The 257349-nt window shown below is 34.3% G+C and overlaps 6 protein-coding genes across 10 annotated transcripts in view; 5 read left to right on the top strand and 1 right to left on the bottom strand.

Annotated features, from left to right (window-relative positions):
* Positions 1 to 29885: 29885 nt before the first annotated feature.
* On the top strand, positions 29886 to 31066 carry LOC129220973 (sulfotransferase ssu-1-like). The gene has a single exon (XM_054855407.1). It carries the CDS (start codon positions 29886 to 29888, stop codon positions 30918 to 30920), a length of 1035 nt encoding a protein of 344 aa, XP_054711382.1. The 3' UTR covers positions 30921 to 31066.
* A 4757-nt stretch (positions 31067 to 35823) lies between these two features.
* On the top strand, positions 35824 to 61173 carry LOC129221621 (sulfotransferase ssu-1-like). Its single transcript, XM_054856144.1, has 2 exons — positions 35824 to 36251; positions 58903 to 61173. Exon 2 carries the CDS (start codon positions 58929 to 58931, stop codon positions 59886 to 59888), a length of 960 nt encoding a protein of 319 aa, XP_054712119.1. The 5' UTR covers positions 35824 to 36251; positions 58903 to 58928; the 3' UTR covers positions 59889 to 61173.
* A 1235-nt stretch (positions 61174 to 62408) lies between these two features.
* LOC129221618 (sodium/potassium/calcium exchanger 4-like) lies at positions 62409 to 145340 on the top strand. Of its 4 annotated transcripts, none has more exons than XM_054856142.1 (11): positions 62409 to 62495; positions 106029 to 106235; positions 110564 to 110647; positions 116440 to 116546; positions 117668 to 117768; positions 120197 to 120287; positions 123294 to 123498; positions 137661 to 137900; positions 140611 to 140712; positions 142301 to 142333; positions 145018 to 145340. In XM_054856142.1, the coding sequence occupies exons 2-11, from the start codon at positions 106178 to 106180 to the stop codon at positions 145338 to 145340; spliced, it is 1344 nt and encodes a 447-aa protein (XP_054712117.1). In that variant the 5' UTR covers positions 62409 to 62495; positions 106029 to 106177. The 4 variants fall into 4 exon arrangements, with proteins under 4 accessions (XP_054712117.1, XP_054712116.1, XP_054712114.1 ...); XM_054856141.1 differs by lacking the exon at positions 62409 to 62495 and adding an exon at positions 75563 to 75752; XM_054856139.1 differs by lacking the exon at positions 62409 to 62495 and adding an exon at positions 94185 to 95294.
* Positions 67616 to 88585, top strand: LOC129221620 (sulfotransferase ssu-1-like). Its single transcript, XM_054856143.1, has 2 exons — positions 67616 to 67637; positions 87285 to 88585. The coding sequence occupies exon 2, from the start codon at positions 87321 to 87323 to the stop codon at positions 88281 to 88283; it is 963 nt and encodes a 320-aa protein (XP_054712118.1). The 5' UTR covers positions 67616 to 67637; positions 87285 to 87320; the 3' UTR covers positions 88284 to 88585.
* Positions 145341 to 147723: 2383 nt separating the features above from the next.
* Positions 147724 to 178821, bottom strand: LOC129220972 (threonine--tRNA ligase 1, cytoplasmic-like). The gene is made up of 18 exons (XM_054855406.1): positions 178816 to 178821; positions 177434 to 177615; positions 172455 to 172570; positions 169723 to 169970; positions 169578 to 169642; positions 167702 to 167780; positions 167323 to 167469; positions 164088 to 164186; positions 161578 to 161673; positions 158417 to 158487; positions 158167 to 158329; positions 156678 to 156815; positions 154634 to 154711; positions 153870 to 153970; positions 149964 to 150065; positions 149425 to 149497; positions 148765 to 148879; positions 147724 to 147966 (listed from the first exon to the last, which is right to left on the bottom strand). The coding sequence occupies exons 1-18, from the start codon at positions 178819 to 178821 to the stop codon at positions 147818 to 147820; spliced, it is 2028 nt and encodes a 675-aa protein (XP_054711381.1). The 3' UTR covers positions 147724 to 147817.
* Positions 178822 to 256198: 77377 nt separating this feature from the next.
* LOC129221548 (progranulin-like) overlaps positions 256199 to 257349 on the top strand; it is an 11378-nt gene continuing 10227 nt past the window's right edge. For both annotated transcript variants that reach the window (XM_054856040.1, XM_054856039.1), the window contains exon 1: positions 256199 to 256335. In XM_054856040.1, coding sequence (XP_054712015.1) covers positions 256334 to 256335 — 2 coding nt within the window. In that variant the 5' untranslated portion in view covers positions 256199 to 256333. The remainder of the gene's footprint in view (positions 256336 to 257349) is intronic.

Here is a 257349-nt window from a genome sequence, read left to right as displayed (position 1 = left end):
CACATGTACTATTCTATGATGTGATATTGTTTTTATACCTTTCATATACATTTATATGTTCAAATTTCCTTCGGTATCATTTTTACTGTTCTTCCTGATTTCAAAAAAATTAGTATAAAATTATATCATGAGTACATTTATTAACTTTTATACGCTAAATGATGAATTGATTCAGACTAAATTTTTAAGTCATTTGATTTACTATTGTATCAAACATTGTGATTAGTTATGTATTTTCATTAGTGTGTCAAAATTCAAACTATTTTAAATGTCTTCCATTTAAAATCTAGTACAACTTGTTATTGATTTTTGTTAGAAATATTAATGATAATTAAACCCATTTATTATGTTAAGTAAAAATAGTTTTTAATTGAATTGTTTAGAGAAATGTACAAAACTTAATCACCCTTAAATAGGAATAATGCAACTCTTAAGTGAAATGTAATAGCTCGTTGTTTTGAAATCTATCTGTGTTAATAATGCAAAACAGTCTGAAAGCAGAATATTGGTAAACTATTTCATTGGTATAATTTTTCAAACAAATAGTAAGGAATTTCAAATCAAGTTATGAAATACAAAGTACAGTTTTGAAAGAAATAGCTTTTCCAAAGGTAAAAGAAGTATTGGAACATGTATTTTATTAAAACTTTGTGCCTTTTTCGAAATTTTGCTTCAGACAATCAAAATTCTTCCGATTGGTTTTTTTTTTTTTTTTTTTTTTACTTTTCATCAAATAGTTTTAATTTTATTGGTCGCTCTGATTTTTCATATTAATGTAGTTCTAAATGTAAATACAGTGAAACCTGTGTACTTTAACCACTTGCAGTGCAGTACTTTTGTGGTCAGCTCATGAAGATTGATATGTATGAAAAAGTCTTAATTCTGCACCTGGTAAAAGTGGTCAACTTAGGCGGGTGGTCACACATTTTGCTGCAATATATTTCCGTAAAATCATAAATAACCTCCATATTTGGTTTGTTATACAAGCAATAGGAACCTTGAACAAAGGCATACACTCATGAACATAACGATAATTCATTATTTAGTTATTTACTTTAATTTATTGCTTCTACAAAGGAAATAAATGAACTTCTCAAAAATCGGCTGGGGAGGAGGGGTTGCAGCATTTTCTTTTTCTTTTTTTTTGGGGGGGGGGGGAGCTAGTACAATAGACCTTCGTTCTGAGTTCTTGGTTCAGTTGAGCCCCCCTTTCTTTCATTTCATTTCTTTGAGTGATAGTGCTAAAAATTCCAAAAAAGAGTACAGACTTCTGGTAATGGTTATGTTGCATTCCTGATTGTTCAGCCATTATTAGGAACTGTCTGAAGAAAAGGAAATTTGCGTTTATACAACTAATTAAACAAGAACTTTCTTGTTTTTGAAGTTTATTGCATTGTACAGTCAGTGCCGGCTCTAGTGGTTCTGCCACCCTAGGCGATATTGACAATTGCCGTCCCTTCTCCACCCCATTGAAAAATGATAATTTATAAAATAATATATTAATAAATAAAAATAATTAAAGTTAGTTTCTAGCTAAATTCCAAACCGGGTTTTGCACATCCAATCACGAGTACAAACTTTAAATTATGTTTTTTAGCATTAAAGTAGCGCATCTTATGGCACTAAAATAAATATTAATATTTTCGAAAAATTTTTAAATCACGCAATTAGCCACCTCAAAAATTGAATTTAAATTGGGAACTATGTTTTGCATTTTCAAGCGCTAGTACGCTAAATTATTCAGCATTGAAGCAGTGAATCTTATGGCGCTGAAACAGGTATTCCTAAAAAAATTGTTCCAACTTCGAAATCTGCCGCCCTAGGCGGCCGCCTAGGTTGCCTACCCCAGGAGCCGGGCCTGTGTACAGTTGCCATGTTTTTTTCTCCAATACAAGAGCTGATTGTACAATCATTCATATTCAACATTTTTTACCTGTATATTTAGTTTTATTTGATCAATTGTACATTTATGTATGTTATTTAACATAAGAGTTTTGAGTTGTTTTTTTTTAACACTGGTTCTGGTTTTCTTTTGTCTTTCTGTTAACTTAAAAATGACAGAAATTAATTTCTATAATTTTATCTCCCTTTCAATATAGAATAACTTGCTCAGATGTGTATAATTTGAAAATAACCTATTTATAAAATCAAACGTGTGAAATAATAAAATAATTATGTTCATCTGATAAAAGTGAATGACTAAAGTTTTGTCATATGAAATTGTATTGAAGTGATAAGTTGGACCAATAGATGGCTTGGGAACATAAAGTTTTGAGAGAGATATGGTATAAATAACTGTAATAAATTGGGAAATGTATGGACTGAATTTTTATGTCTTCCCATGATGTCGGAGATTTTTTAAATGATTAGTACATACTGTATTGTTTATATCATTTTCTTTAGTTCTGCAATAAAATTTGCATGAAAACATTGTTCTAACTCTTTTGTTTAATTAAAAAGTTAAAATGATTTTAGTGAAAAAGAGCACTTGGATTTTCATGGAGTTTAACTTGGCCAAATACTGCATGTTTTAATTTTTTTTTTTTTTTTTACATTAGTTCTTATGACTTTTCTTCCAATTGAAAATGGCAAAGTCTCTTTGGTTTGAGCAAATGAAAGAAGTCAACTGCAGGGTTTCCCAAACTTTATGATCAGCGAACCCCTTTCAGAGGCCGATATTCAGTGTGGACCTCCGTCTTCAGAGTGAATAGATTCTTGTAGTAAAAAAATTAACTATTACTAATTAGAGGGTAACATTACTATTTGCAAAGGATTAGACAGGTAGTTAACTGTGCTGAACTTCATTTTCAATTTCTTAAGTCAAATTGTACAAACATAAATCAATATTTAACAAAACCTTTAAAATTCAAAATTGAGCATTGAATTGATTGGAAGAGTGACAAGTTATTTTAACCGGCACCATTTGAATGTATTGGTTTAGTGTTGAATTTCAAGTTTAGCATCTGGACCCTGGGCTTGATTTAAGTGTAAGCCCGAGAAGCATGGGTTCCCCCCCCCCCCCATACTTGGGGGCTCCCCAAAATTTTCTTTTTTTTAAAATTTCACAACAAATGTTTTCTTTTTTTTTTTTTTGCACTATAAAGTTTTTCTAAATACTTTTTATTCTAGTGTGAGTTTAAATATTAAATTGTTATTGCTGGCTGTATTTTAACAAGGTTTATGAGTTCAGCAAAAAATTAACTCTCTCCCATGAAGTGAGAAAACCATCTGGGGTGGCATCTAGCACAGAATGAGACCATTCAGATGTAACTCCATGTTGGTACAGAACTCAATATTACTGCTCAAGGCATTTATTTTGTTTCTGTTGATTTACAATATTTTACGACTGAATCTTTTGTAATTGTTTTTTTATATTAGTTTCAAACAGTGGTGTTCCCATAGGGTATACTCAATATACACTGTATACTCTCAAACATTATTTAGACAAATAGCATATACCCTCAAGCTTCAAAAATTTTCATATTATTTATATGATAGCATACACATATTGTGCGTAGTGGATTACTGGGAGTATACCCTCGTAAAAAATTGATGGGATTGTCATTGGTTTCAAATTACAAATACAGAACTGTTGATCTTTATTGGAGGCTGGTAAATTGACTAGCACCTGATTAGCTGGGCCCAGAGCCCGTTGCGAGTTGTCACTTTTGTATCCGTAACATCAAAACAACTTTTTATTACTATTTAGTATTTTATTATTTAGTTTACATCAGCAATACTTAACATGCGACTCACAAAATGCATGCAACTGATTTAGCATTCCTGAGTGGCCTGGTGAAGTCAGCCAAAATCTTGACTGAAGGTGATAAACTATTTTTTGTGCAGGTACACTCCCCAAAAGAAGCACTTTTTCTCTTTTTGCAAGCAATTGGTTAGCAGTTTGAGGAAGGAAAAGGACTTTGTTAAAGGTGTTCAGTGACATTATCAAAACATATAATATGTTTACATCCTCGATTTTACTGCAGCCTATAGCCATTCAAATGTCAATGGAGTCAACCTAAAAAAAAATAAATGGTGTTGATTGCACCACTGGTTTTTTTTTTTTGGGGGGGGGGGGCGTTTTCTTTTGGATGGTACGCCATTTTTCTTGGGGATGGAAACCTCTGCAATGACAAAAAGATGATGTGCAATTGAGCACGTTCTTCATTTCTGCAAGTCAAGGGGGGCCCCACAGGTTTGTTGTGCTTGCAGTCCTAAAATTTTTAAATCGAGCCCTGTCTAGACCGCTTCGTTATATAGTTTTGATGGCTCCATAGGTGGAAAATACGGATCGGATACGGCAAATGAAAGAACAGGATGTGCTTTTTTTAACGCTTGATTGGTTTGTTTTGTTTTTCTCAGCGAAGCGAGGAGGGTTCGGATAATTGTCCTGGAAGGTATGCTTCAAAATGCTGTCAGCAGTTATGTCTATCAAACAATCATTATGACAGATTATGTGGCTTTGTTGTATCAGAAAATGATTCTACCACATATGCATGATCTCGCGGCATTTTATGTTGAGGTATCGGAAGTAGTTTGCTATCAAGACATTCTTATCATGCAAGGATGTTGAATGCCGTGCCAGTTACTGCAGTTTTTGCACTACACTACTCCAAATTACATTTATTGCATTGCACAAAGGCTAATTTATCTGAATTTGTGTAATACCTTGTGACAATTTTGAGCTCCGCCAATCTTCTCCATGTATTGTGCTTCGGTATGGTCCTAACTTTGTGCCACATAATTGTACTTATTTCATCAAAAAGCACTCTCCACTTTTGATTTAGCATGGTAAATTTAATGACGATAGAATAACATCATGTTCCCAATCAGTGTGCTAAAAGCTGATGGATTTATAACCCTTCCTTTACTTTGTTGCTTCCTTGCACAAAATAGAGAAAGTATTATAATTACAAAAAAAAATTCTCAAATTTGGGCCTAAAATTCTGTTTTATGCACCTCCGAGTGAATGTTGACTGGTTTTTTAGGCACATCTGTACAGTAGTGTATGTGCACATGTACCAACAAACAAATGGGTAGCTCGTTTATCCATTTAGATCACCCCCAGTTAATTATCAAGACTGTTTTCGTGAGGTCTTTATGTGCTTATATACATGCCCGCGTAACTCAAAAACAACTTGCCATAAAAGGTTGAAATTTCGTATGTAGAGTTTGTTGTGAGGGCTAGTTGTGTATCTCTCTTTTTGGTTGCAATCCAATACTCCAAAAGGGCTCTTCATGTGTATTTTGTACCAAATGAATATATTAATATCGATGCAGACTTAAGTAATATTTAAAATTGGCGAAAACTTCACGATGTGTCCTCAAGTAGGTGACAAAAATGAGATTCCGAATCTAGTGTCAGCTTGGCGATATTTCTGTAGATCCATTGTTAAAATTTTCAATGTTTGAAAAAAGATTATCTGTAAAGCAGTCGCTTGTACAACAGTTCGCAACAAACTAGGGACGTAAGTATTTTACATTTTTCTGCCGACTCAAAGTTTTTTTTTCCTACACATTTCCTAAAGTTCCTTCCATCTGCACTTTAATTTTTTCAATGCAATTGTACGTCTCATTCTCAGACGCTAACAAAACATTACGTTTTTTTTTTTTTTTTTTTCCAATTTGAAAGTGCTATTCTTCTTGTTAGCAACTTTCTCAGGTGAATTAAAGTTCATAAAATGCTCATGCATTCAAGAAGTGTTACTTCTGCCGCACGTTCATGGGTACACGCACCTATTCGTTTGAGATATTCATAGACTTCGTTTTATAAACGTGCACGGAAGTAGTGAGGTGTCAACTTCAAATTGTTTCATTCGCATGACCAATTCAGTACGCCAAAATGGTGTTTCAAATAAATTTAAATGGATACCTGAGCATGCATGTTTCGCTGACCGAAAAATCCATGGGTGCCCACCTAAGGGGGGGGGGGTCGTGGCGCCATTAAAATTTTTTAAGGAGGATTGTTTTGAGGGATATTTTTCTCATTTTTGGGGGGGGGGGGGGCTCTGCGATATGGAGAGGGATGTACCCCTTGATAAAATCGATTGGCATCTTTCATGCAGTGATAAAGATGAAGATAAAGCTCAGTGTGAATTTGAATTCCTTCCCAATCGTTTTACTATCAGCACAATTCTTCAAGGACAGTGATCGTCTTTTAATTTGTTTCCACGCAGTTGTTAGTCGGAAAGAAGAGAAATAAGTCATCTTGTTTGCCTCTCTCTCTGCTCTATAGGTAAATAATATTAAGTAAATATCACTTTGTATTGCGAGTTAGGCACAAAGATTTATTAACTCTACCGTATGTTTCAAAAAAAAAAAAATCATTTAAATATTTCAAAATTTGATTTATTTGTTGTATAGACTAACAAATTTGTGGGAAGTATGAAATCACTTCTTAAAAGTTTTGTTCTTAAGAAGTTGAACTATGCGAAAAATATTAGATGTGCCCATTAGTACCTTGTTGTGTACTTCCCTTTTTTGGTTGCAATCGATGTTCCAAAAAAGCTCTTTACTTGTTTATTTGTGGGAAATCAATGTAGATTCCATTTCTAATTGAAGTAATGTTATAAATTCGTAGCAACTTGCTTAGATATTTACCGCCTGCCACACCACCTTCGCGATTCAAACTCGGAACTAATGAACAAATTCGGATGCCGAAAATGACATACCGAATCCAATCCCATCTGTCAGGTCCCTGAACAGTGTCTTTAAGTAGTGAAAAATTCAGTTTCTTAACTGGGGAAAGGTGATAGAAAATTAACTCACTATACTGTAAAAGCCCCTCCCCCCCCCCAAAAAAAAAACAGCATTTTAAACGTTCCCCATCTCCCAAACATTGTTATTAGTCCTGCAGTCACTATTTGATTTTTTCTTGATAGTTGTTCTTCTACTTACGATTTGGATCTTTAGGAATCGGTGACGGCGATTGGGACTGAAAAGTGGGGTGGGGGGGGGGGCAGAAAAAACGACAACTAAAAGCCCTAGGATTCTTAGCGGCAGCAAAAAGAGAGGAAAAAAAAGTATAACATTTTGCTAAGGCTGGCTTTTATTATTAAGCACTTTTATTATACTTGGCCTGATTGTCACGAAAAAATCTGAGGCCTGGTTTTGCTTATATCCCAGCAACTAGACCACTTCGAGACTTCGAGGTTTCACTAAATGATTTGCTTAATTTTAAGGTACAACTTGACGCTGAAAAATTAAAATTCTTAAATAAAGTTATTATTTCGGTTTGGATGGAAAACAGCAAACTTCATGCAATTTCCCCATTAAATGTTTAAATATCAAATCCATTGTAACAAATTTTGTTACCTTGCAACAGTAATGTCAATAGTAATCATAATGAAAATTTTGAATCGAGGCTTCTCTGGAGCAAGCATGAAATGTATTCCCTGCAATTGCTCTCATCTATGCCAATAACCTGTAACGGGGCTAAGTAAAGAGTTATATTAGGATCTTAATGACGAGAAATTTGTATGTTTTGAAACATTGGGAAACCTTTAATATATAAATGATTTTAATAAAGTTAGCAAACAAATAAATCCTAAAGAGGAACAAGGATTAATTTTTAGTGCCGACTGCTTAAAGTTTTAAGACATGTATAGGTTTTTTTTTTTTTTTCCTTTTAGCCCCGCAGCGCTGTTAACCGCCCCTTCTTAGACCATTGAGAGATAGACAAAGCCTCCCATTCATTCGCTATTGTATGCGCTGAAGCAGGAGTGATACTGAGTACTTTCACCCCAAAACTCGCCCTAACCCCTTAGGGAATAAGTGTCAAACTCGGGATGCTTCGAAAGGTACAAAAGGGAAAAGGGGAGATAAGAATTACAATAGATGCCTTCTCCTTCAACTCCAGGGAAAAGTTTAGTGAAAGGGAAAATTTTCAGGGATATTTTTTCCTGTATGATCGGTAAACGGCCATCTTATACTACAAAATGCTAATATTCTCGCTCTGAAAATCCACTGTGAAGATATATTAAGTTATACAATCATTAATTGTTTTTTTGTTCAAAATATTTTAAGATTCTTGAAGATATATCATACTCTGTACTGTAAATGGAAGAAAATTTTATTTTAAAGCTTTATTATTAGGCAAAGGCGTTTCCCAAATATTTCTGAATCTCTTCGAGAAATATCTTAATATCTTTTATACAGTACATTTATTTTCAAACCGAAACATTTTAAATGTGATTTCATGTGGGATTGCTATTTAGAACATGAATATTATGGATGTGATGAGTAAAAAAATAATTTTAGTTATAAAAATAATAAAATCGGAAAGTCGTTAAGCATGAAAAGTGAATTCAGTTCATGCGCTTGTTAATTACATACATTCCTAAAGTTAATTATTCTTATCTGAACTTAGTAACTGCAAGCTACATTTCCACAATGTTCAACCTATCTTATTATGTAATAAATAACCCGCAAATCCCCCCCCCCTTAGCTTTTATAAAGAACAAATTTAGTAATTCAGAAATAGCATGGAAATAATGATTTAAAACTAACTGTTCATATTATTCACATAAAGTTCTTTATTTTCATGAAGTACACCTTAATGCCATTTCACGAAAAGCGGTCACTTTGTCGCGCAAGTAACGCCTCATATATTAGATTAAAAATAATAAATTTAAATCGGCATTGAACAATATCTTGTTGCTTAAGAGACGTTGTCAGTAAGGATCAGACAGGTAGTGATTGTTGACATTTTTAATTTTCTTTATTTTTGCAAATGTTGTTCCTTATCATGAATGTAATGTTTGTGCAAAATATGAGCTTTGTCTGCCTTACCGTTTTAGGGAAATTAAATTTTTTAATTTAGGGGGTGTTTCGCATTTTTGCGTGTTTTTCAAATTTGCAGATTTTAAAGTTCTTGTTGCTTTAAGCGCCCCTATAATGACATGGATTTTTAAATTCTATACTATTATATGGTCTTCTTAGATACTATTACAGCTGTCAAATCGGTGTCACTACGAGGGCAACGGCCACAAACTCCGTTAAAAAATGACCGAAAATGAATTTTTTTACTACATTCAATGCCAATTTTCTCAAAGCGCCTTCATGATGACACCAACGTTTTAACATAAATTCCTAGCTACACTTGCATACATCAAAAATATGCAATAAAATTGGTGTCACTATAAGGGCACCAGAAGATATTGGAACTTTTATGTGATAAATTTCACAAAAATGCAAATGTTTAAAACCTAACTACAACTCTCGCCTTCATAGCAGAGATCTGAAACTAATTAAGTTTGATAACCAACATGTTGGTCTAACATATGAACTAAAAAAATCGGTGTCACTCCTATTACTTTCGAAAATATAATCATTCGAAATTAGTATGTTATGGGGTTATTTAAAAAAGTACTTTTCTAATTCGAATGGCTTTTTGCACGGTTTGTTTTAAACTTTAATATAAAGTTACAGTAGTGACACCTAAAATAATATGTTTCTAATGCTTTTTATAAAAAAAACTTTATGAAAAGCATTAGAATCACTAAATCGATATAGGTACAGATGAACGTATTGCTGGGCCCGAAACATCATAGTGTAGTTAGTACAAAGCGTTGTGTTTGATTTGGTGGACTTTTGGATTGTAGAATATAGGAGAAATAATAGATGGATTCATTATATCACATTGAATATTTATTAAATAAAATAGTACATATACAATTCTAAACTAGGCTTAGATATTTATTCAAGAGTTAAATATTTATATTCAAAACATTAAAAATTTCAATAATTAAGTACATCATGATTCTGCTCTTCAAAGGAATTAAACTTTAATCTACTGGTTTAAATTAAGTAGTGGGAAGTGGGAGTTAATATAGTACGTACCAAGATTTCGGTCCTTTCTCCATTAAGTAACCCAAAGGTACGGGAGCGCGTTTCTTTCATGACTCCGCACAAATCGTCTCGGAGAAAACCACCAGAGCTCGGAAAAGCTCTTCTGTCCTCAAAACTCTATCCTCTCTCCTTTCAAAACTATCTCTTCTCCTCCTCTCGAAAAATCTTAACTCCCCGTTTTATACCGGGGAATGCACGGGACACATTCTCTGAGGATCATAGTTCAACATCTGGAGATCCAGCTTCTAGGAAAACCCTATGTTTTATGGAGTACGGAGTGTCACAAAGTGTCAGAATGGAATTTTGTTATTCCCAAGCCTTCTATTTTATGGGCTCGAAAATGTCAGAACTTCAGAAGTTATATCATGCAGCTGTGACTCGGGGACGGGGAAGTGTTTGAAATCTCCGAAAGAAGCTAACCCCTTTTGACCCAAAGCGGGAGTCATAGAAAATTCGAAGTGTCGCTTACTCAAATACAAGCGGTGGGAAAACTTTCCCGCCAAAATGTGTTTACTTCGAATTTTCTATTTTATGAGATGCAACTGCTCGGGGTCTGAACTTATTTCCTGCACGGGAAAATGTACCGCCGCGCCGCGACAAAAAGGTCAACTCTTCTTAACCTAAAAGACGTTCAAAAATGCGAGGGAGGCTATTTGTTGCGGAATGAAGGTTCAGGGGATGGATATCCCTTTCCAGGCATGTGGGGCAGAAGGTCATAATCGGCCCCACAGTATTGTGTAATGTGCATTATAGGCTAAAATAGTCGTACTAATATTCATATTTTTTCAAACATACTAATTTTTTATCTGTTATTTATATTAAAAATGCAACTATTTGCAACATAATGTCTTAAATAGTTATGAACATAATATATTATATAGCGAGCATTCAGAACCTGAAACATAATTTGAGGATGACGTAGACTAAAACAAAGAAAACATAAAAAATCAAATCACCCAGTTTCAGAAAGACGGTCATTTCTTATTGATGTCTGGTAATTTTGTAGCACTAAAGCTTGGGAAAACATGGTATCCCGGAGAAGTAGTAGAAGTTGACCATTTGCTAATCTGATTACAACTAGCTCCCTCATAGCAGAGATCTGAAACTAATTAAGTTTGATAACCAACATGTTTTTCTAACATTTGCACTAATAAAATTAGCGTCACTCCTACTACTTTTGGAAATATAATCATTCAAAGTTAGTATGTTGTGGTGTATTTTTTTCATTTATTACTATTTTTTAAAAATTTATTCTATTTGTTTATTTATGTTTTTTGTTAATTTAATCTTATCTCATCCAGATAGTGTTTTTGACCATATTTATTTTTAATTTATTACAAAGAAGTAACATTTAACATAAACAGTTTTGGGCAGTAAGAGCGTCTTTATCTTGAATAGAAAATGCTCGTTTTGATATAGGTACAGGTGGATCTATTGTGCATAATATGTTTAGATTATCATACCAATACTCGCCTTTTTTCCCGTCAAATAAATTTATTTATTCTAATCCTTCTTGCCATGCATTTGACCTTTACTTGTCAACTTCTACTACTTCTCCGGGATACCATGTTTTCCCAAGCTTTAGTGCTATAAAATTACCCGATTATAGATGACCGTCTTTCTGAAACTGGGTGATTTGATTTTATATGTTTTCTTTGTTTTAGTCTACGTCATCCTCAAATTATGTTTCAGATTCTGAATGCTCGCTATATAATATATTATGTTCATAACTATTTAAGACATTATGTTGTAAATAGTTGCATTTTTAATATAAATAACAGATAAAAAATTAGTATGGTTGAAAAAATATGAATATTAGTACGACTATTTTAGCCTATAATGCACATTACACAATACGTTCATCTGTACCTATATCGATTTATCAGTGTTTCTAATGCTTTTAATAAAGCTTTTTTTATAAAAAGCCGTGCAAAAAGCCATTCAAATTAGAAAAGTTTTTTTTTAATAACTCCATAGCATACTAATTTCGAATGATTATATTTTCGAAAGTAATAGGAGTGACGCCGATTTTTTTAGTTCATATGGTAGACGAACATGTTGGTTATCAAACTTAATTAGTTTCAGATCTCTGCTATGAGGGCGAGAAGGTTTTAAACATTTGCATTTTTGTGAAATTTATTACATAAAAGTTCCAATATCTTCTGGCGCCCTTATAGTAACACCAATTTTATTACATATTTTTGATGTATGCAAGTGTAGCTAGGAATTTATGTAAAAACGTTGGTGTCATCATGAAGGCGCTTTGAGAAAATTGGCACTGAATGTAGTAAAAAAATTCATTTTCGGTCATTTTTAAAGGGAGTTTGTGGCTGTCGCCCTCGTAGTGACACCGATTTGACAGCTGTAATAGCATCTAAGAAGACCATATAATAGTATAGAATTTAAAAATCCATGTCATTATAGGGGCGCTTAAAGCCACAAGAACTTTAAAATCTGCAAATTTGAAAAACACGCAAAAATGTGCCACGCCCCCTAAATTCAAAAATTTAATTTCTCTAAAACGGTAAGGCAGACAAAGCTCATATTTTGCACAAACATTACATTCATAATAAGGAACAACATATGTGAAAATAAGAAAAATTAAAAATGTCAACAATCACAAATGCCGTAAACTGCCTGATTCTTACAGACAATGGCGCTTAAACACACATGTAGTGCGATTTATTAAGTAAAAAATTTCGTCATTCCTTTTTAAAATTATTTAACTTCTTAATGCTTCTTAACCTTCACGTGCGAGGCATAATGGCTACTTTTTCGTGAACTTAAATTGAATACTTAATTTTTTCACTGGTTCAAATTATTATTTATCAGCAAATGAGATATGTTTCATTAACATTGGAACCTTGGCTTTCAAAACCTACAACTTGTATTGTCACAGCAAAACTATTAGGGTTATCTTCAAAAAGTATCTTTTCCGTCACACGACTTTTAGTAGAAACTTAAAGAAACATTTTTTTTTTAAACTTCATTAAAAGTTTTTATCTATTTAAACCTGCCAGCAATGTTTTAATAATAATTCTTATTTTAACATATTTTTGGCTCACAGCATGTGAATTCTCCCCTCCGTGGCATGTCAAACACCTGGTGTTACTGTTTGTATTGCTTAATAACTGGTTTAAGTTCAAGTATATTTGAAAAATGTATCTATTAGGCCTATATTAAAGGAAAATTCTTCACCTCCGTGACAGACCTTATCAATGTCATTATTTTTGAGGTGAGAATAAATGATGAAAGCGAGGAAATACCTCAATTTTAAACAATCTACCAAAATTATAAATTACCATTGCATTCTCAAATTTACTAATTTGGAAATTTATTAATACTATACAATTTTTAACACAAATTTGAACTAAAAGGATGATTGAAGTTTAAGCCGTACTTTAATTAAGAGCTTAATATTAGATTCACACTAATCATTAAAATAAATAATTGTTTGTACATTTAACAGAATTACTCCTTTGATATTAAATTGGCCTCTATTTTCAAACACAAGTTTCTTTCTTTTTTTTTTTTTTTTAAATTTCCGTGAACAAAGTATTTTTTTATTTTTTAAATTATTTATTTATGAGTAAAATAATTGGAATTTAGCCGAGCCATTGCTTATAGTTTTTTCTAGTAGTAGACTAGAGTAGTTCATGTAAGACTAGAACAAAAAAAAAAAGAAAACAAAACAATAGAAAAAACAAAATATTTTGACACAAAAGTTACACATTCTGGAGAATGATCCATTAAGTAATTCATACAGCCTATTAGATGAGGTTGACCTTGGATGTGCCACACTTGACGCATAAAAATAAATTCAAATTTAAGAAAAAAAAAACTCCTTCTTTAAAAAAAGTACACACAGCGTACGGTAATGTCCACAGTCCTGCTATTTTAATTACAATACAGAAAATAATGCCTTTTAAGTTCAGTGCAATTCCATGTGTTACGGAATGACAGTTTTTCTTTTGAGCAATCACGATTGCTTATTGCTTTCATTTGACTGTTTTTGATGTCCTATCATTTTTCCCACCGCCACCCTCCACAGCATCACCGTCGACCGGGTCCTCACGATGCTGCACCTCTAGCGAAAACCGTCTCCAGGTTTCGTCAATATCCTACATTTACACGCATACATACCCGCACCTACACACATATACATATATACACCTAAACACAAACACACACACACTCACATACACACAACTACCCACACACTCATGCCTGCACACAGACACAAACACATATGCCTACACACACATACCCCCACACACACATACACACAACTACCCACACACTCATGCCTGCACACAGACACAAACACACATGCCTACACACACACACATACCCTCCACACACAAACACACACGCTTACATATACACACACACTCGTGATTGCGAAAAACAATTTGAATTCAAAATGACAAAATTCAAATTAATTTTTTTTTTACAGTGAAATTATTTTTATTTCAGCTGACTTTGTTTTTTCTCTGCACTTCATTGTTAAAATATGAAAAACAAGACAGAGAAAAAAAATCTATTCCTCTTTCCTCAATGTTTGTGCTATTTTCTGCTCCGTGATGAAATGACACTTTTCTGAACCAAGTTTTTGGACTTCTTAGAACAAAACGATATTTTTGTGAAATTGTGTATTAATTCAATCTTTTAACTGACGAATACTTTCGTGATCAAGAAGTAACAATAAGAAACTATTAATTTAAATAATTTTCCATGCACTAGGTTGACAAATTCAAGTTAATGCGTTTTGACGGAATGACTGTGGAGTGGCTTTTAAAGTCCATTCATTACTATTAAAATGAACATATTTTTAATTAAGTTAAAAATTGTGGCCTTTAACTTTTATGACACTACTGTTGTTGTTTACGTGTCCATAGTTAATAACCATGGAAGGATTAAGGGCCATTGCCTCGAGATTTTGGACTTTTTTATTTAGTCACACATAAGACAACATGAGAAAGATTTTCAGCGTAAAGAAAGGAAATACACCACTCAGAGCATCCGAGGTTATCGAACCCACGTTTACCGGCATTTGAAGCGAAGTTTCTACCACAAAGCCACGAAGGCCCCCAACGCATAATGAATGAGGCATAATGAGTGAAGTAGTTTATAAAATCATTCTAATAAATTAATGAAAAAAAAATTCTTTCGTAAAAATTGTTATTTTCGTGGAATTGCCCTTCACTGAAATTAGAAGCTCAGTGAAAATTCGTTTTTGCATACATAAAATATGCTTTATCATAAAATCTGTGATTCTTTTTGGTAGGAAAATATGTGTAGTTTCAGCTGATTAAACTGGAGTGAGTTTTTTGATGACAAGATTTTTTTCTTCGGTAATAATTTGCCTTCGTTGTAACTGTAACAGATGTTTCAATAAAATACCTTTTTATCAGGAGCGGTACGGATTTTCGTTCTCTTCTTTAAGTACTGAGTATATCAACTAAATTGTTTATTCTTTGAGTTGGGAGATTTTTTTTTTCACTTGATTCTGATTCAGCAATCAGGATTGCTCATAGTGGTCACATTACCCAATGTCTTACGTTTGTTAAAAAACCTACTCTCTTTGCAAACGGTAGATAGCGAGTAACGTGATCATGATCATGTTTTTTGCATGTAAAAATACAGTGTTTATTTTTATTGATTACTTTTTGTTCTGCTTATGAATATTTTGAGACGACAAATTTAACTTTAGTGATATTTCTATCTCTTTGCTTCTTTTATTGGCAGTATCTTTCGGATTGGCGAGTTAAAAGTTATTATCATATTTTTTAAACTTTAACCTATTTTCTACGGGAATTTTAAATGATTCTAAGTGCATTTAAATTAGATGCTATTTTCTTTGAAGGAGAGAATTTTGATGGGACAGGTGTAATCTTTATCAGGATTTTTTTTTTTTTTAATTACTTTACGGACTATCTTTGGAGCTTATACAAAATTATATTTACACATTTTAACTAATGAAACAGAATCTTTCTTTTTATTTCGGAGTGGAAAGGGAAATTTACACTTGCTCTAAGAGTTTTTATTTAATTTTATAGCACGAGCAGAGCCTTGCGGGTATACTGCTAGACATTAATAAACTGGCTAGTGAAACAAAGCAGATTGAAAAAAAAAACTGTTTGGTACATGACAATTTTATTCCTTTTGAATACTTGCGTGGGAGGGGGCGGGCAATATCCCCTTCACCATTTAATTGAACTATAATATAGTTATAAAATGAATATAAAAAAGCAGTATAGGATTGATTTATAAAATGACTATAAAAAAGCAGTGCTGGTACTAGATATGGGCAAACAGCGACTGCACAGGGCATCATGGCGTAAAAAAAAAAAAAAAAAAAAAAAAAAAAAAAAGACTCTCCACTGAGGAGAAGTTAAACATTATTTTGTGTTGACATATAGTGATAGAATGGAGAAGGGTCTCCAAATTATTGTGGGCCTTGGGCCTCACTTTCACTTAGTCGGCTCATTTAATATCAAAAATATGTTTTCTTTCATCGGCAAAAACACTTTTAGACACTCACACATACGGAAGGAAAAAAAAAATTTAAACTAACATTTTGGAAGCCTGGAAAACAATTAAACTAGTTTTTGTTGAAAGAGCGTAAGTCAACGTACAAAATTACGTTTTTTTTTTCCAATTGTAATTTCAATTTTAGGCGCTAACTCCCCCTACCCCCCCCCCCCCCCCCCCCAAAAAAAATCATTAAGCATAATAAAAATTCTGAACGGGTACACGGTTATGACTTCCTGTTTATACTTTAAAATTGTTCTTTACTTAAAACCACCCTTGCTCTGCAGTTTATAATACTGGCGCATTTCCAGTACGTTCTAATTCGTGGATTTGTTGTGAATCCTGTATAAATATTCGTTGTGTAATATTAGTTTCCCTCCGATTAAGTCGATGAATCTAATGCTGTTCATTTTCGGACTGAACAACGATTTTGGAAAAAAAAAGGAAAAAGTCCGAGTAAAAATACGCACGTGCTCGGAACCGATAAAAATAATCCGCATAGAATTTCCCTACACCGATTGTCCCCTAAGCCAAAATCCCTACAACCAGTTTGAATTGACATACCCCACAATCCCCACTGGGAGATTCCCATCCATCATACTCTGAAGCAGATATCCCTTTGGGGAATTGAGACGAAAGATGGTAGACGCGACTGAGTAATAAGGGCGACAGGTCTTATCTCCGGGGGAAAGCATCAAATAATTTCGCCGGTGTGTACCACGTGACTACGACCTTTAGGTTTTTGGTGTTTCCTTCCTATATGTCCTATTCTACGGGAGAGTTCGACCTAGAAAGCCATGTGTTGGAATACGAAGCGGAAGAAAATCATGTTTATATATTGACTAAATTAATTGCAAACAAATATTTAAATATTCGAATGCATCACTTCGTGAAAAATATCAATGAATCCAAAAGTACAACAAAAGTACGCAGCAAATGCACAAAATTAATTTTGTTTAAAAATCAATAAAAAATATCTTTTTTTCTCGAATCTTGTGTTACAATTAATTTTATTAGCAAAACATTTTTTCTCTAAGCAATTACAAACGTTGAAGATAGCATATTTGGATAATGTTATTTGAAAGTTGAAAGACTTATAGTGGAAAGTGAGTGTTAATTTAGATATAGAATTACGTCAAACTTAGCAAAAAGAAGATATATATATATATATACATAAATGGATGTATGATTGTGTGTGGGTGGGTGTGTTTGTTCTTCATACAAATACATAATTTTCGTAGGATTTTTACCAAATTTGGTACAATGGTTCCACTCTTAAATGCATTTTGCATATCATTCCCCAGACAGGTGTTCCCCATTCAATCACTTCCCCCGTAGTGATGCCACTGCATTTAAGAGATGAAATGTAATTTTAAATATATTAGAATTTCAATATTCACATTTTTCAGTAACTATTTATGGCATTTTGGGTGTAACTCCCCCCAGACAGGGCCGGATTAGCCATAGAGTAGAAGTAGCAAATGCTACGGGCCCCGCGCCATGAGAAAAAATTCCAGAAAACAAACTTCTTTCCGTACTTTTACCCGTTTAAATTTCACTCTACCTATCTCTTTTTATTTATATTTAGCTTTTCTAAATGCTCAGATAAATTAAAATCTTACTTTTTTTGATCGATTGCTTACCAGAAATTTCTCCCAATTGAAGTCTTAAAAACGCAATTTTAGTTGATATTTCTTAGTGGAAGGAGAAAAAGCTCCGTTGGGTCAGAAAATTTTCAAAACTGACCTAAAAATTACAATTTTAGGCAAAGTTTGGAGAAGGGAGAATTGGATTTTCTCTGGATTTTTTTTTTTTTTTCTTTTTTCAAAATGAAGTCAATTTTAAGGTATCTTAGGAAATTTAAGGGAGTTAGGGTCCTAAAACTTTCAGCTATTCAAGCCTTAAAAAAAAAAAAAAAGAAAGAAAGAAAGTTTTGTTTGTTTCATAACAATAGAGGAAAGGGGAAGGAGTTATTTCCCGAAATTGTGCTCAAAACTGAAGTCAATTTCAGGCTATCTTTGGGAGGAAAGGGTTTGAGGGATCGACCCATAGTATAGCTGAAAACAAAATGTCAAGCTATGAGGGAAGATTAGAGAAAGGGAAACTCCCCCGGAAACAATTCTGACTTCAAGTTTCAAACCGTGGTTTTAGATTATCACTGCAATGCTTTGGAGCCTTTTCCACCGAATGTTGAGATGTTAGGGAAATAGGTGGGTATTCTCATTTCGATTTTTTTTTTTTTTTTTTTTTTTGAAATTTTAAAAAATATTAAGGGCTTTCTCCGGAATTTTTCGGAATTTAGGCTCTAAAAACTCAAATTTAAGCAATTTTTGTTGATGGCAGGAAAAGGAGGATGCTGAAATTCTTAAAGCACAAATCCTAAAACCACATTTTAAGGCTCTCTTTGGTGATGTTAAACAAGAGAGGGGAAAAGGGTTACCATCCAGAAATTGTTTAAAAGTGCTTTCTTTTTAAAACTTTCGAAACGGGAGTCCTGAAAAGGTAATTATTAGTCATCCTAAACTCTTTTTGGTTACTTAACTTACTGTCAATTTATCACCCTCAAAATTTTCCGCCCGCGACACGACCCGTAGATCCGGCACTGTAAACAACAATGAGTAAAATTAAGAGATCATGATAGAAGAAAAGAAAAAGATTCTGAGACTTCACACTTATGCTGAGCGAAATAAATGAATTGTTAAGAGAATATTATTTTTTGATGAACTAAAATAATTATGTGTAGAAGAAAGACTTTAAATATCGTTTTTAATTTTTTCCCCTGAGTGGGAGGGAACTAAAAAGCTGCCACCCATGCCCCGAACCCAACCCCTTTCTTTTGCATCACCAAAGGTAGCCGAAACCATTTTTCATTCGAACTTGAAATTCAGAAAAATTCAGGAAGAAAATTGTTTAACATAATCGAAAACCCGCTAAAACTGCTTTCTGGAACTTCAGTTTCGAAAAATTTCCATGGGTGTAATCTCGAGCCCGATCCCGTCCTATAACGTCTTCTAATAAAGTGGCCTACAAATGCGTATTTTGGACTATAATTTCGAAAAATTTCCCCCCCCCCCAATGGGAGTATACCTCTCCCCCTCCAACATTGTTAACAATGGTCTAAAATGTACTTTTAAGACTTAAACTTCGAAAAATTTCCGGGTTGCCTCGGAGAGTGCCTGAACCCCATTCCATACCGAAACTAACCCGCGATGGCCTATCTATCACGTTTTCACAACTTCACTTTCGAGAAATTTCCAGGGGATGGCTTTCGCGAACTCCGCCCCAAAATCACCAAAGAACGTAACAAAAAACACCATTTCAGAGTGTATAATTTCAAGAATTTTTGCTTAAAAATGTGTTTTTAAATAATAACACATAATAATTTCAAAAACTTTACAATGGGACCTCCTTGAACACCACTCTTTCCTCTCTCTACAACATCATTAATGATACTCTACAGTTTTATTTAAGACTTCAATTTTAACAAGAAGATCTGTCTGGAACTAGACGAGCCTACTTTCCCGTATACCCATACTACTTTCTAGTCCCTGATCAATATTCTCAAAAATAGCTAAAATCGCAAATTTTTTCAAACATATTTTTAAAATACTTTAAGCTGATTTCTAGGAATAAAATATTTCTTACTCATCTAAAAAAATTAGATATGTAAAAAAAGAAAAAAAAACGAGCAAATAAAATAGCAGCAACTTTTAAACAAAGCAGCTAATACACTTTTTTCCATTAAAAAAATCTTTAACAGCTTTCAAAACGAAAAAATAATAATTAAAATTAATAAGCTCATTAAAAGAAATACATCATATCAAAAAAAAAAAAAATCGTTTCTTTTTCCCCTGCTGCCAAAAACATTTTTTTTAATGAACTAATGCATTTACCAAAACAAAAAAAAAAAAAAAAAACAATAAAATGTCAACTTAAAGAAATAATTTTCATTGTCAAAAAAAGGAGTCGGAGTCCGATTAATTGTCGGGCACAGGAGTCGGAGTTGGAGTCAGGTGCCCTTAAATTCTCGGAGTCGGAGTCTGGAGTTTGGCGTCAAGAGCTATTTTCAACAAAAATTTGCTTCAGATAAATCCGCCTTCAAGTACAGAATCTACATTGACTTTCAGTTCCCCGTAGGCGCTAATGTTAAGGGATTTGAACTGTTCAAAATTGAACGGAAAATTGTTCAAATCAAAAAGATATTTTATATACAAGTTTTTCATTAAAAGCATTTTTCCTACAAAGTTTGCTTGAAGCAAATTCACTTCACAGTTCGGAATTGCATTGAATTTCCCCGTAGGTGCTAATGTTAAGTTTTTTTGAACTGTTCAAAATTGAACAAAAAATAGTTCAAATCAAGAAGTCAAACATGGGAATGAGGTGTCCTCGTCGAGATCTTTCGAACAAAAAAAAAGTTTGTTCGAATCGGACTATTCATTCAAAAGTTATTAGGGGGGGGGGGACAGACAGACCGACAGACATTTTTTCCCATCTCAATACCCTACTTTCCAATTTTTAATTTTTCGATATTTATTTAAATATTTTATTTATTTTTGACTATTTTTTGTTTTTCGCGATATTTTTAAGATGCATTAAGCCTTTTTTCATGCTTTTTTTTTCTTTTTCTGACTTTTACTGGGAAAGTAGGCTAAAAAACTGCCTGAAGAGTCTGAGCCCAAATTTTTTCCTTTGATCTTACCTAAGATAGGATGCAATCGCGTTCTCCGACTACAATTTCTCCAAATAATGGCATCCGAATCTTCTCTTCCTAATATGATCAGGGGTCGTTAGAATTGAGTTTTTAGAATTGAAGTATCGAAAATTTTCCGGGGGTAAGCCCCCAGACCCCCCTTCCTTTATAACGTCCGAAAATTGCGTTTTTGGAATTAAAAGTTAAAAACATGTAGTAACGGGAAGACGAGGGACAATAGAAGGGGATCATAACCATCGTAAAGATCTAAAACTATATCCACATTTATATATTCATGCATGTTATAAGTCCACCTCTCGTCTCCATGAAGAAGTGCTATACTGTTTACTTTCGAAAACGAGGGCCCCTTGGAAACATTTGCTACGGGCCCCGCGCTGGCTTAATCCGGCCCTGCCCGCAGAAGGGTGTCAATTGGGGGGGGGGGGGGGAATTTGATAAAATAATTGTTAGTATTCGATAAAATAACAATTATTTTATCAAAACCTTTTTTTTTCCTCTGTCCTATAAAGAAAAATTATAACATTTTTTTTCATTTCACCAACCACTTTTACATGCAAAAAAATCATGTGCACAATGAAAGCACTTCTCTAAAATCAGGGCGGTCATTCCAAGCTCGTCAGCTTGCGAAATCGAGATTCTCGCTCACGTGATTGGTTGTGACCTAGAAGTGTCGCAAAGTAGTATTCTAATCTACTCGAATCTAGCCGCAAGCTAAGTTCGAGTAGATTAGAATACTACTTTGCGACACTTCTAGGTCACAACCAATCACGTGAGCGAGAATCTCGATTTCGCAAGCTGACGAGCTTGGAATGACCGCCCAGCCAACCTCCAACTTGTAAAGTCTATGGAAAATTGCATTTCGGATTTCACAAAGAACTTTTTTCGAACTCCGAACACAAAATATTAAAACTGTTTAGATTTTCTATTATTCAGCGATCAAATTAAAAAAAAAAAGAAAAAGCTTTGCTGAAAAGTAAATCTATAGACAAGATTCAAACACCCAAATTTGGGAGGAAAAATTGCAGTTCGTTTTTTGAAATTTTTTTTTTTTTTTCATCATTCAATTTATTTATTTTTGAAAACTTTCTTTGTGATTTTGGTGTTGTTTTTGCAATAGATAAAATCTTTATTCATTTCATTAATTTTCTTAAACAAAAAAAAAAAAAAAAACTTTACGGGGAAGATAGGCTAAAAATAGTTTGAAATACATTACCATTTAAAACTTTTAACATCATTTTCACAAATTTTATATTTTATTCATTTGCAGTAGACATGAAATAGTAAATGAATTAGTAAAAAAAAACTATCGTGCACTATAAAAGGAAAGAGAAAAAGAATAAAGAAATTTCTATTTATTGTAAAAAACTGTACTTTGCTGCTATTTACTTTATTTCGGAAACGTGTGTGAAATACTAACTCTATTTCTCAATGAGCGCAACTTTTAGCGCCATTTTTAAATCGGCATAACGCAAAAACTTACTGTAGAAATTGAAAAAAAAAAAAAAAAACTTATCCATGAATCAGTAAATTATGCGCTTGCGGGTGACGGAAAAAAAATGTGCCAAAACATTTAAGGCAGAAGGTAAAAAATTAAAATCGACGACTATTCAAATCCCTACGAGAATTGTGTAGCTTTGGCGAAACGTCTTCCGTGAAAGGTCGCAGTCACGTGGTCTCCCCTCACTTTCCCCCGCGAAAATTCCTGCCTCAACAACCACTCCCACTTGCTTTATCTATGTCTCAATGATCTAAGTGCCACCTGCACCATTTTCGGGGTTGGCAACATCCATATTCGTTTTCCTCATTCCAATACCTTTCAGAAAAACTGAACGGAAAACCACTTGGCCCCCAGTGCAGTTATAACCGCCCCCCCCCCCCCTCTGCCCCCTGCACCATTTTTTTGGAACTGGCAACATCCAAATCCGTTTTCCTTGTGCCAATACCTTTCAGAAAAACTAACTCTCATAATTGTATCACAAAAATCGCACGGGAGCTAAAATTTGACCGTTTGCTCCTCCGCAAAATGCATAAACTACTGTATTAGGATTTGCATCATTTATGTTAAAATCAATGCCTCTGGGAAGTGTTTTTACCCCCCCCCCCCTCCATCGCTGCGCCATTGATCTGACATATTATTTGGCTAATGGGCCAAAATGATTCATAGTTGATTGGTTGATTTTCCATGGATCTCCCCCACCACCACCGGGGACTTTTTGTATGTTAATTAAGAGCCCTTTTTGTACGTGTGTATCAATTTTTAAAAATGCGTTTTTCGTTTATTGACTGGACTACTATACGTACTTAAAAGTTACGTAGCTGCCATTTTGGACTTTCTTGTGTTTCGCAGTTAAGAGGAGAAATATCTCAAGCAACTGTACTTGAAACAGGCAATTTCATGCTTATGATCTAATGTGCTTAGATCTAATGTGCATTTTTTTTGTTTCTAAAACTCATAAGATGTTTTAGACATTTATCAACATTTTTGATTAGATAAAAATGTATTCACATTTTCCATTTGTATGGAGTTTTCACTAACGTGAAAAAGACTTTATTTGCTAGAAAAAAAAATGAATCTAAATCCATTTAATCAACATGCCGGTTTTTATGACCTGTCTGAATCTATAGTTATTGGATGTAACAATTGTGAATGTTATTTTAAAATGTTTTTATCTGCAGATTTTCAAACTATCATTTCATGTTTTTCAAATTATTAAATGATATTCAAATTTTCCCTGAATCGGGAAAGGTAAACGTCACTTAACTACATTTAACAAGAAGTTCCGTCTAGAACTAAACGAGCCTACTTTCCTCTATACCAATATCAACTTTCTAGTATCTGATCAAAATTCTCAAAATTAGCTAAAATTGCAAATTATTTATAACATAATTTTTTTAAATATTTTAAGCCGATGTCTCGAAATAAAATATGCCTCGCTCATCTATAGAATTAGATGCGTAAAAAATAAATAAACGAACAAATAAAGCAGCAGCACCTTTTAAACAAAGCATCAAATAAATTTTATTCCATTAAAAAGTCTTTAGCCGCTTTCAAAAAGAAAAAAAGAATTAAAATTAATAAGCTCATTAAAATAAATACAGCATTAAAATAAATACAGCATAAATCTTTTGTTTTTCCCCTGTTGCCAAAAAATAATTTTAAAAATGAATTAAGCTAATTTCAAAAATAAATAAAAACAATAAAATATCAACTAAAGAAAGAATTTTCATTGTCGGGAAAAAAAAAAAAAAAAAAAACAATCGTCTGCGCATATCTTTAACTGTCATTCCATGTCAACTCACACACTTAAAAAGAGAGTGCTCACAGATTATAACAATATTTTGCAGGTTCATACCCATTTACTAAGTGGTATAAAAAACCAAATTTTGACCCTCTAGCTGTTGTAGTTTTTCAGATATAAGGGCTCGGAATTTTAGTGTTTTGCTGATAGGCGCCCATATAGGGGGCTCAAGCCCCCCCCCCCCTCTCTTAGAAATGCAAACTTCCTTGGTTTTAGTACTTTTTTCTTTACACAAATGTAAAAAGAATTCTTCTCTATCCGTTAATGAATAAGTTATTAAAAGTGTCAAACTTTAATAACTCTAATCCATGCTGAAATCGGTTTCCATGGGGAAAATATCTGACCCCCCCCCCTTTAAAATTTTGCATATGGGTGCCCTTGGTTTTGCTCCACCGGCTCATACTTGTCTGACCATAACTCTGGAACAAATAAAGTTAGAAACTTGAACTTTATATATTTTGAAAGTTTACATTAAGAGCTTTAAAATGATATATTACATGACACAAAAATTCAATTTTTCATTTTGAATGTCATTTGAATTGACCTTTGACCTTGAGTATTTCCAAAAGTTATAATTTTAAAAATCTGAATAAAATATATTTTGTATAAACTGTTATTTTCTTTATTTGTGCCAAGTTTCATGTTGGGACAACACTGGGATCATGCATAATTTAAACTTTAATGTTGCCCCGAGTGGCCAAAAATCAATTGCAATCAATTGAGAGTCAAATATGTGTGCCCAAATGTGTCATAATCATGCTGATAATACAACATTAGAAAAATGGAAAATTCATTCAATGTGATGTACAATGAGTAAATTACATAAAATAATTATACAAGTTATCCATGCAGTCAAGCTTGACTTAACAGTTATATACTTCTTGACCATGCTTTGCTAAGTAGCTCTCTGCTTCTGCAATTTTATTTCTTCTTCCAGTTTCTGCACTTGAGTAAAAACTAGTCTCAAGTCTTCACGCACACAATGTTATGGCAGATGAAAAGGATTACAATCAGGTGCGCCTCGCTGGAAGGTCACCGGAGGCTAATATGAGCTTCCAAAAATGTCCGTATTCAGCAAACTTTGTCTGATGATGATTCAGCAAAACTATCATCATTCGGCAACATTTGGAGTTCTTTTTGTCAAAATTATGGTCATTCGGCGAAATTTAAAGTTCCATTCAGCAAATTAAGAATTTCTGACCTCCTAAAAATTAAAAGTTTGGGTCGCCTTTGCTTACAACAGACGAAAACTGCAATGCAATCACATGTTTAGGTAAAGAAAGTTCTAAAAGCACTTTATTAATTGTAGCATTCTATTAGGACTTTATAAACACGAGGCGGTTAGATGAATCAACTTTTCAAAACAGTTGCTTGTTAACTCGTTGACTGGAGTATTCCATTGTCTTCACACGAGGCAACTTCGTAGATTCAATTTTTCTTCTAAAAATACCCCACAACGCGGTTAAAACTGAACCAAGTTGACTCAACAAATTTACTCGTGTGTAGAGCGAACGCTTGGCAATGTCCAGAAGAGTTGAATCAACTAAAAAGTTGATTCAACTCATCGGGATGGGAACCTTGTTGTTGTATTGTTGTCTTGTGCCAGCAAGGCTGGCAATTTGGAGTGCGCTGCTTCACTTTTCCAACTGTACCGTAATTTGGTGTGAAGTCCGACTTCCACAATACACACATGCCATAGGCACCCATTAATAGGGTAGGTAACCATTCACAGCATAACAACACATACATACAAAGGAAGGATAAGGACAGGAGAGAGAAAGTACATCCATGCCCGAGCCGGGATTCGAACCCGGGACCACCCCATCGCAAGCAGGGAAAATAGCATCTGCAAGTCAATCTGAAGACGATATTTAAAAAAGAGCAATTGTAATTTTAAAATTGTTTTACATTTCTAATTTATCGTCTGTCAAACTTGATATATCATTATTTTTCAATTTATCGTCAAACATCCGTTGCATGAAACATTAAATTATAGCCGGTCCCCTAATTGTCCCAACATGAAACTTATCACAAATAAAGAACACAATAGTATGTATAATATATATATATATTTCAGATTTTTAAAGTAATAGCTTTTGGAAATATTCAAGGTCAAAGGTAATTTTGAATGACCTTCAAAATTTAAGATTGCATTTTTGTATCATATAATATATCATCTTAAAGCGCGTTTAAAGAGCTTTAAAATTGTATCAAGTTTTTGCATGTAGTGCAATTAGAACATTATGTGTGTTCAAAAGCTACTCCGTTTACCAAAATTCGATTTTTTGCAATGTTCACCGATAAAAGAATATTTGTATTAAAAATTTGAAAATTTGGGTTTTTAATTTTATTACTAAAAAACACTATCTCTGTACAAAATTTTAGAAAAATCGGAAGGGGTCAGCTTGAAAATCTTACTTTTTTGATCGATTTGATATGGAATGACTCTTAAGTAGAAACATAAAGGAATCCGAATTTCTCCACCAAAAAACTGAATATATGAATTAAAACTTTAGAGTGAAAATAAAAACAAGTTATTTTTACAATGATTATTTCACAGTAAAGACCATGGCTGCGGAGTCTGAGTCGGAATCAATCTCATTTTGGGATAAAAGAGTCAGATTCGAGAGCCGAAGGTATTTAATTCAAAGACTCGGAATTGGAATCGGTCATTTCCCTTAGAGTCCGCAACTCAGCCAATATTTGCGGATTCGAAGTCGGACTTATTTTGGGATAAGGGAGTCGGAGTCGAATATCCAAGAGTCAGAGTCTGTCATTTTTCCTCCGTGTATAAATTTTTGCCAAAGCTACGAAGTCGGAGTCGAAGTCGGGGAGTCGGAGTCCGACTAATTGTCGGGCACAGGATTCGGAGTCGGAGCCAGGTGCCCAAAACTCTCGGAGTCGGGAGTTTGTCGTCAAGCTCTATTTCCAACAAAATTTATTTGAAGTAAATTCGCCTTCAAGTGCGGAATCTACATTGACTTTCACTTTCCCCGTATGCGCTAATGTTAAGGGATTTGAACTGTTCAAAATTGAACGGAAAATTGTTCAAATCCAAAAAATATTTAAAATACATGTTTTTCATCAAAAGCTTTTCCCTACAAAGTTTGTTTCAAGAAAATTTGCCTCTAAGTTCGGAATTGCCTCAAATTTCCCCGTAGGCGCTAATGTTAAGTTTTTTTGAACTGTTCAAAATTGAACGAAAAATAGTTCGAATCAAAAAGTGAGATATAGGAATGAGGTGTCCTCACCGAGATCTTTCGATCAAAAAAAAGTTTTGTTCGAATCGGACAAAGTTATTAAGGAGGGGGGGGGGGGGACAGACAGACCGACAGACAAACCAACAGACCGACAGACATTTTTCCCCATCTCAATACCCTACTTTCCAATTTTTAATTTTTCGATATTTATTATTATTTTTTTTTAACTTTTTTTTTGTTTTTCGCGACATTTTCAAGGTGCATTAAGCCTTCTTTCATACTTTTTTCTTCTTTCTCTAACTTTTACTGGGAAAGTAGGCTAAAAACTAAAATTATTTTTATTCAATTGGGGTCTATGGAATTCATGAAAGATTTTATATTTCTATATAATGTTCGAACGTGTTTTCTATAAAACGTGATGAGGTTTCTATAGAGTACTCTATACAGTTTCTATAGAAAATTCATTATGTTTCTATAAAATGTTCTAAAAGGGTTTTCATAGAAACGAATAGAATTATGGCCTTCTTTGGCTCTATAGGATTGTTTTATAGGATGTTCTATATGATTTTTAATAGAAAAACATCTTATGGAGTCTATAGGAAATCGGGCCATAATTCTATAGAATTCTTCAAAGGGGGCTGTATTTTTTTTTAAAACTAATGCTGTAGAAAATTTTCGTAAGGGATTATTTCTACAATAATATCAGTTTTCTAGTTTAGATGTGTTGTAGAGTAAACCTACGTGGAGAGAGGGGCGACTGCTCATTCTTCTAAAACCCTTACTAGATGTGTTTTTATTCGTGCTGTTTAAAAGCCTCACAAAATTCCATGGTACTGGCATCTGGGTCTCCCAATCTTACAGATCCTTCAAAAAAAAAAAAAAAAAAAACCTCTATGACTGTCCTTTTTCCGGGCCCTCATAGGGTCGATACTCACAAGTAACCCTACCCAAGTGTAAACACGCTGATTCGAATATAACTTCGCACATCCGATAGATCACTTAAAAATATTGAACACGTACTGGTATTTTTTTACATTTTTCATCGTCAAAAAACACTTTTAACTCTGTGAAATTTACTCCTAAACATTGGATAATTGGGGGGGGGGGGGGGGACAATATATTCTTTTGTTTGAAATTTTGATTTAAAAATTCAAATAATGATTGAAAATTTGAAAAACGCAACAAACTAAAGTTGAAGTGTTTCAGGATTCTTCTGAAAATTTAAATTACTATAATAGGAGTAAGCCATCCTTCGCAATACTACCCCGACGCAGTGAATGACTCAGAAACTTAAATCTATCGTAAAGAAAGTCGTAAATCAATAGAAAGTTCTATTTATTAGCTTTACAATCAGTCATTTGTCAGAACACAGTTTTCGATTTTTTTGCGTATTTTGAGTTTTTTACAGGTTTATATTTTGAACAATTTTCAAAATAGATTTCTAAAAATTAGCAGGATTATTTATCTTGTCGTATGTGTCCTTTATGCCAAATTGTATTGAAATCGGAAATGGTGAGGTCAAGAAGGTGATGTATCTGACATGGAATTGTTCGGTAAGATTGCGAGGGATGGTTTACGTACCCCTATTAATAGTGTTTTCAGAAAAATCCTGAACTTGTCAAATTTAGTTTGTTTAGTATAAAGAATAGTATGAATAAAAGAATGTACTGTACCGCCCCCCCCCCCCTAATCCAATATTTAAGGATAAAATTCACACCGTTAAAAGTGTTTATTGCCGATAAAAAAGGTACTTATTGAATATTTTTAAGTGCTCTCTGTCGATGTGCAAAGTATTATTCAAATCGGCGTGTCACACTTGGGTAGGGTCAGATTTCCCCCCCCCTAGGTCACCTAGGTGATGTGACCAAACAAACGTAAAGGAGATTGCGTTGGGGAAGACAATAAGATGTTTGGGGCGTGGAGATATATTGATACTTTTTTGCACCGAGACAAGGACAAGGTTTGGTTTTGGCGCATGGAATTTGAACCCCCTTCTCTATTTACGCTGAAACGAAATGTATACTTTTAGAACTCCCAAACCATCAAATATCTTATTCGTTTGATTTACGATTTGACTCCACAGAGGAGCATCAGTCATACTTTGTAGATTTCTCATTTGGCATTCAATAGAACGTCTAGGAAATGTGTGAAATATGAATCATTTCACATATTGCTGGCTAGTTTTAGGCAATGCCGAATTTTAAATATGGCTGGTAATAGATATAAATCTGGTTAAAAATCAATCACCAATAAATAATTTAACTTGCGTTTATTTTCGGCCATGAGTTCTTAATGAGTCTTCATTCGTCATTTCACCGATCTCAACAAATAAGAGATTTTACTTTTCATTCCAGGAAAGGCGATTCGACCGAGATGGAATCCAGTCAGAAAAAGCCGTTGTATCATATTATCAATGGCGTGCGAATACCCAAATCTTTTTCACCGAAGTGTTTCCAAGAAGCCATGAACTATAAGCCAACGCCAGATGATGTAATCATTGTCACCTACCCAAAATGTGGGACCACATGGATGCAGAACATAGCGTTGTACATCTACCGTAAGGGACGAGAATTAGAAGATCCGAAAGACTTCTTCAAAATGGCTCCGTTCATTGATAACGTAGGACAGGCAGGTATCGATAATATGCCCAGACCAGGAACTTTGAAAACACATCTTCCATACAATTTGATGCCATATTCGCCAGATGCGAAATACATATTTGTCGTGCGAGATCCAAGAGATTGTTGTGTTTCTTTATATTACCACACCAGAAATATGATGAAATTCAATTACTGGGACGCAACGTTTGATGATTTCTTTGAAATTTTCATGAGAGGAGAAGTCGAGTATAATGATTATTACGACCATTTGTTGTCTTTGTACCCACATCGTAACGATTCTCAAGTATTTTTTACGAAATACGAAGACATGAAGAAAGACCGCAGAAAAGTGGTGATCGAACTTGCGAAATTTCTCGGGCGGGAATACATAGAAGCGATCGAGAATGACAATTCTGTATTGAATAATATTTTGACTTTCACTAGCTTCGAATATTTGCAGAAAAACCTTTCACCAATTTTTAGTTCTTCGTTTAATAAGGTTCCAGACGCAAATGGAGAAGAGTTATCAGAGTCAAAGAAGCAACTGAAAAAAGTTATGGAAAGTTTAAGTCCTCCTGAAAATCTACCTAAATTTCAGTTCATCAGAAAGGGGATAGTTGGTGACTGGCATAATCATTTTTCCCCCGAGCAAATTGAAAGATTTACTGCGAAGTTTAATGAGAGAACAAAGGGAACTGAAATCCAGGAATGGTATCCAATGAAATAAAAAAAAAAGTCTTTTCTACTGTGAAAATTAATTTTATGTGACATTTTTTTCTCTCGCGCATTTCTTACTGTTTGTATATTTGCATAAAATTGGGCTCATGAATATGTATGCTTTAGTTATGAACAATTATTTTGCATATTATAAAATGTTAACCTTTAACACATTCAAATTTTTATCCACGATAAATTAATATTTATATTCTATGTAACTTTGGTACAGTAAAACCTGTAAAGTTGACCACCCTTTGTAAGTTAACCCCCTGTCTAAGTTGACCGTTAATTTCAGGCACAGAATTAGATCTGTATCATACACTTCAACCTCTATAAGTTGGCCACCTGTTTAAGTTGACCACTAAGGTGGTGCACCGCAAGTGGTCAACTTACACAGGTTTCACTGTATGTATAGAAACAAAGCGGGGTACAGTAAAACCTGTAAAGTTGATTACCCTTGTAAGTTGACCACCTGTCTAAGTTGACCGCTATTTTCAGGCACAGAATTAGATCTGTATCATACACTTCAACCTCTATAAGTTGACCACCTCCACCTGTTTAAGTTGACCACTGAAGTAGTGCACCGCAAGTGGTCAACTTACACAGGTTTCACTGTAGTTAATAACGCGTAATTTTCCATGGAATCATCCTGGGTGACATCATTCAGAAGCTAACCTATTAAACAACACCCCGTTTCTTGAAACTGAATTTTAAAAATTAATTTAATAACAATGATGGGGTTTCTGAGTTTGGCGGTAGTGAATTTCAGAGTTTTGTAAGCTCTTAACAAGCTCTTCCCTGACAGAGAGAGAGAGCACAACACATGTCACGGAAAAGTTAGTGATATCACTGCAAGTCGATATATGGTCACAAATTTATGTTAAACAGTTTTGTAAGACTTTCATTATTATTCCTCACTCATAATGCCACCCCATCCCCTAATTTTTTACATTGCGATTTTCGTGCATTGTGTATTGTTAAGCTTTTATTATCCACTTCGCTGCCAAATGTACTGAAAGACTGCAATACAAATGAGACAAGCAGAAGCAAAGGGAGGTAAGTGGACATTTTCAAGTTTTGAGTAAAATGCGTTTAAAGATCATATCCTAGGTAGGCTTTCATTGAAACGTTTTTGTAAATCATGCTGTACAACAGCACCTACCAGGACTACAAGTACTATCTCTTGCCCCAAAACGGAGGAAAGGTTCACCTACCATTCGTACTGATTGTCTGTAAATTTTTGATTTTGGCACTTGCATCCCTTTGCTTCTCACTGCCACAAATGTACTTGAAAAATGTTGCAACTTGTATTTTTTATTTATTTATTTTTACTTCCTTTTACAAAAAAGGTAGTGTATTCACAAAAAAAATTTCACTCAAATATCGACCTTAATTTCCATTTTACTCACCCCCGAATGAATGATGAGTTTTTTTTTTTTTTTTGAGCAATCACGATTGCTTATTGTTCTCATTTGACAGTCCATGACGTTGGGATTATTTTTCAGCTTGGACCAGCACACCACCGCCCACCGGCGCGGCTGCTCTGTTCCTGAGCACTGTCCCCCGGAATCCACTTCTGCTGGGTGGTGGCGTCCATGTCCTTCACACGAAAGGCTCATACACACTCGCCAACTTGGGAGCGCCTTTACACACATACACAGGCCTACGTGCACACACTTAAGCCTGCACACACACAACTATACACACATAACCACCCAGGAGGAGGGACATGCTTGGGGGGGGGGAGCCATTTCTAGAAACAATAACTCTAATGAGTAGGGTCTTGTCGCAACTCGTGATTGCGAAAAACATAATTTGAATTCAAAGATTCAGAATTCAAATTAGATTTTTTTTTTCTGACTCGACCACACGTGGATAAGTGACTAAGAACGTACAGACACGCGAAATATCAATTTTGACGATTCCCGAGTTAGTTACAACGAGTTTTCTCGTGACGTCTGTATGTACGTATGTATGTGCGGATATGCGGATGTTCGTATGTATGTCGCATAACTCAAGAACGGTATGTCCTATAAAGTTGAAATTTAGTACGTAGACTCCTAGTGGGGTCTAGTTGTGCACCTCCCCTTTTCGTTGCATTCGGGTGTTTCTAAGGGGATCTTTTGCCCTTTTTTGGGGGGAAATCATTGTTAACTTCGATGTAAATTCAAGTGGTGTTACAATTTGGCGGACACTTGGCGATATATCGCCAGTCTTTTGGTCGCCAAGTTTTGTCGCCAACTTGGCGATTTTTTTTTTCAAAATCTGGTTTCAATTTGGCCACTGTTGGTGATCTTCAGAGAGTAAACTATTGAATCACATTAAAATTGTCAATAATGGGGAAATTACATTAAATTGGAGTAAAAGGAAGTCATGTGAGGCGCACATCAGCTCGTTTTTAATCAGATTTTTAGCGCGCTATGCTTATCCTGAAACTTTCTTTCTGTTTCTTCCATGTGAATACTTAAAATTATCAAAAGGCGCCATTCTTTTGGAACGACTTGTGGTCAAAATGTAAAACAGTCGTTCTGTCTATACGTGGTATACCCGTTTAATTTTCCTTATTTATTTATTTTTTTAGGAACCATAGCGTTATATGGATTGGGTTGTAGTAGTTGTTCAGTCTAGGTAGGAAAACTTTTTATTGCTCTACTTCCTTAGAGTGATGATCTCCAGAAACGAATTAGCTCCTGTTCTCATTGAGGATCACCTGTACACCAAACTATGGTACGGGGCTCTCTGAAGTGAGAATGCACACCAAATTTTGATTAATTCTTTGCAAAAATTCTTGACAGACAAATCAGACTTAAGAAAAACGTTCAATTGCACCACCGCTGATTGATTTTCTGCGACATGCTTTTGATCAGCACCTGCTCCTATAGAGGTCCATTTGTGCAGTGATATTTGTTATTTCTTGAGGTAAAGGTAATCACACTTCACGAGAAAAAATTTCGGTTGCGCCTCCCCATTTGAAGCGGTTGGCAGGAAACGATAATCAGCATTTGCAAACGCTTAGATCAGGAATTAGTAAAAGGAGGGAGCTAGTCCAATCATTGTCTAAGCAAAAGCTTGACAAAGAGCTCAAGTCACGTGACTCAACAACGACGAATAGTAGACACGTCTTATTGAACTTGAGGGTCACCTGTACTTCAATATTTCGTCACCTTGAGGTATAGACACTTATATGAAGAAAAAATATATAACTTGGAGAAAAAAAAATCGAAGACGAAATAAAAGCGAATGGTTTTATTTATGTATCCGTAGCTCCGTGGCTTTTTTCTTTTTTTTTTTGGCAAACTGGTTGGCTCCGCCCAATGCTCGTTTACGGTGCCCAATCGCCGAAAATTGCTTCGCAATCTTGCTAAATTCGAGATGAGTTAAGTCGTCTACCAAAAAGAATTAAATTGAAATACGTGATTCGACCAGTACAAAATGAAAATCTCGCTCTCACTCGAAGAAAAATAATCTTGTTTAAAATACGCATAGCAAAATCCAAAGTTCTTCGAAGTGTATCTCCGCCTTCCCCCGTCCGAGGTCCAATTTTCGTACCGAATTTCACAGCTATCGGTGCTATGGGGCTCTTAGGCATAGCAAAATTACTATATCGCACCTTTGCAAGAAAAGTGACACAACTCAAAATTTGGGGAAAATGTATTGACTATTGATTTAAAACCTGAATTTAATGCTCTTTCTTACAACAGAAACTACGACAAAGTTAGCTTTCATAACTGGTGCATGGTAGCGTAAAAACGAAAAAACCAATGACACATTATTAAAATTTCATAATTTAAATAGAATATTTTCGAACTTTAAAGATGCATTATTCATTTAGACAACAGAAACTAACCAATAAACCTCACTTACTTTTTTTTTGCAAGGATTGCAATATTTAGGACTAAATCTCTTAAAATTACTATTGCATAAAACCTTAATATTCTCAATTGCTGTTTTTTTGAGTTGTGTTACTTTTCTTGCCAAGGTGCAATATGTAATGTTTGCAAAGTCTTTAACAAATTCGTGACACGCAGTAAAATTTTACCCTTTAGTTCAGTGCTTGCAGTTAGTGCTGGACTGCAGTCCCCTACCGCCGAAAATTGCTTCGCAATCTTGAATTCGAATTCGCGATGATAGTCGACTGCCAAGAAGAATAAAATTAAAATACGCGATTCAACCAGAATAAGTCAAATGCTGATTATTGTGTCCGTAGCCTAGCTTGTATTTAGCCTAGGACGTTCACTAAAATTAAAAGCGTTCGTATATATCCTGTACTAAGAAATTGAGAAAATTGGGGGAAACTGCATCTGTTGCGCAAAAAAGCGTTCCGAATGACATAAAATTAATGCGGCAAGCAGGGACGGGGCTAGGTCAGGTAAGAGGGCGCCAACCTTGGCCTCTAAAAGGCACAAAAAAAAAAATCAAAAAAAGAAAAAAAATGATACACAGGTTTACGAGTTTAAAAAAAAGTACAAAAAAGCGAAGTGATCGCACAGGTTTGTAAGCGCTAAAAAAGAAAAAAAAAATAGAAAACTGCACCAAAAAAAAAATAATAATAATAAAATAAATAATAATAATGGTAATAATAATCAAATAAATAAATAAAAATAAAAAAAGGTGTTCAAACTTGAGGGCGCGTCGGCCCGTGGGCCGATAGGACGGCAGTCCAGTCCGCCATTAGCTGCACGAGAAAATTCTTTCCCTCCTCTCTATTAGACAATTTAGACAAAATTTTAGTTCAAGAAATTAATTACAAAAAAAAATTGCGAAACTTAAGGGGGGACCCCCCTCCCCCCGTTTCGAGATGCAGACCTCAGAGGTCCGAAATAACTAAATAAATTTCAAGGCTGTTGGTGCTATGGGGTTTCATGGACATGGGACAGTCACAGGCACAATTTCTTTGTCAAAATATTTTTTTTTAATATAAAATATTTTAAAATTGCTGTTATATTTGACGAAGCAACATTTTATCGGAAAGTTTCTTACAATCACAATTGTAAGAATTAATGTTCAGTTTGATGACGTAATTAAAAAATATTCAAGTTTTTTTTCACTCGTGACGAGTTTTAAATCTAAAAAATTTTTAATGTTAATATCCTCCCTCCAATGCAAGTTTTCTGTTGAAAAACTAAAACCTAACAGAATGTTGTTTTTGCGGCGGGTACATAAGATCAATCCGAACAGTAATCCAGTCGTAAAATGAAAATAAAAAAATCATTACGTCGTGACTGTCAGGTCACGTGTTTCAATTTGTGTCGACGTTTCCTCTGCTAGACGGTGGAAGTGGTCAGTCCAGAACTAGGTTTATTACTGTGTTTTTTTCCTTCTTGAATTGTGATTTCCTGAGGTGAGTTAATAATTCCAAACAAGCAGCTTTTTTTTTTCGTTAAATTCAGCCTCATTGTTGAGTAAGAACAGCAAATGTATGTATTTGCAGTTTTTGTGTTTCATCTATTGCTGTACTGAACGTTTTGATTCTTAACTTAGTAGCAAAAGTAAGGCATCTGGTTGCTATATCCAGATGCCATCTGCTGTATCTTTTTGAAGTGGATCTACATATTACTTCGTAAAATGAAAGTGGGGAAAATTCTGCAAACAGCACTTCTTGCAATTAAGCTTAACTTTTTTGAGTTACAAGGTGGTTATCAGTCTTGTTGTGAACAAGCCCGTCCTGTATGGGGATCAAGGGTGTCAATTGGCTTTGGAAAAAATAATTTACTACGTAAAAGTTTTTTTTTTTGTTTTCCAATAAAATTTCTATTAAGTATGCACAAGGGCGCCCAATAGGGGGGCAAGGGAGGGCTCGAGCCCCCCCCCCCTTGAAATTAAAACTTCCTTGCTTTTGGTACTTTTTTCTTTGAAAAAATTTAAAAACATTTATTCTCCAGCCATTAATGAATAATTTATTAAAAATGTCAAACTTTCATAACTCTAATCTGTACTGAAATCGGTTTCCATGGGGGAGTAAAATCCTGCTAAACCATGGGGAAAATATTTGAGCGAGCCCCCCCCCCCCCCCCCTTACAATTTTGCATATGGGCGCCCTTGAGTATGCACCTCATACTCCTTCCCCCCGAAAAGATTCGAAATGGGCCTGGCTGTGAATTAGTAGATAAATAAAACAGTTGAATGCTTTTAGCCGTATAGATTTTTATGTTAACACGAAATGTAAAAGTTCATTTATATAAACATTTGCCCTCTTAAGGGGACCGTGGACCTTGAAAGTTTTTTCTTTTGTTTATTAATTTAGAAATATGCAACTGGGCATAAAAGTTAGTAAGTTTATCAGCATGCAAAATATTAAGAAAAAAAATGCAACAATATAAAAATTTAATGAAAATTAAAAATTTTGAAATTTAAAATAAAAATTTTAAAATGCTCCATGCGACTCAATTTTTGCTCTTTTCTCAAACAATTTGCATTTTATCAAAGAACAGAAAATTGCCAAGAAGTTTGAGTATCCATTTAAGGATTGGTCCGTTATTAACTGCACAGTATTTTTTTTCGCGTAAAGCAATAGTTTTTGTTGCGAATATTACAAAAAAATCAAAACTTTAATATTTTTAAGCAACATAAAATTCTCTTAAACCTTAATGCATACCCAGTTTTATCCTACTACCAAAGTATCATATTCTGAAATTTGAAGCATATCGAACAAAAATTAAGTCGCATGGAGCTTTTTTCAATCTGTGTCGCATCGAATTTTCCGGTCCGAGATACTAAATGACGTTAAAGTCTAAATTCACCTACATTTCATGTTCTTCGCATTTTAATACCTCCCGAAAGATATTTTCACGATGACTAAATATTTGACATTAATACCAATGTAAGAATTTATTGAAACTTAGTTTACATGTTTGACACTTAGTTTTACTTAGTTTTTCAACTTTTTTTACATGTTTTACAGCAATTTTAATGGAAAATACGCTCTGTTTACTTTTTTTTTTAAACGCATATAACTTCGCGATAAAACATCAGACCAACAAGAGGTTTTTTCATACGATTCAGCACACTTTATATAATGTTACTTCCACGGAATAAAAAAATCATATTTTTGACCGATTTGAGCTATTTGGAAGGTCCACGGTCCCCTTAAGTTATTTAAGATACTTGTATATTTTGTGTGTAGGGGAGTTAGGTAATGAATACAAAAGTTTGATCAATTAATGTAGCAAGATAGTAACCTAAATTTTATGTTTTGAGATTTTAAGACTGACATTCAGTTCTTTATTAAATGAAGGAGAAATGGTTTACTTTATGTTTTTAAATTATATGATGTAATTTTCTTGAATACCTTTAATTAACTAAGTTAGATTGATGAGAATCTATGTGTTATTTATAACTAAATATTTGGTTATGATTTAGTGGGTGTTCAACAAGAGGTCTAAGAAAGATGACATTCTGTACCGATCAGCTCGATCAGGTCCAGGTATTTCGAAACAATCTTTTCGAAATTCTAATTAATCCTATCTTTAACGTAAGTACTGTTTGACCACGGATTGTATGTAATTTGGCAATCTGCCAAGTAAAGACGATTCCATCTGAATGAATCTAGTAGGGGAGAAGGGAAAATAAAGATGGGATTTTGATGCACGCGTTTTATAATGTCACAAGTGCCTTATTCATTTATTGCATTCTCTAAAATAAATAAGGGAAGACAAAAATAGTTACCATGGAAACAACAAAAGGAAAAGAAAATATTTTCATTTTATTCAGGAACCTAAAAGCAAAATAGTAAGCTTTAAACTTTGTTGTGAATAAATAAATCAATTAATTTTTGCCGTGAGAATATAGATCGAATATACTTTAGATTTAAAAAATTTTGCTGAGAGTAAATTTTCATTTTTACAAAACTAAGGCTAAATAATAGGGAGGCAAAAGTGTACATCTGTAACAATCCAACTAACATCCCTACAAACTAATAGATACGTCCATTTCCGCCTATAAACTGGATATTAGCCTTTCCATGTAATCGATGGTCAGACAGTATTAAGTTATTAGAACAAAATTAAATTTGAAGAAATATTCTTCAAATTTATCTAGCAGAAACTTCCTTGGACATATTTATTGTATATTTTTAAACTTACGAAAAAATTAACATGAAGAAAAAATTAAACTTTAAGATGCTTTGTTGACTTGTACTTATCAAGAATACAAAAAGTTTAAGTTGACACATTTTTGGTTCTTTAGGAGCTATCCAAACTTTTTCGACACCTCTCCGCCCTCTCTTTGTCACAAAGTGTTGCAACATATCCTTTGTCAAATGTCATAGTTTTTCATACACTGTTAAAAATTCAGGAAGATTTTCTGGTAATTGTTACTGCAAAATGGCAGACTTAACGCATCGCTGATTTTTACGGTAATTTATACCGGAAAAATAAGCGATCCCAGCTCCAATTGATTGCTGCGGCCTACTGAGGAAACCGTAAAATTTTACAGTAACATTTGATTTTTACGGTAATGGTTACTGGCAACATGGATGCCAGTAACAATTACCGTAAATTTTCCGAAAAAATTTTAACAGTGTAAGCATCTTGTTATAAAAATGCGTTTATATCACAGTTCTTGTTACCCCCCTCTCCCTTGTCCCAAACTCACAATTTCACCAACTCAAAGTGTGACATCATTTCTAGACAGCGTTTTAGTTATTTTTTTGAAATGGCAAGAGTTTCATGAACTTTTTGTATTCTTGATAAATACAATGAGGAAAGTGTCCTTCAGTTATTTTTTTTTCCTCGTGTATATTTTTTCATAATCTTAACAATAAGTTCTGTTCAGAACTAAACGAGCCTACTTTCCCGTATATCAATATCGACTTTCTAGTACCTGATCAATGTTTTCGAAATTAGCTAAAATTGCAAATTATGTCAAAATTAACTCATTAATTGTTGTTTGTTAATATACTTCTTTAACTAATAAAAAACGAGCTGATGTGTGCATCACATGACTTCCTTTTACTCCAATTTAGTGTCATTTCCCCATTATTGGCAATTTTAATGTGATTCAATAGTTTACTCTCTAAATATCACCAACAGTGGCCAAATTGAAACAGATTTAAAAAATAAATAAATAAATAAATAAAATGGCGATATATCGCCAAGTGTCCGCCAAATTATTACACCACTTGATTTTACATCAAAATTAACAATGATTTCCCCCCTTTAGAATTACCCGAATGCAACCAAAAGGGGAGGTGCACAACTAGAACCCACTAGGAGTCTACGTACCAAATTTCAACTTTCTAGGATTTACCGTTCTTGATATAAGCGACATACATTCGCACATACGTACATACAGACGTCACGAGGAAATTCTTTAATTAACTCGGGAATCGTGTCATTACGGATATTTCGCGTGTCTATACGTTCTTAGGCACTTATCTACGTCTGGTCGAGTCAAAAAAAAAAAAAAATCTTAATATTCATTCGGGGGTTAGTAAAATGGAAATTAAGGTCGATTTTTGAGTGAAAATTTTTTCGCGAATACAATACTTCCTTTTTTGTAGAAAGAAGTAATAAAAAATCATCTGGCAATAAGTCGAGGTAAAAGTCGTCTGCTGATGCATTCTAATAGTTGATAGGTGCTCCCGCTTAACTCCTGCGTCATAACTTTTAATGTATCAGCTGACGATCTTTCCTCCGCTGCACAGCCGGCTGACTTATGTATATATTTATTCACAGTTGCATATAAGCATCATCAGGTTAATTTTCAGCTGCGAGGAAACCACTGAAAATATTATTATTTTTCAAGTATTCGACTACCAGCTGATGAACCAATCCATGTGAAGTCGGCTGTCTTTTTTTTTTCCTTCGAGATATTGTGTTAACTATAATTTAACAAGTTTTTTTGTTAGGAAATGACTGCATTTTTAATTTTTTTCTGCATGCGAGAGAGGCTACCTCTTCTCATTCTACAGAGCAGCTGACGTTCACGAGGCGTTTTGATACCATTCCCTGATGCGTCTCACCAATTATCGTTCACAGGAGTGTCAATCTCCCCCCCAAGTTCAAAGGCGCGAATCCCCCTCCCCCCGAAAAAAAAACTCTCAACACTCTTTCCATTTTTTATTTATTCCTTTTTAACTCTTTCATTTATTTCATTTACTAAAAAAAAATTATTTATTTTTTTTTAAGTTATCTTTTTTCATTTTATTTACTTTTTAAAAATAATTTTATTTATTTATTGTTAATATTATTATTATTTTATTAAAAAAGTTCTGTGCTAAGCCAATGATAGACACACACACTAACTAAATAAAGAAATGAAATAAAATATAAAAAAAAAAAGAAAAATTAATTTGAGTTTTGACATCTTGAATTAAAATTATGTTTTTCGCAATCACGAGTGTGTGTATGTAGGCGTGTGCGTTTGTGTGTGGGGGTACGTGTTTCTGCGTAGTTGTTATGTGTATGTGTGTAGGCATGTGTGTTTGTGTCTGTGTGCTGGCATAAGTGTGTGGGTAGTTGTGTGTGTGAATGTGTGTGTGGGGGGGGGAGGTATTTGTATGTGTGTGTAGGCATATGTGTTTGTGTCTGTTTGCTGGCATGAATGTGTGAGTAGTTGTGTGTATGTATGCGTGTGTGTATGTGTTTGTATGTGCGTTTGTGTGTGTGTAGGTGTGTGTGTGTAGGTGTGTGTGTGTAGGTGTATGTGTGTAGGTGTATGTATGTGTTTGTGTGCGTGCGTGTAATTGTGTATGTATGCGCGTGTGTATAGGACATGGATGTAACCTGGAGACGGCTTTCGCTATAGGAGCAGCATCGTGAGAAGCCCGTCGACGGTGATGGTGCGGAGGATGGCGGTGGGAAAAATCAAAAGACGCCAAAAACAGTCAAATGAGAACAATAAACAATCGTGATTGCTCAATAAGCAAAGTAAAATGAAATAAATAATTCAAATTAAAAATAAATACATTTAAAAAATCCCCCCCCCCTTAAAAAAAACTGTTGGCGCAACTTGCGCCATAATCCCCCCCCCCCTCCCTGTGGGTACCCCTGAACTTTCGAGAGGAAATAGTTGACCACATTTGTAGATTGCTCCCGGACTATATTGAGAGTATATTTTAGAAGTTCAGTAAAAGCTAGAAATACAAGGGAGCCCCCATATAAAGAGCGATGACGCTTCTCCCTCATACAACGATGACGGTACCCCCCCGTTTTCAAGACTTAAAAATTAATTTCTATTCCATTTTCTTTTGTTTTTTATTTTAAAATAGAAACCAAGAAACGTTTTAGGAGTTTCGAGGCCCCCAACAAAATGGAAGCCCTGACAATTTTCTTATTTTTTTCAAGCACGTAAGACTGAACCTTTATTTTATTTTACTTTTTTCATTTAAAGGTACAAACTGCAAAACTTCATAGAAGTTGGGGGGCCCCCACAAAGCGGGGCCCTAAGCTATAACTTGCTTAAGAGTAAAAATATGACAACGTGTATATGTGTACAAATAAAAGCATTTGAAAAGAGTTTAAAAACTCTGAAAACAGCTGTTTCAGGGTTATAAAATCAAACCCCTTCTTCAGTGCATGAAAAGAGTGATGGAACAACCAAGCCCGACAACGGATAAGTAAACGAGAAAAAATAAGACTTGAACTAGTAAACAGACGGAACGTGACCGGAACCGGAAACGTGTCGTCAACAGAAAACAGCAAGGATATCTGTACCTAGGAAAAACGTCGTACACTGGAAAAAAAAAAAAAAAAAAAAAAAAAAAAAAAAAAAAAAATATATATATATATATATATATATATATATATATATATATATATATATTTGTGTGTGTGTGTGTGTGTGTGTGTGTGTGTGTGTAGGGAAAGTGGGCGTGCTCGACAAATCATTCACTAATGAAGTGGAATTTTTCCAGATGCAGTAAGATTCTCAAAAATCTAAATCGTAAGTGGAAGACCAACCACGGATAATTTTGGCAGAAGAAAAATCGAAGTTATGGTCGCAGGACCAACAATGTTGGGCGATGAAGGAACGTTTAAAATCCTAGTTTTTGACATCAAGTTTCATGTTCTTTTATACGGAATTTAAGAGCACGTCTAGTCTGTCCTATGTATGCCAATCCACACTGACAGGAAATAATACTATAAATCCCACATGTATCAGATTCCTGAACAGGGTGTTTAAGGTGAAAATTTCAGTTTATTAATTAGGGAAAATGTGACAGAAAAATTTAACTTTTTCAGGCTTTTACCGGTTTGATGACTGATTCTTGGAGAAAAGGGTAAAACGACAGATTTAAAATAATTGTCTGGAGTACAGTGCTGGTAAAAAAAATTGCATCACCCTCGCATTTTCACAACCATGTAATTATGTGCGAAGTTTTGGTCGACCTATTAACAATGAATGTATGTGAAATTCTGCAAAACTTATGAAATAAACATTTAACAGCAGTAATCCGATAATTGTTTAGTGTAGATCGGTGCTGTTTCCGGGCCAAGGCAAACTGCTAACCCCATTCTCATTTTCCATTTCTGAACCAGCGTGTGAGTTTAGAGAAAAAAAAAACTTAATCCCATGGCAATTTAAGTCTAATGGCAGGATAAAGGTTTTTAAATTGTTACTTACCAGTTTTGCCCCATGGCAAAATCATCCTGGAAAATGACGTTTGGAACTGAAGTAAAGTGATCCCAAACATCTAAGAAAGAAAGATGATTGTCAGATTCCACTTCCTCAATAAATTGGATATGTGGGTCTACATAGTTAAGAACAGATAACAGATGATCTAGGTCACGGAGAGACGAGTCCAAATGAATAAAACTATCATCCACATACATGACATAAAAACCAAATAGTAAAATGCTAAATAATTTAAGTTCGAAGTAGTGCATGTAAATTGGACTTAAGGAATTTCTCATCGAGAGGCCCTCGGTCAGACGGAAAAAATTGTCCAACTGGAAACTACGAAGCTTGTCAACAAACTCTTAAAGAGTTTCTGACGGTAAAAGAATTGCTGGCAGGAAGAAGTGAAAAAACAGATACCAAAAATTTAGCTAGTTTGTAAGAAGCAGTATCAGTGTTGAAAACAATAGGACAGAGAGGAATCTGTGGCTTGTGAACTTTAGGTAATGCGTAGAATCGAGCATATCATGCGATAAACGGTATTAAATGTTTTCCTGTGAGTAGCAGGAAGTAACATGGAAGACTTGACAGTATTGGCAAGGATGAGCAATTTTCGGAAAACTTATTATCCTCGAATATTTTTATCCAATACACAATGTATAATAAATTATATTTCCAAAACAAAGCACCCAATTTATGAGTTGATTTACTGTAAGATGATTTGAAGAGTAATCTAGTATAAATGCTTTTATACTTTTATACGCGTAATTGGAATCCAAACAAAATCTATATACGTGAAACATTTGATGTATTAAAAGAAATCTATGTGTTTAAAAGAGCAAAAATTGGTCTTTAAAACATGGAAAAAAAATCCTTTTTATTAAACAAAAACTTTAACCAAAATAATTTTTCTTTCATATTGTTTTTATAAAATTCAGAGAAATTCGGATTCAATTTTCATTAAAATTTGAAACATTAGTTGCATTACGAAGAACAATAATTTTTCGAAACCTCTTTACAAAGTTACAATACCATAAATAAATACAAATATCGAAGAATTAAAATGAAAAACAAGTAGATTCAGTTCGGGTAAAAATTAACAGAATTTCAATTCATTAATTTTAGATCCACCCCTTTCTTCTAGATGAATTGGGAAATAAAATTTTGTGCATTTTGTCCAAGGCTGTACTCACTCTGAGAGTAACTCGGAATGAAAAAATTGACTTATGTCTGTTTGTTAGCGAATGAAATCGTATCTCCTATTACCCGAGCGTGTTTTCTTTTTTCCCAGTGACTATGGGGTGGATGGGAACACCTCATTCATTTCAACGTCAGTTTGATGCAGGTTGCAATATACAATTTTTTGAAAGACTAGGAAGTTCTACACCAACAATACTCTACCTGTGTCGTCCTAAGGCCCCTATATATATATATATATATATACAGTGAAACCTCCCAATAGCGGACAGTCAAGGGACTAGAAGTTTTGTCCGTTATTGGGAGGTGTCCGCTATTAGGAGGAACTACTTAATTTACCTTTTTCAAAATGGGCTGTTGTTCCCCTTTTTAGAACACAATCGAAACAATTGCGAAAGGTTTACTACATTTTAAGTCAAGTGTAATTAATCTGTTTTTCTTAATAAAGGTATACTGACAGCACACACTTGTCTTAAAAAGCATTTAATCAATTAAAGTAAACAGTTAAAACAGTTTGACATCGCTTTTTTGCATTACCAACGGCGGCGATTCGGCGGAGCAACCCCCCCCCCCTCCCCCCACACACACTTTTTATGGTTAATTTATTTATTTTATCTCGAGTATCACTATTGCATGATGCATGATTGACAGTTGGCAATATGACCTTGAATGGGCAAATCTTTTTCATGTCTAAAAATTAAACAACTCAACGAAACCACGGCGCCATAAAGTCGACTACTACCGACGCCGGTCTGCTCAATTGCATCTCTTGAGAGCCCCAGTTAGAAAAAGCGCCCAATTTCCTCTTTTTTATCGTAACTTTTGAATAGTTATTGTGTATAAAATTCATTAAAATCTTAAGAAAAACGTACGTTAAATGTTAGACTGACATCAGTTTTCACTTATCTGCTTCAATACCCTCAAAACTAGCCGTTACAAAATCATGACTTTTATTTTCTTTTTCATTTTTTGCTGCCCGCAAAAAGTACCATGTCAAAAGTACCTTTTTTTTCTGCCCCCCAACTTTTTTAAGCCCCAATCGCTGCCTCTGCCCATTCCCACCCTTTTAATTCCAAGAAACAGTGATAAGGAAATGACGTAGGGGGGGGGATATCAGTTGTGGAGAATGAAAAGCTTTGTAATGCAAGCAGTTACTAAGATATTCTGTGAAAAGAAAAAAAAAAAAACGGAAGTGCCACGATCGCAAGGGAAATTTTTTGTGAAATAACTGTCCGTTATTCGGAGTGTCCGTTATTCGGGAGTGTCCGTTAAGGGAGGTTTCACTGTATATATATATATATATATATATACGAGCCGACGCATCAGTTTAAGATTAGCCATTTTGGATCGGAGCGCGTGTTTAAGTGGTTGTCTTTTCTGGCGAATTATCGCGTTTGGTGATTGTTTACTGAGCAATTATTAGAGGCACGTGAATTGTTTATTAAATAAAATATTATTTTTGGCAAATTTGGCGAAATCCGAAACTTTGCTGTGGTAACCCTGGGAGTGCAACAATGAAAAATCCGATCCAAAATGGCTAAACTTAAGCTGATGCGTCGGCCTATCTATATAGCGGCTCTATGTCGTCTTAATGTTATCTGACATCATTAAAAGTATTAAATCATACAAGAAAAGTAATCTCTGATTAAATGTAAAAAGGTGTGTATTATACATCAAAGTTTAATCTGAAGAAGGTGGGTATGTAGGGGTGGGACTGTAGGGGGTGTCCTGGACTATCTGAAAAAAGGTTTTTTTTTTGAACCACCCCATTCCCCCTTTACCTCCCCCCTCCCCGAACGAACCTACGGTTTTAGGGACGAAATTTTTTTTTAAATGTTTGGGTGTCAATTAAAATCGGTCAGGAATAGGTCTGATAATAGGCATAAACGTTTCAAATTAATTTCATGAGAAATGAAGGAAGAATTTTCAAAAATTTATTTTCAAAGAACTTTAATGAACTGAAAAGACAGCTGAAACCCTTTATATTTTATTCGCAGCATGAACATAATGTGGACGAATACTACTTTCGACGGTTAAGGGGGGGGGGGCATGACCTCATGGTCATTCCTATGCACATCGCATGCACACATGTGCAGCATATGCAGACCAGGATCATATCATCCACCCGATCCTTCAGTGATTTAATGAGGACACCGGAGTCTTAATAATGCCAATGTACCTCTGCAGGGGTGACTCTAAAGTAGCATGAGTAATTTCGTCAATCCCAAGAGCCTAAATTTTAAATTCCGTACAACCCAATTCCTTTTGACTTTCTTGAGCAAAGAAGAGACCGAGGGGACATGATTCAGTTGTTTAAATTTATTAGAATGAAAGATGTTACGGGGCTGAAGTTTAGCACTGAAAACAGGACAAGGGGTCATTGTTTTAAGCTATTTAAATCTCAGGCTAACATGGATATTAGGAAAAATTATTATTTTAGCAGGGTAGTGGAACCTTGGAACAGCTTACCGGAAGAGGTGGTAATGAGCAAGGGAGTAGACAGTTTTAAGAGGGCCATTGATCTTCACTGGGGATTGTAAATTGACTAGGACCAGTCTAGCTGGGCCCAGAGCCTGTTGCTGGTCGTCACTTTTGTATTTGTATTTGAGGACAAACGCGACGACGAGGAATTTTCGACCCAAATGTATAAATTAACAACTCTTCTTTTCCTAATATATGTAACCTCAAGGATCTAGAAATATCTTTCAGGATAAGTCTTCTCACTATCCGTGTCAAGAAGACAACGTAAAACTTGATCGGTATCCTTACCCCCCTAATTCCAAACGTGCAGTTTGAAGTAAAAGTCTATTTATGTCCCTCTAGGACACTATTTGAAACAAAGTTTTCAACTTTATTAGAATTAGCACATACTTTATCCTTAAGATATTCTTTCCTATAACATAAAGCGACATTGTGTTTCTTTGTACAAAACTACGGCCCGATCAAGACAAACTGGTGCCCAGGTCCTGAGTAAAAATTTGCGCCCCCCCCCCATGAGAAAATCAGCACAATTTCAAAGTCAATGTTTTATACTAGAAACCTATTACACTAGAAACCTACACATTACTTCAGAAACTTGGGATTTGAATACCGAACACTTGACGGTCACCATACTAATTATAGTTAAAATTGCCTTACCTTAAGGTCAAAATGAATTAAAAAACAATTTAAAACTGCAAAAATAGCAAAAAAAAAAAAACTAAGTCTGACATTAGGCTTCTTTCTGGCTTTAACAGAGGCAAATGTGTCGATCACATCATCGAAATCTAATTTTGATGTCACAGAATTTTCAATGGTCAATAGGAAAAACGCCTGTAAATTATCCTGAGAAACGCAGCTTCTCAAACGATTTTTGATTCTTTTCAAAGCTGAAAAGGAACGTTCACTTTAACAGAAAAAAAAGGAAGGAAGGAAGTTAATTTAGGCTATTTTAGTGCCCCTAAATTTGTGGTGCCCAGGTTCGCGGACCCGCCGGACCGTGCGTTAATCAGGCCCTGTAAAAAACGTGCAGGATTTATCACTGTTAGGGCAGTCTGTCATTCTATGAAATAATTGCAAGCAAATATAACACCTTCCGGTACGTTTCAAAATTGCCCCATTTTCGTCAACCGTTAAATAGCAGCAACTTTCCCTAACATGTTCTGAATTTGAACGAAACATTTATCGAGAAGAATGAAGAGTTCAACTGCAGAAGAAGTGTTTGTAATATTTTTCTTTTTTGAAATGGATTTTTAGAAAAATTCTTCAATTTATCAAAGGCAAATTTATTATTTTCCAAATTTAGAATATTTTGACCTTAGGGATATTGGATTCCCGCTTGTTGTATTGAGTACACTTGTTCCTGAGTCTCAATTTCTACTCTAATAAATTCCATTAAGCTTTGAACGCTCAAATTTGTCTTCTGAGATTGTTCTCGCGTAAATCTGAGGGTTAAATCAGATGAAAGAACTTTCAAGATTAAAGGCCATAGTATACTATAAGTATCAGCAGCTACATTAAGCTAAGACTTTTAATATCAACAATACATTTGTCATTAAAAGCACGTAATGCATATAAATCCCTAGAATTTTTTACACATTGAATATTTAACAAATTGTTCAAATGAGCGTGGACTAAATCTGAATGCGTCTTCCGAAACGAGATTGAAGAATTTCAATCGCAATCTTATAGTTTTCCGCTGTTAACACAAACCCGCTTACTGTATTTGCAGCCGAACCACCAAATAGCGTTTGGTTAAATTTAAACTTTCAAACCCCGAAACGTTTTGACTACCAGATGTCAGAATATCGTTGTTGAATTTTAACATTTTTTGATCAACTTTTAATTTTAATGAACGCATTTTATCACTATATGCTGTACATCCGAAAATTTCACTCTCAATATCTTTTTCATCTGTTAAAGGCAAAATTTGTTCGTTTAAATCTTTCAAAAGTAGTTTTTTCGTCTAACTGAATTTTCCAATGCTCAAATTCCTCAATAGTTGTGCTTGTATTATTAAGTTTTTCTTCTATTTTACTACAAATGCGTGTAACTAGTGCTCAATATGGTGTTCGTATCGCTTTCAACACTTTTAGTCCATAATGTATTGCGAAAAATAATTTCAAATATCAAACAACGTAAAAGTGGGTATTTTTACTTACCCCTCTCTGAGAAGGTTCAATATCCAAATTTGCTTAGGTATCCAATTGCACAATAGTCCAAATTGTCCAAGAGTTCAATTTTTCCAAGAATCCAATTTTCGATAATAAAAACAGCGGACGTATCCAAATTTTCGATAATCCAAATAGTTCGAGTTTTCAACTTTTTCCAACAATCTAAAGAAACATGTTTGAAGCACCAAATTAATGTTCAACTCATCAGCAAAATACGTTGGTCATTTGGAAGAGCAAGTTTCTAATTCAATTCGAAAAAACGACAGTTCAACATTCTACACGTGTTAGAACTTTAATTAGAAACTGGAGCATATGTACATTAAAAAATGTGTAAAAAGACGGCATATTTTAAAACTCAACATCGACGGCAGACGAACATTCGAAAAGTCACGAGTCAGTACAGCAGCGCCATTTTTATAGGAATCTCTGTGCTGCCAACAAACAATTCAGAAACTATCGAGTACTCGTGACAATGACCTTATTCGGCTACAATCTACGTTTCTTGGTTATCAACTTACATAACAAAAATGATGGTACACAGCGACATTTTTCTTTTTGAATCCGTCAACTACATAAATTTTAAGTTACACAAAAAAAAAAAAATCTAGTGAAATACCAGTGAACCATGAAGAAACAAAATCCACTGTAAAATAAGATCGGGTAATGTTTCTTAAGACTTTTTTGTAATAACTGTTGCTACACTGCTGTCTGTTGAAAACAAACTGCTTGTTGATAACGCGTTTTAATCAGTTAAACTTTCCAATGAAAATAAAATCACAATCTAGCGAATTTTTGCTAATCTCCAAAGAACAAAGGGCTTTGTTGGTCTACATGGACTTATTTGGAACACCCGCCTTAATATAAGTGCCCAATTTAAAATTAATTTTATAACAATTAAAAATTTACCTTTATGTTTGGATACTCAACGTTTTCCTACATAACTTTCAAGGGGGAAAACTAAACATTAATGGTTTTATCATTATTGCTTGATCTTTATTAATTATAAAGCTGAAGTTTATATGTCTGGATCTCACGATATCAGGATCTCTGGATATCTGGATGTCTATTAAGCGCATAGCGCCTAGACCGTTGGGCCGATTTTCATGAAATTCGGCAAAGTTAGTTCGTAGCATAGGAGTGAGCACCTCGAAGCGATTTTTTAAAAATTCGATTTTGTTTTTTGTTTTTTCTATTCCAATTTTAAGAACATTTTATCGAGCAAATTATCATAACATGGCCGAGTAAATTACCATAACGTGGATGAGCAAATTACCTAAACATTGGCGAGCATATTAACATAGCAAATAGGCGAGAAATTCATCATCCATTATTTGTAAATATGCAGGCGAACCAAATGACCTTTTAATTTTCTACTACGGGCAAAGCCGGGCGGGTACCGCTAGTCAAAAAATATAACCGACTTTCAAAAATACTTTTTTTAAAATTTAGATAGTTTTGTGTACAGAACGTACTCTGTGTTAGAGTACTAAGTAGTATTTTTAACTCTACTAATAATGTTAGTCGACTTAAAAACTGATAACTGATTACTCATTGTAGTTATAGAAGGTTTTTTTTTTTTTTCTTCCTTGAGCAGCCAATAATTGCCTGCTATTTTTACTACACCAGATACGGCTGTTTTGTAGTCTTGTGCCGGTTAGGTTGGCAATTGGGGTGCGCTGCTTCATTTTTCCAACTGCACCTTAATTTGGTGTGAAGTCCGACTTCCACAGTACGCACATTCTATAAGGACCCATTTATAGGGTAGGCAACCATTCACAGCATAACAACACATTCACACTAAGGAAGAACAAGAACAGGAGAGAGAAAGTACGTCCATGTTCAAGCAGGGATTCGAACCCGGGGTCACCCCATCGCAGTCAGACTCCTCTTAGTCCAGGATCTGAAGGGGGTTGAGCATGCATGGAAAGTCTGACGCAATATTATTTCTGATTATTGTTACAGGCACGATGGTGATTATGAAACCACATGTCGTTTCAACGCGTTAACAGTACTTAAATAGTTTTGACAAACTGAATAATGATTTGTAGGACTTTATTTGAAAAAAAAATCAAACAATTTTCTTTTGGAATTTATTTTGGTCAAAAAAAGTTTCTTTTGCGCATTTTATACAAAATTTTTGCTTGTTTGCGAAAAATGGAATTTTACTCAGAAACCAACAAAGATAGGTCCATAATCATTTTGCAAAGCCCTTGTTTTGTTGCGTCGATTGCCACTTTTTTCAGTGTTTTATCTCAAATAGTTCGCGAGTTATGAGTGTTTTAGCAAACGGCTCCCCCCACTGCTTTCCCCCCTCCCCCGGGGTTGTCGACCACCCAGGGGGGCGACGACATGTGGTTTCATAATCACCATCGTGCCTGTAACAATAATCAGAAATAATATTGCGTCAGCCTTTCCATGCATGCTCAACCCTCTTCAGATCCCGGTCTATCTGACCACTAGACAAGGCGGGCGGCACCAGATACGGCTTCCGTTGCCCCCCCCCCCCCTCCCCCTTCGATCAAAAAATTTAGAATTTTTCGAGGCAGTCATTTGGATGGTCTTATGCCAGAGTGAACTAGGTTATTATTATTTTATTTTTAAGTTTCTAATTTACAAATGTTGCTTTCTGTCTTACATTGATTAAATATAAACATGTCAAGTGTTACTAGGTTCTGCTTTCCTAGCTTAAAAAATACAAATGTGTTTTATGTGTATTTTTCGACATTAATCTAACTTCAAACCTTCTCAATGACAAACTTTACGGACGATGGTTCACTCCGGCATAAGACTATCCATTTATACTGGTATCGTATTTTTAGTATTAAAATTAAGGGAAATATAAATTTATTTGTTTTCATTCTCCGGGATGTATGGGGCACATGAAAATATCTGAATTGCGTATCAAAAATAGCTGGGCTATTGTTTAAGTAATTGCATTAATATTCTTTACAATTCTTAGTATTAACCATGTTTGCATAATGAATTTTAATTGAAATGAAGATCGGTTTGGCTAATGCTTTTGAAGTTTTTCTAGCAAAGATTCATCAAAAATGGTCAAAATGGCTAATATTAGCCAAACCTGGCAACCCTGATTGAGTATCAAGAACAAATCAACCAAGGTTTTTTTTTTTTTTTTCCGCTATTTTAAAAAAAATACAGGAAAGACAAAAAACGATTCCCTCTCCAACTCGGGAAAAACAACGTAATTATAGCACAAATATTCTCCAGTTATTTCTCTGCATAAAAGTATTTATTTATTTATCAATTCCCTCTGTGCCCACTTAACTTCTCCAAAGGAATTTATTTTCGTTTGAATAACCTTTGAGGTACTATTTAATTTTTGCTTTCTCTTTTAAATTTGCAGCATTGTCCAATGACACTCTGTAGCGAAAAAATCGACGCACCAATAACGAAAAATCGGAATGAAACGAAATATTACATACGCGATCACAAAATGAAATCAAAATGACTACAGTTGACTCCCGCTACAACGCGATCCTACTTACGCGAAATGGATATTTTCAGGAGCAACGAATTTTAGAGCTAAAGCGAATTTCTCGCTCTCAACACGAAAATATTTGGAAAGGAATCGTGATGCTAAGTTTCGGCTTTTTCATTGACTACTAACCATTGCACTTTAAACATAGCTTTATTGATTTGTATCTATCACCACTCCTCATTTTTTATTTATTTATTCTAAATATGAAAGGTAATGAAATATTGTGGCACCAAGGCACGCTGTTTCATCTAAAGTTTGAAGACCGAAACAAAAAGCGAAAATTTGCGATAAGTCCAGGACCCTGAAAGAGGGGTGCTACCATAGATGTAAATGTTATAAAAGTATTTGCGAAGCTACTGTACTCAAAAATATATTAGAATAACGATCAGTATGCGCAGCATAAATCATCATCTTCAATGTTTAAGTTATAAATGTAACTTATTGTATCTACTGTATAGTAAGTACTCTTACAATAGAGTGCTTTATTATTACTACATACTTTACGTAGCGTACTGTTTTATTTTTATCTCTCTCTCCCATTGATCATTGATTTTCTGCATCGTAACAGTATTTTATGTTGATGCGGATTTTTTAAAAATACGGTAAAAACGGTAATATATAGTTAAAAAATGGCCTAAAACAGCTTAAAAATGTCTAAAATGATTGGGTATGTTAAGAAAAAATCATTCACACAACACTTTTCTACAACGCGAAATTTCAACTTACGCGAGGAGTCTTGGAACGCATCCCTCGCGTAAGTCGGGATCCGACTGTATTTATTACTGGAAGAATCCCAAATGAATTTAGGTTTAAGTACCCTATTGAGCGGGGATGCCCACCTCCTATCCCCTAAGGGCAAGGGCGCACCCCCTCATTATCGTGGACCCTCCCAAAAGCAAGAGCCCCCCCCCCCCAAATGAAAATAATACCCCTCAAAACTCCCAAAAAATTTCAATGGCGCAGTCTGAGCCATGACCCCCCCCCCCCCCTCAGGTGGGCATCCCTGCTATTGAGCCACCTCTAGCGTGAATGTACGAGGCTATTCAGTCTAGCATTGAGGCATAACAGAATCGCACGATGCCATACGTCATCTCGCACCACAGTTACTGTTATAGCACCACTAATTCGATCAAACTCATACACTGTTCAATTTACCGTCTCAAGTGATCTCAGCCGAGACCCACGTGATAACAGGCCAGACAACTCCCCTCCCCCCCGCTTCGTTACGCCACCAGTAGTCGATCTTTGAACTTGGCGCGAAACTTTGAAAGCAATGCAGTCTACCAGTCAAACAATAGTGCTTCTTGGTCTGGTTGAAATAGATGAAATAGGAAATATTAACTTCGGCTGCACATTTTTGAATACAATACTGTTGGATTTATCTCATCCTTTCCACGTACCGGAATGTAGAGGCAATTAAAATATATATATATAATATAATTGTCTGCTGAGTGAATTTAAGTCAGCGATTTCCGCTTCCGAACAACCTGCATGTGAAGAAAAAAGCTGGGCGTCTCATGGAATAAATTTTAAAGTTCGGAGGTAAGTACTTTTCTCAGATAAACAAATTTACATTTTATGCAGTTAAGATTACTTAAGTTTTCCTCCATTACACGAACAATTGTCAGTTTCCTTTCTGATATCTTTGTCTGTAATTTATAATTTTAGTATACTGCTTTAATATTTGAAACGGTTAACTTGCAACTTTTTATTTCTTTATTTTTTCAACTTTGTACACGCATTTATTCGAAATGGATTTTCCAAGCTGACAATATACATATGTCAAAATTTTCTGCAAATATACTTGTTGCTATCAGAAGCAACGTAACTTGGTGTTGATATTCAGTTAATATGTAAACAAGTTTATTGAAACAGGCTTTTAACTGAACTAATCTTATATTTTCCGTTTCGATTAAATTGTTTCATACGCTAGCATGTGTTATTTTGATCAAAAACATTCCTTGATGGGCTTCCGTAGTTCTGAGATAGAAGATTAGATTTGAACGCCGGAGGTCGTGGGTCCGATACTCAAACATTTCCCCCCCAACTACGCCCCTGCAATGTTATTCAAACAAGCTGGTTCTGTGCGTAAATTAAAAAATATATATACGGTTTTTTTTCACTGTTGTCTTTAAGTTTTATGATATTTATGCACACATTGTGGTTAAGTTAACGGTATTCATAATTTCTGGGCTTGCGAAAGATTAGTTTTGAGCAGTGGCTACACAACGTGTTTTTGCCAAATGCTCTGTGCTTGTTTGTTTATGCTTAAAAAGGGCAAAATATCTTGAACTACATATTTTTTGAACTCTTTGGGTTTTCTGTTAATAAGCTTTCAGGAACTCTGAAACTGTAACATAAATTGAATTAAGGGGCTGTCTATAAAGTATTATGCAAACTTTTGAACAAATTCCCCCCCCCCCCCTCCTCCTTGTTACATGTAACGCTGTTCAACATGAGCATATTGTTATAAACAACGCGTGATGTCACACTTCTTGTTATCCCCTCCCTTCCCCCTGTCACAAAACTGTCACATTGATTTCCTAAAAGAGCATACTCAGCAAAATGTTGATCTAAATTTAACATATATGAGGTTTTAAGTATTAAAGAAAGTTGTTAAAATGGTCATTCTATGAAAAGTTTTTTGAAAAAGGTTACTTTGTCATCAATTAATGCTTTTTAAAATAATTTTTCAAAAGCCTAAAATGATGAACTATTAAAGCCCCCCACCCCCCACACACAAGAATCATTAGCAGCAGAAAAAGCTGAAAATGGAAAAGTAGCCGAATTCCAAAAAAAAGGCTGTTTAGATATTGAATACATTTTTTGGATGTACAACATACAGTATTCATGATGTTGTATTATACATTATTTAATTAACGTTTTTCAAGTTGAATTCCTGTGTAATTTTTCGAGAGTGCCCACCGAAGGGGGGGGGGGGGTCGCAATCATAGTCTCATAGTAATGATAGCTTTTCAACGGCTATAGTTATAAATAACTGTGCCCTTGAAATTTTAAGAGAGATGAGATGTTTTGGGGTTTTTTTTTTTTTTTTTTTTGAAGTTTTCATAATTGAAGGGGGTAGGGCACCGTCTACTTTGGGGGATGGCACCCAAGCATTCACGTCTTTTGAAAAACATAAATTTGCTCAGCTAAGTTAACATTAATAATATGGTATTATGTACTTTAATTTGATGTTATGTCTTTGAAACATATTGCAGTCATGTTTCCCGTTTTCTCAAGTAAAAATGTTTATTTATTTTTTAAAATTTCATTTAATTCTTATTCAAATACAATAGTAATATTATTTTTTGTTTTGATGTAATTGTAAAATGAAAGTTCATTTATTTATTTGAATACTTCTTAAGACTTAATGTTTCAATACAATATACGAGTAGTTAAAATGCAATTAGTTAAAAAACAATTTCCAATGAAAAATAAAACTGTGTTTATTTATCACTTTGTTTTAACATGATTGTAAAATAAAATCGTGTTTAGTTATTTGAATACTTTGTGATACTTATAAATGTTTTTATGTCAAATACTATGAATTAAGCTCAGTGTATTTTTTAATGTATGATTATCGGTTCCTTTTTATGTTTTCAAATGAAAAAGTAGAACTTGTAATGCTACTAAAATAACAGAAGTCAATAATAAATAAACCAAATAGTTTTATTTAACCAAAATATTAATCGAAGTGCTCACTTCCCAATATCATTGTGGATCGACAAACGATGACGTCATTTGCTAGTTGGATGGCCTTCCTATCTCGAAGGCCTCGTCTCAGCTATGCTCGATTTGCGAACAAATCAGGGCACCACGCGGATCACAGAAGGTGATAATGTGAAAGAGGAAGTCCCCTGACACCCTTGCTGTGTGTGACCGAGCATTGCCCTGCTAAAAATGGTGCCCGAAAGCCCCACCATGAGTGCCAACACACGTGACTGAAGCATGAAACTAACCATTATGCTGTCATGGTGTTGTGGGCCATGGAAGCCTGATCGGTAAGGCATCGGACTAGTAACTGAAGGGTCTCGGGGTCGATCCCAACCCGGTCAAAGATCCACCGTCTTCATTAATGGTTACTGGGGGACGTTAAATATGCTCGTGGTCACAAAGTCTTATAAGTGAAACAATACCTCTAGGGTCAATGGATCAGGGATTTCTCGGCTTCTGGTCTGAATCCAAAAGTCAGAGTTGTCTTCATCGTACCATCCAACTGGTTAAAACAGACAGTTAGATTCTTCGCTAAAGACGATCTGGATCCACTTGGTTCTAGTCAAATCGCGTCGAACTCAATAATACTGTAAAACCGTACAATTTTAGACCACTTTGTGTGTATTTTTCTTCATACTTTCATTATTCTTTGCCAGAAAAGGTTCAGAATTTAACCGCACACTACCATACATCTTAGCTGTAGAGTAACGCTTCGAAAAAAATTCTAAATTACATACAAAGGGAGGGGGAATTTTTTGTATAGTGGTATAAAGTTTGCACATGGTGGTGATAACTTTAGACCACCTCATATTTTCCTTGATATGCACCGCTAAACCGCTCTGGTCTAAAGTTACAATTCACAGATCGTTCTGTTCGAATCTCATACACTGCAAAAATGTTTAAAAAAATAACTTACTTTTTCCGATGTATAAATTTTTTTTAATACTTTTGAGTCAATTTCAGGTTCTCTTAAACAAAATAAATTATGAAAAATACAATATTTTATTCAGATATATTTATATGAACGTTAGATAGTATGAAAAGCAAGTAGTAGGTATACCTACTCCTGGATCTTTTTTTTTTTTTACAAGGGCATTTTTGTCTATAATTTTTTTACAGGGGCTAGATACAAATTTTGTCCCAATTGTAAGGCTTTATCCGTTGATGCAATGTATATATATATATTGGTACCAAATGACATCGGAGAAATGAGCCCAAAACCAAAATTTACCCGTTTTTGCCTTCCTTGTTGAAATTTGGTTGATCCTGATTTCTCGGATCACCTTTTCCATGAGTTCAGGCGAATAGTTGAGGTAAAGACTGCCGCCTATCTTCTTTCTTTTCCCTGGATTCGTGTCTAAAACTAAAGAAAACCCGAAAACTAAAATACTGCTCGACACAATAAAAAACAAAAATCAAGTTTTTGTGAACAATACAAAATTGTTCACAAAATATTGACAAACGATAGTAAAAATGGGTGATCTAAAGTTGCAACTCGTATTCCCATATTTTGTTTACTTTGAAACGCCGATGGATTCGCCGATAAGGCTAAATCATCTTAGATATCTAAGTAATAAAGTAATAAACTTACCTTCGGAGAATTCAATCGGCAAATATAGGTTTCGAAAGGGACTTTGAGAGCTAAAGCAAAAACTTAAAAAAGCCTCCCAACACAAATGAATGTTGACACGAGAATGATAACACTGGAGCTTGGGGTAAACACAACATGAACTTCGCTGGACAACGCTTGCGAACCTACTGATTTTTTTTAAAAAAGACTTTAGCTTTGCTTCAACGACCACTACATGGCGCATATACAACCAGATTCCTTCAATGGTCTAAAGTTGCAACACTGGTCTAAAGTTGTACGGTTTTACGGTACTTCATCAAGTGGAGGCGACAGTGTGAAAGTCCTAAGAAATCCTTCGCTTTTCAATGGCACACCACACCCATAGCTCGAGTGGCGTTGTGGACTGTTATCGTATACGAAACATGGTTCTCTGAACATTAAGGTGGCATTCCGGTGTCCCGGTCGAACATTTCAGAAATCTGTCAAGCCTACTCAACAGGGTAATTAAACCTACATTCATTTCAGAGTTTCCCTGCAAGAAATGATAATTTTGCTTTCATTTTGAAATCACTTTCTAATATCAACGTCGTCATTACGTTTATAAAATTTCGTTTTATTCTGACTGAGAGGGATTTGTTCCAGATCGCTTTGTAGTGTAATAATATCGACCAAGGAGTATCAAATTACGAAGGAAAGTAACTTGCAATTCATAGATTGAACTGCTTTTAATACTTAACACCTCACTTTATCGTATAATGTTATTCTGTTTCCTCTAGGTATAGATCTATTTTCTTTCCAGGAAATATTACAACGTCGCAGAACAAGATGGCAGATGTGAAGAAGAGACCAATGTACCAAATCATCAATGGAGTTAGGAACCCCGCCTTCTTCTCACCAAAATGTTTTATGGAAGCCATGAACTACAAACCAACTTCAGATGACGTCTTCATTGTAACGTATCCGAAGTGCGGCACAACATGGATGCAAGTCATTGCGTTGCACATTTTCCGGAAAGGCCGGGAATTGGAAGACCCCAAAGATTTTTTTAGGGCATCACCTTTCATTGACAAGTTAGGAAAAGAAGGCATTGACAACATGCCCAGACCAGGAGCAATGAAAACGCACCTACCTTATAACCTAATGCCGTATTCCCCCGATGCAAAATACATATTTGTGGTGCGCGATCCAAGAGACTGCTGCGTTTCCTTATTTTACCACACGAGAAATATATTAAAATTTGGATTTTGGGATGCAACGTTTGACGATTTTTTCGAACTATTCATGGCTGGAGAAGTGGAGTACAACGATTATTACGACCACCTACTGTCCTTGTATCCCCATCGGAATGATCCTCAAGTGTTTTTTGCTAAGTATGAAGATATGAAAAAAGACACGAAGAAAATCGTGCTGGATCTAGCCAAGTTTCTTGGTCCCGAGTACATTGATGCGATTGAGAAGGACAACGCTGTTTTAAACAACATCTTGCAATTTAGTGGATTTGACTATATGAAGAAGAATATGTCCCACTTGTATGAACTGACACCAAGTTCGTTCATTACATCGGATTCGAAAACGGGGGAAATCACAGAGGCCGAAAAATATCAGCAGGAATATTTGAAATCTCTGAAGCTTCCAGAAAATCCGCCATCGTTAGAATTTATTCGCAAGGGAATCGTAGGTGATTGGAAGAATCATTTTTCTTCCGAACAAACAGAAAGATTCGTTTCGAAATTTGTAGAAAGAACAAAAGGAACTGAAATTCAAGACTGGTATTTGATTGCGTAATCGAACACTTTTTCTATACTATATATTCCATATCTGTGTGGTAATTTACTGCTCCAGCGTCATTGGAACAATCGTTATGGTGCATTTTCAGTGCGGTACGATCATAGTTAAGATTTTCTTTCTTAATTTATATCCATTTGTGTAGTTGTGTATAAAAAAAGATTACAGTTTGTTTTCTTTTTCTTCACTTTTATTTATTTATTTTAAAATAAATGATTCGAAGTTGTACTTGCCTTCATTATTACTAAATTGAAATATTGCTTCTTGTAAAAAGGTGTTACAAAATGTAACGTTTTAGAGTTTCCCGTAAATTTAACACTTTAATCAGGTCTCCGAAAAAGAAAAATTTAATTGGGATCACAATGGCTTGCATCTACGGGTATATAACCTCCTCGATAAATAAAATACATTTAAACATTTTACTCTCATGTTTTTGATAGAAGATATCGATACTACGATATTATATCGTCCAGATTTTTTCTTTCCTAATTTTAAATTTCATAAAAACTCAACGGTTTTGTTGTTTTTTTTTTTTTTTTTTTTTTTTTTTTTTTTTTTTTTTTTTTAAGGCAGTCAAAAGATATAACGAGCCACGACATAAACTTACTTTTGTTCAGGAACACCCAAAAAAGTATTCTCTCCTTTCCGATGCATTGCACAATCAAGGATGCCCCGATAGGAGATCGGAAGAGGTCCCTGTGACCTCCCAAAAGCTTTCTTTTATTCTGTGAATTGGTAGTCAGTATTGCAATTTTTTCGAAAGGATAAAATCTCTTTAAGATTACATGTAGGTATGTGTACATGCTTGCATTTTGCTGTTCGCATAATTGAGAATTTCTTCCATCCCAAACATTTAATTTACGGGTGCCACTATGGCTCAAGAGTGAATAATATTCAAAAAATTCCGATAGCTTGTGATCGTTTGCTCTTGTCTTTCTGCTAAAAATAGATCGCGAACGAGTTTCTTCATACAAATTATTTTTTTAGAAACTATCATTTTGTTCCATTCACATTTTGTATCCTATTTTTGCTCTGTTCGGCTGAAAAGCAAAAAAAAAAAAAAGTGAAATTGACAGATTTAATGCAGTTTCTGTAACATGCTCGCGAAAATTATCACCTGAAATTTCTCCTTTTTTTTTCTTTTTATCTATTCTAATTGAAAATTTTATACTGAAATCTTTTTCTTTTAATCTTGCTTTAGATTTGTTTTTCCTGCATTAATGCATAACCTGTCTACATGAAAATATTTTGCTTTGTTATTATATTTTTTCTTCATAATTCTTATTGTTTTGGAAATAATTAATTTGCATGTATTTTGACTTAAAACTGTTAACGAATTTTGAAGTAATTAATTTAACCCGTGTAAAGGAAGGTATGAAGTAAAGTGTAGTTCAAATCTAAAGAAGAATAGTGTTACAAGCAACGATAAAATTAAAAATTTTAAAACCCCCGACTGAGTCGCAACTGTAGAATCAAGAGGGAAAATTGAGAATCCTCTTAAAAGCCTTATATTATATTATTTATATAGTATATTATTAAAAATTAATGTCAAGTATTTTATTTGCTATTGAATAGAAACTGGCAACAGATTAAAATATCATTTTAAATAAGTGCTTTTAATTTCCTTGTCGGCCAACATTGAATTCGTTTATTAATCGCGTGAATATAGGCTTAGCTCTTATTAAAATCTGCTTTACAAGAACGTTATAATTCGAATTCTATGAAACATGGAAGTTCCAAACACATTCTATCAAACGCGGGAAAAAAAATTCTCTTTATTTTGGTATTTAATTTAAAAAAAAAAAAAAATATGTATTCACTGCAAAAATCGCGAAAAACCTTTTAGACGTTTTTAATTAATATCTTCGTTAATTAATGTCATCCAAAGATGCAACCTAGCTAAGAACACTCTCGATCAACTCTCCTTTCGAACAATTTTTTTTTCCAAAATCGGTCCATCCGTTTAGGCGCTAGAGTACCACACACAGATACACAGACACGTCAAACTTATAACCCCCTACCTTTGTTTGTCGGGGGTTAAAAACACGCTGTTTGTTAGGGGAGAGAAAACTCGTTTAGCTGTGAAAGAATTCCGCATTTATTATTTTTATTTTTTTATTTACTGGAAATTATGTTTCTTATCGTGATTTCAAAAGCAGCAAGTAGTCTTTCATTTCAATTAAATAATATAAAAAACTAAAGAAACATACGCATACATTCAGTAATTCAAATCATTGAGCCGGAAAATTGAGTAAATTATTAGAAATCTAATACTTGTGTCAAGGACCGGATTCAGACTGATTCTGAAGTAAAGGAGTCGGAGTCGAAGGCACTCAAATTCTATGTCGGAGCTGGAGTCTTCCCTTTTTCCTCGTACTCCGCAGCCCTTTTTGTGACAGTGCAATCCAAGTTTTCGAATAAAAATAACGGTTGTCTTTACGAATTTAGAAGTTCTAGCTGTACTTCGATTTACTTAGCTTGCTTTAAGGCATCCTGTATAAACACAGAGAAATATTCTTTGACTTTTCGGTTCGATGTGAATTTTAATGTTCCTTAAAACATTCACATTTTCAGACAGATCTTTCTTTGCAGCATTTTGCTTATAGGGTACTAAGGGGGTTTTGCTTATAGGGATACTAAGTAATCCAATAAATGGATAAAAATATTTCTGTATATGGCATAAAGCTAGCTGTTAGTGTTTTGAATCCATTGTGATATGCCTTCCCTTGTTTGCTTTTGAAAATTTGGATTACTTAATATTGGTGTATTGCGTGTAATTGTGAAATATTATTTTAACGTCTGCTTTTGTTTTTGCCGTTTAAGAATTATTTGCTGTACAATTAATTTTTAAAAAAATAATTAAAAAAATAATTAATTTGAACTTTGACACCTTGAATTCAAATTATGTTTTTCGCAATCACGAGTGTGTGAGTGTACGTAGGCGTGTGTGTTTGTGTGGGGGGGGAGGATGTTTGTTTGTGTGTAGGGGTATGTGTATGTGTGTGTAGGATGTGTGTTTACGTGTGTGGGTAGTAGTGCGTATGTGTGTGTATGTGTAGGTGTCTGTAATGTATGCGTGTGTGTATGTGTTTGTGTGTGTAGGTGTATGTGTAGGTGTATGTGTATGTGTAGGTGTGTAGGTGGATGTGTAGGCAAGTAACCTGGAGACGCTTTTCGCTAGAGGAACAGCATCGTGAGGCGGCCGGCCGACGGTGGTGCTGCAGAGGGAGGCGGTGGGAAAATAAAATCATAGGAATTCAAAACTGTCAAGTGAGAAAAAATAGACAATCGTGATTGCTCGAAAAAAAAACATCAAAAATAAAACTAATTTTAAATCTAGAACATATTAGCTATATTTATTTGCTGCCGCATTTTACGAGTAAACCATTTACGTATTATTTCAGCTGTCTGATTTGTACGTGCTAAAAAAATCAATTCATATAATTTTAAATCATTGTGTGTATATTTTAATGAAAAATTATTGTTTTACTTGAAATAAAATTTAATGAAGTGCATCGAATACTGGCTTCCGCTACTTTAGGGTTTCGCGTGTAATTCTGTTGCAATGTGTTAGCACCTGTGCTTATCCCAATAAAATAGCAAAATTGACATTTAATTGCATTCAGAGCTCATGCAGACGAGTTGTTTCCTATAGGTCTTTAGATTTAAGAGAACTGCTAATAAATAGTTATTTATTTGAGAGTGAAATTGACTGTGAGTATACATTTTATAGCTATTTGTACATGTATGCACAATTAACATTCATCGGACGTAAATGAATTGTGTGAGACATTTTAATGATCAATCATGTAATTTTCTGGAATTTTATTCAATTTTTAGACTTTCTAAAACTGTTAAATGTGATGTTGGTTGTGGTGACTGAAAATACTGTCAAATGAGCAGAATGGTTCTTAATGTACTTCATTTACATTGTGGTGATTCCACGGTCATGTGTTGGACAATCTGGACTAAATTTTCCCTATAGTTCCATACATATAATTAGCTGATGTGTGCATCACATGACTTCCTTTTACTCCAATTTAAAGATAATAGTGCCTCGGAGTGAGCAAAAAAACATTTTAAATATCTTCATTCCAAGTCTGTTGCGAACCGAAACAAAGAAAACGTTTTATACAGATACATTTTCCCAATATTGGGAGTTTTAATGTGCTTCAATGGTTAACTCTCTAAATATGGCCGAATTAAAACCAATTTTAAAAAAAAAAACGCCAAATTCGTCGCCAAGTTGGCGACAAAACTTGACGACCAAAAGCTTGGCGATATATTGCCAAGTGTCGGTCAAATTATAGCACCGCTTGAGTCTACATTGAAATTAACAATGATTTTACCCCAAAAAGGTTTAAAAGACCCCCTTTGGAACATCCGAATGCAACCAAAAGAGAAGGAGCATTACTAGACCCCACTTGGAGTCCATGTACCAAATTTGAACTTTCTAGGACATACCGTTCTTGAGTTATGCGAGATACATACACACATACGCACATACATACGTACATACAGGCGTCACGAGAAAAATCGTTGTAATTAACTCGGGGATCGTCAAAATGGATTCTTCATGTGTCTATACGTTCTTAGGCATGTATCCACGTGTGGTCGGGTTGAAAAAAAAATCAATATTCATTCGGGGGCGAGCAAAATGGAAATTAAGGTCGATTTTTGAGTGAAAATTTTTTTGCGAATACAATACTTCCTTTTTTGTAAAAGGAAGTAAAAATTAGTAAGGGCTGAAAAATTGAAGTACTTGACTCGTGTGATTTGTTAAACAAAAAATATTTTTCTAATTTCATTTTTAATTGGTATTTTTTAAATGAAGTTGACCCGTCACGTGTGGGACGCACTTTTGAACTTTTGTTTTAGAGTTATTCATTCTAGGTACACTAAAAAATTTTAGTGTATGTCAACACCAAAAATGGTGGCAACTACTTTACACCAAGTGTCGTGTAGTGAAACACCACAGATAATTCTTGGTGTTTGCTAACACCAAGAATAATCTGTGGTGTTTCACTACACGACACTTGGTGTTAAGTAGTTGCCACCATTTTTGGTGTTGACATACACTAAATTTTTTTTACAGTGAACATATTATACAAGTTTTACTTTCCCAATTGGTTATTGACAACACAAATACATATAACTATTTTGTATATGAAGATTCTCAACTTTTTATTTTTCATACGAGGAATGGACATTTATGCCTCCAAGTTGTTCAAAAAATTAACTTTCAAAAACACTTAAGGAAACTAAAATTATCTGTATATTTGAACAATGAAATTCACACTTTTCAAAAAACAACATAAAAATAGAACAGTTTAAGATTTCAATCAAATTTATTCAAGAAGATTTTTTAATCAGTCTTAAAAATCTGGTATAAATAAAAACGAATTACAAAAACAAGCAGAATATAAAAATTTCAAAAATCACGATACAATAACGATAAAGTTTCTCGCTCCTCAAAAACAGTTACATTACAAAAACAAAAGTGTTTACTAGGCCTTTCCGTTTTCCCGGAAAGCGCGTCACACGACACATACACACACAAACATGGTATTTTATTATGAATTGATATACCGCAAACCCAGCCGTAAAGCTGCCATGTTGAAAATGGCTGCTAAAGTTGTAACGATCATTCATAAAATAATATATTCGTTAGTTTATCTTTCGGATGGACTAAAGACTTTTCTAACAATGGTGCAAAATAGCTTTGGTTTACGGTAATTGACATTTCATTACAAATAAAATTTAACATACCTTTTAAAAACTTATATCCTGTGCCCACGACGATTGTGTGTTGACGACGTTGCAACGTGCTTGAGATTGATTAATGTTTGGTTGCCACCGGCTGTTTTCCAAACTTACACCAAAGTTGGTGTCAACGGATCCTCAAATGGTGTTTGCGCATGTGACGTAAGTGTAAGAATTCACCAATATCGGTGTTTGGTTTCAGTTACACCACTTTTGGTGAATGGGAAAGCTAGATATGGTGTTGACTTGGAATGAAGCGTTGATTTGCACAATTTTTGGAGTTGCTTAACACCAAACTCGGAGTATCATTACACCTCAGTTTTTACAGTGTAGATACCATTCGAATCTGTTGATGCAAATTTTTAAAATATGTACTCCACTATCCTACTAATTATTTTTTAGCGTTAGCTTCAAAAAGAAACAAGTACATGGTATTCCAAAGAAAAACAGACATCTTATCCCACACGGGACAACTCTACATTTCGGGTCGAAAGTAATGTTTAAAAATGTAATAAACTAAGATTATTTTCTCCTAAGAAGCCCCACTAACGCGTGGGACTTCTTATGGGGGGAAAGGATTTTGTCACATGTGACAGGCAAAATGTCTGGTTTTTCGTGGAATGGCCCATTGGTGGGCAAAACTTAAAGACAAAGCAGATGTGGGTAAAACACAAAATTCAAAGCCGGCTGATAAAACAAGAGGCAAACAATAATAGTAATGGCACGTTCAACAAGACTTAATACAGTAAAACCTGTAAAGTTGACCACCTGTCTTAAGTTGACCGCTATTTTCAGGCACAGAATTATATCTCATTATATAATTTAACCTCTATAAGTTGACCATTTGCTTCAGTTGACCACTAAAGTAGTGCACGGCAAGTGGTCAACTTACACAGGTTTCACTGCACGAAACTTTTGTTGAACAGTTTCTAACAGGTTCTGATGGGAGGCTGTTTTCCAAAAAACGCATGTTGTCCGAATACATGGCTGTACAAAGAACGCACTGTACTTACGGCAAACAACTATGAGAGTCCTGCTATGAGAGAGTGTGACTCTGTTAAGCACAGCAATGACCTTGGCAATGTTTACTTTCATTAGCGTGTTCAGTGAAGGGAGGATCTGATATTGGCTCGAATATGATTTGGAATACTTTTGCAAACGAGCTGATTTGTGCACTCCAATTTAATGTCAGTTCCCTATTACTGACAATTTTAATGTGATTCAATAGTTTACTCTCTAAATATCACCAACAGTGGCCAATTTGAAATCAGATTTTTATTTTAAAAAAAAAGTCGCCAAATTTGTCGCCAAGTTGGCGACAAAACTTGGCGGCCAAAAGACTGGCGATCTATCGCTAAGTGTTCGCCAAATTATAACACCACTTGAGTTTACATCGAAATTAACAATGATTTCCCCCCAAAAAGGAGCAAACGACCCCTTTCGAAACACCTGAATGCAACCAATAGAGGAGGTGCACAACTAGACCCCACTAGGAGTCTACGTACTGAATTTCAACTTTCTAGGATTATACCGTTCTTGAGTTATGCGACATACATACGCACATACATACGTACATACAGACGTCACGAGAAAACTCGATGAAATTAACTCAGGAATAGTCAAAATGGATATTACGCGTGACTATACGTTCTTAGGCACTTATCCACGTGTGGTCGAGTCGAAAAAAAAAACTCATCATTCATTCGGGTTGAGTAAAATGGAAATTAAGGTCGATTTTTGAGTGAAATTTTTTTTCACGAATACAATACTTCCTTTTTTGTAAAAGGAAGTAAAAAACTACGAAAGAAACCCAACTCAACTCGGAGACAATTGCCCTTCTCTATCTCCATAAAAAGAGATAAACATTGCCAAGATCGTGGCTCAACTGAGGAAAGTCACACTATCGGCTATCATTTTATCCTAGGCAGCTTTCAAGAAGGCAGGACAGATTTAGAACAACTTGATCCATCAGGCACTCATCTTGAGGTAAGTTGTTCCACTCTTCTCTCATTGGATGGATGAGTATTTCCGTGCTTCAGGGGGGAAATTGTTGAGCATCAAATACTTCTCCCCAAAGTAACCCTTGCATTTTCGATCAGTTTCAGGTCTAGAAAGCGTGCTGGTCTGAGTTTGTGATAGCTATTCATGGTGTCTACATAGTCTTGAACTGCTTGAGTGTGATGACATGTCGCATTCTCATCCATAAAATGGAACTTTCTACCAACGGGACCACGGAAAAGTCAAACGTATTAAAGAACTTTATCAATGTTCCACCGGTCGGTCATACACTTGACACCCTCAGAGATCACCCGCACCTACCAATTGCTCGGTTTATCGGTTTTAAATGCTCAGATAAATCTGAGCAAGTGGGTCTCTGATGAACTTGATTTAAATATGTAAAGAATTACATTATTATTTGTTACAATTTTGATTTGCTCTCGACAAAAATTTTGGTAATTTAACATCAATATATGCAATAAAGTAGACAAAACCAATGCATAAACTCTTTACAATGATACAATAAAACACAAATGACACTAGAGAGTTGTTGTTTTACAGAAGATAACGTGTTAGAGTGCAGAAAAAAACTAAATTTAAACGATATTAACTACTGAAAGTAGAAAAAATATGTGTATTAGTCAACGCCTTGAAACGTGAAGCCTTCATTAACCAATAGACTGAAAATCGAGTTAAGTCTGATACGGGAATGATGTTGTGAAAAGGCGATTAATATGTTTTTATTGAGTGTAAGACTATGATTACGTGTGATATGCAAATGCGATGTTAGTGGACAGAAGAAAATGTAATGCTCCGGAGAACCTAATTCCTCGCAAGATCAATTAGCAGAATCAGAAAGGCTTAATCCTAAAACACTAAAAGTCATGCATCGATCGGGTAGCACTTACACAAATTGTGAAAATAAGTTTAATGCACAGTGGAATCGCACTGCAACGCAAATTGACTGAGGCGAAATTGAAGTAACATAAATTGTTCAGGCGTAGCGTATCTCAGAACTAACTATAGAGCTCTTCACCGGAAACAGGAGATTTTTCGGAATTGTAAGTATCGGTTTCGTTCTTAGCTACTATAAATATTAGTTTCGTAATTGAACTTTCATTCCTTTAGCATCACTAAAGGCGGAAGTTCCCACACCGTACCAGTCTAAATCTCGCGCTGTTAGTGAGAACGAATAGCCCCTCCGTACTTTCCATTATTATTTCCTTTTACAAAAAAGGAAGTATTGTATTCGCGAAAAAATTTTCACTCAAAATTCGACCTTAATTTCCATTTTACTCACCCCAAATGAATGTTGATTTTTTTTTTTTTTTTTTTAAATCGACCACACGTGGATAAGTGCCTAAGAACGTACAGACACGCGAAATATCCATTTTGACGATTAACGATTTCTCACGTTTAAATTCTGATGCAATTTCCTCCCCCCTTCCGTTTTATGTTAAAATACTGACTAACATTAATGCAAGTTGTTGTATGACAATATAATTTGCATATAGATCAAAAATTGTTTAATAATACTTTTTGCAAAAAAGCTTAAACCAATAACCTTAGTGAAGAATTTATTTTCCTTCTTCATAAAACAAACAAGCATAACTTTAATCATAAAACTATGTTTCTACTGACTGTGCAAACCAAATGTACAGGGTGCAGCAAAAAAAAAAAAAAAAACGAGCAAGCAACTTTCCAAGAAACTCTATTACAAATAAATTAACAAAACACAAAAAATAATAATATGAGAAGACTTTCAGCAATCAATAAATTTAATTGGTTTCAAACTAGCAGCCTTTTGCAGTAATACAGAGATGCGACTGCTTATTGAAATTTTCATTCAAGGGCAGCAAGTCCTTTAATCAATCCTATTCCCTATAGAGCAATTGGTTTAGAAAGTCCAAACTTATGTATAATTTAGGGTAGACCTTTGACTCTGAAACAGCAGGCCATAAGTGTAATAAATGGGATTGGGGTCGAGCGAGTAGAGCGTCGACTCTAAAGATGGGTGGAGATGGGTAAAGATCGGTGTGGAGTTAAAGGAAAATGTCCAGTCTCTACAATGCTGAAGTGCTCTTAGGCCCACAGAAGTACAATAAGTTCTAAAATGTCCTGGTTCACTTTTTGATTCATTTTACGGTCTTCGTCCACAAAAAACTAGAGATTTTTTTGACGCTTGTGCTGATTCCATCTCAGACCAAGCCTGACTTCGGGTTTTGGCGATATTTAACACTTTCTAAGGTGCTTGGAGTGTCTACAGATCAAATCCTATGGTTCTGGGGGATGTGAGCCGGTTGAACGGTAAATCAGTGAAAGGTATCTCTTCCAGCGTGGACTTGCGGCCGGTCTCGAACGTTTCTGGCATCTTTGGAGTCATACGAATGCCTGAACTTTTTGGAACTTGTAAAACTTCTGTTTGAGCCGTTTTTTTCCTTATTCACAGTTATCGGTCACAAATTCCCATAAACGACTGCTCTCGTGGAAACCCAAGGATTTCATTGAACTCACTTTTGGATGACCTGACGATTAACTGAAATGTTCAAGGTTCGTTTTTGTACACATTCCCGACTATCATTTCCAAGCCACCTGAAACGGCATGCCGTTTCAAATACTGTTTGTCGAGGGACAACAAGCAAACGAACTGTCGTTCTACATGGTTAAACAACCTAAAATAGCAGATATTTTACTTAAAGTTGTTAGAAAATCGAAAAACAATACATAAACTAGGTAATATATTGTAAATTATTTTCTAATAAAGTGAGAAACAAAAATAAATTAGGCACTCATTAAAGTGAAATTACCTTTCTTCCATTCGATGATAAAATTTTTGTTCGGTATTTTTATTTTACCCTGTATACTGCCGTGCCAAGTAAAAAAGGGGAATTTGCAGTTGGGCTCAAGCTGATATATTGTATTTTAAAGTGTGGCTCTTCCATATATTTGATTCAGATGCCTTTTTTTTTTTTAAAGAACTTTTCAAATCAATAGTTCTTGATCAAATGACCCTAAAACATTTTATTTATTAAGTGAAATACGAAACAGAGAACAACTTGGTTATAACTCAAATTTTTTTAAAAGTGCTGGTATGACTACTTTTACTACTGTGCTTAGCACGGCCGTATGAATGAACTGAAACTGTAGTTTACGTTTTGGTTCAGCTTAAGAAACACCAATTTAGTTTTGATTTGGTCTGAGACTAGATTGGAAAAATCAAAACTCAATAGCTTTCATTTTTAGACAGCAAAGTTACATTGTATTATTTTTTCTTGCAAAAAAAAAAAAAATCAATCATGTTTGAAAGTCGAAAGTTTCAATTAATACTTCAAGTTTTAAGGGCAATTTAAAATAGCAAATGTAATTGTTACGATTAGGCACACATTACCTAACATTATTGGCTGAATGACGACTTGACTTATTTCTGGTGTTTGATTATGAAAGCTCTCAGTTATAAAGCAAAAAGTTTTTTTTTGTTATTGTTGTTCTAATTAATCAAAGCTTTATGTGTGTTTCTGTCAAGCAGATGTGTGGATAGTAGGACTCGACCGATGCATCGGAATGGCCGATGCATCGGCGCCGATGGTTCAACAATTTAGCCATCGGCATCGGCATCGGCGGCCGATGCTAACTTGCAGGAAACATCGGCCCATCGGCCTTAAAAAACATCGAAAAGCCGATGGAATTGGCCGATGTTTTTGAAAAGAAAAAAAGGACCTTTGTTGTTTTACTTTTTAATGCAAAATAAAGGGAGTTATTGTTTTCATATAAAATTGTTTAAACTTCAGTATGCATTTCTATTTTAGTCACCGCTGAAAAAGTTTTTAATACCGCATTCAGGTACCAAACAAGTTAATTATTGCGTTGTTTCTTCGATCGGGTGTTCTAAAAAGCCTATTTACTCATTTTTGTGACTATTAATTACTTATTTCAACGTAAAACTAATATAGCGTCTCAGACTGACGATCATTTGGTGATATATTGCCGAATTGGTGACCATGGAAACAAATATGAGATGGCGAAACCGGTTTTGTTTCATTTTATTAGATTTCCGTTGAGCCGATGGTAATTTTTCGATATTTGTAATATGAATCACAGTAATGCAGTCTTTCCTGTATCGCTTCTGTGGAGCTACAAGTTTGAGGCCCGTCGAAATACATTTTGGGGCCCTATTTCTCTATCAAAGAAGTTGTAAAACATTTATCATAACCATTTTTGTAACTCCTACGGTGCCCCTATGGTTATGGGTGGTCATAAAGTATTGGTATATCAAGTAGTATATGTATTCAGTTATTAACTTGGTGTAAATATTGAGTTTGTTTATTGTAGCTGCGTTTTAAGAACCTCGCTATTTTCATGGCTATTTATTTTTTCCTCAAAATTTATGTCACTGTTATAGCTTTTATGAAAAATGCAAACTTTTCTATTCATAAATTTTAAATAAGTATAAAAACATTCCTATTATGATTTAATATACTGTAATTTACCTATTACCTTTTTTGTTTAATTTGATGACTAAAAAATGTCTACGTACAATCTTTCCATTTGAATTGCGTAATTTGTTGACGGTTTCATAGTTTTATTCTTAATTTGTTTTTTGAATGATTAAACAACATAATTTAATGTTTTTTAACTATGTTTAGTGTACCTAAAACCATACATTATTACAATATTATTGAAATCTTATATGTTCATTTAAAAAACAAAGAACAAAACAATTGGTTATTAAACAGTCTCTTTGTTTCTCTTCCTTTTTTTTCTTTCTTTTTTTTTTGCTGTTGTTCTTTGTCTTCCATAGCAGTCAAAAAAGGAGAAGCATAACTGCAGATTGTACGTAGTACGATCCAAAAGTTCTGGGGACAAGCTGTATAAAACCTTACCCAGAATAGTTCACATTACCGAAGCACATCAACCTTCAAAAAGGTCACCTTGAGGGACTATGTACTTCTGCCAGTGTTTATATAACTTTTGGATACACTCCTGGAAGCCATTTTTTGCTACCTTCTGTGATGCAGATTAAATAAGGTGATGTACGGTAGCACATGCGCAGATATGCAGGCAGACGTAATGGGGGAGTGTCTGAGTAGTATAAAGCATGTTGTCGGTGTAAGATCAGTATTTCTGGCAAAGAGATTGCACGCCGTATAGCAGTTAAAATCACCCCGAGTTGCTGCCTCAGCGAGAAATGGCGAATAATCAATCTGTTAGACGACATCTGGATGCTTTTAATCGAGGTCGAATCATTGGAAAGTTGGAGGAAGGCCGCAGTGTGACAAGTGTGGCTGCAGAGTTCGGAATTGCTCACAGAATCGTTTCATGACTTTGGAGACAATTTCAAACTACAGGAATAGCTATCCGGGGGTTCAGTAGTGGTCGTCCACGAGGAACCACACCCGCAGATGACCGGTATATTGTTTTAAAGGCCAGAAGAAACAGGCGGCAGACAGCGGGAGAAATCGCTTGACGCACGATACAGGCGACTGGACGACCGATATCGCGTTTTACCGCGGCCAGAAGACTGCACGGTGGTGGTCTGTTTGCACGACGCCCTATACGGTGTGTACCTCTAACGCCTGCCCATCGGAGAAGGCGTTCTCTGTGGTGCCGGGAACACCGGAATTGGAGAGACAATGAATGGGGACGAGTACTCTTTACAGATGAGAGCAGATTCAGTCTGAGTAGCGATTCTCATCGCATACTCATCTGGAGAGAGCGGGGAAGCCGCAATCATCCCTCGAACATCATTGAAAGGGACAGGTATGGAGGTCGCGGTGTTCTCGTTTGGGGAGGCATCATGCTTGGTAGTCGTACAGACCTTCACATCTTCGACGCAGGTTCAGTCAACGGGACCCGTTATTGTAACGAGATTCTTCTGCCATATGTGCGTCTTTTTAGAGGCGCTATGGGTCCGCAGTTTCTTTTCATGGACGACAATGCACCATGTCATCGCACAGTAGCTGCCGAACAGCTTTTAGAGAGTGAGGATATTGAACGTATGGATTGGCCGGCACGATCTCCGGATCTCAATCCTATCGAGCATGTATGGGATTTTCTATACAGACGTTTGGCAGCTCGTACCTTACCACCAGTAACGATTCGGGAGCTTCGATTGGCGCTGCAAGACGAATGGGCAGCAATGCCTCAACAACTCATTGACACCCTCATTCTCAGTATGGGCAGACGCTGTGAAACCTGCCTAGCAGTCGGGGGAGATCTTATCTCCTACTAAAGACCGGATGTTTCTTGCTGGACACCCATCACAGGGATGTTTCGGCCTTCAGTCGAATTGCGCTCCATGCTACTTTTTCAATAAAGCTTCTTTTTATCCCTCTGATTTCTCTTTTAGTAAGTGTTGCTTACATTACACATGTCCTTACGTATTGGGGATCTTACGGTATTAAATGTGTTGATTTGGAAAGCTTTTGTACAAAGTTATATTGAAAAAACCGTCTCGTCCTTAATTTTTGCGCACCAGTGTGTACGAACGTTGGCAGAAGTGCATAGTCGTTCAAGGTGACTATTTTGTAGATAGATGTACTTCGGTAATGTGAACTATTCAGGGTAAGATTTTATACAACCTGTCCTCGAACTTTCAGATCATACTACGTACGTATGAGTTTTCAACTTACTATTTCATAACGTTTTTGAGTGGCGCTAGTTTACGTGCATGAGGACATCACAAGAGAATTTGCTATAATTAACTAAGGAGGCGTTCAAAATTAATATTTCGGTCATCTATATGTTCTTGGGTACATATGCATGTACAGATGTGCCGAAAAAACTTATGAAGTTTAAATTGGGTGATTGTAAAATAGAAATTTAGGTCGAAATCTGATTTTTTTTTTTTTTTTTTTTTTTTTTTTGTGATTACAGTTCCTTATTCGTAGAAAGGAAGAAAAGTGAAATGAATCAGTGATCCTTTAAATCCCTGACAGTCTTAAGAATTTATTTCTGCTAGATTTTTTTTTTTTTTTTTTTGCCATCGGCCAACGGCATCGGCCATCGGCCATCGGCAATCGGCCGTTTGGAGGAAAACTATCGGCCATCGGCCATCTTTGAACAATCGGCCAACAATCGGCATCGGCCCATCGGCCAAAAAATGCCATCGGTCGAGCCCTAGTGGATAGCATATATTTCTTAATGCTTAACCCTTTATATGTTCCAAGAAACACAGAGCTATTAAGAAACCCTAATTTTAATCACAACAAATCAAATTTTCAATTTTTTCCAATTTTTCCCGAAAAAAAACCGTTTTTTTTTCCATCATTCCAAAATTTCCGCAAATTTTACATCTCTACGCATAACTCAAGAACAGTGTGTCCTAGAAAGTTTGAATTTGGTACGTAGGCTCCTAGTGGGGTCTAGTTATGCACCTCCCTTTTTGGTTGCATTCGGGTGTTTCTAAAGGGGTCTTTTGCACCTTTTTGGGGGGAAATCATTGTTAATTTCGATGCAAACTCAAGTGGTGTTATAATTTGGCGGACACTTGGCGATATATCGCCAATCTTTTGGTCGCCAAGTTTTGTCGACAAATTTGGCGGGTTTTTTTTTTTTAATCTGGTTTCAATTTGGCCATTGTTCGTGATATTTAGAGTTAACTATTGAATCACATTAAAATTGCAAAAATGGGGAAATAACATTAAATTGGTGTAAAAGGAATTCATGTGATGCACACATCAGGTCGTTTTTTATTTTGTTTTTAGGGTGCCTATTTGACGGAATTCTTGGATATTATACTTTTCAGAATTCACTGGACTCCCCTGCATTAAATGACATGAACGACCTGAATTTGATTCATTAAGTAATAAATGTCCGTTTGCGTGTGTCTTTAAAGATGAAAAGCAATGTCATTCATTTACGAAAGAAATAAAATTTTACGATCTCGGAGAGCTATTTATTTGATATTGCTCGGAAAGGGCTAACAAGGAAGTCAATAAAGATGTCTGGCATTGATGGAAACATACAAATCAATTTTCTCTTTCTAATTCCTAAGCACTTTGAAACGATTGCTTCGTTGCAATTTCAGCTGCGTTTTCCGTTAGAGAAAAGTTTTTGAAACATTGGAGCACACGTTTTTCTTGTCCTAAGAGCCTTACTGACCAAGTAAGATTTTATTTCTGTGTGTATTTATTTTTTAGTAGATTCCATATTCTAGCGAACATTTTTTAAAGATTTCGTAAGATATTATTTGTGAGATTTTTTCGTATTTCATCAACGAAATTAAATTACTATTTTCAACCACTTAAATCATGTTTCTGTAACTTAATTCATACTTTTTCATTAAAACAAAAATGTATTGTGGCCATGGTAGTTTTTGTATTAGAAGCAAAATTATTGGAATGCATTTGGCATTTTAGCATTTTTGAAATATTTTAGTTGTTTTTGTTAGTACTTAGCAAGTAAAATTTCATTTTTTTTTTGGAAATATTTACTTACTTTTGGGACACTCTTAGTAGTACGAGGTGAATTTTCTTTATTTAAATCTAAAGCTACTTCTAAATCAAATTGCATGAAAATTGCTACAGGATTTAACTTTGATGCTGATTACAAATCTGAAATAAAAGAGGGAATTGGTGTATGAATTTCTGAAGTTTAAACTCATTTCCAAAGGAAAATGGCTCTTTAACGCAAATTCATTATCAATTTTTTTCCTGTACTTCATTCCTAATCAATTAACATACTACTTAATGAGTCTATAGAGTAAGTTTAGAATTTAAATAAGAAATAATAATGTTTCATTTCTTTTTCTTTTTTTTAAATATTATTGAATTATTTTTTTTTTTAAATTTATTTCAGGATTGCATGCAATGAAAACAAAGTACAGTGCTGGTAAAAAAAAAAAAGCATCACCCTCGCATTTTCACAACAACGGGATTATGTGAGAAGTTTTGGTCGACCGATTGACGATGAATGTATGTGAAATCCTGCAAAACTTATGAAATAAACATTTAACAGCAGGAATCCGATAATTGTTTACGTAGATCGGGGCTGTTTCCGGGCCAAGGCAAACTGCTGACCCCACACTGTTAAAAATTCAGGAAGATTTTCTGGTAATTGTTACTGTAAAATGGCGGACTAACGCATCGCTGATTTTTACGGTAATTTATACCGGAGAAATAAGCGATCCCAGCGCCAGTTGGTTGCTGTGGCCTACCGAGGAAACCGTAAATTTTTACAGTAATAGTTACTGGCAACATGGATGCCAGTAACAATTACCGTAAATTTTCCGGAAATTTTTTAACAGTGCATGCTCATTTTTCCATTTCTGAACCTGCATGTGCGTTTAGAGAAAAAAAAATTACTTAACCCCATGGCAATTTAAGTCTAATGGCAGGATAAAGGTTTTTGAATTGTTACTTACCAGTTTTTGCCCTATGGCACGGAGCAGAAACACCCTGGGAAATGACGTTTGGAACTGAAGTAAAGTGATTCCGGATAGTAAGAAGCAATTTCTCCACCAAAATGCCAGTATACACCTGAGCGTTTACTGTTCCTTGCACAAAGTGAAGCTCACCAACTCCTTGATCAGAAATACATCCCCAAATCATCTGGGATACGGGATGCTTGACTGTGTGTTGAATGCAATCGGGATGATATTCCTCTCCTTTGCGGCGCGGGTGATGCAATTTTTTTTTACCACCACTGTAACTTTGAAAATTGTGGCCGTTGAACGTGTTTAGGGATTAGTTAAAATAAGATATAGAAGCTAGTATTAGCTCAGATATATTTTATTTGTAGGTCCCTTTGTGTTTGTTTTGTTTTGAGGTTTTCTGAGATTTAGAAACTGATTCTAACATGCCAGAATGCATGTTGGTCCGAATAACTGTGACGCGTGCGAATCTGAAATGGTGAGATCCGAGTGATAGTATTAGATACGTTGAGACTAGGGATGTGTCGTTCATGAACGAAGGGGTCAAAAAGAACGAATCTTTAAGATGAACGAATCCGTTCGTTCACGTAAAAACTGAACGACCGTTCTTTTGAACGGTGAACAGTTTGGAACATTATATTGATGCGTTTGTGATAAAATCGCTTTTTTTTTCGAATAATACATTCATTTTAAAACTTTTTAACTCTCAGCTAATCTCAAATTACCTCTTTCTCAGTGCGGTACAACATACATTCATTTCAAACCTTTTTTACTTTCTGCTTTATTCATCATTTTTCTTTTTGCAGTTCATTTGCAATTTTCTAATGTATCCATTTTAGCAATGTTACTCGTTTGGGCCTCTAACAAAATGTTTGCACTTATCACTTCCTGTCCCACTGTCCCAAGCACCTACTGCAATCCTTCTCATACTTTCTATCGCTAAAATTACATCTAAAAATGCCTTTTATCACTTTTATGGTGATCCCCCTTTTGTCTTCTATAACATCCATATCAACTACCAACTATATTGATTTGGTTTTATTATTAACTTGGTTGGAAACTTCGAAGTCGCTTGTTTAACATTCAATACACAGAGATTTTTTTTATAAGGATTATTACTGTTTAATTTCTTTCCCATTTAAAAATTTTGAAGCTCTTTAATATTTAGGTGAGTCTTGTTTTTTAATTTAGTTATTCGGTACTCCGGCTGAGTTACCGATATATTTGTTATTACATTTTCCGTTATACATGGTCTACTGGTATACTATATGATGTATATATACAGTGCTGTAGCTGGAAAAATTTAATTACTTAATTTTTTGACACGCTGATTGGAACCTGCGATTTTTGGAATGGAAAACATATCATACCATTCGCAAACAAAGAAACTGAGAAATGACTTACAAAATGAGTAAAATTGCGTTATACATTTAATCCTGAATAGAGTTCTTTTGATTCATTTTTCATAGGCATATTTTCTTCCTTTTAATTAACTTTTAAGTATATTGCCCACCTCTTGTTGAGACCCACGTGTTCTCTGCCATGTTGGCTTCAGTTACCAGCTTCCAATGCCCCGCTCAGCTTCAGTTATCAGGCTCCAAATGAATAGTCGACTGAAATACTGAAAACGAAACCTACATGATCGAAAAGTAGGATTAGAAGAACTAGTTCTTCTTGGGTTGTGTGAAGATCACTATTTATTGTTATAAATTCTGTAAATAGTAATTATTTTTATGATTAATTTGTTGTAATCTGACTAAATTTCGCGTTTATTCCATTATTCTTCATCTAAAATTATTGTAGTAACTTAACCTGTAAATAGTTTCTTGTAATGAATATACAACCCCCTTACATTCGAATGAAGTATACGGTCCCCCCCATTTCTGAACGATAAGATTTGTGAATGGAATAAAAAGAAAATATGAGAAATTTGTAAAACTTTGTAGGATTTTCTAGCTATTTCTTCCCTCGGTATAAAACGCCTGCGTCTTGTGAATGGGGAAGTCAGTTTGTTTGTTTTCCAACTGTAGAGTCTTGTTTTCAGCGTTCCGCTGGAAGCTTGTATTAGTCTTTGCGCTTTGTTTTTGCGTATTTTGATGTGAATACGTGTGGGACCGTTGAGTATACGGTGTTAATCGATATTTGCCTAATTGCTGTGGTTAATTTAGCAGTTGCTAAGGATATTTCTTGTTCATAGTTGTAAATAAATCTCCTGTGTTTTCTCAAGAACTGTGTCGTCATTAAAGAGTTTCTTGAAGTGACTGGACTCGTAACAATATAAATTCCCCCATATATGTGAAATCATTGCATTCAAAATATAAAAGCACGTTTCTGCATGTATTAATGCATTTATACGAAATAAGGGGGGGGGGGAATCCAAGTATGATAGTAAATAACGTAGACGTGGGCAATGTCATTCTTTTCAATGATACGTTCATCGGAGGGTCGTTCATTCTTTTTATCCGTTCATTCAACTCGTTCATTAGAACAACTTCGTTCAATTAAAAAAATTGCAGGTGACCTCTCTGCACGACATACTCACGTACATTCAGAATGTTTCATTTGATCAGTAATATTCTTTGAAGGAGAAATAACTAAAATCATCTAAAGTAAGAAAATATGCCTATGAAAAATGAATCAATAGTACTGTATTCAGGTTTTGATGCATAAAGCAATTATAGTTCGTTTTGTAAGATATTTCTCAGTTGCCGAATGGTAAACTATGTTTCCCACTGAAAAATCGCAGGTTCCATTTCAGCATGTCACAAAATTAAGTTATAAAATTTTACTGATGAAAAAAATAAATAAACTGTTTGTGACGTCAGAAAATTTTCAAAGTTGAACTTACGCGAAATAACGCACTAATTCTAAATAGCAATATCATATCTCCGATTGTAGTAAAGTCACAGGTGAAAAAAAAAATAATTTTGAATGTGTGCTTTAGGTTGCATTTAAAAAAAATGTAAATCACAAATAAATAAAAGAGAGAACTGCAATTAAAATTTAAAAAAATATATAGAAACGATATAATATAAAACACGAGAATAAAGAAATGTTCATTAAAACTATATGCGTTAAATATACATAAACTTAACAAAATATTATAATGCTTTTAAATAAAATCTGCTATTTAAATAAAAACCGTTGTAAGTTGTTAAAACGGACCTTTTTTGACCCCAAAACAAACATCTGTCAACCATGACATCTACCCAAAAGAAAGAGGTACGTTCCTTCAAATGTATTTTTTCCAGCTACAGCACTGTGTACATAGATATAGTATTACAATAAACCATGCATATCGAAAAAAGTAACAACAAATGTATTGGTTGCTCAGCCGGAGTACGGAAAAACCTAACTTTAAAAAAAAAAAAAAAAAAAGATTCGTCAAAATGTTCGGGAGCTTCAAAGTTAGTTCATAATACCAATGAGAACAGAAAAAAAAAACCGCAACACTTTTTTAAACGGAGGGAAAAATTAAACAGTAATAATATTTATTTAAAATATTTTGATATTGAATGTAAAATAATCGACTTGGAAGTCACCAAGCTAGTTGATAGGAAGGATGTCATAGAAGACAAAAGGATCGCCAGAAAAGTGATAAAAGGTATTTTCAGAAATATTTTTGGCGACAAAAAGCGTGAGAAAGATTTTAGCAGGTGCTTCAGACAGGAAGTGGAAAGTCCAAACATTTTGTTAGTAGCCCGAACAAGTTGCACAAAACATTACTAATGGATACATTGGGAAATTGTAAACGAGCTGCAACGATTAAAGAATAAAGCAGAAAGCGAAAAGGTTCGAAATGAATACTTTATTCTGCATTGAGAAAAAGGAAATTTGAGATTGAATCAGAGTTCAAAATTTGAAAATGAATGAAATTCAAACAAAAAGGGGGGGGGGGGGGGGGGAGGGGGATTTATCTCAAGTGCATCAATGAAAATGTTCCAAACTGCTCACCGTTCAAAGGAATGGTCGTTCGTTTTTTAGGTGAACGAATGGATTCGTTCATTTTAAGGATTCGTTCTTCTGACCCGTTCTTCCATGAACGACATATCTCTAGAATAACGGTAGAACAGAGTAATAGGTGAATGATATTAGTACTAGGACTCGACCGATGCATCGGCGCCGATGGTTCAACAATTTAGCCATCGGCATCGGCGGCCGATGCTAACTTGCAGGAAACATCGGCCCAACGGCCTTAAAAAACATCGAAAAGCCGATGGAATTGGCCGATGTTTTTGATAAAAAAAAGGGACTTTTGCTGTTTTACTTTTTTATACGAAGTAAAGGGAGTTATTGGTTTCATATAAAATTGTTTAATTAAATTTCAGTATGAATTTCCATTTTAGTTACCCCTGAAAGAGTTTTTAATACTGCATTCAGGTACCAAACAAGTTAATTATTGCGTTGTTTCTTGCAGGATGTACGTATGTATCTCTCATAAGTCATAACTCAAAAATGGTAAGCTGTAGAAGGATAACCTTTCGCATGTGGGGTGTGCGTACGTTCCAGTTGTGTACTTCCCTTTTCGCTTTCGATCGGGTGTTCTGAAAAGCCTGTTTACTCATTTTTTGTGGCTATTAATTACTTATTTCAATGCAAAACTAATATAGCGTCTCAGACTGACGATCATTTGGTGATATATTGCCGAATTGGAAACTATGGAAACAAATAAGAGATGGCAAAACCGGTTTTGTTTCATTCTGTTTGATTCCCGTTGAACCGACGGTAATTTTTAATTTTTTAACCGACTTCAAAAAGGAGGCGGTTATCAATTCATACCGTATGTATGTTTTTTTTTTTTTGTTTGTCCACTCATAGCGTCTCACCTAGTGTACCGATTTTGATGATTCTTTTTTTAATGGATAGGGGATGGCTCAACTTAGGTCCCATTATTTTGTTTGACCATATTAATTCTTTAGAAAAAAAGTTATGGGCAAAAAACAGTAAATTTTATGCACTTTCCCTATTAAATGATAAAAATGATATTGTAGCGAAGTTCGCACTTTTCATCCGTGGATAACGGTGGCTCAGTGGTAGAATTCTCGCTTCCCACACGAGCGACCTGGGTTCAAATCCCGATTAGAACAAAGTGAATTTTACTAAAATTTCGTTTCTACTGTTTCCCGTATTTTCTCGAATCTTCTATTAATTTCTGTATCTTTCCAAGTCTGGAAAGTTCCAGCACTTTCTCAAGTTGTATATAAGGAGATGTAACGTTCATTCGTGGCTCTGAATAAAGATCTCGAGTTGAGACTAACGAGTATTCGCTTCATTTGGCTTTCACATTGTCTTCGCTATCTTCATCTATGCGACAATATGAAACTCATTGTTATAAAAGTTTGGTGCCATATAACAGTAACATTAATAGTAATTGTAATGATAATTTTGAATGAAGGCTTCTCTGAAGCAAGCATCAAATTTCTTCAAGGGATATTTCGATAATGGGGAATCTGGCGCTGTCGTCTCATTTTTGGCGTAAATAATTTTATTTTAGTAACCCTGCTGATTTATAGTAACCTTATGTGAATTATCAAAATCTTCCTTTCTTCAGTGCTATTGCTCCATAGTAGGGGTAAACCTAACCTGGAAGCGAGGTGATGCAGTGATTAGGATCTGCTTAGCCTTCACAATGCTACCATTAGGTTTGACTCAACTACTCTGTAGTATTTTTATCGTTATCATCTATGCCGATAACAGATGATCGGGGCTAAATAAGAAAATACAGGATTGCATCATGATCAACTTAGATGCTGTGGAATGTAAATTAGTTAGGAAAAACGTAATACTTAAATGGTTATAATTAAATTAAGTACGCATGATTTCCAGAGAGGAACAAAGATAAGTTTTTAGTGCCAATCGCTTAAAGTTTGACGCGTGTCAATAGTTTTTTTTTTAGTATAGAGCATTTTTAAGAAAAAAATGTGAAGTTTCGTGATGGTGACTTCTTATTATTTCTGAAATACCTACATTTACACTAAAAGGAATGAAATAAAACAATTTTGAAAAAAAAAATAGAACCGACTTCAAAATTGCTCTAAAAAGTGAAAAATAATTTTATTCTTTAAACACCATCGATAATGCTTTTAAACATAATTTTTGAAGTTGGCGCAAAAACGATAGATAAAATCATTCACAGCCATAACTCAAATACAACTATAAATTTAACCAGGACCAGTTTCTTCACTATCACATACATTATGCATTGATGACAACATATTTGAATAGCGATATAAATGTTTCGTTCGTAACTTTGGATGCTTTTCTGAAAAAAAATATGAACGAAGCGTGGTTACAATGGATTTTACGTTTTGTTTTTGCGCCAACTTCAAAAATTATGTTTAAAAGCATTATCGATGGTGTTTAAAGAATAAAATTATTTTTCACTTTTTAGAGCAATTTTGAAGTCGGTTCTATTTTTTTTTTTCAAAATTGTTTTATTGATATTTGTAATATGAATCACAGTAATGCAGTCTTTTCTGTCTCGCTTCGGCGGAGCTACAAGTTTGGGTCCCGTCGAAATACATTTTCGGGGGCCCTATTTCTCTATCACAGAAGTTGTAAAACATTTATCATAAGCATTTTTGTAACTCCCACGGTGCCCCTATGGTTATGGGGTCTCTCGCTCAATTGCAACATTTGTTATATTTTAAATCCGCCACTGCACGTCAAAACTAACTCGGGTGCAAGATTGAAAAGGGTTTTTATGCTTAATGTTTATGATTATTTTGAACTGCATTTTTTACGACTATTTTTTGTATTTCCGAGAACACTTATGTGCCCCTCCTCCCACTCCCTCAATTTCTGAAATTAAACTTTGGTGGTACTTCTTAGTTTAGTAAATTACCGCCCATTAGCCAGGGCTAAAGCAGAAATACGTGAAATACACCGCCAGCTTAGTCATTTCCAGCCGAGGACTGCAGTTTCGTGCTTATTAGCACTCATGAGTGCTATGCATGTACAGATGTGCCGAAAAAACTTGTGAAGTATAAATTGGATGATCGTAAACTAGAAATTTAGGTCGAAATCTATTTTTTTTTTGTGATTACAATTCCTTATTCGTAGAAAGGAAGTAAAGTGAAATGAATCAATGATCCTTTAAATCCCTGACAATCTTATCAATTCATTTCTGTTTGATTTTTTTTTCTTTTTTTGCGATCGGCCAACGGCATCGGCCATCGGCCATCGGCAATCGGCCATTTGGAGGAAAACAATCGGCCATCGGCCTTCTTTGAACAATCGGCCAACAATCGGCATCGGCCCATCGGCCAAAAATTGCCATCGGTCGAGCCCTAATTAGTACCTACGTTATATTATTAACTGTAAAACACGCGTAAGTCTGCATCAACCCATTGTTTGGGATGGATGACCCTTCAAGATCTCGATTCATTAATAATGAATATTTACTGGGTGCTCAAAAAAACTTTGACACCTTGAATTCAAATTATGTTTTTCGCAATCACAAGTGTAGGTGTGTATGTAGGCGTGTGTGTTTGTGTGTGTGGGGGTATGTTTGTTTGTGTGTGGGGGGATATGTGTATGTGTGCAGGAAGGAGTGTTTGGGTAATTGTGTGTATGCGTAGGTGTGTGTGTATGTGTTTGTGTGTGTGTATGTGTTTGTGTGTGTATGTGTTTGTGTGTGTATGTGTTTGTGTGTGCATGTGTTTGTGTGTGTATGTATAGGTGTCTGTATGTATGTGCTTGTATGCGTGTGTGTGTGTATGTGTTTGTGTGTGTATGTGGGTGTATGTGTGTGGGTGTGTAGGTGCGTGTATGTCTGCGTATGTGTGTGGGTGTGTAGGTGCGTGTATGTATGCGTATGTGTGTGGGTGTGTAGGTGCGTGTATGTATGCGTATGTGTGTGGGTGTGTAGGTGCGTGTATGTATGCGTATGTGTGTAGGATATGGACGCAACCTGGAGACGGTTTTCGCTGTAGGAGCAGCATCGGGAGGGTCCAATCGACGGTGGTGCTACAGAAGGTGGCGGGGAGAAAATAAAATCATAGGAATTCAAAACCGTCAAGTGAGAACGGTAGGCAATCGTGATTGCTCAAAAAACGATCCATTTTCACAAGCAGAATGTTCAATGAATGAATCGAATGCAGGCATAGAACAAGGAACATGCTATACATGCATAGCAATTTAAAAGTTCAACATATTAACCTTGTATGTGAACGCACAGAGATCAACGTTCCGCCACGTAACGGGACACATCCTTTAGATGACTAGCTCTAATGCTGCTGACTGCTTCCATAATTCTTGCACACAACTGATGCAGACTAACATTATACACAAGGAATTTAATGCAACCCCGAGTCAAGAAGTCAAAAAGTGTTAGATCAGGTGGATTCGCTAGATAGGTAGCTGCCTTCCGTATTCCCCCTGGCACAGCCGTACGTACGTCTTCATACGGTTTATGACCCAAGGAAACAATGGGATTGTTTCCTTCAGTCAGAAGTAATACTTTTTGTCACTGAAATTGATAGAATAAGCAAAAAATAATAATAATGATAACATGTACCCAGAAAATACTTCATTTTTTTAACTGTTATTTTTTAATTAATTTTTTTAAATGTCCGATTTTTGAAACAAGGCGTGGTCTTGATGACTTCACAAATGATGCACTTTGCCGCATCTTTCTACCGCGATTCCACGTTATGATAATCAAGAAGCGAATTAAAATTATGCTCTACGCTTGCTATCAACCATATCGTTGCCAATACATGTGAGTAAAGATGCGAATTAAATAATTTGCTAAGTGAATGGCAACACAGAATGGCATTTCATCATTTGTGATGTCATCGGACATAAGCAAAAATATTGAAAGCAGGCCGACTTAAATAATTTTTTAAAACTATTAAACTTAAAACAAATTATTTAAAAAATGGTCAGATCCTATGTTTAAGCATGCTCTTTCGGAAAAAAAATACTTTTAAAATTTTGGAAACGACCCCATTGTTATTCTTAACTGCGTAAGGAGAGCTTTCTTCAAACACCTGCACATAAAATTAATACGTTAGTGCTTTCATGGAAATGGACCGTTATTTTTAGAACACCCTGTATTTTTGTATATATACTTTATTTTCTGTTTTGCTACAGAATACATTTAACATTTCTAAATATTTTTGTAAATAAAACTATGATCATCAAAGAGAACAAATTGGAAGTTTTCCATATGAATGTTTGAATATGATAGCTTCTAACCGTTAACTGGTGTGGTGACCAGGGTTGCCAGACGCCCCGGATTTCAAGGGACTGTCCCGTATTTTGAAAAAGTGTCCCGCGTCCCGGGGAACTTTCATACGGGACGGCTAAAGTCCCGTATTCTAGCTGATTACAATATTTTACAGAACGAGACATCATTTTAAGGAAAAAAAAAAAGTAAAACAAAAGATGTGAAATAATGAGCAATAAAAAAATAATGTGGCAGCAATGCCAAAATTGTTTTTGTTTTGATTTGGTTTGCATGTTTTGTTTAGGCGGCAGACCATGAGAAGTTGAATAGTTGCTTCTTCTTTGCTCATTGACTAGTGTTGGAAATATATCTGGGGCATTCGCGGCTCTGTGGAAGAAGCTTCATCTTCTAAGCCGGAGGTTGTGGGTTCGATTCCCGCCGGTGCCCCGGGTGTTATTTCCTTCTGTTGTATTGTACATATTTCCCGTGTATGTCCGGAGGCAAGGCGCTTGGCACGCAGTCCTCCATGTATGTGAAGCTGTTTAGCTTCTAAATAAATAAAATAAACATATCTCTGCTCACGCGTCGTCAATCACAATGAAAACAATTTTATACATAGATAGGCGACATTTTGTGAAGTTTAATCCTTTGTTGCAATTAAATTTTTCAGATTTATCATGAACAGACGTGTCTCAAAAATACCCCCCCCCCTCCCCTCCCTTTCACTCATAGAAGCCTGTCCCGTATTTATTGTTCTTAAATCTGGCAACCCTGGTGGTGACATATTTTTTTGCCACTAAAGTGGTGAGGTGGGGTATATGTAAGCCAGACATTATATTTTTTGCTCACTCGACAAAATGTAGCACATTAAAGAACGATCTGTTGCAAAGATTTTTGTGTTATTTAATTAAATAAATATAGCTGATGCATTAAATTAAGTAAGCATGTAAAACCATATTTGTTAACAATACTTAATGTCGAAATGCAAGAGTCCAATTCTTCCGGGGATTAAAATACCCTTATACACCAGTTAGGGGTAGAAGTGTATCGATTTTTTGAGCTATGAAATTAACCAGCACGCCCTCTATTTCAGGTCACTTGGACAAATTAATTCAACACTAAGAGGAAAATGACAAACGCCATCAAAAGACCTCTATACCAAACCATTGAGGGTTTGAGAATTCCATCTTTTTTTTCGCCAAATTGCTTTAAAGAAGCTCTAACCTACAAGCCATCGTCGAATGATGTCTTTATTGTTACGTATCCAAAATGTGGAACAACATGGATGCAGAATATTGTTCTTTACATATTTCGGAAAGGACAGGAACTCGAAGACACGAAGGATTTCATTAGGATGTGTCCTCACATCGAAGAAGTGGGTTTAGAGGGAATTGAGAGAATGACAAGGCCTGGAGCGATCAAGACACACCTTCCATATAATATGATGCCGTATTCCCCGGAAGCAAAATATATTTTCGTCGCGCGCGATCCAAGAGACTGCTGCGTTTCGTTATACTACCACACCAGGAACAACCTCAAGTTTGGATACTGGGATGGACAGTTTGATGAATTCTTCGAGCTGTTCATGGCCGGTGAAGTTGAGTTCAATGACTACTACGACCACTTGTTGGGTTTGTACCCTCATCGCAACGATTCCCAGGTGTTCTTCACAAAATACGAAGACATGAAGAGAAATGCGAAGGAAGTCGTTGTGAATCTTTCAAGATTCCTTGGACAAGAGTACATCGATGCTATAGAGAAAGACAATGCCGTGCTGAACAATATCTTACGATTTAGCGGGTTTGATTACATGAAGAAGAAATTGTCGCATCTTTTTGGAGCAACATCAAACGAATCAAGTGAAGCAGATGCCTCAAAAGAGAAAGATATGACGGAATCGGAGAAGTACCTAGAGAATTTTGTTAAAAGTCTAAACATTCCGGAAAATCCCCCGCAGTTAGAGTTCTTGAGGAAAGGATGCGTAGGAGATTGGCGAAATCATTTTTCACCTGAACAAAGAGACAGGTTTGAAGCGAAGTTTCTAGAAAGAACTAAAGGCACAGAAATTCAAGAATGGTACGGAACAAATTAAGAGATTTTATCTGAAAATATAATTATATGCATTTTTCTACACTAGGCAGTCGTTTTATCCAATGATTCCAATAGCAATGGCAGCGGAGGGAAGTTGATTCGAAGTGTTTTTCTTTGTGTCTATCAGATTTATCTATTAATATTGGCTACTAATGTAAAATTGTTTGTAAAAGGGCAGAAATTGAAATTTTGTTTCAATATTCATATAATTACTTTTTGTTAGTCGGATACAGAAAGTGAAATTTAAACTATTGTGAAATAACAGTTATGATACCTATTGGAATAAATTGAAGAAAAAAAGTCTCTGGAAGAACATTAGCGAAGAATATAAATCTGCTGTTTATAATTTAATTGTTTGTATTTTAAAAGAACTTTCTATTTTCTGCATTTTTAACGAAGAGTTTATTTTGTACAGAATACAAAAATACCGAAATATGTGCAAATAATGTAATTTATGGCTTTAAAACTATTTTTAAAATATTGTGCAGCACGAACGGGGTCGGTTGTTAAGAAAAATCACACAAAATAAAAAGCACCAAATTATCAAAAGATTGCTATCTACAGAATGATATGAAAACACAAAAGAAATAATTCAAAACTTCAAAATTTAATTATTTGCAAAATACATATTCTCGTCATTCTCACTCAGTGAGACTGAATCTGAATAAAGAGTGGCTCCATTTGAAGCAGTTCTGACAACTAACCCTAAATGTATGTACAATATAAATATCCAAAATTTAATGACATATTTTTATTAAATCGAGCTCAACGTAGATCTAAATAGCGTAGCGTAACTTCTTTCAGGGGCAACATGAACTTAAGTTTTGGGGTCTCAAGTTACCGAATGAAACACTGAGTTTTTTACCAAGTGATAAAATATGAACACGTCCATAACTACATCTAAGGAAAAAAATGCCAGTTTTCACTAAAAATGTAAAGATTTATAAAAAATCAATTTATTGAAAATTTTTTCAAATTTTCCAAATCACCAGATAAAATGCTGCCGAATAAGAACATTTTGAGTGAATTCCCATCGCGGTGCCCCTGACCACTCTATAAAATACCACATTATGATCTGCAAAATGTGCGCATCAAAATCAATGACTGCGTGGGAGGAGGAGGGTATCCCTTCCCCCACAACATCCTCTTCTCTCTGTACACCTACAGAGAAAAATGGTAGAGCTGCTGTCGCATTCACAAATAAAATTACAAATGTGACGACCAGCAACGGGCTCTAGGCCCAACTAGTCCTAGTCAATTTATTAATCCCCAATGAAAGTCAATGGCCTTCTTAACATTATCAAACCCCTTTGCTCGTTACAGCCTCTTTCGGTAAGCTGTTCCAAGTGCCCACAGTCCGACAAAAGTAGTAATTTTCCCTCATTTCCAGGTTAGTCTGAGATCTATCTTAAAACAATGACCCCTCGTCCTGCTTTCGGTGCAAAAATTTAATCCATTAACATCATTCATTTCGATACATTTAAACAACTGGATCATGTCCCCTCTGATCCGCCTTTGCCACAATACATACATATTAAGCCTATACATATTAAGCCTATTAAGTCTAGTATCATAATTTAAATCTCAAAGTTCCTTTACTAGTCTAGTTACACTTTTTTGAACCCTTTCCAATACACAAATATCTTTCCTCAGATAACGCAACCAAAACCTGACAGCATACTCCAAAAATGGGGTCTTACTAAACTCCTATATAAAGGCAGAAGAACCTTCTTAGATTTGTCCCTCTTCCTACTTTCCTTGAAAACATTTAACCCAGGGGTGCCCACAGGGGGGGATTATGGCGCAAGTTGCGCCATCAAAATTTTTGGGGGGGATTTTTTTCCAGAAGGTTTTTCTCTTTAAAACATGAAATTTTTAAATTTTGGAAAGAAAAAATATTTAAACTCATTCAATAAGAACATCATTTCACGTACTCTTCAGGGCGGTCACCGTAGCACCCCCCCCCCCGTTTTTCAGAAGTGGGGGCCACCAATTTCATTCTAGTGATGCAACTAAAGAAGAAAAAGATAAACTCTTCGTTAGTTTGAGATATTAAAATAGTAATTATAAATGAAAAATTGAAATAAGAGTGAAAAAAAGTATTTTTTCTGTAAAATTCGAATAGAAAATGTAATCTTAAAGTACAATTTAGGAACATCCACGATTCTCTTTTATTAAGAGTGTCTATAAGTAAAGGGCCGCGGAAATGTACGCTTCAAACATTTTTATTAACGCAAAAAAAAGTATTCAGTACAGTACACTCTTCACTAGGCCGCAGAGTGAGTATGTCTGCCTAGTCGGAAACTATGGGCTCGACTCAAATTAAAGTGTTATGCATAGAGTAAAATTAGCATAATGGGAGGGAGGAATGGCGACAAAACTAACATGGCGCACGCCTTGTATCTCGGCGACCCTAGTTATACAAAACCATACTTCATGATTCTTCAGTTAAAAAAAAAATACATAAATAAATAGGACATCTTCATTACTTCATTAGGAGAGACCATAGGATAGGGGTCGCCGAAATATTCTTTTTTTTTTTTTTGATGAAAAGTGTTGTTCTGAAAATGATTGCTAAGTGGAGAAGAATGTATGGGTTACCGAAATGAAGTTGAAATAGAGAGAGAGAGAGATAGTCAAAAAAAAAAAAAAAACAGTTAAATACAAAGAGAGATTTAAAGTATTGTAATGAATACTCACAACAAAAGTTCTAAATGTTTGAATGTAAAAATCGTAAGTAAATCAAAGCTTAATCAAGATAATAATAAAATAAAATGAAGTGGAATAGAGACCTAAGGTATCGCAGAAAATTACCACATCGGTTCAAAATGTTAAGTCTTTTTTCCAAGGCCGCAAGCGCTTGTATTGTAAGAAAGCAAAAATATTTGGTGGGAATTTGAAAACTTTATTATGGAAAATCCAAGCAAATAATCGTGTTTGGCAAAGGAAAATTGGAAGAAAATATTACCACAATATGTTTATCAATAATTAAAATTTACAATGAAGATACGAGGGACATAGCCAAACTGAAAGGGAGAGTGGAGAGCTCCAAACCCTTCTTTTTACGTCCCCAAAGCTGGTCTGGAAGTGAGTTTTTAAAACTTAGGTTTTGAAAAAATCCCTGGAAAACGTTCTCAAACCCTATCCCCTGATCTAACATCATTAAAGATGACCTACACCTGATGAGTGTTTAGGATTGCAATTTCGAAAAACCGTGAGAGTGCTCCCAACGTAACCTCCGAGAAACGCCCTCTCAATTAATCATTCATCATCATTCAAGCCCGATTAAATTTCGTCTTTTGGACTTTAATTTAAAAAAAAAAAAAACTCCCTAAGGTGTCCCGAAACTGTCGTTCTCCAAATATTACGGAAGATCTTCAAAAATTTCATTGTTAAGACTTTTATTCAGAAAATTTTTCGGGGGAGATCTCCAAAACCTTCTTCCCCTCTAATAGGATTTAAAAGCGTCTACGATTGCGTTAACTGAATTTCAGTTTTGAAAATTTGCCTGGGGAGGACTCCGAATCTCTCCACCCATAAACATTCCCGAAAATCTTCTAAAACTGCGGTTTCAACCGATCGAAATCCCCCCCCCCCCCATTCTCTCTCTTTCGCGAATACCATCGAAAAATGTCCTAAATCTTGCTTTTAATGCTTCAACAACGAAACATTTCTGATCGCGATCCCCTTCAAAATTCTCTCCCCGCCCCCTTTCATCGAAGGTTGACTTAGATTACCTTTTCGGAGCTTTAATTTCAAGAAACTGGCGGTGCACTAAATTTTAACAAAAAAAAATCTACAATCGCGTTTTTAAGGCTTCAAAATGTAAAAAAATTTCGGGAGGGGAGCCGCATCTCTCTTTTCCTTAATATCACCAAAGATCGTCTAAAACTGCATTTTTCGAATTACAATTTTCAAATTTTTCGCGGGGGAGACCTCCTTTACGTGCCATAAAAAGAGATAATTCCAAATTGGGAATGCGTGATTAAAGCTAGCATTTTCAAAAATTATAGAACGATGACCCCGAGTCTTTTCCTCCTCCCACACCACAGATCGTCTAAAATTAAGTTTTTCAAATAACAATCTTAAAAATTCCCGGGAGAGCCTCCGGACCCCCACTTCTGAACATAATTAAATACATTGTGTGTACGATTGTGTTTTGAACTTCAAAATTTGGAAAAAAATATCAGGAGAGGATATCCTGGACCTCCTCTCCCCTTCCTCCCAAACTTAAAATATAGTCTAAAACTGCGTTTTTATGTCTTCAATTATATAATACAATATCAAAATAAGGCAAGAAGGTAGCCCTCCGACACCCCCTAATTCTGATTGATTATTATCCTTACGATTAAATTTATATTTTAGTAGTACTAAAGTCTATTAATATGAGTATCCCTGCTAAACCGGAAGCCAAATCTTCTCTCTCTGCATATTGGAACATGCGTTTGAAACCATTAAGGGGCCGCCAAAAGCGTGTCCCCCCCCCCCCCCAGTTTTTTGACCTAGCGACGGTCCTGGTACTCTTTCCAAAATTTAATGACCGTGTGTCCTTTTCAATGAAGGAAACACATCAAAGGCGGCATGGAGTTGGTGTCGGTTTCAAAGCTGGATCAGACGATTTGATTTCTTATCAATTTTTTTATAAATTTTCTGGAAGTAGCACAATTTTGCATGATGAATACGTGTGACAATGATGAGAGGGAGAGAGGTCAAAAATGTTTTATTGTTTGAAATAATTCTGACCAGTATGGTTTAGATTCATTGATTCATTTGCACCTTGACAATCGCTAAGCACTAGTTTTGAAGTTTGCGAATAACATATTTTTTATCCCTCCAATCGACAATTAATATATTTTCTTTATTAGCTATCTTAAGCTTATGAAGAATTTTTTCAGTGATGTTGGTTTTCGCTAATGGAAGTAGAACAGTCTGTTCTTAAGGTGTTTAAATTATTTTTCATAAATCATATTCACTTTCTTATATATCTGATATGTATAGGAGGATATTTGATTCGTTAAAATTCTCGAGTTCTGATTTTCAATGTGTGCTGAATAGCTGAATCCATTTTTGAGGATTTCCGGAAAATATCTGTCACGGTGTGTGTGATCCATCTTTTTTGGCTATGCGACTTCAATTTCCGAAAACTTCCAGGAGAGCGCCCGCACTGTAACGCTAGAATAACACTCTCTTTATCATCAAGAGTAATCTAAAACTGCATTTCTAGTACTGCAATTTTGATAAATTTTTAGGAGAGAACCCCTTTCCTCCCTCTTTCCTTAACACAACCAAAGACAAGCCTAGAATTGCATTTTTGGAGTATCAATTTCAAAAAATTGTCGGGGAAACGGCACCGAAATTCACCTTCCACTAACTTTATCAAGATCTATCAAAACTGCGTTTTTAAAGCTACAAGTTCAAAAATTTAAGTAGAACACCCCCCCCCCCCCCCCATTCTAGTCAACATTATTAAAAAATCGTCTTAAATTTGGTTTTCAGGACTTCAATTTCGAGAAAATTCCGGGAGAGCTTCCGGAAACTCTTTTTCTCAACGTCACAAAGGTCGTCTACAATAGCGATTTTAGAGCTTCAATTTCAGAAAACTGCTTTTCCCCCAACCATAGATAGCGTTTTTAAGACTTCAATTTTGAAAATGTTCCTGGGGCGAGCCCTAGGATCTTTTCTTTTCCCAACATTACCACAGATAGTTTAAAACTGCGTTTTAGAACTACAACTTTGAAAACAAAGGAGAGCCCACCTTAATACAACGTTTGACTATCTACAATTGCGCTTTTAAAGTTTCAATATTGAAAAATTACCAGGAAGGGGCCGCTAAACCTTTTATCCCCCTAACATCACCAAAGATCGTCTAAAACTGGTTTTAAAACTACAATTTCTACAGTTTTCCGGGGGAGAACCCCCCGGACCCCTTATCTATCTGACAATAATTTTCCGTTTCAATATTCATATTGTATACATGTACATCTAGTAATGACTCCATCCCAAGCCAGAAAATTGAATCCACTGTTCCTGTACTTATTCATACATTTGAAAAAAAAAATAATGATAATAAAAGGTATAGCAAAATTCAGGGGTACCCAAAACTTGTTTACTCAAGGTCCACGTTGTAAAATTTGGAAAGGCAAGGCGAGTCAACAGTCCAACAATATTCCAGTTCAAATGGTATTTCTTAGCGCTACCCTCCCCCCCCCCCCTCCTCCCATGAATTTGACTGGAAATTACGCACTCTAAAAACTGTTATGTTTAACCCGATTCGACAGCGAGAACATTTTTGGGGGGGAATTTGCGCCATTGAGCTTGGGGGGGATGGGCACCCCTGATTTAACTCATTAACATCTTTCCTTTTGATTAAATTTAAACAACTGAATCATGTCCAACTCTGACTGTCCTTTGCTCCAGCCTATACATATTGCACTTTGTTTATAAACAACAATTGATTACCAGGTGGAAGCATCCAGTAAAAATAATAAAATAAGCGCTGAATCCACGAGAATTCGATTTCATATTTTTATCAGCGGCCACAGATTACAAAATAATAACTTTCACTCCAGAAAGGGAGCGGGAACGAAGTGTTAGAACACCAAATGAAGTAAGAGTGGTCAAGGTGCACAGCGATAAGGTGATGCACTTCATGACTCAAATCCCTGTTCTGAATTTGAACAACACTCATCAGAACAATGCAGTTATCGAACGCAAAACATCACTACTTGCTAGATCTCATGCTTGTGTTGTAGACGCATTCGAAAGCATTTTTCGGTGTCAAATGGGTAGCTGCTCTTCGTGACAGGGTTGAAATGGCAGTTTCGGTTTTTCATATTGTTTGACACTAACAGAAATTGAACTAATTAGTGGAAGATCATGATGCCCCGGGTAGGAAAAAGAAAGTTTCGCATGATGTTTATGATCCCATGCTTTACTCTCGCTTCATCGGTAGTACTCATTTTGCAAGCAAACTTCAAAGGAATACCAGAACATTATAATGGTTACCACACAGGTACGGACGATAAGCCATTCTTGATTCTTCATTTATAATTTCTAGTTTAGTTTACATTTGGTAATATGTTAAATTCAGCGCGTATACTAATGAGGTTGTTTCCTTCAGTCAAAAGTAGTACTTTTTGTCACTGAAATTGATAGAATAAGCAAAAAAAAAAAAAAAAAAAAAACATGGACCCAGAAAATACTTTTATTTTCCCAACATTTATTTTTTAATTATTTTTTTTAAATGTCCGATTTTTCAAACAAGGCGTCGTCTTGTTGACGTCACAAATGATGCTCTTTTTTGCGCATCTTTCTACCACGTTTCCACGTTATGATAATCAAGACGCGAATTAAAATTGCGCTCTTCGCTTGCTATCAACCATATCGTTGCCAAGATAAGTGAGTAAAGATACGAAATAAATATTTTGCACTGTGAACAGCAACACTGAAGGGCATTTCATCATTTGTGATATCATCGGCAGAAGCGTTGAACAATGAAAGCGCACCGATTAAAGTATTTTTTTAAATATATTAAACTTAAATAAATTATTTGAAAAATGGTCAGATCCTATTTTTTTAAGCTTGCTCTTTCAGAAAAAAATACTTTTGAAATTAGGAAACGACCTCATTGTCTGCTTTTTTTTTTAAATGTCACAGAGACATAAGTGATTCGCCAAAATCCTAACAATATTGGATTGTTTTGCCTAGAATTGCTTTTCTTTTTTTTTAATAGTTAGAAATAACTTTTCCGACGTAACTCCATTCTTATTAAAATAATAACTCACTTATTTTTTCCTGCAAAAATTTTTGAATAACCAGAAAGTCATTCTTTTGACTTGTCCCCATTCGTTTCTCAAATATACTTAAATTATTTAAAAAATTTATGTCAACATTTCACAAATTTAATTTGTAATACTAAATTACGTATACTTAAAGGTGTAAAATGACATTCTTTAAATAAATTTAATTCTTTAAATAATCGAGGTACATCCTTTTAAAGTTTGTTCCCAGTTTTCATGTCATTCTCCTGTCCTAGGAATGAGTTCAATTATTATAGATTAAAAAAGGGAATTTTTAATTTGCTGGGCTACAACACTATTTATTATCACCATTTTGTTGGATTCCTTGAGTATTTTGTTAATATGATTTGTCTGCTGTTCTTACTAAAACTTTAAAGTTCAAAAATTGGTGTGTAACGTTTTTGCTGTCAAACTCCTGGACAATATTTTTGTGATAAATAAAAGAAAAAAATAATTCAAGTCATAGTGTGTAGTCGAATTAAGAGGTTAGAATAGAAAAATAACATTCTTTACCTTAATTATAATCCTGTGCCTACGTAACAGCCAAATTACAAGAAAAATGTCATACTCCTGTCTCAAAAAAATGTTATACTCCTGGCGCAAAATAAGTAAGTCTCCTAGCATTATTTATCACTCAAAGGTAATACATTTAGTATAATAAAATTTATTTTGAAACATTAGTTAGAAAATAAGATTATGATTTAAAAAAAAAAAACGAATTTGGCAAACGATAAATAAGAAATGTAGCAGTAAAGAAAGTCCATTTATTTATTTATTTATTTATTTTTTTCGTTGTTTCTTGTTCTGACGAATCTTTCAAAGAGAGAATTTTTGGTTATTCATTTTGTTGTGCATTTAACGTTAGTTAAGTTCCGCTGCTTGAGTTAAGTCTTGCATTAAGAATGCTTGAAATTAATTCGTAACTCCAGAGCTCGAATACGCTACCTTGCGGTGATTAACAATACTACCGAAAAAGGTAAAACATTCCATTCCACGTGTTTTCTTTGGGGTAAATTACATGCTTCACACAATTTATGGTGTAATGTAATTTCAAAATAATAGAAAAGAAAGTTTCCCACAAATACGATGAAAAATTACTGTCATTCACAAAGCGTCAAAGCAAGTTGTAAGTTACGGGATTTGTTTGTTTTACCTTTTTCATCCGCCATTAAACAGTGGCTGCAGTACTCTATAGTTTATTGGAGTTGCGAATAATGACGTGCAGACTATTTTTATCTGCAGACGGTTTTTAAATCATGCATCTTCCATCGTTTATGCGTTCTTGATTTAAAAAAAACATACACTGAATGAAAGAAGCATGACATTAAATGTCAGCAGAGGACACTTATGACTCCTTATTCAAAGCTTTAGGAGAAAGATATGAAAATGAGAGATTAATGGTAGAAACGCATGTAAAATTCAATTCTCAAATATTCCAAAATTCATCAACTATCTTCTACAGAACTCAGACGTCCAATTGACACTGTTAATACAAATATACATGCCCTTAAAGTACTCAAATGTGACAGAAATCGATTAAGTCATTTTTTAATTTTAATGTGGCTTGAATAGGTACATGAAGTTGGTTTAAATTTCTAACTTAGATAAATCAGAGCACAACTTTCTAGAACTAGGTAAATACTTTTTTTTAATTAGAGAATTAGAAATAACAAACAATAGAACTTAATGTGAAAATTTTTATAATTTTTTTGGTTTAGAATTTTAGTATAACAATTGAAAACTTTTTTTTTAAATTAACTAAACTAACTACTGCTCATTATTCGGAGTGTAAGATATTCAAAGTGCATAATGTGGGAAAACCTATATAAAGAGACTGGGATTCGGAAAAAATGTTCGTTATTTGAGAGTGTCCGTTAAGGGAAGTTTTACATAGATTTTGTTTTGTCATGCAGTAACCTGCTTTTTGATTTAGGTTACAGTTATTTCTTTATTACCATAACTAAATTTTTGATAATCTTTGATGAAACTCATTTTGTCAATCTTCTGGAGCTGCTTGTCACTCTCCTGGTATGTGAAAACTTGGCCTCCTGTTTTGAGGGGTGTAGCATAGTTAAAGTGAGTTCCCTCTATTTTACCCTTAATAAGTTCCTAACAAGGAGTAAGCATAATTTTTTTCAGATTTTTTAGGCATTTTTATTTTTTTTAAAGTGTGATTGGAAAATGTCTTTTTTTTTTTTTTGAGAATCACCCATTTGTTATTAATATTCAATATTTTTTCTAAAGGACTGCCTTAAAATGTCGTTTTTTGAGGAGGGTTCATAAAATTGTGAATCTTACCTCCGAGGGGGAGGGAGGGGGTATCGAAAAGTGTGACATCACGCATTTTCATAAGAATATGCTTATGAAAAATTGCGTAAGGAAAGGTAAGGTGATGTGTGACAGTTTGTGACAAAGGAGGTAGAGGGATCCAAAACGTGTGACATCATTGATGGATAGTCCCTAAATATATCGTAAAAATCTAATGATGGTGTCGCCGCAACTAATGAAATCGTAGAAAACTTATGACGGGAAAAAAATCGAACTAAATTTCATAATCGCCGTTTAAAATTTTATGCAACACATGTATGAAAACATCACAAAAAAGGGAAGAAATATGTATAACAGCTATTTTGAACAGAAAAAAGCTTTAGGAAATAGAAACTACTACTTCCATCGATAGAAGTATAAATTTTTAAAAACCCCATGCTGGCAAAAGGCCAAAACTATACATTTTCGGAAGGCTCCAATTTTGAAACATATTATTTCCCTACCTTAATCTATTGTAATGTCCTGCAACACATAATTTCGATTTAATATGATTGAATATATATTTTTATAAAATGTCATGTTGTTGCACAATATTGATATTATTGCGCTGTATAGTTTGACGCATCAATCCATGATAATGTTATGAACAAATATTTAACTGCAAAGCCTATAACAAACGAAAATCTTGTATAAAAACAATAACAAAGCAATAAATGGAACAAGACTACCTTTTGATAATAATTAAAGGTTAATGTAGGCCCGAAGAAGAATGTTCAAAGGAAACAATCAAAAGCTTCTTTTTTTTTTTTTTTTTTTTTGAGCAATCACGATTGCTTATTGTTTTTACTTGACTGTTTTTGGCGTTCCTATGATTTTATTTTCCCACCAGCACCCTCCGCAGCATCACCGTCGACCGGCTCTTCACGATGCTGCACCTCTAGCGAAAACCGTCTCCAGGTTTCGCCAATATCCTACACTTACACGCATACATACATACCTACACACATATACGTACATACACCTACACACACATACATACACCTACACACATACACAAACACATACACACACAAACACACACACATACACATACCCCCCCCCCCCCCCCCACACACATACACACAACTACCCACACACTCACGACTGCACATAGACACAAACACACATGCCTGCACACATACACATACCCCCTACACACAAACACACACACGCCTACATATACACACACACTCGTGATTGCGAAAAACATAATTTGAATTCAAGATGACAAAATTCAAATTAATTTTTTTAATTTTTTTTTGTAAAAATTGAAGTTAATAAACATTTTATCTGAGAAATAAATACAATCAAATGTATTTTTGATTAGTTGATTATAAGGCTGAGGAAAAACTTGAAAATTAAAACAAAACTTCGCGTTCTCTCTCGGCAGTCCGAACCGAACTTACTGAGTGTGAATTACAATCTTATTCTGTTCACTTTTGATGTAATTCAACTTCAAATCTGGATCTTTAACGGATTTTACGTCAGACATCGTACATTACATTCAAATATTATCGCCAAGTCAAAATAATATAAAATTTTTGATAGAGGAGTAATTAAGAAACATAATTGATGTCTTCATGTAAAATACAAAGATCCAATTAACGTCACATAGAATTTACAAATTAAGTTCCCTTAGTATTGTTTTTGAGATTATATTGCTCTTTCTATATAATATCATGCTGATAACTCATGCCAATAAAGTGAATACATAGTTGATAAAAATTCCTTTCTGGAAATGCCAAATGACTGCCACAGCTCAGTTTAGGCGTTCATTTAACTAATAAACAAATTTCAATTCACTCGTATTAACCTCGCTAACATTGAGTTAACTCAGCTGTGCGTAAGTGAGGATTAATGTTGATGGAGTTAATTATGCGTCTCGAAGAAAACAAACTGAAGCGTATTCCTAGATTTATTATTCGCAAATAACTCGTGATAAAAGGAGCTGTAACATTAGTTATCTTTCGTTTATTCAGCTGCATCTGACCTTAGAAATTGTACATCAAATACTCTTTCAAGTACCCTTTTCACTATGAAAAGATCATTTCCTCTGTTTAATTACTAAATCTGTTTCGCCCATTTTTAATGCTCTTTAAGAGGATCTTTGAATAAATTAGTCCAACCAGAATAAAATCAGCTCGGTTTTTTCCCCTTTTGTTTCCTTAACATAATAGCTTTTTTTTCTAAGAAGAATCGGTAACAGAAAACTTCCTCCAATAAAATTAAAAACGGATACAATTAGAAAATATTATGTTTGTTCACTGGTTAGACGTATTCATAAAGTGGCCACATTTGGAAATTAAAAATGTGAGATACTATCGGACCACCGATTATATGGAAAGGCTAATTTCCGGTTTATAGGCGGAAATGGACGGGTCCATTACCTTTCAGGGATGGTAGTTTTTCTGGTACCGATGTGCGCGTTTACCTCTCAATTTTTTCTACTCATTTTATTTTTAATGACAATTTATTCACTGCAATAATTTTTAAATCAAAACTAAATTTGATCTATACTGTCATTCAAAAATTAATTCATTTGTTTTGTTTACGGCATAATTTTTAGCTTACCATTTTGCTTTTACATTTCCAAACGAAATGAAAAGATATTATTTTCTTTTTGTTGTTTCCATAGAAACTCATTTCGTGTCCACTCATTTGCACCTCAATGAAGACAACAAATGCAGTCGGACCTCTATATATCGAAGTAGCAAATTGCCAGGAAAAAAATTCGATGTATAGAAATTTCGGTATATGGAAATTATCTTATTTTATAATAAAAATCTCCTAAAACATTAAAACTAAAGCTAATTTTTGTGTACGAAAACCTATTTCTAATTTATACGAGCATCGGATTAAATGAAAATTAATAATTAAAAAATTAACAAAAATTACACATTTTTGCGTTTTCATACATGTTCATTTTTCGGCAATTCAACTTGATCCGCAACATTAGGGGGATTTTCGCTTTGACAATGTAATCGAGAGAAAAGTAAAAAATCATTCTACCTAACTTGAATGATTTTTACTGAAGCTAAAAAGACTAGGAATGATAATCAACAGAGAAAAGGGATAACTTGGAACTGATTTTACTGCATTACTGGTTGCAACTAAGATTTGAAATAAGCTTAAGGGAATTTAAGAACTCCAGAACGGAACAACGACCTGTATACACACCTCTCAACCCCAGATTCCTTATGAGTTTCGTAGCAACTTTTAGTGAACATAATTTTCTCCCGCAACCGTCAGTTTTCATGAGACAAACGGGTTAAGGTGAAAAAAAAAAAATCTACGAATGTCTCGAAAAAGATTTCGATATATAGAGATTTTTTCGATATATAGAAACAATTTTTCTATATAATGAAGATAGAAATTTGCTGGGTTTTCGATAAATAGAAAATTTTGATATCTGGAAGTTCGATATATGGATGTTCGACTGTAAATGAAATTATGAAACACGTGCATCAAAATGCCATCGCTATTTTTCCTTTTCCCCTGTTAGATGCATTCAAATGGAATCGTCTAATACTTGGCCGATTGCCAAATTACATACAATCCGGGGTCAAACAGTACTTTTTTTTTTAACATTTGTTTCAGCCCTTCTAAAATATTTTGATGAAGTAGCCTTTTGTTTCTCTGACGCATGAATACTTCTAAAAACAATTTTTCCTTTACTCTTTTTATAATTTCGATTCAAGCTGTAACTTATCACTCCCAAAAACTGTTCACAATGCTAACTACTGTTATAGTGCCTAGAAAGAGTAGTGTGCCGACCGGCGCTTTTTTCCCCACGATTCTTGAGGACAAATTGTATGAAAACCGCTAGATGGCAGTGCGGTCGAGATGTACGTTCAATTTCGCGGTGTTTACATTAGTAGACGCGGGATTTTGTTACAATTTAGTTCCACGTTTCTCTTTTTTACCTTTATTTCGTGAATATTTCATGAAACAGCGTTTAAGGCTTTTAATGGAGGCATCAAAGTTGAACATTGGAAGAAATAAAGCTTCATCTTGTTTCGTGCCAGGGTGCAAAAGTGGGTACAAAACATGCAAAAGTTACGCTTTTTAAAGCTCCCAGCAGATGAAGAAAAACTAAAGTGGAACTCGTTAATTCCCAGGTTAGATAAAGTTTTTGATAAATATTGCTCATTTTGTGCTCTGCATTTCGAAAAACATTTTATTGAAACGCATTTTAAGCATATTATAAATGGTGAGGAAGTTTTGATTCCTCGGGGGAAACCTTTTTTGAAAGATGAGGCAATTCCGACAATTTTCCCAAATCTGCCAACATACTTTACTAAAAAATCACCAAAGAAAAGTTTCATCAGGAATTATGCAGTTAAAAAAAAATGTTCCCTGTTTGAAAAAAATAAAACTTGATCTTCCCGCAGATGAAACTGAAATAACCACGTAGCTTTATTATTAGTAGAGAAATAAGAGACGCGCAGTTATTGAATACTTAGGGGGCCATTCATTAATTACGTAAGGATGATTTTGGCAATTTTTGATCCCTCTCCCCCCATGTAAGGGTACGTAAGATTTTTCACCCCCCCCCCCCCTCCCTTATTCTTCCGTAAGATTCCATTTCGTTTTTCAAAATGATAAAATAACAAATTTTGGAATCGTTACATCACTAGAATCGTTATTAAATTCACATTATTAAATTTAACTTTTTGCGCAAAGAAATAGTTACTGAAAAGTTAGAATCTAAACTGAATGTTTTTTCGACATTTTTTTTTTTTGATGTAATATTAATTAAAAATAAAACATGCCATACATAATGCGACTCTTTTATTATATTTTACACTATTCATTCTTTGTAAAACAAATAAAAAAACATATTATCCTAACACGTTTCTTACCTTCCATACGCAAATGGAACATAATCTCTGCCAAATCACTTGTTGACCGCGCAATTTCTAATGTGAAATACCGACATGGAAAACATTACGTAAGAATGAGTTTGACCCCCCCCCCCCAAAGGTACGTAGAGGCTTTTCCAACCTCCCTCCCCTTACATATTTAATGAATGGCCCCTTATAGTCTACTATTTTCATTGAAGATAAATTAGCATAAGGTAATTTTATATTCTTCAAAAAATAAATGAACACCCATGTAACAAATAGCACTTATTAATGAATTTGTCTTTTGTGCAGAAATGAGTTCAATCCGAAAAACGGGACTTTTAAACTGCGAAATGAGCATGCAATCGCTGATTTAAAACGAGTCTGATTGAGGAGTATAACGTACACCTCGAGCGCAGCGCCATCTGGTTTTTCCTCAGATCTGACCTCCCTTTTTCCCCGTCGATCGGCACACTACTCTTTCTAGGCACTATACTACTGTCCACCTCTGACACGCTGAGCTCCGCTGCCCGACCGATGAAACGATTCCCTTCGTTGAAATAGAGGTGAGGGAAAATGGCTTAAGAACTTGCGGATGCGTTTGAAAAAATATGCCGAATGCTGCTCTTTTAATCGCTATCATAAACTTCTGTAAGTGAAATTGTGCTCGAGCGCTCATTTAATGATTGAAACTATAATAGATAAAAAAAATTTCATTTTGGAATCTAGAAGTAAATTGTGCATGGATAAGAAATTAGAATATTCATAATATAAATATAACAAATACACTTAACATATGTTGCCAAAAAAATAAGCAAAAAAAAAATGTATCTTAGATCTTACAAGAAGCTAAAAAATAAAATATAGAAACAATGAAAAGATTATTGGCATCGGATTCAAATGTGAAAGTAAAAATCAGTTTTACAATTTCTTTCAAACATCAATAGTACGCAGAAAATGTCATTCGGATTTAATTTCACACTTGTCATGTGTATGCCAAAAGGTCATTTTATTTATCGTTCACTTCCTCCAAATGAAAGTGAAAATGCAAATTCATCAAATAACTTTATCACAAACTTTGATGATTTAACATTTCGTCTCAATAAATGATTCCAATATTTCTAATTAAAGATAAAATATGAATGATCGGTTAAACTAGAGGAGTAACATCGCCTTTTTGTAACAAGCATGTATAATTAAAAAACTAAAAAAACACGCTTTAGTAGCAAAATGAACTAAAAAGTTAATAGTCTTTGGATGACAAGTATATAAAGTAATTGAACAAGCACTTAATTTTACTGTAATAAAAAAAAGCGTGCGGGCTGCCTATTTACATTTTTGCATGGGATAACAAGTGGAAGAAATTTAAGACAACTGATAAGAAGCCCCCCCCCCTCACTCTTTTTTTCTATTACAGTAAAATTAAGTGTTTGGTCAATTACTTTATATATTTGTCATCCAAAGACTATTTTTAACTTTTTAGTTCATTTTACTACAAAAGCGTGTTCTTTTATTTTTTTAAACTATTATTTTATTTTCAAACAAGATTTAGATACTAAATAACTGTTAAATGAAATCTTTGTGCTGTGTTCGATTTTTATAATGGAATGTATCTTAGTATTCTATTGCATTATTTGCGTCAGACACATTTTGAAAGCTTTCTGGTAAATTCATGTGCAAACGTTGTTACACTCCGCAGCTCTGATTAGTACGTTGTAAGTAATTCTAATAAGCCACTGGCTATTTGTCTAGAGGAAAGTTGGACCCACAAACATACAAGTTTAGCTAATAAAAGTATGTTAAAAAGAGAAAAGCAAAGTTTTGTTTCCTTTATTTCATCCACTTGATTTTTGGAGCGATTCTAGTCTTGCTCAGGGGAAATTAATTGTTTTAAAGCACAAAAACAGTTTCGTTGTCGTACCCTTTTAATGAATAGTAGTCAATGGTGTAGACAAGGGGAGGGTCCATAAAATCTGGACCCTCCCTGAAAAGAATTAAAAAAAAAAAAGAAAGAAAGAAAGAAAATGTCTATTTTATCACACATAACTTTTCTATTTGTACAATAGAGAAAACTCGAGTGTTTCTAAAAGGACTTCTTCTTCTTCTTCTTACTTATCTCTCTGTTCTGAATCAGATCAGATCCATGAGGTTGTTCGCCTTAATCAACAACAAGACAGAAGCAAGTCTCTTCAGTAGATCCTCGCGTACCAATCCAACACAAAAAATCAGATGTTGTGCAGTGGCCTCTTCAGTATGACATTTGGTGCAAATTGGGAAAGTCCTATTAGCATTGGAAAATCTGAGGGTTTTTAGATGACCTGTTCTCAGGCGAGTCAAAGCAGTTTGATCCCTCCTGTCACCCTCAAATCCAAGGGAAGCACCAGGACCCTCGCAAAAATACCATGGATGCTCAGGAGGACATCTCCAAGAGCTGTTTATAGAAGCCTTACATCTGGAGTATAGTTCAAGGAGTATTTGTGCATCTTCTGAAAGTACAAAGTACCTGGAGCACCAAAAGGTAGAAGTCTGACTTTGCTCCTGTGCCTGCAGACCTTAGCTGAGCGTAATGGAACGGCCTTCACGTCTTGGGTGACCCTACAAGGAGAAAACTCTCCCAACGTACTTTGCCGGTTCCGCCCAGGTACACCCCCTCGCCACGTTGAGGCGGCCTGCAGGACTTGAGGGGACTTAGTATAACTTAGGACTTAATAATAGGACTTAATTGTTTATTTCTTTCTATTAAGAATTAACTCATTCAAGTTTTCTAACAAGAGTTACCTGTTTTATGCTCTCCAGGGCGCAGCCTGCTTGAATTTTCAAATGACAGTCTCTTCAGATGTATTCCTTCCGGCATATCATCATTCCCATCCGATTTCTTCACGCAAGAAGAGCGCCAGCGCGGTGGCGTGATCATCCATCTCTTGCTCACTGCCTACATCTGTGCGATGATTGCTGTGGTTTGTGATGACTACTTCATACCATCTCTCGAGATCATATCAGACAGTAAGCTACCATTGGTTCTCCAAAACTAAACGGTTTTTTTTTTTTCTTGAAACTAAATTTTTAATCAATGAGTTAGGTGACTCCTATTATCTAAAGTGTGCTCAACCTGTCGGGTCAGCAAAAGAAAATTATATTCAATTTAAAACCAAACATTTCTTATATACTTTAATTTCGAATTTTTCTGATTTGTCTTTTATAACCGAAAAATTAATTGTAATAGTCCTTGATGAAATTTATTGAAAGAATGAGAGCAGTGTAAGGCATTTCTCAGAAAGAAGTCATTTTGATAAATGACTTCTGGATGGATTCATTTTGATAAATGAATCCATTTTCTGTTTGGAAACTTAATTCCTCCAACACAGAATTCTTTGTTTCGAGAATTTTGTGTTTGCTAAAGTTAGCCATTACGCTTCTTGTAGTTTTAACATTTAGTCTTTAAATTCCGAGCGTTGAGAATTCCAAATCTAGTATTTTGAACCATGATCACACTTACAAATGTGATTGACTCATTTCAAATGCGGAAACATTTCAAGAAGAAAAATTAATAAATATTAAAACTTTTACTGTCGTAAAAGTTTATACACAAGAATAAAATATTTACATTTCACTAAGTATAAAAGTTGCTTGGTCGTCTGTGGTATTTCCATTGCGCCTGACGAGATAGAATACGGAATTTTCAAATGATATCTTAAGATCATGAAAGATGTAGGGAGCAAATCTGCCTCAGGCTTTCTTAACCGTTGATTTGAGCTCTTGAACTGAATACTACCGACAAAGAAAACCCCATTCTTACGAAAGCTACGGAAAGAGGATTACTAAATCTAGATAGAACTTACTATCGGATTGATGTCTGAGCTGAGTTCTGGCCCGTTCGTATATAAACAACTTGTACTCAGCTAGGGACCATGCAATAAATTTGAAACTCCTGATTGGACAGCTGACGCAAATGCGTCGGCCATGTTATATCCTCCATCCAACGCATGTGAATAAATTTCCATCCTCAGAAGTTCTGAGTTTTTGTTTGAATGTTTTTAATCTCTACCGCTTTGAATAATGTCAATAGGTCTTGTTTCGAAATCAAACAAAAATTAGAGCATGCAAAGCAAACTGCAAAAGAGATGGATAACGTTTTTACCTAATAGTCAATCAACAGTTTCAAAGTTTCACATGGTCTCTAGGAAAGTAAAGGTTGTTTGTATACGGCCCGCATATCACACTAATAACCTGAGACGAGACGTAAGCCATTCTTTTGTAGAATGGGAAGTGTGCATTGAGGCGTTATTTGGTACAAAGATCCAGTTGAAAGCATCTATGACAGGGGTTCCCAACTTGTGGGTCGCGGCCCTCAAGGGAGTCGCGAAGCATTTCTTAGGGGTCGCGACATTACCCCTACATTAAAAAATATAGCATTGCATAGTTGATTACAATGATATATTTCAAAAATTCAAATACTTAAGGGGGAAATAGCATCATTTTAGAGTAGCATCAATTCTTGAACGCAATGGCGAATCCAGAAAAAAGGCTATGGGGTTCCAACAAGACCCCTTCTCCCCCTCTCATGCCGAGTACCTGAAATCTTAACGTCCTCTAAGATTATTTTATGCTTTGATTTAGGGACTTCAATCTCTAAAAATTTCCGCAAAAGAGTGCTGAATTCACGTCCTCTAAAACCGTCCAAAATCGTCTAAAATTTTGTTTTGGAACTTCAATTTCGAATAATTTCTATGAGAGATTCTCTACATCCCAATCCTTATCCAGAAAGATGTCCTGTAGTTAAATTTTTCAAGCTTTAATTTTGGAAATATTCCAGAGAAAAGCTCCGTACCTCATCCCGTCCCCTAACTTCATCAAAAATGGCCAAGAAATGGGCTTTTAGGTTTTTAATTTCAAAAAAAATTCCAAGGGAATGCCTGCTGTATCCCTTCACATAATTGAAGATCATAAAAAAATTTTGTTTTTAGGATTTTAGTTTTTTAAATATTCCGGGTGAGGATCTCTGAATATTTACCCTTGTTATCAAAGATAACCTACAATTCGGTGTTTTGGACTTAAATTTCGAAAAATATGCTTAGGAGTACCTGAAATCCTCTCTCCTCACACATCATTAAAACTCGTCTAATTTTTTTTAGGGGAGCTTCAATTCCGAAAAAATTTTAGGGGGAGAGGGAGAAGCTCAAAACCCAAACCTTTTCCCTAACGTTTACAAAGACATTCTATAATAGCGTTTTTTGACCCTCAAATTCAAAAATTTTCCGGGGAAAGGTCACACGAACCTCCCTCTTCCCTTGATTTCAACTAAGGTAATCTACAACTGAGTTTATTTAGAACATATCATTTACATTTTCGAAAAATTAGAGTGCAATCCCGACCATCTCCCCCTCCCTATCGTTAAACATTGTCTAAAACTTCATTTTTAGGACCTAAACTTCGTAAAATTTTAAAAACAGTCTCCGAGCTTGAGCGACTTATAAAATTCTCTGAACCTCTCCTCTTCCGAACATCACCAGGGACCGTGTAAAGTGCAATTTTAGAACTACAGTTTCGAACTATTTCCGGGGTTGGATCATCGTGAATGTTACACTTACGACTGTAGATTCATATTCTTAATTCTCTTTCTCCGCTAATATTACACAATTCTCTTAATTTGATTGCTCATACGATAGCAATAACACCCCCCCCCCCCTCACCAAGAATAAATCTGGATTCTCTCTCTCTTGCTATATATACGTTTGATAAAAATTGAGGGTCTTCCAAACGCCCCCTTACCAATTTTTTTGACCTCGCGACTTCCTTGTTAAAAGAGAATGCAATCATTCGCTTCAATAAAAGTTGGAGACACTGAGACCTTATCTTTATGACCTTGGCTCCTCCGAAAACAAAATCCTGCATTTGACTCAGCTAAGCAGCAAAAATTTTGAAAGTGCCGAACTGTACGTTTAACATTATCGAGCTATAATTATTTTTATTTCTGCAATTGTTGTAGAAAAAAAAAATTAAGCTTAAATAAAATACCTCAAGCAGCTTGAGTCATTATGCAAAATATGTGCTACCTGCGCATACGCATGATACACTCACAGACGCACACACAGACACTTAAACTATGTATGGGGGACGCATAGGGGGTCGCGGGTGTTTCAGGTGGTGAAAAGGGGGTCGTGACGTGAAAAGGGTTAGGAAACACTGATCTATGAGTTTAGCAAACGACAACAACTGCTCATACGGAGGTTCTTGACATTTTTTTGAATTGTATGTTAGCAAAAAAAAAAAAAAAAAAAATTGCAAAGTGGATTCACTTTCAGTTTTCAAACTTTCAAATCTTTAGTAGGAGAAAACTGCAGACATTTCGAGCTTTTGAGTATTTGTTGAGCAATCTCTACAATTTATAGTCTAAGAAAACGAGCTGATGTGTGCATCACATGACTTCCTTTTACTCCAATTTAATGTCATTTCCCCATTATATGCAATTTTAATGTGATTCAAGTCTTTACTCTCTAAATATCACCAACAATGGCCAAATTGGAACCAAAATTTTAAAAAAAATGCCAAATTAGTCGCCAAGTTGGCGATAAAACTTGGCGACCAAAAGACTGGTGATATATCGCCAAGTGTCCGACAAATTATAACACCACTTGAGTTTACATCGAAATTAGCAATGATTTCCCCCAAAAAAGGGGCAAAAGACCCCCTTAAGAACATCCGAATGCAACCAAAAGGGAACGTGCACAACTAGGCCCCACTAGGAGTCTACGTACCAAATTTCAACATTCTAGGACATACCGTTTTTGAGTTATACGAGATACATACACAGATACGCACATACATACGTACATGCGGACGTCACGGGAAAATTCGTTGTAATTAACTCGGGGGTCGTCCGAATGGATATTTCGAGTGTCTGTAGGCTCCTAGGCATATATCCACGTGTGGTCGGGTCGAAAAAAAAAACTCAACATTCATTCGGTGGTGAGAAAAATGGAAATTAAGGCCAATTTTTGAGTGAAATTTTTTTCGCGAATACAATACTTCGTTTTTTGTAAAAGGAAGTAAAAAAGAATCGTCTTTCCTCCATCCATCACGTCTCAAGAGACATCCCCCCCCCCCCAAAAAAAACTGATTTTTGCATAAACTTTACTCGAATTGTGCTTCTTTCTCGGAAGAAATGTGAACCGTCTTAATAAAACTTTTGCCTAGCTCATTATCACTAATAAATTCATATACAGAGACATTTTTTCTCTTTCACAAATGTTATTCGAGATCGTAAACCAAAGACGGTCTCAATATTGTATTCGCACTAGTTCCTATAACTTCTCTTGTTATGCATTTTCCAGAGTTACAGTTGCCATCTGATATCGCCGGAGCAACATTCATGGCGATTGGTACATCAGCCCCAGAGTTATTTTCTTCTATAACAGGTATGATAGTATTTTTTTGTAAATTATTTCATAAGGTGCTTTGAGGAAAAACGTAAATATATATATAAAGAAAAAGTCAATAGGCTGAACACATCAGAGTTTCGAGAATAGTATCAACGTACGCTTTGAACTCAATTATTTACGCTACATAGTTTTTTTTTTTCTTTCAGTATACCGTCTGTTACTACTTTTCATGATAATTTGTTTAACTTGATCACAATACGATGAAACAGTGCATTGCCATAGCTGAACCTAGGCGTACTTGATGCATTGTTTTCGGATTTAATTAGCAAATGCAACGATGTATGCAAGAAAAAAAATTAAGAAATCTTAAGCGAGGTTTACATTGGCGATTGCTACCGCCTCACAGTGGTCGATTTTCAAAATCTAGCTGGACAAAAATACTTTAGTTTGTCAAACCGAGGTAAAAGTTTTAATACGTTCGTTATACTGACAGCAAATATAAAACTACATGAAATGAAAGCGCAGTTACTAAAATTTTCGTCAGAACTAATGTCTGAAGTGCATAGAAACTGCAATCTATATTTTGATTGTTTTTCAATAGCAGCTAAAGCTTCTTTCGATAATCAAGTACCCATGTTTCTTCTCAGCTTTGTAATTACAGGGTAAGACATGATTAGTAACATGCATATAATGTCATCTCCAAAGTATTTTTTCTTGAATACTTTCGTGTGAAATGTTCTCAATGAGATTTGAAATCTTTATCTGGGGCCTATTATAACGTTTCTTCAGAAAGGTGTCCTACTCGTAGAATGGCAAGTTCAGTAATTTGTTTCCAAGATTTAATAACTTATGCACACTTGCCGGTACCAGGTATGCAATTGAACATACAATTTTGCCGCGTCAAAAGTAAATTTTCAAATTCGTCTTCATTTGCTGCTGTTTATAAGTGCTTTGATCGGACGCTCTGTCACATCCCCATGTAAAAGTTATATGCTAACCCTTCAAGCGGCCGTGACGTAAAATTCCGTCACCCAGCGATGTATCGAAGAGCGGCCGTGTCGAAAAATTTCGCCATGAACATTCTTCCATAGAATTTTACGCCGCAGCCGTTCTCGAAGCAGAATATTCAAGGCCAAATTTTTCGACACGGCCGCTCTTCAATACATCGCTGGGTGACGGAATTTTTACGTCACGGCCGCTTGAAGAGTGGAACAAGTATCTACCGTTAAAAATTCCTTGAGATGTTCGTATTTACATTGAATAAGTAAATACGAGTATTGTACGATATATAAGCGATTAAAGTTTGATTTTGGAAGCAACATCTGATAATTATATCATCTGAATAACAGTTTTTTTTTTTTTTAAATTCTAATGTCTTTTTAAACCGTGGATATAAAATTGCATTTTGTTGTTTAGCTTATTTGTGAGTTCTAATAAAATGACTTTTTGTAGTTTTTATATTTGCATAGTAAGCTAAAGCTTGGGCAGGGATTAATTTCACCACTTCATTTGTTACGGTACCTTAATTCTAGTAGTTGTTTTCGGTGAGACATTTACTTTCTGCATGAGTTCTGCAGCATCTAGTTTTTCCTGCCTAACGGATACTAATTTGCACAGCAAAAAATAATTGTTCTGAATTACTGTATTTCATAACAGATGCAAATTTCCGTTTCTTAGTTTGAGGTAACTTTCAAAATTAATGTAGGTCGAACGCGATCTGCAAAATTTTGCTGTCCTTTTGATGTCACTTTTCCCAACACCTGGGAGTGTTACGACAGCTTCTTTAACAATTTCATCAAATATAACATTCTTTATTAACCAAATAGAATTTTTTCGCAAGAGCGTTTTTTTTTTTTTTTTTTGTGAAGAACAACATCGTTTCTATTTCTCTTTCACATACGCACATAAATTATTTACAGTATTTACAACACTTAGTTTAGTAACATCCTTACACTCATGAAAGTTAAAGTTCCAACCACAAAGTTATATACATTATTCGAGTCTTTATTCGGAAACCAAACACCCAAGAGTTTCCTTTTTTTAATAACTATGTAATCAGCAAAAATATTCGTATGTATTATCAGTAGGAAAACATATTGTTACAAATTCTGTAAATAGTAATTATTGTAGTAACGTAACTTGTAAATAGTTTCCCGTAATGAATATACAGCTCCTTTACATTCGGCCGAAGTATACGAACCCCCTATTCTTTTTCTTCTTATTTCATTCACTGATTTTATCAATGAAAGTGTAGAACGGTGTAGCATTTTCTGGAATATTTGAGAGCTCTCTTTTCGGTGTGTATATAAGCCGTTACGCTGGATAAAAAGTTTAGTTTCGATTGAGAATTTGTACTGAGAGTGTATTAGCTCTGTTTATTGCGAGGCATTTCGCTGTGTTGTTTTCGTATTTGGAAGTAAATACGTGTGTAACCGTTGAGTTTACGGTGTTGAGTGATACTTGTTTAATTGCTGATGATTAATTTAGCAGTTGTTGACGCTCTTTCCTGTACATAGTGTAAATAAATTTCCTGTATTTTTAATCAAGAACTGTGTCGTCCTTTCAAGAAAGTTGGAAGCCGCACCGGATCCGTTACAATATTTTACAAAAACTTTAGAACAGTAATAAAAGTGACAATATAGTCGCCAAAGGAGAAAAAACAAGGTTTCCAAATAAACAGCAGGCGATAATTAACAGAAGACGATAGTAAAAAGCAAAACAAAACCAAAGGGAAAAAATAAATCTAACATAATCCCTTTATTGAGTAGAAATTCAGTTTTCTTAACTAACCACCATTGTTCACAAAATCTGAAAATACTCCTATGGTCGGGTAGATCCGGCTATAACATTTTGCACGGAAATTTTTAGATATATCCGGTATATAAAAATGTAAATTAGAAGGTGGAGGATTGTGGAGAACTTTTTTGCTGCTCTAATAACTTTTAGTGAAATGATGTCAAATTCGCATTATTTTCACTTACATAAAAGTGCATTTAAAACTTGCATTTAATAAATGAAACTGATGAATAACATTAACCTTGGATAACACAATGTCAATACATAAGTACAAATACTTTGAGATGAGGCAGCCAAAATACAGCACAAACCAATTATCTTCTATGCAGAAGAACACAAAATGTGCTGTTTAGAATTGTGAACTTCAACACTTTGTAGGCAAAATTTCAGGAAGTAGCCGTCTAAATTAGAAATGGTTCATTGCTTTATGGATATTTAAGTTTCTAATAAAATGTTACTTATCGAGAAATAACGATGATGTAATTTTGATTTTTGTCCAGCTAGATTCAATAAATCGACCACTGTGCGCCTATTGCTAGAGCGATATTTAGAACCTACTCCGTAGTTTTCAGTACAGACTTTTCTATTTTGTCGTCTGTATCTTTTTTTTACTAATAATAAAGCTGAAAGTCTGTATGTCTGGATATCTGGATGTCTGTTACACGCATAGCGCCTAGACCGTTCGGCCAATTTTGATGAAATTAGGGAAAAATTAGTTCGTATCATAGGGGTGACCTATGATACGAACCCGAAGTAGATGTAGATACTTACTATCAAAACTTGAGCTCTTAATTCAACTGTTTTAAATCCGCTTTAGTAAAATACCGTTCATTAGTCGAACATAACCATCTAGCAGGTCGAAAAGCAATCTAGATAAAAATACATGATGAAGTATAGAAAAAGTTGCTAATATTCTTTAAAGCTTTTTCCTTCAGTTATCTTTACTAATAATAAAGCTGAAAGTCTCTCTGTCTGGATTTCGGGATCTCTCTGTGTCTGGATGTCTGGATTTCTGTGACGCGCATATCGCCTAGACTGTTCGGCCGATTTTCGTAAAATGTGGCGCAAAATTAGTTTGTAGTATGGGGGTGTGCACCTAGAAGCGATTTTTCGAAAATTCGATTTTATTCTTTTCTATTCCAATTTTAAGAACATTTTATCGAGCAAATTATCATAACATGGACGAATAAATTATCATAACATGGATGAGTAAATTGTTATAACATGGACGAGCAAATTATCATTAGGGATTGCAATACCGGACAGAAACTTCAATACCGGTATTCGGTATTTTTAAAACGTGATACCGTAATACCGGTATTTGAAATTTCTCTAAACATTCTTGAAAGCATATCGTTTCATTGCCACATTTAATGATTTTGTACAAAAATTGTAATACTTTTGAAAACGTATTAGGAACAAATATAAAATGAAGGAACAAATGTCAGAATAAAATATCAATAATAGTAAAAAACATAATGCATCTATTGAAGTGTCTCTTAAGTCTGGAACTCATTTAGTGCTCAACTTTCTTACAGTTGAAAATAATCTTTCTAAATTTACGCAGGTCGGTGGTACTGTTAACAATGCGTGATACACCTCTTCTAATTGTCTAGAAGTCCTTCATCTTCAACTAATTCGGTCTCTTGCGTATTATTTTTGGAAAAAGCCTTTTGTGTGTGTGTATTTCTTATATTGTGTGTATTGTGTGTTTATTATAAGTTTTTAAAGATTTATATGTAGTTGTAATTACTTTTCCAGAGACCATACCTTTCCAATATTAACATCACTTTCTCTTGAGCCGGAGAGATTTGATTTTTAGTATTAGCCCTTTGGTTTGAAATTTACGATAAACTTGACTAAATTTGATCTTGTTAGTATCTCTTATTCGTTTTCGCTTTCTTTTTAAAATTCTTCACAATTATAATTATGTAAATATCTGAAAATAAGTTTCAAATGATTATACTTAACCTCTATGCAAGTTTTCAAGGCACTATATAATTTCTAAATACTATCTTGCCAAGTACAAATCGAGACATGACAACAAAACAATACCGGAACAACAAACTACCGTTTGTTTTACTAACACAAGAAAAAGTTTTTTGCCAATATTCAGTACAGTTAAGACAAATATTTAAAGAAAATATCATGAAGTATTTACGACAATTGATGGTTGGTATAAATTATTCATATAACTAATGCATTCGAAATCGTACTCTAAATTAACTTTCCCTAAAGGGAAAGTGAATGATCAGGGAAATAGAAAGAATAAAACATAGTGTACAAAAACGCAAAAATGCGATTCATCTGACTATCCAGAAATGAAAATATCATTTTTCAATCTTTCGGCTTCTATTGTTTAATGATATTCTATTAGCTCGTGCTTTTGAAGCCAAATTTTTACATCAATAGATTGATACGATAGTTTTTTTATCGCGGAAAAAGAAAGATACTTACATTATAAATATATGTAGATTTTTGATAAGTTAAATTGAAAATTCTTTAATTTAAACTATTGATTATTTTCAGCTAATACCGAAAAGACCGGTATTTTACCTCATCAAATACCGGTATTATGAAGTTGCAAAATTGTTCGAAATACCAGTATTCGGTATACCGATATACCAGTATTGTAATCCCTAATTATCATAACGTGGAAGAGCAAATTAACATAACATGGGCGAGCAAATTAACATAACAAATTGGCGAGAAATTCATTATCCATTATTTGTAAATATACAGGCGAACCAAATAACGTTTTAATTTTCTACTACAGGCAAGGCCGTGCGGGTACCACTAGTATAGAATATATCTCTAAAATGTCACATAAAGAAAAATAACTTATCAAAAATTTTACTCGAACGTTCAAACTAAGAATTAACTACTGCGAAGAGGAGCGTATTGAATCATAACTTCATTAAAAAATATTTTGAAAAACAACATGTTTTCTCCTATTGCACCAGAAAAATATTCATTTCAATGCTACGGACAACTGTTTGTTTCTTCGGGCACTGATTTTAAATGCTTTTCAGGTTCTTTCGTGACTGAAGGGGACATCGGGATTGGAACAATAATTGGATCAGCTGTGTTCAACATTCTAGCAGTCACGGGACTAGTGGGTCTCATTCTCTGGAATGAAGTAAGTGTATAAAACCATGTAAATGTGTGTGGGTTCTAATAATTCTCTTTGTATCTGTTTTGAACTGCCTTATTTAAATAACTTATGGAGCATTTAAATCTCATATTTGTGCAGATACTTAATTCCGTTTTTCATCTAATTATTATGGTTTACTCCCAGTTTCGCCGACATGTAAACTCCCCCCCCCCTCTCCACCTTACATAAATCGATAGGGAAGACGGAAACTGAAAAACAGGGGGGGGGGGGGGGAATTTCGTGTCAGTGAAACTAGGGGGACACACTTATAATGTCGGAACAATATGATCAACTTACTATAATTACATTGTTGAAAATCGTCTGTAATCGAAATTAAACGCACGTTTCGAGAATGCAACCTTTGACAAAAAAAATCGGTGAATAGCCCTGCAACATGAAATGTTTCAGAACTATTCACCGCCTGTGAGATGAAATATTAATAAAAATTACCTTACTGTCCTTCGAAATATTCACCTTTAATAATTATCTGCCGAGGGTGATCTGCTATACATGTCCTGGAAACTTTGCATGAAGTATTTTCTGAGATGTAGTTCAAAAACCTCATCACGCTTCGTTGGATGTCAGGAGCATCGTCAAATCTTTTTCCTTTCAAAGCGAGTTACCGCCACGTGAATAGTAAGAAGTCAGGAGGATTGAGATCTGGTGATATAATGGATGCTCAATTCCCGCAATTTTCTTTTTGCCAAAAAATTTAAATTGACCTTTTTAGTACCACCGCACTAACGAATCACTTTGTAAAACAAATCTTACACGGAACACATACGACGTTCAACTGAACAATGGTGTGGGCAGAGAGCCTACCACTACACAGGTTCAGTGTTTTGTTTTGCTAGTATTGCCACATCAGCCGTCCTGACTTCATTCACTGAACTTGATCGGCAGAGGTTGAACACCACATTATTGTTTTTATAATTACATTTTATTTATACAGTGCATTTTAGTGTAATCTAATTGATTTATGATCAATTTTTTTTTTCTAATTCATAAAACTAAGAAATGAATAAATAAAATAAGTAGTAGACTTTCCTTTCAGGTTTCCATAACTCAATGACACTTCCTAATGTACATTTTCAAACACTATATAGGATTTACAGATTGACTGGTACCCGATAGCAAGAGACTGTGGTTTTTATGGATTGACAATAGCCTGTTTGATATGGATAATTTCAGATAACATAGTCACTTGGTAACTATTTTTATTTGTAAATACTTTGGTTAATATTGACTAGAATACAATGGCTGTATGCGCTGTATTAGTTGACAATGGGGTCGTTTCCAAACTTTTAAAAGTAAATTTTTTTTCTGAAAGAGCATGCTTAAAAACGTAGGATCTGACCATTTTTTAAATAATTTGTTTAAGTTTAATATTTTTAAAAAATTACTTAAATCGTTGCGCTTTTATTGTTTAAGCTTCTGTCCGATGACATCACAAATGATGAAACGCCATTCAGTGTTGCCATTCACAGAGCAAAATATTTAATTCGCATCTTTACTCACGTGTATTGGTATCGATATGGTTGATAGCAAGCGTAGAGCGCAATTTTAATTCATTTCTTGATTATCATAACGTGGAATCGCGGTACAAAGATGCGCCAAAGAGCATCATTTGTAACGTCATCAAGACCACGCCTTGTTTGAAAAATCGGACATTTTAAAAAATTAATTTAAAAAAATAACTGTTGGAAAATGAAAGTATTTTCTGGGCCCATGGGGTTTTTTTTTTTTTTTTTTTTTTGCTTATTCTATCAATTTCAGTGACAAAAAGTACTACTTCTGACTGAAGGAAACAACCCCATTAATACAATGGAACACCGCTATAGTGAACCTAGGTTATAACGATCCCCGGTTGTAGCGAACCTTTTAATTGGTCCAAATTGAAGACCTATGTTTTAATTGTATTTTCAAACGCTTGTAACGAATGTTAAACGCTGTAGAATCGGCTATAGCGATCACAAAATTTCCAAAGTTTTCAGCTTTTCATAGCACTTGTCCCAGTTACGTTCCTGACCAATTTTCTTATAGGCAAGCACCATCTTTTGCAATAGTTATCCCTTTTTCACCAACACCCTCCTCATCTATTGTTTTTTTTTTTTTTTTCGATAAAATTATCGTTAACTTCACACTGACCATAGCTAAATTAGGCAAGCGAAAAAAGAAATACTTAGGGGATTAAAATTAATTTATTCTGAAGTAGAAAAGAATCGAATGTCCATTCTCAATTCGCAAGGAATTATTCCTTTTAAATTTATTGTAGACACTATTTGGCAGAATTATAATTCTAAAGCAGTTCTCAGTGTTTTGAGCAAATTTTTTACGACAGAAACTAGATAAATGAGTAGTACATTTGTTTACAATGATTGAGAGAAGAATCAATGAAACGTACATAAAAGCTTGCAACCAAAAATAACACTTCCCTCCCCCCCCCCCATATTATGGATAAATCAAAAGATACATTTTAAAAGTTTGTTAAGTACTGAATACAATGGTTAATACTAATATTTTGCTTAACCCTAGAGAAGTCGCGTTTCCTTTTGTTACGCTAGTGCTCGCGCTTCGGTCTTTTCCCCGCCGTAGCGATCCGTGAGACGAGAGCAGAAGAAAGGAAGGGAGAAAATGACATCCGACTAGGATGGCGCGCTATCGATCTAAATGACCAACATACATTTCCAAAAGCTATGCAACCTTGAAATACCGAAGAAAATTCTCAGAACTAAGTGTGTGGGCTGGGGAGAGTTTGACCCTTCAGCCCATCTGGATGTACCCGATTGTTAGAATAAGGGATGGTGGGATAGAGCGAAATATCTGACAACGGGCGGGGAATCGACCGAAGCGCGACTTCTCTAGGGTTAATGATATCCTTTTCCTTTCATCCTACGTTTTCGGGGAGAGGTGGAATTGACAGACTTGCATATCACGTCAGGTAAATTCGTTGCTATCAGCGAAAAAATTAACAATCAACTCATGTTTTGCTATTATTTGAAAATTAAACTTAGAAAAACGGACTTTTAAATTCCTGCTGTCGAGCTCGAATGCTTCATGTGGATCAGTTAGTAATGTATTATTATTACTTATTAGTTTATAAAAAATATGTTGCCTTTTAAAGTTGAATGAATACCTTTGTGCATGAAAAGTAAAATAAAAAATAACAATGCACAAAATTGCAGATTGCTGCAGACACGTGTTTCGGGTTTACAAGTAACCCCTTTGTCAATGTAAAATAAGAGAATTTATGGATGAATTTGCTTTTGTTGGATGTATTTTCATCCATAAGCTCACTTATTTTGCTTGAAAAAAGGAGATCCTTGTAACCCCGAAACGCGTGACTGCTGTAATCTGTAATTTTGTGCGCTGTTATTTCTTATTTTAGTATGTTGCCTTTTGTTGCTGAAAATTATTTATTTATTGTTCATAAAATCATTCAGTATAGTTTCTATTTCTGGGCATAATTAAAGTAATTTCAATTTTCAAAAAAATTTGACCGATTAATCGGTGAAAAATTGTCGGTTATAACTAATCGGCAAAGGGACAGATTACTGCCGATTAATCGGTGCGTCCCAACTGTTTTCTCTCGTTTTAAGCTAACTTTCAAACATTTATGTCATGTTTAATTGTAGGTGGGAATCTCTTATTTTACTGATGATGTTTTTACTTTACCTCATTGTAATATATTTTAACACAACACTGGAAAGATGGGCAAAGCATCTGGTATGATTCTCTTATGTTACTATTTATTTACTTATTATTCAGTTTTTGCACAAAATTGAAAGATAATTTTTCTTGTTTTAAACACTTACTAATTTAAACTAATTTTTCTTGCTTAAATAATGACATTATTTAGGCTAATATGTAGTATTATAACAAATGATATGTACCCAGATGCGTACAGTTGTCTACCAGCATCATGGAGAAGTGTTCAGATACGAAGTAACGCAAGTATTCAAACAAGAACTGGTTTAGATGGACTTCAAACAGAACCCATACAGATTTGCTTTTGGTGCCAATCGCTCCTCGGGGGTTGGCGCAATCGATTGCACTTTGTTTAATTTAAAATGCCGCGAATGCATTAAATTGGATAAAACTTGGTTTCGAAAAAGCACATAAATTCACATAGACATAGACAACAGATCACGTCAATCTTGTTCCCATAATACACAAATTTATGCTTGATAATACCGACAGTCCAAGGACCAAGCATTCATTTGAAGTATGAGGCAGGGAGAAGCAAATGAGTGTAAGTGCCAAAATTGAAATTTTAGAGAAAACTAGTACAAACAATAGAAGAACCTCTTCCCTACTTTGGGGCAAGAGATAGTACTAATAGCTGTAGTAGGTGCTGCTATACAGCATGATTTAGAAGGAAAAAAAAAACTTCAATGAATGCAAGGCTTGACTATGACTTTTGAGGACACTGGGCACTAATCTCAGTTCCCCCCCCCCCCTCTTCTAGCTTTTGCAATATACTGTAGCAATAAAACAAGGCGGATTTGAATTTAATGTGTACATATTGATGTTGCTGTATATTATGATTTGAAATTTCTCCTAGTTTTTCAATCTTTAGATGCAGATTTGGTGCCCTCCAAACTTTGGTGCCCTGGGCCTGTGCACCATGTGCTCGTGCCTTAATTTGACCCTGAATGAATTCCTACCTAGGATCTGAACTTTAAGGGAGTTCGGGACACATTTTGAAAAAAAAAAATTAAACAGTTTAGAGTTTTGAAATTTTTTTGCACTGATTCACCACCTATTTAATAAGCAATATCATAACAATTAATATTGAGAAAAAAATTTTTATTTAAATTTAATTCGTTTTTTTTTTTTTTTAAAATGAGGTTGCTTTAAATTGCTAAAACTCAAAATAATCTTGGTCAATTTTCATTTTTTTTTAATTCTGCCCAAATATCTAAGTTTTAATTTTTATTCGGCGATTTAAAAAATATTAATTTAATAAAAAATTGAAAATATTTGAAGATGAAATTCGAAGATACCTTTTTTTGTTTTAATCATATTTTTTTGAAGTAAACGTTTTTTTTTTTTTTTTTTCAACTTTCCGAATAAAAATAGTTAAAGTAAACTGTTTAAAAAAGATATGCTCCAAATATCATTACTTTATCTTACTTTCAGTTCTTGACTTATAGGAGTTTGAATGCGAAAAATCGGAAAAAATTGCAACATGGAGAAAAATGCGTTTGAAGTTTTAAAGTTAAATACAATATTAGTTGAATGCATGCAACAAAAATAATTATATCTTTCGTTCTAAATAAGATAGAAACAGGATTCAAACGTCCTTTTAAGCAGGAAAAAAAAAGCAGATTTTTTTTTACGAAATAATAATAAAAAAAATGCAAAATTTGACTCGTTTTGTGTAACAGAACCCCTTAAACGCGTTTTACTCGTAACTTCAAGAAGTTCACTTACATCCCTTTGCTTCTCACTGCCTCATAAGAATATTTCATGACAACCACACAACACACACACGCACCTCTCTTTTTCCTTTTCTTTCCTGAAGGTTATGTTGTCAATTATATTTAGTTATAGTACTCCTCAGCATTTTTGGCTCTTGGTTGCAAGAGTCAAAAACATTGAACTCATAGTAAGTGGAGAGGGCAGTAAACGCGATGAGCAAATCAAGTTCTCCACAATGTGCAAATTAGCGCGGAATTTGGCCAGAGTTTCTGAAAGACAACTTAATTCGATAAAATAAATAGAAGAACAAAGAAATATATGTTTCTTTTAGATATAGCTCTAAACAATTTTAGTTTATTGACCGTTATTGTGTAGACACGACGACTACTTCCTAAACTTCATATCTTGAAAGCAGAGTCGAGTGGTTCTTATCAAAGTCATTCAAGAAGAAGCTGAAAGTAAGTTTGCGTAAAACTAAAAACAAAAAAGAATAAAGGTAAATTTCATCACAGATATAAGATGTTTATTGCTGCTCTTAAAGCTTTTCGCGCAGATAAAATACATACTGCAAGAAATCTAGAGGTTGGCAATTTACCCTAGTACATGCACATGCTCACACTTAATGTAAAAGCAGGTCAGTCATTTAGGGCTTGGGGGGGGGGGGGGTCGAGGGAGGGCAATTGAAATGAACGTATTTACATATTGAGAAGTGTATGTATTTACATTAAGTGGGAGTGACTTTTTTTTTGGCTCAATTTACATCAAGTATTTACCTTTTCACCCCTCCCCCCCCCCTCCCGGTAAAAATTCAAAATGACAGGCCTGTATAAAAGCACAGATTTTGGGGTTTTGTTTTTGTAAGAATGATAAAGAATTCAAAAAAAAAAAAAATGAATGTAAAATCAAATTCAAGATTCTAGGATTAGAATCAATTGAGTTAAAAAAAAAAAGGAATTAAACAAAAAAAAAAAAAAAAAGAAATAGAACTGACTTTAAAACTGCCGCTGGTAATTGCTCTAAAAAGTAAAAATAGTTTCATTCTTTGAACAGCATCTATACTACTTTTTAAACATAATTTTTGAAGTTGGCGCAAAAATGCTAGGGAAAATGTTGTGTAACCATTTTTCATTAACATTTTTCACGAAAACCAGTCAAAATTCGAACGAAACATTTATATCGATGCACAAATATGTTGTTAAAAATGTAATGTATGCGAATTATATTGAAGAACCTGGATACATTAAAATCAACATTTGTAATTAAATTATGGTATAACTATTAACAGAAGGTTTTTCGAATTTTCTCCAGGTTAAAAGAGCTCAAGAAAGCGATTGCTTTGAATGCTGCTCTGGAGGAAGCGAGAAGGCTCCTTTGCTGCCCAATCAAATTTTCGTGCCTGAACTGCTCGACTCGCAAAATAAACCGAAACCAGAACGAGATAGTTTCAGCATTGACTTCAGAGAAATTCGAGAAAATGCAGCTTCTCAAAAGAATGCAATTTATGCTAGAATCGGTAAGTCTTGCGTCGTCGTAGTGTTTTTCTTTCCTTTTATTCAACAGTAAATTCATTCCTTATTCCCTACTGTATTGTCAGGTGGGGTGGAATGGGTATAAAAACAGGTATTTTTTGAAATAATTATCAAACTATTCAAATTTGATATCCAACAATTAAAAAACCTTAACTGAGTTTTTACATTTCAACAATACACTTCGCATATCCATAGTTATTATTGCTGAAATAATTTTACTATTTAGTGAAAAAGCTATTATTTCGAAGTCTGTTTTTATACCCATTCCACCCCATGAGGTGGGGTGAAATGGATAGTATTGTTTTAAATTAAATTTCAGAGTGAAAGCATGAAATGATTTATTATTCTTTCACAAAAATATTATTAATATTAGGGTAAAAATTTATTCAACAATGTAATCCGTAATTTCACTGCAATTAAAGGTATAATGTCCACGATCATTGAAGATTGGCTGACTTAGGTTTTGATGATCTGTTCTTCTTCCATCTCCATTTTTTACATTATTGGGGAAGGTGACAAAACACCTCCCATCAAAAACTTTTTAAAATTTTTTACAACATAAACACAAGTATATGGGTCATTCTACAAAAAGTGTAACATTTCTGTCACACGCCAGTAGCTAAACAACTGGTTCCAACTTTCTCCGTACATGGGATGAATGCATAAAAAGACATAGGTTCTCCATATTAAGAAGAATCGTCATGTTGAGTGACTTGATGTCAGGGGTTCTCAAACTGGGTGCCGCGGCACCCTGGGGTGCTGCAAGAATAGACGAGGGGTGCCGCGAAATGTCGGGTTTTGTGGCAATCCCCTCCAGGGCTTGGAAGGTTTATTAAAGAATCATATCATGAATACAGAAACAACGTTCACTTAACTGGAGAAAGAAACTGTATTGTACAAGTTTTGTTTCCCAAACGTTCGAAACGTGAATCTTTTGTAATGTGGTAACTATCAGTCTTAAGCCTTTATTCTACTGTCACTCGCTGTAACATGTCTCGATCAATTATTTTCCAACAAGGTGAGGCACCCTTTAACATCTTACAGATCTCCCCTATTTTCTCAGTTGCCTTCAAGCTGTTAGATCATTTGCCACCGTGCTCTCCGGACTTGTTTATTTTGTTAATCAAAGATCGTGAGCTCGAGCCCCATGGGCCTCGTCATTTATAAGATTTGCACCAAAAGATCACAACCACATTTTCTAAGATTGATTGTACTCTGTTACAGCATAGACTTCAGACTTGACTTCAGCCGCAATAGGAAAGATCAGCCGCAATATCGATATTTTCGGAAACAAAATTTACGCTGCTTCATTCTTCAGTAAAGTCAGCGTTGTTGCTGTATTGGTATCGTAATATATTTGCTTCAATTGGGCTTCCAAATCCCGGAGGTCATATTGACATGAATATAATAAAGATAGACTAGGGGTGCAGTGAAAAATTCTAATTCTTTAAAGGTCGCCGCGAGTCGAAAAAGTTTGAGAACCCCTGCTCTTGTTTTTTCTAAACGGGAAACTAAATATTCAAAAAATCTGGTAAGGACCACACACTACTTCCTTTTACGTCTATTAAATGGATATTTTTTTATGACTCAAAAGAATGCCGTGTGCTCCTGTTCGCGCCTTAGAAACAATGCATATTAAATGAATAGCTTTTGAAATATTTTCCTACACACATAAAAGTATGGTAAAGGTAGAGAATTGTACTTTCAAATGTAAGGTTTCAAATGTATATAAAGGAAGAGTTTTTATGTATTAGCGTCTATGATCTAAAATTACATAAAACTGCACGCATGCAATGTGTATGAATATGAGAATGAAGTCGTACGCGGAGTTTTTTTCAAACGAAAAAAAAAACCTTTTGAAAAAATTAAGTAGGCACTGGGCAGAGAGAGAATTTTTTTTTTTTTTTTAATCTCATTAGTAAAAAAATTTTAAAAGATGGATCGATTGGGTTTTGCTATTAAACGCTTCATAAACTCCCCCCGAGGAAAGAAACTGAGACCAGCGAGACATTGCTTGCTCGAGAAGGAAAAACTACTGAAAGTGGGATAGATACGAAACTAAATATTTTGCACCGATTTTGACATTGGCCTCGACTTATTTCCGCATTTCAGAATGCATCATAAAAAAACTGTAAAATGCTCTTTGCAGCTTAGACATTCCTTTGGGAAAAAAGCCAACTTATAGTACAAGTCCCTATTTTTCAACCCCATTAAAATATACTGTTAATTAATAAATGAAATAATTAAAACAGTCTTGACTGTTGGTACAAATTCATATAAGTGATATAAATACAAAATGGATTATAAAAATATGCGCTTTTGGAGACAATATGCGAAAGAAGATATTCTTAAATGGTTATTGCGCTTTATAATACACAAAGGTACGGTTCGAAACCATACAATACGGTTTTTCCCATCTCTCAAAAATACTACTTTTACTCGCTGAAGTTGATAGAATGAGTAAACAATAAAAAAAAATAATAATAATAACTTAGGCGAAGAAAAACTTTTATTTTCAAAACGTTTAATTTTTAATTATTTTTTTTAAATGTCCAATTTTTTAAACAAGGCGTGGGTTTTATGACGTCACAAGTGATGAACTTTGGCACGCTTAATATACTTACGCTTGCTGTCAACCACGATTCCAGATTTTGATAATTAAGAAACGAATTAAATATTGCGCTCTACGCTTGCTATCAACCATATAATTGCTAGTGCAAGTGAATAAAGAAGCAAATTAAATATTGCGCTGTGCGTTAATGGCATCAGTGAATGGCATTTCATCACTTGTGCTGTGATGTGCAGAAGCGTAAAAATTGAAATTGAATCTGGCACCGATTAAAAGAATTGTTAAAAAATATTAAACTTTGTCAAATTATTTTTTAATGGCCAAATCCTATGGTTTAAAGCATGCTCTTTCAGGAAAAAAAAAAAAAAAGCTTTTAAAATTTCGGAAACGACCCCATTGCCACGTATTTGGCTGTGTTTTAAAAGGCAACAATATTGTAACGGATTCGGTGCGACTTCCACTTTCTTGAAATGAAGACACAGTTCTTGATAAAAACACAGGAAATTTATTTACACTATGTACAAGAAAGATCTTCAACAACTGCTAAATTATTCATCAGCAATTAAGCAATTATCACACAACACCGTAAACTCAACGTTTACACACGTATTTACTTCCAAATACGAAAACAACACAGCGAAATGCCTCGCTATAAACAGAGCAAAATGCTCTCCGTTCGAAATCTGAATCGAAACTAACTGTTTATCCATCGCTAACGGCTTTTATACACCGAAAAGAATTTTCCACAACATTCTTACCTCTTCGCGAAATGCGTAGACCGTTATCAATGAAAAGAAAGAAAATGGGGGTCGTATAATTTAGCCGAATGAAAAAGGGGTTGTATATTCATTACGGGAAACTATTTACAGGTTACGTTCCTACAATAATTACTATTTACAGGATTTGTAACATTGCCCCCTTCCCAAGGACTGCACGTCCCGGGCAGTACAATCCCCAGAAAGGGTGCCAAACTTCTATCACAAGTTTACAAATATACACATTAATTAATAACTAACAGATACAGAAAACACAATAATAACAAGAAATATCACTAAACATTAAATGCAAAAATTATCTACAACTTTTATGTTATCAACCATGGTTGTTTACGTAATACTCATGAACTATGGCCATAGTATGGGGCTAACCGATCATAATGTACAACCCTAGGTTTTGCATTAGGTGATTTTTGGATCCTCACTACGACGTCATTTAGTCGGTTAAGGACTTTGTAGGGTCCATCCCAATGCGACTGCAATTTGGGTGACAGACCTTTCCGTCGGATGGGATTCCATAACCAAACCTTGTCGCCTTCGTTGAATTCATGTCCAGTAGACCTTGTGTCGTATCGGGTCTTCATCTTCTCCGCCGCGATGTTGATTCGCTCTCGTGCGAAGTTATGAACGTCTTCCAACCGGGCCTGGAGATCCTGGATGTACTCCTCAGGCGATGAAGGCGCATCCGGAGGACGACCGAAGACGAGATCACAAGGCAGCCGAAGCTCTCGTCCGAAGAGCATCTGAGATGGGGCATATCCGGTAGTCTCGTGGACAGCACTGCGGTAGGCCAGCAGGAACAAAGGTAGCTTCTTGTCCCAATCCTGTTGATTTCTGGATACCATAAGTGAGAGATTATTTAGGATTGTGCGGTTAAATCTCTCCACCATGCCGTCCGATTGTGGGTGTAGTGGTGTTGTCCTAGTTTTCTCAATTCCGAGAATTTGACATAGGCCCTTAAACACAGCAGAGATGAAATTCCTCCCTTGATCGGAATGAATCTGCAAAGGTGTTCCGTATCTCGAGATCCAATGTTGGACTAGAGTCTCTGCTACGGTGGTAGCCTCTTGATCTGGAACAGGGGCGGATCTAGAGGGGGGCCATGGGGGCCATGGCCCCTCCCAAAGCCTTGTGATTGTAGGAATGTTTTTAAGGGAAAAAAATATTATGAGAAGATAACAAAATGTAACACATGTATAGAAAAAGGAGTATAGGCCTTAATTGGCAGATAAATTATATCCCTATCCTCAAAAGAAAACTTTTATTACCAACATTTTTCTCCACCTTTTACATTATTTCTTGATTCCAACTACAGAAACTTGGACGATCTCTAAATGCTGCGGTTCTCAGAGTATACCTATTGTTCACAAGAACAAAGAAAGCCTAAATTTTCGTTTTATGGCTTTAATTTCGAAACTAGAAGGAGAACCCCCCTTTCCCATGCCCTTTCACAAATGCCTTGATACGTAGCAAAAAATTGCATCTTAAGTCTTTTATTTGGAAAAAATGTCAACGGAAACTAGCTTTTCCAGCCCTTATCACTTAACTTGTTTAAAAGCAACTTCAATGAATTTTTTTGGAACTTCAGTTACAAACGAGTTTTGATAGGACCCCCTCCCTCCCTATTTTATATCGTGATGAAAACTTTAAAAGGAGATTTTTAGAGGAGCTCACGAATCTTCCATCCCTTTCTAAAATATGTATAAATATAGTTAAAAATCGAATTTGTTTAGAGCCTCAAAGGAAAAATATTTCCAGGAAGGAAGGATTCTAAGCACCTTCACATTTCCATTAATGTAAGCAAACATTACGACCTAAAGGTGCATTTTTAGGCTGACAGCTGATGAGCTAGAAGAGCACCCCTCCTCTTCTAATTTCTCCATGTATAATGACAGAACATTTTGGTTTCTAAGCTTTATTTTCAAAAAGTATTTTGCGGCCAGCGTCCAAAAACGTACATCATCAAAAATAGACAAAATGCGTTTTAAGTTTCCTAATTTTCAATAATTACTCGGAAATTTAAATTTTGAAACATTTTTGAGGGAGATTCCTAAATCCACCCCCTCATCTAATGTCTCGATACCCTGCAAATTGAGTTTTTAAAACTTCATTTTAATAAAATATCTGGGGAGTTACCAGGACCCAATTTCCCAATAGGCAGAGTCAGGCCGAGGAGTCAGTCACCTTTCTCACCTTTAGTCACCTTTTGAAAATTTGGTTACTTTTAGTCACCTTTTGCAACTTTTGTCACCTTTCTCACCTTTCCTAAAATGCATTTTAGGATTTTTTTAAATAATTAAATCTTTGAAAAGTATCTGAACGATAGCTTTAACAGTGAAATTAATTAAGAAATAGCCTTAAATATGCCCCCCCCCCACCTTGTTGTTGTTTAAGAAAAATAGTTGTGCTACCGGGAAATCAGGGAATTTTCTTTATCGCTTGCAATTGCACCCTATGAGCAGAACCAGTCTTTCTATCCCTTCTACAGATGGACTTGCTCCTTATTTTCAGGAATGTATGTTAAAGGAAGCATGTTTATCCTATTATACTTTGAGCTTTGATGAAACTACCAACATCAAAGACAAAAAAGAACTGCAACGAACAATAAAATATTGGTCTGAAAGCCAATGTTGCATCACAACAAGGCATCTCAAAACTTTCTTCTTGGGCAAGGCAGTTGGTGAAATTTCGATTGAGAAGCTATATGAAGCACTTACCGAGAGTAATTATCCATGAATAACTGTCTCATGCTTTCCTTTGGATAGTCCTTATATTAATAAAAAGGTTTTTAGGTTGTTTGACACTATTATCCTTGAGACACGAGAAAAAAGCCTAATAAATATTGGTACTTCCAGTATTCATACAATGCATAATGCGTATGTCAAAGCATTGCAATATTTAGGTGAAGAAGCATCTGAACTTCTTCTTAGTACTTATAGCTATTTTGATGGTTGGCCTTCCCGTTAGGAGGACTTCGAAGAAGTGCAAGCTCAACTAAATACACCTCATCGCAAGTTCCTGAAACACAACTACCCATTGGCTTACCCTTGGACCTGCAGCAAACAGACTACTGGAACAGTGGGATGCTCTTCAGTATTATTTTTTTAAACATGTGCCTTTAAAAAAGAGTTCAGCTATGCAATGCAGGTCATATAAAGCTGTTGCAAATGTTTTAAAAAGACCTTCTATAAAAGCTGAGCTGCATTTTATCTTTTCATCTGCTGATTTGTTTATGCAGTTCACGAAACGCTTTCAATGCCAAGCACTTATGATACATAAATTGTACCAAGAAATAGAGACCATTGTTCAGATTTTTATGGCTCGGGTTATAGAAGCCTCTGTCATAAAGTAAGTTGATTTTTCAAACCTAGACACCGATGAACTGTTTGCAGTTGGTAACAGACTACCTCTTGATGATTTCGTTTTTAGTGGAGAGGTGACAGATGAACTGTCAAAACTGAAAGAAAATGACAAGGTTATGTTTTTAAGAGCTGTTAAAAAGCATTGTGTGACTGCATGCAAGTATGTAATAGAAAAAAGTTGCATATCAAACGGGTTACTGAAAAGTTTTAAATTTTTGGATCCAAAAGAGAGAAGTAAATCTAGAAGCTATAAGGATTTGATAAAGGTTGCCAAAATCATGCCTTTTAATGTTCCACTCGATAATTTTCAAGATGAACGGAAACTTTTGCAGCTGGAAAAAGATGATGAAGCATCCGAAAACAAAATCATTGATATCTACTGGCAGCAGCACATTTCAAAAAAGGACTCAACTTCCAATGATCTAATGTTTCTAAGGAGATAAAAGCTTCACTTGCATTATCACATGGTAATGCTGACATTGAAAGACTATTTTCTATTTCAAAGCACCTTTTTGGTGAAAATAAGACAGCAAGCACTGAAAGATTTTTAAATAGCATACTTATAGTTAAAGACGCTGTAAAAAGAATATCCTCATTTGCTTTCTTTACCAATTGGTTCAGAAATAATTAAATGTGCACAACAAGCACACGTAAATTACAAAACATACATGGATGAATGTAAAAGGAAAAAGGATTTGGAATTGAAATAGAAGCAAAAAGAAGAGCAAAAAAAAGAAAGGATTGTGAAGAAGAAACTAAGAAAATGGAAAAAATTAAAACATGTATTGAAAGTGAAACTGTAGAAATCTTTACAAAAAGCATATAGGGCTATTTTGGTAAAAGTCAGTAAAAAGGGATAATCCTTTTCTGTTTTTTGAGTTCTTAACAAATTGCTTTTGGTCACCTTTTAGTTACTTTTTTGTCACCTTTTAGTCACCTTTGTTTTCAAATTTGTCACCTTTCTCACTTTTTTCAAAGGCCATCAGCAGTCCTCAGCCTGCAGAGTAGGCAGCTGCCTAGGGCGGCAAACTTTTCAGGGGTGGCAAATTTTCTATTATAAAACACATTTTTTGAATTAAATTGCTATTCTTGAAAGTAAAATGTTAGCATTCTTTCATTTTCCACAGCGGCAATTTTTCTTGTAATTTAATAATGATTACTTTCACACATCTTATGAAAGTTAAATGTTTTTCAATCATGGTATTTGCAGAATGATCAGCAAAATTTGCCGAATAAAAATTTTTTGGGCAAATCACTGTGATCATTTCGTCGGGGCGCTTCAGAATGTGAAGCGCCACCATTTCTTCATAAGTTTGACAGTTTGAATCTGGGGAACAGTTTTTTACGTTTTTTGAGTCAAGGATATTTTGCTTCTTTTATGGGGGGGGGGGGAAGATTTCAAATTTGCCTAGGGGCATCATGGAGCTAAATTTGGCTCTGGGGAGTTTGTTCAAAAATTTCGGATGGCCCCTCCCAAAACAATCGGCTGGATCCGCCACTGATCTGGAATGGGATATGCTTCCGGCCATTTGGTGAAGTAGTCGATGGAAACAAGAATGTATTTGTTCCCATCAGCAGTTCTTGGTAGAGGACCCAAGATGTCGATCCCAATTCGTTCGAAAGGAGCTCCAACGTTGTACAGATGTAGCTTCCCTCTGCTTCTCTTCTTCGGTCCTTTACGAGCAGCACAGGCGTCACAAGAATGGCACCACTTCTCCACGTCATCCTTCGCCTTGCTCCAGAAGAAGCGCTCCCGAACTTTATTGAGGGTTTTCAAGACACCAAAATGTCCTCCAGTCGCACTACTATGTATTTCTTTCAGAACATCTGAAATCCTTGATCGAGGAAGTAGTAACTGCCACCTAGATGTCTTGCCGTCGTCAGATTCCCATTTCCGGTGTAGCACGCCGTTCCGTAAATGGAGTGAGTTCCATAAAGCCCAGTATCTTTTTGTTGCAGGACTGAAGATGGAAACGTCCTGCCAGCTAGGGCGTCGACTGTCACTTTCCATGAACTCTAAAATTGGTTTTATGTCGGGGTCTTCAAGTTGATCTTTTCGAACTTGGTCATCACTCCATGGATCAGGTTCTGATGATGTTGGAGTCACTGTCACCTGATAGGCGGTAGGGCTAGTCGTTCCATACTGTTTCTCGACTCGGGAACAATTGTGGCAGTTCTCAGGACAGGGTCTCCTTGATAAAGCGTCAGCATTACCGTGAGATAACCCTTTTCGATGCTTGATCTCCATGCCATATTCCTGGAGCCGCTGTATCCATCTGGCTATCTGACCTTCTGGATTCTTGAAGTTCAAAAGCCAAGTTAATGAGGCATGATCTGTCCGAAGCAGAAATTTTCGGCCGTAGAGGTAATGATGGAAGTGTTCTACAGCTTTCACTATGGCCAGTAACTCCTTTCTGGTGACGCAGTAATTTCGCTCCGACTTTGATAAGCATTTGCTCCAATAAGCGATGACATGTTCATTTCCGTCAATTTCTTGGGATAAAACAGCTCCGATGCCCTCGTTGCTCGCATCAGTGTCCAGGATGAAGGATTTTTCAGGCTGAGGATAGGCGAGGATAGGCGTTGATGTTAAAGCCTCCTTCAGTCGTAGAAATGCATCTTCGCATTCTTTGGACCATTCAAACTTTTGCTTGCTCTCCGTCAGCTTATGCAAAGGTCGAGCAATGTTGGAAAAACCCCTCACAAACTTCCTGTAGTACGTGCAGAGCCCCAGGAAACTTCGCAGCTGATGGATGTTTTCGGGACGACTCCAACTCTTGACAGCAGATACCTTCTCTGGATCGGTCTGTACACCCTCAGAAGAGATGATGTGACCAAGGTAGTTCACTTCCCGGCGGAACAAATTACATTTGGACGGGCTTAACTTCTGTTTGGCTTCCTTAAGCTTTTGCAGCACTTTCCTAAGATTTGCCAGATGTTCTTCGAAACTGCGTCCCACGATGATGATATCGTCTAAGTAGACCAGACAGGATTCGTAGGAAAGTCCTCTTAACACTGTTTCCGTAAGACGCTCGAAAGTAGCTGGTGCATTGCAGAGGCCGAAGGGCATCACTTTAAACTGCCATAATCCTTGTCCAGTTGTAAACGCTGTCTTCTCTCGGTCCTCAGGGTGTATCTCAACCTGCCAGTAGCCGCTCTTCAAGTCCAGGGTCGAAAACCACTTGTGTCCGGAAAGAGTGTCCAAGGTATCGTCTATCCGTGGAAGAGGGTAACTGTCTTTCTTGGTGATTTCATTCAGCCGTCGGTAATCGACACAAAATCTGGTGGAGCCATCTTTCTTTCGGACCAGGACGATGGGAGACGCCCAAGGACTGGATGAAGGTTCGATTACATCGTTCTCCTTCATCTCTTTCTGGAGGGTCTCAACCTCTTCCTTTTTAGCGAACGGTAGTCGTCTTGGATGCTGTTTAATAGGGGGGTGTTCTCCAGTGTAAATCCTATGCTGCGTTAAATTCGTACGGCCAACATCCTCCGATGTAGATGAAAACAGATGCTTGAAGTCGTCCACCAATTGTTCCGCAGCAGTTCTTTGATCCTTCGATAAGGGTGCACTCCCAATTAACTTCGATGTCAAGGACTCAGAAGACACAGTCTCGGGGGAATTGATTCTTCTAATGATGCAGTTTACGGGAGTACAAGTTGCTAACACTTCGCCTTTCCGGATATTCCTTGGCCTTTCACTCACGTTGGCGACTCTCACAGGAATTACATCCTTAGAAAGATCCACAAGCGTAGATGCTACCAGCACTCCTTTTGGGCTATTGCTTAAGTTGGGGGATTCAATGAGTCCAAATCGAAAACTATTGCTTTCTTCAAGGGAGCCAGGTATTAATGATTCTGACCTTGAGGGAATCGATAAATCTGTTTGAGCTATTATTTGATGAGCGGATTTTACATCACTCTCTGCAGGGAAAACGGCTATGTCTTCTCTCATCGAGTGCAGCTCATTAGTCTTGAAGTCGAGAGTGAAGTCATATTTCTTCAAAAAGTCCAATCCGAGAATGAAGGGGTCCGTGATATTAGCGACGAATGCCGTATGATGGTAGGTGGCATTCCCAAACACTATTTCCAAGTCCACTTTACCGTCAATCTCAATTTTGTCACCTGTCACAGTCTGGAGACTTACGCGTGGCGATGTCCACAGCAGTTTCAATCCAAATTCACGAGCCACATCTGTCCTAATGATTGTCACATTGGCTCCAGTGTCAACAATCAGTCTGCAGGGGTTCCCATTTACATGTGCGTAAATGAAAAGTCCATCACTGCCACTACTAGAAGAGGAAATCTGCAGAGCTTTAGTGGTGGTGATTTCCTTCCCTCGCGTAGCTTGGCGAGCCGGACAACTCCTTCGCAGGTGTCCTTCACTACCGCATTTCCAGCACTTCTGCTCTTGTTTCTTTTGGGCTGTTATGCTGCTCAACTGTCTTGTCAAGTCACCGAGTTGTCTCTCAAGTTCAGCGAGGTGGGACGACCTGGAATCAGACTCATCAGCTTCCAGAGTTCGGATGGGATGGCGATTCACACGGGTTGCTTGCTGGGCGGCCTCGTATCTCATCGCATACACAACAGCAGAATTCAGGTCTTTGACATCCGCCATCCGTAGAGCTTTCTGGATTTCCGGATCTCGAACCCCGTCGATGTAATAGTTGAGTGCCAGGTTGTCTCGAACATCCGCAGGGCAGTCGTAAAAAGCAAGATGAGACAGTCTCTCGATGTCCGCCGCAAGCTCTTGCAGGGTTTCCCCAGTTTTCTGGAAACGGGACTTCAACTGGAGTCGGCTGAAATCTTTCTGGCACTTCTCACCGAAGCGAAGCTCCAACGCAGATGTGAGGGCGGCGAAATCCAGGCGCTGGCTGTCCGGAAGGGTCTGGAGAATGTCCGCTGCGTCACCTCTCAGGGATGCTGCAAGATGACAGGCCTTGGTAGCAGAGTCCCATCCGTTCGCTTCCGCCACTATCATGAATTGAGTTTTGTAAACCTGCCACGAAGTTTTCCCATCAAATGTGGCAAGTTTAATGGACGGTCGAGCAACCGATGTGGGAGCGCCAAACTGTACAGAGCTGCTTTCCGCGGTCGCCAATCTCCTTTCCATGTCTTTAATTATTTCTTCCTTAAATGAGGTAAATTTCTTGTCTTCTTCTTCCAACTTATTTTCCACACTGGCGATACGCTCTTCCACAGTATCAAATTTTTCTTCCAGAGCATCAACTTTATCTCCCATGGCGGTTAGTTGATTCTCCATCATGGTTTTTCATCGACGTTAGGTCACTTTTTATTTCATTTTGACTTGTAGTAATTTTAGCAGTTAAATCACTATTTAACTGTTCTTGGTTAGTCGCCAATTCATTTTTTAATTGTTCTTGATTAGCCGCCATGTCATTTTTTAATTGTTCTTGATTTGCAGTAAAACTTGCAGTCAAATCACTTTTTAATTGTTCTTGATTAGCCGCCATATTTTCAGTCAGGTCGCTTTTCACAGCATTAATTGCTTCCAGAAGTTGTTTTAATTGGTCATCCATTGCGCGAGTAATCACCATAAAAACAAAGTCTATAAATTCAAACAGTCTTTATGAAAAAAAAAATGTCCAAAGTCACACTTACTCCAAGAAAGTCCAGAAGAAGCCCCACGTTGGGCGCCAAATTGTAACGGATTCGGTGCGACTTCCACTTTCTTGAAATGAAGACACAGTTCTTGATAAAAACACAGGAAATTTATTTACACTATGTACAAGAAAGATCTTCAACAACTGCTAAATTATTCATCAGCAATTAAGCAATTATCACACAACACCGTAAACTCAACGTTTACACACGTATTTACTTCCAAATACGAAAACAACACAGCGAAATGCCTCGCTATAAACAGAGCAAAATGCTCTCCGTTCGAAATCTGAATCGAAACTAACTGTTTATCCATCGCTAACGGCTTTTATACACCGAAAAGAATTTTCCACAACATTCTTACCTCTTCGCGAAATGCGTAGACCGTTATCAATGAAAAGAAAGAAAATAGGGGTCGTATAATTTAGCCGAATGAAAAAGGGGTTGTATATTCATTACGGGAAACTATTTACAGGTTACGTTCCTACAATAATTACTATTTACAGGATTTGTAACAATATTGAATAAATAAAGTATTGTATAATAATACGTTTGTTCGTTTACAAATATGAAGACACGTTTACATTTTCCGTCCATTCACCCTTCTCAACGACACGAAAGCGATCATGATTTGTAAAGCAGAACCATGGATGTTGGAAGCCATTTGCAGAACCTAGTATGCGACCATCATTGCCCTCAACACAGAATGTCTACACCTGGCTTATTTATCAAGAGATGGCACCACAAATCGTTTCACCTCCCCAGTTTTAAACACTAGTCTGAAGGAGAGGAAAATTTTCTCCAGTTTCCTGTATCTATGGCAAACTGCTCATACGACTTTCCGGCTCAGAATTAACCAGCAAACCCGCATATACTCGTAGGGTCTTTACGGCCTCGCGGGCGTTGAGCTCGGGATTTTCCGGTTCCGTGTCCGACTCCCTAACCACTACGTTCCCGATTGTACAGCAAGAACAGGCGTCCCTCGTACAATGACGGTACTTGTACAACACGGTTTCAATATTACGCGGTACCAAATTTGCGATTATGACACGATTTCAATATTACACGGTACGAAACATTGAATTTAATGTTTCATAGTTTTGATATAATACGAAAGTTAAATTTCATTTTTGTTCAATACATTCTGTTAATGTAACTCTAATACGTTTTTGTTTTTATGAAACTTGGTTTCCATATAACGCAGTACACATCCCTTGATTTACATTATTTCCAAGTCTCGTATAAAACGGTTTCGATATAACACGATACATATTGACATGATTTTTACTATGTACATGATTAATTAGTGTAAAAAATAAGTTTAAATGTTATTTTTAAAAAAAGTCTCGTATAACACGGTTTCGATACTACACAGGACGAATTAACCGTGTTAACGAGGGACGCGCCTGTATCACCTTGTTGAAGCCCGAATGGAAGTTTATAATTAGTACTCAGGGGAAAGGGCGCCCATATAGGGGGAAAGGGGGGCTCTACTCCCCCTCCCTTTGAAATTAAAACTTCCTTGCTTTTAGTACTTTTTCTTTGCAAAAATGTAAAAACATTTCTTCTTCAGGAATTAATGAATAAGTAATTTAAAATGTCAAATTTTAATAACTCTAATCTGTACTGTAATCGGTTTCCATGGGGAAAGTATCCTACTAAACCATGGGGAAAATATCTGAGCCCCTCCTTAAAATTTTGCATATGGGCGCCCTTGCTCAGGGGGACGTTTTTTTTTGCAATGAAAATGGAAGAGCAACTAGGAACATTGAAAACGATAAATGTTTGTGTTTGCTAAAGATTCGGTATCTTTGCAGACTCCATGGTCGTTAGTGAAGAGTTGTACTCCGAAGGAACCCTATGTTCTGCTCCAACTGGTGGGGCTTGGAGCTTTGTTTGGTGGGTCATGATGTATCCTTCTTTGGTTCTCTTCTATCTGACTATTCCCGACATTCGGAACAGCAAGTGGAACAAACTGTTTCCTCTCACCTTCCTCATGTCTGTCGTCTGGATTGGAGTCCTCTCTTACTTAGCTGTTTGGATGGTAACGGTTATTGGTGAGTAGACAATTACAATTGTGTTTAGTCCCCTCCAGGCCCGCCATTTTGAAATTTTCCACAAAGAGGGGTAGAAGAGTGTATTTACTCGGTGTTAATTTAATCTCTATGTTACTTTTGTAATAATTAATTAAATAAAACACCAAAAACGAAACCTACTTACATGTAAATGCATTAGTTCATCAAAGTTGTGGGAGAGGAGGGAAGGGGGGGGGGGCAATTGACCCCCGACCCTTATGTTACGGGGCTGGTCTCTTTATTTAAATTTTGATAGTTAACAGTTAAAGAACTTGCAAGATTGCTCTTGAATGCCGCAGAAATAATTTTACAAGATTTTTGTTTCAAGCAGTTATACAAGAACTCTGCTTATGATTATCCCAGTAAGAGAAACTTTAACTACGAATTTAAAAATTCTTATACGAACTCAAGATCGAAATAATCTTCCACCACCTGCACCTAAAATGCAAATGAAAAAGACGAAAAATAAGAAAAGAGGGGGGGGGGGACAACTTATTTTCATTCGACCAATTGTAGAAACAGAAGTGGATACCTTTTGCCTTGTTTATAAATGTACATTCGTATATTTATATATAATTGCATATAAATATACATTTGTATTTTTATTTGCATTATTTGTATTTGTATAAAGGGCATTCAAAAAGTTACACTTGTTTCCCCATAAATGGTAGCAAACCGTAACAAGAAGGAAACATGCACAGACAATACTTTAGTTCCACAGCTTCCAACTGCAGCAATTTTATTCGGATACTTTGAATCGTTGCTGCGTAGTACGAGAAAAAAATGGCGCGGCAACTGGAAACGTACTCCAACGTTGAAATCTGTGGAACAGTACGTTTTTTGTGGGCAGCACGTTTAACAAGTACAGAGATTTATCGTGAATTATCGGCATTGCACAGGTTACGTGCAATGTCACGTTCAGCCATTGTGAAATGGTGCCAGCAGTTTGAAGATGGTCGCACAGACGTAACCGATGCGGAAATGCAAGGAAGGCCAACAGCGGTGAGCACATCTGACATGGTGCAGTGGGTGGAAGGCATTATTCTCAATAGTCGCAGAGTGAGTATCGCACACATTGCACAGAAGTTGGGAATATCTGTTGGCAGTGCTTATTCCATTATCCGTCACCAACTGAATTATCGCAAATTGTGTTTCCTTACTCTTGCCCCGATCTGCAGGGGTGATTGTGACTCCATGAAAAAATACCTGAACTTTTTTTCCCAAGAAGAAAAAGTGTTTTGATGGACATACATACACACATTATGTATATGCACACATTATTTATTTACATAATTATTTGTTGGGGCTAAAACTCGAAGTTTTAATTGGACTTAATACGTCCATGTGCATGGAGGGAACAAAATTCTTTTAATTTTTCTCATTTCTTAAAATTTTTCAAAGAATGTTTTATTTTCCTCCACTGCATCTGAATCCTTAACCATTAATTACATTCATTTACTAAAAGTGCATAAAGGTTTTAGACTTAAATTGGGGTGAAAGGGGCAGCATGTATTATGATTACTGTGCAATAGGGCTATGCGATATCCGAATTTTAATACCACGATATATCGCTCTCCAAATATCGATGTTTTCTATATGTATAGGTCATTAAATTCAACATTTAATGGGGGGGGGGGGGGCTGCAAAGCCTATTACATAAGCATCTGCAACAGAGAAAAGCCATAGGCCATTTTGGTGAATAAATATTTTAGCAATTTATTCTAATAATATAGCTATAGCAAGGATTTTCATGTGTTTGTGCCGGGGTGGGGGGGGGGGGGGTCATGAGGCAGATTATAATACAGAAACTTTTCGAGAAATTAATTTAGAAGAATTTAAATCTTTTTATTAGTGGGTGGCAATTCTTGAGGGAAAAGGGGGCTTAGTAAAATTGAGGGGTGCCATCGTAGTGGGGAGGGGGGAGGAATGGGCACCCCTAGTTACATCATCTGCATATTAAGATATGCAACAAAGAAACGCTATTAGACATCTTAAAAAGAAAATATTAATGGGAAAAATATCAAGTGACCCTCTTTCCTCTTCTTATCTAGTCTTTATTTCATCTCCCACCCCAGCTGTTCTTCAATAATTAGAGATTGCAAAACATGACGGTAGCTTACGCTTTATACCAAATGAAACGTCTTCAATTTGGACTTTCGGCGTTTCATTCAACATCAACCTAAATTTAACAAAAGTGGGTTTTTCTGAAAATATACGAGTTCCGGTATTTTCGAAGATGAAGATACCGGAAATCAAGATGAAAATACCGGAAATCCGGTAAAATACCGGAACACAATCACCCCTGGATCTGGCACCCTGCGACTTCCACGTGTTCGGCAAACTCAAAGAACATTTGGGTGAAAGAGAATTTACCAGCGGTCACCAGCTTCAGACAAGCTGGCTCAAGGACCAGGGAGCGAATTTCTATCGTCAGGGCTTCGAACGATTAGTGCTACGGTCCGACGAATTTCTACAGCGACTAGAAGATTTTGTAGTAAAATAGAGTGATGTATTTGTGTCATACTGTATTGTAGCACACTTCTCAATAAAGTGTTTTTTGACCTAAATTGTTCGAGTGTAACTTGCTTTTTGAACGCCCCTCATATATAATGTACGTGGAATCAATTTTGCAATATACTACTAAAAACCAAATTAAATATTATTTAAAAACTGTTCTGGATTTTTTTATTAGGTTACACGTTTGGAATCCCGGATTCTGTGTCTGGTCTCACGGTTTTAGCTGCTGGAACGAGTGTGCCGGAATTAATATCGAGCGTTCTTGTTGCACAAAGTGGTAAGAATACAAGTTTGTTAAAATATTGAAAAAACCTTAAGAGTGGCTATATAGACGGGGCAAACCACAATAAAATATTCTTCGCGGAGGGGACATTTCAGAGTTCGTTCTCTTTAAATTATTAATGTTTTTCCATGTTTCAATTTCTTATGAGTGTATAAGGTATGCTAACAATATTCCGACATGAAAATTGTATCACGGATTGAAATGGAAATTCACAAAAAATACTGAAATATGTTAAGGAAAAGACACGAAAAATGCAATTTTACTTTTAATTTTGAATCGATATTGCTCCTTTTTAGGTATTGAAATGAATCTTTTTTTTAATGAATTGTTATTCTGTTCCAATGTAACAAAGCTTATACCAGAATAAAAATTAATTTTATCGTGAAAAACTTAACGGCACTTTTTTAGAAGAGACACCTGAGACATATTCGTTAAAAGTTGCAATTATTTCATTATTGAATATTTTTTAGCAGTTGAGCACATTTTTTAGGTATCAAATTAAAGGATTAGGATGCGTCATGTAGTCATTAGCAAATTAATTTAATTCAAAATCATCAATGAATGTTTGTAAACGGTAAATCATTTTAGTTTTTACAATTTATTATACATTAAGATTGTCAAAAATATTTATGTGGTTAACATTTTTGCTACGCATGCAGTAATATCATCTTCATTGAAATAATGGTTTCGATCAATGTTGCCCAACCAGCGCCTGCAGGCCATATGTTGCCCGCGAAACTGATCATGTGGCCCGTTGATATGTTTAATGTTACAAATTGAAAAAGATATTTTGGAGCCTTTTAAAACAGCTGATTATCTACATTCGGCATTACAACAGATGATTGCAAATCAAATAGTCAGAAATTCGTTTCTAAAAAGCAGTAGGAAACTTTGCGTGAATAAAATTAGTATGCAGTATGATAACAGCAATATTCTTGGTTAGGAATTTTCTTTCCTTTCGAATTTTCCCCCCATTGTTATTGAAAAAGATTGAAACATATTTTACTATTATCTATGTTTCTGGCCAGCGAGATTTATCTTAGCATAAGGTAGGGCCCGTGAGTAAAAGAAGGTGGCGCACCACTGGTTTAGTTAATACTGGTAACTGATTAGTAAGCTTACTCAATGTTCGACCTTTCAGAAAATTTAAAACATTTTGCTTTTCCATTTCTTGAGGAAAATAACATATTAGCGTTTACTTAGAAGGTGGAGAAGATAGCAACACATGAATCGAAACTTAAGATTTATAGAATAAATTTCAACAGTTACAATACTTGGCCTATTTCATCTGATTTTGGGTTAGTTTCATAGTAGTATACACTTCATGACAAATATGGCGAAAACTTACTAAACGCTAAAGTAGATTTGGTTTTAATTTAACGGCAGCTTTGAATGCTTCATAAAATGTGTTTAAGATTTAAAATGTTCTGCTGTTTATATGAAAACCAATTTATTGAGAACTACACAATCCTATGTTTTTAACGTTCTGTTTGGTATAGAAGCTATGCTAGGGTCAGTAAACAACTTTTCAATCTAATTTGCAAAATAAAACATCAATGAGCAATTGGTCATCTAATTGCAGGTGGTGTACTAAAAGCTTTTATGGACAGGGTTGGTGAGTGATGTTGTTTTTATATTTTATCCATTTATTTTTAAAAACAGACAAGGTATGTATGAGAAACTCGTCAAATATGCTGGTTCAGAATATATTTACATACGGTTCAATTAAAAAAACTTTTATGTAGAAAATATTCCTGTTTGAGTTGATTTCAACAACCTCAGTTACCTGAAAGACAGTGCTGCAGTTGGAGGGAGGGGGGAGGCGGAAGCTGGCCCCCGAAATGTTTATTTGTTGCAAAAAATAATGCAATTTAATGTAAAATAGTTTCAAACCACCTTTTCTTCAAATGAGTCGCCCCAAACATCCCTCCCCCCCCCCCCCCCCAAGTACAGCACTGCTGGAATATACTCCCATACGATTTGATTTCAGACATCTATCAAACCTATGGTGGAAAATATAAGATACAAATAAATACCATTGTGGTAAAATGGTAATGTTAAACGAACAATTTTATAACTACAAGTGTGCAAATTTGTGAAAATTACATGCTTAAAAATAATAAGTGCCTGGATTATAAGTAAATACATTTGTGTATTTTTATTTTTTGCTTATTTTTTTTTTTTTGACGTTAATTCATATTAGTGGCAAATTTTCAAAATGAATGTATGTTACTGTGTGTTCACTTATTTGAAACTTTTTCTTGAGAAGAACCGTTTCAAACAACTGTTTTGTCCTTAGAACAAAAAATCGGTCGACCACGGGTCACCCGAGTTTTTAAGGACACTAATAATGTGCATATTATATTTTCTGTGAATCTTTTAAATCTCCAATGTATATTTGAATCGGGGGTGATAGTAAAATTTTCTGAAGACAGGAAAATTTTTGAAAACTATGAGGAAGCTCGACCGCTTCCCCCCCCCAACCAACCCTGTAAAAAATTCCGTCAAATATGCGTTCAAAAATCATTGGGGGGGGGGGGGGCATTTCAAATTTTTTTTAAAATATTTTTTTAGCTTTAGAATGTGTTGTCAGCCCAAAATGTTTGGAAACGGCAATGCAAAATTTTTGGATCACAAACATCCTTGATTTGAATGCATATATGTTGATGATCACACTTCGTCAGGGCTCTAATAATTATTATACAGTATCAAGTTTTATGCATTTATAACATTATTTTACATATATACAATGAGAAACGTGTCTGAATCCAAAATGCTCATGCGCAGCAAGTAAAAAATCAAATGTAAATAATGGACGAGGTTTTGAAAGTCTCCATCTAATCTGCGTCCCTGATTATGAAAAGGGTATAAAGAGTGCAAGTCTGAGAGGAATTGTATCCCTGAACCTCACATTTATTAGCGTTAATAAAGAGGAGCCTTACAACCTTAAGACGTGTATGCAAAGTATTTTACATGTTTGTGCACGTTGTTTCTACTTTATTAAATATGTTCATATAATATTTAACGCAAAAAGCAATAGCTCATTTGTGTCCATATCACAAAATTGTAAAAAACAAATACACAAAAAGAGCATTTGTTTGAGCCAAGGGAAGAAAAATAACATACATATACATGAATGTTTTAATGATTGACAAATTTTTTACTAACATAGCTTATTTTGCGTACCGATTGTGACAATTTCTATGCAGTACAATCTCGATAGAAAATATTCTTTCAATCCAAATTTGAACATTAACCCCCGTGAGAGAAAAGCAAGAAAGCATGTAGGTCAATCCAAATTTTTAGAGGGGGTGGGGTCAAAGAGTATATTTTTCATATTGAAAAAAAAAAACGAAACTACTCTCTCCTGATTCTTTAAAATGATTGGCCTGCCTACAAGAAGAGGTAGTGCCTTGTCAGTAATTTCTTCAATATGTTTCTAAGCAAAAAACAAACTACAGATTTGATTATAAATAAGCAAAGCAGAACTAAGTTAAGGTGATCATATTAGGATAAAATATATGCATTGCTAGCCAGTTCTTCATTCTTAAAAACAAGCAAAAATCACTAAGTGCAAGATCAAGGCTATGGGAGGGACGAGGAAAAACCTTCCTTCGTCGTGAATGTTAATTCGGCCATTTTTAAACAGAATCTACCACCACTGGGAGGAACTTTCATTCATTACGTTGTTTCTGTACACGAGACACATTTGCTGACAAAATTCTATAGGTTTGAGTTTTTTGCCAACAAGATCCGGATCACAGATCGTGGGATTTTCAATTGCATCGCACATTATTGTAAAAACGGGCAATGCGGCGATTATCTCCCTTGTGATGGCTGGATGCTGAGCATGCAGACACCAAAATGTACATGATAAGCAAGGGCCTGGCGACATTAGATGGAAACCCTCCTTACTTTCTGAATAGCAATCGAGAATCAAAAATTGCAGTTTCATAAAAGTGCCATTGTTTATTTATTTTACATTCATTAGCAAAGGAATTCAAATGACTTCCTTCGAAATATGAGGCACTTGGAGCTCAAGTGGATTGAGAACGACTTGACATATTTTGGAAAAACTTGATCCACTTGAGCTCTGAATGAATTATATAATAAGAGCAAAAGTTCTCTGTATTACAAACGACTGATCCACTTTAGCTCTGAATACTTCATACATTGACAAATTTTGAAGTGATTAAAATTTAAACAAAATTCCATGTTTAAATATATCTATATTTTACAAAATGTACTTACATTCAAAACAGAAAATAACATTATAAGTGCATGATTTATTTTATTTAGGTCTCGGCAACATGGCTATCAGCAACCTTGTAGGAAGCAATACATTTGATATATCTTTCTGTCTCGGTGCTCCATGGCTCGCAAAAACGCTCATTTCAGAAGAAGGGTATTTACTGGTGTACAGTTCTGCACTGACCTACACAACAGCAACTCTGCTGCTCACGCTAATAGCTTTCGTTCTAACATTTGTTTTTACTGGTTGGAAACTAAACAAAGCCGTCGGCTTTACATTCATGACGATCTATTCTTTAGTTGTAGTATTAGCATGTATGTATGAATTGAATATGTTTGGAGAAATAAATGTACCTGGTTGTGACAGTTGAGATGGAGATTGTTTGTGACTCAAAAAAACTCACTAAGGGGACTGTGGAGAAAGAGTGGTATACAACACATGTGCATAAGAATTTGACTTCTTAGATTCATGACTTATCTTAGAAATTTTTAGCTTTTTGATAAGTTTTCAGATAGTTCCCTACATCAATAAAGTACAATAAACACAGTGAGTGTTACTTACAAACATTTTGCAAAATACAATAGAATACCTTTATAACACCGACTTATATAACGCAATTCTTTATAAAGCGCACAACTTTTCACACGTAAACAATAAGTTTTGCAGTTAAAAAAAGGACTTTATTCCACTTGGAATACATAAAAATTCTAAGGCAAATTGAATTTGTAAACAGCTTTTCATCTTTCCATTTTAATTCAAAGCTTTTAAAGGAAAATTAGTATTCACAGGAAAAAATATGCCAGATTGCTCTAGAAAGCGCAGCTGTTATGCAAATCATGAAGCAAGAAGTGCAAGATAATTCACTTTCTTTTGATTGCGAAACATATTTATTTGTGAATGATTATATATATATAAATATATATTAAATTGCATAATTCTGAAGTGTAAATATATATATTCTGAATACTAGTTTTAAAATTTGGGAAATTATCTATATAACACAAAAACCTGTATAATGCAAAAGCTCAGGTCCCAAGGTGTGCATTATAATGGTCTTCTACTGTATCATCAATTTATTTTTATCACCTGCACCCTTTTCACTTCATTATTTTTGTTTAAAGTTGCAATTTTACCATTATGATGCTAAATGCACAGAAAAATGAAAATGAGTATGAAACTCCAAAATGCACACTGAAATATGAAGTATGTGTCCGATTTGATTTTATTTATTGTAAAAGGAAATTAAAAGGATAAACCTTATCTTCTGTTTACTGAACATAGGCAAGTTGTAAATAAAGAAATACGCTTTTTGGCAGCGTCAACTAGATGTTTGGCACAACAATAGCAAATCAGTGCCAAGCAGAGAACCTATTCAGTTTTATCACAAGGATCACAAAACTTCTGAACTCTCCAAAAAAGAAATTCCCCAAATTTTCAGAATTTTACATGCTATAAAAAATCATTCAAAACTTTTGCTCAGCGACAAGACAGCATAGGCTAACGACGGCTCCTCAACTTGCTCGTGACCTTGCTGCTGGGTCAGTCTCCAGAATGTGTAACTGTTAAACGAAAATATTTTTCAATTTCAAAATCTTTCCTTTTTTTTTATTTTTACATGAAGGTATTACCTGCTAGAAGTTACCATTTACTTAGGCCCAGCTGAATTCCAATCTTTTTACTCATAAAATAAAAAAAATAAAAAAACCTTTTAAGGATTAAAAATAGAGGCGACTTGAATATCAAAGTAGTAATTTTGTTAATTTGGCAAGCAATGAGCTATTTTAATAATTAGTTTGAATCAATTCAAGTTCATGGAGGAGGGAATCCCCAATAACCACACTTGGTTTTTTAAACAAAATCTTATTGCCTTCCTTTTCAACAAAAATCTCACAACTTCTTCATGGCTGAAAATAAACAAGGGGGCTACCTTGTATCATGGAAAATAAATTGCGATGTCAATACTGAAATTTGTTAATGAGAAATGGCATTTTGTGTTTGGGTAATGGAGATGAGAATTTATTGTATGACATAATTCCTTATCTTATTAAAACACAATATTAAAAAGTTAAATATACTTAAACAATTAGTATTTGAAACTTTTGAAAAAAATAATTAATAAATAAATATATACTTTTAAAAAGTTATTAAGCAACATAGTCACACCAGGTGTGTGACATGCCACGGAGGTGAGAAATCACATGCTGTGAACCAAATATATATAAAAATAAAAATTATTATTAAAAATATGTTGGCAGGTTTAAACATATATTTTTGATGAAATTAAAAAACATTGTAAAATGAATTGTTCCTTAAAGTTTTTACTGTATAAGGCGTGTGACAGAAAAATTTCTCTTTGAAGAATGACCCTGCTGCGTTTCATAAAAGAATTTCCCAGACAAACAGAATACAGACGTTTAGCACGAAAAGGATGCACTCAAGATACATTAAGATTATAATTAGCAATCCTTCAGTCAAAGAAGCAGTCTTTGTAAGTAAATCCTGCTGTAAATTGAGGTTCGATACTTTGACATTGACAAGAAAAAAATCAACTCAGATAATCTGCACCTTAATAATTTTATGCTTTTTTAACAAATAATGTACTGTAAATTACGGCACTTAATTTTGTAAAGCAATTTTCCCCCATTTCATCAATTTTCCTTCAAAATTACCCGATATTTTCTGATTTTTCATCGATTGATAAAATTTCCTGGTCCTGCCCCACCCATAACTGTGTGAAAGAAAGAAACAAAACATCAGATTTTAAATTTTATTTAGTATTTTGTAGCATAAATTAATATCCAGTGCAGAGTGAAGTAGTACAAAATGTCCAAGAATAATTTCAGAAGCCTAGAAAGATTTTTCTGAATCAGCAATACGTTGCTTTTTAAGCACTGTGAATTTTGATATAACGTCCTCAATTGAAAATTCACCATGTACAATATTATCTCTTGTACGTACATTAACGGTATTGGAAGATTTCTCTCTTTCACCAACAACTGAAAAACAAATATAGCAAAGAATTATTGAATGATTTTAGAATAATTATGTCGCACACGAAAGTATAAAGCTATACAATAGTTTTAAAGAATAAATTGCCTTAAAAATGCAAACTATTTTAAGGAAATAGGGAAAAAACAATAACTTAAATTCACACAAATGCAGTAATAAGTTAAGGGGGACTTTAATAATAGGAGAATTAGAATGATAAAAATGAAATACTGTCTTACCAATTTTATGAGAGAAAAAAACAGGAGACTGGGTCGAAGACAAAGGAGAGAAATGAAAGATTTCAATGGAGATTGTTTGAAGATGAAATATGAAAATACTAACATAATTTTTACCTCATCTCAGAGTTCTAAAACATTCCTTACAATAGCATGCAAGTGACATAAGTTTATTAAAGATTTATTTATCATAGCAATAATGCAATAGCAGTGTTCCAAGACCATTTTTGATTATGGTCAGAATCCATGGTTTTCCCTGACTTTCCAGACACACGTATATCCTGCATTGAGGAAGTTAGATTTCATATTTTTTTTCCTTTTAATCTCTGCATCTTATTTTGACCATTTTTGCAAATGGGTGTATGCATCTAGGACTAACAGTTGCAAAAAAAAAGAGGTCTTGCAGGTTGAATGGGGAGATGTTTTGTGAACATAAATTGATCTATGAGACAACATTCTAATGAATAAAGTACTGAAAACAGTCTACATAATTTTTGAAGAATTTAAAAATCTACAACATGAAGGTAAATATTTTAAACATGAGGGCACTAAGTTCGAGAATTGGCTTACCAAAAATGAAATTATACTGTGCAACCTGAGCATTTCTTATCTTTTTGTTCATGGTATCTCCTTGATCAACATCCATGTCACATATGAACCCTGCATTTTTTATTTCAGTAGATACCTGTACATAAGCATCACAATGAAAAAAAAAAATATTGTTAAAGCATACAAGTAAAGACAAATATAGAAATTTTTCACTTCCATAATTACGTACAGTGAAAACAAACAAAACAGGAACTTCAGAGAAGATAACATACACAACATGAATTCATGCAATTATCAAACTAAATATTCCTAAGAGTAGAAGTGGTTGTAAGCAATTATTAGAAGGATGCTTAAGTTTATTCATGGTTTTACAGCACTCATTTCGTCTCAAATGATTTCAGGTTTTAATATCAAAAGTAGAAATCATCTTAAGCATTCAAGTTCCTCCAAGTTTTTTGCACTAAATAAGAAAAATTCTAAACTGTAAAGACAAATAAAAGCAGATTGCAATGAGAAAATTCCTCTAATGCTCACAGTTTGGAAATGGTATGATATCTCAGAAAAGTGTTACTAATTATTTCGTGACTTTACAACTATACAGTTCAGTATTTAAAATTAACTTCATTATAACACAACAAAATCTTCCTTTTTGTTCATATCAAGGAGATATTCTTGGCTTACCTTCTGGGCATATTCTTCAAACATTGCACCAACAGGCACAACAATAGACTGACGAGGAGATAACCAAAAGGGCCTAAAATGGAAGAGAAAAAAATCTTATCTTTACAAACAAAAACAAAAGAAAAATTCAAACAATGGATCAAACAAAAAAAAAAAAGAAAGAAAGAAAGAAAGGAAGAGCCATTCTATGCACACCACCTTACTTTCAGAAATAAAATTGTATTTGGGGGGGGGGGGGAGGGGACAGACTCTTATGTTCTTTTAGAAAAAAAAAGGTCCGTCTGATCAAGGAATAAATTAAAATGAGGTTTAATTGAAATTTATGATTAACTTAATCAATATTCATTATTCTCAAATTAAAAAAAAAAAAGACTTTAATACTAATGCAGATGCATAGAATATTCAGAAGTTTAAAAAAACATACAAGGAACCTCATTTGATTAGGTTTACATTGGTATTCACTTCAGGCAACCAATTATTATTCAAAAACAAATAATCAGCATTTAGTTTAATTTTTGGAAAAGTAGTATGGTACTAACCATTTTCCTCCATAGTTCTCTGTCAAAATAGCAATCATCCTTTCAACGGATCCTAGTATGGCTCGATGTATAATAACAGGTCGTTTCTTTTCACCAGAAACACTAAACAAAATACAAGAAATGTTGATGAAAAAAAAGCAAAAGGAATAATTTGGGACACTCCTTGTAGAGAGTCCCAAGTAAATTTTGTCTTCATGACAAGTCAAAAACAGATTTCTTAAAAAAATACTATAACATACTAAATTAGGATTGTAAATAGTCCTTCATATCAATAGCACAAAATCTAGGAACAGGATTTCCACCTTTTTGACAAAGCACTTGTTAAAGAAGTTAGAAACTTAAGGCAGGATAAAGCATTTTCAAGTACCAAAATAAGAAGAATAGCTACTTTATTAATAAATTTAAATGTTTACTTCTTTGCAAATCAGACATTTTGGTTTGAACTGATATGATTGAAGACTCTCCAACACGCTAGCATGTTGAAAATGCATGGTTTAAAAAATAGCCCAAATTAGGAAAATTAATATTTTAAAAAGAGCAATTGCAGTTTTTGAAAAGTTTATTTTAGCTATTATAATTTTTGTGAATAGCTTTTTCTATTCCAAAACTAAAACACTCAAATTTTTCTGTTGCTGTCCAGTTACATTCAATATTTAAAAATGAGTTCAAATTTTCACACGCTCAATAATTTTGAAGGGTCGCTGAAAAAAACTGTGACAAGTATTAATTTTAATTATTCATTTTTTGTGATCCTTTTGTGTAACTTTGGTATTTCTGCCATTAGTAATCAACAGCACAATAAAAAGTTAAAACTGTAAAAACAACTTTCTAATGTATAAAACAGTCTTTTGAGGTGCCTAGACAAAAGTAGAACTTTTATGGCTATTCTTGAATTGTCTATGATTTATATCCTCCTACTGGCAAAAACGACAATTTGTATTGCTGAGTCTTAAAGCCAATCCCAATTAAGATGTATTCAAAATAGATATGACTGGTTAGAAATCAAATGGCAACAACTTCTACAGCCATAGGTACCATACCATACCAGTAGGTTGTATTATGTGGGCCATTCCATGTGATGAAACGGACATTTGGAGTAGTTTTGCAACTGAATTTTGTTTCAAATACAAATAATACATGCTAGAAATCTTATTTTTGATAGACACAGTAAAGATTTGTCATAAGAACTATGTCATCAAAAGTTAGTCAGTTTGAAGAAAATAGTTGAACAATATGCAATAAAATGCCTGTGAAGGAACAGGACACATACAAGTCCCGTACTGTCGCAGGCATTTCATTGCGTATTCTTCGATTATTTTGTTTAAAAACGATAACTTTTAATGTTCTACATAATTCTTATGACAAATCCTTACTGTTGCTATCAAAAATAAATTTTCTAGTTTAATTTGTATTTATAAAACAAAATTACTCTAAATGTTCCGTTCTGTCACATGTATCAATGAGTCAAGATTTGTCTGCAGTGGATTGTTTAAAAATTGAATTAATCTTCTTTTTAGAAAGAATGATTTTGTAAAGGTAACAATAAGGCATGTCGGGTCGCTATGACTACAATGAAAGCATACAAACATTACACAGAATTATTAGTTAAGCTTTCATGCCTGCTGGAAAAAAAAATCCAGTAAATAAATGCGACACATAGAAATATCAAAAGCTCAAAGTCCAGGAATCTAACAGAAAAAGCAGTGAAGCATTAGCTGGTATGAGCTTTGTGTGAGGTGATTTTTATTAAAGTCTCGTTTTCAAAATACTAAATAAAAATAACCACCTGTCATTCAAATTTGAATTAAAAAAAAACTTGAAGAATGGGAACACTGTATATGTCATAACAAAAATGTCCTATCTGTAATGCTGTGGAAACATCTTCTAAGGATCGAAGTAAGTGATTTTTTTCTTCCAGATTTCTTTTCAAAAGAACCTCTCTCTTCGAAATTTTTTAAATCATTTTTTTCAGACCCCTTGGCAGACGTCGGACTACAGTCTTTTTTCATGCCCTTTAATGACCAGAATCTCTTTAAAGCAGCTGCAAAGCACTTGCCAATCTCGTAAAAGACATTCCCTGGCAGAATGTGGTACTTAATTCAAAAACTCATACTTTCAGAACTCCTTTCTTCTTATTCCGCATCATTTTCCCGCCTTTAAGTATATTCGATTCAATTTTGAAGTAATTCTGACCACTGGTTCTTTTTATGCAGCATTTTGGAAATGTAATAATTATAATCACCCAGTGTGCAGCACAAAGCTCAAAAGGTTGAAGAGAAATGTCACCACTGTTTGGAACTATTTGCATGGAAAGGATAACTTCTGATTAAATATCCAAGTAAGCAGTTTTACTAATTTAATGACTGCAAAATTTTAAATAGTACAAAATACAATTTCATGCAGTGTACTAAAGATACACTGTAACTTTTTTAAAATTTAAAAAAGTTACCACTGTTTAAAGTAACTTTTTAAAATTAAAATAAAAAAAAATACTCACATAGAACTTTTATAGCTGAACTCTTTTAATGCATTACAGGGTTCATACTCTATTTGGATGAAAAAATTCCATGACTTTTCCAAGACCTCAATGAAAATTCTTATGACCTCATTACAAGAAGAGAATAGCACTATTTGATCTCAAACTTGCTAATTTTTGGAAATGAGCATTAGCAAAACGTTTACATGGAATGCTATGGCCTCATTGAAGCACTTACTCATAATGGAAAAAATATGAGTGAACACTTAAAAAACTAAACTATTCTTATTTGTCTTCATCATAAATTTAAGCAAAGTAAAAATGCAGTGAAACGAATATAATGATGCTTAATTTTTTTTTCTTTTATAAACAGGCAGAATGATATTGAATGGGACAACGGTTGAATGAGTCATCACTAAGTTTCAATAAATTTGCTTCAAAAGTTGCCCTTTAGAGTCAACAGTGCATTTAATCATCCACGAAACTTGACAGTATTTTGGTTCTTTAAAGTAAAGCCACATAGTTTAGTTTTTTGTTTCTAAACCAGACCTTTTTTTGAAAAAAAAAAAACATTCAGTAATGAATCAACCTTCTGATTCAAAAGTATACTTGTTTTGTTCACTTATTTGTAAATTTTCAAATGCATATAAATTAATAGCTTCAGAAATTCCAGAACACGTTTAATTCCCGACATTGAACGTAGCAGTGGGTCGCATGGATTAGTTTTGCAGGTCGCATGTTGGGCACTACTGTTTTAGAGTATTCGAATTCCTCTTTTTCTGTATTCTATCGCCTGACTAAAGATCTTTATTTTCTAAAACCTTCAACAAATTAAGATAAACTCTGATAAATTTAACAATAAAGTTCCAACGAGTGATGGAATCGAACTCCGATGCAATTGAATTGCTTTTTTTGAGTGGGCGGGACAAAACTAAGAACGTAAATTTCGCTACTACAGAATATGAAACATAAGTGTTGAAAATAAAAGTAAATTCAAAATAAGTGATGTCTAAGCAGTAAAATCACATCGCAAAAAAAGGCAAGCGGCTGCGACAGAAGTGGATGCAATGAGATTTCAAAATTCAGATTTGATTTTCGGATCGTTCAATTTTCCACTTTTAATAGCTTTTATGTGCTATACTGTTAAATCACTCAAGATTTCTAATGCTCCTTCATTTACTGTTACTTTCTCTTTGTCCAGGACATTTTTCCATGACTTGAAATTAATTTCCATGACTTTCAGTGAAAATTTCAATTTTCCATGACTTTTCCAGGTCTGAAATTTGTTTATTTTTTTTCCATGACTTTCCAGGATTTCCATGACCCGTATGAACCCTGGCATTAATAACACAGCATCAACTGTTTTCTTTTATTATAATTAGTAATAAAAAAAAATAGTATTTTACAAACAAGTGAAAATTCAGACACACCTGTCATAGGCAAGATTGAAACGTATTGGAAGCTGGAAATCTAGCTGAATTGTTGCACACTGATGCGGCCTTCTTAATGCGTCTGTTATAGTAATGTCAATCTAGAAATAAATATTTATTACTGTCGAACTTTTGAAATTTCATTACTTAGAAGAATTAAATTTCGCCATGCAAAATAAATAACATGAAAAGAATATTGAATTATTACACAATAATTCACATTTAGTTTTTTGAATTCATCATTGCATTCAAAATCAAATGATAAAATATCAATAAATTGAATTAAATTATTCATCCCAAGTTCCGTAATAAAAGTCCTAGTATACTTCTCTAAAATAAAATTAAACATACAAAAGCTCCCCCCCCCCATAAAACAATGGTCTTTTTAATTATAATATTATTCAAGTACGGTGGCCGCTGCTTATATGAATCACATTTGTTCTAAACAGTTTTGAAAAACTGTCTTGTTTTTGACGATTTGATTCATTAAAGTGGATGATTCAATTAACCACCAATTAAATTAACCGGCGCCTACTGCAATTTAGTTTACACCACATCAAGATTTGGTTCACTCATGATAAATTTAAAATCACCATCCTCTTCCTCGTGTAAGCAATACAATGTATAAAATTACCAAGATTAATTATGAGAATCTAAATCTCAATTTGCAATGGTAATTCCAAAACTTGCCTCCTCTAAGGTTCTTAAAAAATGGTATTTCAGACTATAGAAGAAAGTTGATGAAGTAGAAAAAACATATTTACTTTTGGGCCATAAAATGCTCCATCACCAGGATTTAAGTCCCATGGCTGTCCAAATGCATTTAAGCTTTCTGTTAATTGCTGCAACAAAAAAAACACAGGTCATTTGTATCAATAAAAAAGTAAAATATATTACTATAAATAAATTTTAATGACAAAAAAATTAATTACTGATTTATGATTGTGCAGGGTGTTTATCAAGTCTTGCACTGTTAAAGAAAATTCATTAAAAAAAGTGTACTTAAAAATTTAACACAATTATTTTTTTATTCTGATCTTTATCTCAAAAAGTCACAACATAAATGCAGTTCTGCAAGACCACTTTTGTAGCTATGAGAAGATTTAGATGAATATAAACTTCACATCATGCACTACCACAACCAGAATTCACCATCTGGATAGGCAAAGGTTAGTTTATAAAGTCCTTACATAGATATAAACTAGGGATGTGCCGATTAATTGGCACCACTTATTAATCAACCAGAATCGGTCAATTTGCTGATTCAGTAAATTACCGCCCATTAGCCAGTGCTAAAGCAGAAATACGTGAAATACACGAAAACACGTGAAATAGCCGAGGCTGGAAATGACTGAGCTGGCGGTGTATTTCACGAATTTGCTGATTGTTTATAATAGCCCACATTTCTCGAATTAATTGCTGAAAAAATATTTATTTATTTTTTGAGTATATCTTCAACAAGAAACTATGATGAACGAATTAAATGACAAAAATTTAATGTAATTTTCTGCAAACATTACTCTGACATGTAGAACGAAAGATTCAGATGAAACAAAATAAATAGCTCCGAGACAGGGGCTTTACAAACTTATTCGAAGGGTTGAAATTCTTAATTTGCCGAATGGAACTCCAAATTTCGCAAACTCAACCTCCAATTTGGCCAAATTAGAATAATTTTCCCGAATAGATATCTCAACTTTTGCCGAATGATGATAACTATGCTGAATTGTCAGACAAAATTTGGTGAAAAAGGAAATTTTTGGAAGGTCAAGGGACCCATCGGGACATCCCTACTCTAAAAGAGAGAAAAAATAATGAAATGTTAAAAAATAATCCACACAGCCGACATTCAAATGGTATTATTACGAATAAATGAATTCCCGTCAATTTATCAGTAGAAAAATCTTTTTTAAATAAATTACTTTACGATGTTTTGAACAAGAAATTATGTTGAATAAATTTATAACTAATAAATAAAAAAATTTCTGAAAACATAAGTATAATATGTTTTACTATGGACACAATTTAATATTATAATTATTTTTACAAACTGATGGTTGAAGCAATGCTTTAGATTTATTTCTTCTATTTTGAAAAAATATACACATCATACAATTTTGCTACTTTTCATGTGTCGATACATTTCTCCTTTAGCATAGTGCTTTTAGATAACCTCATAATTTTCATAAAGAGTAAAAGTCAGGGATTAAATGGCGGCTAATAAAAATAAATCCCATAATAGTTAAAAATAATTTAAACTAAAAGTGTTGATCACAGGTAACCTTTTTTTAAAAAAAATAATTTTAAGTCTAGTTAATATAATGTTACTTTATTACCAATAATATGAAAATTGTCTCAAAGAAATAGGATGAAGTTTTGAAATTACATTGGGAAAATTAAACATAAATTGTCTCTCAGAAATAAATGATTAACTATTCATTTTTAAAGAAAAAAAAGATGATGAACAAATTGGTAGCATTAAAATTAACCATCATGCTCATCAATCAATCATCAACAACCAATTAATTGGTAATCGGCCAATTTGCTTATCACTCATCCCTAACATAAACTGTCATATTGGAATTGGCAAGAAGGTTCTAGCGGCTTGACTCTCAAAAGTGCCTCACAAGCACCCTTGGGGAGTGCCACCTGCATGTCTTTAACTAATATTGAACAAATGGGAAAAAACTGGATGAGAAAAGGATCAAAATAAAAAATACTAATGCAAAAAACCAGAGTTCTTTTTTTTTTTAAATATATATATTTTTTCATTAGTGTAAGTCTTTGTAAACACCCAGTATATCTTACCTTTTCTGCATCATCCCAGTCTTTAATGTCTCCGAGAAAATTTTCAGGTCGTGTGGCCAGTTTCAATTGAAATGTAAAGCCGAAAACAGAGTAGACATCACGAAGAAATTCTAAACAGCCCTTCATTTCACTTGTAATCTGCAAAAAAGCATTACATACTTTTAGGTGCACCTAGACTCCTATTGTTATTAATATTTTTATAATTATTTCTGCATGCAGAAATATTCTTACAATCTTGAGACAAACAGCAAATAATACAATGGCAGAAAAAAATAGTTGATTTTGATTTAACATTAGAGTTTAGCAATTAAATTTAAAACCTTGAAGAAGTAATAATTTTTAAGCTTTTATCAATACTAATAAAAAAATAAAGATTTCTTATTGACTTTGTGATAATGAAATGCTAATTACTTAAGACAACGAGTAAAGACAAGGGGGCTTAAGCAATAATGACAGCATCTTCTTCACCTGTAAGGTTGTTTATTTTATGTATCATGGATCATGTGAATGGAAAATTCAAGCTACATAAAATAAACAACCCTACAGGCATAAAAGCGATGTTTGTAAGTGAATCCTGGTTTAAGTTGAAATTCAAAAGATGCTGCAGTGTATATAATCCGCATCTCATTCACTTTACTTTTTTTAACAGAGAATCGGCGCATAATGTTCAGGTAATTATGGTATTTAATTTTGTAAAGCTTTTTTTTTTTACGTAGTCAATTTCCTTCAAATTTTCGCTGATCGATAGAATTCCCTGATTTCTCTTTTCTTTTGCTACCCTGTAAAAGAAAAGATAAGGGGTTGTCCATAATGATGTCAAGCATTGATGTAAGGGGGGGGGGTTATGAAATGGTGACAAAGGGAAGGGAGGAAAGGCAACAAGTGTGACATCACAAATGTTTTTTTAATAAAAATATGCTTATGAAGAATAGCGTGTTATGTGACAAGGCGAGGGGAGCTCAAATATGGTGACAAAAGTTTGACATCACTTATGGACATCTATAGAATAGTGAGATAACTTTGCTCTTCTACCAGTTTGTTGGTGTTCTCAGCTTCAATGAGATGACATCCGCCGCCCCCAGCTCGGTTATTACTATTGCAGACTTGAGTTCTAATATGAACGAAACTTTAGTCACTAGATGTGATAACCGGACTGTTTGGTACCATTGCATGTATTTAAATTGGATTTTCTTCCCTTTTTGTGTTACCTTAAATTTTAGTGTTATATGAAAAGTTTGTGATGAAAGAGAAAATTCATTCAGTTCATGTGCTCTTTCAGATAAAATATTTCATCTTTTTCATGTTCTCCTTTCTTTAAAAAAAAAAATAAACTAAAAAAAAATAAAATTTCTAGCAAATTTTAGCAAATAAGTGGCAATAGTTTTTAACATTAACAAATGACTTAAGAAAAAAACAAGCATGTAGAATAATACATTAGTATTACAATAACAAAACAAAATCCTTAAAATGAATGAATGCAAAATGCTACCTGTTCTGGAGTACAAAATATATGAGCATCATCTTGTTGAAATCGTCGAACTCTAGTCAGTCCTGTTAGAGCACCAGAAATTTCATTTCGATGTAGCACACCAAAATCAGCTAACCTTAGAGGTAATTCTCGCCAGGATCTTGGCCGATGGTCAAAGATCAAACTGTAAATATGTAATTGTTTTTCATTAAAAGAAAGGGACAAAATCAAAATTAAAGTACATACCCGTACAAAAAATCAATATACTAACCAATGTCCTGGACAGTTCATAGGCTTTAAAGCAAATATTTGCTTCTCTACTTCAAATGAAAACATATTTTCCTAAAATAAACAAGATTATTTTTACACAAATCATTGAAAAATACAGAACAAAGTACATATACATATATATTTTTCCTTTCCAATGGGGCCGTATAAGAGACCCACCTCAAGAGGCGTCTGGGCCATAACCAGACCTAGTGCGTTACCCAACAATGCATCAGTCTTTTGTGTGTCACCATTAAGGCACTGATGCCTGACACAGTAGTGTTTTCGTTGCCCAATTTCCACCAGATGGGCTCTCATTTCATGCGAAATTGCACTAGGTATTTAATTTAGCTGAGGGATATTCTAAGCCAAACGAATACCCAAGGGATCTTTTACATGCCACATAATCATACGACATGGGCGCTGAAGATTTTCTGCATCTCAAAAATCCACCGACTGAGCTGGCATAGAAGGCCAGCGTCTAACCATCACGCCACCAGCCGGCTAAAACACTTCAACTTAACACACACACACATATACGTATAACATCTTATAAAAAGTACTGAAGTGTGAAACTATCGACTATATTAGTATAAAATGTATAAACAAAGTCAATAAAGCACAAGCAGTTGAAAGCTACAGCAAATAGCTATTTCAAGGTACCTAAACCAAAAGTTTTTGGATCAGAAATCAATCCATATTGCACAAGGAATGGAAATAGATACCAAGGAACAGGAGATTAAAAACAAAACACCAAACGGCTCCACCTAAACCATCTTACTGTGGCAATGTTTTCACCGTTTATGTTTCCAAGTTCTATTTTATTTAGTTATTTGATGTTCTAAGTTGTTGTTTTAACAAAGTTGAAGGGACTGGAGGGACCATTTTGTTGTAGCAAAATTTTGTCATACCAAAATCAGTATGATTTTATATTAATGTAAGTTGGGGATTTTAGGAGTCTTTGTTGCAACAGAATTTTCACTATAACGGTTTTCTTTAAAATGGGATTTGACTTCTGCTTCACCATTTTATTGAAAAAGCAGTCACCAATCTGCTTGGGGTTGAAACTTAATTTTTCCCATTAAAAAGCATAAAGCTTGAAAATTTTAAGCATCCCATTGATTGCCTATTAGTACTTATAGTTATGAAAATGTGGTCTCTCATTTTAAGAACAATTTAAATGCACCATCAAGCATTCAAAAAGAGCACGAAAATTACATAAAACGAAAGGAACCAAACATGCTTTTTGGTTGCTTACCACTTGCAAACTTTTAGCAATAGTTTTGATTATTATTGCTACAGTGAAACCTGTGTCTAACGATACTGTCTATAACGATAACCTGTCTATAACAATTTTTTTTTTGGTCCCAGCAAAATGTCAGCATGAAAAATCAAACTGTCTATAATGATAACCTGTCTATTATATTTTTTTTTAGGTTCCAAATAATATCGTTGTATACAGGTTTTACTGTATCTTCTGCTAGAAATAACAGTAACTATTCTTTGGTCTGTGAACTTATTTTTGGTAAGCTCAGGGCCCGATTTACACTTAACAGGGCTCTAAGCTATTTTAGGCATGGGGCCCTTTTTGTAGTTTGAACAAAGTTTCTCTTGGTAGCATAAGAGGCAATTTTTTACTTTTTGCTATGTTTGTCTCTTACCTCTGATACATACAGCAATAATTTTACTTTGTTGAGCGTATTTTAATGTGTTTTCCCAGATGTTTTGTTTGGATTAAGAAGGGGAATGGCATCAAGAAAGTGATGCAGGACTCCTCTTAAAGTGCAGTATACAACAGAATTCCCAATTGAAGGGTTTTCTGTTTCTCCCCCGGAGGAAATTTTGAATAATAAATTATAAAACTCTGTATTTTAAAGTCTTATAAGCTGTAGTTAGAACTACAAAAATATCAGGAGAGAAAAAGGCAAACATAACGTTTTAAATGGTGTATACTCTTTTGGAAAAAATTGTTTTTGATTCGACAAATTAGTGACAGCAGTTGACAGAGAGAAACAGTGGAAGAAGAGAAAAGACAATGGATTGTTTCTTGCTCACATTAGCTTTCGGTACAATTAATTTTTAATCCCTTCCAACCCACCGATAAATACAACACTGAATTAAATATAAAATGACCAATCGTAAAAAATGCTTTAAAAGAAATGGGGTAAAGTTTTAGAAAATAAGTAACTAGAGAGTTACGCATACTGCCCATTTGAACGATTCATAATTTATACACTTGACAAGTAATAAAATTGGAGCCCACTTAGCTTAGGATTTTCAAAGATTTATCAATTAATTTCAAGGACTCGAGAACAATCAAAATTGTTTAACGCACTTCATTTGTACTTTCCAGTCTCTGATATTTAAATTTTTACAGTCCTGTTCCAACTTCGTAAGAAAGTTTTTTTTAAGAGCTTTATATATTTTTCGCTTTTTTTTTTTGTTAAAAGAAAAAAGGAATTATAGATTTCTCATGACAACAACTTTGCTTCAGTTGCAAGGGGAGCAGAAAACAAAAAGGAATAGAGGTAGAGTATTTTTCCCCCAACCAAACAGATTGAAAATATGCAGAAGTAAGCTAAAAGCAAGCAATAACAAAAGAGTTTCCAAAATACTCCATTCGGAAGTATATAAGTAGCAAGATATTAAACATGTGGAGACACAAAAATTTGTAATATGTTTCAGAAACGTGAGAACTATGGTTTTTACATTTTGGTGCAGTTTGACATATATTAGCATACATTCCTTTCCCACACTCCCTTCCATTTGGTTTGCAGTCAGGGTTTCAAGCACTAGAAAATAAAATTTATTTTTTCAAATACATTATTCTTCTTTTTTGGAATAAATCATACTAATTTCCGGGAGTTCGGGGCTCCTAAGCTATAGTTTGCTTAACTTGTACGTAAATCCATGCTTGGATAAGCTTATATTAAATTGGAAAAAATTTCAACTTCGTAATAAATTTCTTTACTGTTCTACATATTTGCTGATGTCTCATTTCACTTTGCTGCCATATGTAGAGCATTTTTGCACTGAAGAAAAGTTTTTCAGTGTTTTACAGACGTTATTTTTTTACTGTACTCATACTTTGAAGCCAAAGCATTTTAAATCAATTTTCAGACGCATTGAAAGCATAATTTTTTCAGAAAACCATTTTGCTCTTACGGAATAATGTTGCCAGTGTCCTGAAGTTTCCCACAACTTGCTGTTATATACATTAGGTGACACAACTTCTTGGAAACCTCTTTTCCTATATTCCTCCTAAAAGAAAAGTAGACAGGCTGTCAACACATTATATATATGTACAAACATACACACATAAAACAACCTTACAACAAAAGAAGTTCTAACACAGATATTCTTCACTGTTGAAATTTGGTGTACAACGGAGAATATTCTTTTTCCTTAAGATTAAAACACAATTAAAACATAAAATATATGCATTCATAACTGTTCACTGACAACGCATGAAAATAAAATTATTTATTCCTTTACTTATGATGCTTCTAATCCAGGAGAATCTTTGAACAAGGTTTGTAAGAGATTTTGACTATTAAGCAAGTAATGCAATAAAAGCTTTAAGGGTTTAATGCTCAGAAAAGATGCAAAAGAGATTTAAAAAAAAAAAAAAAAACTCTTCCCTATTCAACTAAAAATATCTTTCTAACAAAAAATAATAAAACGGTTAGCTCTACTTCAAAGAGTTTGCATCCAGATTGCATTTTTCATTTATTTGTTCCGTAGGGTTAACAACAATATATTGTTTGAATGATTCTAATAAATATCCAAATTTAATTTTCTTCTCATAAAAATATTTCTAGCAAGAGATTCTTCACATAATCTGAAATAAATAATAATAATAACAAACACACATATGCAACTGAAGCTGGTTGGTACGACATTGTACTCATAACCGGAAAGTCCCGGGTTTCGATGACAGCGGATTGAAGACCCTCCATGTTCACTAATGATTGGCTGCAGCATGTTAAATACGTTGCTGTCACAAAGGCCTCATGGTTCCGATTTCAAATCAATACCTAAGGGGTAATGGATCTGGTGCTGCTTGGCTCTTGGTCAAGAGCAAAAAAAAAAAAAGAGCCGTCTTCAGGGCCCCATCCAACCATTTAAACCACACATAGGGGTAGGTACAGGAGATCATAGAGTGTAGTGCAGTAAGGCTGTGAGAAGCATGCTTCTTCCCAAATTTAGCAATGTAAATGCAAATGATTGATAACATCACCACCTATGGATTAGTTCATATCCTTCTAAGAATGAGAGTAGTATGCTTATCATTGACCATATCAGATATTAAAATAGAGAAGCAGAGAAGTTGCGACTGCAAATTGGATTATTAGCAACCTTTCTGACAATCTCACAATACTCCTGAGCCAATTTTTCCATTATGCATGTAGTTTTCATTCTTGCTGAACTGCATCTGCTGGGAATATCACATTTTAGGAACATTTTACTGAACTATGATTCTACTTAATCCACAATGGATCCAAATCATGCCCCACAATAAATAAAGCAGAGACTAAGTCTTGATGAAGGGAATTCATTAAACATATCCTGGTATTTGTAAACTGTTATCATGATATTCAAACTTATGCCTTTTGAATCAACTTTGCTGACATTAAGAGCAACATTCAGATTGCATTATAAGACACTGAAAAAATAAAGTGTACTTCTTGAAGACTTCTGTCATATATGCTTCTAAAAATGATAATGATAAGTTTTGTACTCTTTTGCTGAAACAATAAATAAGGACTTTTTAAAGACTTTTAAGGACCCGTAAAAAATTTCAAACATATTTCAAAACTGCGCATTATTTTTGCAATGTTGGATAAAGTTACGCAATGCATAAAAAAAATTGAGTTTAAAGTGAAATTAGAATATAGTAAACATTTTGCATATTACTGAAAAAATTTGCAGACAAGAAAATGATGTTTTGCAGATAAAAAATATGAGGATCTGAAGAGATAAGAAAAAAATCTTATGTTTAAATTTTTAGAATGATGAAGGACGAAAGAGATTAATTTTTTAAGGGATGCCTTGTTTTAAGGATTTATACTAAAATACTGCAACAATTGGTAGTGAAATGATTAAGATTAGTTGCTCCGACTTAAATTTTTACTCCAACATCCAGAACATTGAACCAAAGCATTAATTTTATCTTTTGTATCACTACTGATTTGTTATTACAACGTTTTAAGAAAAATGTTGTCAATTTAGAAACTAAAGAAAATTTCCCCGCTTAATCGAATAATGTTTCTTGGAACTGATAGTATTAGTTTAAGCAGGGCCGACAGTATTATCAAATTCAGCCTGTTAGAGACAATAAGCAAGCATCAAAATATTTTATTACTTTACAGTACAGTATAATAAGCAATATGATGGGGGTGGAACACCAAATAAAGTTTGTGCTAGATGTTCTAAGAAGTCAGAGTCGGATCTTAAGTGGAATCATATAATTAACGATAAATTCGTACGATGTAAAGAAAATTCACACAAATTGGCAGTTATGTAACACAAAATGCTTAAACAATAACAACAAAACTAATAACTGACCATTCTGAAATGATATTTGTATGGGTTTTAACATAAGAAAAGATAAAGTAAAGTACAACAAAGAATGCACTATATATAACGTAAGAAAAAATACCGTGTCTAAATACCTTCATTAATGTTACTAACTCATTGTATATATGAGCACCCTTTGGTTGAAAGAAACAACTGCCAGGACTGAGTTCGTGAAAGAAAAATAACTCTTGCTCCTAAAAGAAGAGGGGGGAAAAATAATTTACTTTTCAATACTAAGAGCAGTTGAATACATATTTAATATTTGTGCAGATGAAGTGCAGGTAAAAGTTTGGATATTGGGTAAACAGACAGAGGCTAGCAGACAAATATTTTTAAGTTAAAAAAAATAAATAAAAATTGTATTTCATGAACAAAGAATAAAATTCAACAGTTTCAGGAAAACAAGGAAAAAAATTCATATTAATCCATATGATTGGCAGAATTTCTCCTTTAATCACTGAGAATGGAGGTTGAAAATTTTATAAAATGAAAGAGTATTCGAAACGGTTTCTCCTTTAATTTGAATTTAATTGACTATTGAATTTTTTCTCTCACAGATTAGTTATATTGAAATGATGACTGAATAGCGTGCTACTCATACCATTGTCTTCTTGTCTCCTCAAATCTAATTGTAATTTTAAATGCTTTCTTAACCAAATACAGCTACAGGCAAAAGCATGCAATACAAAGATAAGAAAACATTTCAATCTAAAATCTTACATTCTAGTTTAGTGGTTCTCAGGTAAAAAAGAGGATTCCAAAATATTTAATCAAACAAAATATCTTACTTCAGGCTTTATGTTATTTTAAGATATTTTAGGTCATGTTCATGTCATTGCCATACCAATAACCATAATAAAATATGCCTAGTTTGTATTTATAAAGTATCAAAATCTAAATTAATTTTTCAACAAAAAATTGTATTTTGAAAGTTTGCCCAGAGGAAGACTGTTAATGCTTGCAATGTAATATTCCAACAAGATTAAAATGAAATGTAAAGGAATGTTTCTGAATTTTTTTTTATTGCTCTCACCCCCCCGTCCCCCATAAAAGCCAGAAAAAAGTCAATGGCCTTGCCCTAATTATCATATTTTTTATTTGCATTCGATACTGAATTTCTTAACATTTGCTACTAACTTATCACTCTGTTTAAAGAAGAAAAATAAGTTTCATGTAATCTTATGTATGTTAAGCATCTTACATTTTTAGGCATATTGCGACCCTTATACTTGAACACAACCTCTAGGTTGAAAAATAACATTAAACTACACAATTGTTTGAATATAGTTTTTACATTGTAAATGAAAACACTTCAGACTGAAACCCTAAAGATTGATAAATCAGACAAATCTGAATCTGAGGAATTTTTATTTCTTTGAAAATAGCAATAACAGTGAAAATGGATGTAGTGTGTGGGGGGGGGGGGGGGGGGGGATCCATCTTCAGTCTTAAGTATTTTATTTTCATTAAATGCAACATTATGCAATTTGCAATTTACTGTACATTAACCATTCCATTTTGCAATTTAATATTGGAAAAAAAAAACTTACAAACTATTACTTAAATACAAATTATTTTTCACAACAAAATAGCTACTTATAACAAACAAATAGCGAAAATTGCACTACATATACCACATTTGAAATACAGTCGAACCTCCATATATCAGACTTCCACATATCGAAATCCCAGCAAATTTCTATGTTCATTACATAGAAAAATTGTTTCTATATATCGAAAAAATCTCTATATATCGAAAAAAAATTTGAGACATTCGTATATTTTTTTCCACTTCAGACTGTTTGTCTCATGTAAAATGAAAATTAGGGGAGAAAATTATGTTCACTAAAGGTTGCTACGAAACTCATAAGGAATCTGGGGTTGAGGACTGTGTAGATAGGTCATTGTTCCGTTCTGTAGTTCTTAAATTTCCTCAAGTTTATTTCAAATCTAAGTTGTAACCAATAGCACTGTAAAATCAGTTTCAAGTTATCCTTTTTGTCTGATGATTATTATTCCTAATCTTTTTAGCTTCAGTAAAAATTATTCAAGTCAAATAGATTGATTTTTCATTTTTCTTTCGATTACACTGTCAAAACGAAACCTCCCTACTGTTGCGAATCAAGTGAATTGCCGAAGAATGAAGATGTACGACGACGCAAAAGTGTAATTTCTGTTAATTTTTTATTTTTCAACTTTCATTTAATCCGATGCTCCTATAAATTAGAAATTGGGTTTTATACAGGAAAATTAGCTTGAATTTTATGGTTTTAGGAGATTTGTAGGATAAAATAAGATCGTTTCTATATATGGAAATTTCTATATATCGAATTTTTTTCAAGAAATTTGCTACTTCGATATATGGAGGTCTGACTGTATTATCAAACATCAAGCAGTGTTTGTTTGAAAATTTGACAATAATCAAGATTTCTAAAAGAATTCAACCAAACCACCGAAGATTTCCTTAAAATTGATTTCAATTTTTAAACATTTTAGTAAGAAACCTCAGCGCCCCTGTCTCCCCGAGCTTAAAATTTTCGCATTGAGTATCTGACCAATCCCGATTTCCATGACTTCTCTTAAGTAGCCTAAGCTGCATTTTAAAATCGTAAAATTTTCTTTCATTATCCACCGATCCCCTAAAGTCAACAAAAAGCCTCCCTAAAAGATACTAATTTTGTAAAAAATCGGGAGCAAGCCCAACGCGCTCTTTCTAACAACTTTACTCAAATAACGGTTTTTGACTTAAATTCAGCAATTTTCTCCAAGTGTGGGCCCTAATCCCTCCCCTCCCCTTTTTTTTCATTTGAAATTATATAGAAAATAATTAAGCCTTATTTTTTCTTCAATTAAATTTTCTAGTTTAAAACTTTGAGTTTTATGTAAAAGCTATTTCACAACAAAAGGGCGGCAAATTGAGGAACCGCCCCGGGCGGCAAACACTACAGCTACACCACTGGTTAGAAACCAGTATTTTAGGAGAGAACCAAGATTTAAAAGTTTTCCAGCATGCTGTGTGTGGGGGGGGGGGATCCAGAAGATTTAAAGGACATGCAGGAGACATATGAATAATACTACCTATACACAACTAATATTACGTATAAATAGGATAACATTGAGAATGTACAAATCAGCAACTGATTGCAAGCACACATTGTATTGTTAAACAACTTTATATCCAAAAGAGCACATTTCTGTACTGAAAAAGGGGATCTTTGAAATCCCAAAACATGTGTTTGCAATTACTCGCTAATTTACACATTTTCAACTTTCTGTACCACTTTTACTTAGGAGTACAAATGTATTTATTCATTTCTTAATTTTACGAACCCTGCCAATTTTTCTGTGGTCTCTCTTAGCTGCTTCTTCTTGAAATTTCTGCCATTCTTTCAATTGTTTACTATCAGGAAATGATATTCCATAAATTCTTTGAAGAGATTCAGCATCAGCCTTTCCTTCCCAATAAGTTGAAGAATTCTAGAAATAAAACACATCAGTGAATTTGAGCTCAAGATCGAAATTTTTGAGGTGAAAGTTATTAATATCTATTAACTAACATAGAGAAACTTTTAGTAACCAAAATTCTGTACACTATACTTAGAAGTAACTTTCAAAATGTCAAGTAACATTTCAAGAGTTTATGACAACAATAACGCATTTAATACATCAAATTATTCAATAAAACATTGCAGGAAAACAAAATACACACTTTAACAATCTGGAGAGCTTTCACTTTTCCTGTGTGTCGAACATGTGGGCCTCTACACAAGTCAATCAGGCTTCCGCATCTGAAATAAAAGTTTCGAAACAGTTAGTTTTAACAATTCAGGGTTCATACTTAATTTGGATAAAAAATTTCCATGACTTTTTCAGGACTTCATAAAGTTTTTCATGACCTTGTCACACGAACAGAATAGTACTATTAAATGTAAAACTTAATAATTTCCGGAAATGGGCATTAGAAAATTTTTTACGTGAGTGCCACTGCCTCATTGGAGCACTTACTTGTAACTAAAAAAATATCAGTGCACACTACAGAAACTAATTATTCTTATTTGTCTTTATTATACAAATTCAAGCAAAATAAAAAATAGTGAATGCAACACCGATGTTTAAATGTCTAACAAATATTTAACAAAATAGGGCCATATAGTAATGCATGAGACAAAAATTGAATGAGTCATTACTAAGTTTCCAAAAATAAATTTAATTCATAAAAACATTGTCCTTTGGTGTCAATAGTGCATCTAATCATCCATGTGACTTGACAGTATATGCGTTCACTAAAATAAAGCTACGTTTTCAGTAAATTCCTTTTCCTAAACCAGATATTTCAGTTGGCCACGAGGATCAGTTTTGAGAGCTATATGTAGGGCACTACTGTTTTAGAGTATTAGAATTCCCCTATTTCTATGTTCTATTGCAAGTCTAAAGTCTTCATTTTCTAAAGCCTTCAACATATTAAGATAAATTCTGGTAAATTTAATAATGAATTTTTTACAAGTAGTTGAAACAAACTTGGATGCAATTGAATTACTCTTTTTGAGGGAGCACGGCAAAATCAAGAATGTGCAAGTCCACTAGTACAGAATACAAAATATAGGAAGTGCTGAAAATAATGGTGGATTCAAAATTAGTGACGCTCCAGTAGTAAAATTACATTACAAAAAAAGGCAAGCGGCTGTTACAGAAGCAGATGAAATTGGATTTCAAAACTTGGATTTGTTTTTGAGATCGTTCAATTTATATGCAATATTACTAAATCACTCGATATTTCTAGCGCTCTTTTAGCTATTGTTACTTTTTTACTGCCCAAGACATTTTTCCATGACTTAAAATAAATTTCCATGACTTATATTAAAAATATTAATTTTCCATGACTTTTCCAGGTCTGAAATTTGTTTATTTTTTTTCCATGACTTTCCAGGATTTCCATGACCCGTACGAACCCTGACAATTATTTAATCTGTTCAAAGAGAGAGCCAGGTGTTAAACTATTTTTTCCTTCGGCAAATATAACAAAGCAATATTGGCAATAATTAGTGAAGGATCAAAGGTTCAACCAAATAGTAGTATGAAAAAAATAACAAAGATTTAGTTGTGACATTTTTAAAGGAAATACAAATACTCAAACCACTAGGAGGGCTAAAGTATCTTTCTCAAGGTTTACTGAAGCTTCTTTTCTACAACTCGAAAACAGTTAAATGGAGTAACGTATATGAACTAAGTCTTTTAGATTTATGCGGATGGTGTTATACATTTTTTTTTTTAAATTTGAAAAATATACAGTAATCTCCGATTATCAGTGGTCAGATCATCCATAAGTATTTTCCTTTTTTAACATACATTTTCAAAATTTTATTTGTCCAGAAAAGCCATAACATAAACTTCTTTTTTTTTTTACTCTAACTTTACAGCTCTAACCAAGAAGTGACAAGACATTAAAAGAGAGTATAACAAAACAAGTAATTGAATTTATCGCAGTTGACGAATATGAAAAGCATAAAATCTTAGGGGATTATTTTTCCCATGAGAAGGACTGACTGACAGAACAAGGAATTAAACTATGATTTAAAATATAATACCTGTAAACAGTAGTTGTTGGCGTCTTTACTTTTTCATTAAGAATCCTCAGTTTAAACTTATTGTACTGGAAGGAAAAAAATAATATAAGTACATTCATTAATTAAGAATGCATAATAAGCAAAACTAATTAACTCTAGCACATACTTTAAACATTTCTAACAAGGTTTCTTTAGGCAATTCTAATCTTTCAAATGGTTGCTTTTCCTTTGTAATTGATTTAACAAGAGTTTCAAGTACAGGAAAGTCGTTTCTTGAAACAGAAGCATTTTCCAAATGCATGTCATAATAAAAGCCACTCTCAATGGGTGGACCATAACATAAACAACCGCCATACACTCGTTCCATCGCCTCTCCTACCATGTGTGCACTGGAATGCCAAAACACTTGCTGTCCTGAAACACAAAAATAAAAATCATACGAGGTAGTGAGAAGCAAAGGGATGCAAGTGATAAAATTAAAAATTTGGAGATAACCAGTACAAATGGTAGGTGAACCCCTCCTCCGTCTTGGGGCAAGAGATAGTACTAGTAGACCTGGTAGGTGCTGCTGTACAGCATGATTTTAAAAAAAAATTCGACGTAATCTTTATATGCGTTTTACTCAAAATTTGAAAATGTCCACTTGCATCCCTTTGCTTCTCACTGCCTCATATACAAAATGCTATAATTTGACAAATACCACTGTAAGTATTGAACTTTTAAGAAATTTCAGTACTTATCAAAAGCAGATAAACATACTTTACATAGTATTTATATTTGCTAAAATTTGATGTATCTCCTAGACTCAATGGCAGGACCACTCATGGTGGGGAGAGGGGGGGAATGCTTGTACTGTTGAAATTTTTAGAGGGGTGTTCAGGGCTATCTGATTTTGGGAGGTTGTCCTGTTCTTGTGTGTGCTCCGTAGCAATAAAACCATCGCCCTACGGGAGGGGATGGACACAGAAATCATTGGTGATAGTAAAAGAAACTTATGTGTGAAAAACCAGTCAGATTAAGAGAACATCGTTTTCAAGAATCTCAAGTTTTCTAATGCAAGATAACCATTTCTTTGATATATTTTTTTTCTTTCTCATTTTTGATTAGTAACTTGGCTTCTAATTGTTTGCTTTCTCCTCTTGTTCTCTATTCTCATAGGTTCAGCCCCAATCTAACCCACTGAAAAAAAAAAAAAAAGTCTCTAGTAATTGTCCCATTTTCGGACAGCATACAGGAAATTAGTAAGGCTGACCAGCCCGAGGAAAATTCAAATTTTCCCTCATGCCAGATAATGTGGGGTTCATTTTGCACACAAAAAAAGTTAACTGAAAAAACCTTCTTATTTAGGTGTTTATTATCAATGGAGGTTATTTATTACTGGTTTAGTTAGATGCCAATGATGAGTAACTCATTGATTAATTTATATATTTTTAAATAAATAATTTTCAATTCCAATTAGAGAGATGCACAGATAAGATGCACTTTTTTTAAAATATTTTTATGTAATTGTGATAATGTTAGGATTACAAAGTTCGCCCTGTTTTAATTAATTTTTTTAAATAAAATTAGGTAATCATTCAATCAGATTTTTCTTTACAGAATAATGAAAATAACTGTTTTTTAATTTTTAAAGAAGTTGAACGGCTTATGAACAATATTAAAAATAGAACTCACATCATTTTTACGTTAAAATTAGTACACTAAATTATCACCTCAGAGCAACCGTAAGATATCTAGTCCCAAAAATAACAGTAAGATATCCTACTGTTGCTCTAATGCGAAGAAATTTAATCAATTTTTCTAGCATGCCAGAAAGGGTAATTGAAAACCTTGTGAACCATGAGTTATGTGGCATGCTGGTTGATATAGGGGTAGTACGGTATGTTGAACATTTTTGCATTGATGAAATGACTTTCTATGTAACTTTGAAATAGCAATTTGCATATATATTTTTTAAATTTTTATTAATGGTCATTCATTCCATTAAAATGCACTTTTTAAATTTAGAAACCATTTAGAAATTCTTGTGTTACAATGCAGAATGAAAATAAAATTTCTGCATAAAAAGTGCAATACCTCTAAATGCATCACTTCATTATAGATGCATAACAAGACAAATACTAAAACAACTTTCGTTTTCTTTTTTTCTTTTTCCAAAAAAATAGCACTAAACGTTGTTCAAGAAATAGGCCAATTTTTTTATGTTCAAGATGTAATTCAATTTAAAAATACAAACAACTTCCAATTTCACATTTGAGGTTATGAAATCAAATACACTTCATGGTTAAAATATTCAATTAACCAACGTTTTGAAGAACAAATATTGCACCATATTTGAAATTTTTGTGCTTCAAAACGTTGGTTAATTATTTTCATTTTCAGCACAAAGGTATTTATTTGTTATTACACTTCATGATAATAATAAAATTTAAAAAGTTTTTAATTCACAGATAATTCAACAATTCTCTTCATTGCCAAACAGTTTGAAATCTGTTAGTTGTTGCAGATCACTCAGCAGTTCAGAACATTTTTCTTTCTAATTCTTTTTATTTTTCAAGACTTCTGAGACCTATAAGTCACCCTGTTAAAAACTTTAGCAAAGATAGTCCTTATCATGACTCAATGTAGAAAAAAGAAGTTAAGATAAAATCATTGTGTGTCCTTATACATGCTTTTCTTAATAATTAAATAAAAATTCACAGTATTTCATAATTTGTATGAAGTTTAGCTCCAGCACTTCTTTTCAAATTAAGGTGAACTTTTTTTCATATTTGATGGGGGATAGAGAATATTTGAATTAAAAATGAGATCTGAAGACTGTAGAGCTCTTACACTTTTTTTTGGCAGAAATTAAGCCCTGGCTTCACAGAAAACTAAAGAGACATTTCACCTACTCACCATCGTCGCTGTCAAACTTTTTTAATTCAAGTTTGCAATCAGCTTCAAGGGGTCGGTCAAGATCCCATAACTGCCCATTGATCTTAGCAATCACAACATTATCAGCCAATCCCTGACTGAAATAAAAATAAAAAAGAGTTCAAAATATTTTATCAACACATTACAAATAAAATGGTTCTTTTCCATTATAGGTATGTCACTTATAAAGCTTTAGACTAACAATAATAAAGCAATGCATTTTCGCTTCTTGCTCAAATAAAAATAATTTGAAAAAAAAAAAATATATATATATGATCCTAGAGATGCATAACTGTAGTCAACTTAATCTTTTTTAAATTTTAGCTAAGATGTTTACTACTATTAAGTTCAATAATATTTGGTCTTATCCGGCATTATGTCCCTCACTAGGAGGAGACAGCTACGTTTTAAAAACTAATAAAATATTGTTTTTTTGTTTTCATTTTAAATTTAAAAAAAAAAGCTGTCTATATTTATTTCTTTAAAGATTTCACAAATGAGATGTTTATTCTATTTTTAACTGGAGATTTAAAAAATGAGGCATTAAGAAAGATATGAAAATATGTAGCATTTTAGTATCTTGCTAAAACTTTTCTTGCAATTTTAGCTTTTATGCTAAAGAACTTTTGAACTCAGCTTAAACCACTGGTTCAATGTGGGCATGTTTCAAAAAAAAGAAAAAAAAAAAAAGAGGATTTACTGCTATATCAGTACAATTTCCTTGTCAACAATTTAATAAATTATACTAAAATTCAATAACAATATTGGCAGGACAAAAATTCAAAAAAAAAAAAAAAAAACAATAATAATGAGAAAAAAAACAAAAACAAATCCCAAACAATCTTTCTCTCTCAAAAGGGGAGGGGGGGGGGTCCTTTTCCAATTTTAGCTTAACTTTTTAAAAAAAGAAAAAGAGGAAAAAAATAATGACATTCTGATTCTACTTTATACTGCATGGACATGAATTAAAGAAGGCATTAATTTTTCCGATAGTGCAGGAAATACCGAACTCGCCAATCTTTCATATAATTAACTGTGCAGAAACTAGAGCTCATTTAAAAAATAATGGCTGCAATAAGGTTACAATAAATTAAAAAGCAAAACTTTATTGATATCAATTTAGAGTATAAAAGTAGTTTCATTAGCATCATTCTTTTAGGACCACCCAGTAAATAAATAAATTTACTATCATTTTTAGTAATTTTACTCATGAGTCATGACAGCAGACAACATTGTGATTAAGTTGCTTAAGTGTATGCAGGAATGAAAACAGCCAAAAGTCAAAAAAAAAAAAAAAGGAAAAATAAAATTTGAATATATATGTTTTTATATTATGTGCAGGGTTGCCACGGAAGTTCAAGAATGAAATTCCCTGACATTTCCAGGTTTTCCAGGTGGTTTTGAGAAAAATTCCAGGTTATCGATCTCCACCTTCATTTTGCAACATTAATATATACATCTCAAATTTTGATAAACCTTATCTCATTTTCAAACTTTACAAACAATGGTTATCAAATTTAATTTTCTCAAGCTGAAATAATCAAAAATATGTACTAATGGTGGTTCATTTTTTTTTTCCTCTCAGCTCGAGTCCAAGACACCCCTTATTTTTTTTAGACTTACTAATAGTATTATGCTGTAAAAGTTTTAGCTTCTTACTCAAATTTTAAGAGGGTGCTCAATGACCCCTTAATTTAACATTAGCTCTAGCATAGAAAAAGTCACAAATTTAGAAACATTTAATTTCCCCAGCTGTTTTTTTTTATGTAAGTAATTATTTTATTGCAATGAATATGTATACAACTCGTGTAGATTATAGTATGTAACATTGTTTTTTCAGTTCAATGTATTTTTTTAACCCCCTCCTCATACTTATGAAGTTTTGAGGGAGGGGGTCGAGCACCCTCTTTCAGTTGGAATAGGAAGTTAAAATTCTTCCAGTATTTTACTATCCACAAGTCTAAAAACATTGAGTGGTGTCCTGTTTTCTAGGAGAAACCTTTTTTTTAAAGTGTATTTTTGAACTACCCTAATGTACTGACACAAGTGAAGCAAATTACTGTAATAAACAATTAATGTAAATGTAGCATATCTTATTTTCAATAGCGAGGAGTCACTGCCTTACATCAAGTGAAAGAATTGCAAAATTAACAATTGTGACATCTGTATCACAAAAATAAAGTTAATTGCTAAAATAATCTGAACTAAAAACTTATGAAACCTAAACTTTTCCAATTATTGCCTTCTACCACTCCAATCCATTGAACTCAAAGCGCTTTTAGACTTTGGCCTGTAAAAAAATCATGCATCTTTTAGCTTTACATATTTCCCCTGTTTGTTGCTCATAAAACAGGGGTGCTCCCCCCCAAGTTCAATGGCACAACCCCCCCCCCCCCCCAATATTTCTGAACGCCTTAGCGCTTTTATTTTTAACCCTCTTTTTTTATTTGTTTACCTATTTATTTATTTTTAATTATTATTGTTTTGAAAGAAAAGTGTGCTCGCTCCCCAATAAAATACACACACAGATGAAAATAATAAAGTAAAATAATATGAAAAAATAATTTGAATAAAAATAAAGTAAAATAAGTAATTAAAAAATCCCCCCCCCCAAAAAAAAAAAATTTTGATGGCGCAACTTGCGCCATAATCACTCCTTTGGGCACCCTGTCATGAAGTTAAATTTTGAGCATTGATCAGAAACTTCTCTGATGCGTAGGTTTTTTTTAACAATCGGATTACTTTTATTTTGAAAGAAAGAAGCGCATTGGAAGTCTTTAAAGATCACTACCAAAATACTAAAAGATTAGCGATGCTTCTGTAAAAAAGAAACTTTCTAAGTTTAAAATTTTCCAATGAACTAAATTTACAGAACAAAATTGTTTAGAATAATACGATTTCATTAATTAATTTAAAGAAATAATATAAAGTATGAAAAGATTATTGTAGCTCATTAAAAACTTCAGTCCACTCGCAGACAAAACAATGTGCTGTGCATCATAACAACTTCAGAACTGCTGACGTAAACAAGCAGCTTTAAACAGAGCCCGCTCAAACGAGGGAGGAAGAAAGTACCTTCTGTGCATGTCCGCCGCAGACTGCAATGGCGCACGCACCAATGGCAGAGAGTTGATAAAAAGAACTGCAGGGGGAAGAAGAAAGAGGGGAATGACAAAACGACCAATGGGAAGAGAATGGCGGCGGAAGAAACAAGGCTGAAGGTTCTTTTTCTTGTCGTTTATGCAATTTTTCATTTTCCCTGATTTTTGGCCATTTTCATTTTCCCTGACAATTCCAGGTTTTCCCGGTGCGTGGCAACCCTGTATGTGAAACTATATTGATATCATACTGTCTTTTAAATATTAATAGATAAATGTATTTTCCCACACTAATAGAAATGCAAAGAAAACAATAAATTAATAAGATAAGGTTGCATTTATTTAAGAGTTTAACAGATATTTCAATTTCATTTACCACTATCAATTTCCCACAGCCCACAAATCAAGCAAAATTTAAACTTTATAATGTGACATCTAATGCTATAAAACTTATATATAATTAAACCCTTTGATACAAGCTGAATCATTAGACACCATAATTACAAAATGACAGTTACTAACATTGGAGAAACAATTTGTGCAGCATTTTAAAATTTTGTGAAACAGCTGGGTAAATTGCATAAAAATTAATTAAAAAAAACTAAAACCAAACTAAAATTGTTTTTGAGCTTTGATGGTCATTTTAAGCATAATAATAATTATTTAAACTAGCATAATAATAATTATTTTTAAATTAATAAAGCAGTTTTAAACAATGCGTCATGCTTTGAGGATACAAGTATCTTTAATTTCTTATCTTTACATTCTAACCTAATAAAATAGCACAGTATAGTTAAAATAAATTTGAATTTATTAATAACTTCAAGAGCTATATCTTTGGTAAGCCTGATAAGCATTAAAACTAAATTTGAGGAATGAAATGGACTTAACTCAGATGGAACAGAATAAACATTTTTGAATGGGTGCGGAAGTCTTCATAAAACAAAAATACAAGAAGGGTTGAAAATATTAGTCTGTAAAAAGGTATTAATGTCAGAGCAGTGGAATGGCATAGCAGATAAAAATGATAGAGTATTACAGAAGCGGATGCAATCAGATTTCAAAAGCTATATCTAACCATTGCACCGTCACACTCCAGCATTTCTCCACTCCTATTTCACTCTCCCGATCAACAGCAAAAAGTTCCTTCTTTCTTTCTACTCAAGAAAGAACAAATGCCTCAGCAAGAATCCTGATGGGAAAGGTCGAGGTAGAAGGGAGGGGCGGGGGTATTTGTGTGGATCGGATGGATCTCTTGAAAGTGGATGTGAAATGTGATGAACAATGAGCCAATGAGCGTACAAGTCTTCAGAAAAAAATAAAGTACAAGAAGGGGTAAAAAATAATAGTCCACAAAAAGTTATAAATGTCTAAGTGGTAGGGTGGCATAGTAGACAAAAATGAGTGAGTGTTATGGAAGCGGATGCAATCGGATTTCGAAATGCATAAAAGCTGATGCTCGCTATATCATTCTCAAGCTCCCCACCCACAAAACAAAGTTCCTCTCTTCTTTCTACCTTAAAAAGAACAAGTGAGTCAACAAAAATCCCGGTGGGGGAGGGGGGTTGAGAGAGAGATTTGAAAACGCTTGGTCGGGAAATGAAAAAAAAAAAAAAGGAAAATTGCGAATCTGTGGAAGTTTTTCGTCCCTAATATCAGTACTGACACTTCTCTTTTGAAGATCAATTGCACTTGAAACAAAAAGTAGTTGCGACTGAGTAGTTTTACTGCACGTGATTCGAGTGCCCATATTATACAAATTAGTTAAAACATGCAAATCAATTTTCACTCATGTATTTCTTTTTAACAAATTTTTAAAAAACATGCATAATATAAAAAAAAATTTTTGTTTTTAATACATACCTGATACCTTGAGCAACTTGATAAGGAGTAGTACGCCATGATTCGCCATCAACAACTTTTCCATCAGGTAAAGTAATTTTTATTGATTCAGGTGTTTTGGCTTCTAACTCAGCTTTATAATCAGCATACAGTTTATCCCACATCTGAAGACGATCGTTGATATAAGATGGCCATGGTTTTAGCTAAAATATAATTTACACATGAAACAGACAATACTTTTAAGAAAACAAACACTGCAACATTATGAAATTTTGGTCTTAACAATAATTCTGGATGTGATTCAATAGTTAAAATTTGGTAGAGAAGGATCTGGAACTGGACACAAGCAGGAAGAGCCCCGAACCCCTACCCTCTTTAGCTGCAATTTTTGGCAAAGCACGTGATTTGTTGAACATACAATGCGGAAAGTTACGAAAAAAAATTACTAAATGAGTTATATAATTGGAAAAACTTCTCTTCCCTAATATTGGTAGACTAGAAAAGAGCGCCATCTACTGAGAAAAAAAGTGAAACTTTTTGATGATTAACTGAAAAAACTGCAAATACGGGAAATCGGGAGATGGAAGCAAAAAACGGGAGTCTCCTGTTAAAAACAGTAGAGTTGGCAAGTATGCATACCTACAGTAGACAGTCAGTAGCTTGAAGTCCCAAGGGACCATCCAAAACCTACAAATCACCCATTGAAAACTTTGAGATAGAGGAAATATATTTAAAAAAAACTTCAAGTTATTGTGAGATGACTATTTTTTTCATGGAAGGATTGTTATGGACCCCCCCCCCCCCCTCCAATAAAATGTAAATTTGACCTGTACTAGTGAGTGGACGATTATTAGCTTTTAGTTAAAAAACATAATGCTATATTTCTATGCTACCAGGGCAAAAGGAAACAAGCTATAATAAATATACAAACTATAAGAAAAAACTAATTTAACTCATATTCCCCAAAGCAGGATACTTTATGATGTTCTGCAACATACATTAGACTAAAATTATTCTGCAAGATAAATTCATGCATTACAAATTTAGCTTCGGAACATTATAAAATACGTAAACTGGCGAAAAAAGTAATTGTATATGGAGAAATGTGACCTTTTTCAAAAATCTTGATCTCAAAGCAAAAACAGTTTCATACTGAAATCTGGAATATAAAGGGAACATTTCATTTTCTTGTTTAATATTCACTCTTACTGCAGAAGAAAGCATGAAATTGAAATTTCAGGCACACATTCTTGACAGAAAATGCAAAATCCTGCACTACGTCTCTGTTCTTGGTCTCTTAAAGTGCCACCTTTGTTCCTCCAAACCTTTGAAGAGTTCGGAGCACTCTGACATTGTTCCCAGTATCTTATTACATTAAAAGCAATGTTTTTCCTCAGACTAACAGCCATGGCCAACAGTGTGATGATGAAATGGCTACACAAACATAATGAATGGAAAATATTTACCTTATATAGCGAATCAATAGATTTGCCTTCCAGGGAGTTTATGGGGCATTAAGCAGGTACAAACTGTCAAAGATGATTTTGTGGAAATATCTTCTAGATAAAGGTGTAATTTTGCAGAAATTTTGCAGATTTCTTCAAAATTTAAGTAAATCAAAGTTTTAGCAAATAATGCATAAAAAACAACATTTTGTGCAAATTTTCAGTCAAATTAGCATAATTTGAGATTAACTTCTAATTTGAAGAATCAGGGCTGTAACCAGAAAGTAATTTCAGGGAGGGTTTAAAAACTTTAATGCGGAGCTTTGCGCTATTTGTGCTAATGTTCAAGTCCTTGGTTTATCTATTATGAAAGCGTTTTATGCAATTAATATACATAAAAAAGACATTTGAGTTTTGGAACAATATTTTTTGAAAATTTTTAAATTTAAAGGTACATTTCAATGTCAAACCAAACTTTTACTTTGGGGGGGGGGGGGGTGAATCCTAAGAATTCCCCCCCCCCCCTCCTTGTATGGAATAAATCTAAAAAATACCCTGGAAGAAATCTAGAAATTGTGCAATCTTTACTAGGAAGACATTTGCAGAAAATCTGCAGTTTTTGCTTCATTTTAATAGAATTGTTCTGCAGTTCAGGCATATGTTCTGTGACGTAACAAAGCAAATTTAGTAGTAATTCTGCTTTGGGGCTCATATTAAACAAATAGGAATCAAAAAAGTTGCATAAAATAGTTGACCCTTATTAAATTCAATTGAAATTTTAACAGTAGAATACATTTTTCTTTCCAAATTGCATTTAAAAAAAACAAGTTTTTAAACATTATTTCCATTCAACTTTGGGTTTTTGTTCCTATTTTCGAGTTTTCCATTTTGTTGCCTTTTTCGCACTTTTTCCCACTGAGGAAAATTACCATTTCTTTTCTAAACATTAGTTAATTAAACAATGTAGTTTCCTTATTATATATTATATTTTATTGTCTACACTTACTTCCAAAGGAAAAAAAATGTCCCAGCATTTTACAAGGGATTTATATGAAGCTATAAAATTAACAGCAGGAAACATAATTGCAACATATAGCATAAATGCAAAATCAAAACTGCAACACCAATGTCAAAATTTTCTAAAACAAAATGGGCCTAATTAACAAAATTAGATTTCAATGGCTGCCAATTAAATGAATCACAATGGTTCTAAACAGTTTTGATTTCATTAAGGGGCTGATTCAATAAAGCTGGATTTTATTGTTTTTGGCAATCTGATTCATTAAAGCGGTTGATTCAATTAAATGGCGTCCACTGTATCAACGATACTTATTTATCCAAAAAATAATAATAATAATAACGTTATCAATCAATATCCGGACATTATGAATGCCTCAAAGATTTCGAAAACATACCTCAGTTACTTTTTTCTCAGACTTCTGCGAAACCTGTAAAAACGATACATAAAAAATAAGTAATTTAATAACTTGAATTTCAAAAACTGCAAAAAAAAAAAAAAGCTTGTTAAATATTTTTTTTCGGATATAATTTGTGACATGTCTTAAATGAAACAGGTGCTTTCGTAAAAGAACAACAACCAGCAATAAAAAAATTTTATGATACGACATGACACGTACTTAGATATTGCATCATTCAAAATAAGTTTGCACAATATCATTTTCTAAATTTTTAATTCTGAAAGATTACTTAAATATAATCTATTATTAAAAGTTCTAGCGATTCAAAAAATAACGATTAAATAAAACCAAACAAACAACATTCACATTAACGTTCTGCCTACAAACCATTCGGCATGATCCAATGAGTTGTGAACATGTCCTCCTCAATTTTAGGACAGGCCTTAAAAGAATAAGCATTGATAGATATGAACATAAACATAATAAATATATGATCAGCAAGTACTCATGCCTTTTCTTGATCTCCTATATTCATTTTGCTAACATCCAAATCCACGTTCCCTGACATGACACAAAACAATGCGGACAGCCGACGGAAGAAGAACACCGTTGCCAGATCTTCGTACAGAACACATACCCACTTACTTTTTGCTACTATGGCAACACAACGCCGGCTTAAATACCATGTGATGCTCATAGTGCTTTGTAGCGAACTTTGTAGCGAAGTTGTAGTGAACTGCGACTACAACTACTTTGAGGCAAATGTAGTTAACTACAACTACTTTTTAAAAATTTGGCAACTACAAGCTTCTTTTGCCATGTAGCGTACTTCGCTTCTTTTTAAAAAATAAATAAATAAAAAGCATACACACACAGTTAGAGGATTGGAGGAGAAAATATAAAAAATGTTTTATAGTAATAAAATGGCTTATTTGAGCGTGGAATATTACTAAAAATTATTTATTATTTCCTTCCTTTATTGAGCCAATTTTTCAAACCAAACATTTTTTACAATTTTTACGAATATTCGCAGCAAAAAAGGATTTAAAAGTTGACAGAATTCAACCATCAAATTTTTAATCCTTTCCTGACAGTGAATATTTAGTTCAAGAAATGCAACTAGGTTACTTAAAAATGTAGATAATCATAATTCGATTTAAATTTTACGCAGACATACATATATATAAAATTGATTTGAATGATGAAAAGCATCTTTTACGGAAAAAAAGAGAAACTTTAATTTTCATTAAAGGAAATAACTTTGTAGGAACTATTGAATTTGAGCTTCAAGCTAGGGGTCCAGTACGGACCTGGACACCATTTCTTTTCTTACGCCACTAACAAAATGAAATAAAAGCATTTTTCAGTTTTACCAAATAACGTCAAAAACTTACAACATTTAATAACTGACTGTTATTATTAACACTCAATCAGCAAAAAAGAAAAAAAAAAGGAAAAATATCCCAAACGGTACTAGTATTTATAATCAAATATTAATAATTATCCGAAATATGAAACATAACTAAAAATGCTTACTTTACTTCAATGTTCAATTTAAAACAACATTGGGCTCGGACTACAACGCGATTCAATTTTCGCGAAATGGCTAAATAGCAAGCTTTTCTCTAATAATGAATTTTGGAGCTGACGCGAATTCTTCACCCGCAACACGAAATTTTTCGGAATGGAATCGCAGGGTTTAAGTATCACTTCTTTATTGGGTACTAAATATTAGTTTAGTGAATGATTTTTCCCTTTTAGCATCACTGAAAGTGGAAGCTTCCCACACCGTACTAAGGGAAGTTTTCGATTTTTCAATTTTATTTTTATATGATAGAGTAACATGTATGAACATCATAGGTGAAAAAAAAATTTCCGATACGATAAGTAGTTTTTTTTTTAAATTAATTTTTAAATATAAGTTGATAATTTTTCAGTTGATATTTTTCGCGAGCATGTTACAGAAACTGCATTAAATCTGTTAATTTCATTTTTTTTGCTTTTCAGCCGAACAGAGCAAAAATAGGGTACAAAATGTGAATGGAACAAAATGCTAGTTTCTAAAAAAATAATTTATATGGAGAAACTCGTTAGCGATCTATTTTTAGCACAGACAAGAGCAAACGATCACAAGTTAACGGAATTTTTAGAATATTATTCACTCTTGAGTCGTAATGGCACCTGTAAATTAAATTTTTGGGATGGAAGAAATAGAGAAGTTTTCGATTTTTCAATTTTATTTTTACATGATAGAGTAACATGTATGAACATCATAGGTGAAAAAATTTTTGCGATACAATAAGTAGTTTTTTTTTAAATTAATTTTTAAAGTTCAAGCACTTGTGACGTCAAATGGCATAGGAAGTGACGTCATGAGCTCTTCCGGTAGGGGAGAAGCCGAAGGTCACGCATTCGACTTCGAGGACGAAACGTAAAAGGCTTATCTCCTCGCATTTAACTCCTCGTGTTTCTGGAACATTAAACCTCTCATCCTCTCGGAAATATTCGAATATCATCATTGATGTTACATGAGGAAGATTATTTAGATTGTGCTTTAACGAATCCGGTCTCCATAGTGTGTTCAAAAGGATTATTGAATTTCTAAAAAATAAAAATATCAGCGCGCTCAAAATGTTCCTAGCGAAAACAAGGGATCTTCGGCGGAAGGCTGCCCATTCGCACCCTGTGACGTAGGCTCGTGACGTTTCAGAAAAGTGCACTTTTGCGCGTGGATTTTTAAAAATTCATTAAAAATCAACCACGGTGTTTTAAAATTCGGCGATGGTGAATTTTTTAGTTTTGAGGGTCAATTAACAATATCCAATAGCCAAAATATGAACATTTAATAGGTTGCAACTTCCCTATTCTAAATATGAAGTTGATGAAACATAAGTTCACATAAGCGAGCTGTTTGTCTAAAGTTTGAAAAACGAAGGAAAAATAGAAACTTTCTGACAACTAAAGAAATGTAAAGGTTTTAGATATGCTTTAACTAAAAGGTGCATCGAATATAATTACTGTAGCTATTGTACAGTACTATTGCAGTGCTGCATTTTATTATTGCTACATATTATACGTAACGTATTGTTTCATTTTATGTCGTTCTCTCTCATAGATTTCGTGCATCCTTACAGTATTTTCATACAATAACACAGTTGTTTGTTTACTGTACAGTAAAATTTCAGTTTTCCATGTTCAAATTCGGTAATGGGAAGCTAAGAAATGGGCTAAACCAGATTGAAAGGTGTTTTCAACTGTCTAAAATAATTGGTATGTTTATAATAAAATTGTATAGATACCCTTTTTCACAACGCGAAATTTCAACCCATGGGCGTCGCTGCCGTCGAGGGGGGGGGGTGTTCGAGGGGTCCGGACCCCCTCAACAATTAAAAGTCGGACCCCTACAAAAATTGGAACTTTTTTAAATAAAATTCATTATTTTGGGGGAACTTATTACTTTTAATTCCAAAAAAGGACGATAATGCACAGTTACATAACATATAATTTATTATGTAAATGCAGTTGTGAAATGTTTGAACTTCGCTAGCACAAAAAGAATCAACTGTCTACAATGAAAGCTTAGAAGCAAAGGATTGCTGCTGAAGTGCTGCTAATTATTCTCAGAAGTCTAAACTACCTCGCAAGCAAGTCTGTTCATTCAAATTTTTACGTTGGGGGGGGGGGGGGTAAAAATTATGCAAAAAAATAACCACGCCCACTAACATGTAAATACATTATTTCTTCAAAACTAGGGGAGCACTAAATGACGGATCTGCTCGCAAGACAAGGATTAGCCGTAAAGACATGGCAATGGTGAAGAAGACCAAATCGCCTCTGCCCCCTTTTGTTTTTAGAATTTAGCCCTCCAATTTCATTTTAATAATGAAAAAAAAAAAAAGTAAAACCCTTTCGCAGTCTTAACAATGAACTAGTAGATGATAAAGGAGCAAATACAATAAAAATGAAAAAAAAAAAAAATTCTTTTCTTTTTGTTTTTTAAATGCATTCTTAAAATATTATTTTGGAACATCGAGATTCTGTATCATTAGATTACCTTACCTGGGCGACCGAAAGATCTTTTAAGTAGAAAAAAAGCTGAAATACAGTTAGAGAGATTTAAAATGTTGTAATGAATAATCACACAAGAAGTTCTAAGCGCTTGAATGTAAGAAAAAAAAAGTAAAACACAACTTTATTAAGATATTCAGGTGACATGATATTTAAAATAAAGTAAAGACAAATAGACCTGAAGTATCAGTGTAAACACTAGTCTAAAATGTTAAAAGTGTTTTTACTGAAGTCGCAGACGTATTTCAAACAAATAAACTATCCGGTTGGAAATTGAAAATTTCTGTACAGAAACCAAAGCAGTTCAAATAGTTTCGGTAGAAAAAAAAAAAACACTCCTCACAACTTATCCCATCAGTTTACTTTATCATAGGTAGCCTAAAATTGTGTTTTGAAACTTTGATTTTGAAAGTAAGGAAGGGTATCCGAATCCCATTCCTTCTCCTAACGTCAGCAACGATAGCCTACAATTACGTATTTAGAATTTCAATGTCGAAAAACTTCCAGGAGAGCGCCCTCACCGCAAACCCGGAAAGAAAAAAAAACCTACTCCTCACTATCAAAGATCGTCTTAACTTTCGTTTTCAGGGCTTCAACTGAAAATATTCCAGATATCCCCTGAACCTTCCCTAGTACTAATAGCACCAAAGAGCGTCTAAAACTTCGTGTTCAGACCTCCACTTTCGAAAAACGTTTGAGGAAGAAGCTTTAACTTCTTTTTCCAACACCATCGAAAGTCATCTCGATTCAACTTTTCCGGAGCTTCAATTTCAAAAAATTGTTTGTTCCCAAACATGGCAGACAATTGTGTTTTTAAAAATTCAATTTCGAAAAAAATGAAGAGAGAGGCTCCGAATCTTTCTTCTCTCAAACATCACCAAAAATTGTCTAAAACTGAGTTTATAGAAGAATAATTTCGAAACATTTCCGGGGGAGAAACCCCTGAACCCCCCTTTCTGAGTCAATATTATGCTTCAGTAGGTTAACTATGTTCAAAATACACAAATAAAAAAATAATAATAATAAACAAAAAACGTTCAAATCAAGTAGTCTTGTGTTAGAGCTTGATTAAAATACCTTAGAAAAAATTCGCTACAGGAAAATAAACACAGTATTCTTATTACACTAGGCTAGGAAAAGTTTCTTTGGTGGAATTTAGTTTTGTTATTTTGTGTGAATATGCTGATCAAGATACTTTAGTTTTAAGATTATGTATTAAATGATAATGTGAATCAATTTTTACTACACACACACACACACACACACACACACACACACATATATATATATATATATATATATATATATATATATATATATATATATATATATATATATATAACTATATATATAGATAATATATATATACGAGTATATTATAATATCTCGTATACGCTACTGTTGAATGAAATTGCCCTGGAGAGTGGGGCTCCTCCTCTGAAAAACTGAGTGACTGGCTCTGAAAACTGAACTCCACCTCCTGCATTCTCTTTTTGTGAGAGCCCTACCGACAATTCTCCGTCTATAAAATGATTTTTAAATAAATGCAATTAGTCAAAATTACAAAAGAACTAACATATTTTTGTACATACAATTTTCAGGCAACGACTGAGTTTAGAGCAAATGATCGGGAGGTTTCACTGAGCGACCTCTTCATCTGTGGATACAAGGCGTCTTTCTGTTACTCTTTTTTGTATTAAAGAAAAAAAAAAGTGTTGTAGAAACATTTTTTATGAATACAAATGAGCAATTTTATACATGGATTTTTTGTAGATGTTTTCCACTATCGCTTTATAAAGCGTTTTTCTATATTTTTTTAACGTTGCCCCCCTCCTCCTCCTTGTGGAGAAACTTTGAAAACTGTTTAGTCATGTATGAATTAGATAGTTTTTTTTAGGACTTTGTTTAATGATTTTTTTTCCGCTTTTTTTCCCCCTTCCTAAATTTTATTTTTACAGAAACTTAGTTGTGATACTTTCTTACTTTGATTAGGTAATTTTGAGCCCGTCAAATTTTTTGGCCCGTAACGGGGCTCGGACTGACAGATTATTAGTCCGGCCCTGCCCCCCCCCCCCGGAATTTTTCCTCCTCGTAGCTTTACCAAAACCCGTCTAAAACAACGTTCTTAGGACTATAATTTCAAAAAAGTTTCCGGGGGCGAACCCCCGGACCTCCCTCTACCCCTCCCACCGAAAGCGAGAATTTTTTTAAGAGTGCCCTCCTAACACTATTTTTTGGTTGCGCCAATGGGTGACAGTATGAAGTCCTTGCCTCACCTCGAAAAAAAAATCAGGGCACTGTTGCCCCCCCCCCCTTCAAAAAAAAATTGAAATTACAAAAAAAGTGGGGGAGGGGCTAATCTTGGTTATATGGGCCCCCTCCAAAATAAAAACATATATACGCCAGTGGCACCAATCCAATCACATAGTTTAACTACGACGACAGAACACACGTTTTGCGTGAACCTTCCAGTACTTTACTTTAAATTATATAACGGGATCTAAAATCGTTGCTTTCAGGAAATGCGGGCTTCACTCTGTCTCGCTACGTTGTATCTACTTGTATATGATATAATGAGTGATATAGTTTACATTTTTCTTTTTTTGCCAAAGAAAAAACATCCGCTTCACTTGCAAAAGGGCTGGGTTCCTGTAGCGTGGTCGCTTGGCGCGTTAGGCGCTGAGCGGTTCAGTCTAGGATTATATCTTTAAAGCAACCGTAAATGTAATTCATTGTTTTGGCGATTTGTTTTGGAAGAAAAAAAACTTTTGATTTGTTTTTATCCGAGTGAAATGTATGACATTTTCTTCTTTTTTAACGATGATTTTTAAATGTTCCACTGGATGTTTTTTTTTTCGTTAGACGGATGGATTATGAGAGCGTGGTTGCTGGGCGAGTTTGGCGATAAACAATAAAGTTGCGGAACTATTTTTACATTTGAAAGATATTATTTGATATTTTTTTTTTTTTTTTTGTTTATTTGGCGAAATATTTTAAATTGTAGTAAAAACCGCTTCACTCGCTAAATTGAGTTTTAAAGCAATTGTAAATCTAATTTAATTAATTTTTCAATTTTTTTTTTCATTCAAGGACTTCCATTAAATTTTTAGCAAGGGCATCGCTGCGCGGGTACTGCTAGTTTCTAATGAATTGATCTAACAAAAGAAGTGTGTGAACCCTGGGTTTTTGAAACTAATTTGATACTAATTTAATTAGGGTATGCTTGGTACCTAAATGTTGCTCCTTGATAGCATTGTGTACTCGACATGTATGAAAAACCCTTAAACGAAATCATAAAAATCTCTGTTTCAATATTTATTTCAGAAAAACTCAAATGTAGTAAATTTGCAATGTGTTTGACCCAAATGTAGCGAGTAATTAGTGACGAAGGGAGCACTGTACTCATTATAACAATATACGGTTTGATAAATAATATTTTACGTGACTTATTAATTCTGACGGCAGTTTGCATTTAAAAACTATTTTTTAAGCAATGTTTAAAATTCAGGAAAAACTGGAGCAAGTTTTTTTTCTCAATTTAAAAAAAAATTAACACTTTCAGATATTTTTTGATTTTTAAAAATTTTCATCGTTTTTTTTTCCATATTTTCAATTTTTTTCACAAATTTTAGCAAATCCGCACCAGTAAACAGTGTTGTATTCCTATTGTTGGATACATTGAAAAATATAATAATATTTTCCTCTTCTTATAACAATGGTATTCAATTGTTACCTCAACAATATTTCGTTCTCAAGAATCGTTATGCGTCATTTGGAGAAGAACTTTTAAGTTGCTAACATCAAAGTGATTTCTCTGAGATTTTTCTATTGGATATTGAGGTAAATTTTTATTTCTTGAAACCATTTTGTAAAAATCCGTAGGAGGTTGATATTTTGTAACCTCAAAGTGCGATCTAGATGTGCACCTTTCCTTACGATTGCATTTGGATGTTGCAAAAGGATCGCTTTAACATTGTATTGGGTAAATTGGTGTTAATTTCAATGTAGACTGTCTACATTGTATCTGACAAAGTAGACAATGTCGCCAACGTATATTGGCGACACCAACAAGTGTTGGTCGCCAACTTTGTGTCGCCAACTTGGCGATATATCGCCAAATTTGGCGACAAAAAGGATATTTTGAATCTGAGGCCAATTTGGTGTTATTGGCGATATTTAGCTCCTTATTAAATCAACGTTGAAATTTGAAAAAAGGAATCTCTAAAGGATTTTTCTGTATAAGTTCGCGAGAATTTTAGGAAGAAAATATAATATACTAGCAAAAATACCCGGCGTTGCCTGGGTCAGTAATAATTATTTGAAAAAAATCGTTACTTGCTTTTGTTTTCTGTTTTAAGTGAAAGAATTTAAAACACATCTTTTTGACGTGATTAAAAATCGAGTTTCTTCCTTACCCATAAAACTAAAATACGAATAAGTATAAAGAACAAAGTAGTATTGATTTAGAACCGAAAGCACTATATTTAAGCATATACAAATTTAAAAAACATGAAATAAATCTTCTCATGTTTAAAAAGATTAATCTGTTGATACTTTTTTTAACATGGAGTCTAAAACCTTCTCTGTATGGCTAATGAAGTACGAAGTGATTAAAAAAAAGTAGCTGCGCTCGTAATCCCCTTATACTTGCTTTAGTTATTTCGGGAAATTTCAATCATTGTGGCTCTTGGTGCGATTTTACCGAATTTGCGAAAGTCGTTTCGGGGTACCTTCGATGATGCTCCCCCATTCTTTCCTTACTTTGTAAAACGATATGATATTAATTTTCGTTACAGAGATATCGTCGCCAGATGCTGAGATATTTTTGGTCACCATAAAATGGCGCTAAATAGTTTCATCTGAAATATTACCAAAATAAGTAATAAAATTTGGTGATTGTTTGAAATTGTGCAAAAAGGAAAATTAATGGAAGTTTTGTGCTGTTTATGGATTTGCCTAATTTAGTTGCTGGATTATTTGACACAGTAAAAAAAGTCTTTTGAAAATTCTTTGATTGGCGATATTTTGTTTACATGGGGTGAAAGCTGAGAAACATTATGACGTAGTCTTCGGCTTCAAAAACAGCAACGTTGAAAAAACTGCCAAATGCATCAGCTACGGAAATCTTTCTGCAAAAATTTTGGCGATCTGCTGGTTGTTTGGATAATGAGTAAGTGTTCAATCAGCATAAATAATAATAAAAACCATTAATTACATTAAAGTTCCGTTTAAATGGAAAATCATCAGCCAAATCATGTATTATTTGCCAATCTTGTGCAAAAATCTTACTTCAAGATTTGACTTGAGAAAAGCCTTGAACAATCACGAAAAGCAAAGAAAGTCAACAATACAACAATTGTCGCTATCGACAGGGAGTTGAGATGATACACTAAATACTGTATTGAGTTGAGGAAAGCCTTCGAACATGGATCTAAAAAGCTCATAACTCGTTTTTTATTCTACTTAGAAATTTCGAACAGGTGCCATCTTCAGCAGAAAAATCAGAGCTTTCGATGGACATATAATGTAAATATGTGCAAGTATTTTTTCATCCCAATATTAGAGAATTTATACAAAAATTGTGTTTTATTGCCCCCCTATGGGGGTTTTGCCCCCCCATAACGGGACGAAAACTACCCTATGTGTTATTCTGATGCATAAGCTATATTATTGTAAAGTTTCATCAAAATCCGTTCAGTAGTTTTTGCGTGAAAGAGTAACAAACATCCATACATCCATACATCCATACAGACAAACTTTCGCATATATAATATTAGTAAGATTTTAGCTTTCTTTAAGGTATTATTATAAAGTTTTTCCTGTAACACGTTCCATATAGTTTCTACGCAGTTGATGATAGTTGTTCCTAACAAAAACACCTCATACTTTAACATTCAAAGGTGCCATTCCCTGTGTTAAGTTATAACGCAAGTACTTAAATATTACACGCACTTGTTTTTTAGATTATTTAATAGTCTCACAAACTTATTTAGGGTTGGGTCCACATTATATTTCTTTGCGTTGTACAACGACGCTTTAGACTAAGAAGTTTTTTTTTTGGCAATTAAATTTAGTATATGAAATAATGTTAAAAGAATTACCATGCTTTGATCCTTACCAAATTCATCTATATAATTTTACTCCAAATAGTGAAATAAGTAAACTTAAAACATTTTACAGTTTCGTGATACATTGTATGAACTATTCAATTCATATGCTGTAAACTAATGCACTTTTAGTTTTACGAGTTCAGGAAGTCTTGTATTTCCTAAAACATAATCCCTAAAGTTTCGACCTAAATGTCTGATTTTACTCACTCCCGAATGATAGTTACACAGTTTTTTTTTTTGAGCAATCACGATTGCTTATTGTTCTCACTTGACTGTTTTTGGCGTGCTAGGATTTTATTTTCCTACCAGCACCCTCTGCCAGCACTACCGTCGACCGGCCTCACGATGCTACTCCTCTAGAGAAAACCGTCTCCAGGTTGCGTCCATATCCTACACGCATACATTTACACACGCATGCCTGCATACATACGCACATACCCACAAACCCACACACACACGCCTACACACAGACACAAACACACACCTACACACACACTCACACACATACCCACACACACGCCTGCACACAAACACACACCTACACACACACACACTCACACACATACCCACACATACAGATACATTCCTGCACACACGCAAAACAAACACGTGATTGCGATAAACATAATTTGAATTTAAGATGTCAAAATTCAAATTTTTTTTTTTACCTCCGAGTATGCATGTACTTACGAACAGCGTGATCTGAAAGAAACGAACTTTTTCGTGATAGAATAAAATAAATCTGGGTAATATGTTTTTAAAAAAATATTTATTCAAAGTAGGATCCAGTTATCTCGATACAACGTTGAAAACAGTCAACCAGTTTGTCCACAGAATTTTTAAATTCAGTTTTGAGAATGCTTTTTAGCGTACGTACATTTGTTCGTGCGTATGTACGCATAAATCGCGCATACATAAAAAACATCCTGTCGCAAAAGGTTGAGTTTTTGGAAAAAGATAGATAGAGCACGATCTGGTTATGCAGCACTCCTTTCGGTTGCGTCCGATTGTTTCAAAAATAGGGGTGCAAACGGATTTATTTTTTCGTAGTTAATTTCAACACTGTCAAAACTACGGGTGCCTTTGACTAACTATTTGGCTCCCTGGGGTGAAAACACCGGGCTTCAGGGTGCAGTAGAGGCTAGGAAGTGTGATCAAGGTGAATGACGCTAATAAATGTGAAAACGGACCTCCTAAATGCATGGGTGAAACGCTGGCGCATGCGCTCTCCGCTCTGACATCATTCAACCACAATCAACGGCGGACGCAAGAATAACTACGCACATGCACTTTCCCATTGAATGAAGTACGAAATTGGATTAAAACTTATAAGTTTCTGCGATTTACTCTTCAAAGTTTCGCGTAAGTACATGCATTTGATCATAGTGTAGCTTTTAAGGCTTTCGAACATATTTAAAATTGTTTCAAAGGTACGTTGATTCTTCAGTTAGCCGTTATATACATTTGCTTTTCCTATCATGCATAAATTTTACCTAAAAATAGCTATCAGCACCGGATAAGTAACATTTAATAATCAAAACGCTTAAATTAGATGATATTTGAAAAGTTATTTCAACTATTAATTTTGACTATGTGGTTTTACTTGCTTGTATTATCAACAATCTTGTGGATTTTTAACTAAGAGATTCATTGTTAGCAATGTGATGCACTCAGCAAGTGAACGGAAACTCTAATTACGATGATGCAAATAGCAAAAACATAAAAGCACGAAAAAAAAAAGGAAAGCGGATTGAGAAAAAGAAATTTCTTCTCCGTCTCGATTTTTTTTATTTATTTATTATCTCGTGTCTAAGTTAACTAGCTTTTTTCGGCGTTATTGCTTAAAGCGAATGACTGAACTTTTTTCGTCACTCTAGTAATAGTAAGAATGAATAACTCGTTAGAATTTGTTTTGGCTTTTAATTTATCGAAAGACTTTTGTTCTTTTATATTCTTTACGGATATTCAAATGTCGAATCATATATACGTACGTACTAATATGGTGCTCTTTGATTAAAATTTCGAACGTGATGAAAGGTTTTATTTTTCCATGATTGCAACATAATTGAATATTTATTGTTCGTGTAAATGATTTACAAATAGTACCTACGTTCTTCATTTTCGGTACGATCGTGCTGCAGTAAATGTCAATAACATATTAAAATTACTGAGCAATCCCAGTGGATGTACGAAAATTAGTGCACGGCAGACAAATTTAAGTCATGAACACTTCTAAACTATGTTCGAAAGTTGAAATGTGATCAAATGCCTTAAAGTACAAGTTTTAATCATTTTCAGAACTATTCAATGTGGAAAATGTACCAAGACTTAGCTTTTTATAACTCAAAACAATAAATAATAATGTATACAATTGTTTACGGAAATGCACACAAAACCGAGGGGGGGGGGGGTGCTCAGCAACAGAAAACAGAGGGTGCCAATGTTCTGCCATAGGGTTCCGTTTTTCACCGCGGTGCACGCTGGGTGAAGGATGCCGGTTTTTCGCCCGTGTTAAGGGTGCAATTTCGGTACCGTAAAGAGTGCCGCTGGTGAACAAGCTTTTCACCCTCGAAAAGTGCCAAATGCAACCTATAGTTTTAACAGTGAATGCACATTAAAATAATGTCATAAATTGGCGACTATGTTGTGAAGTATCGTCAAGTATTTTTCGCTAACTTGGCGACATACTGCTAAGTTGGTAAAAAATTAGGTAAATGATATATCGAATCAAGAGCAAGTGAGGGAAAATTAGCGATATTTATTAAAACATTTAGAAAAACACAAATTGTAAATGTATTTCTGCATTAGTTCACGATGAACAAATAGTTTAATCATATAAAATATTTATGAAATATCCCTTGAAAATTCCTTTATAAAAAATTGCATTTAGGAAATATCACTTCTAATGTGCGTGCATGAATACATCACTCTATTTTTATAAGAAACTAGCAAAAATACCCGGTGTTGCCTGGGTTAGCAATAATTATCAGAAACAATCGTTACTTGCATTTGTTTTCTGTTTTAAATGAAAGAACTTAAAACACACCTTTTTGACGTGACTTAAAATCTAGCTTCTTCCTTACTCATAAAACTAAAGTAGCAGTAAGTAAAAAGAGCAAAATAGTATTCATTTAGAAACGAAAACACGAAATTTAAGCGTATACAAATTTGAAGAATTTCCGAAACATGAAATTAAACTTCACATGTTTAAAAAGATTTATCAGTTAGTACTTTTTTTTTTACATTGAGTCTTACCTTCTCTGTATGTTTATTGAAGAACGAACTGTTTAAAAAAATGTAGTCGCGCGCCCGTGATCCCCTTAAACTTGCTTTAGTTATTTTGGAAAATCTCAATTATTGTGGGTTCTAGGTGCGATTTAAAATATTACCGAATTTGCAGGAATCGTTTTGGGATACCTTGGATAATGCTCCCCCTCCTTACTTTGTAAGTTACTAATTTTTGTTAAAGAGATATTGTCGCCATATGCTAAGATACCTTTGGTCACCATAAAATGGCGCTAAACAATTTCATCCGTAATGTTTCCAAAATAAGTAGTAAAATTTGGCGATGGTTTGAATTTGTGCACAAAGTCACATTAATGGAAGTTTTTGTGCTGTTTATGGATTTGCCTAATTTAGTTGCTGGATTATTTTACAGTAAAAAAAGTCTTTAAAGATTATTTGATTGACGATATTTTGTTTACATGGTGAAAGCTGAAAAACATTATTACGTAGTCTTTGACTTCAAAAACCGTGACAGTTGAAAAAACTGCCAAATGCATCCACTACTTAAATCCTTCCGCATAAATTTTGACGAGGTTTCTGCTGTTAGATTGGATAATGATTAAAAAATCTAATCAGCACAAATAATAATAAAAAAACCCATTAATTACACTAAAGTTCCCTTTAAATGGAAAATAATCAACCAAATCTATAGTTATTATTAGCCAATCTTGGGGAAAAAACGTTACTTTAAGATTTGACTTGAGAAAAGCCTCAAACAGTCAGACGAAACACAAAAACATTCAACAATTCTAACTATGAACTGGGAGTTGAGATGATACACTAAATAATGAAATGGGTTGAGGAAAGCCTTCGAACATGGAACAAAAAAAGCCCATAACTCGTTTTTCATACAACTTAGAACTTTCTAACAGATGCCATTTTCAGCAGAAAAATAAGCGCTTTCGATGGACACATAATTTTAATATGTGCACGTATTTTTTAACCGTCATATTGGGGCATTTATGCGAAAATTTGGACAAATTAGAATAAAAAAGGAACTATCAATCGGATTTTTATCGAACTAGTCTACAAACCTCCCCAGTACCAAAAAGAACAAACGGTGAAAGTTTCAGCCAAATCTGCCGGGTAGTTTCTGAGATCTTAGGGAACAAATTTACCAAACTCCATTTTTATATATGTAGATTTAAAACATCAATTTAATTTAATAGGCGTACGAGGAAGTAGCGTTGGGTCCACAATATATTTTTCTATTATTTTGAAATGGATAAAAACTTGCAGTTCTTTGGCTAAAATTATCTCCTAGAAATTATCTGAACACTCCGCTAATTACAGTAATAATGAAATTTATCTTTCATTTTTTTTAAAAATATATGCCTGTATTGAATTTCAAGGAGCTTTTATCCAACGTGATCAAAATCTGAAATAAGGCTTTTCTTTTTCAAAAAATCAAGAAAATGCTTTATTTATTTTTGAACTGTGACAAGGGCGGACATTACACTTGTTAATTTTTTTTTAATCTTTCGAAAAATATGCAACTAGTACATAATATAAAATTTTATGATTAAGTCTTCGGGCTAACTAGTAACGTTTAATATTAATTTTTACCTTTTTTTCAAAGGTAAACATGAAAATTAGAAACAAATAGAAAAATAATATTATTGGGGGGGGGGGGGGGGAACGTCAATGTTTTTGCTGAATAAATGACATTCTTATTTCATGAACATTTTTGACTGATGTATAAATGAATAAAAAATTTTATATTTTCAGATAATGCACTACTTCAAAGCTGCTTTGATTTCGGCCGGGCTTCTTGCCGGGACGGCCGCGGTTGCATACCTCTACAAGAGATGGAAGCAAAACTGGTACGTATCTTTCTATCTCACCATCAAAAGCGAAAAAGCTTGTCCTGACATTTTATAAATACTTCTTTTTTCTTTTACTTAAAAAAGCAGATGTGGAATAAATTTCCCCACCCCACTTTTTTTAGTCTTATTATTAGACACAAATGAGCTCAGAAAAAGGATAGTCTTTTTGCTCATTAAAAGTTTAAGGAACTGCCATTTTGTGCCAAAACAATTTAGTTTAACATTGTGAAGTATTCCTAAATGCAATGGCACGGAGAAATTTTTCTTAAGTGTTGCGGGAGGGGGAGAACGATAGCAATTCGTAATCCATACAAGTACGAGTATTAACATACTAGCTTTGATAATATGACTTAAAAACAAGGGTTTTAAAGAGGAGTTAAATCTCTCCCCTCCCCCCCTCCCACTGCGTCACCCTATCTTTGTCAGGGTTTGTACTCAATTTCAGAAAAAAAATGAAGGACTTTTGGAGGAGTTTCGAAGGAGTAAAATGAGATTTTGAAGGAGTACTGATGGGCTGTCCTTAAATGATGTCGCACTTTTTCAACATATTTGACCCCCTTCCCCTTTGTCAAAGTGTCACCTTACTCCCCCTTTTGTCACATGCCATATTTTTTTTGAACATATTGTTATAACTGTAAGGTCACTTTCTCTTCCGCCCCCCCTCCCTCATCGTCACTATTTCATGAACCTGTCTCCCCCTTAAGTCATGACATCACTTGCGGATGTGGATGACTCTTTTTGTAATATCATAACTGCAATTTACTAAATAATTGCTTTTTTAACACAATCACTTAATATAGTACATCTACTTATGCATTTTTAAATATTTAAATAATAGTTAGACAAACTGACTTTTGCTGCTGAGTTTTTGAGGGAGGGCAAAGCAATAATCATGAAACTTGAAAAATAGCCAAGCACCATTTAAGCATGTTTTACTTCACGCATGAAATGTCTTAGTCATCTAATAATATTTTCACCTTCAACTTTTACGGCTTCTATGATCAATTTGTGAATCACATCCTTATGAAAAAAAATAACTATATGAAATTACTACATCAAAATCGTCCTTATACTTTCGTCCCTGAGGCGACGCGACGTTAAGTTGTCGATCGAAGTATTTTAAGTTACTGTCATCGAGGAAAATTATGTAGTCTTGAATTTAAAAAGAAGGAGTTTTGAAGGAGTTAAAGCCAAAATGAAAAAAATGCCAAAATGAAGGGCCCTTCAAAAAAATTTCCTAGTAGAGGAGTTTTGAAGGAGTGTACGAACCCTGTTTGTATTTTGCTATTATATTCACACTTTACTTGAAAATGCTTCAGAATGTAGCTTAATTTATTCGCCGCAAAACTTTTAAAATGGTGATGTGAAACTAACAATTATTTGGCATCACCTGCCATGAGAATTAGAAACCCTTCGTATGCCCTGCTTTTTATTAACAGCAGAAAAAGGCTAAATCAAGATTCTAAGCACGAAAACTATGTTAGGACGAAATTTATAGCCTTCATACTAATTATCAATTTCATTTTTTAAAATTTATTTATGGCAATTCATTTATGTTATAAATTTCATTGCAGTGATGATGATACACAGGAACCATTTGATATTCGAAACAACTATGATAGTGCTAGAATCATGAATGAAGACTATCTTCTTGTTCCGCTTGTAGAAATGCGGTCAAGTGAACAAATTGTGCGAAGTATGCGCACCACATTGAATAATTTTCGAGCAAGACTAGACCCAAATGAAAATCTTTAACTGAGTAACAAGTCGACCCTACATTTGCTATTCTGAACTCTGTTTAAATTCAAGTAGGCGATGAGACTACATTTGAGGTCCTTTTTGAAGAACTTGATTTTTACTGTGAATTTGAACTCTGTTAGAAATATTTTTAAATAAAACCACAACTCTACCTGAAGCAAATTTTAATGATATGAAAAGACTTTTATAACGAAAGTGATGCATCTTCTTCAAGAGAAACTGTTCTTCTCCTGCGGCATCTCACCTGTCGTCAGCCGAGAAATTTTCGTCTGCCAAAGAGTCGACTATTTTGCGACTTCCGGATCCGGAGATTAACTTTCACAATGACTTTCAAACAAAGATACGCATCTCTTTTTGGCTCTCTTCCCTCCTTCTCTAGCCAGAAAAGAGTCAGCGCTTCAACGATTTCTTCAAGAACAACTTCGACCTGGATCGTCTGCGCCCCCGGATAACTCCCAGGTTCCATCTTGCCTTGAACGATGGATTTTAAATGAAGATCAGCATCTCCTTTTGGCTCTCTTGCCTCCTTCTCTAGCCAGAAAGGAGTCAGCGCTTCAGTAATTTCTTCCAAGAACAACTTCAGGCTGGATCGTCTGCGGCCCCCAGATAACTCACAGATTCTATCTTGCCTTGAACGATGGATTTTAAATAAAGATCAGCATCTCCTTTTGGCTCTCTTGCCTCCTTCTCTAGCCAGAAAGGAGTCAGCACTTCAACGATTTCTTCAAGAACAACTCCGGCCTGGATCGTCTGCGGCCCCCAGATAACTCCCAGAGTACATCATGCCTTGAACGATGCATTTTAAATGAAGATCAGCATCTCCTTTTGGCTCTCTTACCTCCTTCTCCAGCCAGGAAGGAGTCAGCAATTCATTGACTTTTCCAAGAACATCTTCAGCTTGGATCGTCTATTGTTCCAGATTGCTATCACCGATGGACTATAAATGAAGATCCGCATCTCTTTTTGGCTATCTTGCCTCCTTCTCCAAGTCAGGAAGGAGTCAGCGCTTCATCTATTTTCCAAACACATCTTCAAATTAGATCGTCTGTAACCACAAGATCTTAATACTGCTTGCGTCTTCATCACAAGACGTCCGTTGCTTTTCGGGGAACTTGCCTGTTTGTTTCCGTTAATTAGTGATAGATTTTTTGTATTTTTCAATAATAAACAAAAGTTTTTTTAAAAACATTCTGTGTAGGTTTAATTTCTTTTTTAATTCTTAATACGTTTAGAGCATTTAATAGTTTTCATGTATTACAAGTGGTTATCTTCAAATGATAAACTAAGCAGCCGAATTATAATTTATACAGACAGCCTTAACGAGAGATTGAATCCTGCTGTTCGTTTATCGAATGCTTCGATCGACGAATGGGGTGCCTGACTGGTACTTTGCTAAACTAGTCAAAATAGCCGTTCAACATGCGGCGAACACTGCTTTTAAAATTGAGAATTAAATTCTTCTACAGGTGCTACATAATTAATGGGACGCATCATGAAAAACAGCACGGTAAAATCTAAATAGAAATAGTTTTTTAAAAATAATAGTTTAAAAAACTAAAAAAACACGCTTTCGTAGCAAAATGAACTAAAAAGTGAAAAATAATCTTTGGATGATAGTAGTTGACCGATCACTTAATTTCAATGGAATACAAAAAAAGCGTGGGGTGCTGTCTATTTACATTTTTGCTTGGACATTAAATGGAAGAAATTCAAGACAACTGATAAGAAGCCCCCCACGCTTTTTTTGTATTCCATTAAAATTAAGTGATCGGTCAACTACTATCATCCAAAGATTATTTTTCACTTTTTAGTTCATTTTGCTACGAAAGCGTGTTTTTTTAGTTTTTTAAACTGTTATTTTATTTTTCTGTTTTTTAGTCTTGTGTTGGAGAATTATCAGGCAAAGTTTTTTTTTTTTTTTTTTTTTGTGCGGTATATGAAAATTTGAATTAGATTGGGACTTAATTGACGAAATTATTTATGAAACGAATGCGAGGTAATATCTCAAAGTTAAGACAAGGGCACCCCGATGGGAAGCTACTGTGAGTCATCGATGTATGTTTGCGGAAATCATATTTATATTACTTTGAAAATTTGAGATGCATTTGAATAAAAGTTTTGTTCAACAATGGTCTCATCAGCAATAAATTTCCAATTGAAGGCTCACCTCAATTTTGGCATGAAATTAGTTAAAAACAGTTATATTTCATGTTCTAATTACCTTGGAACATTGGAACAAATTTTGTCTGATGCAGAAAAATTAAAGGTTTTTGTAGATATTTTTAAATAATTTTTGCGAGTATTTTTTAATGTATTTTTTTAAATTTTTCTTTTTTCACATTGTTGGATTTATGCCAAAATATTGATTAAAATTGGAGGAAACTCACAATTAAAAGAGTTAATTAATTAATTTGATTATAGAATATTGCATTGTCATCGGGTCTGAGGTCGCGTGCCAAATTTCAAAAGAATCCGATCGCAGGAAGTGGGCGAAATTTGAGCTGCAAGATTCCATTACAAGATACATACATACATACATACATACATACATACATACATACAGGTGAAGCTAATAAAAGCGTGTTAAAAAGATCATATTATGAGATTAATATACATACTACAAGTACGTAAGTATATTTCTACAACACACGCTGCTTGGAAGCAAATACTGAACTACTCGTTACAGCATACAAGAGACTGCAGTTGTGCCCTTGTTTGGGCTCGTCAGTTTTAGAGCAACCGCAGCACAGCTGAAAGGCAAAAAATCTCAAAATGAAGCTGATTACATGCTGTTGTTCACTAGCAAATTATGAGATTTATTTATTTAATAATTAAATTTTCTTCAGTCTTTTTAGCCTACTTTCCCAGTAAAAGTCAGAAAAAGAAGAAAAAAGCATGAAAGAAGGCTTAATCCATCTTAAAAATGTCTCGAAAAACAAAAAACAAAAAAAAAAGTCAAAAATAAATAAAATAATTAAATAAATATCGAAAAATTAAAAATTGGAAAGTAGGGTATTGAGATGGGGAAAAATGTCTGTCGGTCTGTCCCCCCCCCCCCCCAATCACTTTTGAATGAATAGTATGATTCAAACAAACTTTTTTTTGTTCGAAAGATCTCGGCCAGAACACCTAATTCCCTTATTTCACTTTTTGATTTGAACTATTTTTTGTTCAATTTTGAACAGTTCAAAAAAACTTAACATTGGCGCCTACGGGGAAATTCAAGGCAATTCCGAACTGTGAGGCGAATTTGCTTCAAACAAACTTTGTAGGAAAAAGCTTTTGATGAAAAACTTGTACATAAAATATCTTTTTGATTTGAACAATTTTCCGTTCAATTTTGAACAGTTCAAATCCGTTAACATTAGCGCCTACGGGGAAACTGAAAGTCAATGTAGATTCCGTACTTGAAGGCGGATTTAATTCAAACAAATTTTGTTGGAAATAGCTCTTGACGCCAAATTCCAGACTCCGACTCCGAGAATTTAGGGGCAATTGACTCCGAATCCGACTCCTGTGCCCGACAATTAATAGGACTCCGACTTCCCGACTTTGACTCTGACTTCGTAGCTTTGGCAAAAATTTATACACGGAGGACAAATGACTGACTCCGATTCTTGGATAATCGTCTCCGACTTCTTTATCCCGAAATGAGATTGACTCCGACTCCGACTCCGCAGCTATGGTTTTAACTGTGAAATAATTATTGCTGATATGATTTGTTTTCATTTTAACGCTAAAGTTTTAATTTAGGTATTCAGTTTTCGGTGAATAAACTCGAAGTCATTTACTGTGTGACCATCGATTACATGGAACGGCTAATATCCGGTTTATAGGCGGAAATGGACGTATCTATTAGTTTATAGGGATGTTAGTTGGTTTGTTTCAGATGCGCACTTTTGCCTGTACTATTTAGCCTTAGTTTTGTAAAAATGAAAATTTGCTCACCACAACATTTTTTAAATCTCAAGTATATTTGATTTATATTCTCACGGAAAAAATTACATGATTTATTTATTCACAACTAAGTCTTGAGCTTACCATTTTGCTTTTACATTCCTGAACGAAATGAAAATATTTTATTTTCTTTTTGTTGTTTCCATGGTAACTATTTTTGTTTCCCCTTATTTTTGAGAATGCAATGAATGAATAAGGTACTAGTAACATTATAAAACGTGTGCATAAAAATCCCATCGTTATTTTCCCTTCTCCCCTGCTGGATCCATTCAGATGGAATCGTCTTTACTTGGCACATTGTCAAATTACATACAATCCGTGGTCAAACAGTATGTTTCTACATAAAGATATGCGCAGACGATTTTTTTTTTTTGACAATGAAAAGTATTTTTTTAAGTTGACATTTTATTGTTTTTATTTATCTTGGTAAGTGCATTAATTCATTTAAAAAATTATTTTTGGCAACAGGGAAAAAAGAATCTATTCTTTTTTATATGATGTATTTATTTTAATAAGCTTATTAATTTTAATTATTATTTTTTCGTTTTGAAGCTGTTAAAGACTTTATTTTAATTTAGAAAAGTGTATTAGCTGCTTTGTTTAAAAGGTGCTGCTATTTTATTTGTTCGGTTTTTTTACGCATCTAATTTTTTTAGATGAGTGAGGAATATTTTATTCCTAGAAATTAGCTTAAAATATTGGAAAAATATGTTTGAAACAATTTGCGATTTTAGCTATATTTGAGAATATTGATCAGGTACTAGAAAGTAGTATGGGTATACGGAAAAGTAGGCTCGTATAGTTCTAGACGGAACTTCTTGTTTAAAAAAAAAATAGAGACAAAAGGAATGTATTTCCGCAGTAATTTTGTCTTAATAATCCCACTCTTTGTAACAAATGCTTTAGCAACTTAAACTGATGCTTTACTATCTCCAGGGCTCTATTTGTTCGGTAAACCACAGCTGTGATAGGTAAGGTGGACCCTGTAGTGTAATGTAGCGATTTATACGCGAACCGTATTGAAGAAATAGAATGCCTACCTATCTAGGCTCCGGTCGAAGATCCTCTGTTTACTCTAACGATCACTGGTGCAACTTGAATTTGTAGTGATCACAAAGTCTAAGTTCTCGTTCAAAATAAATACCTCTGGGTGTGCTGGATCAATGTTTTCTAGATTCCAGGTCTAGAAAAAATAAAAGGCTGAGCCGTCTTCAGGGCACATGCAACCTGTTGAACCACCTTTCTCGTTACTAATGGTGATCTAAAAAGCGCTTTTGAGACTTCAATGTGAAAAAATTTCTAATTTTTAAAGGGGAGCCTTCCGCCTCTCCGCCATTCCAAACCGTTTGAAATTACATTTTTCAACTTCAATTTTGAAAAAAGTACCGTAGCTCTAAAACAGATGAACCTATTTTAACAATCCATTTTCTGTTCAAAAGGTGACTAGATCGAGACTGAACCAGGAAACCGCACGATCAAGGAAAAAAAATAATAAAATAAAATAATTAATTTTAATTCCAAAATTTTAATTCAAATTATGTTTTTCGCAATCACGAGTTGCGACATCGCCCTACTCATTGGGGGCTATTGTTTCTAGAAACAGCTCCTGTCCCCCCAAGCCTACACCTCCTCCTGGGCGGTTACGTGTGTACAGTTGTGTGTGTAGGAGCAGGCGTGTGCAGGGGCGGACTGGCCAGGTCGGCTAGTCGGGGATCCCCGACTGGGCCAACCGCCGAGTGGACTACTTCAAGCAATTTTGTTATTGAAGATAATACCATTCAAGTTCCCACTTAACATTTTTATAAGTGTTATAATTTTTAAAAAACTTTACTTTGTTTACTCTATGCGCAAAAAGCATTTTTAAACAGGTCCGCCCCCCCCCCCCCTTCCTGAGGACCAAAGTAAATAGCTAAAGTCCACACGTGCGAATGCTTACCTTTCTTATCAACTTTCTCTCTAGTTTTTAGAGCCCTTGGGACCATGGCTCCCATATTGTGGAAACGGGAGGGACTAGAAAAATTGGGGTCAGACGCGGCCTGTAAAAGGACCCGGGATGAAAAAAGAGTATTAAAAACTTATATTTGTACGTCTATTAACAAAAATTGAAGGAACCTGCACCATCAGACAAAGCAGCCCCGACCCTGCTATAAATGCGTGGGCCATGCTTTGGGGTGTTTATACATGATCAGGGGCGTGCAAAGGGGGACACCTGTTGTCCCGGTTCCGATTCTGAAGAGGACCCGAGATTTTTTAAACGATTAGTGAAAATGTAGGGACTTAGGAGTAAACGAGATGAAGGGGGGGGGGGGGGCGTAAAAGTCATTTTTGACGGGCACCAAAATTTCTGTGCACGCCCTTGTACATGAGAATCCTTTGAATATCAAAAAAACTGCCTGAAATGAGCAGAGCTTCTTCCCCCGTTCTCAAGCGATTTTCATCAAACAGCAAACTTGATTCCTTCAAAAAAGGGAAATGAACTGAAACCAGGGGTGCCAATCCCCCCCCCAGGTTCACTGGTGCAAATGCTCTCCTCCCCTTAAGACAATTTCAATACTCTCCCCCCCTTTTATTTTTCGCTCCCCTTTTTTATTTGATTAATTTTTAAAAATATTTATTATTTAATTTATTTTTTAAAATTATTTTTATTAATTTATTTATTTTAAATTATTTTTATTTTATTTGAAAAGTGCTGTGCTACGCCAATGACATACACACACGCACACACACAAACTAAATAAATAAATGAAATAAAATATAAACAGAATAAAATAAAATGAATAATCTAAATTAAAAATAAATGAATAAATAAATTTAAATTTAAAAATTAAAAAAATCCCCTTTTTGATGGCGTAACTTACGCCATAATTCCCCCCCCCCGGGGGGCACCCCTGACTGAAACCCCAAATTAGTGACCCCAGCTGAAGAAGTTTTGAAATGCTGCATCCTCAAAGCCGGGAGTAAAGACATAATTTACGTTTTCTGAATAAAAACAAATAATCATGAAGCCAGCACCCCCCCCCCCCAAAAGAGAGTTAAGAATTTGATTAAATTTATTAAATTGCATACTTTACATATTTTCCCGGAGACTGCCTCGGGCAGATTATCGGCAGTATCTGCAGAAATGAGTTTTTGAGGCAGTTAAAGAAACGCGTGTTGGATTCACTATTAATAATCGGGAAATGCTGGACTTTAACGTTTTTTCAGCGGAAACCAAGTACGCAAGCATGTACAATAAAGTTAACGTACAATAGACGAAAAAAAAAATCAAAATTTGCTGAGACTGCTCTTTACCTGCCCACGACAAATATAGCTCTATAGGTTATAATTGGCAAAATGATAGTTTTGCCCTACCCGTGTTACAAAATCGTCATTTTGCAAAGATTCAAAAAAAAAAAAAAAAAAAAAAACAATATTGAAATAATTGCATACACTAAGCCTTCTAAAAAGTCAGAATATTAAATGAAAAATTATCATATAAGCTTTGTGCTACAATATGATTAAGGTGAAAGAACAACGTAAATAAAGCACAAATATTCGAGAAAATACAGCATATAGTATTTCAAGGCTACAATGGAGCCTCTTCATCAGTGTAAAAAGCTCACCAACACAACCAGAAGTTGCGAGAGAACTGAACGAGAGTGCTTAGTTGAAATAGCTATATGCTGTATTTTCTCGAATATTTGTGCTTTATTTACGTTGTTTTTTCACCTTAATCATAAAGTCAGAATATTGCCTAGGAAGTATGTTGACTAGTTTTTATCCTAGTAATATCTCTAAATGTTTTTAATTTCACTTCGAAGCTTTAAGATACTGTTTTGCCCAACTTTCCTCGAACTGAAAATAAAGCAGCGTGCTTTAATTTAACTTTCATACTCTTCGCCCCCCCCCCCCCTGAAAAGGTTTGAAAATACGGACGATCCTATATAATTCATCTTACTGTAGTTCGTTCACAACAAGTGTAATTGTTTTTTATTATTAATTTTGCTTTAGACGTGACTTTGATTGCTAAACTTTTAAGTAAAACGGATTTTTACTTGCATTGTTTTGAATTGAAATCATTTCCAAAACTACAGTTTTAATTTTATGTTCTGTATGTTGAAGTTCCGTTCTAATGAACTTAGACCAGTCAAATATCAATCATATCTTTTAGTAATTCGCTCTTTATCGGTCATGAATTCTATCAACTCTTTTGCTCAGTCTTAATGTTAACAAAACAGAAATCTTTTTGTGTCGTGGGGGGGGGGGAGTCCAGATTCCCATGTTTTGAAAGTTTTCAATTTGCCTTTCCTTAAAAAAAATCCGGTTTGACCCGGGTCTTTTGAATTCATCAAATTTCTTCTTTCGCAGTATATGGTATCATTTTAGTTAATAATGTAGAACAAGGGTTCTCAAGCTTTCAAGCTCCGCACCCCCTCCCCCTCCCTCCGTAATTGCTTGATGCAAACAGTATAACAGGAAACTGGAGCTGATATGGATAGTTGAAAACTAGTAAATAAGAAAAAAATCTAGATAGTTTCACACACAAAATTTAACTCAAATGTTGAAAACTTTACTTTGAACAGTTTATTACTAGAACATATAAAATCCAAGATGAAATGAAATAAATACAATTTTTTGAGGTGATTTAGGATCCAGATGAGGTTGGCGAGCACGTTAGTCACTTTCACAACATTAATGAGAGGGATGACACTGTTATTTACAATTTACATGTGACCATAAATTGGCATGTCATTGTTTGTTTTAAATTTTATTTTATTTGATATACCCTAACTCACCCCCTTGACATTCTTCTGCTACCCACTAGGGTTCCTCCCTGCCTCCCCCCGTAGGTTGAGAACCGCTGATGTTGAAGATAAACAATAAAAAAAACTATTGCATGTGATGCATATTCAAACTGATAGCAGTTTGGAAGATAATATAAAGCTGAACGTTACAAAGACATCCAGAATGCAATGCAGAATTTATTTTGTAAGTACACTGCAGTGCTGTAAGAGTTTTACATTCAGTTTTATTTAAATTTATTCACTCACATCCCATAAGAGTAATGAAAATGAAACGACCGACTACTGGCCCATACATGGCCCAAGCACTAGATTTCTATGGCCGACTACAGGAGCATTTCTCATATTAACAACAGCTTGGTTTTTAAAATAAAAATGTTTTTATTCCAGAAACAAGTTAGTGTATCATTATCAGAAAGGTATAGCCTACAATTTTTCCATGTTTTTGTTGTTAAATTGAGAGCTGAAATTTATTGGTTAACAAAAATCAACAACCGATCTCTTAAATGGCAGACAACTGGAGCTTTTACCCTATATTCTCGGTTTTATTTATATAGATTTTTCAGGATTTTGCATTCAAACTATATTATTGAAGAAAAAAACAGCGTTTCCGTTGAAAAAAGTGGACAGAAAAAAAAAGGTTCTTCCTTTCAAAGATTTAAAGAAACTATATAGTGCAGCTCTGGTTAGTTGAGCTGTGACCTTAACTATGTTTACCTGTTTACGGAGAGTTTAGTGAAAATTAGACGTGTTACTGGCTCGGATTTCAGTTGGAATGTTTTTGAATAACTACTAAGAAAGTTTCTCAACTCAACTTAGCGCCAATTACCCCCTCCCTATTTTCCGAAAGAGCGGGGAACATTGTCAGAGTCGGAGCTGAACTTCTCACAGACTCAAAATTCGCTATCAATACTATGGCGATGCATCCAATTGATGGCTGTTGCATTGAAACTTCGACTAGTTCGTAGACCTATCACTACGTGAATTGGAATTACTATTCGTAACTAAATTTGTTTGAAGTCCGACATTGTTTGTATTTGTCCCAAAATGCATAAATATGAATACATTTTCAACTAATAGATGGTTTCAAATATGTTGCTACCATTTTCTCTCGGATTAGGATAAATTTTTAACTCAACAGCATTTCTGTACAGTAAAAATTGTTTAAAATGCATAATTATTCAATTATTCAACTACAGACAACTATTAAACGAAGTGATGGCGGGGAAAAACAAGTTTCAAGGACCAAGAGTTAAAATCAGGATTTTTGGTCATCTAATCATACCAGTAAGTATGATTCTCAAATTATACATACATAAAAATTATTTAATATACATCCTATTGCATGAAAATATTGTATATTTCCGAATAAAGCTACCACTTGCACAGGTAACTTCACTAGGCTAATATAGCTATTCGGAACTCCAGCGCTCGAATACGCTACCTTGCGGTGATTTATAAAACTGCGCAGGCCCGTGTCCAGATTTTCATAAAGGGAGGGGTTTTGAAAATTCTAAATCTTTATCTGAGGGGGGGGGGGGAGGGTTCAATGCCTCACAAACTTAATTTTTACCTAAAATTTCCGATCCCAGTAATGGCATTTCTTTACGTGTAAGAACGGCTCTGCCCCCACACTACCTCCAAGCTCCGAAGAATAACTCTTGCTGCACAAGTGTGACACCGTAGTACACAGCTTCTTTTTAATAAAACCTTATCAGTTTTATTAAAAAACCTTGTTCGTTTTTTATAAATCAAATTTGTTTACTACGCGGTATATTGCAATTAGCATAAAAAACTGTCCACAGAATCTTTTATATTGCAGCATGTATTACATTCTGAAATAATGTTTAATCAACTAAATAAGAGCTTACTGCAGGTGCAAGTTAATTACCAAACACAATCATTAATGCATAAGTAATATTAATGCAGTTAAGTAAGATTTTTATTTGACAAATCATTGAGATATTATTCCACCATAGTTTTTCCAAAATATCATTCTAGTTTGTAAAAAATGGGGGGGGAGGGCTTTCTTTTTTAACGCACTGCACACAAACTTTCACATTAAAATTAATAAAAGTCAAATATACATTCTCTTGGATTATTATTTCTCCCCAATGGGAGGGGTTTAACCTCTAAAACCCTCCCCTTGGACACGGCTCTGAAACTGCGTCTGCACCTAAAACATTGCCACGTTGCGCATCACGTGTGTCTGTTGACGTAAACGCGGTCAGTTTGTTCTGAGTATTTATTAACGCAATCGATGTGTCTTAGTTTGCTTTCAGCTACAGAAATTAATTCGTCCCTTAGTAGTATTCTCGAGCTTATCAAAATAATGTTAGTTTTCATTATTTCTTTCAAAAAAGTATTAAATGGTGGAAGCATAAAAAAGAAAACTCTGGATTAACAAAATTGGATAACGTTATACCAGGTAAAATTTTTTATTGTTTTGTATGAATTTGTAAGAATATGAGTTTTTTTTAATCTTAAATTAATTAAACTAATCATATTTTACAGCAGCATTTAGTTGGAATGGACAGTATGCAAAATATTTTCTTGAATTTATTATCGTAGAACAAAATGAAAAATGTTTAACCGAGAAAGAATTTACTTTATTCCTTTTATTCTCAGCTGAAAGGTTTCGCCAAATTTGTTTAGGGTTATAGTAGTTTTAGTATTGTGCAAGCAAAGTAGCCTTGGCGAGTTTTCGCGTTTTTAGTTAAACCATTTTTAATTTTTATCATGAGTGGAATAAAATGATAGTAAGATTACAGAATTCGATAAGTAAAAAGAAATAATGGTCAATCAACTGAAAAGAAAACTACCACCATATATAAACTATGAGTACACATTTTATTTATTTTGTTCTGAGTGAATTTGAATAAATATCAGTTTTTCAATTCGATGAAAAAAAAACGAACTTAACAACATTGACTGGACACTTTTACTTAACCTAATTCTACATAAATGATTTAAATAACCTTTGTTACTACAGTATCCTACTGAAATAGACAGTATGCAAATAAATTTTCTTGAAAATATTTATCGCAGAACAGATTGAAAAATCCAGAAAGAACGTTAAGAATTTGAACAATAAAAAATAAAAGTTCGCCAAAAATCTGTTTATAGGGGTATGGTTTTAAAATTATGTGAAAGAATAATGTATCTTGACAAGATTTCGCATATCGGGTAAATCATTTCCATGACGAATGAATTAAATGCATGATTTCTCTGGATATCCAATCATATAGTCATAGAAATAAATTATCTAGTGTTAAACGTTACTCTTGACAGTCTGCCACGTATGTGCACTATGTGACAAAAATGTCAACAAATGCCGGAAATGTCACGAAACTGAACTTAATATGTACTAATGTATAGAAAAAACGGTACAAAATGAAAATGCCGTTCGAAGCGAACCAAAAATTTATGAATTCCGAATTCAACATCGTGAAAATGGCTGCTTCAGAACAACTTACTGTGTGTTCTGCATTAATTGTTTACTTTCGTAATACTTTTTGGTTTCTAATCTCTTTCTATATGGGTCAGAATAACCAAAAGACTTTGAAAAATCTTTTCAAACGAATGAAGCGAAAAAATCATACATACGAACAAAAATCACAACACTTTTACCATTTTCTTCGTTACCACATGCGTTTGTTTTAGTTTTCAATTCCGCCATTAGACAGTGACTGCAGTGCCCCCTATAGTTCGTTGGAGTTGCGAATCGGCTAGCTGATCGTATTATGAAAACAAACAATGGATTCTTACCGCACCGCACTAACCACTGACGTCATCAATCGTCATCAAATCAACCGATTAACCGGTTGTTCTATTAGAACCTATCCATAAATCAAATGATGCAGATATCAACAATTAAAAAATGTCCCAGTAGTATCATATATAATTATCTCAAGTATCAGCTGAATTCTTTTTCAACTATGAAATTTCCCCAAAAATACTTTAACTTCTTTTCTTGCCTCAGACGAGATTTTGAAACATTTTTTTTTGTTTGATTATAATAAAATGTTCAGGAAATAAATTTAAACAGTTTGACTAATTTTTAAACAGTTTGTATAATTTTTAAAAATAATTAAATGTTGTTTCCATCAAGAAATTTGTTTAAAAAAAAGTATAAAAAGAATATAATTTATCGTTATGTTAAACAAACACATCGAACTGAACCGACATTAGTTGCTGATCGTCTGCTGCTCTTGGGTATAAAAACAACATTTTTTTCGGAATTCCCGCCATTCTGAGCTGCTTGCGGGTGAGTACAGACTGCTCAAACGGAGCCTTAAGTTTAATTCTTTTATAGTATAGAATTCTTTCAAATAATTTTGGTTTTTTAGTCTGCATTTATAGTTAGTTGAATTAATTTATTTTGACAAGCAATATTTTTTATGGAAAATTTCATTCAGAAAATTTTAAGCGGTTTTTTCATTGACTTTTCAAATTGAAAAAACAGTTTCACTTTGTATTCCTTCTTTGTTTGAATGAACAGGCAAAGAATAGAAGCATAGTTGCGGAATCGGGATTACTTTATTAACAATAAGTTTAATTGAAAGTATTTTAACTAATAACTATATTTTGAAGTATGTGAGAATTTAAACTCATACTTTGAATTAATGGAATGGAATGTCTGGAATATTTTAGAAATTGAGAAATTTTTCGTTATTGTGTGTTTTTATTACTAGAACGTTATTTATCTGTGTTAATTATGCATTAAATATAGTTCTTTTATTTTTGAAGTTTAAAAATAAATGAATAGCTAAAATTTTTATAGAAAATTTTGAAACTTTCAGTAAAAATAATTTTAAAAAACTTAAATGCAAACCACTTTTGAAATACTTTGAAGTGTATTTACAAGCATTAATTACAATTTTGAAAACGCATTTTATAAATTCAATAAATAAAGAGAAAAAAAGATTCCGAAACTACGTTATTTTTTACTCGCCAACTGAAACTTCTAAATAATTCTATTGAAATTCCTATGCGAGTGTGTGTGTGGGGGGGGGGGGGGATAGTGTTGTCAGAAATTTTTTGAAAAGCGGGGTTTTTACCCATTTTTTTGTATTCATACTTTTGCAAAATTGTACAGTCAGCAAAATTAAGCATTAATTTTTCAAAAATAGTGCTGCTGTGTGTTTTTGACAGGGTAGCGGAGTCTCAGGTAAAATACCGGCTCCGACTTCAAGAATTTTAGAGCCTTTGACTCCGACTCCTTTACCCCAAAATCCGTCGGACTCAGACTCCGCAGCCCTGGTTTTGGATATGTATTTAATACACAGAATATTTTTATAATTTAGAAAATTTGTTATTTCTTTCAATTCAAGACTGCTTTGAAATTATGACTAAACTTAACCTATTATACATGGGGATTACTTTTTGGAAAAAGTTCAATACTTAATAATTTCGCCATAAAAAGAACCAATCCAAGTTAAACCAAAGCAAGGAATAAAACCAATCCTTTTCCTTACTCTGTGTTTTAAGCTGAGTTCAGACTTTAAATCGCCAGCGCTAATAGAAAAAAATACTAAAGATCAACTAATGGTTTTTAAAGCGTTCTTTAAAAAAAAAAAAATAGCAAAGCATTGAAACTTTCTTTCAATGTAAAAATAGTTTTTTTTTCATAAAGACTCATGCGTATAAGCTGCTATTTTTAGAATTAGGTTAGCATTTTTTTTTTTTTACGTCGATGTGATAACAGAATAAAGTAATTTTTCATCATGGAAAAGAACTGCATTACAATTTTTCGACATAACACTCTGATACGGTCTAACGATGAAAAAATATCGCACTTTAAAAAAGTCACTGTAACAGACGTCGTAGAGATTACAGCAACATAAACATACCCATCTGGCCCGCTTAAAAAAAAAAAACATTTCGTCTCCGATGAAGTAAAATAAAAACAGCTAAAAAACGAATAAATACCTTTGTGCTGCAAATTAAATGAATCTATTAACCAACGTTTTGAAGCACAAAAATTGGTAGTTATTGCGGACACGTGTTCCGATGTTACAAGAACACCTTTTTCAATGCAAAAAAGTGCGAGCTTCTGGATGAAAAGTCATTCGTGAAAAGCCAAAATGATTCATTTAAAAACGGCAATTTAAATGTGAGTATCCGTTGTTGTTTTAAGCGCTGTCAAAGAAGTATCACTAATAAAAACAACGAAAGATAACTTTTAATGTGCTTTCTGTTCGACGCACTTTGATCATTTAGTTTGTTACATTTTGGTATTCAAATCGGCGCTAGTGAAAAATCGCCAACTTTTTGAAAAAATGGCGTTTAAAAATATTCTTATTTCATGATGAAACAGTTCATTTTATTACTAGATGGCGGATTATACGAACGTGCAGGGTTAAAATTCTAATGGCTGCAACTTAGTGCTTATTTATTTTTTTTATCGTTGGATAAAATGTTTGGTTGTTTGAAAAGTAGGAGACTCGTAAAAGTGCATTTAAATAATTCTTATATTTTTATGGGACAACTTTTTCTTCAAAAAATGAATCAGAAATGAATGGTTAAAATAAGTTGTTCGTCTCTTGGTTTTTTTTTTTACTTCATGGACTCATTTTTATTAATTGCTGCTACATTAAAAATTACTTTATTTTGGTTAATACTGGTTTACAAAAATTTCATTCAAATCTTTTGGTCTTTAAAATTTTCATGATTAGTTCTATATCACGTAGACACAGTCAGTGCCGTAGTTGGGTAAAACTATTTAGATGGGGGGGGGGGGGTGATTATGTTAGGTCAATAAAGGCTAGCTTAGAATACTTTGATCCATGGCCCGATTAAGATATCGGCTGGCGCAAGGCCAAACGCTTTTTTGGACCCCCATTGCAGTCGAAACTTATATTTTTAGCCATTAGCTTAAACAATTTCAGCCGTATGGGGAACCTCGACTTAAGCCTAGTTGACTCATTCAGTAATCAGACTGTGTACCACTTACAAGACATTAATTTTCTTGAAAGGTGATTCAAAACTAATTAATATTACAGCAGTTACAATTTAAGAAAGGCACTTATAATAACTTCAAAATTAGCTTCCGGACAGAAACTTCAAAATTGTCCAGTGATACGATTAGCTGCGTATCCTACTGCCAAGCACTGAGCCCCCATCCAGTTAAATATAATGGAGCATTTGAAGTGGCGCAAAGAAAATAGGCATGGTTTTAAGTCCCATAATTTTGAAAACGCCTAGAGATAGCTAATTTGCTAGTAATTAATTTCCAACTAGAAAAAAAGTTTCATGAAAATGTTCACTTTTTTGCACCGAACTTTATTTATATTTGATAATTATTTTACAGGAATCCCACAAGGTGCCGTCAGAAACATGTTGTGTAGTGAAATTTTTGTAAAGACAGTCTATAATTTAACTGTGTGCGGCGTCATACGGACTTGTGTGCGGCGTCATACGGACTTGTGTGTGGCGTCATACGGACTTGTGTACCACCTCATACGGACTTGTGTACCACCTCATACGGACTTGTGTACCACCTCATACGGACTGTTTCCACTACATGTTACAAGTGTTTCCTCTGGACTGTTAATGAGAAATTCCGGATTCATCTGGAACCATCATTTATGGGGTGCCGTGAGTAGTTTTCATTTCATTTAAAGGTCATGGTCCGAATAATGAGGCAAATGTAGAAAATGTTTAGTTTCGAGTTCTCGAACTGAATTGAGAAACTGTTCTCAACTTTTAATGTTTTAGGTTACTAGGGGGTTGTCCGCTTCTCGGTTCTCTATCACTCGCCAACCCCCCGGAACTGCAAACAGTTCTATTCGGAATGAGAATTTTTTTTTTGGCCTTGCCGGTCTTGTGAGATTAAAATGGTAGCTTTACAAAAATCGGCTATTGCGCTAACATTTCAAGTACCAAAAGTTTCCCACTTTGGGCGCCTACTTGAATTTTTAATTGCTTTTCTATGGATAGATGCAAAAATATGCCGCTGATTTGTGTAACAGTGCTGCCTCAGCAATTCAATTTATTTCAAACTAGAGCATTTAACCTATTTTAGCTTTGTTTGAAATTTTACACCGATCAGGAAATTCAACCCGACTTAACGTCATAACGTTTCAATGATTTCGTCGGCAGTTGCAAGAGAGTTATTAGATTTTTATAGTACTAAGATTTAGAGGTTAGAGGCAATCTATTTCAAAGGAAAGATGCCAACCAATCTTAATTACTTTCCCTAAACTAATGTCCCTTTAAAAATTAAAAGTTTTCTCTAAAACAGGAATTTTGTTTGAATCGGTTGAATTTCTTAAAATACGTAATCACAATTTTATATTTAACATTTTAATGATTTTTTCCTCAGAGTTGTATATTTTCACCAACTAGTATTGCACGTGTTTGTATTATTTTAAAGATATAACTTGCCTCAGTTTTCCACCAAGACCTTTAGCCCACCTCTTGGGCACCTAATAAAGTCAAGGCTGTTACTGATAAAGTGCATTATTGTTTATTTATCTTACCGATGAGTTAAATTCGTATTGAAAGGGAAAAAAAGTATTAAATGTCGGCTTGTAACAGCCTTAGTAAAATCTTTAGACATTGCTATTGATAGGACGCATGATTAGATGTAAGTTAAGAACGGGAAGTTTTGCAAAGTTTAGTTGAGTTCTATACTAGCAAAAGTTTAAAGATTTCACTTTTTGAGACTTGCTTTCTGTGTATAAATGCTATGAAATTAATGTTACTGTGTGTATCAATTTCATGTATTATGCTTTAATTTCATGTTGTGTATTATATATAAGGTTTTTATTTCATGCTCTGTATGTATGCTTGGGCTGTGGTGAAGGTTTACAATCCCTAGTTCTTTACTACATTTCATTGCTTTGCAAATGTTTCTTCATAAATTAAGTAAATTGAACGGTGTATATATTTTTTTAATGTGAAATTTAAAAGTAAAATTGAAAGACTATTTTAATGAGTATTTAGGAATTGATCTCAATTTTGGAAAAATGTTTCAGTTTCGATATTACGCTTGTAATAAATGCAGCATTAAAATCAGAGATCCGAATATAAGTTAAGATTAAAAAGAGATTAAAAATTAATTAATTTGAAGTTCTCAATATTGTTGCTGTATTTTTTATAATTAGTATAATTAGATAATTAGAAGGATGTTAAAGTAAAGTTATCAGTGCAGTTGTGTGTAATATAATAAAATTAATATGTGCAGTTGAATAGTAAATACGATGTTAAATAATGTTATGCATTAAATAAATTTTTATTTTCACGATTTTAAAGTATGTGAAGTGTTTTATATCTTGAAGCCTGTTTGAAAGTTATGATAGGAGTTGTATTTTGTGCCTAACGTGTTTTCAGGGTTGAAGAGGAGAAGCCACGTGAGCAGTCAAGATTGGAGCCCAGAACAGGTATGAAAAGGTTTAGGTCCACAACACTAGGCAACACACACTGATGTCACTCACACACAGATACATGCACAGACGCGTTGTGTAGGTTTGTCTTACAGATTGTATGGACTGGCGGTTGTGACCCGTGGCTTCAATGGTGTAAGATCTTTTGTAGGTCGTGTTTGCTAGATACATTTGAAGGAAAAATAAGCAGATCTTCATGATTTGAAGATTTTTTATTTCACAACAAATGTTTCGCGTTTTATTTCTTAGATTCTTTGGGCCTTACGCTAAAATCTAGCAAACACCTCCTTCTGTTATGCAAAGCAATGAAATGTTAGATTTTTTTTTAAAGGGATCGTTTTGAAGAGATTTAAAGGGATTTTAAACCATCCCATGACCCGACAAGTTAATGGACTGGCGCGAGATGTCGCGAAGGCAAATTAAGATTGTCTTATTTCAAAACTAAAATTAAAATGCTAAATTGTTTCTGTTTTGAATTTCAGTTTTTCAGAGTCTTGAAGGGGCATTCATTTCTGTGTGCAATTTTGGTAGATTTGGCCTGTCCACTAACTTGGTCTATGTTTTTATCTTTCAGGAAATTTTAAAGTTAGGACCACACACTATTAGGTACACACAGTTATCACCCATGCACAAAAAAACATGCACAGTTTGTAGTAATTCTTCCGAGCACGTTTTTTTTTACTGCAGCAGACGCTAGTTAGAGTACTCGCTCGCTTCGTCTTGACGATATTGGGGCTTTGTGAGTCTTGGTGGGGGCACCAAGCAATGTATTAGTTTACTAAGAGAACTTGCTGGCTGATTTTAGTTTAATGCAGGGGTGCCCACCCCCATAAGATTAAGGGCGCTCCCTAAATATCCCGAAGACCTCCCCAAAAGCAAGACTCCCCCCCCCCCAAAATGAGAAAGTTACCCCTCAAAGCACCCCCTTACCCTAAAAATTTTAATCGCGCAGTCTGTGCCATGACCCCTCCTTAGTTGGGCACCCCTAATTAATGCGTTATTCTTTTGAAAGTGATATTCCGTCCGTTGCTGGGATTGAAGTATTGGGGGATATTAACTTATTGTTGGTCCAGTTTAATTTAAAACTAAATCCTTCTCGATCTAATATTCCGATTGATTCGGGTTTTTGAATTTTTTATCAGTGCTAAATTTGTTCCTTATTACCAAAAGGTAAAATAAAGGAAATGTAACTTTAGATATATTTTTTGATACGCTGGCATTTGTTGCTGCAGCACTGATTGCGTGTCCGGGCAATGTATTTTCGATAAAATTTTGCGTTTTTGTAAGCTAATCGTCTCAGTCTTGTATTCCAGTTTTCACTGGAGTGCTCTGTCAAGCGTCATTTTATGTGTCCAGTTTCTGAGTAAGTAATTACGTTCTCTTTTTATAACAGACTCCACGAAAAATAACAAATAAAGCAGCATTTCTTTTTGCAGGTCTCTAATGCTTCAGTCGACGGGGATAAAGAGCAGAATTGGACATTGGATAAAGATTACTGTACAAGACTCGTAGACAGTATTGATTTTTTAATTTGAAGCTCACTGTTCTATTTTCATCTTCGGGTGTTTTCCTCATCAACATATAGAGCTAGATCCTAAGAACTGCTCTCACGAGGACCCCTGATGGCAAGAGGAAGCGCGGACGTCCAAAACTAACCTGACGTCAGATGACCATACAATGAAGTAATGCTTTTGAATGACCACTGGGGGCAGTGCTAGGGAGGTGGCATTAAACCGGTCGGGATGGAATGCTACGATAGCGGTCTCATGCGCCATTAATTAAGCGTTAAGAGAATAGTCATATTGAGTTAGATGGCCCAAGGTGGGCAGGTGCCGTTTGATAGTCGATTTCGATTTGGGCTTATTGAGTTGACTCCCCTGATTGTGTACAATGGGCTGCTCCAATGACCGTAATAGATCTTTTCTGGTGTACTGCTTTACAAGATGTTCTTTCACCAAACTTTTCTACTACTTCCCAGTCAACTGGAGCAATTTTCTTTTTATTCATCCCAATTATTTTGTAATTCATTTATGATACCTGAATTCCTAGAGTGGCTGGTGCACAAAAATAAAGTGGGGGCTCAAATGAGGTGTGAAGGTTTACGGGATGGGGCTCCTAAAGCTTTTTTTCTGTAAAATAGGGCTAAAACTTTGAATTTTAACATTAATGATTAAATAACTTCTAAAAGATGTGGAATATGGTCTCAAAGTTCAGAATGGATGGTCACCGAATAGACTATCCAATTTCAAAGTTTCGTTCTTTTGAAATAACACGAGGAAAGTCCATTTCTTTAGATTTTTTAGCTTTTGTTTTTGTTAAACAAATCACTTTATTAAGTGAAAAATCATTTTTCAAACAACCGTTAATTTTTAACTTTTAAAAGTGAGAGGGTAACCCCCATCACTTCTGGTAGAAAATGGGCAGTTGCCCCCCTTGCACCTTTCCCCCCTCCGTACGAGTCGCCTATGCCTGAGATATATCTGATTTCACCTATGGTTATTGAAATCGCGGCTTCCATACAACTCAGTAATGCTTTGAAGGGTGTTAATAATAGTAGTAATAATGTACAATTTGTCAAAATATATGTAGTATGTAGCGCTAAATTTAGTTTATTTTATAAAGCTACATAAAAATAAAACGCCCTGGAAAAAATTGAAAATCTGACTGAACTTTTATTGAAAACTAATGGCACATTAAAATTTTTATTCATTTATTTGTTTATTTTTTAAATACAAGCCTTTTTGCTTGTGTGAATTTCCTAAACCTATATTTTGCAGATGCACTCATTTAAAATTAGCAACTAAAGATATGTTTTGGATAACGCTTAGGTCGTGGTTAGTTGGACTGTTTTATGTACTTTGAAATATTGAGAGATCGTACCTTATCTGTTTTTATTCAGTTTTTGAAAAATGGATAATTTTGTTTCGATTAATTGAAAATCGGCACGGGAACTCCCCCCCCCCCCCAAAAAAAAAGTGTCTAATGTAAAAATATTTCATAAAATCGTCTCTGAAACTTTTAGTTAAGATACTCTACAATTTGAATAATCAAATAAGTGAGGCAATGAGAAACAAAGGGATATAAGTAGGCATTGTCAAGTTTTGAATAAAACGCGTTTGAAGATAATGTCTTAGATTGACTTTCTTTAAATTATTTTACTAGTAGCCTTCTTACAGCAGCACCTACAAGGGCTACTAGTACTATCTCTTGCCCTAAGAACATTTGTACTGGCTATCTCCAAATTTTTAGTTTTGCCACTTGCATCCCTTTGCTTCTCACTGCCTCAAATGTTTAAATATTTTATAAAGATTGCATTAGAACGAGCAAAACTAGTGTTTAAAGCTGAAATGTGTTATAATGGCTAGCTTATGAAAGACTTTTCATGGGTAGTTTTTGGAAGGAAGCAAAGGTTTTTTTCTTTTTAACTATTGATTGAGCGAAAAAAAAAAAAAAAAAAAAAAAGAAACGGTATGTACGCACGAACATTTCAAATTTACATTGTCGTGCTGAAAAGTTAATTATTTAATAATTAGTTTCCCAGGACTTTAAAATAAAGAAGGGAACGTTCAAGGACTGCTTCCTTTGTGGAAGTTCGATATTGATGTGGATCTACTTATCATCTACTACTTTTCTGCATTGTCATCAACTGTGAAAGGAGTAGGATTTATTATTTTCATGTGATATATTCATTTTTTGTATGCCATGCACAAAGCATTCATACTATAGTGTTTTGGGTTTTTTAAATTTAGGACACTACTCGAAGCTGAAGGAAGTCCAAGTGAAAAATATTGGAAAGGTGACCTATTCTCCGTTGGTAGTGGGACGAGATCCGTTTCCTTCCCGTTCAAAAAAGGGCTCGTTCGAAGACCTTCTTTTCCAGAAACTCGGCGATGATGTGAACCCGTGGGCCTCATTTTCCTCTGCATTGTCATCAACAGTGAAAAGAGTAGAATTGAATATTTTTGTGTAATATATGCATTATTTTATGATGCCATGCACAAAGCATTAGTAACTTTTTTTGTGTTCTTCTATTTTTTTCTTATTTAGGAAGCTGAAGGATGTCAAAGAGTAAAATGTTGAAGGGTGGTTGATTCTCGGAAGGTATGCGAGAGCCTCTTGGACACTATCAATTTCGTTCCAGTCCAAACAAGGGCAAGTTTGACATTCTTTCCCGAAAGCTCGGCAATAGTGCGGACCCGTGGACGTCTTTTGCATTGTCATCAACTGTGAAAGGAGTAGAATTTATTATTTTTGTGTAATATATACATTATTTTATGATGCTAAGTACAAAGCATTAGTAACTACTGCTCTTGTGTTTTTCTATGTTTTTATTTAGGAAGCTGAAGGACGTCAAAGTGTAAAATGTTGAAGGGAGGTTGATTCTTGGAAGGTATGCGAGAGCCTCTTGGACAGTATCAATTTCGTTCCAGTCCAAACAAGGGCAAGTTTGACATTCTTTCCCGAAAGCTCGGCAGTAGTGCGGACCCGTGGACCTCCTTTGCATTGTCATCAACTGTGAAAGGAGTAGAATTTATTATTTTTGTGCAATATATGCATTATTCTATGATCCTAAGTACAAAGCATTAGTAACTACTGCTCTTCTGTTTTTCTATTTTTTTATTTAGGAAGTTGAAGGACGTCAAAGTGCAAAACGTTGAAGGGTGGCCGATTCTCGGAAGATATGCGAGAGCCTCTTGGACAGTATCGGTTTTCTTCCAGTCCAAACACACACAAGGGCAAGTTTGATGATATTCTTTCCCGAAACCATGGCAATATTGTGAACCTGTGGACCTCCTTTTCCTCTGCATTGTCATCAACTGTGAAAGGAGTAGAATTTATTATTTTTGTGTAATATATGCATTACTTTATGATGCAAAGCATTAGTAACGACAGTTTGTTTCATTTAGGATACTACTTGAAGCTGAAAGACGTCAAAGTGTAAAACGTCGGAAGAGGGCCCGATTCTCGGTAGGTATGCGAGAGCAACTTGGACAAGGTCGGTTTCATTCCGGTTCAAACAAGGCAAGTCTGATGACATTCTTTCCCGAAAGCTCGGCGATGATGTCATGATGTGAACCTGTGCGTCTCCTTTTCCTCAGCATTGTCAGCAACTGTGAAAAAGAGTAGAATTTTTTGTGTGTGTGTGTGTAATATATTCATTACTTTATGGTGCAAAACACTTTTTTTTTGTTTTATTTAGGACACTAACTTGAAGCTGAATGACCTCAAAGTGTAGAATGTTGGAATTGGGTTGATTCCTCTCCAATTCTCCGGATAGGTGTGAGGGCAACTTGGACAGGATCCGTCTCGTTCCAGTCCAAACAAGGGCAAGTTTGATGACAAATTCTTTTTCGAAAGCTCGGCCATGATGTGGACCCGTGGACCTCCTTTTCCTCTGCATTGTCAGTAACTGTGAAGTAAGTAGAATTTATTCTTTTTGTGTGATACATGCATTACTTTATGGTGAAAAGCATTTTATTTACGATACTAGCTTGTAGCTGAAAGACGTCAAAGTGTAAAATGTTGGAACGGTAGCAGATTCTCGGTAGGAATGCGAGAACCCCTTGGACAGGATCCGTTTCGTTCCAGTGCAAACAAAACAAGGACAAGTTAGATGACAAATTCTATTTCGAAAGCTCCGCAAAGACGTGGACCTCCTTTTCCTCTGTATGTCATCAACTGTGAAAGTAGTAGAATTCATTATTTTTGTGCAAGATAATGCATTTTACGATGTCATGCAATAAGCATTAGTCATTTTTTTTTCTACCTTAGTTTAGGTCTTTACTTAACGCTAAAGGAAAATATTCCTTAACCTGCAGAATTTAGCCTGGCCGATGAAGAGTTTGTATGCGAAACCCTCCTTGACTGGATCTTTATTTTTGGGCCAACATCTCGGCTGCTGTTAACTAACTGTTGAAACTGAAGCAGATTTTGCTGGTATGATGACAAAATCGTTTTACTAAGCATTTCTCTCAGTGGAACAAACTGTAATACAATGTTCATAATTTTATACATATAACTACAGCTCTTTTTCTAAAATTAAGATTTCCAAATTATGTAAACTTGTTTTATTTGCAGGAACGATGTTCTTATACACTTTATCAGCGAATATAAACAAGCTCCATAATGTTCTTTTTTATTTTGTAGGACTCTTCATGGCGTACAGCTTCTTCAAAAAATCTTTCTTGATGTTTCTTTGGGGGAAATTTTCTTGAATAATGTCCGTTTAAAGTGGGAAGATTTCTAATAAGTCCAAATCTTAATCCAAGAATTTATTTTTAGCAGATCACGTGAATATATTTTTCTTTTATCAAGCGGTGCATACTTGATAACCAAAAAGAGTTTAATATTTTAATTAAGTGTTCGGTTTATTTGCTTTTTTGAATTTCGTCATTTCAATGATCATTATTGCATGATGTTTTAAGCATATGTGAGTCATTGTCTTTGTTTATTTTTAGAACTTTTTAAAGCTAAAAGAATAGTTTTCTAAGATGTGTCTGGCTAGAAATCAGTACGGATTTTAGATTTACCTACTTCCGATGGGTGTGTGAGCAGATTCTACCAGAGTAGGCTCTATTTGACTGTGATTGATGATGATGAGTCAACGATTGAAGTGTTATATTTTGTTTAATAAGTATTTATCCTATTTTGCTAAAATATTATTCATACAACCTTCCTATTTAAAGGTTGAAGAATACAAAGTCCTTCCCCCTTTAATTCGTGATATTTTTAAAACTTAAAATGTGAAACTGGATGTTTTCATAGTTGTAGGATTCGCTGGCTAATGAGCTTCGATCCTTGAAAGCTGTTCTACGAACCACTTGATTCATTGAAAGATTTTTGATGCTGTTCTTGGAGGATAAGCCAGGATAAGGTGAAATCTTTTCTTTCTTTTTATATAGTAACTGCATCTATTTAGTTGATGTATTTGGTAATTTCATATATTTAGTTTTCATACTTAATAGTTATGATGGTTTGCTTGTAAAATATTATGTCATATACTTTATTTTGTAATGAATATATTGCTTATTTGTTTTACTGCCTAATGTTCTTGGCATTTGGTTTCTTCGGGTTTTTTTGAAAGCTCATTTGGGAATTCGTTGATGAATTAGGGTGTCCAGTATACATTTTATTTATTGCGTATACAAATATTGATGAAAGGTAATTTAGATTTCTAATTTAATTTATTTACAGCATTTACGTGTTATATACGCTAAAATGATATGCGTTGCATAATAGTGGATATATTCTTCTTTTCATTGAGCTGTTATTTGCAATGTTTGTGAATCAATGGGAAACTGTGTGAGACGTGGTTATTACGCCTAGTGGCACAAAATCATATGGCGAACATTTAGGACTTGTTTCTATTTTAGAGTCATTTAACGACATTTTAGCTTCTTCATGTGTAATGCTGAATTTCATTTTGAAATTATGAGTTTCTTCATACTCAATTATGGTGAAAAGTTGTAAAAATTTTAAACCTTGTATTGATGAATATATGTATAAGTGTATTTTGATATACTAAGTTACTCTACCAGTGCAGTGAGTCGGATTCGGCTCCCAAGAAACGAAAGGAAGCAAAATGGTAAGATTTCATTTTCTGCGTGTTGCGAATTTCTCATAAAACTTGCATATAATGGTTTGATTATGAAATGTTTTTTTCTATTTTATAGCTAACATTTTCATCGTGATTGTTTGATATATGTGATTTTATGAAATTAATTGTTATTAAACTATGTGGTTTTATCCCATTTTTAGAACAATAGTTGATTGCATATAATTGATTCGTAATTTGCGTTTCATCGCAATATGTTTATTTGTGATTTGCATTTATTTCTGTAACTAACTTTTCTTCACAGAATCATTAAGCATTTGGTTTTAAATTTTTGTCAAATGTTTAAAAGTTGGCTGTGTTTTGTGCCTTAACGTTCATTCCATCCAGAAAAAGAACGAACGTTCGAGAGTTTTTCGATCTGTTAAACAATGAGCATCGAAAAAAAAAAATTTGTCAATTTCAAAATGTTGTAATATTTTTTGAAACTCTATTTCTGGTATTATGTCTCGCTCCACTTTTTAATTCTATGTAATCATGCTAACATGTATTTTCTAGTTTTGTTCATATGTTTATGTAATCACTTTGTGACATTAATTATTCAATTCATTTTACTTTTTAAGTTCTCTGTATACTGCAATGTACAAATCTGTACATGCAATGACAAAATCTAACCCATTTTAGAGGAATGTTCATTAATTTTTTTATTTCAGGAAGTTTTTGTGCAAAAAATTTCAAGTTGATTGGCTATTTTTTTTTTCAACATTCATTTCTGTTTGACATGCATTTTATCAATGTACATTTTACTTTATTAATTTGAATGTTTTCTGTAATTAACTTTTCTTTGCAGAAATATTACTTATGTGGTTTAAGCAATTTAATCAGTTGTTTAAAACCGGTTAAATATTATGCGTTAGCGTTTATTGCATCAAAGATGCCAATGAGTTTACAAGAATTTTCCAGTTCTGCCAATGGGTGAAAATCTAGAAAAAAATGGTTATTTCATGAATGTTGGAAAATTTTACGTGAAACTAAAAACGAACCCCCCTCCCTTTATTTTAGTTGCAAGTAGTTACGTAAGTGTGCAGTACTTTCGAGCTGTGGTGTTTTGATGCTACATTTCTGTTAAGAGATTTTTTTTTTTTTTTTTGAAACGACAATTTAAGTTACCTTACTATGTTTCCTTTTCAGATGTACTTATGCTATTATCTTGAGCAAAAATGCTGCATGAAATATAAATTGGTTTATTGCGCAGTTTATCATTTTGTGTTACTTGATTTGTAGAGTTCAAAGTGTTCTTAATGTTGAAAACTCAATTTATTTTGTGCACCATAATTATATGATGTTCGTTTGTTCTGTTGGATCACTTTTTAAATTGTTGAATTACTGAAAATATATTAATGATCTAACAAGTGAAGTGAGCTGGCTAAGAGTTTTGGTTCAGGCAAATCAAATGGAAGGTCTGCCGCTTGCCTGCTTAATGTAATTAAGTTTTATTCTTATATCTTTTTGATACATTAAAGAGGTAGATTACTAAGTAATTTTTGTTCATGAGTATAAATTACTTTATCAATAAAAAAGTTACTCTCGTGGAAATATATTCCTGATTTTTAATCTGTGAATAGATTTTGTGCATAAAATCTATTACTTTGTCTTAAATATATTTCCTTTCCAGATCATTTGCGCAAAAATGCAAATGGTTTTCAAGTTTTATAGTTCGAAATTTTGCGTTCAAAATGATATGCTAGTAGTTGGTGAACTTTTCAACATCTTGAATCACTGAAATCATAATCAATGATCGAATGAAGTGAGCGTTTTGATGGTATGTCAAAAATGGGTGTGCGTAAATCGTTTGGACGTAGAGGTTTTAATGGTATGCCAATATTTGTAAAACAGCTGTTTGATTTGTATGATGTAGAAAACTATTTAATCCATATTTAAATTCTTTTTAGCTCTTATTTATACTTTGTGGTATCTATTTTCTTTTTTTTTTGGTGGGGGGAGGGGGGTTAGATGTGACATCAAATTGAAAAAGAAAAAAAGGGTTTGATCTGTTATAACCATTTTATTTGATGATACGACTAAGAAATGACTCTTAGATATCATAAAATAAGATGTGTGTATGCTTGTGTGTTTGGCGCCTATAAAAATAAAAAAAAATTGTTATACAGATGAAATTTTTTGCTGTAAATACTGGTTCACGCAAATCAGATGGCAAATCTGTCGTTTGCCTACCAGTGTAATTAAGTTTAAATCGTGTATTTTTCTTTCAGCATGTGAGACATCCATTTCTATTGTTATTATTATTATCTCTTGAAAGTTGATAAGTGCTTTATATTTACTTAGAACTGGAAATAAGACATAAAATGTTATTTTCATAGCATTACTCATGCATATGTTTGAATTCGATGCGAACATTTTTCGTCATTAACAGATATCTACGTTTTATGTATTTGTTTTGCAATTGGCAGAAATGTTTTTATTTTCTTACTGTTTATGAATAAAATAGTAAGTTTTTTTAAGCGAAAGAATTGCGGATGTTTGTGTAACTTTTCATGAAACTCAGTTGTAGGATGTCATGTTTCTTACTTTGGTTTGCATGATTTTAAATAATGAACATGGGTAATATTTTGATAAGAAAGTCTTGCGTGCAACTTATGAAAGTATTGTGTTCTATTTATTATACTGTTTTATTCCAGAGTTTATCTATTTCACAATTTTTAGGTAGCGTACTCTGTGTCACAAAATGGTTCGTAATTGAGTTAGTGGTTAAAAATATGATCTGTGGTAATGCAGACGTTTTTTCTGCACTTCTGTTACAACCACTACTGCTCAAAATTTCATTTTGGTATTTTTCAACCGTTTACAAAATAAGGTAGTTTGTGTTGTATCTACATTTACCGAAATTCTGTGCACTCAAATCCCGACGTGCATACCAAGAGGTACGCTCCGACCTTCATCCCCCCCCCTCCTTTTCGCATTTTCTTCACGGATTGAATTTCTATTTCGAAAACTGTTTTACTGTTTTTAATAAAAATTATCATAAAATGAATTTTTTCGTTGTGCATACTTATTTGCAATTTCATTTTGCTTTGTGCTAATTCTGGTATTACTCATTTTTGTCTTTTGGTAATGTTGGCACTTAAACAGAGATTGAACTGGAATTCAAAACATTTTTCTAGTTTCCTAGACGTTATGAGAGGTACTTATCAAAATAAATCACTAAAGTTATAAAAGCTTCTTAAAAAATCATGTGTAGTCTTGGCATAAGTCTTCAGATCGTTAATATTGCTGATTTTTGAGGCTATGTTAATGGGTATGCGTAAAATGGACGTACAGGTTTTGATAGTATGCCAATATTTGTAAAACAGCTATTTGACTTGGATGATGTAGAAAACTATTTAATCCATATTTAAATTCTATTAGCTCTAATTTATACTTTGTGATACCTATTAGTTTTTTTTTTTTTTTTAGATGTGATATCAAATTGAAAAAGAAAATAAGGGTTTGATCTGTTATAACCATTTTATTTGGCTTGCCACTTTGTAATGTTTTCAGTGTAAAGGTTTGATGATACGACATAAGAAATGACTCTTAGATATAATAAAATAAGATGTGTGTATGCTTGTGTGTTTGTGTTTGGCGCGCTTTCCCCGGAAAGCGATAAGGCCTATAAAAAAATTGTTATACAGATGTATTTTTTGAGGATGGTGTGCCCTTCGGAGCCAGATTTTCGATAATTTTATTAGATTATGTGATTTTTTTTTGTCGTTTTTTATCCCCTTAGCCAGAACTAACTGTTGTGCTAATGTATCGTTGCAAATTATGCAACTCCAATTTGTCTTCTTATTGTTAATTACAAATGAAATGTCAAATAACCTTTCTTGCTTTCAGCAAGCATAAGTATATAACTTTATGCAACTGTTCCTCTCCTTTGTTTCTGTTGGAACTTTAAATCGTGTATTACTTTTGTTTTGCAACGTTATTAGAATCTACCCGTTAATTTTTCTTTAATTTTCTTATTCTCTTTCAGGATTGGAGGTAAAATTTATGTGAACTTTCAAATGCACGATTTTGATCAAAACATGGTAGAGTTCATTAGATTTAGCAATGAATGGAGAACTTTTGCCGCTTTCGATACTGTGTGGCGTGTATATGAATTGTATGAAGTTTTCTAAATGTTTGTCTTCCAGTTGTTAAAATACTGAAGCAAAATAGATTTCGCTTTTATTTTTATAAGCGGTCATAATAATTATGTTTTTATAAATTCTCTTTTCTAGATCGATATAAATAACTTGTTTTTGGTTCTCCACGAAGACGTAAGAAAAACTACTTCATTTTGAATAAAACTACTTTGGGGTGTTAAACGTTTTTGTAAATTTCTGTATTCACTCAAATTTCAAAAATGTATCACTTTACGCTTTTACTCTTAGGTTGAAAATCTGTGCTTCGTATGCTGCATTTTGCAAATTTGTACTTCTTACTCATACCATTTTATTTACTTTTTATTTATTTCTTTTAACATAACTGAGTAACCTAACATATCAATGACTGTTCATATTTTGAGGAAACATAAACGGGTAAGAAACCCTCCTCCTTAAAGTTTTTCAAAAGCGTAAGTAAAAAAGCGTAGTGACTTATCTTTTGCAATTTATTAATGTGTTCTTCTTGTCTATGAATAATTCTTGATGATCGACAAATTCCCTCTTTAGTGTTAAGACTGCAGTAACCTTTTTGTTTTCAGGTGAAATGCATGTGAACAGGAAGGTAAAGCTAGTTGCTACTTTAAAATCATTTTTATCCAATAGTAATATTCTGTACATTTCAATTGATTTTTGCAATGCGTGACTTTGTTTCAAGATTTCTTGTTCATTGTTTCATACTTTTCAGGATCATGGCACGTTTTCGTTACGCACATTGATGTCAACCCATCGAGCGAACACCCTCCCATGTGATCATACGGACAGCTGCGGGATCTACAGCTTAAGCCAGAGTTCAAACCAGAGTTGGGATCGAGACAAACAGACTAAATTTTTTTCCTTTAAAAAGGAAAAACGATTGTGTTAAAACAACCCTGCTATTTGTAAACAAATTGTTACTCGTTTTTAGTTCGGCTAAAGCTCATCGCTTTTTCACATGTGATAAAAATCTTTTGTACCAAGAAAACGTGCTTTAAATAAAAGCTCTGAAACTGAATTGTTTCGATCTAGTTTTATCTTGAGTCTGAATTCAAAAGCATAAAATGTCCGACTCACTACTATAGAAAAAAAAAAAAAAAAAAAAAAAAATCTGCCCCACTTCCCCCAATTAACTCTAATTTGAATTCCGAAACTTTGAATTCAAATTACGTTTTTCGCAATCACGAGTTGCGACAAGATCCTACTGATTAGAGTTATTGTTTCTAGAAACGGCTCCCCCCCCCCCCAAGCATGTCCCTCCTCCTGTGTGGTTACGTGTGTATAGTTGTGTGTGTAGGCTTACGTGTGTGCACGTAGGCGTGTGTATGTGTGTAAAGGGGTGCGCACGTAGGGGAGTGTATATGAGCATGCGTGTGTAGGACATGGACGCCACCGCCCAGCAAAAGTGGATTCCGGTGGACAGTGTTCAGGACCAGCCGCGCCGCCGCCGGTGGACGGTGGTGCTGCAGCCCTGGTCCAAGCTGAAAAAGGAACCACAACGTCAAGGACTGTCAAGTGAGAACAATAAGCAATCGTGATTGCTCAAAAAAAAAAAAAAAAAAAACAAGAATATAGTGAAATCTCAATAGATTCCTCTACTATTTGTACTGATTATCTCCAAATTTTTAATTTTGCCATTTAACATTCCTTTGTTTTTCACTGCTTCAATTATGTTTACTTTAGTTCAGCCTTGAAATTAATTTATGAACTTAATTGAGAACTAGCGGTACCTGCACGGCTTTGCCCGTAGTAGAAAATTAAAAGGTCATTTGGTTCTCCTGTATATATATGAATAATGGATGAGCCATTTCTCGCCAATTTGCTATGGTAGTTTGCCTGTCCACGTTATGGTAGTTTACTCGTCCACGGTATGGTGATTTGCTTGTCCACGTTATGATAATTTCCTCGTTAAAATGTTCTTAAAACTGGAATAGAAAAAGAACAAAATCGAATTTTTGAAAGTAGCTTCGAGGTGCTCACCCCTATGCTACGAACTAATTTTGTGCCAAATTTCATGAAAATCGGCAGTACGGTCTAAGCATTATGCGCGGAACAGACATCCAGACAGAGAGGCAAAGACAGACTTTCAACTTTATAGGTTAATCTTTATCTTTACTATTAATAGAGAGTCCTATTGCCCAGTGAAAGACGGGAACAGCTACATTTTTTAAATGTTTTAGTGATCACAAACAGATTGTCATTTTAAAGACAATCTTTAAGAAGGATTTCAAAATTATATTACAATTTGCCTCTATGAAGCCAATTTCAATGGCATTATAATGTGCGTAATTAGTTATGAATTGGAGTTGTCCCTTGCCAACTTTTAACACGTGAAAAAATCCAAAGTATGGATTATTATTAATGAATAAATATTTGGTTCTTATGAGAAAACAATGAGAGACTTGTACTGAAAACCAGGGCTGCGGAGTCGGAAGGAAAATGGCCGACTCCGACCCCGACTCCGACTCCTGGATTTTGAAACGCCCGACTCCGACTCCAACTCCGACTCCGGATTTTTTTAATTGTATTTTTCAATTCCCTCTCTCCCTTCAGGAGAAGGGGGGAAACCTTTAAACAGAGATTAAAATATTAATTCCTTTTTATGAAAATTTCGCATTTTTTTTGTAAACCCAAGATGCATACAACGTTAGAAATTCAATTTAAAAATCAAATTTTCCAACAGTTACGAGTTTAAAAATGAAATGACTTAAAAATTCCTTTAAAAAAATTTAAAAGTATTACCTTGCCCCCTTTAATATTTAACAAATAGATATTGATCAAATCGTGTGTTTTCAATTTTTGAAAGCTGTAATTTGAGAGGAAAAAAGCTTCTTTTTTTTCGAAGTCCAAGTTCTTGAGAGGGTGTGGTTTGCCCCGGGTGACACCCATGTGATAGGTGACACCTAAAGTTAATTTCAGAGTTTATAAAAGGTATTAATACTTTAATTCTGAAAATTCTCCCGATTATATTTTAAATTATATTTCATCAATAAAATTTCAACGAAAATAGGGCACATATACGTCAGGAGCAAATTTTACACAAAATGCGGCGGTATACAGATTTATACGAATAGTTTTTACTATACCTATATTTCTTCTTCGCTAAATTTTTAATTTCAATTTTATTGGCTCCTTTAGAATTAACCTTAATGTGAAGATTTTAAGATTAACTGCAATTATTTAGTATTGTAATCAAGAGATCATTTATACTTATTTTGCTCGAAATTTTTTAGTGAGAACCAAACTTATAGAAATAGTCTTAATAAAGAAAAAAAACATTAGATTATTTCATCGGATCTTTTGTATTCGTGTTTTCGCGCAAGAACTTATTTGAATTTGTCGATCACTCTCAAAAGTTTCCACCTGAGGTACGGGCCCCGACTTACTAAATTGTTACGTCCCTTTTACTATTTTATAACTGAGATCGAACAAAACACTATATTTTTATTTGTATTTGAAATTGATTACTTGAAAATGTTAGGCGATAAAACTGTTTGCTGACAGTTGCTATATATTAGTTAAGTTAAAAAGCAAGCAAACTAGGGGACGGCTACAGAAAGTTCTATAAGCACTCAAGCTAGCTGATTGCCATTGTAGCAGTTATTTTTTTTCATTAGTAACTTTTTATACATGTAATCGAACCAATTGCTAGTAGTCAGTTTTTAAAAAATGCAATGAGAGTCAGTAAAAATGAAAGACAAAAAGAAGCCCGGAGTCGGAGTCGACATGTTTTCTAACGACTCCGACTCCTTTACCCCAAAATTAGTCCGACTCCGACTCTTCGACTCCGACTCCGACTCCACAGCCCTGCTGAAAACTCTTTTAATCTAAAAGTAACACAGCAAAATAGGTAACTTTTTCTATTTGTTTTTACGGCGCAAGAGCCTTTAAAAGACTATGCGCGTAGCGATTTTTCTTCGCTTTCTCCCGAAACGTAGTGTTACAGCTTCTTTTTCAAACATCTTACAGGTTTTAAATGTAATAAAATGTAGAAAATATAAATAGGTTGAAAATGAGCGACCTTTTTTTTTTTGTAGATATTTCAATGTAAAACACACAACAGAAGTAGAAAACTTCTTTCTCTTTCTTCACCGAGGTCTTAGATAGTTTGAGTCTTATCAATCGCATCAGAATCATTTTTAGCATATTTTTAGCATTTATATCATAAAATTTAAAAAAAATTTTTCGGAAAAAGATTAAACAGTTTTTTTTAACTGAACGAGATGCCTTTTTATTGAAGAAGAATCTGAAGCAATGTAAAATTTAATATATTTCCCTCGTTTTTAGCGTTGCCTATCTGGAGTAATATTTTAACCACATATAATAACACATGGTCTAATGTTAGTCAGGAAAAAGTTATCCTAAGTTTAAAGCACGTGATAATGCAAGCAATTTTTAAAAATTTATACTCGTATTGTAATACATTCTCTAATATTTATTCATTCACTCATTTATTTTTTTGTTTATTCACAATCTTATTCACTCATGTTTTCTCGTATGTTGATTAATTACTTTATTTTTTATTGGGGGTGGGGGGGGGGGTGGTTTCGCTATCTATCCATTCTTTATTAATTCGTTTAATTCCTCTTTAATTTGATCCGCAATATTTTCAAGTATCAAATAGAAACTATTTCATTAGAAAAGTATTTAATTTTTTACTTTGCTATACGAAAAAAAAGGTAAATTCCTCACTTTTCTTAAAGTCTACACTTTGCCCACAAATTTTCTGCTAGGAAATAAAATAATGTTTAATGCAAGTTTTGAAAAGGAAAAAAAAAATCGTTCTTTTTGTATGTATCGTAATTTTTAAACCAAATTTCTAGCTTATTCATTTTAAAAAAAGTACGTTTTCTTAACTATTTCACTTTGCCCCACATTCCGTTACATTTGTTTCATTAAAAATGATGCATTGTGAGTCTCTGAGAAGTTGAGCTCCGACTCTGACAATGTTTACCTCTGTTTTGGAAAAAAGGGAGGGGTAATTGGCGCTAAATTAAGTTGAACTTTCTTAGTAGTTTTTCAAAAATATTCCAACTAAAATCCGAGCCAACAACGCATCTATTTTTCACTTAACTCCCCAATAACAGGTAATTATAGTCAAGGTCACAGCTCAACTAACCAGAGCTGCACTATAATTACTTATAAATAATTTTTAGTATGATATAAATGTTTTCCTTAAAATTAGACACATTGCCGATTGCCCTGTTTATGAAACAAACGATTCATTTACTATGATTCATTTTGTAGCACTTAAAATATTTTCCTAAACTTACTAAATTGTCGGCGAGTGAAGACTAGGTAACATATGGAGGATATTTTCAATCTTTAGTGTTTATGTAGATGTCATAGCTGTTTAAAGAGTACATTGTGAAAAAAGTTGTTCAAAGTTTAGTGAGCTTAAATTTTCTTTTGTAGTAGGTTTACAAATACGAAGTAACTGATTTCGTTTAGCTATTCTTATCAAGTGGGAGATTACTAAAATATTTATATGAATCTCATTTTCCCTGCAATTTCGACGTTCAATTTAGATAATGTACTCTAGGGTAATGAAAACATTCAATTTTTTCGTTCTTTCTATTTTTTTAAGGAAATTAAATTTTGATATAAATTCCACTTTTGTGAAAACTATGCATAAATTCAGAGCTTAGTTCAATTTTTTGTATGATTTTCCCTTTTTAAATGATACCTGATTACATTTGGAGGATTTACAGGGGTGATTGTGTTCCGGTATTTTACCGAATTTCCGGTATTTTCGGACGTATTTCCGGTATTTTTATGTCCGAAAATACCGGAATTATGTTTGTTTTTTTTTGTTATGCTTTTATCTCCCTACCTCCGCATTTTTTTTAAATTATATAATACTCATCAAATATACCTGCAAGAGCCTTAAGATGGACACCTATCCCTTAAGGTGGACAAATAAATGTCAAGATAATTTGCATAACACCAGCTCAAAAGTAACTTTGTAACCCATTAAAAATTTAATCACATGTACACACAATATTTTGACTCAGAACTATTTAATACTATGGCAAAGGTGCACTTAAGTAATAAGGGGTCAAAGATTACCCCCCCCCCCCCGATCTCGCTTTGAAACTTTCAGGTATTTTTTGATGAACTCACAATCACCCCTGGATTTAGCGGGAAACCTGCGAGTCACATAAATTGAGTATTGTTGATGTCAAACTTTTTTAATACGTAATCAGTTTATAAAACGCTTAACCACGGAGAGATGGCGAATTTCCTTTGAAGCGGAAATTTCATTGATAGTATTTGTAATTGGTTGTTGGTTATCATTTTGTAATAGATAGGATCAGGAAGAACCCTCCTCTTACTACTCGGCGCTTTCTGGCTGCTTCTACATATTACAAATGATGTTTCTGCTTCAAGGTCGTCCTCCATCTCTCCGTGGTCAAGCTTTATCTACAATTATCTACCTTCGTCAACCACATGGCGAAATAAATGGGATGTTTTTGTCTCTAAGGTACAATGAAACATTATTTTAGTCGCTAACAAACAGACACAAGTCTAATTTTTTTCGTACCCAGTTGCTCTCGGAGAGAGTAGATTTAAACACAATGTACAAATGATTATGAATCTGTTTATCCAATAGAAAGGGAAGGATCTAAAATTGAAACATTGAAATTATGTTTCACTTTTCGTCAACTGACCCCTACACAATTTTTTAAAAGCAAAGAAAATGTCTGATATTTAGGTGCTTGTTTTTTTTTTTTTTTTTTGTCCTTTCTTTGAATTGCATTAAAACTTGTGTGAGAACAATCTGCAATTGGCAGGTAAAGGGCAGTAACATCAAATTTTGTAATTTTTTTTCTTTTTGCAATTTTATCATTTATAGTTCAGTCAAATGCCCATACTTGGGGACACTTTTGATCTTTTACCTTTAGTAGCATATTAATAAGTTTTCCATTCGAACAAAGTATTCTATTTTTAGGATGTGTCTTAGTACTTTACCTCAGGATAAGTTGTTGTAGATATGTACCTTTCAAAATAGAACAAAAAAAAAAAAAAAAGGTTTATTTTCACAAGTTACGGATCCTCCTCCCTAATTTGGAACACTTAACATTTTGATCATTCCTTCATGTATGCAGTAATAGATAATAGTTTGGGACACCAACTATCATTTTAAAGAAGTTTATTTTACAACTTAATAAAAAAATCATTAAATAAAAATAATACAATCTTGTAAACGTCTTAAGATATCAGAATGCATACCTACCCCTGAAAATATTGACTCTCCAGCAGTGGCGCTGAGAGGAATTTCTCAAAGCGGGAAGGGGGGGGGGGAGGGTGTCTCTTGGGTGTCCAGGATCGAAGGTCCACCATTCTCATACAATAACTCTAACAAGCGTCCAAACATTCTTTTAATTTTATCGATTGTCGGGAGCACAAAATATTTAAAAAAAAAAAACTGAATACTTACCTAGAATTAAGTTATAAAATAAATTTATGAATAACAAATATTTAATTAAAACGCCAGAAAGCACAAGAATGAACACAGTTACTTTGCTGTTTTTTTATTTATTTTTAACTATGAGAAAAGTTAAATCATCTTTCTGGAACAATTCACATCAATTCGATTTTGCAGAAGAGAGAAATTAAATTTTTTCATTATTAATTACATCTGAAATTAATGTTACGTTTGCTTTTAACTAATTTACGTACTGCATATTCATATATATTTTTTCTTTTTTTTGAATTTTAAAAATGTGTCAAGGACACCATGTTTCGGACACCCTGTATTATATTCTTAATTCATATTGCATAATCCTCGGTTGGGGCCCCAAACGTGAAACCCCCTACTTTACTGAGACCCTAGGCTTGTACCTCATGCGACCGTGCGGTGATTCACCAAAGCGCAAGAGCTCCCAAACTTTAGCTATCGTTGCGAGATATTTGGAGGGCGTGTAAAAATTAATGACGAAAATTCGCGGACTGGTGAATCCCCCCCCCCCCCCCAAAAAAAAAAGAAAGGAAGAAAAGAAAACTTTACTTGGTATTAAAAATCTGCGACATAATGGTAACTTTTTTAAAATGACTTACTTTAAAAAATATTTAAATGTAAAAATAGTAGTTTGAAAAAAAAAAAAAAACACACACACACACACACACGCAAAAAAAGTCTCAAAATTAAAGTTATGAAATAAGTGGCTGAATTTAGCATCTTACAAGTTTTACATTATTTTACACTAGTGGTACCCGCACGGCTTTGCCCGTAGTAGAAAATTAAAACGTCATTTGGTTCGCCTGTATATTTACAAATAATGGATGATGAATTTTTCGCCAATATGCTATGTTCATTTGCTCGTCCATGTTGCGGTTCCACGTTATGATAATTTGGTAATTTATTCGTCCACGTTGTGATAATTTGCTCGGTAAATTTTTCTTAAAGTTGGAATATAAAAAGAATAAAATCGAATTTTTGAAAAATCGTTTCGAGGTGCACACCCTCCTGCTTACAAACTAATTTTGTATTAAATTTCTTGAAAATCGACTGATGGGTCTAGGCGCTATGCACATCACAGGGATCTTGACAGAGAGACATACAGACAGACTTTCAGCTATGTTGATAGTAAAGATCAGTCATTTAACTAGTTCATGGACATATGTTTTATAGAGTGGGTCACAAAAGCACTGCAAAGTGATGAAGATTTTTAGTCTGTTCCATCTCCGAACTATTCGAATTATTGTGTCCCAAATTATGAAAAATCAACCTTTTTCTTTTTTTAATTTTTTAAATAAATATATTTTATTGACGAAATAAAAAGAAGACTTATGTTTGTATATTACATCGAACACTTTACAAATATTGCTGAAGTTATGTCTTATTTTTTCACTTCATTTATTTATATTGGGGTGTTATATCAAAATCTCTGAGGTATAAACATAACAAAGAAAGAAAACAAAAATGGGGCATATCTCTCACTTTCAGGAGTTGTTAGCTATGAGAAGTTAGGCAGATACTTTTTGAAGTGTTTTACTTCAATGCGCTAAAGGAGTCATTACAATATTAAACACACGTTCGTCAAATCATGGCCTCACCAAACTTCGCTTATGCTCATAGGCCGTGTCAATCGCTGAAACTCATGGCAACAAAGAGGGTGCTACGGTGGACCCCAATTTTCTATTGTGTTGCCATTGATTGGTGGGCGGGGTTCCGTGCAGCGCCTCTTACGGTCAAAATGAGCGACGTCCAATCAAAAATAAACAATGAAACATTGACATTGATTGGTGGATGCATATCAGATTATAGTTGCATCAGTTTAACACAAACTCAAATTGTCAAGGCCCTAAAGTGTCAGCGCCATCTAGTGGGGAAATGGTCGGATCAATAACCAGTGATCGCCACTATGTCGAAAACTTCATTTAAACTTTTTGATTTTTAAGAAATTTATTAACGCTTTACAGATATTTTGTGCTTATAAAATTAACTAGTGGCATCCGCACGGCTTTGCCCGTAGTAGAAAATTAAAAGATCTTTTGATTCGGCTGTATATTTACAAAAAATGTATGATGAATTTCTCGCCAATTGGCTTGCCCATGTTACGGTTCCACGTTATGATAACTTGGTAATTTCCTCGTCCATCTTATAATAATTTTACTCGGGAAAATGTTCTTAAAATTGGAATAGAAAAAGAACAAAATCGAATTTCGAAAAATCGCTTCAAGGAGCCCCATGCTACACACTAATTCTGTGCCAAATTTCATGAAAAGCGGCCGAATGGTCTAGGCGCTATGCGCGTCACAGAGATCCTGACAGACAGAGAGAGATCCAGACAGAGAGACTTTCAGCTTTATTATTAGTAAAGATAACAACTTCTTGATATTTGCTTGGCCGAAATATTTCTCAATCAAATGAAGAAGAAACAAAAAGGTAAGTGGATTGATTAACTCTGCTTGATTGGACAGCTTTTAGAGAAATTAGGATGGAACAGATTTCCGTAATCTCCTTTATCGGAATGATGATCCAGCTAGATTAAGAATTAAACGAATTCCTTGGAAATAATTTCTTTCTAAATTGAGTCAAGTCCAACTAATTTTGCATTACTGATATTTTGCTCTTGTTAGAATAACGTTTTCTAAAAGAGATTACGTAATCCCTGGTGGTGGGAGGTAAAAAAACAAAAGGAATGGTTGGGATCGAATGAGATTGAAACCAATTATAGATCAAGAATGAGCATGAAGTAATAGATTTTGATCAGATAAGTGGAAAATGAATAGCATAATGTAATATGTTATTGAGTTGTCCAATTTAATGTTATCTGTGCAAATCATCAACTGATATTACCCTGCAACGAATATAGAGAAAAAAATGTTTAGAACTAAAAGTGTCTTTAAAAATTCAATTATTAGAATGTTGTGATTCATTTCTCTCTTTTTTTTTCTGTATATTTTTAAAAATCAATTTTCTATTTTGAGCTCTATAAAACAAAAACTTCAAGGTCTCTTTTCTTTTCTACTTCTTTTTTTCCCCATCTCTCAACTTGCAAGTATGTGCTATTTAGATCGGAAATCAAGTCTTGCTGCAGATGTAAAAAGCAAATGTTCGGAGTCTTAAACAAGAACTCTCAATTTTAATTATAATTTCAACACAGAACGAGGAAGCTTTGAAACTTTTTTCTACCCATCTAACAAATTTTCTTTTTTATCAGTGAAAAAAAATCATGCGATCAGAACATGAAATATTGAAGTTTTGCAATTTAAGGATAAAAGTTCCCCCACTTGAAAATAACAAAAGCCCACAGCATAGTGATTAGAAACTTCCCTATAAGGCCCGAACAACCTCCATACTTGCACAGGTCCGTAGATTGGCACTGATATAAGGTCTTGCATGGATTTGCACTCGTCTTGAATGGCAGAGCACTCCAAAAAAAAAATAATTGCATGAAGAAGAATTTCACACATCTTATTCATGGTTCAGGGCAGTAACAAGGTTAAAAAATAAAGGACTTTGACAACCCTCCTTTTTTTTCAAACATATATATATGTATTCAGAAAGAGGGACAGACCAGATCTAGCTTCTAAATAAGGAGGAGGTCATTACTAGAACATGAGCCCACAAAACAGGAGAATTGCGTCATGTGTATATTCGAGAATCGAGAATTAGCAATACAGGGTGCGGAGGAAGTTCTCACAATTGTATTAGATATTTCAATTAGCTGTAACTAACATATAATGCAACAAATCAAAAAGTTAAAGCAATAAAAACTATTTATTGAAACAATATTAATAACAACATTAAACAAAAAAATTATAACAATTGTTCAAAATTGGCTCCTTGGGCTTCAAATACATTTACGGAGCCGCAGTCTGAAATTACCGACGATGCTCGCTCACACATCCACCCGTTATCTCATTCCAGGCATTTTGCAGTGGTTGGACGACCACTCCGTAGACGGTCGGCAGTCCCTCCAGTCTCCTTGTGGCGTTTCACTGTTTTACTCTTGAATAAAGTCGTTCGAATAATATCGGCTGTTTTCATTCCCTTTTTTCATTCCCTTCTTGTGTAATTCAAGGACAGTAACACGCACATTTTCACGATTCATAGCTCACTAACTCAATGAACTAACAACGAACAAATGAGTAAACCTCAAAAACTTTAAATACTAATAAACAATGTGTGCCAAATAAATCGCCAAAATACGATTTTAACGCCAAAAAAACGTTTTAAACAAAATTGTGGGAACTTTCTCTGCACCCTGTATAAACTATTCTTCTCACAAAAACGGCGATATGAGGGCTCTCTCTCGGAAAATAACCGAAATTTCATGCCCAAAATCCAATTTGAAAAGATCTTCCGCGATGTTAGGGGAAAGGGTGGTTCAGAGGCCCTTCCTTGTAAATTTTCCGAAATCTTAATCACGCGGTGGTACACCACCTTTGGAAACTTTAGAGGAAATGCTGCGATTCAAGAATTTTATACTTGAAACTTTTCGAAAATGATGCTTCAAAAATATAATTTAATACCAAGTTCGCGATGATACACAATAGAAAATTCCGGAAAGTCAGATATTACTTCCAGCAATGTTCCAGGATTTCACGGGTTACCACCAGTTTGCTTTGAAAAACAAATATCTTTGCGAAGCGTTTCCTGAATTGCTACAAGTTTCATTCATGCAGGCTTTTCACAACTGTGACAAATATTTTTAGCTACCTGTGAGGAGATATGTTCATGTTCATCTTATTTTTGACGAGTCTTGCCTGAAGTTCTGTTACGGGACGTTTTAGATTGACTGAAACCTAAATGAGGGAGAAATGCAGTCTTTGGATACTGTACCTATCCAAGAGGTTGCAGGAAATAAGCTGTTCGCGCGGTACTTGCTCTTCAATTCGGCCTTAGCTCCTGTCACATTTTCTAAAGTGCTTTAGGAGACTTCCTGGAAAATCAGGAAGATGTCAAGCAGTTACTAAAAATGTATCTTATTTTTCTTGGAAATCTTCCTGATTTTTTCAGGAAGATTGCAGGTTAATTTCAGGGAGATTTCTGACATTTAGCGGAAACCTTTCTGTTCTTTTCCAGGTATATTACTGTTACTGGCAGACGCAAGACACATAAGTTTCCCATTATGTACCAGGAACGTTATTGATTTTTTTTAGGTTGTTATAAAAAGGTGGCTCTGGGATCTCTCCCGGAAAATTTTCGTATTTTAAGCTTTAAAATAAGAAATTGTATTCCATTTATGATGTTTCGGGAAGGAATGGAATGGGATGGGATTCGAAACTCCGCCTCGGAATTTTCAAAATAGAAGTTACAAAATACAATTTTAGCCGGTCTTTCGTAATGAACGGGAAAAGTTTCACAATTTAAGTGTTAAAGACGCATTTACATGCCATCTTGGGTGAAGTCTGGGGAAGGTATGGAGCTCAGAAACTTTTCCGTGGTAATTTTTTTAGAATGAATTTTCAGAAAAGCAACTTTAGATGATCTTCGATAACATTCAGCGATAAAGATTCAGGGAATCCTCACCCTCTGGAAAGTTTTTGAAATCGCAGAAGGGAAAATGCAATTTTGGCCATCGTTGACTTTCGGGGAGCGAATGGAATTCCGAGCATATCCTGCTAACTTTTCGAAATTGAAGTTTTGATAACGCAATTTTAACCATCATTAGTGATGTTATTAGAAAGAGGCGAGTTACGGAACGGAATCTTTCCTCATTAAATTTTTCGACATTAGAATCCTAAAACCCCCCAAAAGACTAAAAAAAAGTGGGATTTGGAACACTCCCATGGAAATGTTTCGAAACTGGATGTCTTAAAAATGCAAATGTGGGTCATTTTTGAAGACATTATTAGAGGAGGGATGGAGTTCGATACTTTTCTGTAGAAAATTTTAGAAATTGAAGTTTCTTAAATTCAACATCTCAGAATATAGAGTAGGGTTCTGGAACTTTCTCCATAATTTCCCCCTTTTCTTTTCATGTAATTGTAAAGGTAGGGCATCAGTCCCACAAGGTAGGGCATTGCTCTCTAATGACACCCCTTGGCTAACAGCCCTGTAATTACACCGTGAAAAATGCGAGTAACCTTTTCAAGCTCTAAATGTGATGCGAATTCTGTGATTGCACCAACGTTTAGTTAACCGTAAGTTCAAATTCATGCTGTTTTCACTAAATGAATTGGAACACAAATTTGGAAATACTAGCTATGGTGCCACCGGTAATTCTTACTATTGGAATGTAGCAACAACTTTATTATCGTGACCGCGATAACCCATAGCTGTAAAAATAATTTGTCCTGCAGAGGAGTTAACTCACACTTGATTATGAAAGCCGGATGAATTCTTTTCATTATAGAAGTTGACCTTCTAAACAAATTCCGGTTATAGAGCGTGGTCGATAGGCGATAAACCACGGGGAGAAAAGAGGGATTTATAACACATTTTAATGAAACTTTTAATGTCATTAATTAGCCTTTTACTATGTATTCGGTGGATTATGCTAAATTTTGATGAAACGTTTATTGATTTTTCGCGGTCTCCCTTATTTATTTAGGCGGAATTAGCATATTTCCCCGGAACTTTTGAAATGGCTGTGGCACCGATGTTTTTGAAAACTCGCCACGACAACGTGACTGTAACTCTGCCTTAAAATGCATTTTAATATTAGAATGTACAAAAAAGGTTTGTCATAGAGTCTTGATACCTCTACAACATATTCAAACTTTTTTTTTTTTTTTTTGAAGTTTTTCAAATGTATTTACTTATTTTTTAAATCCTTCCACATTTGTAGCAATTTCTATAGCATTTCGCAAGATAAAATTTTTAAACGAAAGCAGGAATGTAAATCTCTTCTTTTATAATGTACAGAAAATAGAAAGAAAAAAAAGCAAGTGAAAATATATTTAAGCTTTTAACCTTTCCAGAAACGAGGTCAATTTCCGCTTTTGAATACACTGTAGACGGATGAAATTCAATTATTTTCTCCTAACCACACTATAATGGTGCCGAGGAAGAAAAATGAAGTGCAATTTAGCGTGATTTGTTGATGACCCGAAGTAAATTTTTAGCTTGGCACCGGGCCAAACATCTTTTGTAAAATGTTCCTTTTTCAGAGAAAATGCAATAATATCTGCGCAGTGTTTCAGACAAATGTCTATGTAGTTGAGTAAAAAAGACACAAAATGAAAATTGCGGAATATTTGTGTAATTTGTATAAGGAGAAAAACAAGAATAAATTTTGCATTTAATGAGGGAAACGAAATTATTAAAAATCTTTGTATTACGTACACATATGGTTTTATATTAAAAAAAAAAGTTTAAAGAAAAGAAAAAATTGCAGAATTTTTATGTATATTTTTTTTAGTACCAGGTAAACTCCACAAACTATAAATACCTGTAAAATTGACCACCCTTGTAAGTTGACCATCTGTCTAATTTGACCGCTATTTTCAGGCACAGAATTAGATCTTATCATATAATTCCTCTATGAGTTGACCACCTGTTTAAATTGACCACTAAAGTAGTGCACCGCAAGTGGTCAGCTTAAACAGGTTTCACTGTAATTATTAAATATAAAAACTCACTTGATGACAATATTGAAATTTGTTGAGGGGCATTAAAAAAAATCTTTACTAATAATAAAGCTGAAAGTCTCTCTGTCTGTCAGGATCTCTGTGATGCGCATAGCGCCTAGACCGTTCGGCCGATTTTCATGAAATGTGTCACAGTTTGTAGCATGGGGGTGTGCACCTCGAAGCGATTTTTCAAAAATTCGATGTGGTTCTTTTTCTATTCCAATTTTAAGAACAAAATTATCATAAGATGGACGAGTAAATTACGAAATTATCATAACGTGGAACCGTAACATGGGCACAAGCTATTGGTGAGATACGAAATTATCATAACGTGGAACCGTAACATGGGTACAAGCTATTTGGCGAGAAAATTCACCATATATTATTTGTAAATATACAGGCGAACCAAAAGACCTTTTAATTTTCTACTACAAACAAAGCCGTGCGGATGCCACTAGTTAATTTTGTAAGCACAAAATATCTGTAAAGCGTTAATGAATAAATTTCTTAAAAAACAAAAAGTTTAAATGAAGTTTTCGACATTTATTTCTTCTATTACGGGCAAAACCGTGCGAGTACCACTAGTAAAGTAATAAATAAGACAGCAGATCCCTTAAAATTACGCAGGAGTGCTGGTCTCCACGTCTGTCAACGTAAGAATAACAAAATTACAGGTATTCAACAGTGCTAAATGATATTTATTTATATGGAGGCTTAATATAAGTACCAAAATGTCATTACCATCCATTGTCCTTAATTAGAATTTCTGATTTAGCAAAAAATAAAAACGCCAAAATGTATCTCTAAACTAGATTTTTATAATGCTTCAGGCATCCTAATTTGAAACTAAGTTTCTTTATTGTTCGACTGCGAAAATTACGTTTCTTTGATAGTTAAAATTTGTCCTCAGCATTTTTCGTCATCGCCGTCCAGCAGTTTTTACAGGTTCTTATGACCATTTAGTGCAACTGGCAGCTCAAATAACTTTCAGTTTGGTAGCTGCTGTTATAACTTTGTTGATAAAATAAGAATTTTGTACGTAGAAAATTTCTAACTAATTGATTAGGTGCACTTAATATCAAAGTATATATATATAAAAAAAGTTACATTTCTCTTTTGTCCTTACTCATAATGTGTTACGTTTAATATTGTTGTGCAGTTTTGTTCTTGTTACATTCAATGAACCTTTGATCAATTTATGTGAAGGTTTAACGAAGGTAGCTATATTTTATGTCGTGTTAGGTGAAATGCGTCGAAATGTTATTACTAAAGATATTTCTATTACTATCTAGCGCAAAAGATTTTTATATATATATATATATATATATATATATATATATATATATATATATATATATATATATATATATATATATATATATATATATATATATATATATAATGTGTGGGTGGGTGGTAAGGATAGACTGGGACAAAATGATACTAAATGCAATCATTTCTAGTATATTTTAACACTAGAATTACGGCAGATTTTGTATACCTAGAAATACGACGGGGGTCATTTTGAACTTCGCTAAAGAAATCGGCGTAGTTACCTACATAATTTCATATATTTTTTAAAATGAAGTTAAAATAAACTAATTTATAATAATTACTTTTTTTTTTTTTGAGGATAGAGAAGTTTTAAATCTATATGATGAAATAGTTAAAAAATATTTTTTAAAGTGAGATTGAAATATCTAGCGTTGTTTCTGATTCATGAAGAACATTTTAGATATCTACAATAAATTAAGTGAATAATTTATCAAATTTTTCAGAAAACAGTTCTGAACCCAAATAATTAAGTAGATGAATGGTTTTTTACTTCCTTTTACAAAAAAGGAAGCATTGTATTCGCGAAAAAAAATTTCACCCAAAAATCGACCTTAATTTCCATTTTATTCACCCCCGAATAAATATTGAGGTTTTTTTTTCGACTTGACCACACATGGATAAGTGCCTAAGAACGTATAGACACGCGAAATATCCATAATGATGATTCTCGAGTTAATTACAACGAATTTTCTCGTAACGTCTGCATGTATGTATTTATGCCGCATAACTCAAGAACGGTAAGTCCTAGAAAGTCGAAATTTGGTACGTAGACTCCTAGCGGGTTCTAGTTGTGCACCTCCCCTTTTAGTTGCATTCGGTTGTTTCTAAAGGGGTCTTTTGCCCCTTTTGGGGGGGGGGGGGGAATCATTGTTAATTTTGATGTAAACTCAAGTCGTGTTATAATTCGGCGGAGCGATATATCGCCAGTCCTTTGGTCGCCAAGTTTTGTCACCAACTTGGCGACATTTGGCGATTTTTTTTCTTTTTAATTTGTTTCAATTTGGCCATTGTTGGTGATATTTAGAGAGTAAACTATTGAATCACATTAAAATTGTCAGTAATGGGGAAATGACATTAAATTGGAGTAAAAGGAAGTCATGTGATGCACACATCAGCTCGTTTTGTACTAAAAGTGAAAATAGCAAATTATTGTACTTACAAGGTTATTCGTCTGCGTAGCATTTTTGGCACGAGCTAATTTTCTATGCACAAAATCGACATATAGATTATTATATCTTACAATGGCACAAAGTTAAGTTTTTTTTTTTACCTTTACATTCTTTTGTTTGACATTTCTTTCTTTTTTTTACTCCACTGAATCTTGCACTTATATAAATTTACTTACAGCTAGAAAAAGTTTGTTTATATCTGGTATGTGTTCCACTATGAGTTCTAGTTCTGCTAAACGTAATCAAAAAATCCTTCCGATGATACTTTCTTTTGTACATGTCCTGAACAAAATTTAGGCATTTATAGCTGCTCAGTCCAAAATATTGTGGGAGATATATAATATACTGGCCAGAGGCGCGTGAGCGAATTTCAGGGAGTATTTCCTTCCCATTTGATCTAGGGTAGTAATGTTCCGGATATCCGTATCCGTATCCGCGTATATCCGAGGGAAAATAAAGGTCTCTATCCGTATCCGTTACTTTTTTGACGGATCTGAACGGATCATTTCTGTTCTAAAATTTTTTAAATATTTGAATTAAAAACTTAAATTCCTTTTAAATTAAGTTTTATTCAATATTTAAATTATAAGGTATCATTTCAGAAGCCAATTTGTACCCCCCCCCCCCCCTCGTTGCAAAAAGGAAGAGGAAATAAGTGTTTTAAAAGTGTGTATCAGTGTGTCTTTTTGTGGCATCGTAGCTCCTAAACAGATGATTACTGGAGATATTAATTAAAAACCGACTTAACGTTTTTCACAATTATGGCAGTAAAAATTTACCCGTACGTTAAAAATGTTGTCCCTAATTGAAAGAACGAAGTTTTCTGCGTATGATATTTATTTGAAACTAAGATACAGTAGGAGCTATAATCTTGTTAAGTAAATTTTAAATGCAATCCTTAGCCTTTATACGCGTGATTAGTAGCGATTTCATAGTCGGAAGATAAGGAGAAAAAGCTCAATGATTTAAAATTTTTACCTGCTGTCTGTTCATATTTGTTAACAAACGTGTGTTCTGACCCGCGAAATTCATCTTAATATGAGGTCGACTCTCTGGGACATGTTTTGTTTCCTTTTTTTAATTTTTATTTTTGTTTTCGTTATTGATTTGGGGTTTCTGTTATCCTTCATTTTTGTTTCTCTCGGAATTCTTCAAAAAAAGTGAGACTAAATTCTCTATTTACTGTTTGCAAAGGTTTTTCCGGCTCTATATTTTGTCGGTCGGAGTAAGTTCGGTGGATTGGGTCAGCGCTGCATTTATGCTGAAATAAAATGCGAAAAATTATTTCTAGCCTGTCCAGTTGCAGCTTTACACTCTTGCTCCTGTATCCTACATCTACCGAGTAAGCTAGAAATAATTTTTCACATTCCATCTAAGCATTAATGCAGCGCTAACCCATTCCTTCCAAATCTCCCTCAATTTTAACGGAGATTTCTTTAAAGAGTAAATGAGTCTTGATTATATTTTGGCCGCAGTTAACATTTTTTGAAGAAACTGCCATTATTCTGACGGGAATACTTTCCGTAGCAAATTTTACACTTGGATAGTTGAATTGGGTAAAAAAATTTTGAGATCCGTATCCGCGGATCTTGACACTAATGATCCGTATCCGCGGATCTACTTTTTTTAACGATCCGGCACATCACTAATCTAGAGCGTCTAGTTCTTGCAGCATTTTCACAATTTCGTCTTACCTTAGCCCTCTTTTATGAGACAATAATATACTTTTTCAAAAACAAAAAGTCGCGTAAATAAAACAAACTGTTTTATCAAAAATGAATTATTAAAAAAAAAAAATCTCTCTAGTAAAACCAACAATGTTCGTCTATGCATAATATCTTTTCACTGTTCTATTTCCTTTAGAAAGTATATTTCCAGTGTTACGAATCAATTGACAGGCAGGTGTGATGTTATGCAGACACCCTTTTATTAGTTTTTGTTCGTTGCTTAGTTGGCAAAAACAAATATAGCTTACAGAACAAAAATATACTGCGATGAAATTTACTTTTTCTCAAAGGGGTCAAAATGACACCTCCCGTAATTCTAGGTATAACCTTCGGATTGGGGCTCAAAAAAAAAAAAAAAAAAAACTTTTTTTTTCTTTAAATCTATATAGTATCACACAGCACAATGATTTAGGAAGAGTCAAGAAAGGAATAAGAATTTAGTAAAAATATAGAAGAGCAGTTAGCAAAAGAAGTTTGCTTGCGTTCAAAATGACCCCTTCCGTAATTCTAGTGTTAAATGCTTGATCTTTTAGAAGTTGATGTTTTACATCACAAGCAATGATGTTCCCATCAATTTTTCTCAGGGTATACTCTCAGTAATCCATTACGCGCACTATGTGTATGCTATCATATAACATACTATCTCATATGAAAATTTTTGAAGCTTGACGGTATACGCTGCGTGTGTGTTTGAGAAAAAAAAAATGTTTGAGAGTATATGGCATTATATCCTGCGGGAACATCCTTGTTCACAAGTTTAATCGAAACTCATTTACACAAAATAATTGATGAGTATTTTAAAACTTTTCAATACTTTTGTAGCATTTTTAGTATATATGTTTCGATTTTAGATAATAAATTTGATGAAGTATTGATTAATCAATTGATTCATGAAACAAACTGAAGGAAAACTAAGAAAAAAATTGCATTAATAAAACTTGTCAATTTTACAAATTTAACCCTCAATATCTGGATTTTTTGTGAGTTTTTGCGGTTGAGCAAAAATACATATATTATCTTTCTAATAAATAAATGTCAAACCACACCTCTTGTAAAGAGTTGAAAATTTGAAAAAATTCAGGATTTATTGAAAATCAGGTTATTTCCATGATTCTTAAAAATCGGGATATTTATTAAAACACAGGATTCAGGCAACTCTGTGAATTTTAACACTTTCTAAAAGTAATTTTGTTTATTTATTTTACAGCTTTAGCCATTCGGGGCCCTAGACTACTGCCCTACAGTTGCCCTATTCAGAATTTAAGCTATGCTAAATATTTAGTATTTCTGCATAAAGACTTACTTTATCCACTATTGAGATATTGATCAAATTCAATTGAAACAAGAATTTTTATAATATATTGGAAAAACTATTTTTCGGTAAAATTCGAACTTTAGTGCACTCTTATTCATTTACAACATGCTGAAAAAGAAGTTGGAATTCAAATTCGCACGGAAAAAAACCATTTGCATTTTTCCAAGCTGTTTTAACCTTAACAGTCTGAAAAGAAGATATAAAAATTGGAACTTTGAAAGAAATCATTAAACTTAAGCATATTTTGAGATGAACTGCGGGAATAATATCGTGGTTGGTAAGGAAACGTCCTATTTTCGTTGAATTGTAATTTTAAATGTCGTATTTTGTTTTAGATCTGATGCAATATTCATCATTTAATAAAAAGGTTACTTTCAAAAAAGCTAAAAGTTAGTTTTAAATGAGATATAAAAATAAACGAGCTGATGTGTGCATCACATGACTTCCTTTTACTCCAATTTAATGTCATTTCCCCATTATTCGCTATTTTAATGTGATTCAATATTTATTCTCTAAATATCACCAACAATGGCCAAATTGAAACCAAAAAAAAAAAAAAAAAACTCCGCCAAATTTGTCGCCAAGTTGGCGACAAAACTTGGCGACCAAAAGACTGGCGATATATCGCCAAGTGTCCGACAAATTATAACGCCACTTGAGTTTACATCGAAATTAACAATGATTTCCCCCCAAAAAGGTGCAAAAGACCCCCTTAGGAACATCCGAAAGCAACCAAAAGGGGAGGTGCACAACTAGACCCCACTACGAGTCTATGTACCAAATTTCAACTTTCTAGGACATACCATTTTTGAGTTATGCGAGATACATACGCACATACGCACATACACACATACGCACATACATACAGACGTCACGAGAAAAGTCGTTGTAATTACCTCGGTGATGGTCAAAATGGATATTTCGCGTGTCTATACATTCTTAGGCACTTTTCCGCATGTGGTCGAATCGAAAAAAAAACTCAACATTCATTTGGGGGTGAGCAAAATGGAAATTAAGGGCGATTTTTGAGTGAAAATTTTTTCGCGAATACAATACTTCCTTTTTTGTAAAAGGAAGTAAAAATGCGAGTCAAAAATACTATTTCCATAGCTCGGAGTACATTTTGAATCTGATGCAAGCAGAAAGGAGAAAGAGAAATGCGTCAGAATGCTAATCCAAATATTAGAGTACCACTTGCTTCCTATACAGAGACATTTTTAACGTCCCTGCAAGTAAACTTCACGGACTGAAATCGAAAAAAAAAATTTGAATTTTGACATCATGAATTCAAATTATGTTTTTCGCAATCACGAGTGTGTGTGTGTGCAGGCACGAGTAAGTGGGTATGTGTGTTTGCGTCTGTGTGCATGCATGAGTGTATGAGTGAAGGTATGTGTGAGTGTATATGTGTGCGTAAGTGTGTGTAAGTGTGTGTAGGGTTGTGTATAGGTGTGTGTGTGTGTGTGTATGTATGTGTGTGTATGTATGCGCGTGTGTGTAGGATATGGAAGCAACCTGGAGACGGTTTTCGCTAGAGGAGCAGCATCGTGAGGCCGGTCGACGGTGGTGCTTGTAGAGGGAGGCGGGGGGGGGGGGGAATAAAATCATAGGAACATCAAAATCGTCAAATGAGAGCAATAAGCAATGTGATTGCTCGAAAACTGTTGAAAATTTATTAAAGAGTATTTTTACGTTTGTATTTTTGATAAACATTCAGGGATAGAAAATTTTGAAATGTCATAATCAAGAGTGTTTTGTTCTTTTATATAATGCTATCGAACATTCTAAATGTTAAAAATCAAAATAGGGCACATTTCTTATTTTTAGCTTCTGGAAAGGATCACTACGGGCAACATATGTTTCACTTCACCAAATAGAATTCCACTCCTCTAAAAAGTGTCAAGGATTTTTTTTTTCACACCTTGGTAAAAATCCTAGAAACATTTATTCTCATATGTATGTTAGTGGCTGTCTATAAATGATGTCACACTTTCTCAACAAATTTTATCCCCCCACCCCTCCTCTTTTTAACTGTCACACCTTTTTTACATATTGTTATAAAATATGCTTTAAATTTAATCAAAATGTTTGGTTTCGAATTTCATATTACCTACTCCCTTTCTCTTGTCATAAACTGTCATTATTTCAGAAACCTGTCTAACCCTCAAAGCGTGACATCATTTGTAGACGACCCCTTATTAAATATGTTTTATAATATCTGCTCTAAAAAGCTCGTAAGTCAGCCCCAGGTTTTAATTTTTTTAACAGATTTTTTGTTTTTTGTGTACGTGAGTGAGTGTGTTTAAAATTTAATGCTGTTTTTCTAAGTGGTTGGTCAAATTAGCATAAAATTTTCTTCAAGTTTGACAAAACATAATGAGCTTTTTTTTTTTTATCCGTACCATTTCTTTAAATTTCGATTTCTTTCGAATTAGCTATCAAATAATTGTTTCACAAGAAAGAGAATTAAAGATAGAAACTTCGAGAAAAGAAGAAAAATTGGACAAGAATGCAAATAAAAAATTTAAAAAGATACAGATAAAAAGAATAATTGAAAGCAACTCGATCAAAATTAATAACTTAGAACATAATACCAAAATGAAAGAAATGCACCTTTGTTTCAAAACATCAAGATCTCAATACCCATAATGATCTGGCACAGTCAAGTTCTTCTGAAATCTTTCTGGACAGTGCACCAGCCACTAATGTACTCCAGAGATCTCTTACCGGCTGGCATCGAAACCGTGACTCTCTAGTCGCGAGGTGAGTCCCAGTCTAGACTCCTCATTCTCCAGACCTTAAATTCAGGCCACTACAGCCTGAAGGTGTTGTGTTTGCATGCGCATAATTTAGCTATTACACACACTATTGCATAGTATATTTATACACTAGCGGTACCCGCACTGCTTTTCCCGTAGTAGAAAATTAAAAGGTCATTTGGTTCGCCTGTACATTTACAAATAATGAATGATGAATTTCTCAGCAATATGCTAAGCTAATTTGCTCATACATGTTATAGCAATTCGTTGTCCATGTTATGGTAATTAGCTCGTCCATGTTATGGCAATTTACTCGTCCGTGTTATGGTAATTTACTCTTCCATGTTATGGTAATTTGCTCGTCCATGTTATGGTAATTTACTCGTCCATGTTATGGTAATTCGCTCGGTATTGCTGCAGAGGAATTAAATCCGCCAATAGTGTCTTAAAATTGGAATAAAAAAAGAACAAAATCGAATTTTCGAAAAATCGCTTCGAGTTGCTCACCCCTATGCTACGAACTAATTTTGTGCCAAATTTCATGAAAATCGGCCAAATGGTCTAGGCGCTATGCACGTAACAGACAGAGATCTAGACATACAGACTTTCAGCTTTATTATTAGTAAAGAAAAATATGATGCATATTAAGTAAATGTTCGCTACCCCCCTTCCCCGAAACTCTTGAAAAGACGGGCCTGGCTTACATTACATATTTCACAACACTCAATTAGCAGTCATGCTTGTATCTTCCACAGCTACTTCAGTTTAAGTTGGAAGTAATTCAACCGGTAAGGGGCCGGAATCGTGAAAGGGGGAGATCAGGTTCGATACAGCGATCCTCCGTGTTCGCTAATGATGACTTTGGCATATTAAACATGTTCGTGGTCACACAGTCCTCCAAGTTCCCATGCCAAATCAATACCTCTCAGCGTGCTGCATCAGAGGTTGCTCGACTCCAGACAGTGACGTTGTGTAGGTTTATGCCACCCTAGATTAATGCAGAATTCGCCACCCACTATAAAGTATGTTGAATATTTTTAAGTTAAAAAAAATTAAGCTGCAAAAAGGCCCCACCCCGAGAAAAAGAAAAGAAGACTTACAAACTGGAAGAAAAAAACATTGCAATTTAATAATTTCGGCATTTTAGCTATGAAACTAAATGTTTAGTTTTATTTATCACTAGTGGTACCAGCACGGCTTTGCCCGTAGTAGAAAATTAAAAGGTTATTTGTTTCGCTTGTATATTTACAAAGAATGGATGATGAATTTCTCGCTAATTTGCTATGTTCATTTGCTCGCCAATGTAACGGTTCTACGTTATGATAGTTTCGTAATTTTCTCTTCCACGTTATGAAAATTTGCTGGGTAAAATGTTCTTAAAATTGGAATAGAAAAAGAACAAAATCGAATTTTCGAAAAATCGCTTCCAGGTACACACTCCCATGCTACAAACTAATTTTGTGTCAAATTTTATGAAAATCGGCCGAACGGTTTAGGCGCTGTGCGCGTCACAGAGATCCAGACAGAGATCCCGATATCCAGACAGAGAGACCATAAGCTTTATTATAAGTAACTAGTGGCACCCGCACGGTTTTGCCTGTAGTAGAAAATTAAAAGGTCTTTTCATTCGCCTGGATATTTACAAATAATGTATGATGAATTTCTCACCAATTGGCTTGCCCATGTTACGGTTCCACGCTTTGATAACTTGATAACTTACTCGTCCATCTTATGATAATTTACTTCGGGAAAATATTCTCAAAATTGGAATAGAAAAAGAACAAAATCGAATTTTCGAAAAATCGCTTCCAGGTACACACTCCCATGCTACAAACAAATTCTGTGCCAAATTTCATGAAAATCGGCCGAATGGTCTAGGCGCTATGCGCGTCACTGAGATCCTGACAGACAGAGATCCGGACAGAGAGAGATCCAGACAGAGAGACTTTCAGCTTTATTATTAGTAAAGAAGATTGAGTTATGTTGCGAGCATTCTTCTAATTGGGATTTACCATGCTGATTTTAGTCCTGAGGCTCCGATTTGATGAAGAGGAAGTGGAGAATATGTTTTCCCTTTGCAGAATAGGCCAGTACCAGATCTGCGATTTTCCCGCGGATTTTCAGTTGCTACTCTCCGCCATTTTTCTTCTTTTATATATATCATGTTTTAACTCAACAAAAATATTATTAAAAAATAACAGAACTAGAATTTGAGTGTGAGTTTATTAATCGTAATATAGGTTGAATAAGGAAAAATTCTTAATGCACAATTTATTGGTTTTTGAAAGAAAGATATAAACGAAAAGTTACCCTCGGCGAAGTTTTCAAATTTGAAGTCAAAAACGGCATTTTTAAGCAATTTTTGGTAACGTTTGAGAAGAGACGGGGGGGGGGGGATGTCGGTGATTTCTTTCGGTAAAACAATAAAATTAACGTCTTTAAGCAGCCGTTTTAAACACTTCGGTTACGTAAGGGGATACGGCTGTTCTCCTCCGGAAAAGTTTTCAACGTTTAATTCATAATAAAAGCCATTTTAGGCCATGTTTAGTGACCACAGAAGTGTGAAAACTTTTTTTTTTGGCAAATGAAGTTAACTTTAAGCCATCTTTAGGGGGGGGGGAGGGAATGTATGGGCTCATCTAAGGAAATTTCTAAAAGAAAATGTTTAACCTATTTTTAGTGACGATTAGGAAATAAGCTAGGTTCGAGGTTCACTTGATTTTTCTACCAATTTTTCGGCATTGAAGTCTGAAAAACGCAGTTGTGTAGGATCTTTAGTGACGTCAGGTGAATCCCCTAGCTGCCCAACCAGTAGCGTAACTAGGGGTTGGCAGGAGTGGCCCTCGCCAGGGGCGCAGCAGCCAGGGAAGCGGCATTTCAACTGATTTATAAAAAAATTAATTAATTAAGAAAAGAATGAAATTAATTTGAATTCTGAAATTTTGAATTCAAATTATGTGTTTCGCAATCACGACAGGAACCTACTCATTGGACTTATTGTTTCTAGAAACAACTCATGTCCCCTCCAAGCCTGCCTTTCCTCCGGGGGGTTACGTGTGTATAGTTGGGTACGTGTGTGCAGGCGCACGAACGTGCATGTGTAGGCTTGTGTGTGCGCTTAGACCTGTGTGTATGCACTTAGGCGTGTGTGTGTATGTGTATAACGGCTTGTGTGTGGGAGTGCGCATGTGCGTAAAGATGCGTGTATGTGTGACCGAGCGTGTGTGTAGGAGATGGACGCCGTTGACTAGGAGAAGCGTCTATCGGGGACAGTGCTCAAGACCGGAGGTCGGTGGTGCTGCAGAGGCCCCTGGTCCAAGCTGAAAAAGGAGCCACAACGCCAAGGACGGTCAAGTGAGAACAATAAGCAATCGTGATTGCTCAAAAAAAAAAAAAAAAAAAAAAAAATTGAATTTTTGGCTTTTTGAATTCAAATTATGTTTTTCGCAATCACGAGCGTGTGTGTCTGTATGAATGCGTGTGTGTGTGTTCGTGTAGGCGCATATGTGTGAGTGCGTGTGTGTGTATGTATGCATGTGTGTGCGTGTTGTGTATGCAGTGCTGTGTGTGTACGCGCGCGTGTGTGTGTAGGCGTTCGTTTGTTTGTGTGTGTGTATGTAGGCATATGTGTTTGTGTCTGTGTGCAGGCATGAGTGTGTTTGTGTGTGTGTGTAGGAGTGTGTGTTTGTGTCTGTGCGCAGGCATGAGGGTGTGCATAGGATATGGACGCAACCTGGAGACGGTTTTCACAAGAGGAGCAGCATCGTGAGGCCGGTCGACGCGACGGTGGTGCTGGCAGAGGGTGCTGTCGGGAAAATAAAATGATACGAATTCAAAACAGTCAAGTGAGAACAATAAACAATCGTGATTGCTCAAAAAAATCAAGATTTTTTTTAATCATAAAATTTGAAAATTGCTTTAAAATTAAAAAAAAAAAACTAAAAAACTTGCAAAAAAAGAGCTAGAGGGGATACATGAAAAATACACATACATAACATCTACCGAGAAGGAACGTTGGGCATCATTGAAAACAATTTAAAAGAAAAGAAAATAAGAAAAAAACAAAAAACAATGCTGTCTCCTGTTTGCCGAATCAATCAAAATATCCTCCTCCCTCCCCCCCCCAAAAAAAATTGGAGGTCAGAATGACCTCCGGTGACTTCCCATGGAGGGACTTCCCATGCGACCCTGGTGAGGAGGCGCAATTTCTTTCGTTTGGCAGTGGATCTAGACTCCATAGTTACGCTACTGTGCCCAACATCACCAAAATTGGCATCATGTGGATATATTCCAGAGCTGTTTCAAAACTGACTTGTTAAAAACGCAACCTGAGACTTAGGTAACGATAGGAAAAGGAGGTCTTGATGTTCGGAGCTTCTTCCCGAAATTGTTTTCTTAAACTGAAGTCAATTTCAGAATATCATTGAGAAGGAAATGCTCAAAAGCTACCCGTGGAAATTTCTAAGAACGAAACTTTAAGGTATTAGGGTTGCGTTAGGGAAAAAGTCGGGAGCTTTGGAAGCCCTCCCCGGAGAATTTATGAACATGAAAAAGGCTGCACGTTTTGGGCTACCTTTAATTCAGTTAAGAGAAAGTTCAAGGTGTAGGGGCGAAACCAAAAACTTTTTAATATTATAGGTACACAAACTCAACTTTAAGCTGTATAATTGAGGCGTTGTGAGAGAGGATGGGCACCTTTTCTTGGAAATTTTTCGAGATTAAAGGTCTTAAAATGTATTATGTTTAATGAAGCTATGGGAGATTTCGGATACTGTCCTCGGAATTTCTTTGACGTTTATGCTCTAGGAATGAAATTTTCAGGTCACTGTTGATGTTAGGAGAAGAGATGAGAGATTCGAGATGAGTTCTCATTCCTAAAAACACATTCTAAAGTCGCGATTGACGACAATACCCAAGGGCTGGGGAAGGTTTCGTGTAGGAAATTGTTTGAAATTGACGCCCCATAAACGCTATTTTAGGCTATGTTTGACTAAGTTAAGGGAGGACGGATGCATGCCCCGGAATTGTTTTTGAAATGTAAGTCTTAAAAATGAAATTTTAAGTTACCTTTGATGAAAGTAACAAGCGGGGGGCTGGTATGAAAAAGCTTTAAAATTACAGGCTGAATTTTGTTTTTGTTTTTTTTTTTTGACTTATTGATCTCGTCGAGTCAAAAAAAAAAAAAAAAAAAAGAAAAGAAAAGAAAAAAAAAGGTCTTTTACATTCGTGTTAGGTCGCACCACTTGAATTTGCCGTCCGTAGAAATTGCTCCTGGAGGGGGCACTGGTTGGTTTTGTTTTGCACCCGCCCCAGATCCGGCACTGGAAATATCAAATACACCTTGAATTTTACGTTTGTTCATTCCAAACATTTCAGTTTCTTTTTTGTGTATTGAAGTTTTTCATAACGCGTTTTAAGCGTGTACGAATTAAAACTCAACGATAAAGTGAAATCTTTTGGAACAAATGTATACAATCATGATTCAATTTGTAAGAGATTGCACTTCAGTGTTTACTTCCTTTTCCAATACTAATGTCCATGCATCTTATCTGTTCAATAGCATTTCCGCTGTGCACTGACAATCAACCAAATTTCTATTTCTTAAGCACCTGCTCATATCTTTAGTTCCTCTTTCATTTCGATTGGCAGAAATCTCCCACTTTTCCCAATCGAAGAGTTGAGAACGAGAGGACGAAAGATAAGCAAAATGAAACAACTTTTCAATTACTATAAATACCCAACTCTAACCACTGTCTATTATTCTGTGATATCATTTCTCAAACAACCTTTCAAAGGTCTTCACATTCATTTCGTCAACCATGTAAGTATCTTTAACTTTAAAAATATACATGTTCATTCTCTATAAATCAAATTACTTCAATACTGTCCAAAATAGCTCATTTCATAGCTTTAGCACTACTGATCCCGTTTTTGGAGGCATGTACGTTTAAGTGATGATAAAATTAATTAATAAATTTTTATAAATGTCTTATAAGCATATTTTGTTGTAAATAATAAGTTTCTCTGAAAAATGAACAAAAACTTAAAACAAATAAATAAAATGCAAATTATAATTTCGGCTATAAAATTCTAAATACGTAGAAGAAAACGTTTTGAAAAGTATTGCTCCAAAATATTTATTGGTTTACCGATGTTAACATTCCTATTTTTATCGTGTAAAGCAAAATATTTTAAACGTATATTAGTTAGAAAAATGAAATATGTAGTTTATTTTATTTTTCTTTTTTTTGCAGCCTGAGCAAATATTGTTTTTGAAACATTATTATCCAGGAGCGGATCATTTATCATACTTAGTTTTATAACCTTCAAACAGTTTTTAAAAAATGGTGAAGTAATGCCATATGTTTCCTACGAAATCATTAACTATTTACAGCTCACGTAAAAACTCTTGGATTCATTTCTAAATTCTTTAAGAATTTAGATTAAAAGAGATTACAATCAAGCACTTAGATAAAAAGCGTTGTGAATATTTAAATATAAAAACTGATAAATTAAAATGTAAAAAGCTGTGCCTTATTTTCAAAAAAAGTACCTACGAAACAGTTAATATACAAAATAAAATAATATTTTAAAAAACTAAAAAAACAAGCTTTAGTAGCAAAATGAACTAAAAAGTTAAAAATAATCTTTGGATAACAAGTATATAAAGTAATTGACTTAATTTTACTGTAATAGAAAAAAAGCGTGGGGAGCTACCTATTTATTTTTGCATGGATAACAAGTGGAAGAAATTTAAGACAACTGATATGAAGCCCCCACGCTTTTTTTTTCTATTACAGTAAAATTAAGTGTTTGGTCAATTACTTTATATACT

The sequence above is a fragment of the Uloborus diversus genome, chromosome 4 (assembly GCF_026930045.1).
Source record: "Uloborus diversus isolate 005 chromosome 4, Udiv.v.3.1, whole genome shotgun sequence".
Classification (NCBI taxonomy): Eukaryota; Metazoa; Arthropoda; class Arachnida; order Araneae; family Uloboridae; genus Uloborus; species Uloborus diversus.
Note: the sequence above shows the minus strand (reverse complement) of the source record. Positions and strands in the feature narration are given on the sequence as shown.

What these genes read in the sequence shown, in the direction of transcription:
- LOC129221620 (XM_054856143.1), top strand. Translation starts at nt 87,321, where the DNA reads ATGACAAACGCCATCAAAAGACCTCTATACCAAACCATTGAGGGTTTG.
- LOC129221618 (XM_054856139.1), top strand. Translation starts at nt 95,159, where the DNA reads ATGATGCCCCGGGTAGGAAAAAGAAAGTTTCGCATGATGTTTATGATC. An exon ending in GTCTCATTCTCTGGAATGAA is followed by an intron (nt 116,547 to 117,667) that starts GTAAGTGTATAA and finishes AACACTATATAG; the next exon opens with GATTTACAGATTGACTGGTA. An exon ending in CGTTCTTGTTGCACAAAGTG is followed by an intron (nt 140,713 to 142,300) that starts GTAAGAATACAA and finishes ATCTAATTGCAG; the next exon opens with GTGGTGTACTAAAAGCTTTT.
- LOC129220973 (XM_054855407.1), top strand. Translation starts at nt 29,886, where the DNA reads ATGAGTCTTCATTCGTCATTTCACCGATCTCAACAAATAAGAGATTTT.
- LOC129220972 (XM_054855406.1), bottom strand. An exon ending in TATTTTGTACTCCAGAACAG is followed by an intron (nt 156,816 to 158,166) that starts GTAGCATTTTGC and finishes GCTTTTTTGCAG; the next exon opens with ATTACAAGTGAAATGAAGGG. An exon ending in GAGAACTATGGAGGAAAATG is followed by an intron (nt 149,498 to 149,963) that starts GTTAGTACCATA and finishes CTTCCATTTTAG; the next exon opens with GCCCTTTTGGTTATCTCCTC.
- LOC129221621 (XM_054856144.1), top strand. Translation starts at nt 58,929, where the DNA reads ATGGCAGATGTGAAGAAGAGACCAATGTACCAAATCATCAATGGAGTT.